The sequence below is a fragment of the Bombus pyrosoma genome, linkage group LG14 (assembly GCF_014825855.1).
Source record: "Bombus pyrosoma isolate SC7728 linkage group LG14, ASM1482585v1, whole genome shotgun sequence".
Classification (NCBI taxonomy): Eukaryota; Metazoa; Arthropoda; class Insecta; order Hymenoptera; family Apidae; genus Bombus; species Bombus pyrosoma.
The window spans coordinates 4,773,346-4,982,789 of record NC_057783.1 but is presented as its reverse complement, the minus strand read 5'-3'; the positions used below and the strand labels follow the sequence as shown (position 1 = coordinate 4,982,789).

Here is a 209,444-nt window from a genome sequence, read left to right as displayed (position 1 = left end):
TGCTAAACTATGTGTCTTAATAGGAAGGTTATGACTAAAAGTAGTATTCAACGCCTTCTTGTGACATTTATAAGAAGCTTTAGAAAGCTTTATATCACGAGATACAACTGTAATAAGAACGAATGATAAAATCGTTGCAGGTCAATTATTCGTAATCTTGTAACTAAATTATACTCTCTTAGAACTAAACGTGGGACCAGATACCTTTGCACAGTGACGTACGTAATAAGTATAAAAATTAATGTTTCATAAATTTGTTTACTATTACATCGTACTTTAATGTTAATGCTATTCGCCTGAAAGACAACTCGAACATTAAACATTAAAACCGCTTTTCCAAAAATTATGGACTATAAAGTTCGATCTAGAATTCTAACTGTACGACTGTCCTACTACAGCGATGCGACTAAAACGAATAAGTTTAAAAGAAGACAGCGAAAGAAACGACTACATTTTTATTTGCAATAAAAAGGGTAATAAAAAGAGCTACTCGAAGCTTCATTGTTTTCGACTGTCCATCTTACTCTGTTCCAGCGGTCAGCGAATCGAGGAACAGTGAAATGCTTTTTAAAAGTTGCAGCCGTCGAGATAAAGCAATTCGCTTTCAGCGCTTTTCCACGCAATCGAGTCGAGTTGTTCTGAAAACTGTGAATGGTAAAAAAGAAAAGAGAGAAACGAAGACAATCGAAGGGTAGTGCGCGCGCGCATGTGTGTGTATGTTCGTTTTCGAAAGTGTAACACGTTCGAAGGCCCGTATTTTGGCCATTGAACCCCGCCAGTGGTTGGCACACGGGGGTGAATCTGGCGATGGGGGATGGGAATCCTTAGTAACAGTGTAATCCCGAGTATTGATTTCGAGGGGCTGGCTTTAGGCTTGTGTTACATCTGTATACACGGCGTCCTACAAACATCGGTCAACCTGAGCAAGCGACGAGAGATCGAGAGGCGTGATCAAACCGACCGCTTTTCCAGCGTGTCGAGCAAATTACAGTAGCTAGGAAAATTGCTAATAATTAGCCGAGCGATCCGAATAATAGCGGAGAATTTGTTAGGGAATTAATCGCTGCCTTAAGCCTGGTTCGGATTAGCCGAGTGAGTTATACGAATTCAACTCGTAGTCGAATAATCTTCTTCTTGAAGAGAATACAAGTTAAGCCGTAAATTGTAGCGACATTACGTTATTCAGGGAATAATTACAGCGTGGCTCGCCAAAGTATTTCATCGTTTATCACTGAATATTTATCGATCATTTATCAACTGAATATTCGAATACATTATACGTCTCGTGCAAAACTTTTTGAAGTTTCATTTGCATTGTAGTGTAATACGATTGTCATGATCGTACTCTTGGAATTTTTTAACCAATTTAAAGATGTATGCATAGTTAGAAAACGTTCAAATATACACTTACAAACGTGCAAACATATGTCCAGTAAAGAAATTAATATAGAGCATGAATAACCATTTTGGATGACGATTCTAAGCCAATATGGAGAATGCAAGTTGCTGGAATTTAAATTGCGTGGATTCAGGCGAAGCGACTTAACTAATCTGAGAGAGACTTTGAATTCGAGGAAAGTCGAGAGTTTCGAGAGGATCGTTCGCCTAGAAAGATGGTAATTGGTAATACTTTAGCGTATTCGTTGAAATAAAGAGGGATAACGAAACGAGAACGTTAAGAAGAGTATAGCGAGGATTTTCCAGGATTAACTGGAACGATTGTAATACAATTGGGCTCGTGTTTGCAGAATAAAAGTGAATTTTAATTGGGGCTGAGACGTAAAAAGAACGGCCCGGTGATTTAGATTCCCTTTCGGCCGATGGAATAATGTCTGGCGAGCTTAAGAGCTTGCACAATTTAGCAAATGAAAGCAACGAGCTTTTAAAATGGTTTGCAAGAAGGAACACTCTCAAAGATGAAACCTTAAATGAGAAGAAAAGACGAACGAGCGAGTGTATATACTTTTTTAAAAGAGAGTAATCGTAATATATACTGTCGCTTAAAAGTGTCTGGATACCTGCTTACTCTTGAAAAGATACTTTAACTAAGCTTTGATTGCTACAGCCTGTAACGATTTTATGTTTTATAATCATCGTACCCAAGTACAACAGTATATTATAACCCGATCAAACTGATTTTCCAAGTCAATACACAGTAATAAAAATAACATTTGTAATTGTCAATCCTTTCCACTGAACTATATTTTATTGCTTGACAAATTGTTTTCGTTTAGATTCAGAGAAAAAATTGAATGAAACAGGATGAAATATCGAATTAAGGAAATTCTGTTAAGAGAAAAGAATTTTCAAGATTGCTAGGTTGTAGGAAATTACTAGACAATTTAAAAGTGCAAAAGTTCACAAAATCCACGTAATGTGTAAAAATATACAAAATATCTAGAATGCTTGTTATATTAGTATATATAGTGAGCGAAGCAAATCTTTATATAGGTCCCATTTCCAGGGTTATTTTAGTAATAATATAAAATTTAGAAGTTAGAAAAGCCAACTTTAAAAATTAAATAACTCGTGTCAAAGTCATGTGAGCGATTTACGATCCGACGATAGCAATTGTGAGTTAAAAATGTTTTTTTCCTCAAATTTCAGATGATACCGGATTCGGAAAGCATTTGTCAGACTTCCGAGGCTGCGGTTAGGAGCACGGACGTATATCACAAGATTAAGAACACGCCGGAAGGGGAAGCGGCCTCGGTGACCGCCTGGAAGCGATATCAGCAACTAGTGGCGATCGTCGAGTCCAGGGGAGGAAAGTTCAACCGGAAGTCGATGATCGAGGCAATCTTTCGCGGAAACGATCTCGTCTACGCGAGCCATTGATCTCAGGATCAATATCTACGTAGATCTACGTTGCAATGAATTTTTACCAAAGCGAGCGGATTTATATTTATACAGTGGCGTGGAACAATTTGGATTGTAAAGATACGATTTGTTGTCTTGTAATATTTAATTACACGATATCGATAATTGCACTGCGGATCATAAAGCGTTCGTGGCAATTTTCAAAGCACAGCATAGAATGCATGCAATGTGCAAAAGATTTATCAAAGATACGGAATATAATTTTTAGTAGGTGACACGAATCTTTCCGCAGATTGTTTCTCAGTATGTTTCGCAGTAGACTACGGATGTTTATGCAAATTTAGATTTTTATAAAAATACGATTAAACGAACGAACCCAAAGTAAAGGTTCTTTTCATTCGGAATACTTTACTTTGGATATTTTATACATCTTTGTACAAAATGCATAGATATCGGTACTATATACCGTGAGCTATGTTCATAAAAATATAAAATTGCATAGAAAATCCGCACTCTGTGGATAATATATTGCGATGTTTCTTAGAATACTCGAATAGTTTAGACAGCGATAAGTTAATTGATTGCTCGTTAGAAGTGTTACTATCAAAGTTTTATCATAGTCGTTGTATTTATAACGATATGCTCTAATTAATCGTTCTCTGATTATATACTCTAATTAATTGAGACCATGGAACCAGCGAGCATCGACGAGCGTTTCTCTGACAAATTGACGCAACGATATACGTTCGATTCTCTTCGATATCAAAATGTCGAAAATCAATTAATCGACGTAGCAACGTGACAATAACGCGATCTCAGCTTCGACACATACTCACGTATCTCCTTTTTACTCGAATGGATAACCAATCTCTACGCCACTGGCGAGGACAATTAGAGATACGATTAACGATGCCAAACCGTGTATTGCTAGTCAACGTTAGAGTAATAAAAACACAGTATGTATACAGGTTAATTAGTTAATTAAACGAAGATTAGGACCTATCTGAGGGCGTGCACGTGTAATCTCTGCAACAAGTCAGGGAAAAACAACTATACTGGGTACACACGTGCCACGTAATTGCAGTCAGATTGCTGTGAGAAGATTTCACGATCGCCTACGATTCTAATCGCTAGTTAAAGCTGAGGAAGATATTTATCTACTCGAAGATTCAGACTCTATCGTGATTTTGTAAACTTTCGTAATTCTTTTTTCATTTCTCGGTATTTTTATAAGGATTCTATCATAGAAATAAATTCTTTCCTTTATGAAGAATTATAAGGGTAAATTATGAAATCTTCCATTTATTATGTTCTATACTATATATGGTTTTTCTTTCATCTGTTGTTATTTTTTATACGACAAGTTTTACGAACTTGAAAGTTATTTCAACGCTGCGTTTTTCTGAATTATTTAGATCCAATCGTGTCTTTTTATTGTTATCAACGAACATGCTAAGTTTGAAGAAGTTAATTGGATCATAAAAATTCAAGAGTTGTCAACAAGACTAGGTCGAAATACTTTAATATTTTCTTATAAAGAATAAAATAAATGCATCGATTGGTTTATGACAAAACATCTAGTCCCTTCTAAGAAGACATCTAGAATATTGAAAACTTGAAGCCAATGACTTCATGGTAAAAGATCATGAATTACAGTATTCTTCATTTTCATTCAACTTTGAAAGATTTTCTTTATATCGGCAAAGGTAACCAAGATATTTAGCGATCCAAGATAAACGAGATTCTCTCTCTTTATTCTCGTTATTTTTTGTCAATCTATTATTATTCTTTATTCTCTGTTATGTCTGTTATGGTTGTTAATTATTCTCTGTATCGGCCAGAACTGGGAATTAAACGGGACAAACGCACCTGCGAACACACGTGTTGCCACGTACACATATATGTATATTTAATGAATTAAATAATACCGTACAAAATGTACAAGATATATACAAAACGATCTTTATACAATAATCGAAGGCGTTGAACATGTTTTCAAAAACATCTCGCGTTACGTAAATGGCCGATACGGGATTGTGGGAACAACGGGAGCACATATTTTACACATATTTTACACCATTCCTGTTTAGACATCGTCTCGTATCTATACGGATCGTAACTCAGCCTCGTTGCAATTTCGATTCCAGACCCATAAGTTATTACGTCGGTCGGTCGTGATTTATGGACAGATGACGCACCGCAATGTATCGTTCTATTAAAACGCAGAATCACCGTTTCAAATCAGTTTTTTCGAATTTTCCTTTCCATTTGTTTCCCCGTATCGCGTACACGCTTTCATACGATCTTTTAATCGAGTTTTAATCTATCGTCGTTGAAATATCATTCAGGCAATTACACGAAAACCTGCGAAGGTTTAAAGGAATCTTCTTGCACTCTGTTTATATTAAGCTTTGGAGAATCGATAGTTATCGAGCAGAAAATAGGAAACTCACAATTTAATTAATTTTCCTTTCCATTTGTATCTCTATATAGCGCACACGCTCTCATACGATCTTTAAATCGAACTTGGATCTATCCTCGTTCAAATATCGGTAATTAGCTGTTGGAAAGATTTAAATGCGTCCTTCCGCGTGCTGATTGTATTTATTCGAACCTTGAAAAGCCAATAATTATCGAACGAGAAAACAAGAAACTGACAATTGGATTAATTATCTTCTTTAACCGGGCTGGCTACATTCTTGCAAACTTTCCAATCCGGCTACTTCCGTGTGGTTGTTATATAATTTTCTAGATCTTAGGCGTAGAGGAACTGCGGGAGATTACCTCGCGATTTCTACTTAGGCACGACCCTCGCTTTCGTAAAAGAGCAAATTTTTCTACAGCCTTAACGATCTTCTTGTATAAAGAAAAATTCTGTACATTTTACAAAATCGATTCTATATATAAGATTTCTAATGCAAGATCAGTCCTAATTTTTCTAAAAGAAAAACACGTCTCTTTGTGAAAGAATACTTTGTACAGTCTTTCCATTCCTCTCGTGCCAAAGTCTTACGCTTTTCTTCAGAAATGACTCGCCATTGTTTTGTACAAGATATACCTTAGCTTCTTAAAAGAAATTAATTATAATATTGGCTTATATTACAATGAACACTTTGTACAATCCTCCTTATCCTCGTCTTTCGCTCTATTGTTACTTCATCCAAGATCTTCTCCAACCTACTTTACTAAGATCATTGGCCATCGTGCTATCATTGCTTTTAATCATTGACTTCACCTCAGGGCACTGTAAATTTTCCATTAACTTCTGTATGCTTCGATAGCGTATTTGCATAGTAGATCTGAAGAAGTTAGTTTCAAGCGTAACAATTAGACTACCCTGATTATGATGTCATCTGTCCTAAATTTAGGCTAAAGATGCCACCCTAAATTTAAAATTGGTATCCTTTTTAATTCTACTGGTCAAATTCTATCAAGAAAAAAAAACAAACAAAAAAGAAAGAAGACGAAAAATGGGTCAGAAAATTGGAGTGCACTAAAACGCAGATCGTTCTCTCCAAAGAAATTTCCACAAATTCTGTCCTCCAGAATTTTCATATAAATTCAGTAACGAAGATTTTCTTGAAGTCAGGTGCAGATCCGCCAATGTCGTGCCTGCAGATGTCCCCATTGTCCAGATAGCTGACGTCCGAGTTTTTTAGGGTGCTCTTCAAGCTCTCGATCGAAAGATTCGGCATCCTCCGATCGACTGTGAGCTTGTCGAGATCGTTCATCGAGTAGCCGGGACCTATTCTCGTTTTCTTCAAATGATACGACTGTATGCTCGGCTTCGTGTCTATCAGATTGTTCCTCCTCTCTTCCGTCCCGTTCTCGATGATCCTCGGCGTGAAAGATCGCATGTTGACCTTTACCTCGCTGGCTCTCTTCGAGGGCAGCAGCTCCACCTGCAAAACAGCACGTTCTCACGATCCTCCATTATGCAATCGATGAAAGGCCAATCATGTTCTCGATGAAGTAATTCCAATGGTCCTCGCACTTTTCGCCGACAATGTGCATGGGTAAAATGGAGATCGTTTTGTTGGTTTGTTCGCGATGGATTTTTCAACGTGGTTTGCGTGGAATTTCAGGTGATATATGGAAAGCTGGTGGTGATGTGCAATGGAGAAGACTATAGCAATCTGGTGTATGTTTAACGAATTCATATGCTAGAATGCAGCTACTTCGCTTTTGGAGTTGCATATTTTTTCCATTAGAAATGGCTTTATTTCAAGCGATAGTATTGTATTTGTTTCAGCACATTTTCGTTGCCGACTTTGGCGTGATAAATGGAAAGCTGTGGCGGTGGTGTGAGGTGGAAAAAATCATGGGAATTCGGTACAAGTTTCACATTTACGGCTACTAAAATATAATATACGAGCATAGTTTTCACTTCAGGAATTGCACCTTTTCTCCTATTAGAAAAGTGTTGAATTGGGTTTGAGTTTAACCGATAATGTTCCTTTTAACACATTGTTCGTTACTTTTGCTATGAAATTTTGTTAAAGCAGATGTACTAATTAAATTAACAGTTCAAATGACGTATGTGTAAATTGCAGCGAAAACGTTACATGGACTTTGGTAACTACGACTTCGAATTCAACCCTTTGCATTTCAACAAAATATACGACAAAACTCTTTGAAACTAAAAGTTACGTTTTGAAAAGAAGAAAGTTATCGTACCAATAATAAATACTAAATCTAAATTGTAAAGATTATTATACGTTTCTTTTATTCCATTTCCTAACTTATATCAATGAAAATAAAACGAGGTAAAAATTAAGAAGAGAGAAAGAAACAGTGTTTCAAAAAAAAAAAAATGTAAAAATAGAGTACAAGTTTATAGGTTTCTCAAATTTTCGTTTATGAAAATTGTAAGACGCTTTAGGAAGTATGAAAGGGTGCTGCTGGAAATGTTACCTTAGTTCCCTTACGTTGAAAGTATTCGAAATCGTCGTTGGCCACGGTGGTAACGGAGCAACAGCTTCTGCTTCGACTCCTGCAAGAGCTCATGGTATCGAAATCTCCATTCTCCAGATCGCAGCTCTCATCATCGGAAGTCTCATAACCATCACCTTCCTCCTGAGTCTCCTCTCTCTGAATATTCTGCTGTTCTTTCTTTTGATCTTGCTTCTTTAAGTCGTACGTCCTCGAGTCCAGCGCCGGTCGATGGTACCTGAAACATTTTCCATAAAAAGTATTCATGCTATTCTTATACAGATCCTCTTGCACGATAATTTAGAAAATGATAATATTAGCGAATTGATAATTTGCAAGTTGCTGCACGATTTGACAATATTTCAAGATAGGTAACAGGTGATTTTATAAAATTTATTTATAGAAATTTACTCGCTCTATCATCAACTAAAATTCATTAGTAATACTGATGATAGCTCGTAGCTAGATGACTTGTAAACTTTTACTAATAATGCTAGGCCAATTGTCTAATAGAATCTTAAAGGAAGCTTTTCAAACTTTTAACATTTATACCAAACAATCTTTAAAATAATCATTAAACATTTGTAAATAGTCTTATGAAACTTCGCTTATTCCATTACTAAACTTGTCATTAGAGCTTAAGAATTGTTTAATATTGGTAACTTGTAAGTTGTAAACCTTCGCTAATAATATTACTTGAACAGTGCAAGAGAGTCTCGACAATACAATTTCCAAAGAAATCAATAATGTTTACGATTGGCATCTAGCATGATCGAAGCTCTGATTTCTCCTCAGAGCGATTCTAGGGCAACGTGGCTCTTCCTGCAGATTGTTATCTAAGCCAATGATCAAATTTTCCAAGCCAAGCGCGCTCCTTGCTTGCCTTCTCGGAGGTTCTTCTCGAATTTCATCTAGACTCTTCGTAAACTTCCTTTTGCTGCAAGGATCATCCAACTGGACTAGGTTTTCCATATTCTGACCAAAGACGTCGGTACTACCAATTTTTCGACGACTGCCGGGTAACTCCTGGAAAATCTCATTTGGTCTTGGACGTTTGTTCTGCTGGTCCACGGTGCTCTTTCTCGTTGTTTCCACGACGTTTGCTTCTTGGCGTGGCTCGAAGGTCGAGCTGGCGTAGGAAGAGAGTTCTGCGGGGAGAGAAGCGTAATTATTGTCCTCGTTGAGAGATTGTATTCTTGGGTAGTGCTGTATCCCCATCGTTATCGTACCAGTTTTGCCTGAAACATCATTTCCATTGTCTCTTTTTTACCCTTCCAGGGCATTCGTCGGCGAATTTTGTTATTTAGGAATTCTTTGCGGGCTACACGGAAAATTTTATTTTATCAATTATTAGTCTCTTAACTAGAGAGGTTGCTCTTTGAAAATAAATTTCTATAATTATAAAATTGAAAATTATTGAAAACACGGCAATTTCAGATTGATTGACTTTGATTCTTCTAGTATAAGTGTGTTACGTATTATCTTATTGTCCGGCCTTTGGTGGTTCTTCAATTAAGGTCATTATACAGTCAGAATGGAAGAATTAAAAAATTGGGAAAGTGTGAAAGACTTGACGCATTATTTCACTAATTGGCCTTTACTGATTCTTAAATTAAAATCAGTATAGAGTTAGGATAGAAGAATTCAACGACTGGCTCACTCACAGACCCTATTAATCAACTCCATAAATGGAAAATTAGAGAAAAATAATGATTCTTTACCATTTAGTTTACCATTATTTATGTCATCTGCTTACGAACTCGTTTCATAGAATAAATCGTTTTTAAGAACTGGATATTCGTATGCTTATGCAACGAAATTATAAAACTAGTAAAAAATGTGGAGTTAATTAGTTTGTCTTCCGAAAGACCCGGTTGAAAAAGTGCGAGAGAATTGATTTTCAAGGGCAGGAGAAAAGTGTACCGTCAGAAATTCTAGAAAACGTGACCGAGAATATCGATTTCCTACTTGCACAGTGGCCCATAATTCAAGGTATTTGTGCTATCGTTCGCGAGGAAACGGCACTTTCTATCGGCGATGGATTATCGTCCCACGAAATTCCTAACGCGTGTTAACCGGGTCGTGCGATGGTTCCCGATCAAAAATTCAGAGCATGTTTCGATAGATAGTTGCCTATCGGCAGCTATTTGTCCCTGGTATCCAATAAAATGGTCCCTTCGGAGAATTCGTGATTCTTTAAAGATTTTTCGAAGTACAGATAATGCGCAAGAAACCATTGTCGGAGGATTCAGGAATTTTTAATAAATATTCAGCGTTGCAACAGCACCGGCATTGTTCGCCAGATCAATATGGCTGTGAAACCTTCGCACATTTCTATAAATAGGAGCGGAATCCATTGGTGGAAGTTGCTTCGAAATAATGAATATTCATCGGAATGAATGAATTTTTTAAATCATTTCGGAAAATGATTTTGGAAATGTATGTAAATAAGGAGACTACAAAAGTGGAGTACTCTGGCAGAGTATTAGAATTTCGACTTGTCACGGATGCGTACGGACCGAATACATCCACGTAAAGACAATTATTCCAAAATTAACTAACAATTATCCTTGTTATCGTTTGTAAAAGAAATGATTAATTTCGTAATAATAATACGATACTTTAAAAATTATTCGAATAAATAATAATGGAACACTCGAATAAATAGAAAGCAGAATTTTAACGAATAACGAACGACTTTTATACGGAAAAGATTATTCTGCCCGGAAAGAATTTGATAATTATTTCGACTAAATATTTATTCCAAAAGGATCGAAATAATGTTCTAATTAAAAGTTGTATTCTTAACGCTTCGTAAATTAATTTAATCGCGATTAGTTTGATACACAAACCGTATCCTCGTTTCAACAATAATTAAAAAATATATTCTTTGCTTTTGAAATTATACTACGAACCATATAAAGTGCATTGTGGTCACGAAAGTATTCGAACACTTGTACCCACTTTTTATAAACATATGTGTGTCATACTTCCATATTTCGTATTAACTGTAGTTTTTATAACATATAATAAATCGCGATAGCCGGACATAGAGCGTGTCAATGGGCAACAAGCGTAAATGTCAGCACTAAAGAAATCCTACATAAGCTAGCTACCGCTAAAAACAACAAGAGAGAGAGAGAAAGAGAGAGAGACAGAAAGAGAGAAAGAGAGAAAGAAAAGAAGAGAGAAGAGGCAATAATAGAAGGAGCAAAGGAAGCGTGTCGAAAAATTAGTGTACACTCGCCTCTGTTCTGATGATTGTGCAACCGGCCGTAGAGGCTTCCGTTAGTCAAGGGGAACTTGAGTCCGTGGTTCAGGTTCAACTGCAGCTTATACTCGGCGTCCTGCTCGAAGTGACGAAACTTCCCATCAATGCCGCCTGGAAGCGTAACAGAAATTTTTTCGTGAAATCGTCTAGAAACGGGCCGTCAATTTCTCTTCTGTTGTGGCCGTTGCGCAAAATTCGCTCACCTCGCGATCTATATTAGCGGAGCCGCAAAAATGAAACACATAGTGAAATCAAGCGTCGTGGCCCGACGTTGGCCGGCTATAAATCATTCCGCAGACAGAAATATCGGGACGATCGACGATCGAGAAACGTTCGGAGTATTATTTTATAGGAAACGAGAGGCAAAAAAAAAAAAAAAGGAAAGGAAGCAGGAATAAATGGCGCGAGTAAAAGAGAAATTAACCGCGCGATACGCGGTTACCAGGATTGCGAGATGACGGGCTGTCGCGTAACTGATATTTCTCCTTGACGATTACGCGTTCGATGCAGCTCGTTCCCACGCGTGTACTCTGGGTCAACACGTTGCATTTTTCATCCTGCAATCGATACCATCCTCGCAAGAAAATATCGTAAAATCGAGCTATCGTGTCTTGACGCAAGATTTCTTGTAAGCATCAGATGTACCATAGGTCGGATATTCTATTCTACTGGAATACTCGCTGATCTCGTACAAAATATGATAATTGGACTGCCGATGTTTACGTAGATTTATATATTTTTATCTATATAATTAAGGATTAGAAAGATAATTGCTTTACTTACTAAACATTATAACGCTATATTATCAGCTACGCTATAAGCATTAGGATATCCACGTACTTGTTATATTTATTGAATTCCAAATTTCATTTTATTTAGTATTCTATTATGAGATGCATACGATGCAAATGCGATAATAGATTTATAATAAAATAATTAGAAACTGATGACAATGAAAAGCATTCAATTTATATCTGCTAGATATCAATAATATTTGTGATCGACGATGTACCATCGCATATTCTGTGCATTCTAACACATTCAAGTCATAAATAAATGCATAAAAGTCCACAGTGTAGCAATTAAATTAATTTAACTTATCAAAGAAACGGCTAATCGATTAAAATGTTACATCCGTGCATGATCGTGATCCAATAAGCTTGCAGAAAATCTCACCTTTACTCAATTTATATTAGAACAGAGAATCACGTACCGTGAGATAATCTCCTCGCGTGATCCTGTTTCGTGTAGACCTTCGCCACGTAGCGACAGAACATTTTGTCGAACAGCGCCAGAAACACCGGCAGCAGGGTGTCCTTTACCAGAGGCAACCAAGTCGCCAGATTCTGGGTTGTGCAGAAATCCCTTAGCAGACCTGGCTTGATAGATATGACCTGGTAGGAGAAAGAAGATTGTTCTACGTTATTACCACGGTCCATTGTCCCCAGTGTCTCCTACATTCCTTTTCCTTCCAATCCCCCTCTCTCTTCTACACGCGATCTTTTATTTCTGACTTTTGTTCAAAACCTGAAATTTTCTCACTCGTATCCTTCACTGGTTATCCCAGCAAACGAATAAGCGTAAATATTCAAACCTTTGGAAGTGTTCATATCGTGCTCTTATCGTACTCATCGTACATAGAGATCGTGCTCATGTACTGTTATCATAAATCCACTAGAATGTCTTGCGTTATATTTTTATTCTTAAATAAAGCTTCAACCGATCTATATTTATACAACATTTCTTCTCACGTATAACCATAATATATAGCGGTATCGTTTGGAAAAATTGGAAAAACACTCCGCACACATATTTCACCCTGTCGCATTTTCCTCGACTACGAATCTCATCTAAGAAACTTAAATTCTTCTTTGAAACTTCCATTTCGTCGTGCGATCGCGCGAAATATATTTCCAGGATTTCTCTAGGATTTTCCTAAGCCACGAAGGGATAGTTTATTCTCTCGATCGATGAGATTTCGCCAAGAAATCGTGTCAGGAACGCCACACCGTGGCTTTCGCCGAGCGAAATATGCAGTGGAATGCAATTGGAATCGCGCGCGGCTAATTACTCGGTTCGTCTGCCCTCGACGCGTCGATAAACAAGCGACGCGCACGCTTCTGTAATTTCGCGGCCATGCTAATGCAGCCGCGGAAAGAAACCGAGAAAAGGGTGCGATGGAAAAAGAGGGAACGAGGGAAACGTCGAAACGCGTCGCCTTATATGGCCGGTGTGTTACTTTCGATTTTAGTCAGCCGCGAGCGGGAAATCTCGTAGTGAAAATTGCGTTCGGTCGCGCTTTCAGAAGCGCGTTTTTTTTCTTCATTGGGTGGCTGGCGCGTAAATAAGTATACCTTGTATACCTTCGATACCTTCTCCGCGTAATAGCGCGTGAAGGAGAAACAGGGTTGCGTTGCAGTGGAACTCTTTGTTGAAACAAGATTCTAAACTTGCTGCGATCCTTGAATTTTTATATTTCAATTTCGCTCTCGTTTCAGCAAACAGACAGTATTTGTAAGAATACTGTATTTGTTCGAAGAATATTGCACATAAGACTGAAGCGAGAAATCATGCACACCGACAAGAGTTTACAAGGTCTTCGCGTTTTATTCAAGCCACGTGGAAATATTTTTCGATATTAGGAAAATGCAATTGGATTAAAAATAAGCGGCAATAAGTGATATATTATTCTAAACAATCGGACTAACGTTCCTATTTTTCTGGATCGCGTGACCAGGTTGTATAATCATCAAATAATCTGAGAATCAACCCGTATCGTGTATAATGATAAACATTTTTAATGCGACAAAGGAAATACACAAAAAATAGGTGTTTCAAAACATAATTCTAGCTTAACGTTTTAACATCTTTAACACGCTTAATATAATCTCGGTAATTTTCCAGAAAATATTTTACGATCTGCTTGCATCGTTTCTCGTTTCGCATTTTGACTTTTATATCCACTTCCAATTTTCCTATCGGATAAATAAAATTCTCTTGTATCTATTATTTATCTTGAAACGCAACTGCAAAGAATACAGAGCTTCTCCAAGGATGCTGAGATCCCCTGAAAGACTGATATCCGCTATTTTCCAACCTTCCACCAAACAGTTCCAATACGTAGCTCGCGTTAACAAACGCAGCACTCGTTGCAAAAATGAGAATGGTCGAGCGACTCATGAATATTCACCGAGCTTCGTTCCGCGTTAACATTCGAGTCGAATAGTTCGCGACTGGATAAAACAAGATATACGAGTACGACCCTTCGTACGTTCGACAAGAATATAACCGCGAACAGCTGTGGAAAAAGCGGCAAGAAATCGTGGCCGATTACGCAACAATGAAAGTTCATAGTCGTATTTCGTATCTCTCGGCCAGTGCAGAAGTTAATGACAGGATCGACGTAAGAAAAGGTTTCTAGTCGCTTGGGAAATCGCGCCGCGATTCTAGACTGGATTTACATGGAATTATATGTGCGATATGAATTGCACGTGGCCACTCGTGCATACTGGCTAATTCGATGAAATTACACGAGTAAAATAAAAATAACAGAAATATGTTAATAATAACAGAATAATAATATGTTAATAATAATAATAACAGAAACGTTCCAAAAATGATTCCGAATCAGTAAAATTCTTCTAAGACACATTTTAATGCTCTAGGGCCTTACCAGATCATTACAAATGACCGGTTTCAAAATTTAATTTAACACTCACTCATCGTTAGCTCACTCAGCACACTCATTGAAATTTCTTTCATTCGTCTAACTCTATGTAAATTCTCATATTATCTGATTAATCAATTTCTCAATTTTTCTTAATCTAAATTTATTATTATATTAAATCATGTTTGTTACTATATACGTACATATTTGTATCGTCGTCTCCTTGCAAATACACAAGGGAAATGAAATAATTTTGAAAAATCTATCGAAAATATCGTTCGATAAATTTGCTCACTTAGATTATTGAATTTGGCGACGCGGCAAGAGAGTGGCTCTAGCGATTTGAATTCTGCGCGGCTATTACGCGCGCAATAGGTGATATGAAATCGAAACTAGTATACCTTAATTAGATAGAGGGGAAACGTGCGTAGCGTTGGGCGCACCGAAAGCGACTCTCCCGTGGAAAGGGAAACCTCGAAATATCGTTCTATTAACACAGTGAAACCGTTTCATGGACGATATAATTGAATTTCGAATTTCACCCGGGAAACTAAGATTTCCTTCGCGTGATTCTGTCAAGAGGAAAGAAACTGAAGAAAATAAACCGCGTTGCTTTTTATGATACTTTCAGGGTTACGAACATCCTTATTTGGTTTATTGTTCTTATGTTCAGACTTTCTATCGGACCATTTAAGAATCTAGTTGTTCCTGTACGATAATTCGATAATTAATGATTATCATATGTATATTTCCATTGGCTGGAAAAACCAATAAATCAAAAACTCATCGTTTCAACGAATTTATCTTCTAGTTCTAGCGCTAAAGCTAACATGTAAAATTCATCATATTTTTTTAGGAAATATTCTAAATCTCTTCTAGAATTTCTCTTTGTCAGAAGATAAAGGCAAAGCTCCAACAGAAAGACGATCGAAAACTGGTTTCCCATTGGCAGGATTAATCCCAAGTTAATATTGCTATCTAATAATTATCATCTTTATGTTCCCAGTAACTGAAGAAACAAGAAACCAAAAACTCGTCTAGGATAGAACAGGTTATGCCTAGATTCAAAAAGGTCACACGAAGATCACCGACTTGTACACATTATCAAAAAATCCATCTCCGACGATTGTGACCAGACAATTACAGTAGAATATCCTCTCGTATACCGCTCGACGTACAGAAACCATCGCGCCTCAAAATCAACAATACTTTAGCAAGCTACAACATAACAATAACAAAGATAAATTGTCTGATAAACTGACAAACTGGCTAACCGAGTAGTTACTATAGTCGCTAATGACCAAAGTAGTTGATGCGACTATAAACAACCCAATTAACCAGTTAACTGCATTTGACGAGTATATTCGTCGTCGCTTAGATATTCTAATATTTGCTGTTCTTGTGAAATAGAATCCTGTTTTCTAAAATTATCATAAAATTATAATAAAATAACCTTATAAACCTTTTTCCCTCCTTTGTCGCAATATCGAACATTTACCATATTTCTTATAAAGTATTCTAAACCGTTTCTCTACAATTTCTCTCTGTCACAAAATAAAAAAGAAAGCTTCGGTAGAAAGACGATCGAAAGCTCGTTCCCCATAATTCGATCACGCCCCTGCTCTTCAACCTCCATTAACCGACAATTACAATACCCACGCAATCTCGAGCAACAGATTTTCTGCTCCGAATCTTTCGAAGAATACTCGTTGGCGTACTTTCGGCTTGTGGCGTATATTTAACACGTAACTAGCGTCGTTGCACGCGTGCTGCACAAGCGAATCGCCCCGGTTCGCGCGATTCCACAATGAGGGGCGCGTCGTATACTTCTCTCTCTCTCCTTCCTCTTATCTCGCAACCATTATCTTGTCTCTGTCCATGAGCAACGCGAGTTTCTCCAATCAATTTCAACGGTGATTCGCGTTGAATCCTGAACGAGCCTTCCAAGCATTTTACGCTATCGCTCAAGAGTCTAGATATCTGCTTACTTTTGACAAGATACACTTTAATTATAAAATCACGAACGAATCATGTTACAACGATTTATCCTTTATAATCAGCATAGCTACAGTAACGCACAAAAATATTCCGACACTTGTAGAAATCTTTTATGAATATGTGTTCACATTAGTATGTTCATTAATATATTCATTAATATGTTCATGTACATATTATACGAAGCATTCTGTAGTATCATTAACACCGTAACAAGACTATAGCTTGGATAATAAGTTCATTCACGTTTTCTTAAAAGAGTACATGCACATGTTATTACATTCATATAAATAATCTATCTATATAATCTATCGATATAATCAAGGAGTAATTCATTTATCCTATTTCTCTACAAATATACGTTTCATAATAAATTTCACAGAAATCTCGTATCTTTAAATCTTTTCAGATAATTTTTATAACATCCTTGGAAATGATGGACTGTTCCAGTGTTCAAATACACTTTCGCGAATCGCTATATGTATATAGTAGTAGATATACAATACATACGAGTATATAGTAAATAGTAAAACATATTGTTGCTATCTTTCTAACGGGTAATCTAGATTTAAAGCCATAATAAATACCATAAAGACATAATAAGTATTAATTCATCGTTAATTTGTACATTCTGATAAAATTCATATATTGTTACTACGAATCGACCAACGTGGCCGGATATTTATGAGTAATAGTGTAGGTTGCCTTTTAATTGTTCGACGAAGAACGCGGGAGAGTCACGGTGCTCGACTCGCGTAGAATTCGAGCGAATATATCTCTGGCTTTCTCGTTGATCGAGGTCGGTTCGGTTGACAGCGATTTGCTTGGCGCGGGGTGTTTGAAAGGAAAGTGCAACGCGAGTAAAAAGACCGAAGGTCTGAAAGTTGAGTTTATTCTGTGCCAGTGTCGCCTGGTAATCGCTTATGCTTCCTAGTCATCGTGAAACCGAATATTTCCTGATCGATGCGCTTAGAATTCTTTTCACGTTCGTTTTGGAGAGCGTGTTGAATTCTGACATGGAAATAATACACTTGTAACACTTATTTTATAATAGATTACAGTGGCGAGTATATTAATAGATTATGGTAAATTTAATGTAATTTGGTTTATGACTATTAATTAACAATTCTCGGCCATAATCCAATAATTATTATTGAAAATGTCGATATAGAAGCCGATCTATATTAAATATAGATTTTATTAAACATTGTAATATAATTCTATTGTATAGGTTTGTAATAATATCTTATTTTATTGTAAATATAAAGATCAATGAACTTTAAAACATAACGTGAAATTTGTTATATAAAACAAAAATAAAATAATAGTGCTTCAAAAGTACGAGAAATGTATTTTTAAATACGCTGTTACAGAGAAAGAAATAGAAGTAAAACTTACGATATAATTAGTTGAGTAATTAGTATACGTGTAAGCGTTTCCTATTTATGTACTGGCCACTAAATATCGCGGATGCGTTTATGTAACGCACTACATTGTAACGTTCAAGTATTTGTATAAAATCATTCGGAGAGATACGATCATAAAAGTTAATGAGAAAAGTAAAATCGAAACAACGTAAATATTCGTCGACAGCAATAAATTGTTACGAATTAACATATTACCGTTATTAGTGGCAGTCAGACTTCGAAAATGAAACTACGGAAGATTTTAAACGGGAAATTAATATAAAAAATTTTTTTATACCTTATAAATATATTTTTAAAATCTCATCGGTTTTTATAGAACGAAACAATTTTCGTTAGATTTTATGAAAAATAGAATGAAACGATTTTTTCTGGACGAAAGAGACAGAGAGGAATGGAGGAGATTTCAATGCGTGGATCGAAGCAACCTAATTCACTGTCGGTCGCTGTAATAATCAACGAGATACGTCACACGAGCGATTATAAATATTAATGAGTAAGGTCAGGAGAAGTTTCTCTAGCGACAAGCTTGCCATCCAACGAATCATAATCGAGTCTGATATCGAGGTCGTAATCCATATTAAGCTCACACTTTCGAATATACTTATACATTATCGGTCGTGTGTAATGATACTAGTTTTTTCTGTTGCTCCTCCTCGCGTTCCTGTACCGCTTTTTTAACGCCGGAATTTCCTTATTGATATGATTTTACACGGCTTTTCTAGTGAAACTACTTCTTTAATATCCTTAATGTTATTCTTTTTACCGTCTCTTTTTCTTGGTGACCTTGTTCTGCTTAACATTTTTTTATCGTTATGAAATATTCCTCCTTAGTCTTCTTGCACCATTAACGCTGATTTTTATTATTACTATCCCCTTTTCCCTGCCTTTGCATCGCTTTTTCACTACCAGAATCTATAGTTTTAAAGTCTCCAATGTTCTTCGTCTCATTGTCGCTTTTTATGTTTCGATACTCCTGTATCGTGCACTTTTATTGCTGGAATTTCCTTTTCAAGAAAACTAAATATTCCGCTTTTTCCCCCCAAGAATGTAAACTCCTATTTCTTTCGAGTGCCGTGGAATATAATTTTGTATCTAATTTAATAAAAACTCATACGATACGAAAGGAAAGTCTCGGTCATTTGTCTCCATTTCTGAAATGCTAACTTTCTCAATGATGAACGGAATTCCGGTGTGAGAGGAAGAGAATAATACCGGAGACTCGTTCACTTCCGGAGGAAGGGAATTCGAGCTAGGTTCCGGTTTTCAAGGGTACCCTTTCCTTTTTGTAATCCATTTGAATATAAACATATTTTTTTGAAGTATTTCTGCTATTTAAAATAATCTAATAATTGTAATGTTCCTGGTTCAATCATGTTAATAAATTCAATAATAACTAGAAATTAAAGATATGTTTAAATGTCATCGAACAAGTAGATCATTATAAAACGACCTCTATAATCGAATACCAATTTACCAGGCTGATTTAATGATCTAATTAAACCAACGATCTGCTCGTGCAATCGCAAGTAGTTTTTTAATAGCGCGTGACAAATAACATAATCGGAAATAAGTCAAATCATGCCCATTACGAAATCATGCCCGTTACAGTCAATAATTCAACTCACGCTACTAATCGGTCGATAGAAAGATAAATTGAAAAATATCACTTATCAAATCAGACAGAACTTTCTATAATTTTTAATTTTCTCATACTGCTGCAATTCTTGAATTTCTGTATTTCAATCCTACTCTTATTTTAGAAAACTGCTTTCCTTGTTAATAATAATAAACGTTCAATAAATAATATTTTTGCAAGCTTCCAAATAGTTCCTCGCCTTGTCTGAAAACCATTTTTGAGTTGCGTCACTTTTGAAATACGTGTGCCATATTTTCTAATGTTAAAAAAGGTAGAGTTAGATTTAAAATAACTAAAGATATGCAGCGAAGTTAACCCGAGTCTACACAAATGAAAAAAAGAAGATAAAATGTAAAGCAAAGGGATATTTACCAAAACTGGAAGATATTGAAAGACATAGCAAACGAAGAGAATGCTGTAAATCGTTGATCTTCCGCTAGCTTCGTCTATCTGGACTCTCTTCTTTCGTAAACAAGCTCTGCTGTTAGTGGATCCACTGGTGCACGATCCACTCGAAGGATCCCAATGTTGAGGATGGCATTCGAAGGCTCCTGAAGAATTCTTCGAACTCGTTTCCGATAGATCTGACACTGATTTCAGCAACTCGGCTTTCGGTGTACGACAGATGTTCCTGACCAAAGCCATCAGCAGGCTGATCACAGTCGTCATTGCCAACAGACACCGTAGTGAATTCATGAAAATTCCATATTTCAGAGAGATCTCCTGCGCTAGGAAGACGCAGAGATCTGGTTCGAAGTTGAGGACTCCAGTGACACCAACGCAAGCGCTGATCACGCTTAAACTGACCAGATGATACTTGAGATGATTTTTCGTAAGATTTAATGCTTCGTCGCCCATGCTTATCGCGGTGAAAATTGCGATTGAGGTCAGCGTCAATTCTTGAAGGATGCTAGACGAGTTTAGCATCCAGACTAGGGTCGAGCAGAATTCTGTGAAATAAAATAATAATTATGTACTTTATTAATATTTCAGCTTTGAGAGCCAAGGAATGAAAACTCTGTTTTACATTAAATCTTATCTCTTTTCACTTATGCTTCCACTTTTACCACACGTACCAACTTACACGTGTTATATTTAAATCCTCTCTCATTTTTACTTCATCCTATTTACACCTCCTCAATCCCTTACTTTATTTAATTTGCTTTCTACTGCCCGTAGCCAATTAACTACATCTCATTTTCGCTTCATCCTAACGCCTTCCCTAGTGCTCAAGTGACACTGGTAATTATGAAACCTTACGAAATTGTTTTATCGCGTAGAAAGCACGGGCAACTTTAAAAAAATCATACAAATTGTACTTTCTCATTGTGCATTTTTACATAAACCGTGCATTTAATTTATTTTGTATAAGTATTTACAGTTCAATTAATCGTACAATGTATAAGCAAAGTTTCCTAATGTAATAATTTCAATATGAAGTTTCCTTTCCCCCACGCTTCTAAATAAAAGTTTCCTACATAAAAGAATGCTAAAAGATTAGAACGAGTTTTAGAATTATTTTGCCGAGTTTCCAACGCATCAATTACCTGTTTCCAAAGCTTTTATTATATTTAGAAAGAATGCATTTAAGGGATAAGATTGCCCCTGTCTATTCTCAAGCCTCTTTCAATCGCTTTCTCTTCAGACACTCCTATCATTTTCTCTTCCTACAATAATGATAGAGCAACAGATGCGTAACTTCTTGTTTCATTACCTCCAAAGTGATTAGTTGGCCGAATGAGAGTAAGAATGGCGTACAACAGCAATCCAAGCTGGTGAACCAAACTCTGCGAGAGAATGGCTACCGTGAACACGTCGATCTTCCGTTTCGCCGAGGATGGCTGGTTCTGATAAATCAGAAGCGACCAAGATAACAGCAGGATGCATATCGGAGAACCTACACAGGTGGGCAGCCATTCTCCTACCTCGCTTCGCATCTCTGAAATCAAAATACAACCTCTCTTTTAACACCTATGCGAGAAGGAAAGAGAAAAATTAGCGTGCCTTTTTAACAGAAGATAGAAATAATTCACATTTTAATAAGATGAAAGGAAAGTGAGGTGGAACGCCTATTCTCTCTGTCAAGGTTCTTTTCATTGATCTACGGGGAAAGTATAGAATTTACTGCCAGACTTAAAAGAGGCTTTTGAATCCTTTCAGGTCTGAATTTCTCGTAGTTTCGGAGAAAAATGATTTTTTTTATTAACTGTTAATAGGCTACGGATATTTGATTACATGAATTATAAATATACAGTGGCGAATAAAAGAAAGCTGAATTGATACTGACACTATAAATTTTAGTAATCTTTTGTATCAACAATCTTTTATCATATTGATGATAATCACTTATTGCATAGTACTATTATATTTATTCGCTCTTTAATTAAACGTAGATCCAGTTTATAAAATTATAGATACCATCTCTACATGTATTATACTTTTCATACTTTTTATTTTATAAACTTTCTCTTCTCTGCCATTTTAATTAAAGACATGGGACCCAAGTGGACGAATTGCGTTACTTATATTTTTGTGCTTACGTATCTTATGTACAATCTCTGCATTTTTGCACTTTCAAATTTTTCTGAAATCGATAATAACTAGTGATTTCTCAATTTACTAATATTATCGATAAATTAGCAGACAAGATATACACATGCGTAAACGGATATTTAATCGAAGATATGTGTTACATATATAGAATTCACATTCGAATAAGATGAAAGGAAAGTGAGATGGAACGTCTATTCTCTGTTAAGATACTTTTCATTAAACCACGGGGAAAGCATAAAATTTTCTATACGAGGTTTCTGCCAGGCGAAAGAAGATCGAACGGGCCGAAAAAAGAATCACTTCAATTCATCCAATTAAGTCTTTCACGCGAGGTAATTTCGCGCTAATCGTCCGTCTCGATCTCTACTCCCAGGAGGAGGCTCGAAACGGAACGAACTTTACAACCGGTAAAATGAAACGAGCAAACTATTCATTAAAATGCACTCGATCTGTCCCAGTTTACCAGAGGTGGAGAGATGATCTCGGATATTCGTGTGATTTTAAGTTCGAAAATAGTGCCATAAAAGGCACGGGAAACATAAATTTAACAATCGAGGAAGATTAAAAATCGCATCATCTACTTCTCTCAATTCTTTCACTTTTCAATAATTTGGAAACCAAATTTATCGATGAAGAACCAACTATCTAGGTCGTCTAATAATTTTCTATTATTTCGATGCTTTCCCATCCAATCAGTATCCTGCATGAAACCAATAGAATCATCGTAACTAATTTTACGACACTCAGTATTTTCCAAATATTCAGGAATAGATGGATAGCAAGAATACGTATTTAATCCTGAAATAAGATAAAAGAAAATTTACTTGACGGTGTATTGAATTTTAAAATCGCTTTTCTGTAAAAAGCGCAAGACTTATCGTGTTTCTTCTTTATTTTTCATTTATTTATTTGACTCTTGCTTCTCGGTTTTGAATGGTACGCCATACACCGATACTATTTTTCTTTCATGCTACCACATTTATCTCTCTAGTTTTTAATACTAGCTTAAAACCTGTTAATTATCCTATTATATCAGGTTTTATCTTCGCTGTAAACGAGGCTAGAACAGTTAGCTTCCAAGAATTTGGTTGGGAGATGACGACGAAATAATTGGAAAATGCCACAAGAATCGACGGATAGACAGAGAGACAGAGAGAGGAAATAAAAAAAAGAGAAAAAAGGAAAACGCAAGGGAAATTACAGGTGGAAGGAAAGGTTAGTTTCCTCGGCTCGTTTCAGAGGCAAGGTTCTCGTCAGTGAGAGTGGCAATGCCTTAATCTCGATGAAAGCTCTCGCAATTAGCGTCGTACGCGTCGAATTATTACATCCTCGTGCTCGAGGAAGAATGGCGGGAATGATCGTTAATCAACGAAGTTATTATCGCGAGAAGAAGGAAGTTCTTGATTGGTTTCACGTAAAATGTCAACGATGGTAAGAGAGAAGGATAACGCGAAGAGACACCGGGCAGATCATGATTTTTCTTCCTCGTTTCAAGTTCCAAGTATTCAGCCACGGACTCTGCTTCTTCTTTCGTCTGAACTCGGCTCCACTTTGCAACTTTCTATTCCGCGTGTGGCCGTAGTCTAATTTATTATTGGAAACGAGTCGAATTTTAAAGGATTCGTCCGACATTTCCATCGAAATTGTTCACATTGCTGAACATTTTTCAGTCCATGAAATTTATCTTATTTCCATCAATTCTAAACAATTCAGTAACGCACAATCATCGATGATCATCGTGTTGAAAATCACGTTCACTAATTAACTAATCAACGTGTTAAGGGAGTGTACGAACAATTTGAAGATACGAGCCGCTAAAAAATAACGTTAAAAATATTTTAAACAGCGTGGAGAGCAATATTCCCAAGTTGAGTAACTCTCTCTTTAAAAACGATGAAGTGTTCAACGATTAGTTGCATAAATTCCCAAGTTTTGCGCAAGTCGTACTATTATCTTTTTTATCGTCAATATCACGTAAACTTCATAATTTTACCGGGGTTTCACCAAGTCAGAGATTTTCAACGATTGTTACGCGACGAGGAAATTTCACTTTGGTGCTGTCAGTCAAGCTGAGGCCTCTTCGAGGCAATTTCTTGACGGAAAGACTTTACCGGGATCGCGGAGGTTTCCAAGAAAAGAAAGAAAAGAATCCCAGCGAGGATCGAATCGAAACACGCGAATATGAAGCGAATGGCTCGTGAAATCTTTCCACACCCTCGATTACTTTCTCGTGGTCCTTATCTCATTGATCAAAAATTGTAAATATGTATCTTCCATCTCTTGTACCTCCGAGTGACCGGCTAAATACCTATATTAGTAAAAAAATAGCTGAAGTAAGGAAACATGAATGTTTTCCCCGACTGACGACCACTATCACCCCTTCCACTGCTCGAGCCTTCCACCACTTGTCTTGCTAGCTATCACCCTTTCTACTTCTCCTCCTAACCCCAATCTTTTATGCCAAAGATTTGTATAAATTTTTATTCATTTACCCATCAAGATACCCGCACTGTGCTGCGGACGATTAACAAAGAGGCCTTTAAGGGAACGGGTCTTGTCTATAGTGGAGGGGTAGCAACTAACAAATAAATTTCCGCTGCTCCCTCTTGTAGATTGCATAGAGAAGAATTTTGAATAGTATATGAGAATAATTAGTAAAATTGGTACACTAAAAAGTGCAGCAAGGGAATAGCGGGAGTAAGGAAGTAAGAAATTTGGAAGCAAAGAATGCTTTCAAAATTGGTATGTATTCAAAATAGGATGAGGCAGATTAGAAAGGTTGTTGTAAGCTTATGAGTCTCAAATGTTCGTAGAGTAGGTCTTACGTTTTCATACTGAAAATTTACGAGACTGTTAATATCATATTCATGCAACGTGCGATATTATAAGGCGGAAAATTTCGGTTATCCTTGTAAGAAATCGCTAAGGAAAGCCGATGCAATAATCTTAATGCGTTAGTTGCGTAAGTAAATGAAGAAAATAATTAGCGAGGTGTACGTTTCAAGGAAATCTGGCTACTGGGGAGTTTAGAAAAATATTTGTATCAAACTTTGTACAGAATATTTAATAATTCTTTCAAAGTATTTAAGTGTTGTAATATTTTAATATCACAACACTTAATGATCATCTTTGATATGTATCTAAATATCTTGTATATAATTAATTTATAATTAAAGTTATATAACGATGATAAATATCTCTATGTAACCATGCCTTTCTATTAATGAAAATGAATATCAATATTAACGAAAACACTTGTTTAGAATCAAACCTGTTAACGTTATGTAAAAAAATTTATTATTATTGTTAGTGCGTGAAACTTGTCACTTGTAAAATTTCGTCAGTAATAATGTAGTACAATTATGCAAGAAGAAAAATTACGTCTGTTTCATAAAACCATTTAAAAAAATGCATTTCTATTACTAATAACTTGTAAAGAAGTAACTTTTAATAATAAAAACAAAAAGAATCCGATACCGGCAATTTTAATTAGTTTGATGATGGTAACGTTTTATGTGGCGCTTGGACAAAGTGAAATTAGATTCAAAGTAGAAAAAGTCACGGAAACCAGGTTAATTTTCCTTCTACTGATAACAATGTCGTTCGAAGGAACCAGTCTGAAGATCTTGTCTCCATTATACTCGGTTCTTTAGCTCGATGTGAACGTCATTCTTCCTGCTGTTTCTGCCGGAAGTAGGTTACGCCGAAGAAAGTCCGCAGAATCGCGCGCGTCTGTATGGTAATGCCATAAAAAGGATTTACTTTCGCAGGAATTTGGACAGATGTCTCGAGATTTTCGTTTAGTTTTTTTTTTTTTTTTTTTAGAGAAGAGACAGGTATTTCTTATTCTATTTTCTCTATCCTTTCACAAATGAGTCATTTTTAGTCTGAAATAAAGACCGTTCTTTCATTATTCGTTTATAATATAGTTCAGTATAAAAAGAAGACATGCTGTGCATTACAATTTGAAAATTGCATTACGTTATAGAATTATATTAATATTACAAATCGTAAATTTCCAGTTACTAACAATAATAATAATAATAATAATGTTATGGAATTCAAGATCATGAAAATACATATAATATACAAAAATATATAAAATATCCAAAGTATCTTTTTGTTATAATATTACTTATGTTCCATTTCTTTGACTATATTCGCAAAATACAACACATATATATAAATTTGAATAAATATCTGTAGACTTATAATCAAACTTTCTCGTATAATAGTAACAGGTTTAGTACTAAAACTGGTGAAATTCTACAAATTTATGAATCACAAATCACTTGATTATTGTATTTCACTGATTAAAATTCTGAACGACAAGTCTATACGCTATACATTACAACCAACAACTAATGGTTACTCTATTCACTTTTATTATTATCAACAAGTTATTCGCTAATAAATTACCGTTCAAGAGAGTCAATTTTACCGAAAAGAAATACATCTATAGTTTAGCTAATAAATGACTTACTAAAATGCAGTGTTGCGTGCACGCAAGTACAATGAAGCGTGAAAGGATTAAAATTCTATTTTCAGGGAAGTTTAAACTTTTAAAGAACTTTAAACTTTTAAAGGAAAACTTACAATTCTATTTTCGTAGAAAATTAAGTTTTCGATAGATTACCTAAAGAAAACGTAAAAAATTCCATTTCCGTAGAAGAAAGTTAAATTTTTTAAGGATTTAAAAAATAGACGAAAGAACGAAAGTTCAAGACACTCAGGATTCGAATTCTTCCGTTAAAACGATAAAGCACCTAAAAGAATACCTCGAGGTTCATCTAAAAGACCAGTTTATAGCCTAGGATTCCTCCTGGAAAGTTCAAATGTTCCTCTCGAAATGTTAAAAAAGAAAACATCCATCGAAGAAGCAATACAAGTTTAAAAGCCACTGCTTCCTAATCACGTGGATCGCAGCACACACAGATAGAGGAACACGTTTATGACCAGCATGCCGGTCCATGGACTACGAGCACCAGCGGTGAGAGGTGTGTCGTTCGATTAGACTGGAATGCTGGGAGGTGTGTAGCATCGAGCAAGGTCAGAAAAAACGCTCGTCGTCACGAAGCCACATGAGATCATCGAGGAAGACGTTAATATCTGCTAAGCTTGACCCTATTCTTACCGAAAGTCAACCGGTACTAACAAAATAAAATTCTTCTCAGAGATCTATAACTATTCTAATAATAAAATATCAAAACGCGAAAGAAGAACATCCTAAAGAGTGGACATTTGTTAGGCATTTTACTATTATTTTAAAGCTTGGCTACGAAAGGTGCGATAGATCTGAATCACGCGATCTCTGTCAATTTCTCCTGGTCGCGAAAGGCATCACTGGATAGCTTGTAAAAGTACATAGCCAACACTTGAATGCCATAAACGCGTATTAAATTTTTAGCCGCAATATCCTCCAAGCTAAAGATATCTTTGGTATACGAGTTGGTGCAGCTTTTTATGGTAAATAGAAAGATGTGTCTGAATATTTAAATACTTTCTATAATTTCTATATGTAGAATAACGAGCATATAATCGTCGAAAATAATTGTATAATCATAGTGTTCCAAAGTACAGGAAGTGTATTTTTAAATTCTATGGATAGTATAAAAAGAATTTAATATAATAAAGTAATTGAATTTTCGCATATATTACAGGAAACGTATACTTCTTCTAAGAAAATAATTAGACTACCAACTAAAGACTTAATCGCAATTCAATCTATATCAAAACCACTCTACGTTTCCTGCTAATTCTGTTACTCATTCGAAACTGCTATTACATCAATAGTAATTTCCCCTATTTTTATAGGTTTTACGTAAACGAAAAACTTTTGTTAAAGTACGAAAATTCTAAACCTGATATTTTTTAAATTCCTGACATCCACGAAGCACATAATAATTCTAAGCTCGTTTCATCTTCTCTGGAAAAGTATTAGCTTGAACTTTGCAATCAAAAATAATTTTCATTTCAATCCATCTTTATCTTCCCCCGCGTCGAATATCATCGAAGAACTTGGTCGACCAATTTAACTTCCTGAAACTCCAATAGACGTTCCTGAATAGCGCAATTTATCGGTAGCCGTTCGAGATTCAATTCGAGGTATCACACGCAGCATTCGCGATGCCAAGGGAACGGCAATTCCCGCAATTACCTCTAGTAGGATGAAATTACGTTTCATGATTGTGACCTCTGGCCAATTAGGTCTTCTCTGTCGAGCAATCAACCAGCCTACGTGAAAACGATATTTAGTGTCACGAGTATCATGCCCCCGGCAAAACTGGATGCTCTAACTCGGTCATGTGAAACTCCGTCGCCCACTCTTTCACGGTGTCTCCCGTTCCTCTATGCTTCTTTATCTCGCGTAAGGAATGTTCCCTGTCTCTTCTGGGGCTTGAAAAGGACTCTGGCCTCCACCTTGAAACCGTTTCTTACGATGGTTATGCGCGATCCACCCAACAGGAATTTCGTTTTGCCAGGTAAGACGAGAAGAGGTAAACGTATGGCTTGATCCATGTACGTACACGCGTACGTTTCTGAATTTGCTGGTTCAGGTGGAAACTGGTTCCCAGAGAATTTCTCTGTCGATTGGATGAATTAATGTATCGACAAAGAGTCGACTTGTTTTCAAAGGAATCTTGGTTTCGATGAACTCTTCGGACTTTCCGAAGAAAAATAAAAATACAGGCGAATCGGAGGATCGTGTACTAATTTCTAAAATCGCAAGCAGATAAAGTATGCAGCTGCCGCGATGCGTTCGAAGATAATTCCAGCGAATTAAACAATTAGTTCTTAGAAAATTTCTCCGCCGATTGGATGATTTGATGCATCGATGAAGAGCCGCCGTGTTTCTAAAGAAATCTTGATTTGGACCAACTCTTCGGAATTTGCAAAGAGAAATGAAAATGTACGGTGTAATCGCCAAATGAAAGCTTGTCTTTCTGAAAAAGATTTCATCTCGATAAATTCTTTTGGAAATTCGAAGGAAATGACTTTAGCGAATTATGAACCTGGTTTCAAAAATATTTCTCTGCCTATCGAATGCATTGGAGCATCTTCGATCGAGTCAACTTCTCGTCAAAAAGTTTTAATTTCGATCAAGTTCTCTCTTCAAGATTACCTACCAGAAGGAACACAAAAATACAAACGAAGATCCGAGGATCACGTATCAACTTCCAAAATTACAAGCAGGCGAAGCTGAATGCTCAGAGACTGCGACATCAGCTCCAAGATAATTCTAGCGAATTAGAACCCTTCTAATTCGAGTTGTTGGCACCGGCACATGGGGTGACTGCATCGTGGTCGAAAAGTAGGTTACGAATACCGGCGAGAAAGTAACCGAGAACTGATCTGTCGTATCGTCGAGAAAGATTAGGCGCGGCCGGTTTGCATCGGCGATCACATTATCGGTTGAACGTGGCTTTGGCCACTTCGTTGGCCGTCTCCGAAGATTCAGGACGGCCTCTGTACGGCTTCGAGTGCCTTGATACATCGATACTTTTTGTAGCTCGAGCCACCGTCAAGTACGTGCGTGCCAAATTCCATTCGGCCAAACGCAACCGCACTGTCTATGTTCCGCGTTGTTTCGAGGTCAGGGAAAAACGGCTATTTCGCGAACTAGGAATCTTCTCCACACATTATCGAATTTCTTCGGATACTTCTTCTGCAATTCCGTTAATATTATTAGCGAAATTTTACAAGTCACAACCTACAAATTAGAAATAAAATGAGAAAACTATGATAATCAGTTTTTGTAGACCTTTCCAATTTGAAAAGGAGGACTTAATACAACGTGGTTGAAAAAGAAAATAATAGCCGAGTTGAATTGAAGATATAAAGAATTGAAAAATAACGGACAACTCACGAGAGTGTGTAATCAAAGACCTTTAGCATTTTTAAAAAAATATATCATCTCACCTCTTATCTTTTGGTTTAAGCGTGCACATAAAATTATTTTACTACCTTAGAGTAGCTATTCTACGGTAGAAGTCGTAGACCATAGAATCTTCGTTTAGAAAACAAAATTAACATTTGCTAGAGTAGGATTTTAGTAGAATTGGATAATCAGGTGATTTGTAGTTCTTGAAACTTATATTTGTAAACTATAACGAGTAAATTATGTATATGTGTTATACGAGGGAATTTATTGACACAGTTAATTCAATTGTGTAAGACAGCTCTACTATACACGTATATGCATGGATTGTCAAAATACTATGAAAAACGTAGCTAATATTGAAAAGCTAGAACTAAAATTTCCAAGGCAATTTATTCAATTCGCCAGTACGACTTCCTTTTACCAGAGTCCTTTTACCGGAAAGCTTTTCAATTGACGGTTTCTAATTGTAAGTAATAGTAGAATAGTGAAAAAATTGTCCGTATGAATATTTTACGAGGTTGATTCGCTATTTACGTGGGACTATACCGTAAGAAAAACTTGTTTCTGTCTCGTAATAGGAGCTAACAGGAATATCTGATTACTTCCTTGTTATACTCTGCGAACTACACGCGATTATTTTTAAAGTTTCGCAAATCCAAATTAGAAACCCTACGAGACAACCAATTTAAAATCAGACCGAGATAAAAGGCTAAAGGAGTAATATCCTGCGAATCAGAATTCCGGAATACGACCGAATTAGAATTTCATCGCGGAACGAGCATAATTTCGAAATTATAGTACTAGGGTCGGCGTATCCGATTGAGGACTGCATTTACATTGTTATGCTCATTGAGCGAATTAATGCACCGTCCATAAGCTGACGCAAGGACGCGAGGCGGAGATGTCCTTGATATTTTACAAATCATTTCCGTCGTTAGCCAGAAATAATCGAAAACTAGGAAAGAGAAAAAATATCGGAAAAGAAAGATATAGAATAGATAAAAATAAGAGAAAATAATTTGGTACTCACTGCAGAGTGTCAGTGATTATGCGGAACTATCGTTGCCGTGGAATGCAACCGCATCGCTATTCAGAGCCTGCGGATGCGCGCGATCTCGATCAATCGGATCCTCGTGGCCGGTGCGACGCGATTTCTACGTTTTTGTTTCCGCCTCAGGCATCCTCAGCCTCCTCTGTTCTGGTCCAAGTACCGCGTGTTACGATTATATCAAAGATCGTACAAAGTATCTACAGCTCGATGATCACTTCTAATCCAGGAAATGATACTTCTCTCTGTCACACTTTCTCTGATAAAACTTTACACTAGAACAAAAATACTCGAGTGCCCAATTTAAAGAATTGTAAAAAAGAGCAAGAGAGTAATAATTTTTTGAAAGAATAATTCCCGCCAAAACGCGAACAAATCGGTTTATGCACACCGATTGTCGGTTCTTGATGTCAACGCGGAGTACGAACACTGCGGAACATTTTTCCAAAAAACAAACTATCCAAAACAGTCACCGTATTTGTTTCGCGTATATCAATCGATTGGAAACTTTCACTGTTTGGGGTACCTTTGAAATTTCACTGGACCATCAGATTTTCGCTGCAATATGGGCACCGACCGTTAAATTAAATTTCCAATTAAATCGCCGATCTTTGTCTCGTGATCAACGACTGACCATTGACACGCATGAATGACAAGTGAAATTGTTTGAGCTGTCGTTAAACGTGGTATGTAAAGAACGGGCGCGTCTATATGATACCAGCTGTCGAGCGAGCAATATTGCCGCGAAGAAGCCCGGACCGGGACTGACTGGCCATAGGATTCATTTGGGTCAGCAGCACAACGTAGTATAGCGAAGGCAGGGCTCCGACTATACTATCTGTTACACGGCAAAGTGAAGGTGCAGTGCCGTGTGTTACTATAACGGAGCTATCCTCGCGGTGCGGTTCGATTCTTCTTGCGATCCCGCGATTCGACGCTCGCCCGTTTCTCGCGCTAATAACTATCACGTGAAATTCGACCAACTTTCATTAAAAGAAGAAGAAGAAGAAAATAAAGAAACAAAGAAGAAGAAAGATTCTACTATATCTTAGACGATTTCGTCATGTTACGAGAACCGCAGCGTTTATTCACCACGGTTCTGTAGTTGTTAAAATAAAGTTACATAAAACGAACAGTTTTTGTCTTACGTAAAGGTAGAACTTTGACTCAGACTCCTTTCAGATGTGCGAAGACGTGGGATGATACAGGAACGACGCAGGAAAACGAAGACATGGAGCTGACAGGAACGTAGTTAACATTTTATTTGTATTTTACTTCTAACTGTTTAACAAAGTTGCTTTGGCTCACTTCGACGATTATTTTTTAAAAGAAAAATATATATGTATATCATACAGAACTGTCTCTCCCTTGAAATATTTGCCTAAAAATATTCTCTGCAGTTTCGCGAGGTATCTTCGATTTGTCACATTTGATCAGTCGATTGAACACCTTTAGGATTGGTAGTTAAGGGAAGTCTTCGGTTTCAGCTCGACGTAATAGGAATAATCGAGCTGCAAAACAACGTAACGATTATTTACAAAGGCTCTTTTAAAGGGGTAAGCGTTTCCTCGATATAGGATTGGACATAGGGGTTGTTTCCCAGCTGCCTTCGCGGTTCCATTGTCTACTAGATCCCACAGATCGATCATCTGACACTCTGCTTGCCTGAAACACAAAATTTTTATTTGTAACATTAAAAAGACATACTTATTAATTTCATCGAGTTTCAAAGTTATTTCATTACAGGTTTGCGAAACCAAAGCACAGCGATTCCTCCAACACGACGTATCCAACGTGAAGATTCCTCAGAGTGAAGTACACGGATGTGACATCTTTTCTGCTGAAGATCTCGTAAACTTTCATCGTCCGATCTCTAGAACATAAAACCGGTGATAATAAATACCAAGGCAGATGTAACGATCCAGGGAATGGCAGTCTTATGCACCTCATCTCTTTGCTCTCGTAGTAAGGGTTATTGACTATAGGCCTTCCCGTCGAGAGCATTAAGTTTGCCATCAAAGACATCTTGCCGGCGAACACAGCATGTTCAGGCGTGTTCTTCTTGATCCACTCGAACAGTTCCTCTTGCTCGATGTCGCTGTACTCGCCTTATTACATATTTTTATACGATGAAAGATTAGGTAATAAAGAGGCTTGTTTATTCATCTTCGGAGACTGGGCCAATTTTGACTCATGCGGATAATTCACATTTATTACTTTTCGTAAAAATTATACTTATATATCGTTATTATTCTGCCAAACTATATGAACGATTTTATTTGTTAAGAAAATATATTTGTTACTAGACTACGGTTTATTATGCATTTGTATCTGTGATTACATTATTTATTTCCTATATATTATTTTATATATGTTTTCTTGTCATAACTTTTAATAGGTAAAATAAATCTCTATACAAGTTCTATTTAATTGTGCTCATAAAAATATAAATTTGCATAAAAAACTGCAGTCTAGTTACCACGTGCAGGCAAGAAGCTTTTTTTAGTGGGTATTTCGCTTTTTTTCGTTAGGAAATAAAATACATATTCAAGTAGTGAAATAGTCTGTAAAAGTTGCAAAGATCGACATTAACAATCACAGTTTAGTTGTAATTTCTTTCTAACCAGTTTACGCTATTAAACTCTATTGAGTTCACGTTGTAATTATGAAAACGAATTTCAAAAAATCCTCTTTTGTCTAGATCTTACAATGTTATTCAATTTGAAGAAATTCAGGCATCATAGATAACCATGTTCTTTTCAATTAAAGGAATATTGTCCGTACCTAACGAGTTTCTACGATATATCTGTTATATCATATATTTTTTGTAATTTGAAAAATAGTCTTGTTTTATTTATATTTTTTAATAATGTTCTTATACATTTCTACACACTATTTCATTGCTTGATCGTTAATTGTTCCGTAGAGCCTGATAATTACCTATGATACTTCGTTCTTCCTGCAGTCTCTCTAAACCATGATAAGACATCGCGGATATCAATAGAAGAGTAAGAGCAGTCTTAGTTATCTCGTTCTTCAAACCAAGCTTTTCCAAGTATCTATTCGCGCAAACAGTGCCGGCTATTATACAGAGATGGGGGTTCATGAACAGCTTGAGTCTCATGATGAAAACTGCCATGATGATGAAAGCTCCGGTCTGCAGGCCGTTGTAAGCCATATCTGCCTCTATGCATTTAGGGTATCCTTTGATTTTGTAATTTCTGTACCAGAAATAGACCGCCAGCATTCCAGCCAATATAGCAGATGGCAGAAGCAACGTTTTTATGATCGCTTCGAAGCTTCTGTATTGGAGGAAATCGAATTCGGGAGAGCACGTGTACAGCATCGTGTGGAAGTCTTTGTAACTGGTCAGTTTCGCTTTGAGTAAGTCGAACACGTGCGCGTTGTCCTCGGATAACGAGGCGGAAAACGATTCTAAGTACAGCGTGCATATAATTGTGAGAACGATCTCGAGAATCGTTTGGAGCTTTATGCCCATGAAACGAGTCAGCTTTTCCGTTAAGCTTACAACGTTACTGATGAGTAAAAGGTTGAAGTACAGAGAATACAGCAAAGGGAAACCATCTGTGATTCCGGTTGCTAATAAAATTGACCAACCATGAACTTTAAAAATACATCTGTAAAGGTCGTTTGGGATTATTTTCATCCACTTTAATATCAATAGAGCAACGACCTGCGTGGTGAGTACAAAATGTGAAAATTGCCAGCAACATAAGCTAATTACCGTTGCTATACCCATTTTCTGAAAGAAATAAATTGTTTGTTACTTCATACAGAATATTTCAGTCCTGTCAGTGTTTGATTAATATTTCTCAACACACCTGAAGTAAATCTTTGGGCACTTTCTGAGAATCTTGCAAAGTGCCCTCTCTAATAATCAGAGTCAACCTATACATTTGAGAGAGTAATACAGGGTATGCGAAACTTTCTCTCAGTGGTGGAGTCCATTGGACCCGAGTACATTCATTATGATTATAAAAGAATAGAAGCACTGCTATGATTCCACTACTCAAACTATTACCAAGGAAGGCAGCATAGTAGAACAGTACAGCTGCCGTAAATATAGTAAAAATCCAAACGATTTGTAAGTAAAAATAAACTGGAACACCAAGACCCTCGCAACTAGTCACTGGTGGCAAACCTTCTCCTCTTTCTATCTGAAAGTGATTCTTTTCTAGTTCTTCCGTAGAAAGTGACACTCACATTGAATTTCTCAATGCATACAGAGTACCAAATATTCTTTATGTATTATTATAGTATTTGACTCTGTATACAGTTCTAACAAACATGAATCTCACTTGCCAACACTGCTCTATGGATATAATCCCCAGATTCTTGGCACAATGATAAAGATATCCAGCTACCAACTGTAAATTATCAATTATGTTTTATACAAGTCGATTTTCTTAACCCTGCTACGACCTTAAAATTTTTATTTTCCTATTTTGCTCATATTTTAATAAACAACAAGATTTCTAATGTTTTGAAATGAACTTTAACATAACCATGGCATAAGACATTTTATATTTTATAACCATAGAAAGACACGATTATGGCCCTCTTGCGCAATTAAACTAATATTATACGATTATAAAAATATGTTAGATTAAAGTAGGGATTAATTAAACCAAGACTAGATAACCAATTATATATTGGTATAATAAAATGATTCAAGAATTATTGTACAAGAGAGTCTAGATAAGAAAATAACTGGAAGGACGCAGCAAAGTTAACCTAACCAAAAGAATAGATTCATCGTCGAATACCGAATAGAGAATAATACCTCTGGCAGTAAGCTATACTTTCTAGCTGCATTAATAATGTTTCCATATTCCGAGATATTATCATGGCTGATTTTTCTAAGTCCATCCATGAACGTTTTCGATTCCGCGATAGTCTTGTAATACGAGTAATACATCCCCTGAACAGAAACAAAAACAAAACATACCTGTTATCTGCGTGAATAATTTGTCAGTTTCTCGAAATCGTTCGAATCTCGTACCATTTCCGTGCGGAAGGACATTTCTCTCTCGATTTCGGACAGATGCGAGAAATGCCGGTCATTTTCGAACAGCGTCGACACATGCCACCAATGGAAAAAGCCAAATGCCAAACCTGTCACGGCACACGAGATGATTTTATGATAACGCTGACCAGGAAACCACACCAATTAGCCTTTTTCCTTCGCAAGGAGGCCTGTACCTATCAAATCCACCGCTAACTCGTACAAATTCACTGGTTTACGGCGTAATTTCTCGCCGCTTTTACGCTTCCTATCACTTTCCGTCGCCATCTTTAAGATTCGACTAAATTCAGTCACGTGACTTCATGGAACTATCAGCGCGCCATCGATCGGAAATTTCAAAATGCCTGTCGATCGGTCGAAAATTAGTTTGACTTTAATCGATTTTCTAATAAAGAAGGTTACAAGGAGAATGACAACTTCAATTTTAATTTCTTAATAAAGTTATAAAATGACCATGGTAGGTGTTTATATACGTGCGGCATGTATATTAAATGTAGAATATTTCAATAATAGTGGTAGAAATTTATGCGTAACTAGCTGCGGTTTGTTATTAAGGAAATTAATTTACTATATATTTATATTGTTAAATTAGTGTTGCATGGTGAGATATTGAGGATTTTGAAGGTTATTTAATTTTCTAAAACAAAAATGAATTTCCCTTGTGCGAGGCAGTTTCTACGGCCCTGGATGCGCGCGTACAGCCAAGCGTGCATTGGCACTCCCGTTATCGATCAGTCGCGTGTTAGTCCACCGTGACATGGAGGATCTTCTGCTGCAGATCGTCCGGGAATCAAGCAATGCAAAATTACAAAATTTGCGGAAGTCTGCGCAAGAAGCGTATGGTGAGTCGATTTAAAAGATTCGTTTTATATATTTCTTATGACAAGATGGTCACACTTGCTCCATAAATTTAAAGCTGATCGATACTTGTGATAATTATACTCGCCCTACAGTACCTTATCCACCATTGACTTGTGAATTATAATTCTTGTATTGGTAAAAAGCTCTTTTTTTATCAATTTATGATAAGTAAGATTCTGAAACAAACGATATATTTTATTTTATTTGTTTAATTAATTTAACATGTTTGTGTAGACTTCCTGGACAAACAGCACGGATTACTACGCGATCCACCCCACGAATTACGAGCAAAATGTCTACATACCTTTCAGTTAGCACTAGAAACGAAGAGGAGCAAATTCGTTGCATTTGGTCTGTCGGGATTACATGTGAGTATTTCATTGAATCCCTCTTTCTTCTTTTTGTCCATATTGTGCCAGTTTAGTATCGTATACATGTAAATGACGCATTCGCCCGCGGGAAGGAACTCTGCGATAAAGGGTACGATATCAGTGACCAGCTGTAACATGATATTTCTTTACTGTTCTTCGTTTTAATCCGAGACACATAGTTACTTCACAGTGCTGTTTTTCAATAGACGATGGATATAAGTCTAAAGTCAATTAGAATATTTTATTCAAATTTCGTCATAATTGGACTGCGGGTTTTTATGCATTTATGCAAAATTTAGATTGAAATAAAATATGTAAAAATATATAAAACACTCCAAATATATTAGTCGTAATATTTAGCGAGTGAAGTAAATCTCCACTTAGATGTCTTCCTTTCATTCATAAAAATACACATTTGCATAAACATCCGCAATCTACTCAAACTAAATAATCTGTAATTAATATAAACGTTTTGAATTCAGAAAATGTTAAGGGATGATAGATTCCAGTCACCGTACGAGCCAGAGGATGATTCTCTTTGGCTACCCGCGCAAATGTTGCACGCAATGAGTTCCATATTATCCCAATCTGACGACACGCAAACGGACATGCTAAAAGTGAGCCTAAATTTAACCCTTTTTTAACCCTGCTGCGTTCTTTACGTTATTTTTGATGCATTTTTCTATCTGTAATAAATTTCTTAAATCCGAGGAAAAAATAAGATAATTCTATCGATCCAATCTTTTACAATCTTTTAACCAAAGATTTTGTTGAAACATTAAATCTATTTTTGTTTATTAAAACGGGAGCGTGGCATTCAGACATAAAAATTCGAGAACTGCAGCAGGTCTAACACTCAACTGGTATCGTTACTGAATTTTAAGACATCTAATTTTATTTTTTATTTTACACTCTACGTGATAATGGCAATCAATGCTCTTTGTCGACTAAAGTGCAAAATAGAAATTAAAATTAAGTAAGTTGCGATGGTCAGCCACGATTCTGGTCGAGGATTAAAATTCATCGAAACTAATTAAGAAATATTCCACGACATATTAATCTGTATAGGTTCTGTTACAAGTTGCCTGTTCCTCTTACTGGACAATGAACGGTCGTTTAATAATCGCCATTCTCACTACTTGCTGCGAGGCTTTCGAAAATGGGAATCAAGCGGTGAGGACCGCGGCTCAAGCTGCAACCAGTCAAACGTTACGGTCTTTTTGCCTATTCCTAGGTAATTTCATTCAATGCTATTATCCGTAGTACGTTCTAGAATTTCGTGATTGTCCTTGTGATTATTTCTGGAATTTATCAGATACTCCATCGTGAAGTTCAACGAAAGTTTGATCAATAAATCTCTGCTCGCGTGACTAGTGAAACGTTCTTTGCGAATTCCGTGATTGATAAGCTGTTTCCTTTGAAACACTTTCGAGGATTTTTTCTTGAACGTTAGTAGAATTCATTAATAGGATGTTTGCTTACGTGAATTTGTATTTTTACGAATGTGGCTGAAATAAATCAAACTTGAGCAAAGCATTTGAATATTTTCGATATTTAGATATTTCAAATACTTTGAATATTTGTATATCTTATACTTGGATATTACTACACTATATCTATGCATACTTTGGATATTTGTTTGTATTTATGTTATGTAAGATCTACTCAATACGCTATTAATCTTCGCTACTAATTAGTAAAAATATCTTACTTTTCACAGACGAGGAATGTCAAGAAATGGACGAGAATGCAAAGAAGAATAAGAATTTATGGGAAAGAGGTGTCTCCTGTTTCAACGAAGCTCTGCCAATTCTTCAATACATCTGCAGCAAACTGGACGAAGCTCAGAAGTAAGGGAAAAACAATATTAATTTTATTTGAATACACATCAATTTTAGGAAACCTTATTACAGTAATGGAAGAAATGGAAACACCGTTGTATTTCTGTTGGAATGTCTGCATACCTTGATATCCTCCTTGCCTCAGAAGATTCATACGAACGCACATTTTACCACCTTCCTCTGGCAGAAATTCTGTCCTGCACTGATAGCTTTCCTAGGTACACCGAGGGTCGATAAGACGTTCACGTCTAGGGAAGGAAAAGAGAACGAAATTGGCAGAGGATCTGGATACTTGGCCACTTCTTTGAGCTTCGATAGTCACCAGGCTAAAACTGTTTATAGGTACATAATTTTAGATACAATAGTTATAAAATTTAATATTATTATTAGACGGATTATTTATACAATGTTACACTTCTATTACAATGCTAGAATATTTATGTCATTAATATTGGAATCCATTAGTTGTTTCAATATTTGGAAAATCTGTTTCACGAGAAATTATTAAATAATTTAAAGAATGTAAAAACGCATATATATATTATATTAAAGATTTTTGACAAAAGAACAAAAGCTTTAAAATAATAAGATAAGTATGTTATTTAATTCATTTGCAAAGGACAGTAGAATAAAAATGTACTCACTGTATGTTTACATCTTTAAACTTTCTATAAATGTATAAATATTCGCAGTCTAATTACGATTCAGAAAAAATTTGATGTTTAAAGTAACTTGAAAGTGAAATTTGACAATTTTTATACTTATAGCATTGGAACAGAATTAGTTCGATTAGTGGGCTGCGTGGGACCCCTTCGTCCAGTTTTAGAATCAGTATTTCACAGAATGTTACTGTATCCTCCACCTCAGCAACGCCTAGAATCTTTGAAGGCTTTGAAAGAGCTTTTGCGAAGTCCTAGTCGAATCGTTGACTTTGCTGGCCCATTATTGGTGGAAGAAGATAAATCTAGTCATATTCAGAGCGACATGGCCTTGATGAGATTGTGAGTCACTATACTAAAGTCCTTCATCTAAAATAACAGGAGTTTATTAATTTGATAATAATTAAAAATATAGAGCAATGGATTCCATCGAAGAATCAACAACTGGTGGTTTAAGTACGTTGCACGCTAGTGTGTCGTGCGTAGTCGCAATGCTCTCCGCTCTTCAGGAATTATGCGAAGGGAAGGCTATTAATCATACCTACACGTGCACGATCAATAGCTTGTACGAAGACTTGGAATCCTGTGACTACAAAGGACCTTTGACTTATCAGTGCATGGCACGGTTGCCGAAAACATACAGGTAAATTTTAATACTGTAAAATATTGTAATAAACACTGTGCGATTTAAAGGATCACTATCTTTTTCGTGAATTCTCTGTCGAATAATCACTCTGTAAAACGTTATAAAGTACAAATATTGATAAATAGATGCGTTCAGTGGTAATACCTAATGTTCTTCAATGATGACCAACAAGTAATCATAAATTTTTCTCTCATAAATTGCAATTACGCGATTAATTTCACAATTTTACATTTCTTCATAGAATTACTAGACAGAAAGATGTTACCACATTTCGTAAGTGCAGAGGACTAAATTAACATCGAATAGGTTGATGAAATGCTTCGTAGATGCATTGTTAAAAAATGTAATTAGAAAAGCCCATAAAAAGCTGCTTGATTTGCTTTCAGAGAGCAATTGGAGCTCATGAAGAAGGGAATAGGCTCCGATTCTGACTCCTCGGGGCACGGCCCATCGGAAGATGGTGATTCCACGGACACAGAAGGTCCTCAGAACGAATCTGACGAGGTTCAAGAAGAAAATAGCTTGGAAGACAACGACTACGCGATAGAGAACGAAAGGGAGAGATTGAGATTAGAAAAATTACCAAAGTGTCTTCACGTGGGTCGTCAGGTGGCTGATGAATGCAACGTGGATATGGAAAGGCATAACGCTAGAAAGTTCGTCAGGACATTGAAAAGCGACTTGATTCCTATGGTTTTGAGTCTCAGAAGCAATATAGAAGTCGACGAAGCTCTGCAGAACTTTGCTTCGGAATATTGTCAAGGTACGATAATAGTATACACGAGAAATTGATTCTTGCCCAGAATAATGTTGATTTTATCGTGTTTACTGACGGATAATGTATTGTCTGTTGCTTCCCGAGACCATGTCCCAACTTTTTGGTAATTCTTGAATTCTGAATTGTGCTTTCTTAGGAAATTATTAAGATTTTGATGCGAAATATTTGGTTACTGCTTTGAGAATTTTCATTAGGCTAAATTTTCTATTCTTTATAGAATTTTGTAGCGACTGTGATAAATGAAAATTTGTCCGTGTTAAGTCTAGAAAATAGAGTGGATGTCTCTTTATTTTATCTAACGTTGTTTTTTCAATATTCCTTTTCGTCTTTAGTAAATTGTGGACGTTTACGAATTTATGAGAAATTTCAAGATATAAAGACGCACAAAATGCATGAATGTATTAAAATACACGAAATATTCAAAGTACAATATATAATGTTACAAATTCTTATAATATTTAATGACGAATGAAAGAAATTTCCGCTTGAAGATTCTATTCTCTTAATTCTAATAATTCTATTTGTAAAAATATAAATTTGCATAAACATCCACAATTTTATTATTATATGTGCTATTTATAATTCTTCTAATTGCTACTTATAAGTTTCTTCAGTTATCATTTATAATTCCTTTATAAATTCCAAAACCAAAAGATGAAACGACATTGCGTTTACAGGAGTTTTCACAGCACAACAAAAAATGCAGGAACAGACGGACACCAGTACAGATTCATGTGCCTTGATTACGATCATGAACGCCGATGGAATTTACTTGGCCACCTATGCGGCATTATTGTTGAACTTGAAGTTGATTAGGATTAATTACTATCACGAGGATAATCGTCAGGTCCCCATCAGTGAGGTATCAATGACATCTAACACATCGTTTAAATGTTTTTCTGCAACTCTGATAATTTCTCAAAAGCTCCTGTCGCATTCTCCAGGAACAATTTGTGGAAGAAGTACACGGATCTGGAGTTCTAGTCTATCTTTCGGCAACCTGGTTGTCTGAACTGTACCAACAAGTTCTGGCGTGTAATTTACTCGAGAAATGTGGTTATAATCCGCACTACACGGATAACAGTGCTCTGATAAACGTATTAACTGGTAAATCAATTTTCTCTAATCTGAAACGAGATTGTCGAGTCTCTGGCCATGGAATTAGGACCATTCAAAATTTCTAACAGAACGAATAAGAATCTTGTAATGATAATTTAAGGATTTTCTAAATAACAATTTCTCGGCTTTTTCCACGAATTCTTATATATATGGAACAATGTTTTGGTAAGTATCAAACTTTTTTCCAACCAAAGGCAATTTACTCTTTGCGATACAATACTAAAGTTTGGGGAAGAAAAATGAAATTTTGGTACGTGTTCTTGATTCGATGGTCGAAGACTGTAAATTCTGAAAACTAATAGCTACATTTAATTTCGTAAGATGTTGATGGGATTCCTGGAAGCCAGAGAGGCGGACAGCTTTTGTCTGACTACATACGATTGGAAAAAGCTCAGCTATCTCGAAGCGAACCAACACCAGAAGCAGAAGCAGGAGCGAAGCTTTCGAGAAGAGTATTGACGTGTTGTTGGGGAAGCATGATGACTGTGTTGACGACAGGATTGAATCCTCCTAAGGAACAAAATAATAAGGGAATACTGAGCAGAAACGGTGGTAGACGAGGTATCAGGGACACCGTGATCTTGTCGTTGGAAGGTCTTCATAAAGCTGCAATTTTGAGCAATGTACTTGGTCAGTATTATTTCTTAATAAACCGTTTAATAAATTACTCTAAATACCTGAGGATATACATACAAATGTTGCCAATACGTATAGCGATTCCAGTTTTTATTTCTTCCGACTTTCATTTCCAGTTATTCTTATTCAAATTTATTTTCTTGTTAATTAGGTCTGCAGAATCGTTGTGGTTCCATCTTCGCTCTGCTGGTGAAGGCAGCCTGTACAGAGCAGTCTATTTCGAAAATCACGAGGACGAAGGATGTTCTACGCCTGAAATTACAAAACAGAGCAACTAATATTCACACATCGCACGCGTTGAGTATGGACGTACTTCTGGGCAAGGGTTTAGAACTTGGAAGTCATGGCAGCGATTGCTGGCCTCATGTTTTCACGTAAGACATCGCTAACAATTGAAATATTTTCCAGTTTCTATCCAACCTATCGAATTTATAAAGTACTGGTTAATTTTAATTTATTAAATATTAGTGGCAACTGATTAAGTAGCTTTATACTTTAAAAAGGTGTTGTTTGTACGTGAGCAAATTGGAACATGGTTTCTTCGGAAAAAATCAGAATCCATCGCTGCCTAAGACTCAGCAGAAGAAAGACAAGAAAGATAGTTCAAATGGAGATCCAAAGGGAAGCCAAGATAGGCTAAAACTTAATTTCAACATCACCGAGGAAGAAGAAACTTGGTAAAGCGTATAGAAAATTTTGATTCTCCATGAATCGACTAAACTCTTCATTACTAAAAGACAGTTTATTATTTTAGTGTCGATGTCTATAGTTTTCTATCCAGTCCATACACGCAAAATTCCAGTACAGACACAATCCCAGAAATAATCCAAGAATCGAACGCGGACAGTCAATTTAATGGAATACTTCCTGCCGACTATGCCGCAAAAATTATCTGCGTTTTATCCCAACAAGTCGACAGGCTATTTGAGAATGCTGCGCTGAAGTTGAACCTTAAAGCGTTATGTCTATTCTTGTCTGCTCTTTGCAGAGCTAGTAAAGCTCAGTTATTCAAAACCACGGATGGTCTCAAAAACAACAAGAGGTTCTGGTGGAGAAGAAGCAAACCCAGAGAAAACGAAATGAATGTGCTGCTCTTGGCTCGATTAGGAGAAGTTATGTTGAAGTGCGTGAAGAGTGGAAGGCCTCTGATTCATATAATGAGGGTGAGAGAATCTTCGTTCATCCTTTAAGAGCTGTATTTTTGTATCGTTCTTGACAGTATCGTATTTTCCTATTTTCTAGAAAATTTCTTCAACTTTTAGTTTCGTGATTGTAGAAATCCTACTTAAGAGGTGGTTAATAAGTTGAGATATCAAAAGTTAAGTCTTTATAGGTTGAAACTAAAGCGAGATTGAAATAATAAAAAACAAAGTATTCGGGAATCGCAGCAGATTCAAGATTTTATAAACGAGATGCGTCTCAATGGTTCTAAATTGGATATGCGTATTTCAGGTTTGGAGTATCCTAGGGCCGCACTTTATGGAGGCAGCTTGTCACAAGGACCGTGGCATTTCAAAAAAAGCAGTACAATGCATTCACGACTCGATGGCAGCTTTGCTGAATGAGCAAGTGGAATTGCCTCATTTCCATTTCAACGAGGCTCTTTTCAAACCTTTCGAGAACCTATTGTGCCTAGAACTATGCGACAGTGACGTTCAGGATCAAGTGAGTGATTGTTTGTCTTTAACCTTATCATAGTGTAGCTCGAGAGAAACCTCAATATAGAGCAACAAAGTATTATTATATACATTCAAGAACATAGCTATAAATTTCAAATTTTAAATGTCATCATTAGACTGCGAATATTCATGCAAATTAATATTTTTTATAAACATCATTAAAGAAATGGAACCTAAGCAGGTTTGTTTTATTTATTAAGTATTATAATGACTACGCTATTTTGCATATTTCATACATTTTTGCTATTCTATGTGCATTTTGTGCATTTTAGTATCTTTTAGATTCCTCACAAAGGCATAAAAATCCACAGTCTGATTCATCGTACCTGATATTAATATACATCTTCTATAAAAAGTGGGAAAATTATTTTTTGTATTTGACACCAGAAATGCAAAGGGTGGGTCTTTGACAATAAGAAAATAATTATTTTCTAAATATACCGAATTCTTCGTTATTTTACATTATTTTTACATTATTACAGAATCAAATCGAAAGCGTTATAAATTCAAAAATATCGGCGAGAGCAATTTATTAGAAAATAATTATTTCTTAGGTAGTTCATTTTCAATATTTGATCACTCTGATGTATTACCAAAGCGTAAAGTCGATCCAAAAGCAATATAAATTCCAAAAGCTGTTCGCGATAAAGAAGCGTAATTGTTTTCTAAATTCTTCGTACTGAATTGCCCCTCATTTTATTAAATCAACGAAGGCTTAAATCGACGCGAAAGAATTATAAATTCCTTCCAGATCGTCAGTTGCATCTGTGAGTTCGTCGAGACCAACAGAACCGAGATTCGATCGGGCTGGCGACCTCTTTTCGGAGCGCTACGTGTAGCTTCAGTTGGTAATTCAGATTCTGTCGAATCTGCGCCACTGCTGGAGGTCTTCAGGGTCTTCCTATCCACGGACAACACGCTTGTATTCGCCAATGCGGCGCTAGATTGCATTCTATGTCTCCTGAAGCACGTCCGTGGAATCGGTGACACGGAGGGTCACCAGGATGATCAGGATCAGATTGACGTTGCAGAATCCAGAAGAATGAGACTCTGTGTCGAAAGTCTGAAATATCTTCTCAGCTGTTCTGATATTCTTGCATCGATGTATGGCATGCCAGCTTGCCCGATTTTCCATTCTGCTCAAAGAATCCAAGTTTCGACCATTCCTCAATACGTCGATCCTACGATACCCAATTCCGAGCTGATCAGATTCGATAAACACGCTGAATCGATGCAGGAGACTATACCTGAAAGGCCACACGACGTATTAATGGATAACGTTCATACAATTACAACTCTGCAAAGTATGGACAAGCCAAGTGGCATTCTGAGAGTTTGGTATATTTTGATCGAAGGCCTAGCAAGCGCTACCATGATTTGCCCTAAACGTTACCAACCTCACGCGTTGGAAACCTTGTTCCATTTACTGAGAGACGCGTTGCATATTCCTGGGCCAACGTTTGGTTTATACTGTGTCAATCACCTGCTTCTGCCTATGGTGCAGAACTGGTTGAGGAGGACGTCGAAGATCTTCAGAGGATGGGACAATTTCGCGCCTAATTTTAAACAATGCTGTGGACTGACTACGGATTTGGTTGTTGATTACTTAACTCATTTACAAGGTAATTAACATATCATCTACCTTGTTACATTCTCTCGGTCATTTTCTAGCCGATCTTATTTCGCTCTGATCAAAAAGTATCTCCAGTTATCTGGAAGTGTCTTAAAGAATAAAAAAGCTGTCGTTGATATGCAGATTTGTAGATTTCTCGTTTCAATTTCACGTTAAATTTTTGTCTTCTTTATTGAAATAAAAGCAAGATTGAAATAGAAAAATTCGAGGATTACAGCAGGGTTAATAACACGTGATGCTTAAGGCACAGAGAAGAGATAATTTCGACGAGATAAATTTATAATTTGCGTTTGCAAATGGATTTTAGGACCCGAGGTACTTAGAAGAAACAACGCCTATTTATCAGCTACGACGTTGATGTTGAAGCAATTGTTGCTAGTAATGGCGGAATGCGTGGTCCAACCCACGGAGAGTATAGCTCGTCTAGGTTGCGCCTGTATTAGGTAAGTATCTTTTGATCGAAACCTAGGCCTATAAGAATTGTTTAGAAGTTCGAAACCTCTGCGAGCTGGGACATATGTACGCGCAATATATTAACACGGATCGAGATCAAAGTCCTCTATTCGTTCCAACGCTTGATGACTCACTATCGAATTAAGATCACCGAGTCGCAAAGAAGGCGCTCCATTCTTCTCACCGTTGAAAACCTAATCTAACTCGAAGAATCGACCTGTATCGTTAAATCAGAAAATTTATCAAACGTTCATCCATTTCGAGGATCCATTTCCCATCACCCGTTACTGATACACTGATGCTCGTACACTAATTAAGAAGATCGAACGAAAACCGAACGAGGCTCCAAAAAGATGGGTCAGAATTCAAAGATCGAAGATTCAAGACCTAACTCATTATAATCTTCATTGCGAACTAATCTGTTTTACCAAGTTAAAAAAAAAAAGATTAAATGTACGCATTGCCACCAAACTTACACCCTCTTACACTTAATTGAAAGAATCTCCAGTAGAAGGTGGAAGAGCTTGGAGAAGTACGAAGATCGATTGAGATCTCCTATGTTGATTGAAAGGATCGAAGGAAAAGAGAGAAGGTTCGAAGAGGACGAGGATCGATCAGAAGAGAGAAAGGGTGAATCATAACGCGGAGGTTCGTTGGAATGTCCATCGACGGAGGTTAGATATATCGTCGTTACGGGCGTAGCGTGCGTGTAAGATGATAACGAAGCTTGACAGGCTGTCCGGTGGGATAAGGTAGCCACCGACACTCGACACCCCCGGAGCGTCGTGTCAGCGACTCACACAAATCCGACAAGAGGACGTATACAAGCGACAGCCCCCGTCTCTTCCGTCTATCTTGCTCTAACTATGGGCCGGATGGATCCGTTTGTCGTTCGTTTTCTCCATATTAATGCACGGCATACATCGACACGCGTGTAATTCAATCTTAGCCGGGGTCGATCGCGAAGTATCGATGTACAGGCGTGCGCGGAGTTTAAAAACGGGACAGGTTCGCGGGCAGATAGCTAGCCTGGCACTGAATGACGAACGGGATCCTGATCTGAAATCTTAGAGTCACCCACTCTTGGTAGCAACCTATATCTGCTGTTTGCGAGCGGAGAAATTAACCCTTTCGCGATTTAGCCATTCGCGTACGATCTTTTTTCCCGTTTCGTACAAGTCCTACAAACTTGTCGAGTTAAACAAAATTGTTAGGAACGATCTTTGTATTCAAAGATATTCTCGTTCTTCTCAACGTGATCTTCAGTGATCAATTCGTGTAATTATAGACGTAAGAATTAGAAAAAAGATAAAGCAGGAAATATGAAAATGATACGACGATAAGGATTCGGACGTCGCAGTGGCCGTGTTAATTTTTCAATAAGGAATTTAATAAAGAATATTTCATCCCAGAAGAAAATTAATAAATTTTCTAATTGAAGCTTGTAGCGTGATTCGAGGCGGATGAATTTTCTTTTGCTACCGATCTTTCGAGTAATTATTCGAGCGATTGTTTTAGAAGATATTACGCTTTATAAACTGTTATATAAATATATGTATAACAAACCGAAACAAAGTAATTGTAGATTCTTTCTCACGAATTCCAATGACATGATTCTAACCGTTATTTTACCTATCGAATAATTAATCAGCCATGCTAAGAGTTTCGAGGGTTCCTGTGCGAAATATTTTCCGTGTTAAATATTATACTAAGTTTCTGAATACTTGGAAAGTTTAATTTTTAGGATTCTTCTATGATTCAATGCGATGATGTCTGCAATGTCTGCGCAGGCACGTTCTAGTGAGCAGCGGGCCGCTACTCACCCCAGAACAATGGGAAGTTTGCGGCGTCGCCTGTTACCGCGCTTGTTCAAATTCCCTGCAAGAGTTGCACCAGCTGACCATGGCTTTCTCGCCGAGATCCGAGTCCTTTTGCGGTGACATTGCACAGGTCAAGGTTGCAGTGCGACTAGATGCGACCATCGAAGAATCAGAAGAATCAGAAAGGCTGCGACAGCTCACTGCTCAGGTAAGTTGATTTGTTACGCTTTTCTATTTAAATATTCTTCAATTTGGAAGATGATATTATCACTTTTCTGGCTGTTTGACGTTCGTTGTGCTTCTCTGTGTCCTCACAATCGCCACCAAGAGTTGTCAACTGAACGTGTTCGTTCGATAATCGCTAAAGCGGTGATCGATGATGGTTAGATAGAGAACCTTTATGACTCGATGTGTTTCCTTCATTTCTCGTGAATCGAAGGATTTTCAGCGGTACGGAGGCAACTCCTATATGTGAAATATATCTGTTGAAAGAGAAAGAAAGGTTTCATATCGAAGGGTACAAGAGCACAAAAGTTGTGTAGTAGTCTAGTTTGAAAAACTATTAGATCGGCCAATAAGTTCGTGTCACGATTCGCTCATACTCTTTATGAGATATTCTCATACTCTTTGGGGGGATGAAAGGCGGTAAGATTAGAAGTCAGAGCTATAAGATTAAGCCCACTCTAGAAGAGATACTTGAGTGGTAAATCGATGAATATACTATGAGTTTCATAAGGAAAATACAATAACAATTGCTATATACAGTATTTGTTCCCTTTACATTGTAGATATTTTATTATTATAGAAAGATTTAAGAAGTTTCCAAAAAAGTTTCAATCTTAAATAAACAAGAACAACATTTTTGTGATCCGTTAAATGAAATAGAAAATTGATCGATGCAGCAGGTGTCTTGAATATCTTGAATATTCCACTATCGACTATCCATCGATATTTAAGAAAAACTAGGAATGGAACCGATGCTGAATGCATCTAAACAATACAGAAATGAAATACGCAAACTTGTTGGGCGACCTGAATGCTTGATTTTTAGTTGGTTTCCGTTGGTTTACTCAAATTATTGGACAGTGGAGATGCCTCCTTATTGCAATTACCCTTTGATTGACTGTTTATTTTTGTCAACATGTAGATGGTTATTCGTGATTTACTTATTCGGTGAATGAGTGAGAGAGTGTTTCTGTATAACGTAGAAGTTAAAAACGCATATGTCGAGAAAAAAAAGATTGCCTGCGAGAGAGTGTCACACGTGGTGCCCTCCTGACCTGACTTGCTCTCAGGTGAGCCAGCTGCGCGAGGTATTGTCTGCGATCAAGAAACAGAATGCGGCGTCACTGCCGACGACACCTTTCCAGGATTCGATGACCATTGAGACGACACTGATCGACCAGCACACTACCTCCTACTCCGTTGGTTGTAGGCAGCACACGACACCCCTCGATTACACTAACACTACGTCGAACACGGGTCCCCATTGGCTTTAGCCGCCCACGGTAACTCACGTCATGGATTTTAAGAAAAAAAAAATCAATGAGAAAATATTTAAAAAATTAAAGGAAAGAAAGAAAAAAAAAAAACGATAGGAAAGAGCAAACAGACAAACGAATGTAATCGCATCGATTCTTCTTCTGTCGACCGATGAAACGATGAGAAACAATATTTTAGAGAGTTTTCGATTCGCGACGATTACGATTCATCGCGGTTTTGACCGAGACGAGAAATATACTCGTGACGCGTGGTCGTCGTCGACAGGCCTGCTTTCGAGAGCCACGTTCTTCGCGACTCGAGATTCACTGCAACCGCAGCTTTTCTGCCTTATCTAGTTCCTTACGAGAAACTTTTCTCCTCAAGCGACATTGTGATCGTAAATCTCGTGTACGATTTTGTTTTAGAGCACACCGAGTTTGTGATCTATTTCTTTTTTCTTTTTTTTTTTATAACGTATGATAGCTTTGTCGAGTAAAATCCAAAAATACTAGGTTTCCAGACGCAGAGATGGCCCTCTTAGTGGCTCTAATACTTGAAAAATCTATGATATGTTGTAAAAGGAAAAAAAGTCAGAGATTCAGTGTGCTTTAAAACGAGGTACAGCCTAAATGTTTATTCTAGACACACAGATTTTTCTATTTTTTTGCATCGACGTGCCTCGTGAATCGTGCGCTTTGCGTGTATTTACGCTGTCATCTGAATGGCTGATGGCAATACGGTGGCGTAGAATTAATAACCATACAAAACCGTTGCTTAAACGGTTCTTTTAAAATAAATAAACGAGAAGATATCTTTTAAACTGTTTTTATCCGAATTCTATGCCATTGTGCAATGCAATTAGATGTTTGTTAAAAAATGCCAAACTAGACAGAGAGAGAGAGAGAGAGAGAGAGAGAGAGAGAGAGGGAGAAAATAATGAGAAAAAGATCTTTGTACTTGAGACTGCGTATTGTCGATACGTTCGTGGTTTTAATGTATTTTTGTACCGCTCGAATGTGTTCGATGCAGAATGTGTCAAATACAGATATGCTTTTATCATTCGCTCTGATGCGTTCTTGTATTGCACCCTTATTCCTTCATCGGCCTGCGCGATGAAAATCGTATGGGAAAACAGAGAAAAGGATGGGAAAGAATCAAAGTAAGCCTGTCGACGCTGATACGACGCGATTGGTCATCAATCATCTCGTTTAGACGTTTGCACTCGCTGGTAGAAGGCACAGGTCAGGCTGCAGAACCTCTTCGACGAGGTCCTTTTCATTACAATCATTCGATCACCACGGTCCCTGAAAAATTTGCCAAATATTTTTATTTCAGTAGATTTTTCATCGAGAAGATCTTATATTAGATTTAATACAGATGTATTAAGTTTCTACTTGCACTTACAGACGTATCAATTGCAGATACAGAAGATATAAATAATTATTAGAATAAAGGACCCCGTCGTTGGCCGAGATATCATTTAAATTTAACTTGGCACGGTCTTGCGTATCACCATTAAAATCCATGGCTTGAGTCCATGGCTAGAATTTCACTGTCACATAATATGTACGTGATGAGATATACGACACCTATTCTAGAAGCTGCAGCTTTCGTAGAATGCACACATGTTTACTGACCGACTGAATTAATCGAATCACGTTAGGTTCGAGTTAGAGCCCGCCGTATCTCGATGATCTTTCGATTATTCACGAAAATACGGTGAACATCGCGTCACGATGAACATGAACATCATCTTTAGTCACAAAATCACGACCATCATCTGCAACTGTTTTTCAGACATCACGCACGATTGCTTTTGTAGCTTCTCGAATCGAATACGCATAAGAAAAACGAGAGGAGAGGAAAGGAAAATGAAAAAGATAAGATCGAGAGATAAAAGTTAAATTAAACGTACGAAGAAAAAAAATTTGCGTTTGACAAAAGACGAAAACTCGTGTCGAGGATCTACGAAGAATCGTGCGATGAAAATTCAATGCTGTTAGGTAGGCATATTGAAGAAAGATCTTGTGCCTTCAGGTGTTCCTCCTGGAGGAACAACGCACCGAAGATACTTCGAGAAGATCTGACGGCGGATCCTGCGTTTTCCTTCTGTATCCACCCTCGGTGGCTTCCACACTCAATCCCGATCTTTATATCGTTAGAGTTCATCTCAGAGCCTTGATTGTTGGCCTCTTGGTCCATCAGATGCTTCTTCATTGCATCGCCATTATTCTTTTGCAAGGTCCTGATTCGTCTTTCGCTAGGTATGTATCTTTCAAATAAATAGCAACGAATCTTTCTAATCAATCTTCTTAACACGTTCGCTATCACAGAAAAAGATTATAGATTTACATATCAAATTTTACGATAGCTATTCAAAATTTATGGCAAGGGAATTAAGGCAAAGATAGAAATTTGAAGAATATCTATTTTCAAATATCATACCACTAAATATTACCACTATACGAATAGTAATTTATTTTTTAAATTAAACTTATTATTATTAATTTAGAAAAGAACATTTCAATGATAATGATAATCAATGTTTTATCGTTATTAATACACTTGTGTCACGAACAATAACATTCTGAGATTTCTTTTACAGTTTAGAATTGAATCTAAATTAATTTTAAATTTAATTTTAAAAAGCGAACGTGTTGAACATAGTTAAGACACAGTTACAAAGTTCACTTCGATTCCAGTTTGTCTAACGTCATACCACAATCAGCAGCATCCACATCGTCAAAAACAGTGATACCAGGTTTCCTGTCTTGTCTAACCAATCACCACATAGACATTTTCCTCTCAGCTTTGGATCTATCTTACGCAGCAGCTTTAAAATTTGACTGTCGTCCTGGATTAAAATTCTTGGTCCAAAAGGTGGCTAATCTGCCTCAACCAGCGAATCTCTATCGTCAAGCTGGAGTGGCTTGGACGATCAAGATCGTCACTCTATTCGTACTCTGTTTACACAAAATAGAAGACACGCAAGCTAGCTTAGAAACCGTGAAAATGATCCTCGCTTCGAACTCAGGCGACAGAGAACCTCTCAAAGAACCGAGTCTTCGAAAACTTTCGAAATATCTGAAACAATTACGAACTACATTCGAAGAACTTTGCGAAAGTTACGTGGAAGTGGTTTTGGACGAAGATGGAAGACACACGAAAGTAGATAGCTTTTCCGAAAGGAAGATATTTTTTCTGATAGCCCAACCGGACGATTTTCCAGAGATCACAGGGAAAGAACCGATCAGTGACAGAGTTCTGGCTACTCCAGCTCCCATCGAATTGCCCGAAGGTCCAGACGATGTAGAAGATGGGGAAGATCAAATGGATCAAGAATATCAAGAAGATCAGGAGGATATCGAGAACTATAATCCAAATTTGGACTACGAAAGTGGATTGGAGGAGCTTGGTCCAGAGTGTGAAGACGATCCCAGACCTTTTAGGCTGTCTGACCTAGCGGTGGAGTATTCTACTGATTCTGGTCCTCAGTCTGAACCGGAAACCGATGACTCTAGACCAGTCTCTAGATTAGGATCGGTCACAGAGAAGGCTGTGTACCCTGATAGATCCGGCGGTACTTCCAGCGAAGGATACATAGATGGAAAATACAATTCCACTACACCGGCACCTTCACGATTCATTAATACCAGAGATAATTTGTATTACGAGTTTGATTCTTTAAGAAGAACCGAGTATGTCGACTCTTTTGGGACTTCTGTGTTGGAAATTAAATCTACGAACACTAGCTTGACGTACGACGAAGCTGATTTGTTCAGGAAATCAAAGTTGGAAAGAAGATGGAGCGATGCTTGTCTGTTGACTCGGAAAAGTTCCTTGCGATTCGACGAGCGAGTTGAAACCGACGACTCTGCGAAATTCGTGAGATTCAATCCCAATAATATTCGGTGTAAATCGGTGATGGAACTGAGAAAAACAGCTGGGTCCACGGTGTCTGAATCGTCGAACGATCTGGAGATGTCTCCGCGTGTTTCCTCGAAAATTGGAGAAAAGGAAGAGGACGATTTACCTAAAATTTTCGATAATATAGATGAGTTGCTTCGTGATTACGAGAGAAGCAAACGAGGCTTTAGAACCAATCCGTTTTTAAGAAAGAATGGCGGTGATTCTAACGCGGAGACTGAAGAGATAGCAAGTCAGGAATCTGCGTTTCATAAGAAGAGTAATGTATGCAAGGACAGCGAAGCTCACAGGAATGCTTGGGCAGACATGCTGACCACAGTTTTGGATTGGACTCTGGCTTTGTCTGTAAGTTGTAAATGCTTTTTTCAACTTTTTCGAATTTTTATAAATGAGGAGTCCAAGTGCGATTCGTGAACAACGTTTATGTATTTAGGAAATATTTCAAGGTACGAAGACGCATTGAAAATATATAAAAAATATATGTACATATTTATATAAAATTTAATAAGGTATATATGAAACATCTAGGATAGTTCCATTCAATGAAACATGATTTTACATAAAGACACATTTCTTATCGTTAAATATTCATCATTTCATAATTGAGAACGAGAAAATTCAAATAATAAACGAAATAAACGTTAAAAAAGTATAAAGCAATATTTTTAATTTTTATTTTACTTAAATGTCACTAGTGCTGGAATAATTTATTTTAATTTTTAAGATTAGTTTCTTATATAAAAATACTTGCATATAAAATGAAGGAAACATTCTCTATATAAAATGTCCAAAGCATAGTTACGACAACACCTGCGACGATATTTAACAACTAAACAAATCTCTACCTGGATTTCACTTTTTAATTATATTCGTAGTAATATGAATTTGCATAGGTAGGCACAGTCTACCGATGAGGCTAGCTTCAGTGCTGCTGAAATATCAGAATACATTTTCCATATTGTTTTCCGCGTATTTTCCACGACTCACGTCCGGAAGCCTCGATTATAAAAATTCTGTGATATCACAAAGGCCTGAAATCTCTGATTTTAAATTTGTTGTTATTCGAATCGGCGCCTTATCTTATCAAAAGCGTGATGTTAAAAATATTTTTCACAGGATGATCAACTGATTCCGCTGCTTCCTGTTTTCGCCAACGGTATAAGAGTGTTGACACGGTACGCGGTCGACCAGGTTCTCAAACAACGATTGTCTACGCTTTTTCATCGAATCGCAGTGTTATACGGGTTGACGAGCAATTAGGAACAGCTTCAATACATCTGGGAACAGATGTATTTTCACAATTCATTCTGAAGTTCTTTGGTGCTAATCGAAGACACTGAATGTTAATGGAGTGTCTGCATGAAATTCGAGCGTTGAAAGGATGTTTGAAACTGTTTCTCAACGTTTACAAAGAATCCATGACTGTTCGAAGAACGTAACTGGTTTCAGTCAATACATTCTCAATAAGTATTAAATCTTCCACTTTACGACGAAGAAGAACGTTAATAGACTGATGACCAGAGTCAATCTACGAGTTTAAGACGACAGATTGTTGTATTTCAGGATGTTTTTCAAGAGGAACAACCAGCGAACGATTTTAACTCTATTTTAAGAAGCTGTATTTTCCACATTCATCCTCTCGCTGAAGTTTTAAGGACCATTTCGCATGTCACGATCATTAATCGACTTCGAGAAAGAGATCGGAAATTTGACGAGGGAGTAAGGTATAAAGATACTTTCTTCATCCATAATTTTCATCAAGAAGGGAAAAAGAGATAACAAGGATTCCACGATTCTCGTGAAGATCAAAGATCACTTCGTTACGGGAGTAACGAAGTCGCAAGTTTTCAGCTTCGCGAAAAATTGAAGCAACTTCGAGTAGTATAAATAGGAGCATTGCGTCCATAATTCTCTTCGAAAAAGAAAGAGATAGGAAAGATTGCACGATTACCAAGAAGATCAACGACGATTTTGTTACTTCGAGAAAAATACCAATTCTCAGTTTCACAAGGAAGCGAATGATTTTCAATTTGTACAGTGGAATCAGTTACATCGTGTAAACGATGAACGATATTAAAAAAGGAGGAAAAACGAGGAAAAGGTTCCACGTCAAGGGATCATCATCTACGTCATCTCTTTGCAAAGTTCCACGATAAAGAAGATAAAAGATCAACTTCACGAAGAACTGAACGATTTCCAGTTCGAACAGTATAATCGGAAACATCATATACGTAAGAAAACAACGTAACTTTGATTCATTTTTCAAAGGAAAGAAACAATGTCTCCTTTTCATCGTGGAAGCCTCGCCTATCTCTAGTTTACCGCTGAGACGCGTCGACACGAAGAGACAAGGATTTTATTTACGATCCACTCTGCACGCACATCTTCTCGATTCTCATTTTATGCTCTTTGCGCTTAACTGTAGTTTGCGGTCCAGTCGCAGAGTCGGATGTACCGGGATTTTACATCCATCGGTCGAACACACGCGTCGCGACCAGTTCGATACATTTCGTCAGCTGCCACGGAGTTTACCTACGGATATTTCGACATTTTTAACAGAATTCTACGATTTTCCTTTCTTTTTTTTAACGAGGCACCAACGATTTCTAACGAAATTCTATAATTTTTCCAGCTTCTTTCTTTCTTCCTTTTCTAAGAGAAACTAGCTATTTTTAAAAGAATTATAGGATTTCTTTTCTTTCTTTTTCACGGAAAAGGAGGAAATTCGTAAAAAATCTCAGAGTGATTCTTCTGCCTCAATATATCTAAAAGTAAATCTAGAACTTCGAAAAACCAAAAACAAGGAAGTGCATTACATGTTTCTTTCTAGATTTACTTTTTGAAATATTTCTCACTCAATTATATTCCGTTTGTTCTGATTCATCCACGAATTGGATACACCAGAGAGTTACTGTTACTAATATAAAAGGCGAGAGCGTAATTAGCGAGTTAAGAGTTAAAGATCGACGTTGATTTTGGAAGTTAGAAACAGATTGCCTAGAATAGAAATGTTATTTTTCGTGCGAACAAAATGACGAAAGGGATTTAGATTGATAGAAAGCTTTCTGATTTTGCCAAAGACTTCTTCAATGCATCGTAATTGATAACAATCGTAGCGAAATGAGACGAAAAATAAGAAGAAGAAGAAAATGAAAATGACGTTATATTTTCCTGTAAATAGTAAGTCTTGCTGCTGGTTCATGGCGACACGATTAAACCAGACGGGCTAGATATTTTTATTGTTAATTTTTACCGTTACGATATTTAGCCGACGGCTAGTAAATGATTTTTAGTTTCGTTTGTCGCTTCGATATATATTATACATATATTTTGTATATCGTTTGTATGTTAAAAACGAGAAGAGAAGAATTGACAATTGTTGTATAAATCGATCCATCGCCCCCTCGAATTTTCTAATTCTGTCCTCAGATAATTCCATCGGTGTTGTAAGTATTGTTGAGCGTCAGATCCTTTAAATGATGAAAAAAAAAGAATGTGGAGGGGTTACTTATTGATAATAAAACGTGCCTACGTAGAACCCTATCTTCTTTTGTTTTTTCTTCTTTAAAGAACAAAACACACACGAAAAAGAGATAAACGAAATTTACTCAAAGCCGAATAATTTTCTCCGTGCGAGAAAAAGAACGAAATGCGGACAGTATTGACACATATAGTATTTTTAATCGAGATCAGCGTAACCTGAGCACGATAGACAAGTAAGAGATGTATGAGCGTGAAACGTTCGATTATTTCAAGTTAATAAAATTGTACTACCGAATCTATCGTTCGAAATGAGGGCAACTGGTTGCGGAACGTTACTTATAGAAGATGAAATGAAACGAAACTGCATCCAGTTTTCCTCGAGTTAAAAAACTTCTTTCCCTGTCCTGCACGAACTAGCACATTAAATGATTATATTACGTTTTAGCTAAAATTTTGAAGAATTTTTGTAGAAATATTCAAGAACTTTGCTCAAAGAACTCTTATACAAATTTTGGAAAAATTCTCTGGGAACTTCCATAAAAACTTCAATAAAAATCTTCCTAGAAACTCGTAATTTCCATCCAGTTCCAACACTTGTGTCGACCAAGTTAATAGATGAAAGAACAGTCATACGATTACCTTCCCTTCGAAGCTGGATGTACTTCGAGAAGTATCAAAGGTGTCGACGATTTCCTGCGAGACGAAGTGCATTTTAGTTCTTTTTAACGGGCTTAGGAAAGGGCGGGAGAGTCTTGTCTGCGGTCAAGTCATCCTCGTAAAGAGGGAAGCTTATGAGCGACGGTCGCCTCGGCTTATTCCATGCTTTTATTCCTGTCCCATTCGGCGAGGTAGTAAACATCAGCGAAGAGGAAGCGGGAAAGCGTGCAACCTCTGAAGAAGATGACGAACGCAGAAGAACGCCACGTTTCTTTGGTGAAAGTTCACGCATAGATTCTGTTCCTCCAAAGACTACGCCTTCCATGATTATTCTGTGTCGTGGAATTTTTCAATTCGTTTTATTTAGAATTTTGTATTATGCTACAAATAGTATTTGCACACCTCTTTCTTTTTTAACGAAACATATTCTATTAGGTTCTACTATATCATTTTCATAGCACGTGTTAAATTTTTCTAGTCGTACGAAAGTATCACTAATATAGTTGGACTTAATTAATTAGTATGTAAATGCAATAACAGACACAACGGTGTGCGAATGCTTTTTATAGTCACTCTATATCTTGTTCCTTGAAACGAAGGAAACGTTATTTTTAATAACTTACCTGCTGTAGTCCTCGAATTTTTATTTATGAATCTCTTGCTTTAGAAAAAGTACTTTCAATATTTTTACAAAATTTTTATAAAAATCATCCGAACATTTTTTGTCAAAACCTAGAAAATGCAACAAAAGTAAGAAAACATAATTGCGTCAAATGTGATTCAAAGAATACAATAGAATTAATTGTAAGACGATTGTCCGAGCTCGTAAAATGTTGGGATAATTATTTATGTGGAAATGCAAATACGAAATAGAAAACAATGGAGCGAACAAAGGAAATGTTGGAAAACTCAATCGAAAGAGGAAAATGTTTGTGAATTCCTTCGAACCTGGTCATTATTCATTGATTGTAATCAGGAAAACATCCTATTTGTTCTCTACGCGTAGCTTGGCAGCAGAATCGTTGGATAATCCATTAATTCTTAATTCAGGCAGCAATTTCGCTTGAGGCTCAACGCTTAAGTAACTTTCTAATCCTTCCAATTGTTGTACAATATAACTCCGTTTTAGAACTTCTAAAAACTTGCATTATCGATTCGAAACTCGATTCTTTACCACAATCATCCACTCGAATCGATGAAGTCAATTTTAAAGAAATCTTATCGCTAAATCTTAATTTTCATCTTGCACGAGGAAGATATTCAATTCAACTCAAGGAACATTCAGAGCTGAAATATTCTGTTTTACTTCGTAGAAAATCGTACAAACGAGGAATGACGTTTTTTAGTCGGCTCGTAAAACCGATGGAAAAAAGAGTGGAAAACAGGGTGGGCTGGAAAGTAAAGGGAGAGAGGATGGAACAGTGACATAGACCGCAACTATCCATTCGTTCGTCATTTCCAGTATGCTTTAAATATTAAATAGAGCTTGCAGCGCGCTCGTAAAAAGGATTACCCGTGGCCTCTGTGCCCTCTGAAAAAAGGGAGAACCACATACCTCTGTGGGCAGATGTGTGTTTCCATGCCGTATCAAGATTTTTCTACTCGAATTGCGAAAAAGATTAATTCGTTGATCCTACCTTTGTTACATTTTTCCTGCTAACGACAGGAACGAGAAACAACGAACGAAAAATCGTCGATGTTCTCGATGACTCTTTACTAATGCTATGTCTATATTCGTTCCTACGTGTACGAAGCTTCCTCGTGGTGGATCTAGTGAACGGGGGCATGCAGGAACCTGTTCAGGCAAGATTTTATTTCATGGAAAATATCTGTATTTACAATGTTACATGACTATCTTCCCACTTTGCGGATACACGTACGCGCTGGCTCAATTTACAGCCGCGTATCGAGCCCTGATCCCTCTACGCGCTCCTCCAGCGATGCTTTTTCTAAACGATCGAGTTAGAGACGCTCTTAGAGTCGAGATCCTTTCCTAACACCCCGAGACTTTCTCACGACGACAGCGTATCTACACATTCGTGTTCCAGTTCTCAGTCACCGTCGATACCAATCACACTTCGTGTGACCGCGAAAAATCGACCATTTCCTCGAGCACTACCACTACTAATCGCAGAGGACATCACCGAGTTCCTAACACCTTCGTTCGACCCTTCTCTCAACTCTCTATTGCAAACATTATCGTTTCGTCGATATCACATTTATAACATTTAAAGTCACAGACTCGTTTACAAATCTCTTCAGTAAGGTCTCCATACATCGTTCCTTTGCTCGTTCTCTTCGCCCATAACTCCGATCTCCAGCCTGTTGCTGCTGATCGTCAGATTGCTGCCGGCGATTGTGACCTGTTCCTCGCTCAAATCACCATGCAGATGCAGATGAATCTGGTTCTGGTTCACCGTGCTGTACAACTGTGGATAAAGAACCATTGGCGCTGGACTGATGTAATTTTGGCTTGGATTATTATAGTAGCCTTGGTAGTTTGGATTGTAATTGTGTGAGGCGACCGGGACCGGCGTGGCTGGTCCAGAGGTCCAGGAACCGTAGTGGTAACCTGGACTTCCGCTGCCTGTCCCACCGCCCGCGAAGATGTCTGGATCGCTGGTCTTGCTGGGTACCAATGGCAACGAAGTCGACGAGGTTCCGTGACTTGGATACATGGAGACGCAGTTCGGCGTGTACGTGTCCTGTTGACTGTCTGACGGAAGAACTGCAAGATTTGAGACAGACTGTGCAATTGTTGTTAGATATGTAAGTCTCTGCTGAAGGAATGGATACTTGGAGGCTGTGGCTGAGGTTGAAGCGTGGTTGAAACGAGTAAGTTAGTCGAGTGGTTTTTATACAGAGGATATTTCAGATATTTCGAGAAAAAAGCATAGACGTCTCTGGCCGTGAATCAGGACAACCGGTGATCTCGAATTGAACGTGATAATTGATCCAGATCGTTAGAGAAATAATTAATTGGTTAGAATTTTGTATTGTACGAGATAAAGATGGAAGATACACAGATCCAGAGAACAGTTGCGAATGCTATTTGCACAATTTTAGAGGAAAATAATGGATTAATACCATAGTACCATTAATACCAAAAATACCATACATATTGGTACTTTTACAATTTTCTAGCGCGACCCTCGTTGAATTAAATAGCATGAAATCCAAGTCTGACTTAGTAGCTAGTATGTGCATAGTATGTATGATGTAACATATAGAGTATAATAAATAGAAAACGAAATATGTAATAGAAGGTATAGTTGAAGAGGCAATGCAGATATTATCAAAAACGTATTAATATGAATATTCGTTATGCAAGTGTAATTGATGAGATTTTCCTTACCATGTTGAATATGTGAGTTTTATATTTATTTACTCATATCAATCTAAGGTTTCAAATATGGAGGTTTAATAATTTCCTTGTGGTTTTTCAGGTTTATCTAGTTTTCCTGTACCTGAGTGTCTTTGTATTAATGAGCGGATGTGAAAGTATATGTATATCTAGAGCTGGAAGTGTTTGTTAAGGGATTAAAAGCGATCTGTTTGAAGCGACCAAACAGGTTGTCAGCAATTTCGCTGCAATAACAATTATGAGCGACGTATCTGAGAATCTGGCAAAAATAACAAAATTATACGAATTATTCGTATTTTACTGGCGTTGACAAGTGGTTACGTCACACAGAAGAGGAAGAACGCCTTCTTGGAAAATATTCTGTGTCACAACAGCGTACAGATGGCTACATATCAGAATTTTCCTTTAGATATGAATGCAAATCGCTGTTTTATATTTAATCCTTTTACAGTGTAATGAAGTAATGAAAATGTTCGCAACGAACAATTTGAAAAACAATTATTCCTTTATCCGCGATTTTAAATAAAATTTAATATTGCTATAAAATCGCTATATCTGATTGCTTGCTTTCGTGCTATACGGTGAAAGGATTGAGAAATATTTTGGTACTAACCAGTGGGTAATGGTACCGGTTCCGTCGTGGGATGATGAGAAAGAGCTTCACCTGGATACGAAAACGCTCCTCCAGGAATCGGCGAAAACGAGCCACCACTGCTTACTGGTGGAGCTGGATAAGAAGATGCTGCAGATGGGTAAGTCCACTCCGCAGCAGCCGTACTCGTATCTGCAACAAAAATCATTACAGTTCATTAGAAAAATTTTTTAATAATAATACTATGATTATTTATGCGAATTCATATCGTTATGAGAATAATTGAAAGAGTAAATTTGTTATATCTATTATATTTGAATATTTCATATATTTTTGCCTATTGTGTGCATTTTATTTATGTTTGTACTTTTAAATTTACCATAAATATTTAAGAGTTATATATTTCTCTATATACCTTTATGTATCATACATATGCAATCTATGCATATTCGCACCTTTAAATTTCCCGTAAACGCATAATAATTCGCAGTGTATCAACGATATTTTTTAGTATACCGACCGATGAGTACAAACGTTGGATACTTTTAACTCATAAGACGGGATTCCAAGGAGAAGACTCATAGGCGATTGACTCGATTCTACGCACTGTTTGTAAAATGGTAACGGTGTTCTGAGTGAGTAACTCCGTCAGATTAATTGAAATGACTCACGGAGTCGAAGTATGCCGGAAGTCTAAATGATTGCTACAAGTACACGGTTAATTGGTCACGGATGTTTATACAAATTCATATTTTCATGAATGCAACTAAAGAATTGGAACTTTGGGAAACAGAGGCAGGGATTCATTTCGTTCATTAAATATTATAACCAGCCTTGCAATTTTAATAAATTTAAAAATGCAGAAATGCATAGTATACATATAATAACAGGCAATAATATATCAAATATCTAAAATATATTTGCTGCTGAACTGAATTGTGAAAAACAATGGAGATTATCGCTATCGAAATTTTATAAAATTCAAAAAGGAAACATTGCTGACTACTGATTAATTACAGATAATTTTTCATTTTCATGTAATGTACAAAAGACAAGTGCGTTACTCATGAAGTTAGCTACTCGATTTATAATTTAACACTCCGGATATTACTCTGGATATTTTACGTAGATACACATCTTTTCATATTATCTTCATTTTTGCAATTTAAATTTCTCAAAAAATGCAAAAACATCTGAAATCTATCCATACTAATGGGACATTTAAAAAGTACGTGACTTTTCGCAGGTCCAGCGTAAGAATCACAAGGTCTACGTCATTTATACCAAGTAATTATCCGATATTAATTATCATCTCTTGAAATATTTATCGCAGAGTTCGCGACTTCCGTCGGACGTGCAATGAATTTCCAAGTACCTACCTCCACGGTAATGGCGAGACGAGCAACCGGTAAAAGTTACGGAAATACAGAGAGGAAAATATCGCACGCTGAGTCAACGATGATTCGGCAAAATTATTACTCGCCATTATTCCGTCGAAGCTGAACGCGACTGACTTGTGATTATGAAATACGTATTCGCCAGAGATCGAGAATAAAGTTTCACGAAAAGAACCAACATCGACACACAATATTTCACTCCCCCCTTTTTTTTATTCGTCCTCTCAATTGGCCGTTTCAGCTTTCATTCGACATCTGTAACACTATAGTCTGCTTCCTGTTGGCCTTCGAGTATTTATTCAATGATTCGATCATTTCTATTGGTCGTTCTATTTTATTAAAAAAAAAAAAAAAAAAAAGGAAAAGATTATAAAACGTTATTGTATCGCGTACGATACGAGGAAACGTTTAGGAAGTCAATCAAAGAGTTCAAGGAACTTGTGTTCATAGGTTTGTCTCATGTTTGCAGAGGTGCATACGTGATGACTACAATATGAGCGTCGTTCACTAGCGGGAAGACTCGATGGAAAGCCCGAGCATTGATGATTCTCGGCGGATAGTCGTCGGCCCGATGACAAAACACGCTTTCTCAAGGGCGCGTTCATCGTCCAGCCGCTTCCAAGAAGAACTATTACGAGGAAGTAGTTTCGAAAACCCCGGATTCTTTATTGTCAAAAATTTTCGAAACCTTCTGCGTTTTGTTCACAGAATCATTTCCTACAATTGGATTAATATTATTAGTGAAATTTTACAGGTCACAAATTGCAATTTAGAATTTAGATTGAGCATATAAATACATACATATCAATTCAACTATAGTGTTAGAAATATGTCAAAGTAGATATTAAACAAATTTGCAACTAACGGAAAATAATTAATTTCCAATAAAAATGAAAATACGACGGAGTTACGCCTGTTATGCATTATCGTAAATACAAGGAAAGATCTTCGAGTCAGAGTCAGATTTCACCATTTCAGTCAGCTTGGCAAACTGTGTTTTACCTAAACGTAAAAAAAATACGGTCCTTACGAAATTAGGTATTCCACTCTACCAGATATACCACAAGCTTTTCCTGTTTCAGTGAAAACGATTGATTCGGCCGAGCAGATCGCGTAGCTGCAGAATAAAGTCGAATTTTACAGAGATTTGACTGCGATTTCCCGCGGCAAATCGATAGATCCGTTTTACTCGGTCGACAATAAGCGAGAAACTTATATTTTACAGTGCGAATGGAAAGCAGGAGAACCTTTCGGGTCAAGGCGGGGAAGTCGCCGAGAGAATTGATTAGAAAACCGTCGATTTTAATAGGCGATAAATCACGGGTTTCGCCATTGACTTGAACTGCACGCTTCGTAATCCCGTGTTGGATTATGAGGGGCTGCTGGCCGCGCAAGAAACAGACGGCGGTTTTGTAATTAACGGTTGCTAATTCCCTCGTAAACCTACGGACAGGCCTTTACACTCCGCGAGCCTTCCAAGTCAAATTATTTAACCTGTCGAGGCTGAACTCAATGGCAGCAGCCTCTTTAAAACGTTTCCTGTATTTTACTTTGTTGCATTAGAGTGTCGTTTATCGAGAAGTCTGGACGTTTATGGCTTCCGTGAAGGATTAAGCGAATCTCACGTTTTCGAGCTGATCGCTTCGGTACTCGAATATTGTCAGTCTATAAATTATACGACTTATATGACGTATTTTGAAACGCGTGGAACATATTAGAATTAACACACTGGAATTAGTGAATTTTCGTAGTGGAGCTGAACGTGCCAGTGTTCTCAAATATTCTCACAGTCAATGGATTATACGAGCCATATAAATTCGCAAATTCTTAACTTTAATTTCTGCGAACTTATCAGGGGACAATTGGCAACTAAAAATACACTTCGATGAATGAAGTTAAGATAAACGGCTTTTACGCAAACAGAGTTCTATTGTGATCGCGAATCGAGTAAAATCTTATTTCAATAAAGAAAAAGCGTTCTACTGGATCGCGATAAACACGAGCTCGATGAAATATTATAAAAATCTCGGAAGCTAAGCTACTTCCTTACCGAAGAATTTCCTTGTCAGCTACGCTTTGATTCTCGAGGAAGGAGTTCGAACCGCCACGCCGTAAGATCAGGTCGAGGTCGCGGGTGGAAGATCCGCTAGCAAAACTGTCGTTACGCCTACCGACCAGAGAAGGTCGAGGTCGTTTCGGAATTCTCAAAAGGGACCGCGCATCGTGGGGATGGGGGCGTGCGGGTGATTACCGAAAATGGCCGTGTATTTGCCGCAATTACCGGAACAACGGTAACAAAACAAAGCACACCAGCATGGGTCGACCATCTGTTGGATAATAGTCCATTTCGAGCCTCTTCAGGGAACAGGCTAGTTCTATGAATCATGAAAAAGAGGAGATCGAACTTGCCTTGAAATCCGACCAAGGAAGATATCAGGTGGATATTTGATCATTTTCTACTCATCCTTATTCACACATTGTCGATCTCTTGAAAAAAATTCATTTACACACTGAACCACGATGCCTGAGATTAATCGTTAAAGGGAAAGTTTCTATGAATTACGGAAAAAAGAAAAGAAGGAGATCGAACTTGTCCCGAGATTCGATCATGAAAGACATTAACTGTGATATCCAATCGTTTTGCATTCATTTTTATTCACAACATTGTCGGTCGACTGCAAGAATTGAGTCATACACTGAACCATCTTGGCAGATAAAATTAATCGTCAAAGAGAAGATTTCCATAAATCAGGGAAACAAAGAACAATGTTGTCTCAAATCTCTCCAAGGATAACATCGAATGAAATATTCATTTCATTGGAAACATCATTCCCTATTCGCTTCCGTTACTGAGCTTTGCATTGTTTCTAAAAATACAGTCGTACATCGAAACATCCTCTCCGAGATCAAGTAGATCAACGAATAGTAGATTAAGAAGCGGAGAGAGATCAATGGTATGAGATGAAATCGTGTTATTCTCGATACTCGGGATTTCATAGTTTCATCGTTTCAACCGCAGACACCAGAGATTTGCAATGTTGAGTGAGGACAACTTTGCGGATCGAACTTTCCCATAGACCATTTCCATTTATCGGTGATCTCGATGTCGTTACAGGGTTGGTCACCGCGCTCGATCGACAAGCAGACGACTCTTTGAAGAAATCATAAGGTGTAACATCGGCGTTGATCCTGACCAAAGGAACGCACGAGTCCTGACCAAAGGAACTCCGAGTTGTTTACTACTTCCTTCTCTTCGTGTCTCTCTTCCTCCTTCCCTGGATCTCTGTCCGTAGCTCTGCGGGTGTGAAACCACAGTGAGGTGGTTTTGGTGCTTAGTCTCTCGACCAGCCATCTACTTAACGAACCGTCCATCGACCGCCGTCATTTCGTCGTTTCTCGGTTTCTCTCCCACCTAACTCTCCACCCCACACCGAGCTTCATGCTACCGCTAGCCCGTTCCTTCGATCGACTTCATCTTCTTCTTCTTCTTCTTTCAACGATCGAGTGGTCTGCCGATCATCTAATGCACAAAGAAAGTGGCAACACGATAGCAGATACTTTGGATCGTTTCCATTGTTGGTAACTAACAAGCTGCACAGAGTAGGATATGGTAAGGGTTATTTTAGTCGCCTAATCTCCAACGTCTGAACCGTTTCTAGACTAATGGTACGCTACGTCCTAAGATAGCTTTTACAGCGACCATCGAAAATTTGAATCTGTCTAGAATCGTTGAAGCTTGTCGCGAGTGACACTACGAGATTATAATTAAAAAGCTGCTAAAATTATATCGTTCGTTGTTTTGTTAGTTCTTATATGATTCCTGCTCGCTGACTCGAATAACTCTACCTTACCCTCCCAGAGAAGTTGGGACACTTTTGAAGTTTCAAAGTCTAGAATACCAGAGACAGGAGACAAAATATCCAAGGAAATTGTCCTTGACACGTTTTAGGCTGTTGCTTTGTGTACCCTAACCTTTGGCCTGCGCCAAGAATTTCAACCAAGCGAACTCTCTAGTACCAAAGTGCAGAAGTATGAACGTCCACGTCTTAGCCTGAAAATACTTAAGCTTCGAACGTATTTAGAACATGAAACATTTTGAAAGCGGAATTTTAAATTGCAAATAGATACGAATTTGCTAGAGTCTGGGAGTTTTTAGCCAGCGTAGAAAAGAAGGTTTGGGGTCGAACAGAGAATATTTTCATACCAGAACTTGCAAGTGGAAATAAATGCTGCCTTGTCAGAACTTGAAATTCTTTAGTCAGTGGACACGTTGTGACAAGGAGTTTCGGAATCGAAAAGAGAATGAACGTTACGAACAACGTCGAACAGACGAAGCCGTGGGGCTTCGTTTCCCACCGAGATAGATGCTCGTTTGGTCGTGTAACGTAAGTCGATATTGCGTCGTCTCGATATTCCTGCTCGACACGAATGTCGACACACGCTAACCGTACGTGTATGACACATATCAAGAGGCCGCGTGTACACTGGTAAACCCTGCATAACGTCCATAGAGGAGAGAGAGAAGTCTTACGCATACGAGCGGCCAGGAAACTCTTGTTGCCTTGCGTATCGCTTACCATCAGCGATTTCTTCTTATACACCGAGTATCCTGTCCCGAGGATAGTGTTTCCCCTCGATGACTTCGGGATCGCGAGCAACCGACTACCAGCACGATCGCTATTTGACGTCCTTGCTAACTCAATAATCTACGAGGAAAATCATTCTTTCCATTCCTCTCCTAATCTTCTGACCTTACAACTTAGAGTCGGAACTACAGATCGATGTACGCAGCCTATAGTCTTGTGTCACGATCTATTATAAAAAAGAATCAAGAATTTCAAATTTAGAGCTAGAGATCGATGTAGTATATCGTATGCGTGTCCTGTATGATGCAAATTACCTCAATAACTTTTTCCTAGATTTACCACGTAAAAATCGACTTATTTCACGAAATTCACGATGTTTGTTCCAAATGTTGCTTAAAAGTGAAGTATCGAAAACCGTGTCAAATTAGTAACTCGCATCGATCAACTTGTGCGACGCGAGATTAGATTCAATCTTTGGATACAATAGAAAAGAAAGCTGATCGATCAGTCTTAGATGACGTGTAAGAGGAGTCCTCGTTTTACCACGTGAAGATTGTTGGCTTGAAGAGAGAATTTTTAGAAAATCCTATCGAAAAGAGTATTACTGTGTATTCCTAGATGCGTATCGTTGTATCTCTAAATATCCTTCAAACGCGTAGAAATCCAAAAGTGTGCGCAAAAAAAAAAAGGAAAAAAATTCACGATTGATACAACAATATTCGGTATTATTCCCACACGATGTACGACGATTGAAGTTGCAACACACGAAACGTGAGAAAGTAACAACGAATCTGGAAGAAACGCGAGACGAATGGCGAAGTTGCCGGTAATTTGCAGAAGGACCATCCACGGTTCGTCAATCTCTCAAAAGTAGGCGGCTTTCGACGACGGTTTCAATGCCCATCCACTGCTAATTTCGTTCATCCTGCTTGCGTTTTCGCGCTGTACTCTCCGTTCTTCGTTATTTTCCATTCATCTCTCCATTCATCTCATCGAATCGTTCTGAAAGAAGAAAATCTGTTTAACAGGGCGTCGGCCGCAGAAGAGGCGAGTTTTGCACGCACGCATCGCCGCAATTTGCTCCTGAAAACGAACAATAGCGGCACAAGGGGTCTCCGGCGCGTTCGACTGCGGAGAAAAAGATCTCGGGACTCTGTTCCACCTTTTCTCTTTTTTCTTCGTTCCGCAGCCGCTCCTTCTGTTTTTCCCCTTTGTCCCGTCGCCTTTCAGGAGACGCCTTTCGCAACTTTCATTCCAGCCTCTTCCACACGCGCCGCGTAATTTCGAAGGTGAATGAAGAGCATGAATGGAGAGGCCCCATCACCGGTGTGCCCGGAAATTCACGGGCCCCGTACTCCATTTCGACCGATTATCATCGGTAGACACGCGAATTTCCTAGCTTCTTCTTCTTCTCATCCTCTTTGCATCTTCCAGTCGATGCTTTATTTCTCGCGTTATAGTTGTATGTTAAACGCACAAATAAAGTAATTTACGTCTTGTTTTCTCAAAGTGTTTTATGGGTATATGTATTATGTATGCTAAAACTTTTACGAGCGTCAAGTAAGAAAGCAAAACTTTCTGAAATTTCCTTCGCATTACGGTGAAACGCGACTATTATCATTGCATCGATATTTGATAATAATTGAAAATCTTGTGAAAGTTTGACAGAGATCAACAAAGTATTCAAACAATAATTCATTCCATTAATAAATAAATACAATTTTCAAAAGTTTCATACAAGGCACGTAATATATTGCGGAAAATCTCCTACGATAACCGTTCAAATGCTTTTGTGAATTACCATGTATAACATATCCTCTTTGACTATATAGAACCATAGAATTTGATTGTTAAACCCTGAGACACTCTGAATAATCATGATTATTTTTAGTTCGACGTTATATCGAAGGCCTGTACGACACAAAAATATAAGAGTCGTCAATTACCTCGAAGAATTTCAAAGAAGATGTTCGCGTGCAAGCAGAATACTTTGCGGGTTCGAGCCACCATTCAATTTGGCCGCATGAAGAACCGAAAGGAGCCTTCCAAATCTCCATCAGATATGTTACATTTTTGCACAGAATAAACAGATTTACCTTAAGGAACAAGAAAGTATCTACCTTTTATGTTGCTGCAAGCTACAAAGGAAACGCGAGATCGCGAGGTTTCAACGAAAGCGTCGTCGATCGGTGGTAATCAATTGATCATGGGTCGATCGGATGGTTGATTGGCGTTCAATTAAGGTTCAACTGGAAAAGAAGCAGGTCGAGGTAAAGACTCGTCTGGATATCTTCGATACTTGACTTAGACCATTTGTCGTGGCGAGCTCAAACGAATCCTCAATTCTTACCTCGCTTCTTCGCATCGTCTGTCTTCGAATACGCTTTTTCAGGAGCCAACGACGCTCTTAGAAAACTGTTTTCCAACTTTGTTAAAAATCAATCGACGCCCGTGCTGGATTTCCGATCGACAGTTCGCTAAACTCGTTTCTACGCTATTTCGTTCTTTGCCGAGGTAATAATTATTATATCAGGATTAATGTTTTTGTTCGAGACGCCGAACATGTTACAGGTCGATGAATTCATCGTAGAATCGGCTAAATGATAACAGATAGATTCATTTAAAGATACGAAGGATACGTTGAAATCTGAGAGGTACGACCACTTAGACAAGGTTGCTGACTGTTATAGGATGTTCTTTGCGCAAGAAATTAAGTGTTGCTTGAGAAACTTGCTGGAATAACGAGTAGTTTGGGAGACATTACATGCAAAACTTCAAATAGATCATCTTATATATGAGACATTGAGATTGAAAAGTGGACCAAGCCAACGCTGAATAATCCGAAAAGAAATACTGTACGATTGACGATGGAATCATACAGATCTTTTAAGTAACGCGTATAGTAATCTAAAACGTAATAAACTGCACGAGTCAGAATTGACCCGCCTTCACCGCTTTATGATACGCTTTATTGGAATGAATTAATGCTATATAAACCGTTGTTCAGAAAAAGCGTGACTTAATGGATTTTGCTCTCATTGTAAGTGCATACATGCTTGTGTATCGAAGAAAATGAATAAAATTCATGGCCAGAAGGTTCCTTGCGGCGAAGACTGTATGGTTCGATCGCGTTAAAGAATCCTCACCCTGATGTTACAGTTCACGCCCGCCGGCGTAATTCAATTTGGCCCCGTATTGTTCGACATCTAACGAAGGAGAGGAAAAACGAAGAAAAGACGGAGAACTGATAGACGACCAAAATCGTCTGCAGGTAAAATGAGAGGATCTCTCGAGATCGGGACGAAGATCCGTGCCCTCTCGAGCGTGGATCACGTAACTGCCTCCACCTCTTCTTCCTCTTCTTCTCCCTCGACTTATTCTTGCCTTGCTTAGTCTTCTCCTTCTCCTATTTTTTTCTCCTCTGCTTGCTCTCCTTCTCTCTCCGGACACGATCCAGCCAATGTACCTGAGATGTTACGAGTACAGGAATTTTGTGTAACGAAAAAAAAGCTGGCCAGTATGGGCTTCCTTTCGATCCTAATTCGTCTACCTTACCGGTACTTCCGTTCACCATCTCGGTGATTCTTCTCGTGCTTTTCTTTCCCTTCCTCTTTCCTTCAAATTCGTTTCACTTTTCAATTCTCTCTATACGCACGTCTCTTTGCCTTTTTCGTAACGTCGTGTTTTATTTTTCAAATTGTTGCAGATGTGGTGACAAATTAATTTCATCCGGATTCTGGTTGAAAAGCTTCGTGGAAAGAGGAATATAAAACAAAATTGTATGTTTGAGTAATGTGATACTTGAAAAACTTCATGCCTACAAAATACAGGGCATTCTTCCATATTTATAAAATAAACGAATCGAATAATTATTTAATCGTCTGAATACAAAGTATACTAAACATTGTACTGTATATGTGTACCGTAAATCTATTTAATAAACTTGAGAATTTTATAATTTAATATAATATTACTTGAAACAAAAACTTGAAAGCCATTCTACACAGATAGTATAGTATATCCCATATTATAAAACCTTCCGTAACGCAATTGGTTGAATTTACAACTAACCATTTCTCCATTTTATACGCTTGCTAAGCTTTATTGTAAGTTAATAAACGTAAATATGCGTTTGTTAGCGATGAGCCTGCGAGATTAAGATTTTTGCATGAGAGTCGGGCAAGTCACCGAGATTAATGGCGACATTAGCATCCCTGGAATTTCCGGGCTTCGAAATCGCGTCGACTATGTAAAGTCGGTCTTGAAAGTGTCGTGGGTGGTCTTAGAGCGGAGACTCAGTCACAAAAGCGGTTGGACTTCAACGAGATCTAACAAGAACATCAAGAAGAAGAAAGGAATCGTCTTGTCAAAATCATACCGAAACAATTTCCTTAGCTATGTTTTCGCGTAATAAAATCATAAATTTTTTAAATAACAGGAAGCTTTATAATTTCATTTTATTTAAAATGATCAGAATCAAAAACTTGATGGCAAGGTCGTGATTAGAATCAAGAATGAATACCAGACAGCTGCGACCGGTTGAGAAATAGTATGGTAATTCGTTGTGAGGATTTCTGCGAACGGCAGGACATTACGAGAAACGTGGTGGGACCTTTAAATCCTTTTGCAGAAGCCAACATCATTTACGGGTTGGTCAAGTAACGGGGAGGAGCGCGAGACGAATGGAGAATGAGACGAGGAACTCATTATTAAATAGAAGCTTCTGCTTCGTGCGAGCGTATCTGATCTCTTACTGTAGGATACAAAAGCTCTTCCCTTTTTAAGCGCTGACACTCCTCTGTTTCTAATGTTTTCTTATTTTTAGATTTATCAAAATAAACATACAATAGAATATTAACTGCTGGAATATCGATTAATGAAAAATCTGAGAGTGGTTTCTTGCAAGCAAGGTTGGAAAGCAGAACAGAAACTGAGGAAAATTGCTATACTATTATGTTGATTATCTTTTTTTCCTATTTAATATTGTCTAATATTTAGAAAGTAGCTCTTGCCAATTGCTCAATTTTATTGTCCAAATGTATAATTAGTATCGAATGCCTCAAAAAATATATATGTAGTCATAAATTCCAAAGTGTATTTTAAAAATAACGTCTCCGATAATCTCTGTAAAAATTCTCGGGCGCTCAAACTTCTGTACTTAAAAAAACTCGATATCAAAACAAATAACAGTCGTAAAAGTGCAGCGTGTGAAAATTTGCAATTTCCTTCTAGGACGCGATGCGCCAAGAATTCCTCAAAAAACAATCGAAACACTCGATTCAATGAGATAATCCTGGAACAGTCTCGATGCTTTTTATCTCATGATGAAAGAAACTGTTCCAAATAAATGACTGTTAATGGTAAAACGCGAGATGAACGTGGTCGGAAGTGCAGTTTTCCGTTTCTTCAGTCGACTAAGCGCTTATTATTGCAACAAGCCTAGTCGTCTTTTTATATCCAAGATTTTCGAGAGTTTTTGCTCCGATGTTTCGGTAGGATGACGATCTCGGGAAGCGGGATCCTCTGGATCGTGAACTGCTTTCTCGCTTCGCTCGTCCGGCTCAATTCTTTCTACGTTTCGAGCCGGCCGATCGACCTCGATCGATTTGCTCGAGATTGTCCCTCGATCATCTCTCAGATCGATTCGAACGAGTATCCTGATGATTGCCGGACGCCTCGATTTTCGGCCAGTTCATCCATCAGCCAGCCAATCGATCCACTTTAGAAATTTTTATCCACGCTGACTTTCGCAATTCGTTTACAAAGCATGTCATTATTTAGAGAATGTTGTTTCTTGGAAGTTGTCTTTTCTACCGATTTAATAGTTTACACAGTGGATTAAAACGATGGCGAGCCGCAATAATTTTCCTGTAAAACTTGAGCCTTCCAGAGCTGAATTTTTTTGAGCTGCGAAATACAAATTCTTCTTATATTTCGTATATATCCATATTCATACGTAATATCCGTATATTTTCTGATATTTCTTCTTTTATAAAAATTCTAATTTCACTAAACGTTTCTAAAAATCAGCTACATTCTTAAAATACCCACAAACGAATTTTTCAGTGGTAAGCAGCCGGGGACAGCGTACGTCAAACGAGCAGAGAGCGTCGTGGGAAAAGCGTGGATGCGTTCGGGGCGAAGGGTTCGATTCAATCCACCCTCCTCCCAAGAGTAGCCCTCGTGCCAAAACTCGTCTATCTCATCCTAGATTCTCGACTCTCTCTCTCTCTCTCTCTCTCTCTGCACAATCAAATAAATTGTGGCAACTCTCTCTAACAAAGAACAAGAAAAAAAGAGAAATAGAAAACACGATCTTCCGATCTTGAACAGTAAGGATCTTAGATAATAAAGACAAAATAGAGACACCAAATAATAAAAAGTGATTACGCTCTGTCGCTTATTTGAGTCAGCTTATCGTCTACTGGATAGAGCGATCAAACGCGATCGAATCACGAGGCAACGAGGAACCTACTTCCGGCTATCTCCGGAAGGCACCTTGGTTGGATCCTGAGCATTTGAAAGGGGGAATACATAGAAACGAAACGTTCCATTCGTCCCGGTTATTATCGCGGTCTGGGCCTAGCGGTCACCACGGGTTTCCTTGAGTCGTCCGCCAAGTGCGCGCCTGATTGGACGGACACGAAGGATGTCGTGTCACCAGGATACGCGATAAACCGACAGGCGATAAAGTTCACCGAGCACCGCAGCCCAGGGATTTCTGAAATTCCATTTTGGGAAAGCCGAGGATTTCGTCCAGTTCTCCTTCCATGATCCTGAATGTACATATAATGGCTCGCAAAAGTATATCAACGCTTATAGAAAGCTCTTATGCATATATATTATGTGTATTACATAAAACATTAAAAAATTTCATTAGCACTGTAATGGGGCACGACTACTATGGCTGTATATCGGTAAAATTTGAAATCAATTCGAAGATGTACGTAGAAGTTTTAAGATATTTATCGCAAATTCGCTATATTAATGAGCCACATATTCAGTGAGATCATACTTAATTCTTTACTAACATTATGTTTGCAGTGAATGTCTTGTAACCTGTACACATTTTCAGGTTTCAGTTCCAGGTTTCAAGTTAAACTTTTTTATATATGTAATACATGTACAAAGTTTTCTACGCTAAGTGTTGAAATAGCTTTTGTGAGACACTGAAAACCGAAAAGTACTTGAATCTTTCCTAAAGCTGTTTGATACTTGGAAAAGAAACGGATCATTTTTTCTTAACGAAAGGGAAGATTCCATTCAGGAAGTGTGATGTCCTGTTGCAACGTACGAAGGGTGCGTTTGCATGAATTCAAAATAGAGTTCAGTGATTGGTCGACTGCGAGCTGGGAAATAAGTAGCAAGGCGCAACAACGGTCGTGGCTGTCTGGGACGACGGTGGCGACGGATTTACGAGTTTAATTAAGTTCTGCGGTCGCGTTCGTCATTTCGGTGAGCATCGAAGCCTCGTTTGCGACCAAGTTTCCTTACTTACACGCGTCCTAACTTATAGTAAGCGAAAGGAGCGTTAAAATTCCCACAAATGCGTGCAAAGTATACGAAGGAACTTTTTCAGCTCTTACGTAGCTAATGGTACGATATGTGTCAAGGTAACTTGTAGAAGATTATTGGATTACTATAATTTTTCTCACGTAATTCACCTAATGGAACCCAGAATTCAGTACCTCCAACGAACCACATTTCACATTCTGCAGTTCACAGTTTGCAACGATACATCGACGTATTTCAATATTAATTACAGCTAAAAAGATCCTAACTTTACGAATGTGTGTGCACAATACGTAAAGGCGATTATATTAATGTTGAAAGAAAAATTCATCTCTAAAAAGCTAAAAAAAATGAGGTCAAGAATGTTTGATGCATTAAAATCTCTACAAATTTGTATATACCAGGAAACATATTTTCCGAGAAATAAGACCAAGAACGCCGATATTTTCTTGAATCATTGTGAAAACAAGAGCAAGCCGACTTTCATAGTTAATGATGTACTTAAAGAGGGTGTTGATTGCACGTTTCCTAATGTGTCACGGATCCTTTAGAGTTCCCGCGGCAAGTTTAAGCTTGTACGTTAATAACCTGCTGATAGAGCATGATAGGGGTTGGCGTGTTGCGAGGGAGACTCGCGAAAGGAGTGTGTGTGACACTTTCCTAATTGCCTGGCAACTTCTCTCCCTCGCACCCCTTTAAGAAAGGTAACCCTTTCCCCGGGCAGACCTCAGACGCTTCGAAGGCGCCGACGTGACGAAGAAATTTAATCAACCACACGTGATACCAGCCGCGAGAATTAAAAAGAAGTACCGCGTTCGAGAGAATGGCAACTGACTTTCCAGATGAAATTCTATGCGAATCCGGCCGCAGCTTGACATTAAACGACAAAGGCCTCTCTTCCTTCTCTTTCTCTCTGTCTTATTACAGTAGCAGAGTACCGTTTAACTAAAATTCCCAACCATCCCAAGGAGGAATAATGATTCCGTACAAGCATGCACTAGCCTTCCATTAAGCCCCGTCGGACAAAATCTTCACGAGTAAGAAACACGACAATCATCAGTAGGTGGAGAAAAAGGCAGAGAAACGAGCAGAGAGGTAGCCGTGTTCTCTGCCACGAGTGGAGGCACGTGGGAATCGCGAGATTCGAAAATCTTTGCCTCCTTCGTTTCCCCTTCGCTTCTTCAACTTTTCTATCCAATTACCGGTAGATAGATACACAAATATATTTATGCAATCTTTATAATCGAAGCTTCCGGGTATAAGTTGCGTTTCTGAGGAAAATAGAGGCCACAAATGTAAAATATCGCCAGTGACGTTTCCTGCCTGATAAATTCCACAGCGAAACTATCGCTGCATCTAATCTCGAGTAACTTAAATACACGTTTCTGTCACCTTCTGTAATATTTAGGAAATATTGTTCGCATTAATCGCGAGAGCTGAATTAATGAAGTTAAATCAACGTAATAACTAAATCAATGTTATTTGTCCCTTGCAGAATATCGTAGATTTATCACCTACATATTTTCAATATGTTGCTATCTATCAGATTACTCCAATCATTTTTTCCAATCATTTCATTCTGAAACTCTTCTGTCTAGCCATCGAATGAAATAAAAATCCGAAAGTTAATTATCTATCGTATCGTAAAATTATGAAATTTGCAAAAAGTGGATCACTTTAATCTTCAAGGAGCACACTCGTGAAATAACTTGATGCGACGACAAACTGTTCCTTTCCTTTTTTATGCATTTTGCCTCAAAAGAATCTTGACTAGTTTCGACACTAAACGGTAGAAGACGTCATCTAACATAATTTAACGTAATTCCTTGCTGTTGCCCGTTTCTACGTTTTCTACGACGCGACGTCTCGAAGAAAGCAGCCGAGCGAGCAAGCAAGACAGATCCACCGCTTTTGGGTTGCGACTACGAGTAAACGTCGAGGCAGACAGAAGAAGTCAGCGGAGAATATACAATCAGCGTGATTGTTTGACACCCCATAATCAGCATCCTTACCCCTACCACGTCAACAGCATCTTTGTCTCTCCTGTCCTCTTTATTTTCTCTTCTCGCCCCTCTCGTTTCGACCAACAGGCAAGAGGACTTGCAACCTTCTTCCTTCGATTCTCTGCACCAGCTCTTCAGGTACTCGGCCCGCTTGCCACTGGCGGAGCCTTATTACCCCGATCACGATTCGAGATGAGACTCCAGGGAAGAAGACGAGAAACGGACACGGTTATATTATAAGAGACAGGAATAACGCTCGCTTCCCTTTTTTCTTCACCTGCAGAAACCTTCTAGCCAAGATTGTTGCTGTATGAGCTTGTTTCTGGTGCGTTTATGACGAATAGAAACGTGTACTGTGTTCGAGATTGGAAAGAAGGTTGGCGAACGGAATGCTACTCTGATTGGTACACTGGCTCATGAAAGTATTCCAATACTTATCATAGGAAATTTTTATGCCCATATCGTATGTGTTATATTCTGGAATTTAATTAACACTGAGATGAGAAACAACTGTCATGATTTTAGTGGTAAAAACATAAATGATTCCATTCGTTTCAATTACCCACTTAATTTATCTAAAATCTTGTCAATGAAGTTCCAATCGAATTATTATAGTCGTCAATATACTATTGTTAATCCATTATTTTCCTACAATCCTTGCAAACGATCGCCAAAAACTGTTTCTCTATATTTTGAATCGTTACCTTGCATACAAAAATTTCACCGATTAATCGCTTCTCTGCGGTGGTAATCTATGGTAATTCATATGAATTATCATATTTTCTATGAAACCAACAGGTGTTTCAATATTTGTAGACAGTGATACATGTCTCTTGTCCTTGTGCCATCCTAATAGCCACAATCTTCCTAGCCACAAATAGTTTGCATCTCGTTGTGATACTTTATACAGTAGAAAGTATGTACTACCGTGTCGCTCGTTTGCCGAAAACAAATACAGAAATTCTATCTAACCTAATAGGTAGAATGTGTGTTTCGATTTATAGAAAGTTTAAATGCACAAACATGGACGAAACGCGCACAATACTTGCAAAAATATGCAAAATATCCAAAGTGCTATCCTCGTTGTAATATTCAGTGGACGGGACGAATCTTTCCCTGGGCCCTGGCTCTTTAACTGGGTTCACAAAAATCTAAATTTGCATAAATACACGCAATCTACTAATAGCGTTGAAAGTTTCCTCCTCGTCTAGTCAGGCACGGCGGTTTGATTCATAGTCCGTAAACGTAGCTGGCCGAGTCACGATCGACAGTGATCATGTAGGTGAGATTTGGAGAGCAATCACGCGAAGGAGAGACCGGTGGCGGTGCAGAAAGAGAGACGAAATGGCGAAGAAGAAGAAGATTACGAAGAAGATGGGGAGCAAGAGGGAGGAATAGAGGTTCGATTCAACAACGTCTGGCATCGCAAGCGAACCGAGCCCGAAACAAAAGGAGGAGTTCGTGCCAGCAGCGAACGGCAAAAACAACATGGATCCAGCTCTCGATCGATCGATCGCTTCTCGATCGATCCCTGGTATTACGCAGACGTGCACGTGAGTCGTACGTGAGTGCACGAGCCTGTCTTGTAGGTTGTACCGACTGTAAATTCAGTGGGGATCACTGAATCGGTGGCCTGCCTCGAAAACACCGAAGAACAGAGAGACTCGGCTACGATGGAAGGAGACGATGAGGAGGAGGAAGAAAATTGCATCCACCGACGCTCATTTCGCACTCTGAGCTCATTCGTACGTGTGCCGGCCCTTGCATCTGCTCATTAGGCGTGAAGAAAGAGAAGAGCAAGAGAGGAGAGATGAATGAGCGACTGGTAAAGCAAGCATTTCGCCTGAGATTTCCATTCATGTGATAGGCGTGAAAATACTTATATTACGGGCGAACGATCTCGATCGTGAGTCGAAAAATAAACTATTTTCCATACCTTTCGAGGGATCGCCAAAGTAACTTCTTCGTGATTTGATTGCTTGTAAAGCATTGGCAAAGAAAAGTCGTAGCACATACTCTTATTTTTCAACGAAGGGTTCTTTTTCGAAGCGTTCCTTTAATTGTATCAAATTTTTGTAATCAGATTCGATAGTCTCGATATTGTAATATTACGAGTGAAGTTTGTAAAATTGTTAAGAGGATGAACAAATACGTGTTTCGTCCCAGAACTAAACACAGAAACAAGGCCGATAATATGATATTAATTGACAAAGTGCTAAATCTCAAAAACGTTTCCCTGCGAAAGATAGAAAGTGCGACCTATCCTGTACTTCCCCTGTAATCTTCATAGAACATGGTTTGGTCACAAACGATGGGTTAAAGAAAAGATGTAAACCACTGTCTTGCATGAACCAAAGAAGAATGGCGAGGGAAAGTTCGCTTCCCCAGATGAGGTAATTACAATGGTGGCCGATCCAGGAAGGTGACACGGGTGCAGCAAAGTTGGCCCGGAAGGTAGCACGATCGACGGAGAAGGTAGCGGAGGTCGAAGAGGAGGAGGAGATTAGGGCAAAGAGAAACCGCAACGTAGCTTCAAAGAGGTCTTGCCAGCTAGGGGCGCGTCTACTTAACTTTGATCAGGTCGAGACCGCTGATGCGAGACGAGCCATGCAGAAATAAACTGGCTGCCGAGTTTCCCGCCTTTTTGCATCTTGAATTATCGACTCTTTCGATACCTTCACTGGCCTCGAAATATTTCTTAAAAAGTTACCGCTTAACCTTGTCAGATCAATTTAAACCATTTCCAGAAATTTTCGAGATCTTTTTCCATCCAGAGGCTATGATTCATGGTAAATGATGAGAAAACGAATCAAACGGTGGATAAATCTGTTTACCGAGCGCAACGAGAATGTAACAATGCGAGGACAGGACACTTTTGCCTCGTGGTAGAGAGATCCAACGGTGAATCGTGGCGGAGATCAGCGAGAGAAGAGATGGAAACGGCAGGTTGAACAGGTCGTTATTACGTTGAATTAGAGGGTGCAGAGCCGGAACGAGGTATGAAACTATTACCTCGCGAAACGGCAGACCTCCCCTCCTCTTGATCCCTCGCCATCGCCTCTCCTCCTCCCCATTTTGATAGAGGAGAAGGGGTTGGGTGGGGTTTGTGCGTAGTTTCGAGTCGCTCCACGAGCCACGAGGATGCTGGTCGTGAGCGAAAGATGATGATGCCCGAAGAGTATCCGCTATCGAAACGAAAGGAGCAAACAGACCGGAAGACACGGCCTCTATCTTCTCGCACTTACTCGATCGAACTAGCGTTAGAATCTAAAAAATGCGAGAGAAAACCGAAGAAAATTCACAAGTCACAAGTTAACGAATTTCGTTGCATGGCTGGAACGAGTTTTACGTGACTCGTAAGATCTCATTAAAAATATTACTACAATTCTGCAAGTAGCTCTGATAATTAATTAGCCACGTAGCTTGGATATTCTGATTCTAACCGATCCGTTTCGTCTATATTTGTAATCCACTGTATCGAGAAATCGGAGGAAACTGTCTTATATCTGTATCTCGATTAAATTAATTATAATTTAGAAAACAAGTCGTTATTATCAGAATGCCAGAATGATTCGTGAAATTCACGAGCGTTCAAAGCTTAACACTATGTTACACTAGCGTCGGGTGTGCGTTAATTCCTAGTGCACGATATTGTGTATCTCTTTACTTATTTATTAGCTCTACCTTCCCACTTCAAATATTTTGGAATATTAAATTGTCCAACAGACACGACCTAAACCATACTTTATTAATTATTGACCTGAAAGTTACGCTACCAGCTATATCGAGGCACCAAGTATAAATTTCTCACCGCTTCTATTTTCCAATTATTTTAACAGAAATCTGTCATTTTATTCACATTATGCAGTCAAATTTCATGTACGTAATATACACATATATGCAGAATTCGCATCTTACGATATAAGATACCAAATAAAGTGAAATCTATCAGAATCTTCCAATAAACGAAACATCACATAGACGTCCTAAAACTTATAAACAACGCTATATGTTGGAAATTAGCCTGCTGTTACAGCGTCAAAGTCGACAAAGAGGCACGAAAGCTATAGTGAAAGGTGTGAGACTCACCACCATGCTGAGGACTGTGCTTGTAGCAATCTTGATGAGCCGAGGAGCCACTATTAGCCCCGAGGTGTGTACTGGAAGCAGGCGATGCGGTCGGATCGGTGTTGTTGGGGTTGGTACAGGCACCACTAACCGAATTCGCGGTGACGTTGTTGCCGACGTGATGCTTATTCCTCCTGTACGGCTCTGGTTCCCGTAGGTAGGGAGTGAACGGGCTTGGCGCGTCGGGAAAGGTCCCTCGTGCCAATCCAGGAACTCGGGACAATGCGGGAACTCGCGCCAATCCAGGAATGTGCGTCTGCCCTGAAAGATAAATAACACGTTTCTCTCCAGTTCTACTCCAATTTTAGCGTTTTATGCGTCAATGAATTTATTTATATCCTAAACGAAACCGAAGCTAACTTTAATCTTATTGTATTCTTTAAGTCTTTTTCGGTCCAAACTTGCGAATTTTTCTAACTGTAAGACTAAAACATTTTGGGTTGATGCATATAAAATGTTGTTCCCCAAAATCTGCTATAAGTCACATACATACAATGTTAAGAAGATGTAATTTAAAAAATTATCGTAAAGTTGCTGGAAATATAAATGTATGTACTATTTGTGAGATGTGAAAAGCTAAAAGCATCTCCTGGTCTATTTCAAGGATTTGTTAATAGATAAATTATTAGAAGCAAAACTGTAACAGCTACGTTCCAAGAAACTTTGAACCGCAGAACTGGTCATTCTTATAAACTCGCCATAACTAAACTAATTAGTAAACACTCATATGGTAATTTCTGCAATTAAATACACATATAATGTTTGACGAAAATTACGTGCGATTAAATTTCCATTTACTAAAACGACCACGCCTTTCACATGCATCAACGAGTATTTATGCAAATTCTTCCTTTTGAGTGAAATGAGAGAAAGATTGAAATATAAAAATACGATGCCAATAGAATCAGGTGCGATACTTTGAATTACCGATTCAAAGTGTAAACATCGAGAGATTTGAAGAAGCGCGCAAAGACACAAGGAAGATTGGATAATCTTGCTATCCAAAGCAGGGATGTTCAGCATCCTGGACGAAGAGGGACAAGGAAGACATATGTTTGTGCAATTAGCCCAATAGAGAGGGATAATTAAGAAATTCGAGTGGCTCGCGTCTCGATCGACTTCAATAGCATTCCTCGCACATTCCAACCACCGCCGGTGAATTGATGGAGCTCTGGCAGAGCCAAGTATCGCGTTGCCTGCATAGTATACACAGCGAACATGGCGATTGTCTATTGGGGCGGATCGCAATATGCACGCAGTCCGTGTGTATCGTTATACGGCGATGCACATTATGCGCCACGTGCATAGGCTCGAGTGCTTACGTAATCACTGAACAGGACATTCAGTGGCAAAATCACTAGGCTATATAACCTCTGGCATTTTATTCGCGAAATATCGATCGTTATAGGAAGCTCTGGATAATTTTTCTCCTTTACGTTTCCTTGAAAAAAGATCTTCCCGTTCCACTTTTCGCTCGAAGAGCGCACGGTTGCAGAGGATCGGCGTCGATCGAGAGATGTAGAGCACGTTCCCCTTTCCTCTCGGAATCAGAAGAGGAAGCCCAGAATGGGAGCTCGCGAGGCGCAAATTGTTATTCTTCCAGTGAGAGAAGGAACGAAAAGGAAGACGAGAATAGTAGTTGAAAGAGGAAAGAAAGCACGCTCGGCTGTGAGAGGAAGAGAGAAGCTTCGGCCACGAGGGCGAACGACAAATAAAGTTCGACCGCAAACTGCACGAAATTGTCGGTGAGCCCAGATGGTCAGCTCCGGTGCGCCAACCGATGCCTACAAGATTATTCCTCGCTACCGACTACCACGATCGCCGGGCCAGGAGAAACAAGGGAGCTCTGTGTTCAGCTCCTCGACCGGATCCCACGACTTCTCACGTACCGGACGCTCGTAATGCTCCAAACGTACCGGCCGACACTCTTTTTGGATGGCTCGCCGAGGTGTTTCCATTCAAGAGGAGCAAAGTAGAATGGGATGTAGCACGGCGGCGGATAATTCAGAATGGATCACGGATTGCGACGGAGGAGAGCAAGACAGCGCGCTTTCGTCCTTTCTACGAAGCAGAGGTTTCAACTACACCTTTCAAGAGATTTTTCCCTCTGAACTCTTCTCTAAGAGATTCTTTTCGACTTCTCGCTGTGTCTGCTAGTGTTTGATGTTTCTATTAAAAAGAAATAAAATCAGGAATATGATTATCGAATATATTACAGGAGGAAGAAGTGTCTCGATGCGACAGTATGTATTTGGTTAAGTTCTCATAACTCATTTCTCATTTCTCAAGATTCTTTTCCTACAATCTGTTTTGCTTTCTTCGTTTGCTTTAATGTTTCGATTAAATAATGTTTCTATTAAAGAAGAATGAAGAGAGGAGCGTAACGTAGAATATATTAAGAGCCAAAGAAGAGACTTGCTACAACAATAAGTTTTATAAATATCAAATTTCCACAACTTTTCTTCGCATTTCCATGTCTGTCAGCAATAGTGAAAAAAATGAAACAACTAGAATCAGGATCGTCGAATATACTAAAGAAGGACGAAAGAAGCGAGTTGATAGACGAGTCACGTTATTTAATTAGTTTCACGCTTTTCACAACTACGTAAGGGGATCTAACACACCTGAACGAGGATTGTTCTTCGACCGATCCAACATCAGAGCACCAAGGATCTCTTCGAATGTTAGATCATCAAGGCCTGACTTCGCTATCGCGTCGTGCCTGTTCAGGATATCTGAAAACGTACCTGCTATCCGAATCTAGAAGCGGAAAGGCGGTTAATTACAATAAACAAGAACGATCGTGATATAACACCTTCACCGATTGCCCCTTCGCCTGTTCGTTGAACATGGTGAAGCAGAGAGACAGAGAGAGAGAGAGAGGGAGAGAGAACAATAATTCCAATCTCCGCAGCACGAGTGGTGGGCTTATCTAATCAAAGTGTGGCAGCCCCAGAGGACGGAAATAGCGCGGCTTTTTCCTCCTCTCTAATAACGGGCCCCTCCCTCCGCTCGTCTTACGTCCTCCTTCACGTCGTGGACTGCCAGCATTTCGAGAATTTTACACGAATCTTTCCTCTTTCTTCCTATTTGCTTTCGTACAAAACTATTTTTCTCTCTATTTGCTAGATTTTCCTCCTTCGTAAAGATTTATCGCAGAAAAGGTCCTCTTCCTGGAAGCAACGATAAAGAAAATTTCTATTCCTCGATGATATAGGAAACAGATCACTCTAGACTCTAGAGAAGTCGAATATTTTTTTTTCCTTTTCATTCTTGTACGAAGGTACTCTTCTCTCTCTCCTTCTCCCTCCCTCTCTTTCTCTCTCTCTCTCTCTATTTGCTAAATTTTTCTCCTTCGTGAAAATTTATGGTAAAAATATTCTTTTCTCAGAAAGAAGGACAAAGCAAGGTTCTGCTCTTCAATGATGCCAATCAGCTCGGAGCAGTCGAGCCCCGTTACTTGAAATAATTTCGTTATTTACCTGATCTGACAGTACTTTGTACGATTTATATTTTCGTACTAGCGGGCTTTATGATAAATTGACACAGCAATGATGTAAACAGAAGAATCGATTTAGAAAGGAATTATTAGAAAAGATGCAAAGCTTATCGAGTAGGACCTTGATGATTCGCGAATAAACACCAAAACACACCAATTATCGCCGATCCACTACAGATAGGTATCATTAAACTGTTTCTAAGCTAACTGTACTTTAATGATGATTTTCATTTCTTTTTGTGCTTTAGAATTCTAACCTACTGTCAATGAATTGGTAGATACAAACAACGACGATACTTGGACGAGTCGGTGGATACAAACAAGGAATTCATCGAGACAAGTGATCCAGTATCTCGATCTAAGGATTCTTTCCAATCATCCGGTAATATCTTTCAATTGCGATCTCTGTATAGTTTCAATGGACGGCTACTGGGAGTAATATCGTTCGATAACGCGCGATTTCTCTCGATCCATCTGGATGAATCTGCTTCCGATTCGCTCTAAAATTCACCATCTCCCCGAGACGTGCTTTTCCAATCCATGATCGTACCGATTTTGATATTTATAAGCTGCAATACACCGCTGCAACCACTAGTTCTAGTCTAGTTGTTTAAGAATTCAAATGGATTTTTTGATATTTTGAATCACGGTTGCAACACTTAAGCTTGGAACGAACGTGTATGGCTTTGGGAAGGGCTTTTTTTACGAGGGCAAGGGAAAATGATTTCGAGAGAGACGAACGCGTCGTGTATTCCTGTCTAATCGAAATTCCAAACGCGGAGCAATTACTGGACAAGCAAATTCAATTTCAACCTTTGACTGACAGCGGCCGATCCATCGATATTGTTTTGCCGGGAACGTTTCGATGATTTTCGGCCACGGTGACGGCTACCCGGTAGCCACTTTGTTTCGTTCCCTTTTCTCCGGTCGTTCCACCCGATTCATGGCTACCTTTTCCATTCGTTTTCGTTTCCAGGCATGATCGAGAAATTGGTTGAACGTTTTCCACAGTCGAGGAGGAATCAGAATGAGAAACTAACCTAATGATACTTTACATTGTCATCGACGTAAGTTCTCTTACTATCAGCCTGTATGGTATATCGATAGGAGAGTAATACAGCTCTGAGCATCGATACTCGAATAGAAATTGTTAGGGAAGATACGAAGGTTGTGTATCTAACGACTATTTGCTTTCCTTACTCCAGATTTACAAGAATTATTAGTTTTAGAACTGAGCGATTGTTAGAATGAAACTGTCACAGTAGGTCGTTCGTAGTTTCTTTGAAAATAACATATACATTAAGAAATTGCCTAGGTAGAACGAGAGGAAATTTTGAATCTTCTGCTAAGCAAGTACAGTGGTAAAATTCTTGCCAACTTCCTTTCTCAAAGTTCCTAACGCGTTCAAACGGTTCTGGTCAGGCTGTCGCAGCCTTGGAAGTCCGTTAATCCGGTTACGTGTCGTTCCAGGCCACGGTAGCCGCGTTTGCAGTATTTACACGCGCTGACGGGCCGGCGAATTACAGAAATTGCACGATTACCAGCGAAACAGCCGGTCGAGGCGAGACGGGAAAAAGAGGGACCAAAGCCGAAAAACGGGGCGGGCAGGGGTGGTGATTTTCGATAACAAAAAGCTCACGATTATCCACGCAATAATGATAGCCGGCAGGTGTCTGCGGAGCGGCGCGCTTCGCATCGTTGCGAGGACAATGAAAGCGCCGGTTGTTTTGCCCGACGGCGCTCGTACGCTGGTTGTTACATAGATTGTCCCTGGTGCGTGCCAGGGCCAGGAGGAGCCACGCCATCGCTGCCCAAAACTCGTGTATGCAATATGTCGTGATGCGTGTCCTGTCTCGAAGCCGATTCCTTTCATCCGCCACGGAGTCCGACCGGCGATTGCCGTCTGGAATAGTTTTCACGCGTCGCGCGTCTGTCTGTTCTCTGGATGATGCTATTCAAACAGTCGATTAAGTGCTTCAGCTGAGGAAGCTTGGATCTCTGAGAACTAAAGAAGAGATTGATGGTTTCAGAATTGTCGAATTGTTTCTATCTTGTCCAATTATCCACTTGGATCTCTAAAAGCTCCAGCAGAAATCGATGATCTTTAAGCAGGTATTTAATTGTTTTACTCTTCGGTGGATGATTTCTGATCTGGAAGCAGTTTGTTTGCCATCAAAGTCGATTATCTTCTTAAACTGAAGAAGCTTGGATTTATATAAAGACTAGAGAAAGAAGTTGACGATCACTCGTCTGTTAAATGTCTAATTGGTCTTAAAAATTAAACAGGGTATCCGTGATAGAATCTATTTGAGAAATTAAGCTCGAATATCTACGTATAATTTACGTTTCTTGTTACTATAAATGATTTTTTGATATTCCGTTCATTTCCATAGGTTACTCGTTAAAACAACGAAAAAAAAAAACATCAATTTGCTTGTTTTGACTTTTCCCGACCGAAATACATGCGATCAAACATGTCGAGTGCGTACAGAGAACTGTCAGTTTTTATATATTAACAGATAAATAGTTGGAAATTCTATCCTGTCTTCGAATCTGATGAAAGTCAAATCCTAAATAACTTCGATTGTGAAAATTGTATGCCTCTGTAGAAAATTCCACGAGTATTATAGATTTCGACGCTTAGTGTTATATCGATTGCCCGGCAGAACGTGAACGAGCTATAAAAACGTTAGAAAAATCAATCACGCTGGACCATTTCGAAAAACAACAGCGGTGAAAAAAAAATCTGCGAGACCGACGGGCACGCATCGTCCTACGCCTATCAATACTTTATACAACAAATGCGAAACGTCCGCAAAAAGCTGCCGTATTCGTGGTCGACTCCGCAGCGGCTATTAATCTGATATCGAAATAACAGGCATTTTTTTCTACGGATGGAAGCCTGAAATTGGTGGCACTCGCTTAAGCTGGAACAATCGTTCTGTATTTTTTGAATTTCTCTCTCTCTCTCTTTCTCTCTTTCTCTCTCTCTCTCTCTCTCTCTCTCTCCGCCCGTCGACGAGAGTATCATCGAAAAATATTTATGGAAATAAATTTACATTTTGTGGAACCATTATGTGAAACCGGTAATGGATAATCAAAAACTGCTGAAGTTTGAATATTTCCAGATTCAACGAGATTATTTTCAAATAATTGCAGGAATAATCATTGTTTTCCTGCTTTTCACCTTTCCAGTTGCCTCCGTGGTTTCCGAATATTCGATATGTATACGTACGTTTCTCTGCTCTGCAGATGTCAAAGTAAGAGAAACGCATCAGGAATTTCTCAATTAATGTTCCCTCGATTGACCTAATTTTTTATACCTATAGAATATCTGAAAAGATTTCCCAGTAATTTTCTTCCTTTTTTTCAAACTTAAAGAGGCATATGATTTTCCTTTGGAGGATTCCATAGTGTTTCTTAAAACGTTCCACCGTTCTCTGCATTCCCTCAAACTAAACAAAAATGCATCAGCTCGTGAATTAATCTTCGCTCGATTAAGACAAGTTTCATAAAGGATATCTGGAAAAATGTCAAGCTAGCCCTTCCTCTTTCCAAATTCTAAAAAGGCTATGAATACAGCGTATCGAACGATGGTTTCAGTTATTTGTATATCAAGCCGGTATCGCAAATACGCATCATACGACACCGTTATTAAGCATGGTCAAGCATCGATAATTAACGGATATTTTTCGAGGTTTTCATAGTATATTACGGTAAGTGGATTACTTTTCACGCGGCAGTGTGCTGGTAAAAGCATTGTCTATGTAGTACAGCTTGGTGAATAGCTAACCCAAAACACGCATACGCGCGGTACGCACGTCGACCACTGCATCATCGCGCACCATCTGCTCGGTAATGACTTCCCATTACCGCGTATAGGGACTTTCGTTGAATTATCGGTACATTTTCAGGGAATCCACGGATAGTAGCAGCCGGTGGCCGCGGATAGATCTCGCGATCCACGGCCTACCAGAGAATGGAAAGTGTTTGATCTACTCACTCGTTTTGGAGCGCGGTTCTCTGGGTCCATCGACGGTCACCTTGATGGCTCTCGTATACGTGGCCACTTGGGGTGGTGTCGTTGATACAGTAATTGTGATGCTGAAACTTTTTCCTAAAACAGAAAAATCGAATATGATAAAAGAACGATATGTATATGTACCTCCCTTAGTTAAAAATAAAGTATCAAGTTAAGTACTACTCCTTCGTAAAGATATATTGTTATTACATATGTAGCTAGGATCCTGTCCAGTTTAGGAGCAAACATAATAACTGTCCCAAGATTTTTAACGGTGTATGTCGAAATACTTAAAGTTCCCCTTCTTATCTTTTAAGTGAAATTACGTTTTACAGGCTGTTGCTAAATATTTTAAATTGAACGGAGGAAAGTAAAGATGACACAAGGAAAGTAATAAAACCTCGGTTTCGAAATGGCAGACAGGACATTTTTGATACAAGAGAATGATTCTTTATGTAAAAGAAGCAATAAAATATCTGTTTAGGAGAGAAATTTATCACCAATCGAATTTCACAGTTAAAGAAATCTTATAGACAAGAAGATATTGAACGAATCTTTTTGTATTCTATAAAAGGTGCCTAGTTAGGGGAACAATTTGTTATCGATCGAAATGTAAATTTACTGAAACGTTCGAATAATATTTCTTGTATTCTAACGAATTAAATTTTGTATAATATACATTCTGTAATAAGAAGTAATAACATTTCTAGTTAGAAGAGGAATTTATTACCTATCGAGTTGCAAACAAATTCGCGACAGACCTATATTCTGTGGTCAGTGGTGCCACGAGCGAATCTCGATCTAAATACTTTACGATTTCGTACCGCAATTACATCCACGTCCATTAGGTTTCGAGAGACCGCGAGTTTCTTAGAGCGCGCAGACTCTAAAGCGGGAGAGAAAAGGACGTTCCGGGGGTGGAGCACCGGTGTGCATATATCACCGACGAAGGTTTCGAAGTTGAAGGTCCGGTATATTAATTCCCTCTCCATAAACGTCCGTCGCGGAGATTGACTACACTTTCTTAAACGGCCCATCGCACGCTAATATGCATTTGGTAATTCGCTGCCTGTTCCAACGAAACAACCCCTTGTCTCTTTCGGATGCTAAAGTCAACTGGATTATAGCCGTGGTTCTTCTCGAGTTACTTTGTGTCGGCACGGTCCACTTAAAAATAGATTGCCTTTATAGGAAGGAGGTGTTGATCGTCTTGTTGCAATTCTTTCAGTCTGGGATAAAAAATAAAGATGATAAGAGAAGAAGCCCATTGTTGGTTGATTTTCCGATTTTAATTTGTTACTTTTATGACTAAAGATATAAATTTTAATACGATAAACAGCGGCTCGAGAACGTATGTGAACAATTAATACAGCCAATGTTCACGTGTAATATCATGTATGTTATATAAAACATTTGGAAATTTCATTGATACTGGAATGAGACGCGGCTGTCATGACCAAAGGTGCCTGTAACTGTTGGTAGCTTTCAATCTTTTGATATTGACAAAAAATAAGCAAATAATTTTTAAGACATGCGATGGATTGACATACAACGTACTGAAATTTACATTGAACTGTACTGAACATGACTCAACATCAATGTTTTCTTTCTGTAGAAGTTCAAAGTTTCAAGAAAAGAATTCTGCGATCTACCAAACCATCGACATCTAAATGGAACTGGAAGAAGATCTGGGGCATGAAATTCGACAAACACCCGAGAAAATACAAAGAAGACCCTTCGTTTGCGTTAAAGAGAGGATATCTAACGTGTCGCGGACATATAGTCGTTTGTGTTGGCGTAAACGTCAACGATTTGTAATTGTCTCCCCTTGGTGCACCCTGGTCCACCTCGCTGTGTCTGTCAACATGATAACCGGCATCAAACACCCCCAACCCCGCCACCCCCGGGAGCTGCAACTGACTGCAGAGAGGCACGGCGTTATATCCTAGTTATAGCATGCCCTCTCCCCCGCGTGCAGCCGCTCACCCTCCACCCCTTTTGCCCCCATTGCAGCCCCTGAGCCCGCGATGTTGTCGCTCTCGCGCCCGTCATTGCATCCTTGTTATCGTCATCGTTTCGGTCCAGCGCAAAGTGGCTCGTTTCAGAACACCAAAAATCGCGCGTGTCGCGGTTCCTCTTTCTGGCTTTCGCTTTAAAATCGATTAGCCGCATCGATCGCATTCGCGCGCCGTTACGTCTGTCTTTTCGCTCTTACCGCGGCCTGCATGACAACGTTCGTCGTTGATGGATCGGACAGGAAATACAATTTTTTCGACAGTTGTAAATGTAGCAACTTTGTCTAGACAGTAAAGCGCTCGCTGTTATGTTGGACACTACAGAACGTTTCCACGTTTCTACGATTTTGTATTCAAGGATACGTCTTGGGCTCGAAGAACGCCATTTAGTTTCAATGTATAATTTACAGAATCCAGATAGTTGGAAAAGGATGCCATTATAAGAAAGTAAAAGAGGGTTGAATGTAAAAGGGGGGGAAAAAAGCGTGAAAAGTATCGGAAGCTGACCAAAGCGATATCGTAAGCGATGATAGGAAGAGGGAATCCGCGCACGACACCCGAGTGCCCCTTTCCCTCCATCGTCCGAGTCCATCGCATTTGGGGCTAATAATGCCGCACGGCCGATTTCCCCCACCGATGGCCGGACCTGCGGTTAATACTCGATGATGGGAACGGTCATCTGCAGAGACAGGACACCCAGGCTGTGCATTCGCGAACGACGGACGGACAGACCGACAGACAAAACCGGGCCACGCGTATGTGCCACCTATATAACGTGCACCACATCGCCGGTTATCCAGCGCGACTCCGGCTCGCTTCGATGTGTCGGTGCGTTTCCAACGGTGCCGAGGATGAGATGAACGCCATCCCAAACCGCCCACACAACCATCCGAAACCACTCGAAACCGTCCGTTAATACTCGTGGCACCGAGGTGGAGGGAGGGGGAAGGGAAAGCAGAGGGACGAGGTCTCTCTCGCGTAGGGCTAGGTAGCTACTCTCTCTCCAAGTGGGAGAGCCAGGAGCTGGGATGGAAAAGCGAAGGGTTCGGTGGAACGGGGACGAAGGTCCCGAGTCTCGCAACAGGATGTCTCTGCAATTGTCAAATAATTACTATCGGTGGTAATTTCAGCCGTGTCGATATAGACTGCGGTATATTACTAATTATAGGCACGGGGCTGCCTCGGTCCCGACGATGATGGAACGCCCGTTTCAACCTCTGTAGCCCCTCTCTTTGATCCGGCGCTACCAGCCACCTCTCTTTCTTTTCGTTTACGATCCGCTGAAGAAATATCGTGCCTTCACGGAAGGTGATAATTGCGAACATCTTACTAGTCTCTTGCTTCCTTTAACTTTTTCAGCAACGTTAATCTTTAGATTTTCTTCTTTAGGTTTCTTTTAGATAAGATTTGTTGTAGTTACCTTGTTTTGTCGTTAAAATATATTATTAGTCGATCTAGTCTGACCAGACTACGGTGGTCACGTTTGGTTCGGTTTGATGAATTCTTAATATTCATGTACGAGAAAATTTCAAGCTCGACGCTTCCGAATTTTCCGTCGAATTCCTTGGACGAATCGGCAATATCGAGAGGGGAGATCGGAGCGGTGCGGTAGGATTCAATCAAATTAATAAGTCGCGGAAACAAAACCTCGATGATAGGAGGGTAGGTAGACTGGCCGGTCGCGGCCGGTACGAGGGTGGTTTGGTCAATCGTCGAAATTGAGTATTACGGATTATCGAGGAGAGATAGTGAAAAAAAAAATACCAAAAACTAGACAAAGGGATCGAAGAATTCCGGCGAGGGACGTGTCCCTTTCGCTAATTGATTTCGGGGATAGCGTGTCCGGTGTCAGGAGGTGGATGGAACCTCGCTGACCCTGCACTTCATGATGAAATCGAATGAAACATAGATGATGCTATCGACGGGCGTACAGCTCGAGCGCGAGCAGTCCGGCTCGTTAATTCATAAATGCATCGTACGGTGCGTGGGGTGCAAAATGCATTTGTAGAACCCGATGAGTTTACCTGCTGGCCCGTAGATAATCGTCGCCCGATCTACGTACACGCGCGTCCCTGAAATCTGCGACTTAATCGGCGTAAAAACGGATTATTTAAAAAGCTACCGGACGATCAATTCGTTCGACAATCATTTATTAAAAGCTCGGTTCCCGTGATACGTGTAACTTTGTTCGCGGCTGACACGATTTAATTTCCGCTTAATTGAAGCTTAATCTATACCTTTTAAAGCAGTTTAACAACTGCGGTTTTCCGAACAGCGAATTAACTAACGTAAAGTGCAAACGGTAAAGAAGATATTTAACATTTCTAATTAACTCTCAGACTATTCGTTTCTGCCTGCTTTAATCGAGGCGCTTTTCAAAAAAGGAATCCGAAGATAAAATTATTAACTGAGTAGATTGCGTCGAAAGATTTAGTTTTACTTTTTTAATATTAACTACGCTTCGATTGATACTGTAACGCTTCTTAAAGAATTCTTTTTATGCTTACGAAATGTGTATACAACAATTTTATAATAAATCTACTATATGATTAGAAAATACATTAGGCATCTCAAGTTATGTGCAAAAGTTTCCCGATAGATTTTTCACTTTGTACAAAAACGATACTTAAAGGAATCTGAAGTAATGTTAGGTGTAAAGGTCTGACAAGTAGAAGAAAACAGTACGGCAAATAAACATTGTCATATAACTGTATAATGTTAATTACAATCTTTCTTAATATTGCTTTTGAAATAGAAACTTTTGCATCATAACTTTTGAGGCATATTAACTAAAGAAACCAAGTGTAAAGTAAATTAGTAATATAAATAAACTTAAAACTAAAAAATAAAGAAATTGATATTTGTGTTTTACAGAAACACGGTAGGAACATTGATCGGATTTGCTTGATTTTCGAGACTTAGCCTCTTTCTCTCTGGCCGACGGACGATGATTTCTGATTAACGGCCAGTTGTTTCGGATGCTAGGTCGGGGCTACCGGCGGACATCGAGTAATGACTCTGGGGGCAGCGGGATGCGAGGGAACTCGCGGATGCGGAGGGTTTAAAAGCGAGAGACGAGTCAAGCGGGGTTGAGGCCAGTTGATGACGATGATGATTACAATAACCGTGCTTTTAGGGGGTTCGAAATCACGGTACATGCCTCTCTCGTGCAGATAATTTACTGGCTGCTTTTTCAACGACTTACAAAGCAAACTGCCACTGACGATGACACTCGAAACCTCAAAACTAACTCTCTCTATTGGCTCGTTTAATCAGTTGCTTCGAGCTTTGATCATTTATCTTCAATCATTGATCTATAACTTCAAATCTAACCGTTGTGTTTTTTAACATGGAATCTTAAAAAAAGTTTACATTTAAACATATAAGGTTTTAGTTTAGATATTTCAGGTATAACATTATAATGTCAGCAGTTTACATTTAGAGATACGACATATTAATTTCATTTTTATATCACTATGAAATCTAATGGCGTGATAAAGGTTAGGTTATGTCTCATGTATGTATTTGAAAACAAGGATGAGAACCAAGAAAACTGTTTAAGAAACTCACCCCTGCCGCTTCTCCCAACGAACCTCAAGTCATTGAACTTGGCGACTTGGTTCTTCATCAAGGTAGTGGAATTCCTTAGTTCGGCGCAACAGTTCTCATCGTTACCCGCTCGCACTGTCACTAGAGTTCCATCGACGACTTCGCCCAGGGCGACAACTTTGAATGCCACCGGAAGCGTCTTGTTGGATCGCCAGTGAGTTGGCAGTTGACTGCATAGAAAATACGGTGATCCTGCAAAAAATTATAAAAGCAATTAGTGTCTTTGCTGTAGAGACAGACGGAATAGAATTGGTTCTGTTCCTTCAGATGCAATTAAATTTTTGTAAGAAGTATTACTTTACGTACTTTTTTAATGAATATTCTAAATTAATATTTGGGAAAAATGATATTTTACAATTATATAAAGATTTTGACGTTCTTAAATTTAATTCATCTAACTCTATTCTCGGTCGCCATATTTAACTGTATACTTGTACAAACGTTATTCTTGTCTTCTTCTAAAATATGATTAATATGACTAAGAATCTACATAGAAACATTATAATTTTTTACTAACCTGATATTTCACCAACTGCATATAGAAAATTTTGCAATAAAATTATCTGTGCCCGAAAATTCAACGAAAAGTCCTGCTCCTTCGAATAGAAGACAACGTCAAACTTTTTAACCAATCAATGATCGTTTCTTGGAAGCCATATTAAGATTAGAACTTTCACCGAGTAAACTATAAAACTTGTACTGCAAAGGACTCAAAAGTGCAGAAAGAAAGGAACAGCAAAAACCTTTATCCATATACTTTACAAACAAATCATTTAAATCTTCAAAAACACACTACATATTAATGTAAATCTATACAAACGAACCAGACAATTTTACTAACCTAGTAATCCTAGTTTACAAACAATATGGAAATTAACATCCATCCACACATCCTCACAAACAAATTACTTGAGTCACCAGAAATATACTGTAATAAATTTACAAAGTTTCCATAAACGATTAAAGACAGACTAATTTCAATGTTAGAAACATTACGAACCTGTTCGAACTAATTCGCCAGGGTGTTCAGCCTGTGCCTCGCCGACGAGTCTCTCGGTCCACCACAGCTCGCCGACGGCGGCACCCTCGCTCATCTCGCCACCTCCTCCCCCGGCGTCGGCGTCGTCAGCCTGCTGGTACCTGGTGTTCACCCCCTGGAGAGGCGCCAGTGAGGGGCCGCACGGGCCGGCGCCTTCGTGGGATCCAACGGTGGCGTAATTCTCCCCGCAGCCCACGGAACCCACCGGTAGATGCATCCCATCGGCCAGTAGCCGCCCCTCGTCGCCCAAGCACGCACCCTCCGGGCAAGACGTCGTGACTTCACTTGCCTCCTCGATCTATACACTCCACCGGAGCTTTTTATCTACTTCCTGGCTGCTACCAGTAACTCCTCCTCCAGCAGCTGCTTCTCCGCTTCTGGTCCACACGATGGATATCCAGGATACTTACCGACACATTCATCGTATCTTACAACACGTACGAAGTATCGTCGGCGTTCTCGAAATTTCTCCGAGTTCCATAACGACAGCTCTTAAACTTACTCGTTTCCCGCCAACGCCATGACAATATTTATCGAATAACAACGTAACACCTCCAATCAGAAACTGTTTCTTCCCTCTATTGCACTTTTAGTCCGCGAGGTGTCACTACAGAGATCGATGCACGATCTATCAAGGATTTATTATTAAACTATACGATCACTTATTGATGACGTAACACGTTTTTGCCCGGATTGGAGGCTCCTACAGGTTGCTGGACGCGAGATACGCCGAGGTTTCCGAACCTCTGACACCAGTTGGTCTAATGACAGCTTAAATGAGAAGCTTTCACTTTTGTTTCGCGAGAAAGATTCGATAATCTGCGCAGACACGATTGTTGACGAAGCTCGTTTGTAGATTCGAGAAAACACAGTACATCGAAATAGAGGTTGAAAATGAAACACAATTACAGGAACGTCAGTCGCGGTCGACGGTGCGCGACGTAATGCCGGCGGCGCGGCTTCAGCCGCGTGTTCCGCGTAAGCGGCCCGGGACGGCCTAAGCCTTGCAATTCCAAAGCTCCCCACCGTCGACATCATCCTCCCGCCGCGCCTCCTCTCTTCCATATCCCCACTGTTAGATCGCCCGCCCTCTGATCGAGTGCACTCGTTTTCTGGCCAGTGTTCGCGTTTTCATATTTCTCGGCTTATTTATACGCAGTCTATTCTCTCACGCGAAGAGTTTTTCGCCAGCTTCCGGCGAATATATTGCATTGTTCGACTACTGGGAAATTGTGTTAGTCATGGCAAATGATCATATCAATTAGTAATCGATTGCATTTGATCAAATGGTTTTAATGTACTCAGTATCTTAATATATCTCAAACTGTTAACTAGTTTCGTTATAGAAGTATGCGATGAGTGCTCGATTCTCTAGGAAAAAAAGATTTATTTTCACTCGTTGAAAGATGACATGAATAATGGTATATTCCAAGGTAAATTTAAAAACACCATCACTTTTTAATATATGTACACATAAAGTTATTCAACGTAATTGCTGAACGTAGTACGTGTATTTAATTTAAGTAGCGCCACGCACTAAGGAAATAGGATTTCGATCTATAGGCCGTTCGATAGGAACTGCTTGCGATTCTCGAAAGCGTCAGTGGCGTTGGCACAATTTAGTCAGCACAAGTTAGTGTTCCAAATTATGGTTGTAGCTTTGAGAGAAAAATTACAGAAATCATTTAATATAAAGGAGTGCTGAATATTACATAGTAAATGTTATCACTGTGAGCTTTAGGTTAGCTCGAAATGAAGTTGAATCGTAAAGTGCACGTTAAGGTGGCGTTACAAAGTGACCATTCGTTTTCTTTAACCTTTCGCATAAATCTTTTAGGTATGATCATAGAATATTAAGCATTACTAGTATCCACGGTATCCACATTCAGTTTAACAATGCAGTAATTAGGTTAGTTTGAAGTAAAGTTGAATCATAAAGAATTGAAAACATTATCCATTCGTTTACTTTTAGGTACCTCAGAATGTGTAAAAATCCAGAGACACAGTATATTAATCAGCTGTATAGGAGAAAAAGATATATTGAAGGTCATTTCGATATCGTGAAAGGTAAATCCAACCTGTTTCATGGTTACAGCGAATTTACGGAAAATCCCATGTGTCATCGTAGTTGCTATCTATAATTGTATCCATTTATAAATATATTTGCATATGCTAGTGATCCCGATGTTGAAACTGATCAAAACCCGATTCGACCAATCACGTAGTACCAATATATTTAAAACATATAGATGTCGTTGATGTAATATTTGATGTGGTCGAACTAATTCATGCTAATTAGTCACTTTTCTACATAATCTTTTGGCTAGTTGTAACACCGATAAGGAGGAAGTATCATCAAAACTCCGTGTGTTATCGTGTTCTTTTTCAAAACGTGCCAAGCTTTCAGCACCCGCGATTTCGTAATCTTGCTGAATGGTGTTGAACGCTCACATCCTTTTCTGAAATAATTGGTAGTCGAACAGTCGGGGATTCCAATAATTCCTAGTATATAACAGGATAATATCTGCATGCAATATCAGGAAAGTTATTCAATTTTCTGGGAAACGAGGGAAATTCAAATGTTTTTCATCATGGCTGGCTTTCCACCTAACCTCTATTCTGATGTTTCCAGATTAAACAGAATCCTATGAAACCTCAATGGCGAAAGTAAACGAAGTAATAGAGTACATATTTTGATGTTTATAAATTGGAGAATACATTAAAAACTGATGATAATTAATCGTAGGAAAGAAGTGGCTTTTCTAAGTTAGTGAGTTGCATCTCTAATACCTATTTCAATATATCGTAGAATTGTATAAACCCCTAGTGATGAAAACGAACGGAATTATAAAAAAATCTTGATTTTTGTAGCTTGAAACTTGGACAAAAGTCACTCATAGGGGTTGAAAAGAGTGATTTCTCCAGGTTACAAGATCCAAGTGGCAACCCAGTGTATCAGCAAGGCGTAACAAGTGTCTGTGTGACGTCACGCGGCTTTCTGGAGGCGGAGCCTGTGATCGCGGGAGCAGGTGGGGGTGGGACTCTCCCGCATCGTGGATCGTTTGCCCCACCCTCGGGATTTTGTTCCTTCGTACCACCGCCACCTTCAACCTCTTCCTTTTCTCCCCCGTCGTCTCTTTTACTCTCTTTTGAACTTTGTTCGGTGACCCCCCACCTGTCTCTACTCTACCAAGGTAGGAAGCTGTTACCTCTGATATCCATTGCAAGATTCAATCCGCCAGGAACTTTGTAGAATTGTATCTTTGGTCAGATATCTATCTTTTACACAGACCTCAAACATTATTACTAGACATATAAGTTTGCTGGTAATGATAATTGATAGGGTGTAGGTTTGGACGAGTTCTCTTCAGATATTCCTTCTTGCTTCAATTTGAAAATCACAGGTTGTTCTTCTAAATTGTTTAAAATCATGATAATAGTTTGATGATCTTTGTATATCTTGAAAATTCTTCAAAATGTTTCTAGTAAATTCAAGTCTAGAAATTAAGATTCGTCATCCATAGGTAGGTACTCCAATTTGAAAAGCAATGGTAGTTCTAGAATAATGTATCATAATAGATCACAGTAATAGTTTGATAACTTTTACATATTTTGAAAATTCTTTATGATTCTAAATGATGATTACATCTTCTAAAGAAAATCAGCTATCAGATTACTATCTATGGGCCTTGTATACAGCTTTTACAGTTCAATGAAGTACTTAAATTTCTCCCATGTCGTTTCAACATCCTATAATCTGACCAATCCTTTTCAATTTCCAGTTGCAAGAACACCGAACTGCCACAAAATACTCGAGTAAGCTGTAATCAAATAACCGTTGACCCTTTGAAGTTAACCGATGAAGTCAAACGATCCAGCCCGACGACGCACCGATATTACTTGATACGTAACTTCGTTGAAGTCGGAAAGAATTTTCCCGGAATACATACGCGAAAAGATGGTGTAAGGCGCTTTAGAGGTCTCCGGTCGGCGTGTTCCCGCAACGCTACCGTTTATTGCACTGTGGTCTGCTAAAGTGCAATCGAGGAAGCAAAATGCGGTTTCACTCGTTCGTGCGGGGCTCGCAAGAATGTAATTAACCCCTCGGAAGTGGCACGGTGCTTCGACCCGTGGCCGATTTTACCTGCGTTTTCTTATCTCTCTGTCTTTAAAAGTGAGAAGCGCGGACGAGGGACACCTCGCCGATCGGTTTTGTCGGTTCACACCGATCTACCGCAAAAATCGGGTCTGCGTGTCGTGAAACCGCAATTACTTACGCGAAAGACGCCGGCCAGATCTATCGCAGTTGTCACGTGTGTTTATGGTTGTTCGGCCATGATGTAATCCCATTGTTTTTTACTTGATTTTTCTAATCTGTAAGTTGAGACTTTTTCTTTTAATTGGATAGTTTGCTTCTTTTAATAAGAAAATGTATAAATAATGTGGTAATTCGTGGTTAGGAATGCTTAATAGATACAATAGTTAGAGAGTGTTACTTGTCTTGTAAATTAATGATCAATTAAGATGAGATCTTTTGAAATAAATTTTCTTTGGTAGCATTGTATTGTAGTTAGTATATTTCTTTTAACAGAAAATTGTACAAATCGTGTGGTTATAGATATGTAACAGATAGCGATTGTTACTTATCCTATGAATTAGTGATTAATTCGATTTTTTGAAATGAAATATAGGAATTGTGCGATATTTTCAAAGTAACGTCGGATTGTAAAGCTCGTTATTAGGTGAGCGAGATAACAGATTAATGGGCGGAGGGAAAGCAGAAACATTTTTTACGCTTTTTATCAGGATGACGACATCGCTTGGAAACGATACCGGTGGCCAGCGCCACCGGAAGGGCTTCGTAAGACACACTTATCGACAACTCGATTCTCAGAAAATAGTGTCTCGTGAAAAGGGTTTTCCCCTGATAACTTTGGTAATCGAAGAATTCTTAATGCGATATGTTCGAACTCATTAATCATGTACATGTCGAAATAATCTTCCGAAGATTTGTCCACGAAAATCTGCTTCCTTTAACTATGGAATTTAGTTTCAATGGAAAATAGATAGAAAGAGATCGTAAGTAGAGGTTTCCTAAATTCAACAGAATCTTGTTAACTAGATAAGAAACTTTAAATTTTATTATGAAATATAGCGAAGAGAATTTTATTAATATTGTGTAAAGATCTTTTTACTTGGTTAAATTTTGTCTGAGAAAAGGGATCGTGCAAGCGGACGTAAGTTAATCTGCCTTTTGCGTAAAAGCCGAGCTAATGAACTATAAATAAGGGAGGAATACTTACGGCAAGTGGACAGCCGCACTTACTGACCCTTCGTAATTAAAATCCCGCCCTAAATCAGGACTAGGGACGCGATTAGACGACCTCTCTTCCTCTCTTCTGTAAAACCCAAATCTGCGACCCTTAGCTCCTTCGACCCGTTCTCCCTTCGTTCTTACGTTCACGCACTCTCGGATCGTCTGAATAGGTACCATCGTTTGTTTTATTCCTAGGTGTTAGGCATGTAGGTATATTTTATTCGATACATCTTTCATTTGGAGAATCTAATAAATTCAGCTTTAATTCTACTAGATTGGTTGATTTTACTTGTGTATTTACAACTATATTTTGGGAATTCTCATAAATACCAGTTAATTGAATACGTGTACATATATACATATTTTAATAATTAAAAAGCATATCTTAGATGCTCTAGATTGTTTGAGTTACAGATAACAAAATTAATAGAGGTAGTTTTCGCAGCTTCACTTAAGTAAGTTAGTAATTTGTTTATATCTCCGTAAAACCTTTTCGTAAGAGAAATGTCCAATACTTTGAATTAGATATTATATTGTAAACTAGGTAACAGCAATTTCAATAAAAATCATTGATTTCGTTCTTTTCAAAGAACAGAAACGTAATAACAGATAGAACTTTGGAAATACATAATCGTTTTTACAAACTTTATGAAGAGGAGGAGGATACTGTTAATGTTGCATTTAATAAAGTTTAATATTATCGTGATCCGACGATAATTGTCTCATGGTACTGGCAAGTATTTCGATTAGATGAAACAAGCAAAAATGGTAGACCTTCGTGACTATGTGGAACAATTCATGCCGTTTCCGTTTCCGTCGATGCAATTCCGCTTCCGTTAATCCAATTGCAAAGCGTGCAGCTAATAATACTCGCTAGGGTGGCCACGCGATTATAGGAAGGGGATGCAGTCAAAGAATATAACAGGCCTACGAAAGAGGGTGGTCGATTTAGAAGGCAAATGATTGCATGATTATCATTATCGTAATATTTTTAATTCCACCGACAGCTGTTTTTTTTTCATAGTTATCGTGTTCCTGATTCTCTTGCATATTATTTCACATAAAATTCTAAGAAAAATATGAAGCGTGTAAAATAAAGATATCTGTATCCTTATAATAATGAATATATGTATTATACCTAGAATGGAAAATTTAAGCAGTCAATTTTCGAATTCTCCGCTTTAAATATCGTTACTCTTCTGGCATACATTCTCTTTTGCAGTATAATTAGTCCAAATTCGTGAGTCGATTTAAACGTAAATTGAACTAAATTTGATATTTGGAGGAAGGTAGTGAGAAGGTGGAAATTAAATAGACGAAGAGGAAATAACGCAAAGGGGAATGATAATTATAGGTATGACAAGCCGAAATCTCGACTTCTGCCGTATGAAACGAATGAGAGGATAGGGCACACACACGTAGGTACTATTATCTCCCACCCTTGCATCCCTTCTGGCTAGCCATACTTTCCACGACCACCGACGTAGATATGTACATCCACCCTTGTATAGTCCGTTAATAAGCTTAATAAACCCCCTGTGCGACTACCTCTCTCTAGTGTCCACTGTATTCTAGATTCCGAGGATACAGGGATGGCTCTTGATTCTCGGTCTTCGGTAAATTGTGTTTGGTATTCCGACCATCCATCCTACACAACGACCTTACAGAAAGTACCTTCGAGTCGAATTTTCATCAACAATTTTGCTTTATCTCGTTAAAAAGTAGAATCTATCTTATGGACACTTTTTGTAATATATAAAAATATTTTCATTGAGTGTTATATCTCATCTTGCTAGAAAATGGAATCTATATTCTTTGCGTTTATCATATATAAGAATCTTTAATTTGCTTTATGCGAGGAAAAGGTGATGCTAGTGATAAAGTCTTGGATTTGAGAGAATTATAGATAAAGTTAAACTTTAATAGAAAATGTCATACGCTTTCAAACGTTACAAAACATTATCATACATGCATTGATGAAGATTTAGAAAGTGTATCGAAAGATTCTTTATTTGAATAGGAATCTTATGTATTTCTTCTTATAATCATTCTGTTTTTGGAAAAGCGAACTTGCAAGAGTTTTTTGTTGAATTCTTCGTATATGAATGTTTTTTTAATTTTTCTCTTATCTAGAAAATAGAAGCTACTATTATTTTTCAATTTAAATATCTCTATCTCAAATTTCGGAAATGGAAAAGAATTGAATTCAAAGAAATGTTAAAAATTCCCCCTAAACTTTAAAATACAGGATAAGATGAGCTACAAATAAGAATGCCATTACTTTTTTATTTCGATATCTTTATTATAAGCTTCACAGAATAGAAATAAGTTGGATCTATAATTTGTTCAGACCTCCATAAGAAACTTATGAGTTTTAAATTAAAACTTGGGATATATGTGCTAGAAAATAGGATACTACTATTATTCTTCCATTTGGATATTCTCATTCTAAATTTCACGATGTGGAAACAAGTGGAATTTAAAAAACGTTAAAATTTTTCTATAAACTTTCTAAAGTGAAATATAGCTGACGAATGAAGATGCAAATATGTTAGACTGAAGTATAATAATTTAATCGTAGAAGACAGTACATGATGGAATTAGACCGTAGAAAATCGTTTGTGCCTCCCTGCGCTTACCAGAACGGCAGTGTAAGCTTGGTGCGGTCCAGCTTTGAGGAGGACATCAAAAGGATAACAATACAGATGTGAGACATACCCTGCGCTTCATCCTGTTTGGGGAAACGAGCTTTAAAGCATGAGCTTTACCACTCGTTTCGACGAAGGGATTGGAAAGCGTAAATTAAGAACATCGGACAGTGCATTAAACGAATTTGGCTTGACTTGGAACCGAATCGTATGCGTATTAAGTACAATTAGTACTTGTATCAACTAGATTCCGAGTTTTTGTTTGGTATGAGGAAGTATTTAACGATTTGGAATATTCTTTGATATTCTCCAAAACGATTACATATATTTATAGTATTTTAATACTGTTTAAAATAAGAATTATAATTATTTGTTAATGTAGACTGATTAGATTAGGATTGAAATTTAATCTAGACTTGATATTTTGTTGAAGAGCTTCGATTTATTCGTTGCGTATCGACATGTTGAGATCAATGATAGTATCGGATGGTATAGATGGTTCGTTTTTTATAAATTACGTCGATAATAAGAAGCGCAGCTTTGTGGGTAAATTGTACATATAAATTGCCCGAAATTCAGAAAATCCTTATTGATAATGGTTAATAGGCCTTTCAAATAAATTTTACACCCAGTGTAGTTTTGTGATATATACATATATATGATTCAAGAATTCTAACTGTTACTTTCTTGATATATTTATATCATTTACAACGTTACCGATTTAATGTAATATTATATCTCAGTCTCAGCACTTCCAGTGATACGAATCACATCAAAGAATGCCAATAGCACAGATGCGGTGCAGAATAGACATGTTACTTTATAGAATTTCGTGTTTCATGTTGTCAAATATCAATTTTGTAAGAAATCAGCTTTGCTATGTCGTCCACAATAGAACAGTGAGATTAGGCATTATATTTAATCCAACTACCAAAATTGGTAAAACCACTAGAAGTAAAGCAACAATATGTTAATACAATTTAATGATGTGTCATATTATTTCTTTATAAACGGATATCGAAATACACGAAAATCCAAATAGGATCCAGGTACTGTTAGAATATGATACGGTCCTACACCAATATCGGCCTAGTGGCAGCTGTACGAACTAAAATATGAAGTTACATCATTTTACGCGCTGTCATATTGGAAATTGGAAGGAACTGGGAGCAGAGTCAAACAATTATGAATAATAACAGCAAGTATAATTAACATACATATAATTGATGAAAGTTGTCATACGAATGAAATATAAATAAAAGAATAATAAATATGTATATGTAGGCTCTTCTGTATACATATGTATGTACAAGATATAAGTTAACCATAGTTCCTTCGGCCCAGATATTATTTTATTTTGAATTGAAAATTATCTTTCTTCGGCTTTCTATCTACTAATCAGTTTCTACGTGCATCTCAGTGTTCAATCTAATATATTATTTTCTTTTTTTTCCTTTGAGACATAATATGTTTATTGTTGAAAACATATCCTTGAGCATAGGTTTTTCAGGAATTTGACGAATCCTATTCGTGCATACGCATCTAACTAGCGACCTTCCCCTCCCCTACTCCTTGTCAGCCGAAATTCGCAGGATAAATCACGGTACAGAAGTCAGTTCAGCACGAACAATCAGAGAGATTAGACGTACATTTATTCGTGTCACTTCCCGACAAATATCTTTGGTACTTTTATAGACATTTTTCTACCTTCAAATTCACGCGATCGTTATTTTCACTTAATTGTACATTTTTCTTTAATACTTCATTCTAATCCATTATTTATTTATCTTATTTTTTTTATCGTCTTTTTGGTTACCCCATTCGCCGGTAGCTCGTCTAATGAGTTTTCGAAAGACAATTTGCTCTTTTTATACATTTGTATCAATATTTTGTTTTTTTTTTGCACAGATTGCAATTATTTGATTCCGAGGGAAGCTTGAAAGTATTAGAGAGATGCTGCGAAATTCGAAAGGACAGAATGAAAGTCAAAAGGACGCCATGGTGATTAACGATAAATTTGATAACTTTTCGTCGAAATGAGGTAATATTTCATTTATTTTAAGGAAGGCAAACGTATTTATATGTTTGTTTCCTTTTTTTAGTTAGGTAATTGGTAATATTTATTCACTTTGCGATTAACTCCATTTATTATAAATATTTTGTGATATTAACTTAATTAATATCTAATATAACAAATTCTAAATTTATGGTTTATTAAGAATACCAAGATGAAAAATGCGAGATTAATGAAATTACTTTTTTCTTTCGAATATATTAAATTATGTTTCCGGAGAAATTGAAAAGATTATTTAATGTAAATTTGATATAGATTTTCTCGATTCTGTTTCATTTGAGTAAGAAATTTAAATAACTTTTTCATTTTGTTTCATTATTCGTAAATTGTTTGTAATATAATATTGACTATTAATTTCGTCATTTTCAATAACTTCTATTACATTGGAGAAAGTACGCTATGACAGACGAGTTTGAACACGTTCTGCGCATCGCGTTTTTTTTTGTATTGCGCAGCTTTGTTTAACGGTTAGAAAAAGTGCGCCATGTTGCATTAGAAGGAAGTCAGGTAATGCATAAAATATTTGAAGATGTAATGACGGACATTCAATTTGGCGGGTAATTTTTACAAATCGATCGTATCATATCGTATTCATATATATACACATTTGACAATAATAAAAATACTTTGAAAACTATTTTAAATAAACTAACGATATATTTTCTTTTGTATTCTTGGCATTGTGGCGGCACTCGACAACACAAATACCGCCACTAACTAGTAACGGACGACGGTAGCGCAGTGGTTAGCGCCTTAGGTTATGAACGTTCGGATCCCGGAATCGAATCCCGGCGACCGAAGTCCGATTTTTTTTCCACGATTCTTAAATAGGGAGAAAAATACTGCAGTACCCCAACAGCAGTGGCATCTACAACCAGCAGCAACTAATACCACGGACTACTCACATACACAGCCACCTCAGCATAATATTTCTATGTATATTTTCGTTCTCTTGATATGATAATATAATTCTACCTATTGTAAATAAGTAATAATTAATTCTAAAGTAGTTCTAAAGTAGTTCTAAAAAAGCAGTATTTTCGTAAACAAACACTCGACTCCCTATCCCTTACCTCTTATAAAGTTTTTCTTTCAGAATATTTTTGTGACCGCGTGGAATGCGGTTGGTAGAGTCAGTGCTTGCTGCGTCAAATCATATTTAATATTGACTTAGAGCATAACAAATTTCATTAAATTTAATTATAATAATCACATGCGAAATTAGAGTCAGTGTGTTCGCCGATTATCATTTGACTTAAACGGACGTGTCAATAGTCTATTATTCTTTTTTTTTGGTAAACATTCGTTTTCGGTAGTAGAGTCGCAGGTCTCGCAAGAGGATAAAGCCTTTCCTGGAGCTCAAGAATGTAAGTTTTTCGTATGCATTTTAATTTATTTATCGAACTAAAATCTTAAAATTTTGCTATTGAAATACACAATAAAAATGTTCGATATCGTTCAGAAATTGGTAGAGTCTCAATTTCTAAGTCTGTCATTATTGTGTTAAAGTTCCACTTTTTATATAGTAACTAAACTTTATTAGAATTTCAAATCTTTTTATTATTGAAATTTCACGTTTGAATAGAGTTTTATTTTTAATTGTTTTAAGTTTTCTAACAATCACAAGTACGTTTTCAAGAACAACTTATAATATTTAACATGTTTTGTTACAGGTTTTTCATAACTTCCATCGTTTCTCCTCTTCTTTGGGAAGGATGTAGCGGTGTTTTAAATTTATACATGTAAGAATTTTTGCACATTGTATTTTGTTAATTTTATTCCTTGTATTTCGCTGTAATTATTATTAATTAAAAACTAAAATCTGGTTTTAAATTTTTGTATTAGAATTTTAATTTTTATTCTAATTATAGTTTATTAGAATTTTAATTTCTTTTGCTATTAAAGTTTAGTCTTCATAAAGTTTCATATTTTATTATGTTAAATTTTTTGATCAACCATCGCTGTATTTCTCAAAATAAGTAATAATAATTCATATTTTGTTAAAGGTATGCCACTTCTTCGCCTTCTTCCTGTTCTCTGGAAAATACCTAGTGGTGTTTCAAAAGCCAAAAATGTAAGTAACTATCTATTTCGTATTTTATTTAAGCCGATTTATTATATTTCATGATAATTATTATTAATTAAAAAATAAAATTTAATTGATAATTTGACAATATGTAAATTTTTCATTCCTATATTGAATATTATTAGAAAAAATGTTTATTTAGTAGAAATTAGTCTTTTATAATTTCATACTTTTAAAGTAATTAACACCGTCATTACGAGTAAATTAAAATATTCTATGCTTTGTTACAGTTTTCTTCCATTGAATTCGACGATTCCAATTTGACGATGGCTTGATGACGAACTCCCTTGGATCAGAACAACATCGAAGACAATATTCTTCACATCTAATCGTGAGTCGCATGTATTTGTGTTCCTCCAGTCATTCAATCATGTCGAAGGGTGAAAGGTCCGAATCGACACGGGTGATTGGTTGTATACGTAGAATTTTTGACGAGCATAGTGACCGCGGGTATTTATACCCGTGAGTAGTAACATTTTTTGTCTATATTTTGTTTATTAGTTTAGGATAGGTTTTCTTGCACACCGCGTTTCCAAATGTTGATGATAATATATATAATATATATAAGTATGATATTTACATATTGAAATATAAAGCATTTTGTACAAGTATTTTGTAGTGAAGAAGTCTGATACCCTCAGATTTCGTTAATATGGAAATTCAAATATGATTAAAGTTATTATAATGCTGATAAGGACTATAAATGATATTTATTTTAATCTTTTACTTTACTATGGTATAGAACAGTTTTATTATTTGAAATTATACACAGTATAATTTCAGTAAAATTCAGTATATGAAATATAAAAGTATATGTTAAAGTATAACTTTGTCTGTCCGTTATGACGGATGTTATCAAATTTCACGTGCAAGAAAACACTTCGCGGCAGGCTGATATCAGAATCAAAACAAGTTTTGAACGTTTCTTTGTGTTTTTAAAGATGTGTTTTGATAAAGATATCGCCTGAGGATATTTCCAGTAATAGAGTACATTTAGAGTCCATTGTAATTCATTGATATTAATATTACTTGCATTGAATCTTAGTTTATATTTAATAAATATCTGTATTCTTCATTAATTTCCTCCGTTCTAGCTTAATAGTTTAATTGTTCATTAAAATAATAAAGTAAAATACAATATAGAATTATTAAAATTTGAAATGAAATTAAATTGCAAAATCAAAGAATATTAGCCCGTTAGACAGAAAATATAATAGATAGCCTAATCATATTTTTAGCATAGGATTTTCAGGTTTAACCCCTTCCATGTTCACTGTCAGAATTTCACTNCACGTGCCCAGGTGCTTCTTGGGTGGGAGGAAGGCAATGAGCATGATGAGTAGTCTATAAGCTTAACAATTTTTTCAGCGACTGACGTTGCGTTAGCGAATCGTGCACGACGTATTTTCCACTGTGTGTGTATGTGGTTAGGCTGTGGAATTGCGTCGAAATACTAATCTCAGTATTAAACTGCAATGATAATTACATTGATTACAATACAATGATCTACTCTAGTCAAATTATTTCTTTATATGATATACATATACATGATTATATACGATTATGTGTATTTAACTAAAATTGAAATTTAAATATATTTGGATAATTAAAGTTGAAATATACAGAATATTTTTACGCAATGGTCGCTAGCCATCGTCAGTCGATTTCAGGAAAATGGTACGTACTTTAGAGTGTGAAAGTTGTATGCCAAACTCGGGTGTCGGAGGCGTCCCGGGACGTCTCTCTAGTGTAGGCCTTTGGCGCCCGGGTTATGTGTGAGAACCGTGGAGTGAATGTGTTGGTGTGCTTGTTTTGCCATCTTTTCAGTTTTAAATAGAGGTTTCCGGGTAGGATAGGTAGCATATTTTCTGGTACGAGTGTTAACTATAAGTAGGTAGGGCCGGGCAGGTTGGCACAGTCTTTCGTCGGGTAGGCGCGTTTTCGCGTGTCCAACCTGTTTCAGGAAATTTGATTTGAAAAATTGACGGTGAAGCTGGCATCACGAATGGAGCATACCATTTGTCTTGAGCCTTGCCTATCGATTTTTCGAATATCGCGGTCGTGGTCGCGAGTGGGTTTCGAAACGAACGTTTATTGCTCGAGCTTGCACATGCGAACGCACAGCAGTCGCTATGATCATTGGTCGTCCATGTGCACTGGGAATAGTATCCGCGCTTTATCTTTTTATTTTACCTTTATAAGTTATTTTTTATTTTGCGATTAGAAAGACTCGAGCCTAGATTTAAGTTTCAGCGGGCATTGCGCCCGAAGTAAGAAGAGGCTATGAGCCGAAGAGGCCCGGCAAACTGCCGTTCAAGAGGGCAACTACCAATGGCTCTCCATCCTCTGGATCATCCAGAGCATGGAAAGTCATTCTCGTTACTACTTTGTCACTATGCTCGCTTTTAGTATTTGTAGTAGTAGTAGTAGTATTTGTTTTTTTTCTTTTTTGGCCGATGTATATGTCGGTCCATCGTCACATTGGGTAAATCGCGGTTTTTCTTATTAGTGTCGCGAGAGAATGATTACGGTTTGAATTAGAGTTGCGATAAAATGATAATCATATTTGCTTTAGAGTTGCGAATTATGATATCGCGATTTTCTTTTACAATTTTGATTATGAATTTCCAGAATTTCATATTAGTTTTCTTGTGTCTTGATTATATTAAGATATTTATGTAGTTAGAACTCATGAGAGCTTTGGGTTTTTACTAGGCAAATTAAATTATATTATCAGTTAAGTAGAGGTTTTCTTGAAATTAGCAAATAGGATGCTTTCAAGTTGCTTGCAATGCTTTTAAGTTGCTTTTAATGCTTTCAGTGCTTGCAGTTAGTTTTGGGTTAAATGCATGCATAAGTAAAATACTATCTAGTAATAGTAGTAGTAGTAGTACTAATAGTATTTAAGTTTTATATCTTTTACTGTCAGATTTAGCTGTTCGCGTCGGTTTTTAAAATGTTTCTTTTGTTGTTCCCTTTGCACAGCGATCGAAAGTTTGATAGTTTTGCAATCGCACATCAAAAGAAAAATTTCCTTGAACTTTTTAATGCCAAATTAGTCAATTTTTGGGTAAAAGGAAGGGTGGGTGGGATCGTGGGTAGGGAGGATCTCCACTCGCAGCAACCTCCACGCGATGAGATCCGGGTAATCGTCATTGTTTCATATATAATTATTAATCGCATTGTAGTACGTGATACAATTATTAATTATATAACAAATAATACGAGCTGATTGGCTGCGATCGCGATTCTAGTTTCAATCATCGAGTTGGTTGATTCGATTCTCCGCTGTAGCATATCATAGATGGCGTAAGAAACAATCTGATTGTTTCCCAGGTCGGTATTTCAGAACCTGAAGTACAACGTCCTATTCAGTATCGTCATTGGAATCTTGTCTCGTCAATGACCACAAGTTTATTTAATTGAGCACTAATTAAGGTTTTATTTAAATAAACATGATGCTCTAAATGTACGGTTCAAATGGACTTTTAATTACAATCGCCGCGTCGCTATGTTATAAATAGTACATGACGTAAAAAAGACACTGATTTTTGTCTAGATCAATATTTTAGAACGTAAGACACGGAATCCCATTTAATGTTACATGTATCCTGTTCTTAGTCAGTACATCAATGATGTTTGTAATCCTATCGGTAATATAGGAAAGAGCTGAAATGAGAAATCTTTCACTTCCCAGCAAACAGTTTTCTGTCAGAATTACTGTCGGTATAGCAGTTGATTATCTTATCTCTGAATGATGTGCTACCAATGGAAATTGCATTGAATTATGCAATTTTCGTTCCACTTTACGATGTCGCTAGGGCTTTTATCCGGACCATCATATACACTGGTAACTAATTTCGAACACTCGATCTAGCAGTATTTTACAGTTTCAATATTCTTATTTCCTAATTACAATAATTCATCAATTTTTATTCCGACATATAAAATAATTCTACGTTCGTCAGTTTGCGTCAGTTGCAATATCCCTATTGATAATGGTTGTTCTTCATATTTGCAGTCAACTATGAAGCAACCCTCTCCCCAGAAATTCCATCCCGTACCATATCACACAGATTGTACCAGGATAAAAAAGATGAGATCCACGTCCGGTTTAGTGCACTCCAGTGTCTCCAACAACAATAATAGATTTGCTGGAGGACACACCTACTCCAACTAGCGAGCGAAGTTTTTCCTTTCTGTGGAGAGAGGAGCACACTAAATCGCCGGATCTCCCTGTCCTGTCCTCCCTCTATTTCTCTCGCCGGGGGCATAAGCCACATTATACGATATCCGAGAAAATCGAGAGCACATCCTGGCCAAGGAATGCGTCGCTGAGCCCCAGGGCTAACAATGGGGGCCAGGTTTTGCGCCATTATGTCGCTGGGGGATCGCATTACCGACCGATACGATCGCGCGCTTTCAGCAGCTTTCAGATCCTATCTTCGGGTATCTTTTTCTCTCTCGGTGAACGCAGAGGCTGGCCGGAACCACTGAATTTCGCAACGGTCTTGAAATCGAGGGTAATTACGCAGATTTACCCTCCTCGTTCTTTTTTTCCGCAGCTTCTTTTCGAATTCAGCTTCTCCGGCCGTCTCTTTTCATGCGTCCTTACCGATGTTTTTCACTAGGGTGAACTATCAGCTGCAATCGTTGGTTCATGTTAAAGGTGCGGTTGTAAATTAGAGACGTTGAACCAGGCATTTGTCCGCGAGTGTTTTATAGCAGAATGTTTTGTATCGTGCATTGTTCATATCCAAGCGTGAATTTTCAAGATGTGAGTTAATTGAGGCGTGTTTGAATTTTTTCTCTCATTTTTTAGAACAGTGTCATGTTCTCTTTATTTGGGATTTGAATCGGACAGGTTGAGTTAGTTTCTGTTTGCTGGTAACTAACTCCCGAAACGATCTTTCTGAAGGAGTAAGTCATTTTAAAAGAACACTAGACAGGAGCTAGAAAGTAAGATTACAATAGAATTAACATTACAAGTCAAATTACTGTTAATGAAATTTCGAAATGTTCCGAATGTTACGGCATATATAACATATTCATCAAATGTTTTTACAAGTATTGAGAAATTTACCTTAGAAAATGCTTATGTATATATTGTATATACCACGCAAAACATTTCGGAATTTCATTATCAGTGCAGTGAGACGCGGACGCCGCTGTCGCGATTATATTGGTCAAATTTGAAATTAATCTGGAAATGCGTATAGAAACTACAAGATATTTATAGCAAGCATATATTTAGTAAGAAAGTAGTATACAGAGTCGTATAAGTCGTCTTAAGCACATGATAAGTATTAAATATAGTCCATTGAAAATTGAGATTTATTAATATAATGGATTTATTAATATAATGGATTTCTTCTGTGGTTTCTGTTTCTCAATACACGCATATACATACTTGTACTAAATATCTTGTAATTCCCATACATATCTTTGGATTTATCTTGAACTTTACCAACATTATCATGATAATGGGGTCTCGTAACAATGCCAATAAAATTTCAAAATGTTTCCTATGACATATGTAATTCGAATCTATTACAAGCGATAATAGCTTACGAAGAGTGTATTTATAGAAAGTTGTTCGAATTTGGCAGATCTCCGCGCGTATAAGCATTCGCTGTGTTTCAGTTTCTTTTGATATTGTCGGATCGTCAAATAACTGTGAAGTCGGCTTAAATGCGCCTCTGTATTTTGCCGCTGGGGAAACGACATTATTGGGCGATGCGATCGCGCGCGCTTTTAGCAGCTTTCAGATTTTATCGGTGTTATGCATGAATAGTCGATTTTTTTCGGCTCGCAAAACCATAGAGCAATTGGTTCGCAACCAGAGCGAAATACCGGAGAGCATGCCGATCGGTCAGCCCGTCTGTGTTTCCTCTGTTTTCCACCGTTTCAATATCGACACGGCCTCCTCCTCTCTCTCTCTCTCTCTTGTTCGACGTTCGATCTCGCTCTGATCTTTCGAAGGACTCGATAATCGCGCCAGAACGAAAGAGGAACTTTTTCCGGGGCAATTTTTCGTTTTCGATGGATCATCCTTCTTCGATCGTTCGACACGCGTTTCCACAGTTTCATTTTCTCCCTTTTTCGAATTTTTTAGCATTTTTGTAACCACGTCCAGATGAGAAGAGAGCAGGTTAATCCGTTAACTAGGTCCCTTTGCACAATAATTTAGCAGCGAATAATCTTGCGAGCCGTAGACTTTCTTTTTACTATTTTGCAATTTTTTAACGAAAAATCTTATTATCAAACTTGTTATGCAAGTGAATTTGTTGTTTATCACTAAAACTACCGATTTTCGATATTTATTTCAATATGTTGTACGTAGTTGCTCGGAATTAATGCAATGTGATGAAAATAAATTTTTGTTTCTGCGAAAATAAATATTAATATCGTAATGCGCTTGCAACTTTTTAATAATTGCAAAGGTAAAAGCCTGCTACCTTGTTGATTTGTTTCGTTCATTAATAATAACCGGACCTTAAGTAAACTTTCGTTTAATTACTTAATTGAATGCATATAAGTGAAGCTTAATCGTACGTTCATAATTGGCAATTCAATCGACGAATTAACTCGTGCTATCCACATTACAGGTTAAGAAAATCTTCTTCTACTGCCAACTCTTTATCTTTGTTTTTTTAGTACGAAAACGATAAACCTTAATAATTTATCGATAGTTTGGTCGATCTGTGGTCACAAAGCATCGATAATTGTTGGTTTTGTAGGATGTCCAGCAAGAAATCGCGACATCACAGTTCATTATCACAGTTTTTGCGTGAATTTCATTCAGCCGTGAGTTTTTCCACGACTTTTTCCACGAGTTTTTCCGTGAACTTTTCGTTACCTTCGCGCGTGTCGGCGATCCTAAGGTCTCGTCCGGTGCTGTTCGAGGAGAGAAAAAAATTCTCTGCAGCCGCAGGGCCTTTACGATCCTAATAAAACAGCCGCAGCGGTGGCTGGCCGGCGAAGAAGGAAAATCGCCAACGTGTACGCACCTTTTTAACCCGAAGAATCCCATAAAAATTAAAAGCATCGTCGGTGCACCGAGGCCCATTGTCCTGCGGCTACGTTCGTTTCTCTTCGCAGCTTCTAGTATTTTCTTCTTCCTTGCGGAATCTTTTTTTCCGAGCCCGCAGCGCACAAAAAAAAGGGAAAAAGGGGAAAACGAAAAACCTTCCGAGGAAGAAGCGTATGCAAGTGTATACGCGGAAAAAGGAGCCGAGACGTAACGAAATAACACGTTGCTTGTCTGACGACGAGTAGTACGTAGGAAAAAAAAATGGTGGAGAAAAAGCAGACAGATTGAGAGAAGCAAGAAAAAAAAAGCGAAGGAAGGAAAGGAGAGTGGCAAGCAAAAAAAAACGAAGAAGAACGAGTTGTCTTTTTCCGGACTGTAAAAACGAAGCAATCGTCGTCGCTGTAACTCCGTAAATCGTCGCTCGGGTCGTATATCACCCAGTTGAAAAATAATATCCGCGCTACCCCCCCCCCTCTCTCTCTTTTTCGCTACTCTTTCTTTTTTCTTTTTTTTTTGCTATTCTCGCTTTTTCATTCTATCTTTTTTCGTTCGTTCTTCTTGTACTTTTTTTTCGATTGTTTGTTTTTTACTCTCTTTCGTATCGTTTGCACGTTGCCAACGAACACGTCGATTTCCTTTTTCTTCTAAAGCGCCGCAATCGCCCCTTGGTTCCAGCGCGCGACACTTGAAATTCTAATTCATGCAAATTCACCGTCTAACGGAGTAGAAATGTTTCCCTTGTATTTTAATGAAAATTTACCGCCCTTTTCCCTCGACCCCTTTTTCTCCTGCAATCTCGAGCCCCGTGGCCACTCTCTTCGACGAATATGAAACGACACCGCGCGCGTGCCGGCTCTCTCGCGATCCACTGCCACCGTATACTTGAATCAATTTTCGCGTTCGTTTCGAAGGGAAAGTTCGCGCGAATACACCTCCACCACGCGACACGGCAATTCCAATTTTTTTACCAGCGAATCCGTGACTATGTAGTTTTCCTAGCTTCTCTCCTTGTCTTCGAATTGCAATAAAATGTAGTATTCTACCTTTGTTACCGGGCGAATTCTGAAGCTTCCATTATGTTCGAAGTCAGAACAGACTGTGTAGATTTTTTTGCTTATTTTTTTTTTTTTTGCCTGTGAATTGTAATATAAAATGTTGCCTTTTACCTCTTCCTACTCCTCTCTCTTTCTCTCTACCGGAGTGAATTTTTTAGAAAAGGGCAATTTTGATATTTCTATTACGTTCAAGCTCAGAACCGTAATTCTGTACCGTATGACGAACCATAAGCTTGTCATTTTGTTTAGGTCCGCAAACGATGGATTTTGGATCTTTCAACGTCTTCAGGATTAAAAGAATGAATTTCATTTTTTCGTCTTATTCAGGATTAAATGTGATGAATTTTGAACTGTTCATCTAATGAATTTTGAGTCTCTCATTTCGGGTGTTTCATCTTATCCAGGTTCAAAAATATCAATTATCGTATAATTGGTTGCTAATTTGTTCGAGTGAAATATCGTTTGGACTCAAATGGTCGTGGCAAGATCCATCGTTTTTCTATCCAGCAATTTTCGAAATATTGAAAATATGAGGATGTTGTTTGGTCTTTGAGAAATAGAATTATAAACGCTGCTGTACTGTACAATCGATGAAATTTATGAATCTTTCTGCTAGATCTAGCAGAATCTATTCGTACACTGATTTCTCTGTTTCATATGTATGAAAATGATTTTGCTCGTGAAGCTTCGAACGCGGTATTGCGCGAGGAAGGCGAGAGGAAAAAACCAAAACGATTCGGTAATGCTACCAGTGACAATAAATATTTTTTCGCGACTCGTCTTTGTAACTTGAAAAGGGGCCAACCCTTTCTGTCTGTTTCTCTTACTTTGAAAGAAATCATGATAACATCTAAACTCTCGACATTTGTTACACAGCATCGTGTCTCCTTACATTATTACTCTTTCCAGTTACTTTCTAAGAAACAAAAAAAAAAAAAAAAAAAGAAGAAAAAAAGAAAAGAAAAAAAGATCAAGCATTCTCAAGATAATCGTGTTTTCTGATCGGCAGAATCACCAAAATCAGCATATCTTTCGAACGAAATCAGTGTGCATTTTTTCGCCAGAGCTAGACATGCAAATGGCTTTTGACCGAAACGAAGTAAGGCGGGATGAATTCAATTCCCTTGGATGAAGAGATACGCTTTTTATGGGTGTCACGTATGCTCTGGAAAAGTTCTAATCGATCGACAGCTCTATTTCAAACTGTCCATGTGTGAACGTGTGTACACGTGTACGTACACGTATTCCACACGTATCCTAGATACGTATATATAGAGTTGTTGGACGGTACGTATCCGCGGGATCGTGTTTAGAACCAGTACGAAGAGGAATCGAGTGATCTACTGCTTTTAGGTTGTGTTTACGCGACGATCAGCGCCGCCAATTTCCCCCGGAGTTTCCACGGAGAAAGCTTTCGAAATGGACGTGCAACAGCTGTTACCGTCACTCCTGATGGAAACTGGCACGCGTTACTCGTCTGTATAACGTTCACGAGCACGTACGACTTATGCCTGCTACGAACGACAGTTATTGATTGTTGCACGGGCGTCCCTGGCCTTGCACCAGTCTTGCTTCGACTTTGTTACAACTCTCCGTAACTGTTTCTTTTTTTCTCCTTATCGTACTTCATTCATCGTTCCAGCTGTTCCTTCTCTTTTTGGAACATACGGCCGGTGATGCTTTGAACTCGCAAATAGTTTTCATTTCCCTTGCAATCGAGCGTTCTTATTGGCGAATAGTTTGTTCTTTAAACGAATGCCTTCGAGTTAGATCAATTTGAACTGCGCACCTTTTTTTTTGTAAATTCTTCATTTTACATTACATTATGATTAAAGTTGATCACTGATGTCTTTTTTGTCAGCTTTTAACGAGTTTCTAACAATATCTTACAATATTCTTTAGTCGAGTTCCACGGAATTTTGGTCGACTTTAAAAGAATTCTGATATTCCTCTTACATAAAGCGTGGTACTCTGCGATATTTCTTCGTGTTGAAAATTAAGTGATCAGAGTTGCAAGATATTTTAGTGAACAGATGACGAGGGAGTCTTTGGTATCACCGAAACCTGTCGAAACGTTAAAAAGGACCAGAGCTGTGAGACGTATCCGCAGCGGTTAGCCTAAACGAACGGCAACGAATCGAGAAACCGGATGCTGTCGGCGACCCTCGCTGACGATTCGCAGACACTTTCGAGAACAGTGAATGGCCAACTGTTCACGAACAGTTGCGACAACAGAGGCACGCGCGTCTTGCCGAAAGGAGACCCCCCTGCGACTCTTATGTCGTTCAGCATCTCGACTTTGGACCAATTAACTTGGCCATCAACTAACTTTAGCTATTCTCGATTAATTTGCTGAAAAAGTGAGGGGAAAAGTTAATATATATTATAATAGCAATTTATTTGACTGTACAATGATTCAAAATCAATGTATGTTTCTTTTAACTCCGATCTTCGCTATCTCCCCTTTCCTAAAATATTTTTATTCTTGCCTCGTCTAGTCGTCTCAACGTGTGTTCTTCGATTTCTGTTCACTTGTTACCTATAATTCTAGTATAAAGATTTATTCGATTTTCATTCGTTTCAACGATATATCGGAAATAGAATTTTTATAATCGATTCAATGGAAGTCGCGTCTTGCCGACCTTAAAACGAGTTCCAAAATTTCGCCAGTGTTTCAGCTAGCTTTTTCGGATAATCGATTGATTTGAATTCGATTCGGAAATCAAAATTCTTTAAATAGCGAAAGCCTCAATCTCCAATACATTGAAAGTAAGTAAAATCATGAAAGCTTACAAGCCAAACTGCAATATCTTTCAGAATATCGTTCAGTGTCGGTTAAGAAAGCCATCGTCCCAAAAACCTAGAAAGAAACGTTTGGAAACGCGGCGGTCGCTTTCTTCGTGATTCGATTCGATGGTTTTACGATGACTGGGTTTGGTAAACAGGTAATGCGAAAGGATCGTCCATTGTCCTGGCAGTGAGTAGCGATCAGAACGCGGTGTTTGTAGACAGGGCCCAGTGTCAGGCCCCCCATCTATGCCTTTTTTTTCTCCACCCTTGGTCCCTTTCACATCTCACTCTCACGAGTTAGGCTCCGGTAGCCACGGCGTTGACACGCAGGGTGACAACATAAATATAATGTCACGCTTCTACGCTCGCCAATGGCGAACTTCTCGGGGATCTTCTTATTCGGAGACCAGGTTCGACTGGAAAGGTTTGGGGGATCTCATTCATCGGGGAATACATGGAAGACGATTTTTATGGGCCACATGAAAAATGAGGTTAGCCGTTTATCGCGTCGGACCTTTCTGCGTCTTCTTTGGTGCGTGTCCTGGAGAAACTAGACGGCGTGCCTCTCAATATTTTGGCACTCCATAGGTTCAGGTTCTGATCTATATGTTCAACGTTTCTCATGGTGTATTCTAGGAAGGGAAGGTTTTGGATTGAATTTCAGGTTTAGGAGATGGTACAAAGTATAGGAGGAAAGGATTCTCTTGAAATATCTAAATATTATAATTGCGATACCTATAGATATCATTTGATGGTTATCGTATTAGATTATATTTTGTTGTATTGATGAATATTATACATCGTTGCATTATACAGCTTGATAAGAGTCGGTAATTTGCGATTGCATAATATGACGAAAATGTTCTTTACTTCCCAATGTGTGTAAAATTTCACAATGATTCTCTACGAAACTTCTACGAAACTAATTTGTGTGGTGCGAAAATCATTATAAATCACACGAACATTTGTAGGAAATTTAGAGGTTGGAAAACTTCAGAGAATACGTACGCTATAGAAAAATATAGAAAATATTCGAAATTGATCAGATCACATTAATTGTATTCATAAAAACATGGATTTTCATAAATCACATTTAATACTCATAACATAATATCTCTTTGAAATGAGTATCGCAAAGAAATCTGCAACAATTACAATTATAATTATAATTTATGTAAATGTAATCGTATAATATAATTGTACGAATAATTGAAATTATAATGACGACGGTTTTGTAGGATTTTTTTTACAAGACAATTGTAACAATTATCTCAAAAAAATTGCAATCTTGATTCGATAAAGCATAGTACTTTTGTATTCTCCACAGTGGTAGAACCTCTTCTATGAATCCTCGAAGACTGGTGCCAAGAGATTCCAGCAGTCACGCGAGTCTTTGTCCTCTCCCTCTTTTCCATCATACGAGCACTCGATGGGCATTATGGGGGGTACCGCGGGATGAAATCTCGTGAATGGTCCGGGGCCCAATTATATATCCGGCCTATTTAAACTCGACTCGGTGAAAGGTCCGAGTTTCTCTTTCGATTCCACGGGGGATCAGTTCTGCCGAGAGCACAATGACGTCCGTGACATCGTTTACGCGCACCCCCCGTGGTTTGCCACGGGACCAATAGGCACCATGCCGCAAGGAGGACAGCCGTAGTGTGACATCTTCATTACCCTGTGGCCATGAGGCCCACTTTACTTGTCTCGTTAAGAGGAGAATGAAAGTTTGGTTATTAAATAATAGTTGTGAAGTTGGCACATTATACTATAAGTATCGTGTTATTAGATCTTGCATGTTTATGGGAAACTCAACCCTTCGTGATCCTCCTATCGTTGCAATCAAGTTGAATTTATATTTTCCTTTCCTATTTTTTCACTCTCTTTTCTACCTTCAGCATATAAACCTTTAATAATGTAAAATAGAATTTTTCAAATCAATTTGGAAATTTTAATAAACTTTACGTTCTATGTCTTACTTGTATAACGTGAAAGTATTGTCGATGTTGTTCAGGATTTTTGGTGTTAATCTAGAATTGTATCTTCCTTTGTAGTACATTTAGCTCTCTCAGCAAATATATGAATATATATTCAGACCTGTAATCGACGTATTACATAAAATTTCGAAATTTAATCATTTTGTTAAGAAACGATATAAAAGTTAGTTCTTTGAAGAGTCACTCGAAGACTTTGGCTAACAGAATGCTTTCGTTCTAAAAAAATTTGCGATAAATGGGTGAGTAGAAGCCAGCTGCCATCGATGCTCGAGCCGATAATAGACGAGCGTCGCCTGTATAAATACAGAGCGTCCAGTTTCTAAAACACGGTGCTCGAGTTGCATCGTTCTTTGCAGAAGCGCATCAACATACTTATCCAACATCTCCATTTTTCGAAGCTTATATTGGTTTCCAAGCTTATATTGGTTTCGAACCTTATATTGGTTTCGAACCTCGCGTTGTCTTCACTGTCGATTTGCGTAGGTCAATCTATCGGTAAATTATCTTCCCAGGTGATTTCTGTTGAGGAATAGGATGACAAAAATACAGCTTCTTTTAAAAGCCATAAGACAGTTTCTATATTTGCTCCGAAACTGTAACAGATTAAAAGATGAATTATGTTGTAACAATTCATTTAACTTAGAAAACAAACTAAGCTTACAGTTACAAAAAGATATTCGTGCATACCCTCATTTTCGAATGAAGCACTTTTTTACTATTTTTCTGTATTTAATTTATATAGTATTAAATTTTTAGTCGTATGAAAGTACTACCGAATGATATGGAACTTAATTAATTAGTCACATAAATGCTATAAATTCTATAATGAATATAATGGAGCACAAATATTTCTTATGTTATTAGTATATTAGGAGGTTTATTAAAAAATGTATGTAATTCAATGCGAAGAGTATCGACAACTAAAGCGTAAAGCTATAGTATCAACGAAATTGCAGCGTAAGGAGTAGAACAAATTTTATAATTCAGTAAGAAAGTCTAACTTTTATTCGCATATTTTACAAAAGTCACCAAACATAAGAAAATATATCATTGTAAAACGAAAAAAGTAAATCGTTGTAAGACCAACAAATATTTATGAAAAAGTATAAATTTCTTACTTTGACCATTCTGATAATTCTAACGTTAAAGTTCATAATTTATATGAAATATCAAAAGTTTATTAAGAATAAATGGACTGTATCCTAGGACTTTTGAGAGGGACTGTTGGTTGAAACAGGGATGGTGAAGGAGGGGGGTTAAGTATAAAGAGAGAGGGTTAAAGGCGACAAAGAGGGTTCGTGGTGCGGTGCCTTGGTGGCCACGGGTGTGGTACAGCTTCCTCCGTAACGAGGGCCAACCTTTATGACCCGTAAAGATACGTGCCGTCCAGTTTGTCCTCCCCTTGCTCTCCAACTTCCCTCAAAGCCATTGCACCCCTTCGAGTTCCGCGCGATAGCCATACGAGGCCTGGCGTGACGTTGAACTCACGTAGGGATATTTTCGACCCCTTGGAGACGGCGAAATCTCCAACAGAGTCTCTCCATATCCAACCAACCCTCTCTCGATCGACCACACTCTTTTCCTACCCTCTCTCTAGCGAGCATCGAGAATTCCCCCGGGGACAGTTTTATAATGCTGGCCGTGATTGTGCGTGATTGTTCGAACAGTACCGACCTCGGCTACGAAAGGATTTTATTTCCGTTTTCAGGGTTTCCTTTAATCCAGATCCAGGCTGAAAGGTAAAATGGAATTATCGGGTTGACTAACGAAAAAAGTCTTTGCTTGTTTGTTGCTTTCTCTGGTATCGGTGGCAGTTTTCTAGAGTTTCAACAGGAAAGGGATGTTTGTTGCGTCTTGGTGTTTCTTTGACGAGGTGGTAGAAAATTATTGACAGAAGGGGATGATTGTTGTTTGACAGTTAGAAGAGTATAAGGTGGGGTATGATTAAGTGATGGATATTTATGGAAATTCATTCTTTAATTATGGAAATAATTAATTTTAAATATTGTTTACTTTACTTTAAATACTTCAAATATTATAACTACTACTTTGCTCTCGATGTTGTTTCATGTCTTTGTACATTACGTATCTTCTGAATTATTTTCTTATTTTTCAATTTCCTATAAACGCACAAAAATCAGTAGTCTACCCATGATTAATGCATATCATCGAAGAACTTGAATCTAAACCGAGATTCTCTCCATTCTTTGAATATCGTAACGAGCACTTGACTCTAGATGTTTCATATGTGTTTACGTATTATATACGTTCTTTACATTTTGCACATTTTTGCAAATATGTAAACATCCACAATTTATTAATGATGTACAACGTTTTACGGATCAATGTGAGCGCTGGTTATTTTATCGTATAGAACTGTCTTCTATTTCTTTCGACCGATGTATTTTCTAACGGCTGACAAACCCGAGGATGGCTAATTCGCGCGACGATGAGAAGCACAGGTGAACTTGTAAAAACGGGAAAAGGGACGTAATTAAGCTCTATGCATCGTTTCCTAGACGGAGATCCATTTCCTATCGATGCATCGGGATTTATAGCGCCTTGCAGCCTGTAATTTCGGGCTGGACGTAGGAAAGACGGGAATGCGACGACGTGGAAACAGGGTCAAAGGGGGTGAGGTCGTTCTACCATGAACTGGAAACTCTACGCCAGCACCCTTCGACCTCTCGCGAACCTTCGACACTCAACTCTCTCTCTCTCTCTCTCTCTCTCTCTCTCTCTCTCTCTCTCTCTCTTCCTCTCTCACTCTTTTCCCTTACCCTCCTCTACAAGAGCAGCTAATTTTGATTCACGATTGCCCTCACAGCTACACACCCCGCTACACCCTTTCATCAGCCAGATCTAGCTCTCATACCAACGCAGCAACCCTAATTTTCTCAGCGCCTCCTGTGCGTCCCGCAAGGAAAAAATTGCTAATACTTCACCGGCGAATTGAGAAGTTACTGCTTCCCTGTCTTGCTGCCTTCTCGTAGACAGCGTTTTCAGATACGCTGTTCTTCACTCGTGTCCTTTCTACGGCATAACGATTTTTATTATTATTTTTATCGCAATTAATTCTTTATTACAAAACCTTCAGATTCGTTAATGAATTGGTTCGTTACAAAACTCGTATTTCTTTATTTTTCAAATATAGAAACGATAGGTACGGCGCGATTCCGGATACGGTGTTCCAAACTCAGATTGCTTTAATCCTGTCTTTTTCAAAGAATGATGATTTTTAGTTGCAGTGGAGAAATATCCAAATGTATAATAAGTGAAGAAGATTCATATCAAATCCATAGGATTTTACTTCTGGTTACTTGGTTGCAATAGGATCATCTTCCAATTCTTTCGATCAGTATATGTATCAGTATATGTATCAGTATATGTATCAGTATATGAATACACCACGTAACAATTCTAATTCTTTGAAATTTTTCTCTTCTCGAGGCATTGAACGCTTCAAGAAATTTCCAAGATTTCGCATACTATGTATACACTTGTAGCGGCACATGAGCTAGAGGACAATTCAAAACATGTTGTTTTGCTTTGTTGAGTTCGGAGTATCAGTATCGCTAGGATACACGTAATGTAATAATAAATAAACTTCGGGTAAAGCAATGTCGTCGCTACGTGCAACCGTCGAACGAAGACGCATTTGAATTTTCCGACTCTCCCCCGACCAGGATAAATAAACGGACGCGATCGTAAGGAGTTCAGTTATCAACCAGTTATCTAACAGTTATCAGTTAGTGGCGCGAAGGAGTATGTACGAGTATCTACGAGTATCTCAGTATCTACCGAGTATCGATCAGTTATCGACAAGTTATCTCTCTCAAGTTAACTCTGCCCCCTCAAGACACCCAATATTGCAAAAAATGTCCAAGAATGACACGAATCTAAGACTAAAAAATCGATCAAACGAATCCCAGTACTAAAACTGCGCAACCCTCAGCCGGTCGATCGGTTAATTAGCGAGATATTCAGCGGGTTTGAGTGGACGGCGTCGGAAAGAATTTCTCGAGATAGGCGAGAAGTATCGGAGCGTTAAGTCGAGACGCATTAATTGGAGGATGTGATCTCTGGTCGTTAGTCGAAAAATCCGTTTATCCGCGCTACACCGTGCTTCCTGTTGTGCAGAAAACTTCTTTTTTTCCCCGGCGTAGTGCCCCTCGCGCCGCCTGACAGCGGGTGACGGGAATATTCCAGCGTCAAATACATCCGCGCTGTTGTACGCGCGCACACGCGCGTGGACCGAAACAATCCACTCCCTCCCCCCCGACACGCAACGCCGAATGTCCACCCCCGTGTCTGTACGTTGGCTCGGCGTCACGCAGACCAGCAACAGGGCTACGTGGTGGTACGTACACGGAGAGCAACGCCGGTGGAAACAGGGGGATGGCTTGGTTGAGAGCGGAGGTATTGAAATTAGCCGACCGGTCGCTAGTGATGGCCGTTCGATTCTCTCTGTATCGCGAGTTCAAGTAATTTAGTGAGTTCTCTCCACGCTCAAGTAATTTATCCCCGAGCGTACCCGCTCGCTTTCAATGTTACTTTAATTGGAAAATTCTTGCTGATCTTGCAAATATACCCCGGGATCTGCGGTAGTTGTTTCAACGACCGATTTTTGATTAATCGCTACGCGAATTTTTGATCAGCGATGGATTCTGTGGGTTCAAGCAGAGGCTTTCAGCTTCCTTTTTTAGTTGCAGTTTGAGTAGGGTAAACGTGCATTTGGAAGGTTTCAGCGATTGCTCTTGATTAATGGCTGCACGAATTTTTTATCGGGTGGTGAATTCCAGCTGGATTCTGTGGTTTTAAGCAAGGTCCAAGACTTCTTTTTGGCATTGCAATTTGAGTAGTAATAAAGCAGATTCCGAATGTTTGATGCTATTGTTTGGGTAATTACGATGGTATGAAGCTTGCTTCGTTCTACGATATTCCATTAAGAAATTCAGTATTTCATAGAGGTAACTATTTATTAATTGCGAGCTAAAATAACTGTTGATAAAAAACGTTATTTCTAGAAACTTCAAAATCATATTTTTAGTCAAATCTTTGCTTCGCCTTCTTTAGGATCTTCCCTAATAATTGAACAGTTCTTACCCTTACTGTTGTAGATGTATTAACTAATCGTTTATACCTAACTGATATCTAAAATGTATATCTAACCCTGGATCTATGAAGGAGTAAAACTAAAAGTATGGAATTTGGAAAATGTAAGATATAAACAAATATCACGATGTAATGAAAAGACAAGTATTCATTCATATAGTTTACTAAATCTCAAATCCTCAAAAATATATTATTGCAAATTTATAAAATTTCTGTGAAAAATTATAAATCGATTCCAATAGCAGCTTTAGTGTTAAAATGTGCAGCGTCAATGACTAGTATCCATATGCTTTACCAAAAATCGCATAGATGCGTAACAATGCCATAAATCCATAAAATTTCTATTTTCAACATTAAAGCCAACAATAGAAGAGTAAAGCAAACTTCTTTCCATATGTGAACCTGCGTACTTTACAAAAAAAATCATTTGGATCTTGCAGAATGCACCGTTGCAAGTCTACGCAATTTCTGTAAAAGATCATAAATTGTGCCGGGTAATTTTAGCGTTAAAAGCAGCAGAATAATGCAAAAATCGAGAAACAAACCTTTACTCGTAATAGATACTTCATCGAAAATCAAATTCGAATTCCTAAAAATGTTGTATAATTTGTAAAATTTCTACGAAAAGTAATTAATTATCGCCGATAGTTGGAGCGTTAAAAAGAATGATGGAACGAACCAGGCGATTCTAAGCTCGTCGAGGCCATCGCTACCGGTGGGTCGGTCGTGTGTGCCGTGAACGTGCTCGTCGATGGTGGCAGGGATCGGGATCCGAGAGGCCTTGCATATATTCACACCGAATTAAGTCACCAACACACCGGCTACTCGGCTGGCCACACTCTTTGTGCATCCACGAGCCCTTTCACGCACGCAGTGTCGTCCTGAGCGTTGACCAGCCGGCGGATCCGCGCGTGTATTGCGCGCGAGCAATCCTCTACGTGTGTAGAAGAACGCGAAGCGACGCGGGCGCGGCCAGGGGGCCGCATGTTTGAATTTGGATGGTGGTGGTCTGGCTTTGGCCGGAGAGAGGAGTTACTGACAGAGGAAACAGGATGGCGAGTATAAGAGAGGGAGACAGAAAAGGTTGCGTGCGTCGCATGGTTTACTTTAAAACGTTCATTGTGGTGTATTTCCTTTCTACCTGGATGATATGAGGCTGCCGGGATTTCGACGCTTTCCACCTAACCACGGTCTCTTCATTGATTCCGTTGCTCAGATTTCTGCTTTATGTTCCTGTTTACTTTCGTCTTTGATATCCGTTTGAGTGACAAGAGAAAAAACTAGTTGTTGCTCTGCTCGAGGCTTTGAGGAAAGAATTTTGCAGTGTTGTATGATGTAGTTGGTGTTTGATGGTTTGATAGTATTTAAGGCAAAACAAAGCAGTCGGTGGTTGAGGCAAGAATTTTTTCGAATTTCTGATCATTCATTTCTCCTCTGCTTTATTACGTGTCGTGATAAGATGCGACAGTTGGTACTTGAGAGATTGATAGTTTCAAGATGAAGCAAAATAATCGATGTTAGGAAAATCATGCGTGACAGAATTCCTTGTAATACTTAGGTAGTATTCAATGTTTCTTTCGTTTAATATAACGTGATAAGTACTCGAGGATTTGGTAGTTTTAACATTCGAAAGGTTAATAATTTTGGAATGAAACAGAGCGATCGACGTCGAGAAAAATGATTAATAGATGATTTCTTCGTGGTATTAGCTAGTAAACTTTCCTTTCCTTGCACATCGATTCTTTATAAAAAGAACTCACGATCGTTTCCCAGTGCCCAAATGCGTTTATCAATCGATGTGGAGAAAGGGTGTTCTCGCAGCTGGCATCTCGGAACGCGTCGCGCATTCTAAACCGCGTATTAGACGAGATTATTTGATTAGCATTGCTGTAAATCTTCTCAAGGCCCTTTATTGTCTCGTCAATTTTCACAGATAAAGATGACATATTCGCCCCAGAAACGAGTCCCTTAAATATCCATCATCGTAACCTGAATTTTTTCGTCTCTTTTTGAACCTCAAGTAAATTTTTGTGCACTTCTGATGCAGCAAAACGACTAATGTTGAGAAAATGTTCGTAACAGCGGTATTTACTTTAGAAAATAGTTCACTTGTAAATCAAAAAAACGAACTTCCTTCGGTTTATTTCTTTACGGCTGGTCGTTAAAAAATGGTTCAGCTTTGAGGATGCCGAGGCCAAAAAACTGCCCTGTTTTGGTCAAAAATTAGTGCGAATGGGCCCTGTTAGAGACCTAAACGCGTAAAACATTTCCTAAAGTACGAAATAAAAAAAGAAAAGCAGGGCTATTAAAATATACGATACTGTTATTAAAAGCAAACTTCCGTTTGGCGGACCCTTGATCTAAAAATACACAAAATGGTACTCCGCTTTTTTGTATTTTGTGTTCTGTTTTCTATGTCTGCCATTCGCCGTTTTGCACCACCGTCGACCTTGTAAGAACATAAAAATCAACCATAATGCCCGATGCTGTTAGCCGAAACTGGGTCATTTCCGTCTAAGAAAACTTTCTGACTTTTTTTTCCGACTCCCCCATAAAGAGAGTTTTTACATTATAGTTTCAAGGGTCCTGGCTCCTTTATTTTATCTCCTTTTTGCCCTCGTTATTTCTTATAATTGTTTATTTTTGGTATTTCGTGAGCCTGTTACCGTTTGCTGTATTTTCAAGGTACAGGGATATTTTATTGTTTTATTTAAAAGAATAAATTTCCTTCGGTCGTGTGTGTTTTATGATATTTTTGATGCCTAATATCAAAAATGAAACGAATTATAGCCGTGATTTATGTAAATAGATTTCGGTAAGAAAAGAACATTTCATGTCAGTTCTGCTGTAATAAAATGTAACAGATGTACCCAGAGATTCCGGCTAGTCTTCTAGTATTAGCTGGAATATTTCTAAAATCTTGTACTGGAATACGAATAAGGGTAGGTCATCTTGCGTATCGTAGTATATACTGTTTTCCTAAAAGCGATGACCACATCTAGCATATTATCGCTTCGAGTAATATTTCCTCGATTCTACGTTCATTATAAATTTCTCAAACGACTTCACAGCTTCCCACACGTCACTCCAATATATGGAAATATTTCAAGCATTCTTCAATCATTGATTTCTTCTTTCCAATTTTTTCAAGCTTCTCGTGCCCTTCTCCTAGCTCAAACTTTCTCCGCTTTGTTTAAAAAATGCGCGCGTTGCAGAGTCCTAAAAAGCAACGTTCCTTTCCGAGTGATTTGCAAGGGACTGATCGATCGCCAATAACCCTAAAACGATAGGATAAAACATCCGGTACCTGAATCGTCGAAAACACAGTGTGCAAAGCGGTAAAAACGTAGGAAGTTGGCATAACGGACACTCAGAGTGACCCACATGCGCCAAGTTGAAAAAAGCAGGAAAAGTAAAAAGGAAAAAAAAACGGTACTTTGAGTTTTTAGCCCTTTCCCCTAAAAATCATAAAAGTGACTTAGGTGTACCCTTTCGCAAAAGATCCCATCGTGTTGACCTTTTTACCGCTAAGCCTTTCGACTGTACTAAAGTTAATCTAAACTTCGGGAACGGGGCGAGAAACAGCGAAGAAGCTGTCGAGGAAGCAGTAAAAAAAAAAAGCGCGCGAGATGAGGGCCATTCCGTAAGTGCTATATAACTTTTAAAAGTCAAGAACACGAAGGGAAGGGTAAAACTTGGCATAAATTCATGAAGCACCGCTGCATTATCGTAAAACGTGGCTTTCCGCTATTTTGCCACGCTCGAATACTTATACCTGTTTCAAATACTTTTGCAAAAGAAACGGTAAAAACTGCAGGAGGAATAAGATTCGGGAGGGAGAGATGGAAAAAACGGCACATTCTATCACGTAGAAAAACCTTTGCTTTTTTCGATGGTGCGTGATAGTGACTGTAAATTTTTGTCCTGGAGGATTTTTGACGAAACCGTGGAGATTTTTTCAAAAATCGGTCGAAGGAACCGATAGAGAGAACGAATTTTTTCACATCTTCGCTGTGGATTTTGTCTGTGAAAAGTGAAAAATTGTCGAGATGTCTTGTTGAAATGATTTAGGGAGAATTCGTAAAATACGTCTTGGTTGGGTGAATGTAAAGTCGAAAATGTGGGAAGGACCCGGTGGTTGAACTATTTATTTGTGCGTCACTTAACTGTAAATTTTGGCGAATCCGTTATACGTGTTACTTCTACAATTCCCGCTGTAAGTGACTCCAAACTATCAGGTTCCCAGAACTAAATAGTTTAAAATGACTAATAAATTTGAAGGGTTGGGTACCCTTGTGAAAGTTTTGAAATAACTTTTTATTGATCCACTATCAGCCCAGTTCGCACCTCTATAAGACTTTGAGAACTCTTTCTTGCTGTTGACCTGTTTCATCTTCAGGAATATACGATGCAGTTTGGCATTCTTCTTACATCGAAATTCGAGGTGCATATTGGAAAAGTTGTAGATATTTGAATATTTTGTAACATTTATAACGAGATATTTAACGCTTATGTAGCGAGTTATACAATGTCACAAGGTAGCTTGATAACTTGAAAAAAAATGATTGGATTACTACAGTTTTTCTGATACAACCGGGCCTATAAGTAGAGTTGTATATCCAATTTTAAAAATCATGATTAAGATTTTCATTAGGGTGTATACTTATATAATATAGTGTATCATAATTTACAGTTATTCTTTAAAAGAGTTCATTTCGAAAAAGCTAGCGTATGAAGAATTAAGGAGTGATAGAATAGATAAGAGGAGAAGGAAATTATACGTCAGATTTTCTATTTATTTTATACGAGAACAGTTTGGAAATTCAATAATTTGTCAATTTAATATATAGGTCAACCTTTATACTCGTCGTCGCTTGTATTTATTTACACAATTAACGACCTGACCTTGAGAGAGATTTCTAAAGCCAAATTGCGGGTAGCCGATTAATCCCATGTTATAAAAATTACCCCTTTATTCGGTTTTTCGGGCTAAACTGTACCTTTTCCTAGTTTCCAATTTGTGAAATATTGGACGTTTTATATTTAATACATTTTAATGTGTCAAAAGACGTTATAATATCTCTTATCCTAACAGTTACATATGCTGCGTTTTTATACGCCAAAATTGCAATGATTCAAATTTTCCGACAAAATTACTTTAGGACTTTTGAAACTGGTAAATTTGATCGGTCCATAGTAACTCATCGAATAAAAGTTACAGTATCTGGCTCTACGTACATGTGCAAATGAAATATACAGAATAATAAGATTTTGCTGTACCAATTAAACGGAGTTCAATAAATCACCGTAAAGCAATGCTGGTCACAACTTTCTTTTTTATGGAGGTTAGGAGCACCGCTACTTCTTCATTAACGAAATTCTATTACGTTTGTGCAAAGAGGCACTTCCTGCCTTCGTAACGTCACAACGGAAACATTATCGACGAACAATGGACCAAGCCGAATGCAAATAGAATGCGAATTGGCTGTTTGCAGTTTGAGAGACATTCGACGGTAGCAAAGTACCGCTTAAAGAAGAGACGTTCCCGATTCCAGTAAGGGTTTTCTATACACGATTGTTACCTTTAGAGGCAATCCAACGGAGAAACACCGCACGGTAGTCCAGTTTCCTGACCACTCTCAACTGCGAATATCGGTCGACTCGTAAAATTTCAGTTTACGAAGAATGGAAAAGCTTGCGACCATGCCTGGTATAACTAGCTTTCGAGGGAAGAGTAAAGGAAAAGAAAACGATATTACGCAATCGTAGAAACGCTCGTTTTCTATTGGCATCCTCAGTTTTAGGAATTCGGAGATTGGTACTTGGAAACTCAATTTTTCTATCTTTTTTTAAGTATTCTAGTCTTTCTTTGCAAGCGAATCCATACAAATCCATTAGGGGTATACGTTGCGTTAATTGAACCTTTTAATCAATTTGCATTATTGAATTTTATTTTCCTAGCATCGTGGATAGATAGCAAGGAGAGTTGCACAGATTTGGTTAATATTCTTTTATCGCTACTGCTTGTTCTTGTGTATGTAGATGGAAGAAAATTGTGATGTTATGTAGATAGAAGAATGTGCGAGTTACCGAAGATTATAAAAAGAAAATTAGTTGTATCGGAAGCTAATACAACGACATAGTTTAATCTGTAATTGCATTATTTGTAATCAAAATTTAAGTGCCGTTCTAGCGTTTCAAAGGACAAAAAACGTATTTCTAAACTCTATGCTATGATAAAAAAAAATAGAAATAATCATAACACAATTCTAATTTCCCCATTTAAACGCTCGCAACTACATATCGATCATTGAAGTACTTAACAACTGCTTCAAGCAGAATCTCGTACACGCCAAAAATCGAAAGTACGATCAACTTTAGAAAGCATCCAAGTTCTATGTAAATTCTTTGATCATGCATTCCTATAACTTCACAAAGTGTTACAAACGTTCCCTTAAAAAAAAAAAAAAAAGAAAAAATCACTGACAGATCCGTCGAGATCCGAATGGGGAAGCAATTAGCCTAGAAATCGAATCTGTCGGAGCGAAGAACGATCGGGTCGATAGGTGGGTATCGGTGTTTTCCACGGTGTCAGAACCGCGTCGTCCCCTATCGAACAATCTTCTTGGACGCCGTAGGGGGAGGTGGTAGCCAGGCGGTAATACTTGACTGACGGTTTTATTTGAAGTCAGCTCGAATTACGAGATCGATGGACGCAGTTAGCAGAGAGGCACGAGGGTGAAAAGCTCAGGTCGAAGGAGATTTAATACGATCAGCAGCGCGCGCGGGAGTATCCGTCTACCAACCCCCCTCCGCCCTCCGCCCACCCCCTCTTTTCACCGCCCCTTTGCACAACGTTCTGGCGTTCTGGACTTCATCGTCCAGGTGCCTCGTTGTCATGCACTCCCTTGTACCGTGTACCGTATCGATGGGGTGTGTGGGGGTGGAAAGGGGTGTCAGGGGTTATGTCGCAGGCCGCGCGGACGTTCATTAGCGGCTGCACAGGGTGGATCTCGGAATTCGTGTAGCAAGGCCTCTCGGGCGCACGGGGGTGAAAACGAGCGCACGAGAGCAAGGAACGAGAGGAAGTTGGACAAGGAGGTGGAGTACACTCCACTCGACGTAGAGTTAATCCACGTGTGAAATTCGAGCGACCTCTGACCCCTACAAGTGCCTCTCTTTCTCGTTTTCTCACTTGGCCCGCTCTGTCCCTCTCTCGCCCCCGTTCTCTTCCACCTCTGTTACTCTTTTTTCTGTCTGATACCAGCGCGCGCGATCGTGGCGACTCGCGCGTCTCCTCTTTGTCGGCCGATCGGGCACGGAGGAATGCTTTCTCGCACGAAATCTGTGCCGGCGAGAATTTTTTTCAGACACCGGCAAATTAAGTTGGAACCTTTTTGCTGAAACGAACTTCTTGCTGATGATAGATCGGGCTGCGCGTGTGGTACAGTCGGCGAAATATCGGAATCGCTCGATATTTCGAATTGAAATACTGCTTGCAAATTCCCTTCGTACGAAATGGTTATTTTTTAATGATCAAGTTGAAGGTACGAATTAGGGACCCGATTTTAGGAATAAATAATTCATAGATTAAAGAAATTTTACTCTGCAGAGTTTTATCGGTTCTAAGATCTATAATTTAGTTCAAGCATAATTGGTGAAACTCTCGGACGTATGAATGACATTACCATCTGAACATTACCAACATGAAGGATATGAAGGATTCGACGTGGAAGTAGATAGTTGGAAGATGAAAGAAACTTGACTTTGTTTCTGATTCCAACTTTATTCGTCAATCTCGAAAAGATCCCAGAATCGATCTGCATAGATCTCACAAATGTACAAGTAAATAACTGAAAGATGAAAGAAATCGGACTTGAGAAAATTTTATCGATTTTACGATTCACAATTTTGTTATAAAGTTTTTTATTCGGATCTCGCAACTCGCATACAATTTCTGATTCTCATTGTTCGCTTCGAGAGCAATTTGTCAAACTTTCGGAGAAATCTGGAAGAAGATTGAAAGGTTTCCCGTGGTTAGGATCATTCATTGATGTCGACGCAATCAATTATGTCTTGCGTACTCGAGATATCTATACCCTGGATACCATTTCCGAAGAAGTCTCGTAATTTGCCCATGGCATCTATGATGCGATTATGGATGGACGCCGGAAGACCCTTGGGTAGGCGCGGAAGGTGGTCGACTCTCTGTGTAAAACGGGATCCATTGTTGCACCCATTGTACACTATAAGTAGTTGTGAGCCCCTCAGAGTTTTATAGCTTCCGAGGAAGCTTGGAAAATGGTGTACAAATCGCCGTACTTCTCCAACTGCCAATGGTGTTGTCCAATATTTCTTTTTTTTTTTTATTATATTGTTTATTTTTAATTTCACAATTTGTCCAGTGGGACATTAGGTAAAGTGTTATAACATATGATTGAATAGCATTTGGATGGTTACCCCCAGCGGGGTGCCATCTTCGCGTTTTTTAGTTTATATCCTTTATGAGATCAGCTGGGTGTTTCCTTTTTAGTCTTCTTTCTATTCTTGCGTTGATCGTTTCCGTAGCCAGCCTGTTTGGGTGTGTTGTTATTCTTTCTCTGTACCTTTCCGCGTATCTGGTGACCTCCTCCTTGACCGTTGGTATTCCCAGGTCCTTCCGTATATCCTCGTTTCTAACGTACCATGGAGCGTTTACTATTGTTCTCAGAATTTTTGATTGTAATGTCTCTATTTTGTTTATATGGCTCTTTGCTGCTGTCCCCCATAGTGGTATTCCGTATGTCCAGATTGCTTTTATAATTGGTTGTTCAATATGTGGTACTTTTCGATCTCTATTAGAACAAAGGCAAGTGTGAGCGCTAGAGTAAAATTTCTATTTCGAAATCTTGGAAAACTGCGGTTTATTATACACCATAAATTATATGGGGATAATGCTGGGACTATTTAGGAATATTGTTACTAGGAATATATTAAAATCCGTAAAATAATTGTCCCATACTTAATTAAGCCTGCAATCCTTCATTATTAACATTATTTAATACTAAAACTTATCACAATTTTGCAAGCGTAAATATCCCATTACTTACGGCAGATAGTGCATCCCTCTGTTAAAAATTTCTACCAAACTATTCGTAAAGCCTGCACCCATTTCGTCATCCACTGCTCAACAGCAACCCACTGATGTATATGCATCTATGAAAAATTCAAAGCTTTAAAAATGAACAGACTGAATCAGTCATAAAAAATATACAAAATATCTAAAGTATAGTATTCATTATAATATCTTCCGTGTTCAATTCAATCTCTACGTAGATTTTATAATTATATTCACAGACACATCAAATTACATAAACATTGGCAGTGCCATCGGTAGAGCGCAGATTTTTATGTAAATTCGTATTTTTCTAAACCCAAAGTCTGGGTCTGACTAGAAATTTATTTCATCCACTGAATATTACAATAAGTATACTATACCTTGGATATTTTGTATATTTTTGTATATTATCTCCACTCTGTACATTTTCGCAATTTGAAATTTCCTACGAATGCAGAAAAATCCGCTGTCTACTCGTCGGAAATCACCGACCCTCTTTCTCCAAAATCGACCAACCTGAAGAATGCAGGCGAAACGCATTGATCCAAGTAACCGTGTTATAATTTCTCGCAAAAAACTTGATACGTAAAGTGTCGTGTAAGGGTAAGGCCAGACGAAGGATGGCGTTGGACGGTTGGAAGCGATTCTGGAAGGAAACCAGGACAGGGATACCGCTGGTAACCGAGTGCTCCGTGCCGGTTAGCTTATTGGGAAGCCGATATCTGGCCGCAGGGAGGTTAGAGAGAAGGCTGGGGATGGAGAAGAGACTCGTTCTGCTGTATCCAAGAGGAGAGGGTTTGGTCGTGTGTGGAGTATTGGCTCCTGAAACTAGGGAATACCGAGGAAACGAGTTGTGTCGTATAACGGGGTTGTTCGTTCTCTCTTCGTCCCACTTGGCCCGCGATAAAAGCGTGGGCCGGTTTTCGCGTAGGATACACACGGAGTATCGTATCCTCCGGTTTTCCCCCTTTCTCTTTTCTTCGGTGGCATAGCGCGCGCGACCGCCCACACCCTCCGATCCATATATTTAAAACAAATGCTATCTGATGCGGCGCCGCTTTGTGGAGGCAAGATGAGACCAAGCTTCATCCCTTCGCCCTCTCTTTGCTCTTTTTCTCCCGTTTTTCCGCTCCCGTTTCTCCTCCCCCCCCCCTCTCTCTCTCTCTTTTTCTCTCAACGATGTACATATACACGTACTCTCCTCTCTTCCCGGCTCCTCTTCGCCTCTATTCTACTCTCTTTCGGCTCGCTTCTATCGCTGAAGCAGGGGTGCTTCCTGCGCGTCCCAAGTGCTTCCTGTTCGCTGCATCCGACGCGTCCTGTACGAGCACGTTCCCACAGAGATATATCTCTTTCCTGGTCGTCGCAGAAATTGCGCGGCTAGAGACAAGTTAAAACCACCGATTCGCCTGCAAGACGGGCTTGTAATTTAATTGATGCTAACGGAGAAGTATATGTGCATGCTTTAATTTTCGTTGTGGAAGAATGCTACGAAAACGTGCAGCAGGCTTCTTCGATTTGGACGTCGAAATGGAAGAGAAGGAACAGGAACCGCGGAAGCTTTTAAGAGTTTCGTGATTCGTGGTTTTCATTTATCTGCATCTATATTTTGGCCTTTTGCTATTTTTTAAGCAATTTACGGATTCTACATACATGGACCTTCCGGGTATTAAGAATCATTTCATACATTTACAGTTAGATATCCAACAGTGAGAGACGTTTGGTAGAGATCTTTTTTAATAATATACTCCATACATTCGATTAAGATTAGTTTCAATCAGTTAGAGATCAGAGATTAAACGAATGTTTGGTTCTCTTGACAAGGGATAAACGAAGAATTTTATTCCTCGCGATTGTTAACATGTAGTAACATCGAATTCGTCTGTGCTTACCATTAGCTGGTTACTCTACTATAATTACATCGCAAAATAAAACATTCCTCTGTCTCGTACTAATTTTCTCAGCAGTGCAGTTGTAAACAGGGAATGCTTGCTCGTCAATTAACTAAGTATATGTGATAATATCATTCGCTGCAATTACTCGTTATGTTATTTATTAAAAATTGGTCGATACATTGTTCAATCGAACTATTCGTTACGTTGTTTATTGTATATATCCTGTAATATATAATTCCAAGATACATTCTTGTACGTGGAAGCGCATCATAGCTATTCAATTTTTCACTTGGGTTAATAATTAAGAATTAAGCTACATTTATTTATGCAATACGTTCGCTATTATACGTGTGTACGCGATTAAACCACTCGTATGGAGTAAAACTGGATGAGGGACGATCGTGGAAAATCTGGGCAAGTTTGAGGATCGCTGAGGATCCGTGAGAGCGTAGGTGTCGCGGGTCTATCAGCCAATACGCGAGGGTTCTCCTATCTCCGCCAGTAAATCCGGCCGTAAGTTAAACTATTGGGGAATCGAGGCGGTTCTCCCGGCGCTTCCAGCCGCGTACTCGCTTCCAGTAGGGTCGCGGAAGATCCTCTAGAATCAGGTTTACGTATATCTGCTTGCCTATCATCTCCATCACCATAGATTGCCCATAAAGAACCCCGGCAATCCGTGGTTATACGCGGAGAGGGCACCGCCGACTTTATCCATCCTCTCGATCCTCCGATCGAAACTTTCTACGCTCCGTATCGACCTGGCTGTCTCTTTCTTTTGTCCTCCCTGCAATCATTTCGTTCCTCGATTGACTTTTCAGCCTTTCCCTGTCGCCGTCATAATATCCATGACATCATTCTATCGCGTTAACGACCCACCTTTGTGATTTTAGGGTTCCTTTTGATCATTCGATTCTGGAGAAGAAGGAAAAATGTAGGCATAGTCTTGATATTGCTTTGGAGACACACATTTTTAAATATCCATAGAGTGAATTAAAATCTCCTGCAATGCGAGTATTTTCAAAATTTTCAAATAGATTTTTTCCGAAGCTCGGATCTTGCCCATCTTTGCGTTAGCTCTTCGTTACTTCTGCTACAGTCAGCATGCCGATCGCGGACAGTTAACAGTCAGTCACGTCGTCGTACTGTATTTTGGGATTATATTGTATTATTGCTATATTATCGCCACTATGTTATATTATTGTTGTTATCATCTATAAGCAACGAAACACATATAATTAGCGTCACGTTCTAAAAGAAAAAAAAAAAAGAAGAAAAAGAATAAAAGAAAGGAAAGTGAAACTCGAGTCCAAAATCTTTGGAGAAAAAAAGCTACGTGCGATGATCGACGAAACGTGGGTGACGGCTTGTCGAGCAGAGTCTGACCCTGCTGCAGGGGGCCCTGTTGCACAAAACGGAGTCTTTAGGTCTCCTTAGCACGTCCAACGGGTCGTGTAACACGGGATGGGAGCGTGACGGACGCGGGTCAGCCAGACACGGTACCATAAACGCATTACAGCCGGAACGAATCATCTCTGTTAGCTTCGAAATCGGGAAAATTTTGCCGTGCACCGTCGCGCGACTTGTACGCTTGCCTCGCTTCCTCTCATTGTCCTCGGAACAGGCCGGATAAATGGCTGAAATTTGCGACGATGACCATGCAAGCACCGAACGAGATGAAGGAGACGCGGTCTCAACGAGTAAATATATGGATGGACCGGGTTGATACGCTTTGTCAGTCAAAGGGACCTTATCTTCCCCTCTATTCCTGTTTTCATGTTTCTTTATTCGCTTAGGTAAATCACAGTAACCTCATCGAGTACGTTATAATCGGATTATGGTAATGAAATAAGTGATTTATAACTTTGATGACCAAAGTTACTCATCCCGATTTTGGGAAGTTTATTTTTCGAAGTAGGATGATATTCTCGAATTACACGATTTACATTGATTATTTTATAGATTTTATTGATTGAATACTGTCCGGTTCTTTCCAAATATTTTCCGTGAATTTGAAACGAATAAACGAATGAAATTGTAGTTAGATTAAGCAATTATAGAGAATCAGATACTATACAATAGAATCTAGAATGATGTACAGTGACGATTTCACTTTAACTCGAACTATTTCCTGTTATATTCTAATGTCATTTATTCTTCGAATACTGAATATTCAATTTTGTAGATATTTTATTCCAAAAGTAATAATATTAATTTAGAGACAAATAGTACATATTGAGCACGAGTTATGGAAATAAAGTGTTTCCTTTTACATGTCGTATAGAATTAAAAAGGAAATCCACCGCATAAGATGATCTACAAAAAAATAATAGTTTAAAAAGAGGAATTTGAATCGGACAATTCGTATACTGCAGTTTGATTAGGTTAGTCCTGAAAGTTTTCAAAATTGATATAAAGAGTATAATTTTTTATCGAAAATTTAGAATTTCCCAAAGTTTCGCTCGAGTGGGTAACATACAATAATTTTCTTTCTCTTAAAAATTATGTTATAAATCTTTCTATCGTCGTTTTGTAATCGTCGTAAAGTCACTTACGGAAAGTGGTAACGACAGCTGCAGCCGTGTCGAAGGCACATGGTCAAGGAAGTAAAATCCTAAGAGAATACAATTGAGGTTTGGTAGGATGGGTAAAAAGGGAGCAGAAGGGGCGTATTGTTAGGTCCATAAACACCCGCAAAACCCAACCTTCTAGCCGCCTCCAGGAATTTCTGCGGATGACTGATGGTTAAGAATTTAGTAACGATTAGACCCTTTGACCTGGTATTAGTCCATGTTACTTGCCATTTTTATTTCATGGAGAATTTGCTGTCGTGAATGTTATATGAAATAAATACGGTAAATTATTATTCAAACTATTCTGATCATGATAATAAGCGTATATTTTCATACAAGCATCATTTTATGAATAATATCATATTTACTGAAGATTTATTATCCTCTATGAAATAGTGTCAGAAATTTGTTGTCTGAAAATTTGTTCCATTTCGAGTAGATTTTGCAGACATAGAGTGTTCAATTTCTTACGATTAAAAATGTTCTATAAAAGTTGGAATAAATAATAATGAAGCTAGCAGCAGGAATGTGTGATTTCTATCCAGCAAACGTCAACAGTTTTGTATATTACACGCAGCATCTATGACTAAATAACAAACAAACAATATTCGCAAATTTGTACTATTTTTGTACTCTGTCGTCGCTGTATTATCATCATCCTTGAAAACACTGCAGAATCCAAAAAGAGCAACAGATATTCATCATCGCGTCTTTGAAACTCGATACAATGAACCAATAAAGCAATTGGTCAATAACGTGACGAATCTGCGTGACGGCGCGCGACTATTAGTTAAAAGTCGGGATGTTCCACGGGAGGGCCGTAATTTTTGTGGAAAGAAAACGAACTCGGAGTGTATATCCAACGAGACAAATTTCAGAACGAACGACCTCCTGCGAGTTTCGAGGTCGAGCTGCGGGGGGTTGGCACCCATAATGAGGCGTTTCTCCAAGGCGTCTTCCTCTGCAACGACGTATTCCTTGTTTTTTTTTCTCCTCCCGCTTTTAGAAAAGTCGATTGCCAGAAGAACTGATATTTCATCGTGACGATAACACTTTTACCTTTGTTCGTCAAATTTGTATCTGTAAGTGTCGACCCATCGTTTGGCAAGCACGAGGTTTTCTTCACGCAGACTCCGAGGTTTCCTCCCGACGCAGTTTCCGACGTAGAAACTCTTCCTCCACTAGGCTCGTCTTCTCTTCCCTTCTCTGTTTTGGTTTTTCGTAAAAGAAAGGGAAAAAATTCTTTTTTGAGGATAAGATCCGAAAGCTGTGAGATCATGACGTGATCTGGAAGTGACCATTGTGATGCTATCTTTTAACGGATCTTTTGATGCTTACAGCAGGTGCAAATAATCATTTATTTGCCAGTAATCGATTGAGAAGAGAATTTAACGGTTTAAAGGGAGAAATTTGGAGAAATTCAGAAAATTCAGCATTGAATTCAACATTGCTTCAAATTCGAGGTTTCTTAGCTCGACCCGCGTTGTCCATGCGTTTGCCGATCCAAACAGCGATGACACAAGCGTACTGTGTACTATTCTAAAAATATGAAAACCAGAATAGCCCAGCCTGTGGCAGCAGTGCGGTACTCCGCTGGTGGATGAAGTTTAACACGAAAATAACTTGTTGCGAAGAAGTGTTACTTTTTCAACAAACTAAAGACCCCTGTTTGCCTCGAAACAAACATACCAAAACATACCAAAAACCAATGTATATATGTATAGCAACCTATTAGGTATACTTCCTACTCCCACACGGAAGCAGACATACGTAAATTTTTGAAATTTTTTTTAGGCTAGCAAAGTTAGCCGAATTCAAGCATCTTGAAATCGTTCCTTTCGTGAATTAATTGAAGCTTAGTTTCGAATAATAACATGTCTGTATCTTAATATACGATGTATAAAATATAATATACATACAATAACACTAGTTTCTACTACATAATCACAGATATGCACGGATAAGAGTGCTTGATTAGTCAAATCTCGCAAATTTACAATCGCACGGATGTGATATTACACATTACAAACTTCATTTTCCTATATTACGATTAAAAGAAATTGAACAGCTTCGTCGGGAACTAATTACGAACATGAAAGAACAGTTTTCCATATTCGGTCTTTGGTATACCACTCTGTTTACATCTGTTACGCAACTTTTCTTGTCTCTGTCAAATAAAGATAGATACGTAACATTATTGCAACTGAAAAGAAAATTGGACATCTTCCTGGAAAACTGGTTATGCACGTCAAAGAATAGCCTTCCCACATCAAGTTTTCGGTACACTCGAGAACAGTACGAAACGTTATTCCGAGTTCAGAACGAGATACTCTTGCGCAACAATTTAGCCAACAATGGTCAGCAGGTCAGGCCACGATAGGTCGGTCTGACATTCAGTCGAATCTTTCGGCAATTTGTGCTGGTTTTTAGATTTGGTCGGCACCGTTTTCCCTCCTCGACATTTTTCGCCGCTGTTGTAGGAACGCGCTTTCGCCGCGCAACAAAGCTCGACACTCGGTTCCGCTTCCTTTCCCATGAAAGCTGTCGACTTCTGTGTAATCAAACGCGACACGCCCCCTTGCAACTTTTCATTCCGAGGCAAAAGATTAACGCGCGAACGAAAACCGTGGCATGCACGTGCATCGCTGCCCCGACAGCTAAGCATTTGAAACGCGTTAGGGAATCCGTTTGATGACACACATAGCGCGATTCTGGAAACTGGCACGGAATCTTTTCTCAGGAAGGTTTGAAAGGTTTTCTCAATAGCGAATCTCGTGATCGATGGCGTGGTGGCTATGTGCCTTCTAGTTTGCAAACTGTTGACCAATACCCATTATTTCGTGTCTTTACGTCAGACATAGAATGTTGGATTTTTAATTTTAATGTAAAAGTCGAAAAACTCGAATCGTGTATTATATGAAAGAAAAGATGGTCAGTTTTAAAACGATATACAAAATGATCTACGAAAAGATAACAGTATGCATTTATATACGTAAAAGTTAAAAGATCCAAATGATATAGAAAAAAGCAGATTCTCAGTTTTGAGTATGTATAATATGTATAATACGACGTACAATATGATCTGCAAAAGATTAACCTGCGAAGATTAACGATATGCACTTGTATACGTAAGGATAAAAACAATTCAGATCATATATGAAACAGAAGATCGTCAGATTTAAAACGATGTATAAAATGATCATTTTCGTGATCGATTATAAAGCTATAAGGGTTGAAACGTATTTCAATCTGCAAACGAAGATGACACACAAAATACGTCCGAAATTCTCAACAAAATTTCGAAGCAGGTGAAATCGCTTCTCCACCAAAACATCCTCATTCCCCGAAAACCTCGTCAGTCTTCCCCAGAACTCTGCTGCATCCTACTCGTATCAAAGACAACGAACCGTGGAGCAACAATTTTTTTCCACCGCTCTGGTCTCCGTTTCCTATTACGCTCGTATCATCATCATGTGCACCGAATAAAATTCTAGACTGCATACGCAAGAAACATGCAGAAGCACATAAAAAGAAGAAAAACAAATAAAACGAGAGTGAGGGAGAAAGAGAGGGAGAAGAGGAAGCAATACGCAGCAGCGCTCGCGAATAAAGGAAGAATGCTCGCTTTCCCAGAAGAGACAGGTAGAACACGCGGTGATTTCGAGCATACCCTCGTTTTTTTTTTCGTTTCTCTCGTTTTTTTTTTTTTACCAGGAGTGGCGTCCAGCGCCGCGAGTAAGCGGAACAAGAGGGTGGTCGCGGGGGTGCGTGGAACGTCCATTTATCCCCCGTTTTGTCGAGCAGCCTAGCCTCTAGAATACGGCTTTATTTACCGGGAGTTTGCGTTTTTCCAGGACGTTGCGTCTCTCTGGTCTCTGGTCCTGATCGCGGCCCACGCCGCGCGTGGAAAACGTGTTTATTATGCGATCTGGCCAGCGCTGACTTACACGTCCACGGCATTGTCGATGTGAGTTGGCCGCGTGGAGGCGAGACCCGTCCTCTCTTCACAGCTCTCTGTTTGCCCTCGCGAGCATAAAGCAGATTTCCCGTGATTTATGTCGGGTCACCAAACAGCCAGCCCCCGAGAGATCAGCTAACTTTCTATCTCTCTCTCTCTCTCTCTCTCTCTTGCTCCCGATGTCCCTTTCTCTCGTATTTTCACTCCATACATCCCCTATACTCGTGAAAACGCCTTTGCATTCTCCATTCATCTGCGCGCGGTTTTCACCGCCTGCCTCGAACTCATTCATGAACAGAGGATGGGAAAAATACGCGTATCTGATTTTTCTGAATCTCGCGCGACTCAACGCGTCGATTCAACGCGTGTCTGGCTTCGTAGCTAAGTTTTTAGAGTTACTCGTTTTGGAAGTGGCGGAGGATGGCGAAGAGGTGGTTAGTTGCGGATGCGGTTTTCATTAGCCGCATTGTTGTACGTTAATAAATAATTTTCATATAGTAGGTTTTTGTATGTGTACACTCCTACCATGCTACGAGTATTCAGACACCTGCTAGTATTTTAGTAGCTGGTGGTCTGGCTGCTATTAAATTGAACGCTCCTCGCCACGTTTATCCTTCAGTTACTTTATTCACATTCGTATTTATTCGTGTATGACGTAAAATTTGCTGGTGTCTTTCAATAAATATAACGAATGTACGCGTTTGAAAATTGTTACGAGATTTCCTCTACAAATTCGTAATTTCTAGTTGGTGTTCTAACACGTTCAAATCGGTGCTTACGTAACTTAAAAGTATGTCTCTTGCGTGTAAAGAGAAAATTTTTTGTGAGAAACATAGGGTGGAAAGGTTGTTTTCTTGTGTTTCTTCCATAATAGTATATTGGAAATAGCTTTCTTCTCGTTAGGGACGACGTTAGGAAGGATGAAAAACAGCAGACACGAGAGGGGTGATGTTCCGTGAAAGTCAATACTTTTCCCACGCGTTTCGAAGGACGAGCAAAATACTTAACCTTGGACATGACGTGAAGCTGGTTATGCCTGTATTTATTACGCTTAAAACTCAATTATGTCAATGGCAATCCACTGACCGTTTGTCAGTCCAAATCCAGAAAACGTCCTTACTAAAATCGGTGTCAGGAAAAACCTTTTCCGAGTTCTGTCTGCTTGAGTTTGATCGTATATTTCATGGAGCAATAGTTGAGTATGGTAGTTTCCATTCTCTTCGCTTTCCATCATCTTGATTCTAATCCTTGTCCAGTTTCACTGCCATTTCATTGTTATAGAACGAATTACTAAAATTCGTCTTCGTCTTATTTCCTAGATAGCTATTGTCTCAACTGTTTACATTAAGATTATAATCTAATGGACAGATCTAAAGTATTTGCTAAAGGGTTAGTATTCTTATAAGGTACTTGAGCAACATCTTAATCCGTGTCCTTTTCATTGCACAAGATTATAGGATGGTTATGCGATATAACATTGTCTAATTGCATATCCAGTAGAAGTTTGTTACTTTCTACCAGAGGCAAATGTGATTGAAATGTAAAAAGTAGAAAGTTTTTGCGCGAACTAAAACAAAAATAGATTACCTACGATATAGCACTGGATGCAGGTAAGCAAGGCTCTGCTAGGTATGGAGCGAGATAGTGATGTATCAATCGGCTATTTTGTAGTTTTGTCTAATAAAAAGAGTATGAGCACAGACGTCGCATTAATTTCCCTATGAGAAACTTGTTCCTTTGTCAAGTACTTGCAGGCGAAAAAAGTTGTTAGATCTCCAGGGTTGCATACTTTCTTAAATATTAGAAGTGAGTTTATTCCCAATTAAATCAAGTGATTTCGTACGTTGATATACTGGTTATAAGAATAAATATTTATACGTATTACAAAGTTACGTTTCATCGTACCGATGATAGAGGCTCTTCGTCATCTCGATCGTATAAGCGAAATCTCGCTGTAACGACAAGAACAACGTTCAGCGAACTTTTGCAATTTTCTTCCATATAATCCTACAATGTCAAAACTGAATTCTGTGATGTAAATTGATCGGAAGAAATTATAATTGAAACGTTGCGTTAATGCAACCCTTATTGAGTTAGCGGAATATGAATCCTGTCATTTTTCAACTTTACTGTATATGTATATTTTGAAGCAAATGGAGCATCGTAGTGCGATGAAAATGTTCCTCGAGTATCTCAAAGACGATTGTGGATTGCTCAAAGTAATGGTACACCACGGTTGGTAGAAGCGTTCTTTCACGTATAGTGGATGGTTCGACAGGTAAAGGCAGGTAGGATCATGTAATTGAGACGTGTTCGATCCTTATTGAGAACACGTCGTCGGGAATCCGAGTGACAATCATTCGTAACCTTATACGGTGTCCCGGAGGACAATGGCACCGCCCCGTAGAATGCAAGCGTCCTGGTGCGAGCGATAGCGAACGAGAGAGCATCTCTTCCGGGACATTCAGCGAACTGGGATGCGCAAAGTGCGGAATCCCACGGGACGCGTCGATCCGGCCGAGCGTTTTCTCCTCTCCCGGCCTCTGTTCTGTTTCCTCTCGTGGAAACCGTACAAAAGGTTCGAGGTTCGGGGGTGTATCGTGCCTTCCTCGAGCTGTCGCGAGAAAAAGATCGAGGTGTTCATTTGTTAAACTCTACCAAAGTCGTATTTTCTTTTTTTCTTTTTTTTTTTAGCGATCTATACCTGAATCTTGTAATAGAGTGAAATTAGAATGAATTATGTTATAAATCTGCGTGTCTGGAATTCTACTTGCTTTACCGAACAGATTTGGCAGAAACTTGCGGTTAAATGACTGTTAGAATTTTATGTAATGGAATTTATAGATACCCAATACGTTCACAAGGCAAACTCTTCCATAGTTGTGTTTTTTTTTTATCAAACACTATACTTCGATCTCGTAATAACTCTCTTGGATCTTGGAATAACTCTCGATATAAATGTGTGTCTGAAATTTTACTTTGAAGAGATTTAAGAAACTTGTGGTTGAATCACAGTTAGAATTTTAATGAAGATAATGATACTTGACACATTCGTGCTGTATTTTGATATTAATATGAGTGGATTATTTTCTAAAAGTAATAAAAAGCGCTTCTTTGTCAATATCGTTTACATAATTATATAAGTACATTACTCATTTATCACTAACTAACATTCTAATTATATAATAGAATATCACAAGTTATAAATTAGGAATTCTTCTGCAATAACTCAGTTCGACATCAAATCAGATACATTTTGGCAAATAAATTTCTCGAATCAACCGATTATCTCAATTCACATAAAACTATAAACGAGTACAAAAGAATCGTTTATAACCGACAATTCGTAACACGTTAATACGGTAATAATAATTAATAAATTATTATCGCAGAGGCTGTTTCGCTTTCTCAAACGTGTTAATATCGCGATAATCCTGTCCTATTCTAATATAAGGCAGAATCTTCCAAAACGAGTATCGCGCCCCTTTACAGCCCTCTTACTCGGCAATGTCTTACAAGGTCTCGATAATCCAGTTCGCGAAGGCTTGAAATTACGCCTTCATCCCGCCTTCATCCCGCCTTCATTTCGCCTCAGACCCTCGTAAACTTGATTCGAAACCCGAACTCGAGAGAGACCGTTAGGTGCTGGAGAGAAAACGCAATTGAGTCAATGCCGTTCGCGTGCCTTTACGATCCTGCGGGTCAGAAAAACCGAAGGATGACAGGAAGTCCGTGGAAAGCCCTCCGGTTTTTAGGTCACTGGGTCTTCCTTTCACGCCATTGTCGCACAGATTGACGCGAATATTTATGCCTGGCATTTGTGTCCTCACTCAACCATCTCTCGTAACGAAGAGGATGCGAAAATAAAATCCAGTCGAATGGAGAAAGAGAAAAAGTCGGACGTCCTCGTATTATAAACTTGTTCACCCTATGAGCCGCAAAGAGAGAGTTCTCCCTTGGAAAACCATAAAGGAGAAAACACAGCGGTCAAAGAGAGTATGCCACCGAGTCGAGTTGCAGCTCTTGAGAATTTTTGGAAAAACTTTATGACGATTCTATCTGTCTGTGTTCGTCCAACTTATAAAGGACGAACAGTACCTTTGTCCTCGCCTATGGCAACAAGGGATGCTTCGGTGACTAGTGCGAAAATTTATGACAAGTCGTACGCCCTTACTTGTTCGCCGCATTAGAAAGCTCCCGTGAACTTTTACGGTCCAAATATATCTCTTTATTTGGCTGCTTGGGAATTATATGGCGCGTGGCCTGCTGCCGCGACCACCATTGGTCACCGAGACTGCCCAACCAAACCAAACGAGATGGATAATTTACACGGAGACGCTGTTCACCAACGACGAAATGGTTCTGTCGCGCGCGCGCCGTCAGAGCTTGTGAAAGTTCCGTCCTCGGTAAACGGTGGCCTTGGACGCGACAACTCGATGGATAATCTGGCCGTGTGGCTTGCAAACCACCTTTAGACTGACTTCAATGCTCCTGAGATTGCAACCGTGTTCAAATTTGAAGGATTCTGATTCCTTCAAACGATAACTTTCGCGTGTAATTTTTGGATGTAGTTCTTGGACACAGAGCAGAGTACTCTTCTTTTTAGTCTTAGGTTATTATAGTAGAGCATTATATACATTGCTCTGTTATTTACGTATTTGGTCGTACCAAAAATTTACCTTGCCTTGTCTCTTTTCGTAAGCGGAGAAAACAGGGCAGGTTATAGTTTTTTGTTATTTACGTACTTCTTGTTTCTCAGAAGAAAAAGTATTTCACAGAAATATTTAGCTAAATGCGTGATTTTTCAATTTCCCCATTTTCAAGCATACAATCTGCCAAGATAAGTTTCTAATTCTTCCATTCGAAAGTCTTTGGATCATCTTTGCGTGCAGTAGAACTTTGAACGCGTGATCTTTTGATAGATCTACGATCGAGATTATAAAAAAGAAGAAGAAGAAAAAAGGATCTGGAACGTTTGGATCGGTATTAGAAAACAGGAAATCCCGTAATCCGATTCTTCGACATGTCTTCTTCCTGTTTCGCAGGGTGCACGCTTGTCGGTGATTCAGGTACCTAAAACCCAAATTCTGGCCGACGGCCGACCTACGAAATTAGACATGGGTGGCCAAGCGCTCTGCCCGTCGTGATTTCGCACGGTGCACCAAGATTTGAGAATTTCGTTCGGCCAATAGACGACTGCCACAGTGTGACGAATGATTCGCAATCGAAGCGAAACGCAGTTAGTCCTTTGCACCCCACGCGTGCCTCTATTTGTGGCCCGTGCCGCTTTATGGCTCGGAAATCAAGTGAAATCGTAGAGTTTCCAGCGTAAAAAATATCTATGATACATAGGTACTACGTATAATTTGGGAGGTACTATTTGAGAGAAAACTTTAGCACCTAAATGAAAAAATGTTTTGATTGACGAGTTAATGAACAAATGAAATGTCGGACAAATGAAAAATTAAAATACGCACGTTGTTATTAGCAATATTAGTAACTTATGGCTCGAGTCATACATTTTTTATTATATTGGTAACATTTATTGACAATTACTGCGAACATTATACTTATTCTTTAGATATTTTTGTCGAACGGAATTTTGTTTTGTCGGATTACGGTGTTTTTTTCGTTATTCCTGTTTTACAAACGTTCTTTCGGCTGACACTACACATATACATTATTCAATAAAATAATTAGACATTCGAATCGAAATTGTCACTTTCAATCTCGGTCAACCGTATATTTTTGTTAGCTTGAATAAGGTATTGTCTTTTTGGTTGAATTTTTGAATAATAAATGACCTTAAATTGGTTTCAAAGGCCAACGTTTTTACACGCTAGTTTAATGCGACGTGTATATATAATTCCATTTAAAGGGACGAAATTTGCCTTAAAATATCAAAGATACGTCGACCAAGATAAAGTTTCTACCAAATATACCAATAAAATGATAATAATAAAGAAATAACAAAGAAATTCAAATAGAACATCTTGTACAAATTTTGAAAGCCCCAGACATCATAAATATTCCCAACAATTATCCCGACACAAATTAAATTACGTTGTTGTGATATGTATAATTTTCTGTGCTGGATTAGGTTAAACGCCCAGTAAGAATACTTGAATGCGAGTATCAGTGTGTGGAAGTGTGTGTGTGCGAGGCGCCTCGAAGGCAGATGAAGGTAAACAGTTCAGTCGTTAGAAGCATCTGGAAGGACAGTCGGTTAATATCGGGTATAGAAGAAAGTGTTGAGACGCGTGCAGTTATGTATCGATAAATATAATAGAGATCGTCCATTAAGTAAATATATAATTATTCAAACATTAATTAAAGGTGTAAACTTTGTGTTTCCATAACATTATTTCGGCTTCAAAGATCCAAAATCCTCAACATACGTGACCCAAAGAAACATTGTCGTTCCATTGAATATCACTCATTTTAACTCTTGCAACTGTTTAAATTATCATGAAGAAACATACGACACATAACGACGACACTATGGTCCTCTTTGGTCTTTCCGTTATGTAATTTCCGTTTAAACATCGGCATATTCTACGTAATAATAATAAAGCTATAATATAAAAAAACATTTTAAATGTATAGTTATTTCTGCTCTTTTTCTGTCCGATTAATTTTACGGTCAGAGAAACAGGGATGAAAGAACAGAAAGCAGTACTTTCGAGGATACGCATTACCTGTAGTCAAATGCGGTAAATCTATTGTTATCGATTCGTGATATGTCTGAGACTATGTCTGAAATTTCCACTATGGCAATACGGATCATAAATGGAGTTTCGAAGTATTTAAATTGTTCGTAATTAAAATACACAGGCAGGTTAATAGATTTAGGATACCTGGATAGCCATCTTCACACGAAATCGTCACATTTTTCATCTCGTTTGGAATCCAATACTAAGGAGAACTACGAAGGACTTTACGATGTTTAAGGCACTTCCGATGGTCTGACAAAAAAGAAACACATTTTTTTTACACCGTTTAATGCATGTTTAATTCTCTACAAAAGCGTTCCAGGTATTTGGTTGGAAAAATAATTAATTTCAAAGATATTTCAACTTTAATGTTGTAAACTTGTCGTACGAAAAACAGTACTTTAGACTTATATTTTCCTTGCCTTTTATACGATAAGTTGTATTGTATTTTTTCTTTATTTATTGTATGTTTGTGGGATGAGTGTTATCGTATACAATCCACAATAATGACCAACTATCTGGTAACTATAAACAGGTAACCTGACTTTAAAGACTTAAAGGTTTTGTCATATTAATTAACGAAACGCTTTGTGGCTTATTAGCAGCATTCGCAGACCTGTTGTAAGAAGAAACAAAGGAACTTGCAAATTCAAAACGGTGCACATTGATTATGTATTCTTTGTTCACCGCAAAGTGTCACGCTAACAAAACCACGTCCGACATGATAGTAATGCAATCGATTAGACGCTTTTTATTGCTTTGCGACGAAAGAGGGACCAGTCGCTCGCGGTCGCGAATAAAGACATCCGATACCTCGATCGTATTTTCCAGAGGAGATAATACAATTTATTGCCAGCTAGAGATGTAATTGGGGGTCCGCGGATCGATGCGGTAAAAAATAGAAGACGCGGGGGTCGATTCGATGTTGCATCGGCGCGGTGCAATTACGCTCCCGCGATCGGAATGAATGTCGAGAAATTGGACATTATAAACAGCTCGTTGGCCGCGATGCTTGTTAGCGAGAGTGAACCGCTCCGGAGAGTGGTGTGCTCCGGTATTTCGGTGCTGAGGTGCTTTTTTTTTTTTCATTTCCTCCCTGTTTTTTTGCCTCTCCGTGCGATGCGTGGCATTAATTGTGCGTCGTTCGATCGCGAAATATCGGAAAATTCGGCGGTGAAAAACGGACAAAAATACGAGAGTTTTCGGGGTGGTACGCGGCAATCGACAAAATTGAAAGTCGTAAAAAATCCTACGTCTAATCGTTATTTTCATCGGCCGTCAAAACACGGAATGAAACGTGACACGCGTTATCTCTCTGGAATATCGATGTCGGAACAACGACAAAGAATCCGCTGCAGCGCAGCTTGTTATCCATAATTAGGCCATAGGCAAGGTAAATAGCGGGAGATTCGGGTATGGGGTGATAATAAAAGAAACAGGGACGGGTGGAGAGAGCGAAAGAAGAAGGGTCGTGCGTTTATGCGTGTGTGTGCGCGCGCGTGTGGAGAGTTCGAGAAACATGGGGTGGAAATCGCACGATGACCGTGGCCAGAGGTTTTCGAGAATGGTACGGTGGCTCGTAGCTGGAGCACCACATATGGGCACCCAGGAGTATTAGATAATGGTGTTAGCTCTCCTCCATATATATCCAAGCCAGTCTCTGGCACAGCCCTTAGTACAAAGAACCCCATCTAGCTACCAAGGGTAAAATGCACGCCGCATGCATTATTGCTGGCCCCGTTGCTGGATGCCCTTTATAGGGGCCCTTGATTGTGTTTCAAACTTTAGTCTTAACTTGCCGCTGCATCCTGAATGCAAAGGGCACCCTCTGTCACCGCCACCGTATTTGCAATCCCTTTTGGGGATGTCCGAGCTGTCGGTGAATTGCGCTCTTCTTAAAGGAGAGAACCGATCGAACCGATCCGGGATATTGCGACACCTGTGTACCTATATATTGCCACTTTCGAATTTGATCGAGAGAGACACACACGCTCCCTCTCTGTGCCTCCTTTTGCCCCTTTTTCCGGCGAATGAAATTTCGAGCTTTATCCCGTCTTTCTTCCTTTTCTTTTCCTTTTTTTTTCTTTTTTTTTTTTTTAAGGGATCCTACCTGATGAGATGGAGTTTATATTACGTTTAACACGAGAGATTTATAAAAAGTGTCATTCGAGGACACAGGTGACAAGGTCGATCAAATTCATCGAGGTTCCTACTTTGTTTCGTAAAGAATTAAAATTTAGGGATTTGAAATTCATCAAAGTAGTGATTAGGAAATAATGAATTATTCGAAATTGAAGAAATTATTAATAAGTAATATTATGGTTTCAGATATGACGATTTATAATTCTTGAAGATTTTGATATATTCAATATGTAGAATATAATAACCGGTATAATAATTACAATCGTGTCTCATTACAACCCCATTGAGATTTTAAAATGTTACACATAAAATATACAACTTGTACGCAAAAGTTTTCAAATGGTAAGCGTTCAAATACTTTGGCCAGCCTCTGTAAGCGTCCTAATACTTATGTACTGGGATGTACGCGTGTATGTGTGCGCGAGCGCACGTGTATACGCCAACACTCTCGCTTGCTGCACTCTCACCCTTCGTACAGCCGTATTACGGTCGTCGGGGGTAAACCACCCTGGCCTCTAGGAGCCGAGAGCGGGAGCCCGCAGGGGTACGCCACGACAACCCCCGTAGCAACCCCTCAAAATCAACCGAACTCTACTCCCCGCGTTCTCCTTTCGGTCACCCCTCCCTCTTCCGCCTTGCTTCCAACTCCTGATCCATTCTGTAGACGTTAATACCGCGAGAGGTATCCATCCGTGCCCTATTCTCGCTTCGAAATCTACTCCAACCGCGCTGCTCGTGCTACCCTTCCTGCAGGCATTATGGGCTAATATGGACCTTGAGTCCAACCCAACGACTTACGTCGACCGGTCTTTCGATCCTCCAACTTTCTATTTTAAAGGGAATCGCGTGCCAGTGGCCTGTAAGGGGTTGTTCCTATCGGAATTTCTCGATGCGGAAGATTCGCGGTGTATTTGGTTTTATTAGATTTGTTTCTTGCAGGATTTGACGGAGTATTGATGCCAAAGTTCGTTTATTGAAATATCGGAGGATCTATTGTACTACAAGATATCTGTGTGTCGACCTAATACATCAATGATTAATGTATACATCGTCGTTCATCGAGGTTATATAATTCGCATCATTTTTTAAAGAGATTCTCTAAATTAGGAAACTGATACAACACATAATTTGTAGAATTTATTACGTCCAAATGGATTTAACAAGTTTTTGTTCTGTACGTACAGTAGCTGCAAAAGGTATTATACGCTTAGTTTCCAATGATTTTTGTAATCACATGGAAACATCATTAACTGATACGGGATTTATTATAGATTTAATTAATAGTATATAAATACAGTGCTGTACATGTACCTCTCGCAGCCACTGTATACATGTCGACCGTTGTAATCCTGCGTGAATACGACATTCTGATTGATTAATCGTTTCCTTGATATTTTATATCACGGCATTGCCTGTCACGTTTCGTTCGATGTCCCAATACTTATGAACAGGATTGTACATACACACGTACATAGCCATATAGTTTGTAGTGGCGCGTGTGTAGCACGTACCAACGCGACTAGCCGCGCGTGGTTCGCGTACAGTAAATGATGTTAATGGAAAAAGATTTGTTTTTCCTCTCGTTCTTCCCCTCCTCTTTTCTACGTTTTATTTCTTTCCTCCTGTTTGCTCCTTTTTCCGCTCGCGAACTGCGTGTTTGTACTCGCGGTTAATGTATTCCTCGTGCCGGCGGATTTGCACTAGCAAATGGAATCGCTGATCGAGCCGCCCCCTCCCCCCCCCTCCTCTGCTCCTTTTACTGTTCGCTTTTTTTTAACACTGGTGGAACACAGAACGCGCAACGTTCATAGAGGGGTTGTTTTGATTGAAATTTGGAACGAATTAGAAGAACGAGGGAGAGATACTGGGATCGATACTTGGTTGTAAAGTGTACCTCGTTGGAGAATCTTTTCTTCTGGAGTTGATCGAGCCAGGGATATTACGGATGTTTGCCGTCGTAAATTTCGCGTGCTGTACACACACGTACTGGGGTTAGCCGTGGCACGTTCAACGAAAGGGGACCACTGGACCGGGAGTAATCGATAAATCTGCCCTCCAAAGAAACGACCATCAACTTACAAGATTTCGAAACGGTCTTCGCGAGTGATATGGTCACGCGTAACTTAGACAGATAATAAGCGATTTCTTTCTTTAAATCAGACTTCCTTAGTCCTTTAAGTCGACGAATCGGGGGATAAGGCGACTGTGATCGTTATTTTGTTTGTTATCCGTTGCGATAAGAAAACTAAGATCGCAGTCACAGTCTTATTCTCCTCTCTTGTATTCATTTTTATACTGTATCTCATACTCGTTCTGCCCTTCTCAGTTAATATCTATCTACCATTTCTTGAAAAAGCTAAAGAAAACTGAAGTTTCATTCGCGATACTGAAACAAGTAATAAGTGGCGTTAACCCTATTGCTATCTTTGGACTTTTTATATTTCTATCTTGTTTACATCTTAGCAAACGAGAAGGATTTGTAGCGTAGGACTAAAACAAGAAATCACACATGTTTATGTATAATATCTTTTAATACGTATCTTTAAAAAAATGTGATATTTTCTTTAATTACAATTGTACCGAATATGGCGAAGAAAGAAAGAGCACAATATAGGTAATTAAAAAAGTCAACAGGAAGGTACATACTTACCACTTTCTTTTTCAATAATCTTCATGTTTGAATCTTTGTCTTTCGATCGCCCCAAGTTTCTCGCGTTACATGGCAAACAGAAAATTCGTGTCTATGTACGCACGTGCTTGCCCGACTCTTGCACCAGAGTATGGAGTGTGAGGAGGTTATAATCTACGTGAGAACCTCTGCGGGGTAAGTCTCACCCCATCCAGTCATGTGTGATGGACCTAAATGGATGAGACGCACCCCTGCAGCGGCTGCTGGCCTATCGGCTGTCCATAATTTTTGCTGCTATTCCAAAGGGTAATATCTAGAGGGTGGGTAGACACAAGGCGGGAGGGGGAGGGTTACTGCCTCCGAGAGGATAGCTACTAAGTACCCTCTTGCGCGACATTAAAAATGCCGGCTGCTTTTGCACGTTCTAGACGAAAGTCTCCCTTTCCAGCGATCGCGTCTCTATTAGCTCTCTCGCCGATTTTCTTTTTCCCCGGGACTCCTTCGTTCGCTGCTTTGAACGTCGATGGATCACCTGGTTGATGTTATTAAAGGGCGAAGTGCCAAGGGAGAGGTCAGGGGGAGATGACATCCTGGTTTTTATTTTCATTCTCTTCCAGCGAACTTGTACCGCTTTAGTGTTTCTACTCGTTCGAAGCGTTTCCGCTCGATCTTGGAAAGGACCGCTCCTTGTTTCTTTAGGACTTTGCTTTATTTTTCGAGACAACTTATTCTTTGAGTTTCTTAGTGTTTGGTTTTTAACCTCGATCTTTCCTTTCCTGATGTTTTTCATTTAGAATAATTAACACGAATGTATTAGATTAATATAAACATAATAATAATTAATAAATTAATATAAACTCGAAAAAGGATATGGACACATTTTTTATCACATTTCGTCGTAAGATATGAACTTGAAAGATTAAAGGCAATTATTCGCTTTTTAGGTTCTCTCTTTTGAATAATTGTTACAAGGAACTGAATTCTCTATTCCAATTATGACTACCTTATAAATCTATAATTTCTATTATCTATTATGATGTAATTTAAGAAACTAACTTCGTCCCGAAGCAAACGTTACTATCGATAAAAGTAACTAAGATGTTTAGAAATACAAGGAGATCTGAAGACATTATGACACCAACGTAACGTTAACAACGTTAAAAGATAAGACACGTGAAATCCGAAACATCGCCAAACATCCACGAAATCTTCCCAACGGCCCATATCCTGTAAAAGACAGAGGTTTGGTAACGCTTCTTGACCAAACACGATCCAATGCTTGAAGTATCGGTCGAGAGACTAACTCGAGAGGTTGTATATAGGGTAGGCACGTTATGTAAAGGAGCGCGAGGGACAGAGTCGCCCTGGAGATATTACGTAGGTTCATTTCGACAGTGAATCGATTTGGCAAATTGGTCAATCGCTGAGGGGTCAAAATTTCAGTAGCGACTGGGAGGATAGGGTGACGACGGAAAGGTCTATGGTGAGGAGGGGAGTGAAGGGTGGCGGAAGGGAGTAGAGACGGTGTAAGGAAATTGTTCCGACGTGTCCACTTCCTCTCGGCCTGATGAGTTCCGTTTTGCCCTCTGGGTAGTAGGCGGCGTGCTTTCAAAAAGAATCAAACCTTGGACGGTCAGCTGGATCAAACTTACCTCGATCCATTGATTTATCGAGATTTCAACGTTTCCTCAGACCGCCCACCATTCGATTAGCTATTTTTCTGAGATGCGACCATGCCTCGGACCGATAACCGGTTTCGCGTTTTTAACCCCGTTTCACTTTGACGGCCATGGTAATTCCAGGAGGATCGTAGATTTTAATTGTCTCAACGAGGTATCAAGAAACTAATCAACGAATTTTATATTTCTCTGTAATTATAGTTTCCAAATAAGTAGAATTTAGTAATCCTACTTATTCGCAACTTGTATGCACGATATATCTTAAAGCAAGTTAATCATTTTAAGAATGAATCTCTTTATTTTATTCCACTTATAAACGAAGAAGTAAAAGATCTGAAAATGGAAAGCTCGTTAAACAACAAAATAGTTCTACCAATTTAATAATATTCTAAAATATCAATATAATATATTAATATTCTATCTGTATTCTATAATAATATTTTAATAATATATAATGTACAAATGTATAATAAATATATAAAAATATAATAATAATTAAATAAATTTTGCAAATATATGTCGGAGATGGAAGGACACTGGAGCCTCCCGTTTGGAACTATGGGAAAATCCCGTAATATTGTAATCTAGATTCTGCTATAGCCGTAATTAAACAATTGTCATTCATTGTATTTGTTCGAGACTTGTGATAGTAGGATTGGGTTCGAGGCGACACAACTAATCGCCGAAAGTAGCCGCGGTCACGGGATGGACATTTTCCTCGGGAATGTCGATATAATGGGACACACAATCCCAAAAATTGTATTAACAATCAAACTCCAAGCAAAGATTGCCTAGCAACGGCGATTGGAACCTTCTCGAAGCTTCCGACCAGTATATAACAAACTAACGCAATCGAAAAGGCAGGAAAGAATTCCATCAGTCTATTATTCGTGCGATCGCCTTGAAGAGTTACACATCGAGAAGTATATACAGAGCGTCCCATTAAACGTGTTTGCGTGTTGAAGTATTTTACGTTTAATAAAGAGTTATACTGTTGACCGTGGATTCGTTATCGAACTTAGAATCATTGTCACTAGCATCTCGAGTATCTAATTACCACGGTCACTTGTCGATATCTGTAACAATCGTGTTTGCATTAGTCAATATCTTCTCTATTGCATAACGACAAAGTCTAACCATAACGAAGGTTCGTTTCACGCCCCTTTAATCCCAACCCTAATCATAATGCTAATCCGACATATAGATATATGAAATGGTAAATATATTTTATCCGGAACAAGTAGATATTCGGGTAGTTTCAAACGTTAACCTTTCTTTAACCCCAATTTCAAACAATTAACCTAAGGTAAATTATAGCAATTGTGTATGCTTAGTTATAGTTCAAAAGAGGTAGGGATAGCACGTTGCTATACGTAGTGCTGTTCAATGATATTACTGAGTTTAAATAGTATACTGAGTTTAAATAGCTACTGTTCGACCATTGTAATTCGAGAAAGATTACGTTACGTCAGATTGCGGTCTACCGTAATCTAGCGGCATTGTATTCTAGAAATCAGAAAAACAAACAAGAAGCGGGGTGGAAGAATCAATAGATAGAGACAAGAAGTGAAATATGGGCTGTGAATTAGCTAATACTATAATATCAGATTACAAATATGAGTTTTGGATGGAAAGTTATAAAATTGGTGGAATAGTGGTAAATTTATTTCACAAACACTTGATTTAGGGGTTTCCGAGGTTTTCGGGTTTCCTTGAGAATAAGAAAAGGGAGTTGTAGTAGAGGCAATTTGTGTATAAACATAAAACGAAATCATAAAAATTCAAACAGGCTTTTACATTGCGACGACCACAATTGTCACCTTACACCATTTTCTGTTTTCGGACTACCCACGGTCTACTGTAGTCTTTCCCGTCATTAAGAAACTCAATTCGAATAAGGCCTGTATGTCGGCGTAGGAAACGGCTGTACAATCGATGATATTCGTCATAAATAACGGACCTTTCTTTTATTGATGGGAAAATAGTCAACGTGTCAGACCCGGAACGCATTTGAGAACTTTGTTTGTAAATAAACTGAAAATAAAGCTGCCTGAGTGTGGTTTTATAACTGCAGGATTTCTAGTGTTTATTGCTTTTTACATCCGGCTGAAGCCAATTGCGTTTTCTTCCAAATATTCACAAAATTGTATCTCGTTTTCCGATGGAATCCGCTTAACTGCTCAAGGACTAACGTAGAGACTAACGTGTAAACAGCTATGGTCCACTAATCCGACAAAAATGTACTTTATCGATGGAGATGAGGAACCATCGAGGAGCCGTCGAGGAAATCGTAGAGGAACGCAGCGCGTTGACAAATTGCCGGGCAACTGGTATGGTAATCCGATAATAGAGAGCGCAGGTTGATTCGGGACTAACGAGATTAATTATCTTGTTTGATCTTGTGACACTGGCCCCGTTAATGCAGTCGCGCGTGCCCACCCGCCTGCCTGGCTGCTCGCCTGCCTGCTCGCCCGCCTGCATGTCCAGTGACTTGTGCCTCGCAGTCAGAGATGCTCGTTACCACCTTCAACTCGGTGAGCTCGACGAACTATGCTTCTATCACCGTGCTCTCGCGACTGATTTCACTTTTTTACTAGGTTACCTTCTCCGACACTTTACCCCGTTTCGAAATATGGTAAAAGTTCATTTACCTCGACTCATAGGGGATGAACTGTTCATAATACAATAGAACATCACTGTTGCTCCTCATTAACTAGGATTTTTCCTCGTACTTTATTGATCATACACTGTCTTAGTTTCTGCAACTGTCCCAATACTTATGAGCAGGAAGCGTACATCCATTTCTTTAAGTTCTATACAAGGGAGAAGACGGAATGACGCATTACGTGAAGAAGAAATCAAAACTACGTTCCTTCCGCCTGAATGAACTGAAACCACGCCAAATTCGCTATCAGTGTCCGTTAATCGCTTAGAAGATTTCTAAGCCTCCGATTAGCTTGATCCTATCACGCTACGAATCAAATCAACCTACATTCCTTCTACAAACTTCCAAACAGCGAACGATACGTTGAACCGAAGGTCTGAATTTATAAGCGTCTAAGAAATTCAAACTATCAGAAGATCGAATTTAGAAGACAGAAACCACGGAATCCTCGCGCTCAATCATCGATCGTCGCTCGGCGGACTGGTGGTTGTTGCTGATTTAGGAGTGGCCGAGAGAAAATCGGCGGTTTCCGCGAAACGATGCGTCTTTTCAGCGGTTCCCCGGTGGCAATCGGTCAAACAACTGTATGGCGTGGAAATATGCTTGCAGCCACAGTCATTCTCTCTCCTCCTCTCCCTCCCCCTCCGCTCTCTCTCTCTCTCTCTCTCTGTCACTTCCGTTCTCTCCTCCTCTCGTTGTCCTTTCTCATTCCCTCTCTGTCTCTGTCCCTGTGTGCACACGAAACGAGTGCACGAACGTGCACGCAGCCCGGGCGCAGGTTCTCTTTAATCCATGGCAGCGTGCCGTTGGCTGCGTTGCTTCCTGACGGATCGATAACCGATAACAACCGGGTCGAAGCATTGCCATGCAAAACAGCTCGTTAGGCGTCTCCTAAGGTCTCGCGCGCGTGTCCGCCTTTATCTTGAAAGACGCGAAGCGCCTCGAGATGTTGGTTGGCGCCTCTCCTTCCTCTGTTTAGTTTCTTCTCGTTAGCCAATGGTCGTCAAGGAACCAGGACAATACCCTTCACAAGAGACAGGTTTATTATTCCCGCGGTCTCCTTCGAGGAGACTCGTCCCCCGTCCAAGGACCTCGTGCAATCCTCGACACGTTTCACGGAAACGGAAGATGGAGGCAATTAGTACCGCCTTTCTACAGCTGGACCAGGCTCCCGCAGTAGTTTTCAAGCGTTTCGAATAAACGATTCAATGGAGGGGCTGGACCCTTTGCCGGTCTTCTTCCCTTTCTTCTTCTGATTAGGCTATTTGATAGATTGACGGGATTCTGAATGAGCGACTTTCGGCGAAGATCGAGTCGAGTAGGTTTCTAATGAGGCTTGCTTGTGTCTCGGAATGTTGGAATCGACAATGGCAGATTGAGATTGGAATTGTCGTAGACGGTTATGTCGCGGTTTCATGGTGGATACGATCTGCTGTAAGGATGTACGTACTTACGCGAAGGCAGACTTTTGCTAGATACTAGTTATTTAGTCAGTTATGAGATAGACAAGGCAGTCGTGACTAGTTTAGTCGACATGGTGCTACACGATTCATCTTATATATTATTATATGATATGTAATCGTTGATAATTCCGGCATTAAAGTATGTAACTGTTTAGTGATTTATGAACCGACAGGTATCTCCCAACTTCAATTTCTTCCTCGTTAAGAAACGACATTAAACATTAAGGAAAGGTAAATTTTAGGACCTAGAAACTTAGAACAGGATCTGGAAATTCCCGTTGAGAGAATTCATCAAAGAAGAGAAGGCCAAAATTTCTATACAAACCCAGGATTCTCATCTATTGCTAATAACTGACGACCGAACAGGATCTGAAACTTTCAGAAGTGAGAAAAGAGCCAACTATGATTTCTAGAAAAGTCCAAGATCTTCGTCTGGCGCCAAAAGTTCTTGGTCCGACGAAAGGAAAGGTGGAACAAGGTACAAAGTATTCGAACGATTTGATCGTGTCAACATGCCAGAGGATCCTCCTCCCGGTGACGCGGCAGCAGGATCGTGAGGACAGAGCTCGAGGGTCCTAGAGTTAGGCAATCAGCGTTGATGAGGGGGCTCTCAGGGGGTGAAGGGCTCGGACAATTAGTAACCACCCTGCCCCCGTATCTTCCCGCACCTTCGTCCTCCGATTCAACCGGTGAAGCCAGCCAACAACGCGGCGACCGCAGCCGCCACGCATGCGAAAGAGCCTCCTCGATGCTCAGAGAGAGAAAGAGAGGAGGAGAGAGAGAGTGACGGCGTTTACGTCTGCACGCCGCTTTGCGTAGATTACGCTGCTCTAAAGGGTTCTCTTCGTTGCGCTGGATAATGTCAGCACCGAACAGAGTGTTGGCAGAGTTAAGAAGCGAATTTTCGACTGCCATGGAAAGTATGATAAGAGTTTTTGGTATTTGATTGCAGGGTGAAGTGGTTGGAGGGTCGGTGAGAGTGGAACGTGTGTTTCGAAAAGAAATTATCGAAGACAAGATACGAGGCGGATAACTTTAGCGTACGATGGAAAGAATTGTTTACGTTTCTCTTTTTGTTTTCACGCTAGTACCACTGCATACCGAAGTATAAAACATGTATCGAAATGAAACGTACGTGAATTACATTAAAGAGTTTAAAGGCAAATATTAAATTTATTTCAAAATTGAAGAAAGTTAAGTATTTTCAATGGAAGTTTAAAATAACAACAATACATTTTCTTACATCTTTCAATAAGTTTTCTTTATTCGTAACTTTAGTACATATGCTTATTCTTCGATAGGATCACCAGATCTATTTGAATACTTATCGTAACGATATATGAGTTTTCGTATATCCTCGTGATACACTTTCGCCGCCAATTCGCGTAATCATTATCGTCCTACGCAATCCCTTAAATCGTCGTTTCTTGCGAAGCATTATCGACCAAACAGATCTCAAAGTTTTGCAAAAAGATGATAATCTGGCTCATTCGATGCGTCTATCCATTTATCTCGATCCAAGTGTATCGATTGTGTCCAGTGGCTTATGGTCGTTAATTGAGTCGCTAAATACAGACTAGGAGCGTTTTATAAACATTCTACCAATTTTACTGTGATCCAACTCCGGATATTTACGTATTTACATATGTATATAAAGTATGCGAAACGTGCTTGTAACGCTCGTTATGGCATTTAGCAGGCGAAACAAATCTCCGTATAGATTCTATCTTCTCAATCATATCGATAAAGATATAAATTTTCATAAAGATTCAAGATCACCGCGCTCCAAGTCCACTAATGCAGACGAAAATTAGAGAAGAGTTCTTTTCATCGGGCGCAACGAACCGAAACCCTACTTTCAATCCCGATATTTCCCATTTTAAAACAACTGTGCGTACTTTGACGACAATTCTATGATTTCCTCGACGTCCGTATATTCCGCTGATCCATTAGGAAGAGCTCGTATCCAAGGGGCTCGTCAAACATCGTCCATTTCAGAGGGCTGGGGTTGAAAAATCGCGAGGCGAGGAAGTCCGTCCCGATGAAAGTCGATTATTCCGCCGGTGATTCGGGCGCTGATTTTTTTCCTCTCTTCTGCTGCTGACTCAATTATTCGTCGCGATTCTTTGAGCAAACATTAGTTAGCACCGACTGGCCTCGCGCGCGCACGGATTGCCTCCGATCGGTTTGGCTCGGTTCATGCGGCGACCCTTCATGGTTGCTTGGTTCTGTTGTCTACTCGTCAACGAACAACCCTACGGCGACAGGGTGTTAACGCGGTTCTCATTTTCCTCCGACTAATCCTATTCGATTTCCCAAAGGCAGACTATCTTCTACCAGAACATATTTTTTTTTTTTCTATTTACTCGTTCGTTTCGATTCGTTCGATCGACAACGTACAGTCGGCTATGAAAATCTCTGTGCATTTTATAAAAAGGCTATTTTTATTTAACTCATCATTTACTTAACCCAGGACAAAACAAGAGTTTATCATAATCTTGTAAACGTTTGAACTTGTTTATGTTTGATGAAATTGTAGATTTTTAGATTAGGTGGAAAAAAATAGCGATCAGAAATATTAAGGTAGCTGTCGACACTCCCTTTCATAGCCAGGATGTTAGAAAACAGAATTCGGTAGTGAAAAAGTGTACTGCTCTCTCCTGTAAAATAGATACTTGTATTTATGTGTATATTTACGTGTGACTAAACAATTTATGAAAATGTATCAGTACTTCAAGGATTAAATAAAATTCCACTATTTTGGAAAACAAGGTAGTAAGAATACAAACATGATTATACCGTGTAATTAGAGTGTAATTAGCATGTAAAAACATATCACATATCCAAAGTATACAATGCAATATTAGCAATAATTTCGAAACAAATTTCTTTACTTGTGTTCATAAAAATATGAATTTGTATAAATACCTACAGGCTAAACGTAATGTATAGTTTGAAATAATAAGATTGCTCAAGCCTTTCGTCTCTGTTTGTCATTTTTTAATTTTTCCATAAACTTACAATAAAATATGTTGATGATTAAGACTCACGAACAACTCACTTTGACGAAGAACTCACTTTCACGAGAAACTCACTTTCAGGAAGAACTCACTTTCGCAAACAACTCACTTTCAGGAACGCACTATCACAAACGACCACGATTAGATGGACTTGAAAAAGACAATTTGCACTTTGCCAGACAAACATCTTTAACTAACAAACGACACACTTTTTTTGTCTCGGCAAAACATAAACCCTGGAAATCTGCTTTGACAGTGAACGTTAGAGCGCGATAAAATAATAGGAAAAAAAAATGTCTGGATGCTATCGAGATGATTCGGACTAGTCTCCCCGCAAACATCGATCTCCGAAAACGACAAGCCCGCGTTCGGAATCCACCGAATCGGGCACACTCCCCTCGCTTTTTAATATTCATCCCATTTTCCCGAGGCATTCGTTATCAGAGTCGATAACTCGGTCGGTCGCTTTTCACAGGGAATTCCGATGGTTTTCTTCAGGGGAGGGACACGCGTCAAGAATTATATTCCCCCGGCGAGGATTGAGTTATACATACCGTGTCACCGAGATTAACTGTCCTCGACTTTCATGCACCGGCCTGACAAACGTATCCGGGCAACGATCGAGCCATAAAACGAAAACAACACATGCCAGACCTGAAAAAAACTAAAAAATGAAAACGAGGAACAAAAGAAAGAAGAGGAAAAAGTGAAATATAAAAAAGAGAGAAAAAAGGGACGGGCACATAGAATCTCCCTTGTCCTAGGTTATGTTTCACAGTGACATAGTGGCGGCAATGGAGGCTTCGCCTATCGTAACGCGATATCCGGTGGAAACGTCGAATTTGAAGTATTCGCCGTGGCGTTCGCCGCACGGAAATTACCGGTGCCCCAAATTTCACGACACCGCCTTTTTTTTCCACGTTGAACGATTACTCTTTCTCTCTCTGTTTGACAGCCGCAAGAGCCAGAGTGAAAAAATGTGTGTGGCAAAAAAGTTTCGTTGCTCTTTGACTCTGCCGGTTTTTCTCCGAGCACCATCGAGAGTCAACGCTCTCGTGTTCTCGCTGGAAAACGCCTCTCGATCGACATCGAATCTGAGGATGAGAGACACTGTCGTTCTGTTGGCCTATCGCTACTAATACAGATCTCACGCACTCCCCTCGATATAAACCATTCTCTACCCTTGTGCACGCCGTATGGGAACCCATACGTGCACACGCAGGAACCTTGAACGACCACGCCGGAACGGCTATTCAGATTTAAATCGCGGCAAAAAGAATATGGATTCCCCTTGCTGCCCTACGAAACACAGTTTCACGGCTCAGCCACGATCACTGCAAGACGAGTATTTAGGGCAGATCGTTTTCTACAGGGGCACCTCGGTTTTTGCTCGTCTTTCGTATTATGCTTGTTGTGTTCAGTGTGTGTGATAGGTAGACCGCGGATCTTTGTGCATTTACGATGCTGCAAAGATACACGCAATATGGCAAGATATGTAAAATATCGAAGGTATAATATACTCGTTAGAATTTTTAATGGGCGAAACGAGTCTCTATTTTGTATCAATTTTTGAAAATTATGTTCACAAAAGTATGAATATAGTTCATGCTCGAGTCTAGTGACAGTCTTCGTTATTAAGTTGTGTTCTGCCAGTTATTCGATTGTTGCATAAATTTTGTTCGCTTCTTCCTTTATGCAAGTATACAGACTTTTGTGGAATTTCATGCTTCTGTGGGCAGAAGTAAAAAGAATATCGTACCACAGTAACAGCTGTTTAATGTAGCTATTCGTTAATTTTTGACAAACAATTTGTCCAAGGAAGCATTGATAAAAAGGTTGGATGCAAAGATAGTTCTACTAAAAATATATATATATCGTTCCTGAACAGAGAAAATGAAATATTAGTAATAGCAAAGCTGTCAAGTTTCTCGTTTAATTATCGTAATTAACCTTTATCGTTCGTCGATTCTGTGACTTTAGTGATTCACTACTTCATTTTCACTTTGTCCCGAATTGTTCAAAGATTTCAGAAATGAATAAATATATCTTAGTTTTTGGTTGAATAATCGTTATTTTGGGAGAATAATTTTTACTTTATTATTATTAATTTCGATTGCCGACAGTGGAGCATAAGATGATTTAATTTCGAAATGACGACTGCAAGAGATTTTATAGATATTTTTGAGAAAATCAATGATGTCGAGAACACACTTAAAGAATAACATCTGGATAAAAAGAACAAGTTAGTTTGGAATTGTCACATCCGTTGTAGGTTTTATTTGACTTGCCGCGTTTTTATGTAATAACATCTGTTTACATTAAATTAGATCTCTGGCTTATAAATAATATTGGTATCTCTGTTTTGTATCTCTGAATAATCTTTTCTCGCACGCATACATGATTCCTATTCACACAATTGCTATTCACACGATTTCTATTCACACGAAATTAAACTGTACATATGTAATAATATCCTCTTCTCTACAATTATTGTCCACGTACTATCTACACGTATATACAATCCATTTGTACAATAATCCGAATTAAAAATCGTTTTATTATTCACAGTGGTACACAGCAATTTCCCCTTTATCACCGAAAATATGAAAACATATAAATTACTGATATTGGATTGATATTCGATCTCTCTAATTAATGTCAATCTCATAAGAATTTCTTGTCCCTCTAAATCGTTCGCGTACAACCGAACACTAAATCGGACGTTGAATCGTCGTTATATCTTCGTCATTGTCAATTTCATCGAAACGCAAATGAATAAATCGAGCTAAATTTAAGTGAAAGGAAACAACTAAATAAGTCACAAACACTATACAAACGACCGGGTAGAAAAAGCACTTCGTCGAGGGCCTGGATTAACGTCGGTCGCATTCTCTTTCCATCGAAGAAACTGTACATCCACGGACGACGCAATCGACCTAAGTAATCACTAGCCTTCCATCGGAAATTTTTATTCTGGCTTCACCAAGCTTCCGTCCTTTTTTCGCCCTAATAAGGCCTCCATACTGGTTTGGTCACGGCCGGCGAAGAGATCTTGGTCGGAGATGGGCTCCTCTTTGGCGACAATGACCGCGAGATCAGAGCTGTTGGCGCCTTGAGCTCGTTTTTCGTAATCTCGATGGCCTTTTTCGATGGAATCCTTTCAGGAGGCGATGAAGATGCGATGACGACGGACGTTGCTGGCGGCAAAGTGTTCAATCTGATTGGCACAAACGCACTGCGTATTTCTTCGGCTGCTGATTCGCTTCCGGACTCGCTCGGACTTTTCGGTGGCGTTCTAGACGGACTGTTTGGTATGGTCGCTGATACGGCCGTGCTGCTAGTTGTTTTTGGCGGCAGCGTCGCGTACTCTGTCGGATATTTTACGTGGTCGAACGGATACGACGGTAAAACGGTGGGCGGGAAGGTTGGTGGAAACAGATCCGCTGATGGCATCGGGATACTTCCTGAAGAAATGTGTAAAGAGAAAAGAGGCGATTAGTTATGATTTTTAGGGAAACTGAAATGGCGATTTAAAGAAGAAAGTCGATGAGTGAGTGAATGAGATCGCGATTAGTCGCGAGTTAAAGAAGAGAGTCGGTTAATGTGGATCGCGGGGGAAAACCAGAATAGAAAAAGTGACGATTAGCTGTAAGTTTTAGAAAGAAGAAATCTTTAGAAGAAAGTTTTTTGATAAAGAGAACCAAGTCAGCGGAACCAAATTCATTGACGGTATGTCGGAGTGATTTTTATAGAGACACGGAAAAGGAAAAGGTGAGGGCTAGTCATGGTTTTTAAAGAGACAGAAATATATGGAATTTTGGAGGAACCGGTATGAAGAATAGAATCGATAGTTGAAGAGGACCAAGTCGCTGAAAATAAATGCATCGATGGGATTGGAGCGGAGCCTGAGGAAAAATGAAAGATGAGAAAGGAAAAAGGTGACGATTAGTCGTGATTTTTAGAGAAGCTGATGTACTATGAAGAAGGAGAGGAGTTTGGTGGGTGAAGAGAACTAAGTCGTATTGTTATTGCATGGGGGTCGAAGGGGTCCGTTGTGGGAAAAGGGAACCCACCCTCGGTCCAGCCACGAGTATGAATCATCGGCAGGCGTCGCGGACTCTGGCGAAATCGATAACACGAACTCACTCTCGTCTGAACGCGTGTCCGCTTTCGAGGCTTTTTTTACTAGTCGGAGTCGGAGCGATTTTTTGGTTGTGTGCATTGTTGCCCTTTGATTGATTGCGACTCAGACGAGGATGAAAGGCTCTGATGGTAGCGATTAGAAACGTCCTGCGTGGCTAGAACTTTTCATCACAAGATAATGGTTCTTGAAGCGCATGCATTTTGTGACGATGTATAGCATTTTGATCCAAAAGCTGATAAGAACTGTTTTACACCTGTTATCGATAAAGAAATTTTTGTTCAATCTAAACTTTACCTGATCTATCTGAAGTGGCGATAAAACCTTGCATAAACTCGTAGAAGTAGAATTCGGTAATAAGTTCTTGATGTTATTCCAAGAATTGACGAGTGATCGGTGAAAGATACGAAAATATTGGGTGTGTAAGAATTGACCAAATTATTATCGTGTTTGAATGTTGTTTAATGAAAATACAGACGAAGTACTGAGAAATACAAGGAGAAAGGCAATTATAAAATGAAAGCTCACCTTTGACGAACGCAGGATGGGGCAAATGCCACGCGTGTCCCAAATACGCAACATCTACCCAAGGATTCAGCAGTCCAAGTCCAGGGAATCCATGGCCGTACTGATAATCTGCGAATATCCAAGAAACATATTCCTTAGCACGATCGAAGCTTTCGAAAATAAACTAAAGATGCGTGCCTTCGAGGTGATTCCTTCGACTCTATAAATAACCATCCAACGATCAAGGTTCCCCAAAACGCACGCTGTATCAGCTATGTTGTAACCTTGACGAACTTTTCTCCCTATCGATCTTGATATTTAATTATATCCCACCTCGCGTTTCTTCAAAATCCTTTGGTGGACATATGGGAATTGAAAGAAAGGACAAATCTGCAGGAGGAGCTAACTCTTCTTTTATTATGTAGATCTGAAACGAGAACGAGAACGAGAAGCTATCTAATCTAATCTAGAGAAATTAATTAGAAATCCAATTGAAGAATATATAGGGAAGAAGAAAAGCGAGTTTTCCTATATATTTTAAAAGCTCATGCAAATTTAGAAAGATCGCGAATTCATGATTTTAATTACATCGCAAAAAGGATATTTGGCTCGTTCTACACAACACGCGATACGTAAATGTATTTCCTATTTAAATATCTAAGTAACAGATACGACCATTTTGATTAATAACACGGTATATATCTACAGCTTCAAACGTGAGATTTAAATCATTGCCGTTAATCCGAATCTGCATTTCTTTCGCACGTCGTTCTTTATATTCTGCACAGTATTTCAACAGATTCACGTGATCGATATGTTTCAATGAATCGAAGTAACTTAACCAACTTGAATGAAACTTCCGTCGACTTGTTTGCTTCAAAGCTTTTGAATTCATCTAAATTGATCAATCTGAACATAATTCAAATCAAGTTACTTGCTTCAAGCCGTTCGAACGTAATTACGTATCTTGACTAATCTGCACAAGATTTAAACCAAGCCGCTTACTTCACGTCAACTTACCTCGAATCAATTAACTTGGCTAGTCTGAACGAGATTCAAGCAAAGTCCACTTGCATCAAGCTTTTCGACAAATCTTAACGAGTCTTGTCGAACTGACAAAGCGATGTGACTGCAGAGATAGAAAAAAGAAGAAAGGAGTTTCGGAGGGATGGAGACCAGTCGAAATGTCGTAAAACTCAGATTAACGATGCTCTCCGGAGGCGAGTTAGCGATCTCTGTTTACAGGATCGGCGCGTTACGCTGGCTCGTTACGAGCCACATGCTACCGCCATATGCGGCGCGATAAACAAACGCATAAACGCGGTTCCTTTGCAGACAACGCGCCCACGTCGTCGTTTCTCTACCTCCCGTGGCTTCGTCCGGCTCTTTTACCTCGACCTGCACGCCGCCTCCAATAAACACAGACCAACGGTACAGTAGTTAGCGTTCTACAAGCCAATCCGGACTCAAGTTTGTCTGGGGAAAATAAGCGAGGATGTTAAAAGGATGCCGACTGAGCCGCGATCATCGCGGCTTGAACCGATGCCAACCTCCGTTTGGCACACAGATACGATTTTCACGCGTTTGGCCGCGTATACGTGTGCGTGTGCGCGCGCGCACAGCCAACCTTATGCACGTGCACGTGCAAACGGGTCTGGTAGAGGCTGCGAGTCTCTGCGACCGCCGCGCGCGGCCCGCGGTTTGAGGTCCACCGGATTATTAAACGCCTACGAGGATCTCGACACCCGTTTGCGGGTTCTGTACCGGCCACGCGATCGTCCTCCATGCGGAATCTTTCCTTTCACCTTCGTGAGTTGGATATTTTTCTTTCTTTTTTTTTTTTACATCCAGAATAACAGAAATCAAATTCAGAAAAGAGATTTCTGGGTTATTTGTGGAGAAACTATCAGGAAAGGAAAAAAGGAGACTAAGGATTCTTTCAGGATATCGTAATACATACGATTGATGCGTGGAATTGACGAATCAAAGGTTGTGATCCAAAGTTTGAAAAAAAAAAGAAAAAGACGAAACAATGCTTGCATAACGTTTATATTTAATGCACGAAATTACAAAACCAAAATCTCAAGTCAAAAAGACCAATGTCTTATAGCAAAGAAATTATTATAGCCAACTCATTGGACTCGATGAATGAGAAGTTGCAGGGAAGGTGAAAAATCCTGCCAAGATTTCATGTTTAATAAGCGAAATTAGAGAATCGAAGTATCGAGTCAAAAGCATCGGAGCTTGCATGAAAAAGATCATTGTTACGCATTTACGCAAGCCTTAAACGAATGTTTGACAATTCTCCGACGATCTCGTATTTAACGAATTACACATTTAGAGAATCAAAGTTTTAAGTCAAAGAAATCAAAGTTGCGAACAAGAGAAATTATGCGAGAGTTTGCAGGAAAGCGGGAAAAGAACTTCTGAAGGTTCGAGTGTGGAATCGGAAAAATATACAAAAAGAAATAAGAAAAATAGGAACCTTTGGGAACCTTGCATCTGGCAAAGAAAATTAGAGTCGAAGAAATCCTAGTTTGTGGAAAAAGAAACTACCGCGATGAGCTTACTCGATTTGGATCGTGGTTCCCTAGGTCCATCCACGGTGACTTTGATCGCTTTCGTATAGGTGGCGACTTGAAAGGGTACTGTGCTGATTTGTATCGTCAACGAAAACGACTTTCCTGCAATTAGTCAAAAATTATTCGAGTATAGTTTTTCCCAAGTTCAAAAATGATATAATTTCTTCAAGAATATTTTTTCTATACCCCAAGGTAAACTAGAAGATTAAAGTAGAGCTATAATCCATGAGACACTGACCTCTTCCGCTACGACCAACGAATCTGAGATCATTGAACTTGGCAACTTGGTTTTTCATGACTGCCGTGCAATTTCTCAATTCACCGCAACAATTCTCATCGTTGCCAGCTCTGATAGTGACTAAAGTGCCGTCGCTGACCTCGTCGAGGGCAACGACCTTGAAAGCCACCGGTAGCGACTTATTCGACCTCCAGTGCGATGGCAACGCGCTGCAGAGGATAGCCGGACTTCCGGTCCTTACCAAATCTCCGTGACAAGCCTGCAATGTCTCATGAATAGCGTTGAAGTTGTCCATCCCTAACGGTCCGTCCGGCAAATGCATTTTTTACTGAAGTTGTAGACGATGATGACGACAAAATACTCCAGAAAAGAAAGAGCTCATTAATGCCAAAATCCTGGATAACACCAAGTATTTCCTTAACACACTGTGTCCAAATCACTGTTGCGTATCTCACTCGAGCACACGATAATAGTCCATAAACAGCAACGATTTAACGAAAAAGAGAATGTCTCAGTTATTGTTACACGCAATTCAACTAATATTTTTAAAGAGTCTCTCGTAGAACGACATGCACTTTGGATCGCAATCGAAGAAAAATGATACGACGGACCGAGGAAAAAGTCTCACACTAAACCGACGCGCACTCGATGCCGGCTGAGCGGATTCTAGTTTTTCGTGGCCGCAGCCGCAGCTATTTAGAGGGGATTTTTCTCCCCTCCAATTTTTCCGGAGCCCCACCCAGGCCAAGCGCGTCGACCAATGAGGACGGCGGTCGTGTTGTGGCCTCCGCGGCTCGCCGCCTTCGCCCCTAACCAGGCTTAGGGGGTGCCTTGCGAAAGGGGCTGCTAGCCTGCTGCCTCTCTTGCCAAGGGTGGCTTGTGCCTCCGTTCTTCCTTACCGTACTCATCGTCCCACTCTCGTCACGCGTCCCTCTCTATCCCACCCTCTCTGCCTACCTGTCCCTTTCTCTCTTCCATCGGCACGTTCCGCTTTCTACTACCCGCTTCATCTTTCTTCTCTGTCACCCTCGTGGTACCATTTCGGTTCCAACTCTCGCCCTGTCTTCTTCAGCCTTGTGTACCCTGTTCTCTCTGCTTTCTCGCTCAGTCTTCTTGCTACCGTCTACCTTGGCCGGCCAACTCCTGCCACGCTTACGCGATGATGTGAATTTTCACGCGCACGTGTTCGTACCATCCCTCCATGCTCCTCCACGTTGCACGCGTTTCTTGACCTCGAGGATGACTGTTGCGGAGGACGAACAATTTTCTCAGGTGGTCGCTGCTGCTATTGTTCCATGATTTTGTTCCATGAAATTGAATTATGTAGAGTGTTTGATATTGCCAAGGGATATAAATCAGCTGTAAGTATTAGGGTTTGTGATAATACCCTAGACCCATATTCAGTTAATCAAACAATAGAATGGCAATGGATATAATGGAGTTCCGTCTCGTATATTTATTTTACAAGAATTTAGTATTGAGGTTTTAATATCCAGTTTTTTTATTGGGATTTTACCATTATTTAGAGTTCAGATTGGATAAGGGTACGTAAAGCCGACTTATTCGTGGTTAAAACCGCATAATTTTGCGATTAGCATAAGGACTGCGCTTTATGATTTGTTCAACAATGCGTTAATTTAATCTTGGACTTTTACTCTTAAACTTTATTAAGTATAGCGGATTTTTATGATGGATAGAATATTGTTTCTTATAATATTTGGACAAAAGTGGAAATCAACCGGTACACCCTTCTGGCTTTCTCAACAACATAACCAATCTCTTTTTCAACAAACAATTCTCTTATTTAAATTTAATAAATTTTCTTACTGTTATTAGTCCTATTGATCTCTTTTATTTATTTTTCCCCTCTTAAGATAACGTTTCCTACCCCGGGATATAAGAATTTCGTTTAATCTGCACAAATATTTTGTTTATAAAAATACAATTCCATGGAAGAACTTGATAACCAATTTCAACATTCAATAATCAATTTCACTTTACCAAAACAGTCTTTTTAATCGGTCGTGAAATTAAACATGTATTCTTGCATCCTGTTGAACATTACAAGTTGCTTCTTTATAAAGTTGCTTCGATTCGTCAGCCATTTTCAAGAAACTTATATTTGAATCCAATAAGTTGTTCGAAATCAAGCAGTTAATATAAATAAACACACTATGTTCTTCGCGTATATTCTTTGTGTATGAAATCTATCGCTCCTCCTCCACATTGTTTTTATCACAAATATGACAAGGAGAGAAATTAATTTCCAACAACACTGCTACGTAATAAGACTTCTAAAAGTTGCAATTAAGTGGAATGCAAAAAGAAATGAAATTGCCAGGAATTTTGTGCGGCTCTTACACGGAAGCATAGTTGCATGAGTGGTTCGCATAATTTAATATGTTATAAGGATTGACAGAAAATGGACCTCAATATTTGGACAGAGATTCATGCAGGGTCCTTGTAGGGATCGACGAACGCGTTAACGGAGCCTAGAAACAGGAGAAAGACGGAAAGGTGGTGGTTGGAAAAGATTTATTAGGGTGTTGAGGTTCATTTCACCGATTTTCGCGTCAAAGAGGCGTACCAATTCAGCCCTTTTGGCGGAAACTCGAAAAGGACAGGCCGTAAAGGACAGACGTTGGCTGTGCACGAAATTCGAATCGATCTTCACGGAATCCCAACTCTTTGACTTTCTGGGTCAGCGTGTCGTTCACGGAGGCTTTCCCGCGAGATTTACAACGAAATTGCACTCGCAACCTCTTGCCACCCCTTTTTCGCCTCCGCACGCTGCACCAAAGAGGAAGAGTTTAACGAGGCCGGATTAAATTTCCGGATCGCGCGATTTCTCCGCCCGTCTCCTATCCTTCCCTCTTTTTATTTTCGATTTTCGGCTCTATCCTGTGATCCAGGGTGTTTGATAACCCCCTCCTCGAACATTTTTTCCGACGATATACTCTATAGCGGATTCGGCAAAAGAATTTAATTTTGATTCAATTCAGAAAAGAATTTTCATTTCAGGCTCGATGACCATGATTCTTTTAGAGCCCTCTTGCTATAATTAAACTAGTATTATTATCATAATTATATCGGTATTTACAAATTCTCTTATATAATAGTAACGTTTCATGACAATAGCAATCGTGACAAGTAGTTTTAATTTGCGAGTAATTTGATTATCCTGTATAAAATTGAAAAATTATAAAATGGAAATTTAAAGCTAGTAATGTTTTCTGTTCGTTAATATCGCTAGGAAGGCTCAGATGTAACATTTTTCAGAGTTCTGTATATAACGAAACGTCAATAATTTTAGAGACGAAGACAGGTAAACGGGGGTTGAACGTTAAAATTCAGCGTCCTGTTTTAGTGTTCTCCAACAGTAAACAAAGCAGCCATATCTATCAATGTGATCCTCGTACCATAAATTCCAGCCGAAAATCGATGCCTAGAATTATTACTTTCTATGGAAAAAGAGCGTACCCATCGGTAGTTCCTCTGGCGAAACAGAGGCCACGATTCATAAAGGCCCAGTTTCGAAGCTTTTACTGTTGATCGTTACAACCGACTAGTTTTTCAAAGGTTTTTCCAGGCAATGTATAGGTAAAAGTGCGTGGAAAGGCTCTTTTCGATTTTCGCTGCTTTCAGGTACTTACAGTCTTGTCCTTGAGCAGCAGACAATTTTCTTACAGCTTTTACACCTACCAGTGGGGATTAGTACGAGATTAACCCCATTTTTTTTTCACCCTCTCTTCGGTGGTGTCGTTTTTTCCTTTGCATCTGCGACGATTGAAAGGTTCGAAAGCTTACACCGATGGCTTCTATTTTCTCCTCGGTCTTCCGGATTTAGTCGGAACATTCGTCATAAAAAATTGTCGCATCAATAATACATAAATACGTAGGTCCTTCATGAGGGTTGATTCAAGAAAAATATTTTGCGGCATTTTAACCTTCTGTACTTGGAGTTGTGAGGGTACGTACGATCCTTTCAGTACCAAGGCAGGTTGTCTCACAAATGAAATTACTAAGCAGGAAATCTCTACTTAAAATATGATTCCTATATGAACATAGATGGACAATGGATTCGTATCCGAATGTTATATTTGGATAAAATTTAAATGTCAAACGCGGAGACGATATTAATAACTCGGACGAATCGGTAACATTTTGAATATCAAGTTGGTGAGAAATTCATGGGAATGTTCCATTCTAGGAATAGAGTCCTTCTAACGGTAACACACTTAGAAACGTTATAAAATTTCAAAATGTAAATGTACATTAATAAATTCACGCATACGTGAGAGAGATTGTAGCGACACATGAGCTACTAGGATACGTTAGGATACACATAACGTAATAATAAATAAACTCCGAGCAAAACAATGTCGCCGCCACGTGCAACCGTCGAACAAATACGAATTTGAATTTTCCGACTCTCTCCCGACCAGTATAAATAAACGGACGCGATCGTAAGGAAGTCGGTATCTACGAGTATCTACCGAGTATCGATCAGTTGTCAACGAGATATCAGCGATCTTATTTTACGACTTATACACTGTCTTAGCGAATCCGTTAGTACGAGCGTCTTTGCGAACATTATCTGTACTTATTTATTTAACATTTTAAATATACTTGACAGTTTCAATAACGAGCAATCTCGTTTAATAAATCTCACGATCAATCGTCCTCTACAAGATTAACGTTTCTCAATCATAACGAAGGACTTTGGTTTTCGACGATCGAATTGACACGGAATAGAATTTCTCGCAAGCAGAGAGGGTTGATATTTTGCCCTAATGTCACAGGCATTTCTCTCGTTACAAATTACTCTCTACAAATTGCTCTCTACCTATCTTTCATCCGCCAGAAGCATTCGTTCAAAGTCGCGTTCCTAATACGTCGAAAGGAAGGCGCGGAGTTCTTCTTCGAACAATGCGTGTCTGCAAAAACCGGCGCATCGACAGCAACAGGAGTTGCAATTAATTAATAGTAGACAGAAAAGAGCTCCGGAGAAGAAAATACAACGATGCGAGAGGCATTTGGCGTAACGAGCCGGGCCGAGAGGACTAATTTCTTAAAACGCGCCAGCACGCGTTGGGCGTCCGTTTCCTCGCCAGTGACCAGCAAAAGGCAGCAGCCTTTTTTAATAAAGCCTAGTGCCTGGGCTTGGACAAAGACAATGACTTGCATGCATGGCATCAGGCAGCACCACGGTTAGACGAATATGAAAAAAAAAAAGATAGAGGAGCATGAAAAGATGCACGGCCAATGCCGAAAGGGACGTCGTTTGATCTGCTCTTCGACGCCTCGTTTCACGTCCAATGAGTACCAGCATCCGTTATTCGGTATATGTATAGATATAGATATATATTTCATGAAGTATTACTCGCAGTTTGATTAACTTGGAATCGCGTTGGATTGTACAAAGCGGCGTAGAAGAGAGTTAAAAGACTGGATTACGACTGTCACCAACCGGTTTGAATTTAAATGTTACTTTGAGCAGCGGCACACCGGTGCTGCCTCTGTTTTGTAGACATCTCTGTTTTCAACCGCGTGTGAAAACTTGGTTACACCGTGTGTTTTAATTCCTCGTGTTCCCTTGGCTAAAGCGACCGACGTTGGGTTGTTAAGCTTCCTTTAAAGTTAAATTGTGCAGCTCACCACTTGCTAACCTACTATCGTATTCAGCTACATTTCGCCAATTTTTATGCTTGAATTTATTATAGATCTAGGGGTTCTGTAATTCATCCGATCCTGTTCCTCCTAATCAAAAGAACATCGATTGATGGAAAGTTTATGGATGATACCTTGTATAGAAGAGTGGACATTGAATGAAATTGTTGCATTTTTATTTGGATTTTTCCTACCGGTTTGACGTTAACTAATCTTAATGTACAGCCAGAAATTTTATGAGAATCCTGAAGCAGAAAACAGCAATTTCCTGTTCCTAATGCGAGGATAATAATTTAAAAATGAAGAAACTTTTTGTTATTCTCACTTATTGTCGGATATCCTTTATCCATGAAAAATGTGAAATATACAAAGATTATCATCGAATACCAAAACCAATATTTCAATCCTATCTGCAGCTTGATAATATCCATTGAAACATAATTTTCAATTGACGCCATACAGCCCCAGGATAACAGCACGGGGTAGTTCAAACATTTTAACGTATTTCGAACGTAAAAAGATTCTAGATAATACATTCTAACTATGATCTTAATCGAATCGTCGATAACTAGTTAGAATTGCAATCATAGGGGCGACTGTAAAAAATCAATAAATACGAATAAATCATTTTCAATGAAAAAAAAAGGAAACCAACCATCGCTGTTGAAAACGCAGTAAAAGAATTTCACGATCGCATCGTTCAAAATCTGGTGGAACTTGTTGCTCGTTTTCGATCGTGTGGGGGTGCAATTAAACGTATCGTCGCCCCTGGTTAGCGATATAAGGTGAATCGCGGAGTTTCGGATACAGGAAGAGAGAGAAAGGATTAGAAATGGAGAGAGACGGGAGTTGTGCGTTTCGACGTTGCTACAGCTTGAAGAACGATGCACGAAAAGGGGTGATGGCTTGTGGGGAAAGAGGCAAGCACACGGGGCACAGAAGTTAACACGGGAGTGTGCATTGTGTGTGGTGAGCGAGCCGGAAGCGTCGCCATACTGCGTATCGCCCCGTGTCGCTTTTGTTTCCGCTCTCGTTGCCCCGATCGTTTTCTGCCCTCACACATGCCACCCCTCGCCTCCACCCACTACGCCCCTTTTGTTTCGCCCGCCTCGTCTCTTTCGCGAATCTCGCCCAGCCTGCAAAAGAGAAGAGGAGAGGAGAGAAGAGGAGAGGTTGGTGTCGCTAAGTTTGTCGGCCGATAAAGGGAACTGGTGTGCCCTCGTCTCGCGTGCCACCCCTTTTCTTCATTCTGATTGCTTGCTTGCGGCGCGGAGACTCTTCATAGACGATGAGATTTCTGTTTAGGGAATTTTCATGATTTGGATGTTATTCGGTTTTGGCAGTAGTTTGGGGAAATTATTAAATATTCAATATTTTAACTTTGGGTTGTAATGTAAATACATTATTATATATACATATATTACCCCATAAGATGTACGAAAATAGATCTTTGTGTTACAACCCTATATTTTTGGATTTTGTGATCTTCTTTCTAAGATATTCCTTAAAAGTCTTTTTTTTTATTTACGATATTACTTGAGTTACGATTTCTTTATGTTATATAATTATGCTAGGTTCGAAAGTCAACAAGTGTAAACTGTGATGTCGCGGCAGATGAAAAACGTAGCGATATTATACGATAGTAGATGGAAGAAAATGAAAAATCGGTACACTACGAGTATTAGCAACTGTTGCACTAAATTTTTGTTATCATGTTGGTAACATCTATTTTCGAACATATCCTCTATCGATAATGTGCAGCTTTATTATGTGTGTGTGTGTGTGTGTATATATATATGCATATTTATTAACTCGCGTCAAACTAAACTTTATTCCGAATACGCGACCCATCTTCATCGAATCCATCGAAACCACAATCCCTACCGCGGCTGCCAAATTCCACAGTAAAGTGTTAAAATCGACGGGAGATCCACGGTGAATGAAGCTTGCGTGTCAAAAACTCGCGTCGCGTATGTACGACCCCGGCATTGATTAAATAATAAGGTAAAAGCCGCTATTACTATTCCCTGTATCGCGCTAAAACACCGTCCTTTGATACCCATTATTACCGTCTGGTTACCTGCCATTAATACCCGATATCGATGCCTATTAGCCAACGCACCTAATAACCTACAACCAAACTATAATGCTCTCAGCACGAGGCAGTTCAGATTCCAGTGTAGCCGTGCCACATTCTCGGACCAAATGCCAGTCTCGCTTCCCAATAAACGTGTCCCTGTAACGCCTCCACCTCTTCCTCCCCCTCCCCCCTCTACCCTTGTGAACCGACCGGCAACCCCCTCTCAACGCCGATCACCCCTCTGTCGTCCTTAATTCGAGTCAAGATTACAAATTGATTCCGTAGCAGTCTGTGTATGAATCAGGCGTCACGTGTTCGGGACGCACCCCTCGCTCGTCCACCCTCTCCTCCCTTGCCGCTTGCTGATGGTCGCGCACGGGGTGCACGCGCGTACACCTACACTAAATCTAAACCCGCCAGGGTACGGCGAGGGACGGGGCTTGTACCTACTACCCCGTTTCACACCCATATGTACAGCTTCGACTCAAAGTTCACTCCATCCGGATGTTTCTTTGGGGTTGCTTCCAAGTTTCGATGCAGTAGTTTGGATACTGGTATCGGAGATGGTTGTACCAGAGTATGACGTTCACGTAGGATCGGGTTGGATCTTTCTTAGGGTTTTGCACGAGGCGGTAAGTTTATACGTGATTTGTTGAGAGCCTCTGGTGTTAGTATTGGTTATTACTAATACTAACTATTTGTATTTAGAGCGAAAAATTGGTGAGAATTAAAAATTGGGATTATACGTGCAAAGTATCGGAATTATAGTTTGGATATTGGAAGGTGGTTAGCTCGATTCCTGTGGAATTCGATTAGAGCTTCCTTAGGGGTTTGTATGTGCTGGTAAGGTTATCAGTTATTTCCTTTTAGAGTGAAAGATTGTTTTAGAATCAGGATTGTGTACATGTAGCTTCGGAATAGTAATTTTGGTATTGGTATCGCGGATGATTGATCGTGATTTGTGCAAAATTGAGAGCTCTTTCAAAGGTTCACACGTGGTGATACGATCATCATTTTAAAAGCGCAAGATTGATTTAAGATTAGGATTATGGTTTAGGAATAATAGTTGGAATTTGTATGGAGGTGATAACCAAGGTCTTCGAGTGTCCTTCTTAGAATGGAAGATAGGTCCAGAATAAACTTCACTATAATTATATCCAAGAGGTTAAGATCCAAATTTCTACTTAACTTATCTTACTCGATCGACGAGATAACATTTTCTTTTAAAAAATTCCCCCTACTTTTGCTTTCCACGTGCAAGTAAAAATTTCGATGGGTCAGCTCTCAGAAAGCAGCGCGTGTTTTTGAGATCTCGATACGTGCGTGCATGTCCTATGATCGATGCCCCGAGCTATTATTACTTGCAGCCCCTTACGTAGCATTGTTACAAACCCCACACAGGCCTGGTCGAGGGACACGGGGCAAAACGGGAGAACGATGCGTGTGGAAAATCGGCGCTACGTGACAAATCGTAATTGAACAATTTTAGTTTGACACGCGTGATGATTGGACACCGTCGAACCTTGGATCACGACCATCGACGTTCACGAGCATTCGTTGTTTCTTAATAAAGCGACATCCGAGGCTATGCGATACGTATCGTCTCTGTGGATGCCTGTTAATTGAAGGGGTGGTAATCCGTAATTGATGGAGGGTTGAACTTCGATTAGCTCGAGGAAGGAATTTAAAGTCAAGATATTGGAAACCTTCGATTTCTACTTGTAACCATATGCACATACGTACACATACATACATAACTGACTGTTACCTTTATTTCAATCTCAGTGTTTGTTAGTGGGAACATTGAGTTGCATGCAGGATCTCATTCGTTAAGTATTGCATGAAACGAATAAAGGCGTAATTAATGGTAACACAGAAATAGGATAATAGCGATGATATCTTTCGCAACGTCTGCGAATTTTCTTAAAATTTTCTTTTTTAAATAATTCTTCCAATTCGTCAACGACCCAGTCGTATATTTAAAACTTACACGGAGATCTTTGTAACTCAAGACGTCAAGCAATAAAGTTTTAATAACGATTTTATTGCAGCATCTTCTGACGTTCAATACGTATAATTGTACCAAATTTCTTTTTCCTTAAACGAAACATTTTGGGCGTTATACATTATGTAATATCATTACTATTTCTTTCCTTAACTTGTCGAAGATACACAGTGGTCATATAAACGGTAAAACTACTTAGGAAGTTCGCATTTCTACATATTTACTAAAAAAACATTCCTTCTTTTATCCTGTACTGTCTGATGTAGATATGTTATTTTTGCTTCAAGAAAAATAATAAACAATATCATTAATGTCCACTCTCCAGCGCGCAGCTCTCTGCGTTTCTAAATTACGAAACAGCGACATAAACTAGGGAGTAAACGTTGTTCGCACTTCTGGCGAACGTTTAGGAGCCATCCCATAACGAAATGACCGTCGAAGACAATGTAATTCGGGACGCGGCTCATCAAACTCGGATGAGACAGTCTTGGAATCTCCGACACTATTACCTCATTAATGGTCCTTCCTTCCATCGCTTCCGACGATGTAGTAACCCTTCGTCGGCCCGTCACCCCTTTAAGTTCTACTGCTAAGTCCTAAGTAAGGTCACCAAGCAATTTCCGGTAGCCATCTTGGCTAACGGCCGCTCCTGTATTTCCTGAACGTGTCTGCAGAATTCGTGGCACATTCCCCTTTGGGCCACCGGTGATTCCTGAATTCGAAAGGATCGCCTTAGGGGATGATTCGGTAAAAATCGTACGCCGATCTTTCCTTTTCTTGATATTGCTTAACAATTGTAATATTGTCGAAAGATGCAGGTATCCCGTCTATAAAATTAGATCTCTTCTTACATTACATTCTGTCTTCTTTTAATATCGCTTTGTAGATTCATTTGTAAAAATAACACGATTACTTCATCTCTAAAGTTAAGCATTTTTCTTGCCTTTTTAAAGCATTATTTTACGTGTAATTAGGCTTTCTTTCAAGTAATACCGTTCGTGCCAATACATTACCGATTGTCATTTTTCTCATTGTAAGCGTTTTGTTGAAACGATCAGAAACAAAAATACAATAATTGCGTCAACTATGTCGATAGTAACGAAAGCGTTGAGTTTCCAAAATAGGTGGTACACGATTGATTGTATATCACCGAGTGTATAAATAGGTACAAGTTTTTCTCAGAATTTCATTTATTTCGTGAAATTATTTTTTATTTCAGGTATATTTTGCCTAAAATTTTATAAGTTCTTTAAGCTCATTATACTTTCTCCGGTATGATATTTTGTCCCACAGTATAACTACGTTAATGCGGAAACAACTAGTATATATTTTACGAATTGTGAAAACGGTATTTGTATTTATACGTTGCCATCTCATTCCGTAATTTAGAAAAAGAGAGGGACGAAATCTCGGAAATGACTAACTAAGTTTCCTCGAAGAGAAATTAAAAAAAATACGTGATAATTTATTTCGTAACTTTCGGTAATTCCCCTTTTTTGGCGGAATTTCCAGTTTTCCTAGAGAAATATCAATGAAATCGGCATGTCGTGCTGCTAATAGACTCGAACGGTGAAAGAGAGAAGAAAAAAATGGGAACACGACCAATAGAATTAATTGAATATCGGAGCAAATATTAATTAATTACATTCATTCGGGTGAAACGGGCTTGGCCGGAGGCAATCACAGCTTGAAAGACACCGAAAAAAAAGGGGGTGATAAAAGGGCGGACAGGGGGCGGAGAAGAGGGAGGGAGGGGCGAATGAAATCGGGGGCATGGGTAAAAATTCGCGATCGAACTTGCGCGGCCTCGAGCGGCGAATGGTGTTTTTCGCAAAAAGTAATGACGGTAGAGACGATAATAATCCGTTTAATTGGCGCACCGACCAAATCCAGGCACAATGGGATTAATTTGAACCAACAGCACTGTTCGCAGCAGTGGCCGCGCCTCTCCACCACGCATGATTTATTTTATTAGAGTAGCTGCGCTTCAATCAAACAGGCTGGCCATCATTAGAATCGCAAAATGCGCCGTTCCAGAGACACTAATGAGACACGGATTAGCGGTCGCGGATTTCACTGAAAAAAGAGAGAAAGAACAAAAAAGAGAGGAGAAGGAAAATATCCTCTCGCAGTTCGATGATGGAACGAGGAAATTGTACTTGTTTCCTCTTCCCTTTTGTTTTCCTTCTCTTTTCTCTTTTTTTTTTAAGTTCCATTATTAAGGGATGAAAATAGAGGAAATTGCGTGGACTTTCGGAAAATCTGTAAAATTAACTTTATACGGGAAATCGTGATTCGAGGTTCGATTATCTTATGGATCGTTTGTTCCTTAGCCGATCGATCGATGCGAGTTTAAATACAGTTTATTTCGAAGCGATGGAATTTAGCGTAGATTCTCAGGCGAGGACTTTTGAGCGTACGCGAATGTTAATTCCATTTTGAAGCTCGTCTCCCTATACGGATCGAAACTACCTTCTAAGACCGATGCATATTTCATGGTATTACGTAGCCTTTATAGGAACCTTGAGTCTGAAGACTCGCTTGATTTATAATTTAACGCCTGGCTCTTCTTCTGGACTAATATCGATTGTCTAGCGATGCTTTAACAAGCATCGTGATACACGAAACTATCCCTTTCTCTTTGTTGTTTTATCCTTTCGCCTTTCGTTACTCCAACGATCTTTTAGAACAATTTTCTCATGTTGATGTTCAAGCTTTTCGTTAACATAAAATCTGAACACGCGTATTCATTAAACAGAATCCTACCAGTACATGAAAGATATACTTACAGTATATACTGTTCAAAATTATGTAGACACTCGCTTACTTTTGACAAAATGTAATATTGTTTCAAAAATACAAACGGAAAGATCGTGGATGTTTTATACCTATGACACGATCGGACTTACTTTCCAGAGTTAATTAAAAAATTGCTATTCTTAAGTATCCAAAATTATGGAGCAGTTTTATTATCTAACGAGTTCATTATTCGTTCGAATGTCTTACTATAGACATAATATAGATGGAGAAAATTCTTCCAAATTAATAGCAGTAAAATTAGTCAACGCTTTGACAAATTGTATATCTAATTTCAATATGTCCACCGATAAGATTTCAAATAAACAATTTATATTGATACCTATACGTTGATTCTAGAAGAAGATTCCATGCGGAGTCAATGTTCGATAGTAAACATCAGCTGAGATTTTTAGTTTGCCATTATTTCATTTACATCTTTATGATTTATGGTTATCATAAAACGACCAAGGTGTGCACATATTTACCAGCAGCAATGTACAAATAAACGACGGAAGCTTACAGAATAATCATCTTACAGTTTCCACGTTTGGTAGTAGGAGAATCGAGATCACCATTGCTTCAATACCTTTCTCCATTCAACAAACTCTCCTTTCCTTCTTCCATTCGAACGTACCCTCGGCAAACAATCCACACAAGGCTTCACCCTCTCTAATTCCTTAAGCATCAACTTTCACCCTACAAGCCGCGGAACGCAAACACGACGAATCCGTATCATGGATTCTTACCTCGGCACAAAATTCTGACTGCTCGACAAACATGTACAACCTACTAGCCTCATTGTACGCTACTTTTGAGAGAAGAAAAGAGGAAGAATCACGTGAAAAGGATGACAAAAACAGTCGTGACGGGATTACGAGAACGAAGAAGTCTGTGAAACGATTACGAGAGAAGGAAGAAGATAGACTGTCAGAGAGTGGCAAACATTTATCGAACGTTAGTTTCGTGGCAGGAAAATCGTTCACGTCTCTGTGGTGCAGAGGCTGCTTCATGGTGCCCCGCAGATAAACGTTTGTGTGTGCAAACATAACCAGAGGGGTAGACGCGGTAACCCCCGTGTCTCGTTGAGCAAAAAAAAATTTATTCCCATGACATACCTCGACGCGGTCTTTGTGCTTTCTGACGTGTTAATCGTATAGGTCGTGCACCGGGGATGAATCGTCTATCGGGGATGAATCGTCTATCGGGGATGAATTATCCGGGCTGGAAGGAGGAAAAAAGAGAAGAGGAGCAGATGCGTGTGTCGTCTGGCAGAGTCCCCAGAACACGCTCGTGGCCATTCGCTCGAAAATTCTCTTCTCGACACAGTCTTCTCCAAACTTTTTCCCTTCCTATACCGTGTCAAGATCGTTGGGATTTTTGAAAAATTTCCTCTCGTTGGCATGTGGACCTTGGAGAAGGAATTTTGGCGAATATAGCGTATAGAAAGAAATTATAGTCATCTTTGATTACGTGTGACGAATATGATCTATCGTTTAATGTGACACACGCTTTTTTCTTGATGTTCATATAGTCCATAGATCGCACGATAAAATATATGCTAATAGCTACTTCTATTGCGCAAAATTCGTTCATGCTATATAGATGAGGAATCGTTCATTGTCTTATTATCCTTCATAGTTCTTCGGAACAAATCCCAAATCCCAATCAAATCTCCAATCACTTTTTTATTAAGTTATTGTTCAAACATTACAATTGTAGACCTTTCGCATTTTACCAACTCTCAAATAAAGTTGCTACCCACAAACTTAATAACCCTTCAAAGTAACGTGTACACGTGAAATATCTTAAACGATTAAAATATTATTTTAATGCTTCTCGAAGAATCTAAAATTATTATTACACGATCTATGAAAATTGTTCGCCTGTAGCACACGAGAAATGTGCCTTATTACGTTTTCCTCTCGTCGATAGAGAACATAACGTGTTTGTACGAAAGGGTTCGACATAATAGTGTTTAGTAACTCGAAAAACGATAATCCTCGAGGAAACTTCAGGAGATCAGGTGCAATTGGCAAACGCGTACGATAATCTGTTTGTCCAAACAGATCCTTGTTCATGATCCTCTTCTTCGGTAGACACATTGGTGTAGGTGCGTTTACATGGCCCTCTGAAAACTAATTCCGTCTCTTTGAGGCTTCGGCGATAGTTTGCTGAAAGTTTAAGACGAGGTTGGCGTACGACCCCAAGGCAACGGAGTAGGTCCTCGAGGAGCAAAGGGAGAGAAACCCTCGAAGGTTGACCAGCGTGAGCCATCTGTCGTTACGAGGGTGAACCAGAGCCACGTGTATGTGTAGGGGTGGAACGAGGAGACACGTTTCCTGGAAGATGTATCACCGTGAGGGTGGAAACGTTGTAGAGGCGTTAAACGCTGTCGAGGGCTTTTATTTATTCGTCTAATTATTCCCGGATTCTACGAGTATTTTATAGAAGTTAAGAACGATGAGTTTTTGTTTAATTGATTGAGAGTTTTATCTGGCAGAATGACGCGGTTAAAAACGAGGAATCTCCTCTGTTTGCTGATTCGGAAATTTTATCGTATGAGGATTGAAAATGGCGAATTCGAATGGAATCACCCGAAAGTTGCATCTTTTAGCGATTGAAAATGATGAATTTTTTTGTCTATTCGTTGAAGAATTTTTTGTCAAATTAGTAGAGAATTTCATTTCGCGATCGGAACTTTACGAGCATCATGAACTATATTTTTTGCAGTGCTGCGTACTCGCTAAACTATTGTACTGTTGTACTCGTTGACCATTATCTTAATTGTCTATCCAAAGGCACAAAACTTGAGATAAGTTAGTGAAAAACAAGTTTTATTGGAACATTTTAGATAATTTCTTTTAGGAGTGACGGATATCATATTTTGATACTATTTTCTTCAAAACACGTATTTTTCTATGGAAAAACATTAAATACAAAATTCAACAAACGAAAACTGCGCCACATAAAGAAAGATTGTACTTTTAGACTAGAAAATAGTCTTTAGTTTCAATGCTACTCGGCTTAACTTTCATCCATGGTATCAATTAAGGGTTAATCGAGAAGATTTGATAATGTTTTATATTATAGGATAGTGCGTAATGCTAATAATAATTATCGCACTACGTAGTTTTAAAGATATGTAGTCAGTTATCTGGAGTTATCGAGCAGTATGTACGAGTATCTATCGAGCATTTATCGAGTATTTAACAGCGATCTTATTTTGCGACTTATACGCTGTACGAGCGTCTCAACGACTTATTTATATTTATTTTAAATTAAAGTACGTTGCAAAAATACGTTACACTTATCAACCTCTTTTCAACCAAAAAAAAAAAAAAAAAAAAAAAATAACGGAAAGCAACCTAATAGGAAAACTTGGGAAAATTTTTAGGGGATAGAGAACCACATGGTACGATGTTTTATTGATCAATGGTCACTGACAGGCACTTAGGAACTAAGAATAACTGCACTAGAGAGATGAACAAACAGGCAAGCGAACAGGAAAAGTCGAGAAAAGTTTTTGGGGATCGTAAACCGCATGGTACAGTGTTTTCTTGATTTACGGGCTAAGTACCGACGGGCCTTTGGAATTTGAGAATAACGGGACTAGAAAAGAGGGAAGAAAGGAAAAAGCAGGCAAATAGGAAAAATTGCGAAAATTTCCTGAAGACCGAAAACCACATGGTACAGTGTTTTCTTGATTCACGATGAAGTATCTGACAGGCATCTAGAAATTTGAAATAACTATACGACGGCTACTTCAAAGTCGCGCTCGTTCTCGCGGAAGTGAGAGCACTCGAAATCCCTAAACATCTGTCAGGTATCACTCCCCCTAGTGAGCCAGTGTCCGCGTTAAATCAGGTGAATGAATCACACAAAGAACGATCCGTACCTCCTCTCGAGGACATCATCGTCCAAGTGCAACACCGCGGAAGTCTTTTTCCACGTTTTTCTCCTTTTCTTTTCTTTCCTTTTCGACCCCCGGCGTCCTGGCTTTTCTTCCGTTCTATACTCACGTGTCGTTTTTTCATGAGTCTCGTACCTACGATGAGGATAAAAAATTGCTTTCTGGGATATGATAGGTAATATGAGAATGTGCGTTTGCGATAGAGAAAGTTGCATCGTGCGAGGTTTTATTGATTATTATTTTTAGAATGCATCGAATGGAAAGTTTTTCAAATATTTTTGGGTCGTGCATGGCACTGGATTTTAGAGAAAAATAGAGATCCGAAAATATGGGTTTCTTAAGATTTGATACTGTTAGTCGCCGCAACATGGAACTCTGGCATTTTCGTATGCTTTTTATATACTTTTAGTGCTTCAGTAGTAGATTACTGTTAAACGATTCATCATTTTTAGGTATTAAAATAAATTCATGATTTTAGGTACTTTGACGCTATTATTAATCATCTTTGGTGTCGACAATATTTGACCATCCCAAGTTTGCTGCCCTAGTCAAAGAAATTCTTCCAATCTTACAATTTGCAATAACTGTTACAGTTTTAACTTTCTCATGAAAATATATCGAATTATTATATCGAAGAAGTGACAAAGTTCTGGATATCTACACAAAATTTCCAGACAGAAAATCTCATTTACTAGCTTCCATTGGCTCAGTACAAAGACAGAGAGCCGTAGGCGAGGTTATAGCGATAGCAGAACGATAGCATTCGAACGTTTCAAGCATGCTCTTCCAGTTTTGCCATTTTTAACACAACTTTATCGTCGCAATTTTAGTTTGCCTGTAAAGTTATCTTCTATGTACACAATCTGCCATATGTTCAGAAAATGACAAAGTCGTTGATTTCTATACAAAATTCCCAGATACGAAATCTCATTTATCAGCATCCATTGGCTCCATGCAAAGACAGAGAGTCGCAGGCAAGGGGTCGCGGGTCCTAATTGGTAGTCACGGCTCGTCCCTAGCTATCGGCATTCTCGTACAACAGCACCGCCGCGTAAACCGGTAATTCTATTGCGTATGAATCGCGAATGCCTGGACCTGGCCTCCACGGTGCGCGTGTTGCAGCTGCATCGTCCTTTCTCTCGCAAAGCCCGTGGTGGGCCCCCTTCTCGTCGGAAGTTATATCGAGTAATCAGCGGCGCATTGTTTTACGAGCCGGTGAATCGGAACGACGATTGAAACGGCGATCACGACGCGCAATGGTCAACCGGACTAATCTGTCGGCCATAGAGAAATCGGTCTGGTTTGGAGAGGTTTTTTTTCCCGAGCTACGACCACCGGCCTCCAAGTGGCTGGCCGCCGGCCAAATCGGCGAAACTTTTTTCCGCCTCTCGAAAATTCTGCCCTGTTTGAAAAATGTTTCATCGCGGAAAAGGGGTTGGAGAGAGAGAAGGAGAGAGAGTTCACCTCCCCCCCCCCTCTTGCCGGGTGACTTTTTCGGACTGACGACGAGCCAGCCTGAACACCCTTCAACAGGTGGTGTTTAAGTTTCTGGAATTTAATAAGCCGACCCCCAGCCGGAACGGTTCACGTTCCTCGCCTGCGTTTGTCTCTTCTCTTTTTGCTTCCTGGATTTTAGTTGGTCCTTGGATCCACGAGGGGGAGGGCTTTAAGGTTATATTGACTGGAAAGTTGGTGATCTCCGAGCTTGGTTGAAGGCGAGGTGGAATACATTATCACGATTCAAGCCTCTGAGTGACAATTACATTGTTGTTCGTGTGATTGTGGGAAATTGAAGTGTATAGAGGTATATATCGTAGAATGCATATAACGCGCAGATGTATACGAAATATTCAAACTAAGTGCTTGTTACGATATTTAAAGAGGGGAAGAAATGATCCATTTCCAACTATGTTTATTTGTATTCAGAGAGATATGAATTTGCATACAATTTACATGTTGAGAGTAACATGAAAAGAGCTACTTAGCCAATAGATGTGATAAAATCTCAGATGCTAGAAATACGATCACGAAGGGATCATGCTGAAGATATTATCATAATCCCAAACAGGTAACTTAAAAAATACAGTCACAACCATTAGAGGTCATTTTGATTTTTATTTCTATTATTTGTGTTTGTATATCTTTCTTAATTGTTGTCTCGAAATTAATTTTTATTATGGCATCGTATGAACAACATATCGGTCCATTAAACCTATCGGACTCTTTTGCTTTTGTTTCCTTGCTTAATGTAATAGAACCGTTCGTAATAAGCATCCTCTAACCGTCTTAAATAGTATAATAGAAAAAAGATGTTGATAAAAAGGTGGGAGTAAAATATTAGAATGTAAAATATTAAAATAATAATAGTTTCTCTTACCTCTTTAAAATTCGAACAATTCTTCTTCGCTAATCGACCGATGCGCGACTAAATAATTGAAAAATCGAAAGTAAAAAGCAAAAAAAAAAGTTGGTTCTCGGTAATTAGTGTTTTCATTGATCACCAGGTTCCAGCGTGGTAAATCGCGGCGGTTCGTACGTCGCAATAATAGTCACCCGGCAGTGGATTATTTTATTTCATTTTACTTTGCGGCCATCGTTTGTTTATTGGCCGCGACTCGCGTCGATATTTACGCGAGAAATCGTAGCCAGTAGCGTGTACAGTGCACGCGCGCGTTGCTTGGTAAAACGCGCGTCGTGTCGAGTCGTCGGATCACTTTGAGGATATTTGTCGGATCGTTGGCCAGACAGCGGTCCGTCTCGCCGTTGATTAGCGGTCGAATCAGTCGTAATTGTCTGTAACCGAAACAGAATTATCGATCGGTCTCCCTTTCGACCCCGAACCGCCCCCGCAAACGCTTCCTGCAAGTCGCGCGTCCCTGCGGTGTTGGCTGATAAAAAAGTCATTAAATCCTTGCCGCAATTATACCGGAAAATATACGCGTTCTCTGGCCATCCAGTTTTTCCTCGCCTCTTTCAAACACTAGTTAACACATTTCGTACTGGTTACAGAAAAATACGTCTTTTATATCTTTGCGTCGATAGGATACAAGTATATTGATATTTAATAACTTTTGTAAATTATTGTTTCTAGAGTGTAGATTTTTATGCATCTATAGATCACCTTTTTATACTCTCATTGGTGTGTTAATGTTATAGTCATATATATATTGATTACAGATATTTATATAATTACAGCGATTAGAAAAGGTATAGGTAAGCCATCGTGTTTACTGTAGCATTTACGCGCTAATTGATTAGGTCCGAGTGTATTACACTTTGTATCATTTAGTAGTATGTTTGTATGGCTGTAAAAATTTGATACTATAAAAATGAAACGTTGAATCTGTGAAAAAATGCTGAACGGTTAATTGGAAAATAAGCCAATAAGCCAATAAGCCAATATGTTTTGTAGTCACTTTATAGGGTATTTAAAGACACAGAAATGCATAGAATGCATTGTACATAATATGCAAAAATACATAGACAAAGTTACACATTTTGGCCTGGTTATGCATCGTTTAAAATACATCATTTCGTTTTCATGTTATCAGTTTTCTGTGTTTATGTGATATTGATGTATTGATGTCGTTTCTCTACAGTGTAATTCTTGAATTGTGGGTTTCATGCGCTTATGGGAAATTTGAAGGCGTAGAAATGCATAAACTACACGTAGTCTAATGTACAGTAAGTGGTCGTTATAATATTTACTAGTGAAAAAATCTCCGTACAAGTTACATTTTTTAGTCCTGTTTGTAAAAATATAAATTTGCATGAATATCCGCAGTTTAAAATATACGAATTTCATATATAAAAAAAAAAGACGTATTTTTACGTGAAATGAGTTAAAATCTGGGGTATAACGTAATTTAGTGGAGTGGATGTCAATCTTTTGTTCTTTAAAATAGTGTAAAAGAGTGATACAGGGTTGCTATGAAATGTTATTTTTATTCTTCAGTGATTCCGTAGAAAAGTTTCAGTAGATAAGCTTAAAAAATAACCGAAAGAAAAAGTCGTGGAAAACTCTTGGCGTTATGGAATATTTCAGACAATTATTGATGTCTATTTCCTATAAGAAATAATTTCAATTATCGATAATAGCACCTATTACTGGAAGTATCTTCCTTATATCAGGTACTGAAAATTGGAAATTTAAATCGGTTATTGGAAATTCTTCATCATTATATTACACACAAAGTTAATTACACATCAAAGTTAATCATATGCGTTATTTCCTCGGTCTGCTGCGTTCTTTGGATCCTTTTAGATCTGGTAGTAACTACTAACAGATTTCTTAAGATTTCTTAGAGCTATCTATGCACGATTCTCTGTCTCAACTGCATGTTAAAACATTTCCAAATTTGTCCGTTTGAAATAAGACTGCCAATTAAACGTAGGAGTTCGGAACAAGGTTGAAAGTGTAACAAATCAGATCATAAATTCAACTATGGTATCATCCCTTAAATCACCTTAGAAACTTGGAGACTTAGAGACTTAGAAATTACCTGAAACGGGTCCCTCCTTCTTCATCGCTCAGTCTCTCCTCAGCATTCCCGTGTAACCCGAAAGAAAGCCACCCCAGTTGGCAGGTGGGAAACACAGCGCGGAAACACGCGAGCGCCTCGACAATTCATTTAGTATCGGTCCGTGGAAACTTTATAATCACCCTGTACAGAGTCGCGGAGAGGCATCGCGAGAGGGTAGTTGGTGCCCGGAGGGTTGGTCGACGGTTTCAGCGCGAGGGAGCGGACCGGCGATAGCAGGGGTAGGGGGGTGTACTGGTCTGACCAGGGGCGGTGGGGACGGACACATATACCTACCCGTGTTAGCAACCCCATTGATCTGGCGGTGGACGCGGCAAAAACGAGCTCGAATAGAGGAAGGGTTGGGGGTTGGCGAACCGTGTGGGTGTGCTGGTGGGAGGTGGTCAGTACCGAGGGATGAGGACGGGGTGGTCGAGAGTGGGTGGCGGTTGAAAATTTGCGGAGTGCCGAGCTGCACTGCCAGAGTAACCTCTTCTCTTTCTAGCCCTCTTCATCCCTCGTTTCTCTATCTCTCTCTGCCTCTCTCTTGGTCGGACCAGCAGACCGGGTACCCTCTCGTTCCTCTTTATCTCTTTATATCTGGCCACGTCTCACCGTCTCTCTCTTCTTCCCTGGCTGCCACGCTCGCTGCCCGTTTCACTCTTTGGACGCGAAGCTTTCGTTGGTCGTAGCCAGTGTGGCGGATCAGTGTGCCGCGTTACGGGTAACTATACCCATCTACTACTCTCTCTCTCTCTCTTCCCTCCTCTGTTTCCCTCTTACTCTCTCTCTCTCTCTCTCTCTCTTTACGTATACACACATCCCGTGTGCACGCTCACACACGTCGCTTTTGGGGGGGAAGCGTACGTAGCACAGGCCGACTGCAGCCTGGTGGAAACTGGTGCGGAGTGGCAACGGTGAAAACGCGGCCTACCCATTCGTCCTGTCGAGATTCGGTCGGTTTGTTGGCCCCGCGATATATGGATGGATTCTGCCAGCCTGTACTTGTACTCTCTTGCTCTCTTCCCACACACGCGGCAGCACACCCTCGTCCGCTCTGTCTCTTCTCTCTTCGCTCGTGTCCGCCACGATATCAGCCTGGAGAGACTATCTATTTCACTGGGTTAGCGTTACGCTCTACGGGAGTGTATGCACCTTCTCACTCTCTCTTTGGTCATCTCCGAGAGGATGAACAGACGCGATCTCGTGCGTTGCTGCTTCACCTGCTAAATGTCGGGAGGTGTGCGGATCTATGGTCGCTTCGACCACCCGTTAAATGGATTCTCGATCGTTCGGCGAACTTTGATCACGCCGAATTTCAGCCAGTCCCGGCACTATTGAAAGGCAGGAAGAATTTGGATCGGTGTACATTGTGGATGCTCCTGGAATCTAGGGGAAAGTTGAGGTGAACGAGACAGGACAAAGTTTAATTGCTTTACCTTACCTCGCACACGAGCTTACACTCATTATACAGGATCGGAACTTTGCGTTGTCATAGCGTTAAAATTGTAGCGTTAGATTAGAATTTGAAGTAAATTCAATAGTGATTTTGTTTGTCGCCCTTGTTGACCTCTTCTTTATATCATTTTGATTTTCTTTTACGTTCTTTTACATTCGCGTATACGAGCTTCCCATAGTAGAAGACTTCAGACACTTGTTGCTAAGGAAGTAATAATAATTCCAACGAGAAAGAGAAATAGCGTTTATTGCTGATGCTTCCGAAAGGATGCGCGAAATGGGCGGAATATTTCAGCCACTGATAAACAGGAAAACTCGCGACCTGAGTGACACAGGGGAATTCTAAAATGGAGCGAGTTTCTAAATTTTTGTTCTCTCTCGCGTTCCAGGCTGCACCAATGGTTATCACCTCCTTTCGATTAAGTCTCGTAATTCTCGTATCTCGCTCGCTGTAAAATGAAATATTAATTTTCACTCGTTACGGGAGTATTTCGCGCAACGAGCAGTTCACAAAAGGAACGCGTGTAAATTTTTAATGGCTCGTCAAAAAATTCCTCTAGCCCCCTGAGTCGTAGATGAAAAATTTCCAGCAAATATCCAGTACCTCCTCCTCGTATATCAAAAGTTATTCGCGTTTAATTTCCCGTATCGGTGTTTAACAATGAACGCGTTATTCGTCGTTAAAGAGCGTTCCACGATCGGGGGGCGCGGGTCTCGACTCGCGAAGAAAATCGAATCGCCCCTTCATTATCCCTCAATTTCATCCACGCAAATGCGGCGGTGGAACGAGACGCGCGCGGTTGGACGAACGAGAAGGACGAGGAAGAGGGCGGCGAAGGAAAATCAGCCGGATTGAAAAACTGATGGAATCGACTGGTGTCCATCGGCTGGCGGTACGTTGGTCTGGGACACAGAGGCGAAAGGGAGCGAGAGAGCAGGAATTAGCCGAACGAAGACGGATAGAAAGGACACGGGCTTGGTCGGTCGTATTATAAAAATCCACAAAATAACCGACGCGGTGGCCATTAGCGATGCTCTTTTAACCCTCGCCATTCAGTCTCGCCCTCGTGATGCGTGTAAATTTTCCAGCGGTGGTCGCTCTCTGGCTACATTTTTCGTCGAGTGCCACTGTGTGTATTGCGGACCCATAGCAACCTCCTACCCCTCGGCGAGCCGCGCGCACACCCCTCACCCATCCAAAGGGCCCCCCTCGAATCACCCTCCCGGTGGTAATCCGACTGGCTAGCCACTCGCGCCAACAAATACCCTCACCTTCGGCCACCCACTGCCACCACTACTGCCTCACCCCCTTTCGTGCGCTGGCTACCCCCTTCCTGCTCTTGCTAGCTAGCTGACCAACCCTCTCGCTTCAATCCCCGCGAACTCCCATGCCTCGACCACCCATACCCCTCTCTCTCTCTGCCGCTGCTGCTGGCTCTACACACTCCACTCTCGGCTTGCACACATCGTGGACGCGACTCATCCCATCCGTGACCCAACCCGCGGTACACTCTCTGGTGAACCACCCCCGACACCCCGAACACCGCGAAATGCGCGCCGTTGGCCTCGTACACGGGCCACCACACGTCGACGGGAAAATTTTTCACGGCTACTTCCGCCTCTCCAGAGAAGGCCAGCGCCGCTAGATCGACCGGGATCCCGCGATCCGACGATCAACCTAACCCACTCTCTTTCTCTCTCTCTCCCCCCTCCCTCTCTCTCTCTCTCACTCTATCTCTATCCATCTCTCTTTTTCTCTCTCTGTCTTCCTTTCCCCCTGTCCCCCTGGTATTCGATGGCCTGTGCATCCAGCCAGGAACCAACCCCTCTCGCACACGATAGCCAGCCAGCGGGACACGATTTTCGTCGTAGCCTGTCTGACGTTGTTTGTTCGACGTCGTGCACGCTGTTTGCTGTTTTTTCCTGTTCTTTTGCTCTACCCGCCCCCGAACTGTCCCTCCTCCCGTTTCGAGATTGGTTCTCTTCCATTTTTCGACCTAGCCGGTTATGAGTCGGGGATGAGAAGGGGAGTGGTTTATCGGTAATGCCTGACGATCAGTTCGCTGTGGAGATGTTGGTGTTCCATTTCTTTGGTATTTAGTGGGTTGAGCAATTTTGGGGTCTGGTGGGAATTTACGTTTTGTAACGTTGGTCTGGAATTAATTTAGAAGCTTCATTTTTCCCCCGTTTCTTTGTGCTCGAGTATTTGTACAGATTGGCCAGGGAAATTCTAAAACTATGAATTAGTTAACCTCAGTCATAAATTTTATTGCCTTGAGTTGCACGACCGTTGCCTGCATCTCATTGGTTTGAAAGATCCTTTCGTAGGTACGTGAGGGATACCTCATGTACTCGATGAGGGACCTACTGGAGGAAAATGTAAGAATAAGTAAACATCTGTTAACTCCGTAAATTACCAAATTTTCAAATCAATTGTAATATTTCATCCATTTGAAGACTCCGTGTCTCCTCTGTTTCTTTATATGAAAAAATTTCGATCTACTCGTAAGTAGTCGAAATCCCAGTGAATCACATGATCCAATTTCGAAAACAATTGCAACCCTTCATCGAATTTTCGTTGAACAATTCACAAAATAAGTTTTATGGAATTGAAATTCACGCTGGAAAAGACAAACAAATTTTTCAGGCGCGAAAACACGTCAGGTCGTCCCTTAAATATCCGAATAGTATATCTCGCGATGTAGACGCGACCATAATGGGTTAAAGTCCATCGACGTGGTTGGCTACGTGACGAGCGCGAGCATTAACTAAAAACCGAACCGAGTGGTTCGCTCGGCGAACCCACGATGGAAACGATGGACGAGGTATGGCGGCCGGCGGTGAGACAAGGATACTAGAGGACCGTGACAGGTACTGCGTTGGACCTCGCTTTAATGTACAAACCGAGCACGGTGTGTACGTGTACACGAGACCGAGCGCACGCTGTTCGACGCTGGAAAATGCCGATCCACGTTCATCATCCCCTCACAGCAGCCATCAATGATAGTCTGCCATAATTTCGCAGCCGGAGAAAGAGCCCTTAATTACATTTGTCACTTCAGCGTTTCTTGCGCCTCGATGGTAATTAATTTCGCGAATGGAAAATTACAATTTCGCTCGGATTAAAGCTTTGGAGCTTCTATAGAAGCGTGGAGCAAAAGAGCACAACGTGAAGAATTTTTACTTTTAATTCTTCGATCCATAATGTTGTCGCTTGGTAATATACCTGTATTTTATAGTACTAATAGTACTTAAGTGTACTTGATATATATATTATATATATAATATTTAATAATACTCGTGTGATATTTATTGGATTTTGTATTTAAGTATATTCATACTACAGAGAGTATAATGAAAAACAATTTCCTGTTCTCTAATGGTGCATACTTGATGTGGAATTATTTAATTATTTTCACAAAAATAAATATCGACGAACAATTTAGAAAAATGATTCATAGGTCAATAGATAAATATTCAAGTACCAAATGTATACTCCAATCAGATAATTAAATTATTATTAAGTTTCTGCTTATTTCGTGATTATAAAAGAAATCCTTTAAACAAAGTTATATTTATCAATTCAAACTAACGCCAAAAGACTATAAGCAAAATTTCTAATTTATTCAATTAACTCGATTTACCATTCCGCTGTATAAATTTCATTTTCAATACAACTTTTGAACTTTTAAACTAATAAAATTATAAAGGTGACAAGATATGTGGTTAAATTAGGGTGTCGAAGGATGAATTTTATCGATCATCCTCACTGCACTGTCTATCGAGACCATTAATACTAAATTCCGGCCTCCGCAATCAACGCGTCGCATGAAACATGAATAAAAATGATGCGGTTCGACCGATTAATCGCCAGCAAGCCGCGGCAGCGGCCATAAATATAGGATACGCGAGCGGCGGATCATTCGTAGGCGGATAATTGGTTTTTTGTTTTCGTTCTAGTTCGGCCGAAATTAAAGTTTCATTTTGCTAAAGCGGCAAACTGTACAGCCGGGCAGAGAGGGAAGGCCGCGACGGAATTAGAGATGAATAGCTGTGACAGGGCGACTCGTTCACCAACGATAACACATTGCGGCGACGAGTTGGTTCGTTGGCGCCTGTATCACGGTTTACGTTTTGGTGGTCTTTACGGGTTCCATATCACACGGTTGTTTGTCTTCTCGTATCTAACAGTATCGCACAGCCACACGGTGCCGCGCCGCCGGAAAATTCTTGTTGAGAAAAGAACTATTCTCACAGTTCGATCTCCTCCGCCTTTATCTTTTGTCGTAATGCGTGTTTATGGAGATATACCGACGCTAGAATGTTTGGCATTGCTTCTGATATTCATGTCGTTCGTGAATGGTAGAGAACAAAGTAAAAAGTTAAAATTTCTTTGTCTTTTTAGGATTTTCAAATCCTCAAATCAATCGGTAATAACTTTTGGGAGAAACTATACCGCTTTCGCCAGAATCTATCGACAATCACTTGGCAAAGTATTTGCTTCGTCAATTAAAGTTACTTACGATTTAAAAAAATCGACGTCAATGTCTAGGAACGTTTCAGCTAACTTTCCGAATCTTTCGTTTTATTGTCTCCAGTATTTTATTACATTTTCTATTTTACTTTCTTTATTTTATTTTCCCCTGCGGAGGAAATTATACTTTAACATAACTATATAATTAGAATTCCTGTCCAGTTTTCAATCCTCAAATTTTTCAACTATGTCCTAAACTACCTCACTGTACATTTTTTATTTCACAAAACATACTCTTCATTCTCGATTCACAATATTCAGCGCACTAACAGTTAAACGACTTTCTCGCCAATTTTTCTATTTCTGTTCTTTATTTTTTCAGATATACAGAAAGAGAGACGGAGCGCAAACGATAGAGGACCATTCACAATTTCAACAGTTAGTTAACTTTTCCGCTAATTTTTCTAACTTTACTTTTTTCCAGATATTCAAAAAGAGGGCAGGAACGTGAACGATACGGAACGATTGAGCGACGTTTAAAGAAAATGGCTGTAATTGACGGCGATGGGCTGCGTACGGGCGCAACGAAACCTCCTGCCAGTTCTCACGGGCAGCGACAGTTGTATCGGAAGGCAGCAACAAACTGCAGGCGAGGTATGTCGTATCGCGCTCCACCGACCGGTTAACCGGCAATTAGCCGATCTCGCTCGTAAATGTAAATTAGCGCCGGTGGGCCGAATCGGTGGCCGAAAAAAGAGTAAATTATCGCGGCAGCTGAGCGGATGCCCCTAACACGTAGCGAGGAACCGGCCTTTTACCCCGACGGACGGCCACATGAACGATTATCCTGACGCTTCTAAAATACCGTTTCGTCGACGAGCAATTTAGATCATTCTACCGTGTCCAGGAAATTATTCGTAAACGTTTTGGTTTTTGGTACTGGTTTCGTTGTTACGTATGTTGAAGTTTGAAGAGCTTTGGGGAAATAATTTATCGTCTTCGAAGTGGTTAGATGGTTCGTAGTGGTTATCCTGAAAAATATCGTTTTTTTACACCTTTGCAGCAAATTATTCGTAAACGCGTTGGTTTTTGTTAGTATTAATAATATTAATTTCATTGTTGTATGTCGTTAGATGTTTGTAGACTTTGTTTATCTTATCAATAATTACTCTGGCGCTTCTAAAATACAGTTTCCCGTGTCGTGTCCAGGAAATTATTTGCAAACGGTTTTTGCTATTAATTTCATTGTTAGGTCTTATATGTATTGTTGGGCTTGAAGAAGTTCGTAGATATAATTTATTATCGTTAACGTGATCAGATCCTATTGATTCTCAGGAGTTTTCTAAGATTTCCACTCAGGCGGAGCTGACGGTATAGATTCCGAGGCGCTGATAGGCTTCCGGTTTCTCAGACGTGTCCTCCGTCTCTGGATCTCTGCGGATATTCGGATAAGACCTTTATTCTGATGTCTTTATTGTTGACCATTGTAAATGTAACCAACGTAGAGCAGACAAATGTCGTTTACGAAGAAATAAATACGAGGCTTCTGCATATGTTAGAATTGACGCGGCAGCTGCTGCCCAAGGATGCCACAATTGTAAAAATAGAGAAATAAAGACTGTTTCTATTGGATTTAATAATATTACAACTAAAAACAGTGGCAAACTTTGGTAAAGAAAAATCTATGTATTTAGGCGTAATCCGGAAGACGATTCACTGAAGAATTCAGCACCAGACCGCGTGGTTATTTATACAAATCCATATTCTTATGGAGATAATTCCCATAAATGTGTAAAAATCTATAGTTCGTTTATTAGAAATTGGTATCGTTTTCACATAAATCTATATCTCTCTCGACGCTGATAACTTTTCAGGGACGGTGTTCGGGATATTTCTGGTTACCCGTCGACCTTATGTCGTTTCTTCGCGGCCGTTTAATAATTCCCTGCAATGGCAGCGTTGGCTGGCAGCTGCGTAGTGAGATGCCGTTCTTAATTAGCGCACGTCTTAAACGTCTGTCTCGTACAAAGGGCGCTGAAGTTTCCCAGAAGTGCCGAGAGTCGGGGTCGCGGTAATTCGAACAGGTGCGTTGCCAAACTTCGGGATTAATTCACGGTTTGATTCTCCCTTTGTGGATCACTGTCTGTAAACACTTTTCGAGATCCAGACTCTTGATCGATCCCGGGACTCCATCGAATAAATACGTTTTTGTCGAGATTAACTAAGAAACAAAACTTTGTTGTGGTTAGCGGTAGAAACATGAAATCTGTCAAAGGGACAGATCTCTTTCCTTCCTTTATTTTTAGTAATTAAAGGTATCACGCAGCTTTTGGCGAAATTAATATAGATTTTCATTGATATCGAAACATAATTATTTGTATTTATTTTATTTTTATTACATCGCTTTAATTACACTTATTCTTATAAAGAATATATTCACATTTATATTAGAGAGTGGTTTTTCTAGTGTTAAAAGAAATTTATGGAGTTTTCTAATTTAAACGCAAATATGTAGTTTGATCCGGAAGTAATGAGGCTATTTCATGGGTAACTCAAATTAGTTACTTTGACGGGGAACAAATAAATTACTACGTTCTATGATTCTCATTAAAATAATCAAATTACGTTCAACTTAATTGCTTTTGTTGATATAAAGTGATCACCAGATAAGTAATTGCGTGTTTGGCGCATTATCACTGCATTATCAATCAGTGAATTTTTAGCAGAAAAGAACGTTGTAATGCTATTGCAAACTCCCTGTTATTCTTCGGTCTTCTTCTCATCCATTCAAATTAAAAATTATCTTAAACTCATCGTTATTTTCGCATAATTATAGATCTTTAAAATTCCCTGACCAAACGAATAATTTGCATTTCAAACGATCAAGATCTCCACTGTTGCTTCAAACAATTGGAAAAACTTCTATGTTTAAACGTCCCTCAAGAAAACTAGTTTGTATGATAATCACTTTCGATTCTTAAACATCCGACGATACGATAAAATCCCTTGTAAATACTTTCGCATGTCTATATACGCTTTCGTATGTCTAATAACAGGCTCGTATGTCCAATAACATATGTCCAGTGATCTCGTTACTTTTGAACCAAACTACGTACCTTGTAATCATTTGATTCGCGCTCTTCAACCCTTTTATTCGATAAACTACACGATCTGTCAAGTCCTTGCATAAATTCGCAGAATCCGGTGCGTTAAAAAAAAAAAAAACCGTACACCGGTTCATAAAAAGAGGAAAAAGCTATACAAGAACGATGTCGAACGAAACCGCGAAAAGTTAATCGAACAGGAAGCAGTAAATTCCAATCGACCTCGTTGCTACTTCGATCTTCGGTCAAATTCACAATTCACGAAAAAAAGAGAGAGAGGGAGAGACGAAGAGAGACAGAGAGAGAGTGAGAGAGAGAGAGAGAGGAAAGGAGGAAGAGAGGAACAGGGGAGGGATGGAAAACTGGTGTAGGAAACGAGGGGTGGGTGGCGTGCGCGGAGTCGACGGACGGTGGAGATCAGAAAGCAATTAGAGCGTCCAACGCGATCATGGTAGCGAAGAGTGCTCGAGCCGCGTCAACACTACCGGCGGCGCAAATTGTAGCCCCGTCCCGAAAAAAATATGATACCCATCAAGCCACCGCGACGTTTTTATCGCCGGGGAAAAAATGTTCTGGCCGCGAGCGTGCTGCTCTGGCTCGTACTAGTCCATGCCAACGAAATTTCCGAGGCTTCGTTTTTTGTCACACACCGCGACTTCGCCGCTGCTAACGGCGACCGAAAAAAGGCAACGGACAAGTCACAAAAAAGAAGAAAAACAGAGAGAGAGAGAGAGAGAGAGAGAGAGAGATAGAGAGTCAGGGAGAGAGAGAGAAAGGGAGAGAGAGTCGGAGAAAGCAGAAACGCGGGAAACGGAGAAAGAGCGAAAAGAAAAATAGAAAAAGGGGAAAAGTATGACGAGAGAAAGAGGGAGATGGAACGAGGTGAAAATCAAAAAAATACCTGTATGTACGAGTGAAACGGAAGTATATAAAAAAGAAACGGGAGAGACACGGAGTAAGAAAGAGAGAGGAAAAGAGAGAATTCGCTTGACGTCACGCACTGGTAACGGCGCTTTATCGAACTCTCATTACCGCCGGCAGGGAGGAGGCGGTGGTGTACGGGGGTGTTATAGGGGGTAGGTTTGGCGGAGAGTGTGTTTTTCGGCCTCGTGTGGTCGGCCGCCACTCCCTCGTTGCACACCAACGTTGCCATCCTCCCTTTCCTCTCGCATCCTTCCGCCCTTCTGGCCTCACCCATCCCTCTCGTCACCCCCTTATCCATCCCTCCTCATCCGCTCCCCCTCCCCTCGTCGCCCGCTGCTAACCCTTTTTACCCCTCAGCCTGCCCCCCCGCGACCCTTCGTCGCGTAAACTACCCCGCGCTCTCCTCCACACCACCCCACACGACCGCTGGACGCAATAATAAACAACCGCCGGTCGCTATGGCGACGCGTCCATCGCGCGCGAACAAAACACTGCACCCTCTCTCTGTCACTCTCACCTCCTCCCCCCGTCAGCCTGGTCGCCCGGTTTTCTCTCTTTTCACCCTCCAACACCCTCTCTTTCCACCTGAAATGTGCTTCTTTCTCTGATCCATTCGGCTACTGGCCACCTTCTTCCACCACCCTCCCCCTTCGCTCTTCTCGCGTATATACACGCTATTCTTCTCTTTCTGTCTTTACCTCTCTGTACACCTCCAATCCCTTCGCAACTATTCACCCCCCTTCTCTCTTTCCCTTGTACATCGGTTAGATCGACTCTCTTTCTCCCTCCATTCCCCCCTCCCTCCCACCCTCCCTCTGCGTTTCGTTGAACTGATACGCGCTAGCTGGTCGACGGGTTTGTCGTTCGCGCTGTTACATGCGTGCATGAGCCGAGCGACAAACCGGTCCTGGAATTACATTAAAACAATACCATTCGGGTGGTTAAGGTTTTGCGGGATGTTTGCCGTCCCCTTGTCCGGGGGCTCACGGATTTTTCGAGGCTGATTAACGTCCGCGGTTCACCGTGGCCCACGACGAACCGTCATTCGTCGACGTTTAAAAATACGCCACCTTTTTTTTTACACTCTCGCTGCTCGATGCGATGGGAGAATTCCACCCTCTGCGGTGTGTCGGGACCGGGCTCCGTCTCCAGGGTGATGTTTACGAACGGAGCAATTTCATTTTGGCCTCATTTCCGCGCAATAATTGCAACTGGAGCTCGTACTTTAAAAAAATTAATTAACATTTCATTTTAATATCGATGGCCAGCGTGTGTCGTCTGGTTCTCCCCCCTCTCTTGTCGTGTTCCCACTGGCCGGACAGAATTTTATTGAAAATTCCTTTGGCCTCGAAAAATCATTGAACCAGGGGCAACTGATAAATGAATTGCAATTAAATCAGCAGATACGCGTTTACGTTTCGTCGCGCGATAAATAAAATACCGGATTGAAACTCGAAATTGCTCGTCGATATATATATTTTTCTTTTTTTATTTTTTTTTTTTTTCGGAGAAAAAAAGACGCTCGCAAATTGACGTTCCACTGGCTGATCCTCGGGAGAATATCGGTTAACGATCGACGTTTAAAAATTGCATCGACGGGACCGTTGTCGATGCGTAATTATCAAGCCGTTGTTCGTTTATTATGACGATACGCGCGCGCCGGCTCGTAATGGCGCGTGACGAAAAAGGGGGTTGCGCAGCCCCTGGTCGTGCGAAGGGCTATAAAAGTACATCCGTGTCGCCATCTCTGAGTAAAACGGCGAACATACCTGTCGTTTTGTCCGTGAAAAGCCAGCACGAAAGAGCGCTCAAATATAAATAGTTTTATTTATGCCATCTGTGCTTAAAAATTTCAATGGCTTGAAAAACTGGGTTGGAAAGAAGCGTGCGATTTATGCAAAATTACCCGTCACCAATCCACTTATCGTGTGTTACTAATTCTTCTCGAATATCGGTTGTAAGTCTCGTCATGAAAATTGCTATAAAAGCTGTTCATAGTTGACAATTACTAGCAACTATGAAAATATACATCTTCCTATTCGACAATTAACGAGTGAATCTGTTCGGAAGCGAAACCTTATTCTTTTGCGCATTTCATTGTATATAAATACGCGTTTAATATTCATCTCTCGAGGAACAAATATTTCGTTCCACAAATTCATTCATCGCGAAAGGGCTGACATAGATGATGGTAAATTCTAAGTTGAATTTAAAAAACAGTGTTTATAACACAACCATCTTTCTTGTCTTCCAGTATTTTATAAAAGTATACATCTGCTTAAGCTATTGTAAAATGTCCAGTGATGTAGTTTTCTATGTTTCTCTCTGTAATTTCGTATTTTTACCATTGAACATTTTGGATGCGCACGTTCATATATGTCATATGGCCAAAAACATATCGGATTGTAGATGATTGCGGATTCGCAGTTCGATTAGGTTCATATAAATTCACGAGCCACTTGCTATTGCTAGCTGCTATTTGCTATACAACTTTGCGTAGTTGAGACTGGATCACGAACATCGAATATTTCATTTCGTAACGACAAAACTGATAGTCGTCTGAAAATGTTTTCTACGCTTGTGTTATAATTAAAATGGAAACAAGAATACAATCGTTGATATACCTACAGTGGCTACAGTGGTTGGCAAGAATTGAATTTACATACTAATTAAATCTAAGTATATTAAATTTCGTTTCACTTAGTAGTACTTTAAAACGAGTACAAAAATTTGATACAATAAAAATGAGACGTAGAACTTGATAAATCAAAACGCTTCGTTCAGGTAAATTAATCGTCAATACTCTTTCTAACCACTGTAGTTATCTCAATGTAGAAATTAGTAAACATGAAACATTTTCATTTTTCAGAATTGACACAACCTTCGATAGTTAAACTATTTCGTTATTGACGGATTAACGTTTAACAACGAATCTGGTCATAATTCTGTAACGGAACTTCTTCGCAGAATCAATTTTTCATGGTCGATAATTCGTCAAAGGGCGATCTCTTTACGCGATGTAAAAACACAGCCAGACGTCTTTAACGATTCGAGTTTTCTTTGAAGCAACCGCCATTCTCGGTGCCTGCGTACGACCATCTCGCGTCTACTTTTAGTCGTTCAGGGAAGATCCGTGTCTCTTTCGTTTTCTCTTTCTGGTACACGGCTATGGTTCGTTTTCGTCGCACCCTCACAGTCTGGAGGCAACCTCCGCCCACCAAAACCGCAGCTCCCGCTCGGCCTGTACACCCTCACCCACCACGTCGCTACTAACCGTTCAGGAAATGTTTATTCTGCCCTTTTACCGGTAGTTCCAAAGGATTTTTGGATTTCGTTGCCAGCCGCAATTTGGAAGTCAACGACCATCCCTTACGCTACCCTCTTTCGTAACTTTCTTCGATGTTGAGGGTTCTGTTGCGCTCCATTCATTTTTGGTCGATTGACTTAGGTAGAGGATTGGGTTAGGGAGGATCGGAGAGTGGAAGAACTGGGGATTTTGGAAATTCATTTTAATTGTCGAATACTGCTTGGATAAAAAAGCGAAACTAGATCTTAGAATTGTAGAAAATAATTGGAAATTTTGACAATTTTTTTCAAATTGCGGAATTGACTCGATTTTAAAGAAAATTAGATTGCAGATTTTTAATTATTTGGGCTTAAGTTAAAATTAACTTGCATCGATTGATTCTCCTAAGTGCATTGAAAGAAATAATCAGATGTTTCGAAATTTATTCGGGGATTGAAATTTTCTTTCAAATCAATTGGACGTTTTATAAATTTATTGAAAGATTAAAGATTTCATTCGATAATAGAAATAATATTGGTTACAGGTTTTTAAGTATATGAACGTAATGTTTCATTTGATTAATTTCCATTAAGGGAATCGGAGAAAATAATCAGGTATGTGGAAAACTAACATAAAAATTAATGAGCTGTTTCAAGAAACAAAGAGGACCAAATGATGGACCAAGTATTTGAATTTAATGTTTCAACATTTTTTTCCATAAGAAGACTGAATTTAATTTCCGTGGATAGAACATGATTTAATTAATTCCAGAATAGTGGTGGCTGTGCCAGTGAAAGTTTGCTTAGCTGGCTGATTCTCGTTCCAAAGGCTTCTTCGTTAATTTATTCATTCCTCTCGGCACGTCGATGTGAATTTTCCATTTCCAGGAACTACGGAGAGGGAAAAAATTAGTAACGGCGGGAAAAATACGGGTTCATGTTTTCGCAAACGTTGGTTCTTGGCAGATCTTAGGTTGGAATCGGAGTGAGAAGAACGAGGATGCGCCGGTGGGCTGGCCAGGCCACAGCGCCGCCCCTCGACTCTCGATTTACTTTTGCCATCTTGCCTCCGATTCTGCGGTTAGCCCCACTTCGACCAGAAACCAGGCAAGCCGCTTGTACTCTTCGCTCGCAAACTGGCCCCGCGAATCGAACGTCCACGATCGCGTGTCCCGGAGAGACCATTTTTTCCATTTCCGATCAAATTGTCGCTATAAACTCAAAAAATTTCTCTTTCTCGCTGTGAATATTTCTCTTTGCTGAAACTTTGGCGACCCTTCCCCACGTCTGCGCTTAACGCCTTTAATTCTTCACCAATACGTTTCGATACTTTTTAATAAAATGCTCATCGTGTTATGCGGTGGCTATTAGCGTATTTAAGTAAATCATGAAGTCGTGGATCTCATGACAAACGTTTTTCTTATAGAGTTAGTTGTCATTCGACGATAAAACGATCCTTGTCCATGTTTACCCTTCTTCAGATATTCTTCAAATTCAAAAAAATTCTCCGAAGACTTAAATTTTTGACCAATAAGTTTCTGGTCAATAAGTTTTATTATCGTATTATATAATTGTAGAGTTTGCAGCAGTAAGGAGGCAGCTTTAACACTTTTTGGAAAAGAGATTGGAAAGGAGATAGATTTTATATTAAAAAAATGCAAAATTCTATTACTAGAAACGTACTTCACTGACTATTAATTTATTAACACATTTGTGAAAAAGTGATTCGATTTTGATTGACCTTAAGTTGGTTTTTGCTTACTCAAAGTACTAGAAAGTACAGCCACTTTCCAGCGTATCTGCACTTGTATCGTACAAGAACTGTATTTAATTAAGTCATAAAGTGCCAAAGTCGTGAAAAGCAACTATTTAATTTTCATCCGACAGCATCTCAAGATATAGATCGTTTCTTATAAATGAAAGTTGGCTTTCGCTACTGGGATATTGAGAAATCTGAGAAATTGATGAGAGCAACGATAAAAATTGGCGAGAGCGTGTTGGGTAACAGATCTCGGTTTTCGAATGGCAACGATTATTCGGTTCACGCGTTATTTATTTCTCTGGTATGGAATATAATCCGGATAATGGGTTGGCTGATGAGCTGCTGAAGCAGACAAACGCCAGCCGCATCGAGCTACTGGCACGGAACGGTATTCTGGTATTTTTTCTTTCATTGAATGCGCAGGAATTAACGCGGTTTCCCCCTTCTCCCTCTTTCTGTTTCTGTGTCTCCATGGAACGCGGTATTCGCCAAACGAATCACAGATCCACGTTGATTGCCTTTAGTGTCACTTTCGAAATACATTGTTTCCATCAGCATTTCCTTTTTTGCATGGGAAATAAAAATCGATCAATATTCAGTTTTAACGTGTGACAAACACATTTTCTAAGTCTCTTCAAAAATCCATCCTCTTATGCGAATCTTCGGTTTTACGCGCTAAGAACATCTTCAAATTTCAAACAAAGATTCAAATTTCATTCTTCATTATTCGTGATTTTCAGACAGTGATGTACTGTTGCAAGATACTGGCTGTGATTTGACGCGAAATGCATCGAGTAAAGAGAAGGATATGGTAATTGGCAAGCGGAAAGAGTTCATCGTTTTTCGATAAGGAAAGAAGAATTTATATATCGATAAAGGTTATATAAAAAAATGTGTTGAATATTCATGCAGAATTTACTGATCTTAATAGAACTCTTTTTTCATGACAGAAGATAAAATCGTATAGCATCATGTGACGGTGAGTAAGCAAGTTAAAATACTTCTCTTACCGTTGTGCTGTCTGAAATGTTATTTTCTGAACAACGAACAAGCACATCATCTTTCATTTTTAAAATCTCCACCTCATCATTCTTAAAAATATCTCCTGTTTCAAGTATGAAATTATTCATGTTTCAAAACCGTAAAGACGGTTTCACTTACACGATTCTCCTCTCAAAATCTCCGTGCGTAAACACTAAAAATAAATCCTGTTTCATCTTTTCCTAAAATCATTCATTTTATGATCAAAAGAGTTCTAATTACATCTTACATCTTATTTGAAACTTCGCTAAACTTTCCCCAAAATCATTCATATGTCAAGATAGAAAAGATTACACCACTCTTTTCTCAAAATCTCCGCTTCTAAAGATATGTTTCGTTCAAAACCTCAGTCATTTCTAATATTATTCGCATTTTGAAAATCGAAAAAATGATTTCGATTGCATCGTTCTCTAAAATTATTCATATTCCGAAAACCGAAGGAAACCACATCACCTACGTTATCTTCTTCTTAAAATCTCCGACTCTCAAAACGATAACAATTCAACCAATCCAAACTACTCTACTAGCCTCTTCTCAAAATCTCCAGTTTTCAGAATTCCTCATATTCAAAATCTTGTATATCCTTTTCTAAATCTAATAAACAATCGAATCTGCGCCGCTCTTCGTCCAAAAACTACTATCTACGCGCTCCCCCCACAAACCGTGCCTAAACAAAAACCATTAACAACTAGCAAAATGGAAAAAACGTTTGCAGCTCATTCGGCCTGACATTGAACCCATTAGCGTGAAAGTATCCGAGGTCAGCTCGTCGGTGCGTCTACCCCCGCGTCGGTAAAGGAAACAACAAAATTTGGCGTGCGCGGGGGTGCATAGGGTTGGTTTGCATGCGCGGCCGCGCGCTCACGGCCATAATAATAATTTTTACAAGCCCGCGTGTAATCAAGGCTGC

General features: G+C 39.2%; 6 protein-coding genes across 19 annotated transcripts; 2 read left to right on the top strand and 4 right to left on the bottom strand.

The window, feature by feature from the left end:
- Positions 1-4,704: 4,704 nt before the first annotated feature.
- LOC122575206 lies at positions 4,705-32,000 on the bottom strand. 4 transcript variants are annotated; one of them, XM_043743849.1, is made up of 9 exons: positions 31,214-31,999; positions 21,463-21,687; positions 20,121-20,698; positions 12,237-12,417; positions 11,000-11,134; positions 8,982-8,990; positions 8,507-8,900; positions 7,735-7,990; positions 4,705-6,722 (listed from the first exon to the last, which is right to left on the bottom strand). In XM_043743849.1, the coding sequence occupies exons 2-9, from the start codon at positions 21,683-21,685 to the stop codon at positions 6,372-6,374; spliced, it is 2,127 nt and encodes a 708-aa protein (XP_043599784.1). In that variant the 5' UTR covers positions 21,686-21,687; positions 31,214-31,999; the 3' UTR covers positions 4,705-6,371. The 4 variants fall into 4 exon arrangements, with proteins under 4 accessions (XP_043599784.1, XP_043599783.1, XP_043599782.1 ...); XM_043743848.1 differs by having other exon boundaries at positions 7,749-7,990; positions 8,507-8,990; positions 31,214-32,000; XM_043743847.1 differs by having other exon boundaries at positions 8,507-8,990.
- Positions 32,001-32,480: 480 nt separating this feature from the next.
- On the bottom strand, positions 32,481-36,578 carry LOC122575207 (C-mannosyltransferase dpy-19). The gene is made up of 9 exons (XM_043743852.1): positions 36,455-36,578; positions 36,255-36,367; positions 36,036-36,173; positions 35,551-35,619; positions 35,074-35,409; positions 34,172-34,994; positions 33,177-33,339; positions 32,976-33,104; positions 32,481-32,896 (listed from the first exon to the last, which is right to left on the bottom strand). Exons 1-9 carry the CDS (start codon positions 36,543-36,545, stop codon positions 32,683-32,685), a joined length of 2,076 nt encoding a protein of 691 aa, XP_043599787.1. The 5' UTR covers positions 36,546-36,578; the 3' UTR covers positions 32,481-32,682.
- A 28-nt stretch (positions 36,579-36,606) lies between these two features.
- On the top strand, positions 36,607-57,961 carry LOC122575205 (brefeldin A-inhibited guanine nucleotide-exchange protein 3). 5 transcript variants are annotated; one of them, XM_043743843.1, is made up of 23 exons: positions 36,607-36,735; positions 36,951-37,120; positions 37,374-37,507; positions 37,993-38,127; positions 38,579-38,744; positions 39,231-39,360; positions 39,424-39,693; positions 40,119-40,352; positions 40,426-40,653; positions 41,043-41,419; positions 42,112-42,296; positions 42,379-42,541; positions 42,875-43,183; positions 43,341-43,563; positions 43,693-43,866; positions 43,944-44,352; positions 44,642-44,854; positions 45,620-46,490; positions 46,809-46,944; positions 48,745-48,982; positions 52,294-52,520; positions 52,959-54,528; positions 55,300-57,961. In XM_043743843.1, the coding sequence occupies exons 2-23, from the start codon at positions 37,036-37,038 to the stop codon at positions 55,441-55,443; spliced, it is 6,621 nt and encodes a 2,206-aa protein (XP_043599778.1). In that variant the 5' UTR covers positions 36,607-36,735; positions 36,951-37,035; the 3' UTR covers positions 55,444-57,961. The 5 variants fall into 5 exon arrangements, with proteins under 5 accessions (XP_043599778.1, XP_043599777.1, XP_043599776.1 ...); XM_043743842.1 differs by having other exon boundaries at positions 39,409-39,693; positions 42,124-42,296; XM_043743841.1 differs by having other exon boundaries at positions 39,409-39,693.
- A 2,094-nt stretch (positions 57,962-60,055) lies between these two features.
- LOC122574636 (protein lozenge-like) lies at positions 60,056-97,066 on the bottom strand. Of its 3 annotated transcripts, none has more exons than XM_043742414.1 (7): positions 96,050-97,055; positions 95,011-95,241; positions 89,408-89,521; positions 84,530-84,640; positions 81,867-82,166; positions 62,301-62,471; positions 60,056-61,051 (listed from the first exon to the last, which is right to left on the bottom strand). In XM_043742414.1, the coding sequence occupies exons 1-7, from the start codon at positions 96,303-96,305 to the stop codon at positions 60,582-60,584; spliced, it is 1,653 nt and encodes a 550-aa protein (XP_043598349.1). In that variant the 5' UTR covers positions 96,306-97,055; the 3' UTR covers positions 60,056-60,581. The 3 variants fall into 3 exon arrangements, with proteins under 3 accessions (XP_043598349.1, XP_043598350.1, XP_043598351.1); XM_043742416.1 differs by having other exon boundaries at positions 60,670-61,070; positions 96,050-97,066; XM_043742415.1 differs by lacking the exon at positions 84,530-84,640 and having other exon boundaries at positions 60,062-61,051; positions 96,050-97,050.
- A 212-nt stretch (positions 97,067-97,278) lies between these two features.
- LOC122574637 lies at positions 97,279-107,068 on the top strand. 5 transcript variants are annotated; one of them, XM_043742420.1, is made up of 8 exons: positions 97,279-97,521; positions 97,613-97,720; positions 97,824-97,925; positions 98,061-98,155; positions 98,721-98,772; positions 98,960-99,282; positions 99,871-99,904; positions 105,962-107,068. In XM_043742420.1, the coding sequence occupies exons 5-8, from the start codon at positions 98,747-98,749 to the stop codon at positions 106,056-106,058; spliced, it is 480 nt and encodes a 159-aa protein (XP_043598355.1). In that variant the 5' UTR covers positions 97,279-97,521; positions 97,613-97,720; positions 97,824-97,925; positions 98,061-98,155; positions 98,721-98,746; the 3' UTR covers positions 106,059-107,068. The 5 variants fall into 5 exon arrangements, 4 of the variants coding, with proteins under 4 accessions (XP_043598355.1, XP_043598353.1, XP_043598352.1 ...); XM_043742418.1 differs by lacking the exon at positions 97,824-97,925 and having other exon boundaries at positions 97,616-97,720; positions 98,721-98,858; XM_043742417.1 differs by lacking the exon at positions 97,824-97,925 and having other exon boundaries at positions 98,721-98,858.
- Positions 107,069-166,312: 59,244 nt separating this feature from the next.
- On the bottom strand, positions 166,313-172,151 carry LOC122575225 (segmentation protein Runt-like). Its single transcript, XM_043743900.1, has 4 exons — positions 171,503-172,151; positions 171,253-171,366; positions 168,704-168,811; positions 166,313-167,498 (listed from the first exon to the last, which is right to left on the bottom strand). Exons 1-4 carry the CDS (start codon positions 171,822-171,824, stop codon positions 167,041-167,043), a joined length of 1,002 nt encoding a protein of 333 aa, XP_043599835.1. The 5' UTR covers positions 171,825-172,151; the 3' UTR covers positions 166,313-167,040.
- Between the last annotated feature and the right edge of the window lie 37,293 nt (positions 172,152-209,444).

Bases quoted from the DNA above. Each gene is read 5' to 3' on its own strand.
- LOC122575206 (XM_043743847.1), bottom strand. From the start codon at position 21,685: ATGCGAAGCGAGGTAGGAGAATGGCTGCCCACCTGTGTAGGTTCTCCG. The intron at 20,699-21,462 runs GTAATGAAACAA...TTTATTTCACAG, and splicing joins GCCAACTAATCACTTTGGAG to AATTCTGCTCGACCCTAGTC. The intron at 11,135-12,236 runs GTACGTGATTCT...TTACGCTTCCAG, and splicing joins CGCGAGGAGATTATCTCACG to GCGGCATTGATGGGAAGTTT.
- LOC122575207 (XM_043743852.1), bottom strand. From the start codon at position 36,545: ATGGCGACGGAAAGTGATAGGAAGCGTAAAAGCGGCGAGAAATTACGC. The intron at 36,174-36,254 runs GTACGAGATTCG...GTTTCTGTTCAG, and splicing joins TGTCCTTCCGCACGGAAATG to GGGATGTATTACTCGTATTA. The intron at 33,105-33,176 runs GTGCATAAGACT...TTTATGTTCTAG, and splicing joins TACGAGAGCAAAGAGATGAG to AGATCGGACGATGAAAGTTT.
- LOC122575205 (XM_043743841.1), top strand. From the start codon at position 37,036: ATGGAGGATCTTCTGCTGCAGATCGTCCGGGAATCAAGCAATGCAAAA. The intron at 42,542-42,874 runs GTAAATCAATTT...TAATTTCGTAAG, and splicing joins TCTGATAAACGTATTAACTG to ATGTTGATGGGATTCCTGGA. The intron at 54,529-55,299 runs GTAAGTTGTAAA...TATTTTTCACAG, and splicing joins ATTGGACTCTGGCTTTGTCT to GATGATCAACTGATTCCGCT.
- LOC122574636 (XM_043742414.1), bottom strand. From the start codon at position 96,305: ATGCATCTACCGGTGGGTTCCGTGGGCTGCGGGGAGAATTACGCCACC. The intron at 62,472-81,866 runs GTGAGTCTCACA...TTTTTGTTGCAG, and splicing joins GCACAGTCCTCAGCATGGTG to ATACGAGTACGGCTGCTGCG. The intron at 61,052-62,300 runs GTTAGTACCAAA...CAAATCTTGCAG, and splicing joins ACCGGTACCATTACCCACTG to TTCTTCCGTCAGACAGTCAA.
- LOC122574637 (XM_043742419.1), top strand. From the start codon at position 98,818: ATGATAATTAATCGTAGGAAAGAAGTGGCTTTTCTAAGTTA. The intron at 98,859-98,959 runs GTGAGTTGCATC...TGATTTTTGTAG, and splicing joins GAAGTGGCTTTTCTAAGTTA to CTTGAAACTTGGACAAAAGT. The intron at 99,905-105,961 runs GTAAGCTGTAAT...TTTTTTGCACAG, and splicing joins AACTGCCACAAAATACTCGA to ATTGCAATTATTTGATTCCG.
- LOC122575225 (XM_043743900.1), bottom strand. From the start codon at position 171,824: ATGCATTTGCCGGACGGACCGTTAGGGATGGACAACTTCAACGCTATT. The intron at 168,812-171,252 runs GTAAGCTCATCG...GGATATTCGCAG, and splicing joins GGAACCACGATCCAAATCGA to ATTATCAGTACGGCCATGGA. The intron at 167,499-168,703 runs GTGAGCTTTCAT...ACATTTCTTCAG, and splicing joins CCATCCTGCGTTCGTCAAAG to GAAGTATCCCGATGCCATCA.